The sequence below is a fragment of the Lepisma saccharinum genome, chromosome 14 (genome assembly GCF_977018435.1).
Source record: "Lepisma saccharinum chromosome 14, izLepSacc3.1, whole genome shotgun sequence".
NCBI classification, from domain to species: domain Eukaryota; kingdom Metazoa; phylum Arthropoda; class Insecta; order Zygentoma; family Lepismatidae; genus Lepisma; species Lepisma saccharinum.
In genome coordinates this window covers 35,814,293-36,058,085 of record NC_139242.1, presented here as the reverse complement: position 1 = coordinate 36,058,085, position 243,793 = coordinate 35,814,293, and the positions used below count along the sequence as shown (strand labels likewise).

Sequence of the window (243,793 nt, the reverse complement as noted above, 5' to 3'; positions counted from 1 at the left end):
AAAAGAAATAACAGAAAGGGAAACAAAGAATTCAAGAGAGGAATTCTTCCTTCTCCTCGTCCCCTTCTCTATTCCACTCGTATCAGGACAAAAATCAAGAAGATGAAGAGGAACGAGAGAAATAAATGAAAGATTAGAGAGGGAAGAGGTATAGAAAAAAAGTCGGAAATAGAGAGAAGAGAAGCGAAGAGTGACAGAGCGAGAACATTTTCTATTCCCTTCCCTTCTCTCTCTTTCTGACTTTTCTTTCAATACCCCTTCCCTCTCTAATATTTTCTTTATTTCTCTCGCTCTCTTTAAGAAAGGAGAGAACATAGAGATGGGAGAATGAAAAAGAAAACGCAAGAAGGAAGTTCAATAATAACGGCTTTTTTTCTATTATTTTTAACAATGGGAACATTTTTATTTTCAAACAAACATTACTAATGTGTTTCTTAAAAATGTGGGAATGGTATGTACAGTCCAGGACATTTCTGGATTGTAAGGACCGTTTCCTTTCAATAGAATCATTACAACCCAGAAGTGTCCGTGACTGTACAATGTAAGAGTTTATTATTAAAGACTAAATACTAACAAAGTAATAAACTTGATTGGCAAATGAAATTACGAACTGCATTTAATGAAATTTTTATATTAATTTGTACATAACAATACAATGATCAAACAAGATCATTGTTTTCTGTTTTTACAAAAGAAAAAAAGAGAAATTCCCACAAAAATGCACACAGTTTCTCAACAACTGTCTTCCCACGAATATGCACATGCGTACATAATGTGAATTAACAGAGCACAACATTCGTTGTGTGAAGAAAAGAGTGTATATATATACACAAAACGTGACCCTGTTCAATATACAATTCTCATGACGAGAATATGAACCCGACAAACTTATTGTCAATAGTTGAAAGCCTCTCCATACAATCTTTGATGAAACATACATTGAAACGCTTTCCTTCCAAGCTAAATACACAACACATTGTAATGTAAGCTTATATATAGCTATGTACAGGACTGTACATCAAACGTTCGATATTATAACAAAAGTTATTAACTCCACAAATAAATAATGAATGGCGAAAAGAAGACAGAATTCTTTAACAAACCAAAAATTGCAAAAATATATATATATATATAGGGCTAAAGCACTATCACTTCTAATATACATTTGAGAAAATATACTGATTTTTCCAGTGTTTCTTCTTTGTCAGTTGGAATTGTCAAAAGCTGAGATCAACTCCATTTCAGGTGTCAAAGCACAAAACAGAAAGAAACGTACTGACAAATAACAACATGTGCTTGAAACTAGTAAACCCAAGGCAATGCTACAGTCACACAAAATAATCTTTGAACGTTGCTGAATTCGTTGGTGTTTTATTTACGGTTGAAAGCCGCAGGGAAGAGAGGCATACTGTTCAGTGACTTCATGAAGTCTTCCAGTCTTTTCACAGATGAGTTGCTGAACCAGTCGTTATCGCGAGGCAGGTTGGGGAACGCAGGAGCCTGGTGCGAATTCGTGAGCTGCTGGTGTGCGTGCCACTCCGCCAGGAACCTATTCTGCAGTTCCAGCTGCTGCCGTATGAAAAGGGAGGGACCGTTCGCAATATGGCGGACGGGCTGATTCGGTTTCGCTCCCGCGATGAGATCCTGCAGCCTCGGTGACTGGGGTAGGGCCTTACCGCCACCCCTGACGCCGCTCAAGCCGTTTTCCGCGGGAGGGGAGGGAGATGGGGAGGAAGACGACAAAGAGGAGGGCCTCTGCTTGGTCGACGTTATGGCGGGGATCTTCAAAGGCGGCGGTGGACTCCTCACGGGGCCCGTCCTCGCCGATCCGGAGAAAGGGGACATGGCCGACAGGGGCGATAGAGGAGCAAGGGGTGAACCCGGCTCCGAACAAGGAAACAGTAGTGGGGCGGGGCTCGGACTTGGGGTTGGGGCAGGAGACGGGCGCGAGTACTCCGGACTTAACGGTAGACTTCGCGCATGCGCCGTGAACGATGGGGGAACGGGACTAGGGGTGGAAGACTTGGGGGAAGTCAGGCCGCCTATTTGCTGTTGCTTTTGCTGCTGCTGCTGTTGTTTACGAGCAAGATTTTGCGCTATGGACAGAATGGTTTGGGTACCTTGGCCTTTGGTGGGTTTGTTCGACCTCGCCAAGGATCGAGACCGGGACGCTTGCAGGAACGAGTTGGACGAAGTAAGGTTGTTTCTAGGTTGCGTTCTGGAACAGCTAGAAACAGCAGGAAGAATTGGTCTATTTGGCCGTCCCGAAAGATCCAGAGCACCAAAACTATCTTTAGAGGACAAACTCTGACTCCTCTTGTGCAGAGGTTCCCCTTTAAGGCCGGAGACAGAATTACTTTTAGTAGTTTCCGAGGAAGACACTTTATCCACTGGTATGGGTAACAACGCTGGGGGAGTTTTGTCTTTCACGACCGTCGAAGGCTTGCTGGAAGACTGAGAGTAACACAGTGTCTTTATTGGCGACTGGGGATTAGCGGCACTGCTCACGTGATCGGTCTTTGACTGTCGAACATTCGGTTCCCATGGCAACTTCCCGTCCACGGACGTTGCAAGCTCATCGGGACCCGACTTATCCTTGAATTCGTAGACGTCATCCGGGGGTGCCAAGGGTTTTGTAGGAGTCTGGCTTTTTTCGGAAGGTTTAGGAGGTAGATTCGTTGACAAAGTCTTTTCGTCAGTCTTAGTTGCGTCATCGGTCATCTTCACGTCGTTACTTTTCTCACCACTGCTTAAGTTTCCGACTTCTTTATCATTTTCATTGACCAAACCCTTTCCTTCACCTCCCTTCTTTTCGGCTTCTTTCTCTTCGGCAGAACCCTCCTTATCACTGGGTGCCTCGGCTGCAGCACCATCGACATTTCCGTTCGGTACACTTACTTTCGTTTCTTCGACTTTATTTGTTGCGTCTGCGTCAAGTCTTGCCACCACACCTTGCTTCTCAAAGTCCACTTGCTTATCGAGACAGCGGTCACTTTTATCGGACGCACTGCGCTGCCTTTTGGCCGGTTTTAACTTAGTTTCCTTGACGTCGGTAGAACTCCACCGTCTCTTGGCGCCTACCTGCTTCGGTTTGCGGCCGGACGCGACGGCACAGGGTTCGGTACTCGGAATTGGATTCTTGTCCGATTTCTTTTTCAAGTTCTCGTTCTTGTTCTCCGCTTCGGCGTCTGTTTTCCGACACGCAGCCTCCTGCACCCCACCACTGGCACTATCTACCGGGGAAGAAGAATCCTTTGCAGGATTGTTAGAGGAAGTATCACTGCACCCTGTCTCGTTCGCTGTATCCAAGTCGGACGGTTTCTTCACTGGTCTGGGAATGTCGTAGATCCTATAAAAGAATCTCATGGGTCCATTCTGAAACGAAAAAGAAAAGAATTAGATGTTCTACCGTTACTATATTCCAGGCGGAGTAGGGGCTAAGAGCACGACTGGCGTAACTCCACTTTCCGTGCAAATTGATGCATAACTTCAGTGCTAGAAGTATGTATCTCCCAAGTTTCAAATTTTTGCTCATAGAGACACCACTATGTTTGTGCTCCCAACAACTAAACATAGTACTTGTGCTCTGAACCCATTATATATTGGGCTTTTGGCCTACGCGAACAAAGTCATTTTCGAAAATTCTCTTCTTTCGAAAAACTGCTATGATGTTCCAAATTCTGTTTACGATTCCTTCTGGAGCATTCACGAGAATCTTTGTATGGTTTGCTATTGCTGTGTCTAAATATCTGTGAGAAAATAGGCTTACGACGCCACGGAACTAATGCGAATATCTAGATAACAGTGAAAACATACCACACTAAAGATTCATGTGAATGCCCTGAAAGGAATTTTAATTGTTTTAGAATTTAGAATATGGCTGACAACGGGCTCTTCTTTTTCCGAAAGGAGATAAATTTTTCGAAAACGATTTTGCTGTGCTGGCGCAAGCCAAAGCTCTTTCATAAACTTTAAAATGCTGGAAAATTTGAAGGGTCAGGGTAAACAAAACACACTCACATCTTTACAGTTTCTGCCATGTGAAGGTGATGTGACCAGCACTCCCCGTCCGTTTTTACCCCCTTCCGTACCATTTTTTACAGGCTGGGTGAATCCAGGAGCCACTCAATTAAGGGACATTACTGGTAAAATCCCCATGAATCCTGGGAATGGAAGCAAGGTCTCCCGCATGACAGTCAAGACGTAGCACCGACAGGACCACAACGATTTTTTTGAATTAGTTAATAATTTCTAAAAATTTATAATAACGAAACGCGGTTCTGTTATATCCATGTATTTAATTATCTAATGATATACTTTTGTTCTTTGACCCATAGTCTGCGCAGTTTCTGTGATTGCTACTATTGACATGAAGAAGTTAGGTTTCTTGAAATTTAGATAAGGTCGCTTTCTACCTTGCTACGTTAATTGCGATGATAATGAATGATTCATTTGTGAAAGGCCTGAAGCCGGCAATGAACCATACATGATTTACACTGGATTCTACCAAGAACTCCCATGTTGTAGCGCGGCAAGCTACCCATTACGCCATCAAGGCTGTAACAGGTGTCTCAATTTGTATGGACACACTACACTCGAGACAAAAAGCACTACACGTAACTACATCGTCGTGCGAGAACCAGAGGGACGGAACTCCAAATTATAAAATTTACAAAAGAGAGGAAATAATGTATTCTTAGGAATATGCCTGACTCTTAAAAATAGTCAGTTATTTGGATATACGTGACTCCACCTTACTGATAAGGATTAGAAGTAGAGATATGTCCTTCTGACTCCAAATAGAACTCTTCAGAGGAGTCCATTTAAACAAAACTGAACAACAGCAGTTTTGGAGTTACGTTCCTCTGGTTCTAATACGACGATATGCAAATGCATCTCAACTCACCCTCTTCCAAGTATAAATGTAGGCCACATCCATCAACGTATACTCATCTGGAAGGCACGCCATTTTATGTATAATATCAACCTATAAAAAAGGGGAGAAAGGATTCTTTATTAGCCATACGCAAAAAAAATGACAAAACGAACTTAGAAAGAAGATTTTTACCTTGAATACAGAGCTGTGGTACCAGTGATACTGCCTGTCCCAATTAAAAGTAGTCCGGCTCAAAGAGATTTGTCTATGAGGCAAATAACGTGAACCATGTTATAGGTACTCAAGGTCATCAGTACACACACGTCATTTCTCTTCATGACCCTTGGCCTAACTGTTCATCGGAGCCGGGCTACTTTTAACTGGGACACTCTGTAAATATTTAAAGCCCTGCACAGCACGTACAGCTCTATATTTTGGCGACATTCTGACAATGAACTACCATGTAGCAAAACATTTCTTGCAAACTATTGATTTGGAATTACAAATAATTTTACTCACTGTATGATACCGATAAAAATATGTGCTGAACATTAAGCTTGGGATTTTTTTCATGCCCCTCCGTACAACATGTCGTGAAGGTATGGGGGGAGGTTTAGTGTGGAAGTGATGTGATCAGCATCACGCTCAGACCGTCTTGCTCCCCGGGTACCCCATGCTGCGTGAACACCAGGGTAACTCCATGCACGCACATGGCCGGAAAAAATTTCCTTCTGAAGTCAACCATCCCTGGTATTCCGCGTACCAATAATTGGAAAAGCAAATGAAGTAAATTACCTGCAGTACTTGTAAATGTTATGTAGTAGCCACCAGGCAACAATAAAGAGCCTCACCGATGGCGTAGTGGTAACGCGGTCGCCTTGAAATAAAGGAGTCCCCGGTTCGATCCCCGGTGGAGGTCCCGCATATTTCGGCTTATGAAGCCGGAAATGTTACCAGCAACACTAATAAGTTTCCCCTCTGTATTTTACATTCCAGGAACAGTGCACATTAATTTCAAACCTACTCACGAAGAGCGGCCACTTTTGTAACTTTGATTTATAACCGATTAGCTTCGCAACCTTCGAAACTCAGACAGATCCTTGGCTAAATGCATGGACGCGTTCGTTAAGGGTTTAAATAATTTTTCTCGCAGCTAGAATCATTATAAATTGATTGTATCGAGCAGCCACAGTGGGTCGACTGAAGCATATGAATCAATCCCATACATAAATTGTTTCCATACTAAAAAAAAAAACAACTTACCTTGTGTTCAGGGGACAGCCCAAATTTCATCCGGATGAACTTTTTCAGGTGGGCCATTGTGACGACAGCCGGACACTGCAGGTACCTTCTGTGAGGGACAGGCTGAAAGTAGAGAAGGAACTTTTTTTTAGTATCTGTTACTTCGTCAAGCAACCACCGGTAGTCATTTATGAGGTAATACTGCGGCATGCAAGCAGTAACAGAAAATATATAGTACCAAGACGAACTTGTAAAAATGGAGATAAGGACGAGGTCAGATATCTATAAAATCCGACAAGGCTGAGACTTGAGACTGTTTGTCTCATTCGAGAGTTTGCTACGATACTGAAAATGTATGTAAAGCAAATTTACTTTACCTTGCAATTTCTTCAGAAGTCAGCCAAAGTGGATATCTCCCTGATTATTTATAGGTAAGGCATATAAGTTGTTTATAGCAAATGCATGGTCTCTATGAATTTAGTATAGAACATTTGAAGCGTGCTACTTGTGGCTACGGCCCACGCGGATATTACAAAGAATCAAAATATTACAGAACGCAACTTTAGAGTGATCGATACCTATGAGAACGGATTTGACATGCGATGACGACGAAGTCCATATACGTGTATGGCTTGGAAGGATTTAAATGGTGCCTTTGACAGCAATAGTATAATTAAGTCGAATTTGATAAAGCATCAAAACTTTAACTCTCATAGTCTATTAGTAATTCCTCGCGTGACTTCTATTGTTCTTCTCTGTTTCTGTTGATGGAATCCTTTCATTCTAAACTTCAGTGTCTTTTCTTTCTTCAGAACACTATATTCTGCCGTGGCTTTTAATACATGTCCGTCGTCATAGCGTGTATAAATTCGTCCTCAAAGGACAAAGTCTATGCATAAATATACTTAAAGGGATGCAACGTACCTCGGCTTCTGACCCGCCGCTTTCGGAGCTTCTGGTAGATAAACAATCCCAATCCTCGCGGGGAGTGTCACTGGAAGGGAAAAAAATATATAATTGAAGGGCAGTAGCAAAACACACATACATTTAACCATCTTATGAGTGACTTCCAAGTTTGATTCAAAACTATTCATTTTTGAACCTTTAACTGCACGATTTTTTTTCCCATTTAATGAGTACTTTATATGGAGCTACAACATAGATCTCTTTCATGAACATCTCTACTACCACACACAAACAAAAGAGTATGAACGAACTTCCACACATGGCACCGCCATGATAAAATTTACAATTATATTCCCGCCTAAATAACAATGCCAATGCAAGTGTTCGAACACAAATTAGTTCCAAGCGGTTACTGACGCCATTCACTCTCTTATTCTAGCCACAGTCATGCGACTTGAATGGGCCTGTGCTCATGGAAAGAAAGAAAGAAAAAAAAATCGGTCGCGTCCAGTTTTCGTAAATTAACAGGAACACTGTTAAATGTTAACGGTTGAATATTTCAAATTTTACGATAACTTTCAACAGTGCACGTTTGGTTAAGCTTTTGGGCAGCCCATTAAGAAGAATGCTGTCCTTACCAATTTGGTAAGTTTGACAAGTCTTGGGTAATCTTAAACGAAATGTTGCGATTTGGTCAGAATTAATGAAAACAATTGGTGCTGGTGACCAAACAATTGTTTGCAATCATGGGCGTCGGGAGAGGGTTGACCAGGTCCGTCGCTGCCCTTACAAAAATTCAGAGATCTTGTTATTTTTATTATTAATAACGGAAATAAAATTAAGTTAGTTGCTATTCGAACAGAATAACGAAGTAAAAAATGCGTTAAATAAAAAAAAAACAGTGTAAAATATATACTTTATAATTTAAATCAAAGAATAAATGATTTCACGGATTTTAAAAATCAGAATCGCATCGTAAATACTATGGTTAAAATTTCTCCCCTAGAATAATTAAGCACTTCTGTACACTAAGTGTATAAAAGGTGAAATAATAATAATAAAACAGTTGTGCTGGATGTTCACTCATCTGGTGTATTGAGCAGGAAAGTCTCCCCAAGCATATAATAGATCCTAATAATAATAATAAAGTTTGCAATAAAATTGCTTTACTTTTATTACTTTATAATAGTTACTTTATAATAATCATCATAAGCATGCTAGTAATTATTATTTCTACTATTCACGTTTTATCAATTGCTTGACCCCCCCCCCTCTACAAAAATTTCTGGCTACGCCATGTTTGGAATATATTTTTAAACATGTTTGGTCATTAGTTCTTTTTTGGTTTCTTTTGCTTACACCAAACAAACTTTTATTTCTGCAAGATAATAACTACTTTTAAAATAGTAAAGACTTTCCGTTACGTCTGTCAGATGTGATGGTATAAATATTGCAAATAGATTGATTGATTTATTTGCTTTATTTTACTTCGCTTTTTGTGTCACTTTTGGCTAAGTTGGGAAGATGGGGGTGAGTGATGACATGATGAAATTGATGAAGACACACTAACAAACATCCATGCCCATGCCGGGATTGGAACCCGGGACTCCTGGCGTCGCAGCGTGATGTGCTAACCACTCCGCCACGAGAGCCGGCTATTGAAAATAGAAGTGTATATTATCCGTGTAAGGTTCATATTTCGCCGACCCGTTGCGATGTACAACAATGAATCGACTTCATTAACAATTGAAGAGTTATCTGGTTGGTTATTTAGCAGGCGCGCGGGAAGAAGGAACAATCGTATCTCTTGCGCTGTAGGTATGCATTTCCAACCCACTCCCCTTCCAATCCAAACCTCCAGTTTCCAATTTTTAATTCCCATCTACTCCTAGCTGTTTGAATCATCTCGTCGCGTACAGAGGGGGGTGACGTGCTCCTTTGTTCTTCCTGCCTGCGGCTAACAACGTTTTGCATTCCACTTAGCGATGTTATTAATCCAATTGGGGGGAACGCTGCGCATTGCAGGGGTATAAAAGATACCGTATTGTCTGCTTATTTTGTCCCCCCTCCTCCCTTGCCCCCCTCAATCACGCGCAGGCAAGTTGGTGGCAAACAACGCTGCCTCGTGCCGGGTGAAAATTAAATTTGGATGAGAGGGCTATGGTCCCCCCTCCCCCTCCTTATCGACCAGCCAGACGGCGGTAGTTGCCTTGGTAACTGTAACCTCCTCCCCTCCCCTTCCCGGCAGCCCCGTCAGGCCAGGTAAAGTAAGTGAGGGGGAAACTTACTGGGCAGGGAGGGACAGATGTCGGAACGGAACGAAGGGTCCGAGAATGAAAGAACTGAAGGGCAACCAAGGGAAAAAATAAACCTTTGGTATTTTTTTTCTCCAGCCAATATTTTTCATCGTGATGAGGTTTTGCCCCTTCAACATAAATAGCGTTTTCTGAAACAATTGCTTTTGAAAGTATTTGAAATATAAGCATTCCTCAAACTTACAATGCCATGTGGGAATATTTCATCCCAGCAATTTCCAATTCGCGTGGTGGTTTCTTTGGGACTTGACTGTCTTTTCTTCCAAAGAAGGTCTGCTGCCAAGAATGGTGCTCATTATCAATACTCTGAAAACTGATCTTTGAGAGATCATGTCTAGTCTACCTACAAGTATCCAATACCTTCCTGGCGTCTATTTTCTATTATAAATATATAGAGAACAGCGAATGCACCTCTCAAGAACTGCCAGCATCTTCAGAAAGAATTTAAAATAGATCAAAGTTTTCTACTGAGCGATTTTTCGAAGCAAGACATTTTTGAAAACGTCGCTGCCGAGACAATGTGTAATGTACATGAATTTATTCTTCGAAATAATTCTAGTACTCAGTGAAACTGTTTTTTCAGGAAAATATTAAGAATCTAACAGTTAAAATATGTCGAAACACACATACAGAAAGAAACATATGGGCAAAGAAATAGGTGTCAGCAGTGGCGGCTCGTGGTCTGGCTCTATGGGTGTGCACTTCAGTCTATCGTCCAAAAGCATTAGGCCTATACCACCCCTGTGAAATACTCACACCCGTTTTTGCGTACATAATGAAGCTTAATATATTGGCAACCCAAGTTTTGATCACCTTTCACCTTTCGGAAATTATCCAGCCAATCACGAGAAGAGCGATGTTATTGTGCACTATGTAATTCAGCATTCGATAACCTGACAAAACCACTCAAAACAGAAATACCGATCTACAATATCAATACTATTGTCGATTTGCAAAATATTTCGTAAAAACTCTCCCCCCCCCCCCTGCTGTGCTGATATTAATGAACAAGGAGAATAATAACATTGGCGTACACCAAGGAAGCCGATTTAACTACTGCGCCACAGAGGCCGTTTATTTTGATCAAGATGCACGAAGCAAAGGCATGCTTAAAACACCCGTTTTGGTTTCAGTTGCCCCCTCTCCTCCTTTTCTTCCCCTGTTATGCTCGGGACAATATACCATACAATATACAATTTTCCTTTCATAAAAAAAATCCCTCGATTTGCGATGATGTATGGGTTGAATCGACTCCGTCACACGATCTCCAATGGAATGGGTTTGCAACACTACATTTCCTCGCACACAGATCGCTGCGTTCACAGCCTTCCTAAATGATGCAACCTCCTCTCACACGGCGCTCAAGCCAAAACATCCAATCAGCGTGCTCGACGCGACTGCTGCAACAGCGTCATAGCGAGCGAAACTACCATTGTGTTCCTGCCCCGTTCGCGGCCTGGTCTAAGCAGGTTGATATCACGGATCGCAGGCTTCTCCACCATCTCTCTTGGTGGAGCGGCGTGGGAACACTTGATATTTCGAAGGATATAGAGTTCAATAAATAAGTATAATAATAATGACTTGCATTACAGATTTATTTGGGTGTGCACGTGCGAATAGGCAGAAGCAGGTACTGGGTGTCAGTGACCAACTGTTTATTTATTTCATTAAGCGACAAACAAATTATCGCTTATCAGCTTCAGTTTACCTTTTCTAAGGTAATTATAACCAAATCTGGCAATTTAGTCAAAATTACCGAATTTTAGTAATAACTCTTGCATTTTTGTATTTGGAATTTAAAAAAAAAACTCAAGGAAATGCTAATAGTTCAAATTTTAAAAAGCCAGTCCCTTTTCCTGTTTACCCTTCGATCCCTGCTGGGACCCGCAAAATTTCGGCGTTGACTCAATATCGTGAGAGCAATTGGAGAGCTACCAGGGGACTTCAGTCTCGTGAAAAACTGCTTGGGTCTTGACTGGGTCACGTAGCATTTTTTAGCAAAGGCGGGACTCAATAAGAATTTTTATTAATGCAACTGGCATTGAAAACATGAGGCTTTGGGGCAATCGTAATATAGAGAAAATAGGTTTTGGAACGCGAAGAGCAATGCGTTTTTATATGGGTGCTTTTTGGAAGTACTATCCTATTTTTTTCCAGTAGTGTAAGAGGATAATACTGCAAAGAGGACAAATGGAAAGAACAAAGATTGAAGAAGAACTGGCTGTTACAAAGAATGCCAAAAGATTGATTTGAAGCTGAAAAGTGACGTTTTCACTCGCCGTAAGAAAATACATAGAGTTGAAACATTTCATTGTTTTCAATAAGCTTTATCTAGCTTTCTAATAGCCTTACAGATCAACTTGCAAATGCAACGTAAGAATACTCGCTGTTATTTCTTTTCTTTAATACTTGCGCGCATTTTGACACAATTGAAATTAATACGCACCTCACTCATTTAACAATGTCACAGAATATAAAAAAAATATTTAAACCACATTTCGCAATTCTCCAGACCCCACCACCGAGAGGTATTAATTCCAGTCTCATCTTTCCTTAACCGGAACAAATCTGTTAAGTGGAACGCTCCTCACCAAGTACAAGGAAGAAATTAAATAACCAGTACTTACCTCTCTGAATATTCAAGCGATAGGCTGATACTGTCTTGGGGTGAATATATAATCCTGTCCTCCGCCATCCCCCTTTCCTCGAGCGTCGCCAAGTGAACTGCAACGAGAACAAGAGGGTGAAAGTTAATAAGTTCGAATGAGGAAACATTCCGCGTACAATGTCATTCTTTACCGATGTGTGTATAGCCATTACTAACTAGCGTAAAATTTATGCACAACACAGGATGGAATGCAGGGTTTGGAACGAATAAAATGGTGTTAAGTGCGCAGCGTTGAATTGACTTGTAATCTCGCAAGGTTTCGGGTTAGAGTCTTCGTCTTTGCGAGTGTCCCTTTCCATCCTCATCTTCGCGACGGAAAATAACCGAAAAATAACAATGTCCGTGGCATTCATAATAACTAGCGTTGAGCGATATATATCGTGGAGACGATATATCGCCGATATCACGATACGCAAAAAATATCGTATCGTCCGTGACTATATACAGGGTGTTTCCGGGCTGATGATACAAAATTTCAGGGATGATGGAGAAGGGCACGTGTATCAATTTGAGATAATGAACCCTGGTCCGGAAACGACTTAGTACAAAGTTATAAGCGAAAATCGGTGTATGAAGATGTAATACTTTTATTACCTGCACAAGTTTCACAAGCTGCTACATTCATAACAGATGTTCAAAGTGCCGTCGCACAAAGTTCTGGCACTTGTAGTAGACTGAAGAGTATCTCCTGGCAAGAATTCTCGCTGCCTGTGACATTGTTCGAACGACCCCGGGGTTGTTCCAACGGGTACGCCAGAACTTTGTGCGACGATGTCATGCCTGCAGCAGAGCTGGGGGATGCCACTTTGAACAACTGTTGTGAATGTAACAGCTTGTAAAACTTGTGCAAGTAATGAAAGTATTACATCTTCATACACCGATTTTCGCTTATAACTTTCGACTATGTTGTTTCCGGACCAGGGTTCCTTACCTCAAATTGATGCATGTGCCGTTCTCCATCATCCCTGAAAGTTTGTATCATCAGCCCGGAACCACCCTGTATATCGTTCTCTCCAATAAAAACATGTTCTTGCATTTTTAATACAAACCTATTCACAGAAACATTCTTGGTAGTGTTGCCCACGAGACGAGACTTTGGCCTGTCTCGTCTCGTGGAGTCTCCTGGAAATGCTGTCTCGTCTCGAATTTTTAAAAGCCTGTCCCGTCTCGTCCCGTGGGCAACACTAATTCTTGGGATTGCTTATAAATTTACGTAACTGTATATAGAATGTATACAGAAAGAATGAGTGCAGCTCCACTTACTCCAACCCAAGTATCCAGTTTTTGTAAATTAAGGCTCGACTGGACTTTTGGCAGCCGAATGGGCGATTTTTTAAAAAAATGTCCTCTCCATTCGAAAAACCGCTGTGATATTCCGAATTAGAATACCTTCTAGAGCATTGACGTGAATTTTCGTGTACTTTTCTTTCACTGTTATCTACGTAGATCTTATCAAAAATTTCGCGATTACGTAAGTCTATTAAACTTTTGATAATATCTAGATGACGGTGAAAGAAAACTACACGAAAATTCACATCAATGCTCTAGAAGAAATTCTAATGCAATTTTTCACATTTTGAAATATCCACGAGGTTCTTCGAGTGGAGAGGAAAACTTGAAAAAAAAAATCGCCCGTTTGGCTGCAAAAGGTTCAGCCAAGCCCTAAAGGGCTAACTGTTAAATTTTAATGGTAGGATATTGTAGATTTTACGATAGCAGTGTAGGCTCAGTGGACCTATTGATGCAAAGAAAATTCGGAAATTTAATGCACAAAACTGCGAGCTTACTAAAAATCAATAATGACATGCATTGAAAATCACATTGCTCTCATCAAATGTAAATGGTGATCTTCAATGAAGGCACTCTGGACTGCTTTGTTGCAGACTAACGGGACTCTGGCGCCTGGACCAAAAGCTCATAAAATAAAATGGAGAACTAATTTTCGGGATTCAAATCCTTGAAATAAGCCCCTACAAGTATTTTTCATTATATTACGTCACTGCTTTATGCCTTCGTAGGTTAACTTGAGGGAGAAAGCGAAAGAAATGTACATGCATCAATTTCGATTCGAACCCATGACCGACAACAGACTTACACTGTTTTCTTTAAAGTCAAAACAGGTCTGCAGGGAAACTTCAATCTTAAAAAAACGGACGCCTCACTCAATGAATAACGAATGGTTTAATTATGTAGACAATTCCTGCACAAAAAGGGGAGAAAGGCTTTAAAAAACGCCAGCAACTTTGCATTTTTAAAAACAGCGAATGGCGTTTACCTTAATTTGTTCTCTTCACTCGTACTCATCAGTTCACTGCACGAACCTATCAAGTGCAGCATTCACAAAAGCAATTTAAATGTACTTATCATCTGCAATTAAGAAGAAAAAAAGAAAGGTTTCCATGGCCACGAGCCCAGGATGGCTTCGTGCTGTAAGGAACACGGAAGTAACGTTCGCTCAGTGTTGCCAACCAGCATTTTCTTTACTAATTTATATTTAATGTGGCGCTTTGTGTTGTTGGTTTTCGAAGAACAGCACGGAAAACAGCTCGTTCCAGCCATTATCCATCTGGAGTGGCTCAGGGAAACAACGGAAAAGCCTCGCTCCGAATGAGAGAGAAATTATGCGAACTGGTGTCGAACGGAAGCTAGAATTTTACATGGGCGATTCTGGAAATATTAACTTTTTTTTTTAGTTTTTGTTTAAGTCACAGTATGCACATACAGGTTAATCGGGACTGGACCTACAGTTTGCAGTGGTATCCGAACCACTATACCTCCAGCGGGTATTGAACCCGGGATCCCTTGATAAGGAGACGACGTTACCACTACGCCATCGTGAAGACTATTACCCTTTTTGTAAACGCACTAGGAATGCAAGTGCATAACGCACATGAGCGGAAAAAAGAAAGACTAAAGAATAGATCGGACGAAAAAAATGTCAAATCAAATGTTCTGATCAGTGAAAACGTTATCTCAAATAGGGAGTGTTTTGTTTTCATTCTTCATAAGAAATACACGGGAGTCTAAACACATTTGTTTATAGTATTTTAATAGCTTTTTACATCTTTATAATCAGCATAGAGCGTTGCTAGAGAAATACATGCTCTATAATACAACGGAAGCTTTCTTTCCCTCAATATTCAAGCCCATTTCGAAAGAACTGAAACGAGTCCAACTTATACAAAACTGTACTGAGCAATCTTGACGCTAAAGGCACCTGACCTTGCAATGACCCTGACCTGACTAAAACTATTTATTTGATATCATAACAGTGGTTCTTGATTCTGAATATGAGACCACTCTACTGGAACAAAAAGGTCCTAGATCAGAGTTCCGATTAAGGCATGACTATTTTGCGTGTCTTTGCATGTGGTTATTTAATATAGGCTACTTTCTTTAGCCTCTTTAGGTTAATCGGATGATGAGGTTATAAAAGAAAGAACGAGAACAACAAACACAATGCGATGGCAGTCACTCGAACGTAGTGAATAGAATCATCTCGAGTGCTTTCTGACCGCTCTGTCATCCACTTCAATGTTGACAATCATCCTTGCGGTCGCAGAGTGGCGTAACTGAACGATGTTGAATTGGGGTCGCTTGAAGACGATGCTAATTGCAATTGTGTTGCGTTACTGTCTCGTTAGTACCAGAAAACTCCTTTTATCTTGCACTTTTTGAGGTTACTGTTGTTTTTCGTTATTTTTGCAGGGTTCTTTATACACTTTGATTAGTTTTGAGGTTTCTTAATTGCATGTATTAAACTTCCAAAAATCCCGCCTCGGATTACTTCGGCTCTCGTCTTTGGTGCGAATGGTCCCGGGATCGACCCCCACGGGGGAGATACAAAATTGCTGTGTTGAGTTAACATCACCAGGACAATTGGGGATCTCTACTTGGAAGCAATAGTAACGGACTCCGGTCTCGACAGCCAGAAAACATCGGCGATGGGACTCAACGCACTGACCACGCGTCACCCAATGAAAAAGCCGCTTGACAGGCGTTGGTCCTCATCGCGCTATTTTCTCCCCCCTTTTTTTCCTAAATTAAAAAATAAAGAGCAGGCGTCTAATTGGCTGTAGCAAGGATGCAAAAGACTTCACACTGCGCTAAACACATTACTAGGAAAATAACACTTAATCCCCTTTCCCTTCCCACAATAATTTAAGGTGCCAAAATCTGGTTGTATCGAACCACACGTTTCACAAGCACGGGACACTATTGTTATTCATAAAAAATACCATGATTTTAATATCTAAAGTGAACATTAACAAAATTAGATCGTCAACTTGCGAGTTCTACTTATTATGATTAAGTTCTATAAATTCCCCCGCAGAGAAGACTTCTGATAAAGTTTAGCATTAAGACAGGGACCGGGTGGGGGGGAGGGGGGGCTGGCACTACCGTCAGCACCCGTGACATTAGGTAAAACAAATTTATGTAATTTCTGAAAATGTAGACAGCAGATATTATTTTGCTCACAACTTGGTGAAGGATAAATTCAGCAGCTATTAACAGCAGCTATTACATCTTGTTTATGAGCAGAAGCAGCAGAAGCCTAAGCTAGAGACGAAAGTTCTTTCGAAGGGGAGTTTATTGCTTAGGTCATGCACTATGATTGAATATTGTGCATCTTTCGTGCATGATCTAAATATCTGTACCATCAAAAAGAGTGTGCTGTAAAGGATGATGTTAACGGTTAACACTTCAAGAGATGTTTTAGAAGATATAGAAAGAAACTGTAGTTTTTGTACGATACTGTTAAACGTTTGAAAAATGGACTTGGTTTAGAAAGCCTCCCCCTGGTAACCCGTGAGCACCCCTTGGAGATCAATTCTACCTACTTCCCTGCCGTGAGAAATCATTGCATTCCATATTACTAGGGGTGCGCAGGATCCCGATAATTCGAGACCGCGATCGTGAAAAAAAAAAAAAAAAAATTCCCGTCCCGATCCCGACTTCTGGAAATGACTTCCCGAGCAGTCGGGAAATACCGAATGGTGATTTTAAAAAGTCGTTAATTCTCGAAGTTTCCTGCATTGTAAGTGTCTGGAACTTATCGGAAATTGTCAGTTTTTATTCCAGAAATGCAGTTAAGGTGAACATTTCCCGTCCGGAAAATTTCCTGACCTTGTCGGGAAATTGCGAATTTTTCCCGTCTCAAATGTCGGGATTTAAAAAATTCCCCGTCTCGATCCCGTCCCGACCAAAATAATTCTGTCCCGCACACCACTACATATTACACCTTTACTACATAAACATCACACCAATCAACCTTGCACAAAGAAAAATTCATAAAGGGTAGCCTACTCTTGAATGTGTTAATTTCGTCTTCTCTCTTTTCTGAAAGTAGAGAAACTTCCAACAAAATTGACAAAATAGTTTGCATAATTTGCGCAACGTCATTAACCTTTGGATGGGAAAGGCTGGATTTGTGAGCTAAGGTGTTCCAAATGATAATTTACATCCATTAAGAATTCCTTCTAAAGCATTCAAGCGAATCTTCGTTGGCTCGCTTTCACTGTTGCCTACACGTAAAAAGTTGACAGAACTTTTTTTTTTACAGGCAGACACAAAATTTAACGTTAACTTCTAAGATCGTAGATATTTGTGATAAGTCTGCCAGGAAATTATTACATATATCGAAAGCAAATCACAGTGAAAAACAACTCTATAAGAATTCTGAACACGTAATTTTTCAGATTTCTTATCTTGGCAGTTCGAAAGGAGAGGAATTTTCGAAAAAAATACATATGCTGAAAAAAGTCTAATATAAATCCTCATAAATAAAATGATGTTTTCGTTTGTGGCTGCTGGCTTATCAAGAAAAGAATACTCGTACAAAACTCCACACACAAACGAATCTAGAAGCTCTTTCGCGACGATGTCGCGAGAGAATTTCGTTCGGATAGACGAAATATTTACAGATGATCCGAGGTCATATTTGTTAAGATTATTTTTTTTTATCTTTTCCTCTGTTTATCGCTTTTTATTCCTTTAGATTTTCCCCTCTCTCTTTGGATCTTCATTTGAATGAACAGAAGCTACGCCAGCCTGGTAACGACGCCCTTGGAGTGAGAGATAAAAAATAGCCATAGGATTTTTTTTCCAGCACGAAGTGGCAACACTGAGCTCCGTACAGCATTACCTCGTGTCATTAATTGCTTCGGTCCTCACGACTGAGTCGTTAGGTGCTCATTGCAACGTCAGGAACAGCCAGAACGACTTCGTCATCCTTTGTGCTCCAACGAGTTTTAGTTTATCGAAGCGACCGACTTCCGCAACCAGTCCACGGGGGAGGCGTACCCCAGCAGCGCAAGACCGCAAAGAAATGAATTGCGTCGCCACCGAACCTTATTTCTGCTCCTATTATTTGTACACTTTATATGCATTGGAACAGAAACAGAAGAAAGGATAACGAGGTTAGAAATATGGCTAACCCGAGGCTAAGTAATTTCCTAATGTACTTCTCACCCGAAACCTGACAAGGACAAATGCATTCGCTTGATGCCAAAGGCATTCCGTGATTCCATGTAATGTAGGAGCGCAGGAATAAAGAACCTTCTAGCAGTCCGGATAACTGGACATTCGTCTTATCGAATTTCACAAAGTGCTCCAGGGTAGCATCTCAATGGCATGGAAATGTCTGGGGTTAGGTTTGAGTCTGAATGAAACTTCCGTCTGTCTCGGCACAGATTTTTTCGAAGGAATAAAAAAGAATCTCGTTTCAAATAACCACGCCCACATTCTGAATAACTACATTGTTTAGAATTACGATCTTAAGTATGTGGATTGTGTCTGATAGTATCTACATATTTGTAATACCTTCGTGCCGCCATAGATAATGCCTGTTACAACAATCTAACGCAATTCACAAGGTCAATTCCCTGAATGTCCCAGAAATTAGTATTTTTTTCAAAATCAAGGAGACGGGGAAGTAGCTCAGATTCAGTCAAATCTTAATTTTTAATAAAACCTGGAATAGCCCTTCGTAGAGGCGTGAAGTCATCAAGCTGAGCCTACAGTGTGTCCTAACTCACGACGTCCCAATTCAGGAACAGATATTTTCACGTGGAATGTTCCCAATTCAGGAACCAATATTTTCACGTGGAATGTTCCCAATTCAGGAACCGATATTTTCACGTGGAATGTTCCCAATTCAGGAACCAATATTTTCACGTGGAAAGTTCCCAATTCAGGAACCGATATTTTCACGTGGAATGTTCCCAATTCAGGAACCGATATTTTCACGTGGAATGTTCCCAATTCAGCAACCGATATTTTCACGTGAAATATTCCCAATTCAGGAACCGATATTTTCACGTGGAATGTTCCCAATTCAGGAACAGATATTTTCACGTGGAATGTTCCCAATTCAGGAACAGATATTTTCACGTGGAATGTTCCCAATTCAGGAACAGATATTTTCACATGGAATGTTCCCAATTCAGGAACAGATATTTTCACATGGAATGTTCCCAATTCAGGAACCTATATTTTCACGTGGAATGTTCCCAACTCAGGAACCGCTGCCTTTTGAGGGGAGAGGTAGGAATTAGTTTTGAGAGGTTCTTATTGTTACTCTGGAATACATACATATCTATATATCCCAGAAAAAGTAATGTTCTTTACGGGGAGTTACATTTTTCCTCTGATATATTTCCACTATATTGCAAATCTTTTGCTTGTAGATTAGGTTAGCAGTTACACAGCTGTGCATAATGTCAACTATTTCAAACGCCAATTAATCTTCCTTCGAAGAAATTGACGGCCTGAGTTGCGAAGACATTTCACTGAAATATCCAACTGGTAGACACGTTCCTGAAATGGCACTTTTTTCATTGGAATTCTGAGTTGGGCGTCCTGAATCTGGAATAAATCTTAATAACAGTAATCCTTCAATAGACCTACGCAAGGATCATTCTCAGTCCTATAGGCAATTAAACCTCGACACTGACGATCTTTCCCGTTCCAATAAAAATAGCGACTTTCAGAGGTGCGGATTTTTGCCTATTTGCCTTTTTTATTCCTTTGTAGTAATGTTTGAAGCTCGTTTCGTGCCTTAAAATGCCTATTCTGCAATTTTGCTTACTTCAGCTTTTTTTAACGCACCTTTCACTGTCCCTACATTGAGAAATGTATGTTTTTGTTAATGCTGAACTTGCTGAAACCTGGTCTTCGCCAGATTTGAGGGTCACAAGGGATGTCAGATCTTCGTAGATTTTAAATGTCCCTCAATCAGGGTAAGGAAACTGGACAACCGGTTGGTGACTCATGCTTGGACAAATCGATTCTAACCAACCCCCTCTTTTTTTCCAGCTGAAAACTTGTAGGAGTCAATCAGTACATTGAAGGTTCCGCGTGCTATTCCTCAGCTGGGCAGGGGTGTTTCTTCGTAGTGTCCTTTCATCAATTCATTTTATGGTCCTTCATCCTCAACGTCGCGATCAGGCAAAATGGTGGAAAAACAACGTTAAATAGGAAACATAAAATAAAGGTTCTCAAAAGAGTGTTTTGCTTTTTAGCCAATTTTAGTGCACTTTTGATTTTCGGATGCCTTTTTAAGTGCCTATATTAGTGCCTATTTTCATCATTTTTGGTGCTTATTTGAGAGGTTTTTAGTGCCTATAAATCCGCACCCTACTAATTAGAACAGTTGATTAATCGGTGTATTTAACTTCGCTTTTCTACCACCTTTGGCTAATCGTGAAGATGACGATGCGTGATGATATGATGAAATTGATGAAGGGACACTCACAATGAACACCCATGCCCAGGTCGGGACCTCTGGCGTCGTAGCGCTAACCACTCCGCCACGGAGGTCTTCAGCAAAAAAAAGTTGTGAAAAGGGCCGTACTGGTCATGTCCGTTCTTGCATGTCCAGTATCGGCAGCTCAGGAACTACCAATTATTATTAGCTGAAGGCAATATAAATTAATTGGATGGACTTGTTTGTTGAAGAATGACAATTTCGGATAGTAGTAAACGTGAAGCTCTGAAAATTTCTGAAGGTCTTGCATTTAGGAGTTTAATGAGTAGAGACCGGATTTTAAAGGGAAAAAATGGCAAATATTGTGCTTTCTTTTAAAATAATATTTTTTAGTGGACTACAAAATATAGTCCTTTTTTTAAGGTAAAGTACAGCGAGTAATCTTACCATCCGTTTCGATTAAATCTTCCTTGCAACAGCTTACCGCATTCCATAGCTTGCTGCCACTTGTGTCTGGCTTCGTCATTTCACTGACACTCAATATTGTCGTCACTGTCGCACAGTTAAGTTAAAACTATTCTAAAAAACTTCACAATAAAAATCGAAATCTAGCAGATAAGTACACTTTCAACCCAACAGGCGAGCCGCTTACAATGCGTTTGTTGCTGCGTAAGCCCAGATCGCATTGTTTCAACAATCGCTGCATTTTACACCCAGCACTCGTGGAGAGAAGGTAAGGTAGAAGATGCTTGTTCTTCCTTTCCTCTAAACTGCACCAAATAGACAATTGTTGAATGTTTTGTTTAGGAAAAATACAGTCGCACAAAATATTTGACTTCTTGTCAACAAAGGGACCAAGGAAGATTAAAAAAAAAAAGTGGAGAAAAAGGAATGTAAGCTGAAAAACTAGTCAACCAGAAAGGAAAATATTTCGGGAATGTAGGCTGAAAAAAGGAAAGTCAAAATCATGTAATCTTGTTGGTGGAAGAAAATTATCAACACTGTTGTTATTTATTCCATGATCCGTGTTGAAAAATAAAAAAGGATTTCCCTTTAAAATCCGGTCTCTATTAATGAGCGTGTTTTATTGGCCTGTCTGTTCATTACAAAGAATAAAATCATTACATCTTAAAAGTCTTTATGAACCAAGAAACCATTCCAACCATTATATCCACCCTTGGTAGATGCGATCTCTGAATTATCTCATCTTCAACTTGGCCACTCTCACTGCGATTTCCTTCAGGAAACCTCGACGTCACTGAACGATAACAACCCCTAATGAATTCGTGAAAAGCAGCAGACCACAAAACGCGAAGACGATTCCCAAGCAACTTCACTTCGCTCACCGCCTCAATCCTGCGCCCTGACCGCCTAAGCATTTTTCCTCCCGCAGCGTGGAAGCAGATAATTAAAATAATGAGCACCGTGTAACATGCAGGAGCACTTTGTCTAATTGCTGCCACGTGTTGAGTCGCTCATTACACGGGGCTCTTGCTTGACGGGGCCGTCTCCCTTCCCCCCCTGTTTGCGATTTGCACCAACCCTCCGTCGAAGATTAGCAATTTCCAACAATGAGTCATCGGAATGACTAGTGTTATCAACTCCATAACCTCCACCCCCTGCTGCAGCCCGGACCCCTCCGTTCGCTCGTCCTCAGAGGGTAAGGGGACTTGACTTGCCCTGTGCATCTGCATGCATGATTGGAAAGAGGACACGAGACCGAACTATCTGGAACGAGGGTTGATGCATTCTGGCTTCCACCACATTTCACGTGAAGCTCGCGTATATTGGGTGATAAATTTAAGAACTTTCCCCTGCTTAGCACCATGCCTTGGTAGCACAAAGAGAATGGGGTGTTGATATAGGCCTATATAAATTCCACTTTGTACTTGATGTTTAGTAAAGGACCTTCCACTGGCCGAGGCGAAGATGGAGGGATAACGTTGAGATGGACCTCAAAGGAAATCGGTAAGGATGGGAAAGATTGGATTGATTTTGCCCAGGAGAGGGACAGATGGAGGACTTATGTTGCTGCAGCCATAAACCTTCGGGTTTAAGAAGGCTAGAGAGAGAGTTCTTCTATTGGTGATATCAAAATTCCCCATCGTTCTGAAAATTGATAAACGTCGTGTGAGAACCAGAGGCACTAACTTTAATTTATCGAATTTACAGGAGAGAAGGTATAATGTATTCTTAGGAATATGTCCGACTCTTAAAAAGAGTCAGTAAATTAGAGATACGTGACTCCAGCTTACTGCTCAGGATTAGAAGTGGAGATATGTCGATCTTAATGCAAATAGAACTCTTCAGAGATGATACGTTACAGAAAACCTAAAAAAAAACGCATGTTTGGAGTTACGTTCCTCTAATCAAGACTGGACCTACAGTTTAAAGTGGGATCCGCATTACTGTGTGCCTCCACCGGGTATCGAAGCCAGGATCAATTGATAACAGTGCGACGACGTTATCGCTACGTTATCCCCATTTTAAAATTTGTCAACACCCCTAGACGTAATCGAACTATTACTTTTTATGATTATGCCAGAATTTATTTATCAATATTTAATTTCAAGAGTAGGCTACATGTTAATTCATGCATGACATAATAAATACTGGAAAGGTATTTACAAGGAAAATTCTTGGGATCCAGGGATTGACTATAAACAGCGGACCACGGTGATGCAGACAAAAGAGCCTGTCTGATTTCTCTGAGGGGTGATACAATTCGGATGAATGGATTTCTGGGGGGGGGGGGGGGGTAATGTACTCTTTTCCAAACATCGAGGAGGTATTGCGGAAACCGGTAATAAACAAATAAACAACGACGAAGTTAAATTGTTCTCCGAAACCAATTATCAGATTGGAACAACTTTTAAGATTTTTTTTTAAATATCTCAATGGTGCACACTCCTCAATATTTCCACCATGATCCCAATTCCGGCATTCACTTCCTCCCCACCACACTGGCCAGCTTTAGAAATTTCTGCCGTCTCGCTGACAGGGCAATTCTTCATTTTTAATAACGGTTGCTTTAATCTCTAGCTGCAGTATTTCTTCAAATAACGAAGGGAAAGTTGTCTGTTCTCCTCCGCTAAAGATCCAGGCCTGACCTGTTGCGCAATTTAGCTTCCGTATAATAAGTCCCTATAAACGCTAACAACCGGTTATCAAAACTAACAGGCGGCCACTTAGCAGCTTTCTCACACAATTATCATTGCAAACGATTTCTGAAATAATAGCTGCCTACGTGTCGAGATTCAATAACTTACGACGCCGAGAATAATAATGGCATAATTAATCCCTGGCGTTCTACTAAAGGCTTGCATTTTCTGAAATAGCTTCTTGTCTTATTTGTATTCGAATAAGTCTATCGTTCTTTCTCAAACATTCAGATTAAGGTCCCCGTTGCCTTTTTAGGCTGTGCCAGCAAAATCGTTTTCGGAAATATATAGTAGTTTCGAAAAACTGCTACGACTGAAATCAAGGGAATGGGGGCAAAGCAAGATACATAAATTTAGTAGGCAAAAAAGAAAGTGGAGGGTTAGCATGGTTCAGACTGGGGGGTTGGAACAAAAGTGGGTTAAGAACGTAACAGGGAGGGAAATAATGGAAGTGGTAGAAGATAGAAGAGGAATCATACGTGAGATAGTGCAACGAGTGGGGAGATATTTGTGGGAAGTGAGAGAACGACGAGGAAAGGCGATAGCGGATACCGATAAGAGCGAAGAAACCGCACAAAATAACCTTAGCTTATAATACGTGGACTGTGGAACCAGCATTGTGCAATTTGTTTTTGTTTCATATTTTCAAACATGTGTCAAAAGAATAACAATGTGAATCAACATGCAGTGCGTACAGCCAACGGCTCGCACATAGAAGTTCAAATATATATATATATATATATATATATATATATATATATATATATATATACACTCAGCCCTCACGTTACACTTCAAGTCATTCATTTCCCCAATAATAGAATACTGCTCTCCCGTCTGGTCCATGGCGTGTCCCACTTAGCTATCTAGAATCGATTCAGCCTTCCACTTTTTCCTAGCTACAGTTCATTACAGAGTTCCCTCATTACGCAATTTTTCAACACCGCATCTACTGTGCTATTATCTACACTTACATACTCCCAATCAGAGCCGTTTACTTAATGATTTCAATTATCTCTACAAAACTGTCAATGGCAAAATCGGCTACAACACGCTCCTCCAGGAATTCATATATTCTACTTTCGAGTGCCTATGCACACAACACGTAACACAAATATATTTTACACATAAAAAGCCTAGATTACAAGTTCAAAAAAGATCGCTCTTCCACAGACTTCACACTCAAAATTTTCCACAGAGTACGCCCTTCGGTATACCATCAGAACATGTGTTGCTAAATAATAGATGTGCTACCTTGACTTATTTTTGTTAATCCTTTGTGTTATTTTGTAATTTTTATTTTTGGGGACCTCCCCGCGCAGTGGTAGCGTAGTTGCCATGTAATCAAGCGGTCCAGGGTTCGATTCCCGGTGGAGGAACATAGTGGTTTGGATCCCACTTTATACTGTAGGTCCAGTCCCGATTAGCCTTACTGTGCATAAAGTGGACTTAAAACACCAAATCAATCAATCATTTTTTTCTTCTTGTTCTTTATATTGTTGATGATTTCAGTGTAAAATGGCCACGTGCTGTATCTGAAATTTTCTCAATAAATAAATAAATTCCTTCTGAGCATTCTTGTTTATCTCATGCAGTTTGCTCTGTTTCGTGGGAACTTAAGCCTATTTTGTATTACAGATATTTGGAGTTTGGACAACAGCGAAAGCTAACCACACGAGATTCGTTCGAATGCACGAGAAGGGACCCTAAACATATCGATCCCCCCCCTGATTTTGGAACTGATTGATTGATTTGCTTTATTTTACTTCGCTTAGCAGCAACTTTTGGGTAATCGCGAAGATAAGGATGAGTGATGATGGTATGATGAAATTGATGAAGGGACACTCATAAAGAATATCCACGCCGGGATTCGAACTTTGTGCTAACCACTCCACCACGGAGGTCGACGATTTTGGAATATCATCAAGGTTTTCCGAAGAGGGGGAGGGGAGGAATCTTTGAAAACTCCTCAAATATCGACTGGTAGAAATAAGGCTCCCCAAATTGCACGCAGATAATGAGCTACACCAAAAAAACCTCTCGGAACTATGTTAGTGAATGTGCAGTTCGAATGATGGGGTGGCAGTCCTCAGTTCTTGTACTGGAGAAGGGGGAACAGGAGATGCCTCTTTACAAAACCATTAAGAGATTTCGGACCAACTTGATGCACAGTGTTCCGGTTAATAATTAAGGAGTGAGTCGGACATCAAAGATGGCGGTGATGTTACAAAGTGTAGTACAGCATGTTCAACGCAACTGATTCATACACTGAACTTCAAATAAACCCCGTAACGTTGTCGCCTTGTAATCAAGCAGTCTCTGGTTCGATACTCTGTGAAGGCACATAGTGATTTGGATCCCACTTTAAACTGTAGGTCCAGTAGCCTTTCTGTGCATAAAATTCTGCTTTGAAAACAAAGTCAAATAGAACCAATGACTGGACCATTGCTTCATGTCACTTACATCCTTTCATATTTGAATTTTTGTCTTAAGTCTACTTTATGCACAGAGAGGCCAATTGGGTCTGGACCTACATTTGAAAGTGCGATCCGAAGAACTATGTAAAGGGTTTACCAATAAGGGTGTCAGAACTTTAAACGGTCACGTTGGCAACACTGGTTGAAATGTTGGCGGTCTGCTGTAACAACCGTGCTCAGTAAAGTTTGGCAAAGCAGATACACGATTCAAGAACGGATGGAAATCATAAAACAGTATTATCAAAATGCGTGTTCGGTGCAACAGACAGGGTTATTTCACGGAATGGTGATGTGAACTGGCCGCCCAGGTCGTGCGATCTCACCCCTTTTGGACTTCTTCCTGTGGGGTTATGTGAAATCGCAGGTTTACGAGAATAAGCCACGAACGATCCGTGACCTTAAACAGAATATCACACACACCATTGCTAATTTACTAAGCGATATGTGTGAAAGAGTGGCCATCGTTTTCGTTGTGTCGAGTTTTCAAGTTCTGACACTCTTATTGGTAAACCCTTACCTCCACCGGACATATCTCGTGTAACGTCAGTCTTGTATAAACAGATAAACACTCTGGGTGCCTTCAACGATTCACAATTCTGTTCCGGGGAAAAACGACTTACAAAAAATTACAGCATGCAGTTATGTTTTTTTCTTTTAATAGCAAACATTACGGACATTATATAGATGTTATATCATCACTGTTTAGAATCCTTGCAGATGGCCAATATAAAACCATTCTTTAATGGGTACAGTGTGACTTAAATGAAAGCGACAAAAAATCGCGGTTGGTTACTTAAGTACTTTTTCCCGAACACCTAGAATTGATTTGTCCTTTCATTTCTAGTTCAGTTGAAGGCTGAAGTGAACTGTAGATCAGCATTACATAGAAGATAAATAGACGGAATTGCGTTTGATGGCACAATTTGTTCTTGATAAAGCAGCAGTTTGTGTTAAATACTTCGTGTACTTCTAATCAATGTTCACATTTCTTTAAATACAAATGTGACAGAAGATTTTTTCACATCCGACATTTCACATGAAGCTACGCTGCGGTAAGGAAAGAAGATGCCATTAAAATATTTTCAGATTTGTAAAACAGACGCTTGGAGATCATTAGAATGGCTCACATGAGTAAATATGCATCGTTCTGACGTTTCACAAGTCCCCTACCTCCGACATGGATGGAAGAGAAAGTTGCGTTGGGGTGGTAAGTCAACCATCACGTGCAGCACATGGTTTAAGGATGCAGAATCGAAATCCTCTAAAAGCATAGGACCAAAAAGGGAGCATCACCACCACTCCCTCCGTAACGCTGTGAAGCTGCAGCCGAAAATAAGTGGTTGAAAGACGAACCGAATATCACATTAGTTTTCATTGAGTTCATTTTACTTCGCTTTTCTGCCACTTTTGAGATGGATGAAGGGACAATCACAAACATATAGGGACAACACACAATACGAGCCCAACAGAGGAAGTTACTGGCTGTGAATCCACACGCCAGAGCCTCGCTAGGGTGTACTTGAGAGTCTTTGGAAAGGGTCACCCCTTACACCCCAAATCACATAAACATAAATAGTAAAGAACAAGATTAGGAACAACATGTACATGTTAATACATGCAAAAGAATACTACATGCTATAATGTAACGGGAAGTACAGTGAATTAAGCACAGAAAGTAGCACGTGTGGAAATTTGGTGGAAATATATAGGGACCAATTAAGAATGAAGCACCATGCACAACGTTGAGTTCTCTTGCAGAAATTATCTTCGACAATATTGTTGCATTATTGGACGGGGAATTCTAATCAAGATTCAAGACAGGAGCAGAAAAATGTAACTGGACACGCACAGTTACACTTGGTTCACTTCAACATCCAGACATGCATCATTTCTTAATTTTTTTATTTACCGTTGATTTTCTGGCACTGTCGGCTAATCGCGACGATGAAGATGAGCGATGACATGATGTAGGGACACTCGCAAAGAACACCCCTGACTTGTAGCGCGATGTGATAACCACTCCGCCACGAAGGTCAGAGTGCATATACCAACATTCAGTTTCGAACACAAGAAATGTAAATTAAGTGACAAAAAGAGACACTTAAAAATCTGAAGAGAAGTGTGTAACTTTAAACTTACCGAGTTCCGGATGCTTGGTGTAAAATTCCCGTCGCTTCCGCATTTCAGAAAGATAAAGACCAGGAACTAGCTTGTACACGATGTCTTGCAGCGCTTTGTCGGGCCTAAATAGAAACATACACGAAATAAATATTTAAGAATGCATAAATGATTGTCATTTTTAAATATACATAAGATATAACAGGTTAATCTAGGTCCGTGGTAATAATGCTAAATTCTAAACATAACGGTCTGTAATGAACTGAAACAAAACTTGTTAGCTTTGGTTGCGTGTACTTCCCCAATACAGGAAATGAACACAACGGCATCGGGAGACTGAAATGGGAAAGAACGCCTGCTATACTCTGTCCCAGGAATCTCTGGAGCGAGCGAACGAAAGTAAGTCGCTGCACAAGTAGTGACTCGAGAGTACTCGACCAATGAACGCGTGACAGGGAACAAAGTTGCAACACCGTTTACAGCAGTTGCTTCGCTTCACCCACTCGCTTTCTTCCCTTTTCTACCGTAATATGCGACGTGGCTCTACAGGTTCCTGGGATAGACTGTAGTTGAAAGTGTTCATTGTAGCTTGAGTAGCGAACCTAAATCTGGCTCTTCTATGGAAGCTTGATTAAATTAGGTTATTTTAGGTCGCTCTTACGCCACTTCAGGCTGATCGCGATTCAATGCACTCTCTCATGGTACGAGTAAAAGTACAGTTGAAAAAGAATCGAGAATATAGCTGACTAGCAACCTACACGATAATACAGTCGCGGATACTTATGGATTGTAACCACCCCACTGACTTACAATGGGATCATTACAATCCAGAAGTGTCCATGACTGTACAAAAAAAACAACAAGAAATGCAGCCATCGAACCATCAACAAACAGGAATGCAGAAAATATAACAGAACAGATGATAGGAATTCAGGATTTAACAGCCAACAGCATGTGAATAAGCTATTTCAAGCACAGGATCAAAAAGGAATGAAAAACATGAATATTACCCGAACACGTCAAGTAACCTATTTTCCTCAACAGCCGTTGCAGGAAACAGCTTCAGACAAACTTTCAGAACTGGGTACACTGGTACACAATTCGACGGGTATCTCAGTGATTCGAACCATTTCAGCAAACTTTAGAACCTATACATTGGTATACAATTCAACTAGCCAAGGGTATCTAAGATACGGACGATTTCAGCAAACTTCAGAACCGGATCTATTGGCACACAATTCAACAAGACAAGGGTATCTCAAAGATACGTACGATTTCAGCAAACTTCAGAACGGGATATACTGGTACACAATTCACCGGGTATCTGCGAACCGTACCATTTCAGCAAACTTCAGAACCGATATGTCGGTACGACTTCAGACAAACTTTCAGAACTAGGTATATTGGTACACAATTCGACGGGTATCTCAGTGATTCTAGCCATTTCAGCAAACTTTAGAACCTATACATTGGTATACAATTCAACAAGCCAATGGTATCTAAGATACGGACGATTTCAGCAAACTTCAGAACGGGATATATTGTTACACAATCCAACAAGTCAATGGTTATCACCGTGATGCTGGCAATTTCAACACACTCCAGAACACGATGTAGCATAAAGTTAATGGATATCTATCTCATAGTGATGCTGACGATTTAAACATCGTCTTGGCGTTGAGCCCAAGTCGGCTCCACTGAAACTCAGACGAGCAATGAAATTTAATCCTGCCACACTGTTTGGAAAAAGGCACTTCTCCAACAGCGCACTATTACCCCCTACCAACTCTCCTCAGAGTTACGTAACAGATCACATTTCCCTGAGAGGTTTCCTACGTTCAATATTAGATTTCTCTCGCTTGTACCTTATTTCATCGTCAAATGGGGGTCATTATTTAATCGCCGTCCCGAGAAAACATGTAGCCAATTGACGAACGCTACAGCCGACGGAAGCAATACGTGTTAATTCTTTCAAGACCCTTCTACTCCACAAACGAAGAGGGGGATCTTTGCTAACGAACACATTCAAGCTCTTAAATCCAATAGCTGTGGCCGCAACCCAGTCTGAAGATTCCCAAGTAACGCGACAAGAGGGTGGGTTGATTTCGACTGGTTTCACAATGGCCAGGAGTCGACGTGGCACTTCCGTCGGTTGCCGCCTGACTCTCGGGTGATAGACACCTTTGGCTGTTCCTATTCTTCTCCCACCATCAACACGCATCTGTCCCCTCGCTCGTCCACACATCAACGGGCCCTTCCTTCTCTCTTTTCCTTTGTTGCGTGCTTTTCTTCCGAGGGACGACGAGTGTCTTTTGCATATCAGGATCAATATCCAGAGTTTTCTGAAGACCTGGATGGGAAGTCGATCCACAAACTAGAACATCGGGGACAAGAATCACCAGACCGTGAAAAATCCTCCCAGATTAAAACATGTTCTGGACTTTTTCAAAGGAAAGGAAATATTCATATTCGGGATATGAAAACGATATGGAAGCTGTCTTTGATTCAGTACTTCAATCATGTCGCTATCAACGGCCAGGTGAACCTTCATCACGACAGCTTCTCCTTCTGAATGTTGTTCGACGAATGCCATGTTCTCAATTTGAGGAGAAAAAAAACAACTTCTGCTAACAAGACTTCCCAGGTCTAGAGTAACAGAGACAGTTACGTAATTCCAAATCTTGTTCACTGGATTTCCATAATAGTCCAGTCGTAACCGCACCATTCACAGCAGAGTTTGGATGTACCTAGGTATATTAGCAGTATATCAGAACCACTTCCATCGGCAAGTTTATGGTTTCGCTTTCACGTAGCTCATTCATGTCTTTTGTGAAGAAAGCACATGGATCCATCTTCAATTAATGACGCATTTACGATTTCATTTCTACGCTCATTATTTTTTCAAGCGCCGATTACAGATGGACACTCAGTGCATCCATAATATAAAGGTAGTATATACATATTTATTTATTTATTTATTTATTTATTTAATAGAAGATTCCAAATACACACAGTGGACTCTTATTAATTGGTATTACTCGGCTTATTCCCCTTGAAATCATATTTAATGATGTGATGTTCTTGTTAATTCGAATTTTGGATAATTCGAACTTTTTTCGTGGTTCCTTGGAATTAAAAAGAGTCCATTGTATATACACTGTTTACTGAACTTAATATAAAGAAAGTACTTGGCAAAATGAAAATTTAAAGCTGAACAGGTGATAATAAATATTAATTCTTTAGTTTGAGGACATCTGTGTGTGTTTAGGAAGGGGGGAGATGGTACAACATGGGATTCAATTTAAAACCTCGACCTTCTTTAATCAATGTCTTAGCTTTTACTAACCCAGCGTCTTTCCCCCTAAAATGTGGGCACCTTGTCTTCAGTAGGACAACTTAAAAACAAAGCCTATTTGGTCAAAATGCGCAACGGAACATACACACACACAAATATTGTTTGAATAAACAGAAAAAGTGTAGACATAATTTGGAAACCATAAAAAATACATGGTAGTCTCTACTACATGTGATAATTTCAAGTAAGTTATTTGGTAATTGTAAACAAATGGTCCAGAATGGTCAGAATTACTTTGTACAGGTGAACAAACAAAATTTTCTTGTTGCCTATTTAAACAAATTTTGGTAATTCCACACAAATATTTCTGTTTGCGCAAACGCTCTTCGCCACCTTGCCTAAATGAAAGTAAAGAATGCAAGAATTAAAATTTTTATTGGTTTATTACCAAAAAAATATCGAAATCATTGAACAGCTTACGCAACGTAGACGCAAATTGGATTACGACTGGGGAGGAAGAAAACAACTTACAATACAAATTAAACAAAGTAACTTCCAACCATTACCAAGAGTCGGCACGCCCTGTTGCCTCCGCAAAGAAGTTATCTCATAAAATGTACTTATATTGCGCCGCCAACAATTACTTTAACGTCTTGAAGTTATATTTTCTGCACGCGACAAGAAATTCCCGTGCTGTGGGGCGAGTTCACTTCGCAACGCTTCACGGCATACGTGTTTTTCTTACTGTTCACGGCTTCTATGCCCTTTTTTTTTTCCTCTCCTGGAGCTGAACCTAGTCTGAGGCAGTGCAACGGTGCTCCCCCCGCATCAACAATCTTCACACGGGCACGACTCCTATTGTCTCACGGGCTAGAGATCGATAAATGTATCGATTCCACAGCCTCCATCAACAATTCCCATCCAATGTCTCCCGAGAAAGCTGCTGCACTGGGGGAAAACTTTCCCTCACGTTCTTTTCTGCCAGTCATTAATAATTCATATGCGAATAAGCAACACACAGGGACAATTGCTGCATGCGAGTGATTTAAAAACCAAGGCTCAACGTTTACACTGTTTGTCCATTACTAGTCTCAAGCAGCATGCGCATAAAATTTGCCACGTTATTTTCAGTCCAGCATGATCTTATCTCATGTTTACTGGCCCACACCGCTTTTACTGCAGTCTCCGGCCAAAGTTGCTAATGATATTCTTCTTTTTGTCAGTTTGTGTGCGCGCGTGGAATGTATATTTGCACGTCTACGGAGATAGTTCCCTAAAACGGAATGATTTAACTGTAGGTTGTTTTTATAATGTGAATTAGGGGGGAACCCCCGAAGAATGCCCAGCCTCCACCCGCATACAATCGAGGGTATGCGCTTATGTCCTGGTGCCTAAAAAGACCAGGACGTCATTTACATGAATGTCGGTTCCTCAGTTTTTCTTTTCGCTTTTCTTTATTGTTTAAATTTTACAAGTTGTATTGATTCTACAGGTGTCTTGTGCAGACATTCTGCAGGATCAAGTACCGAGGCTGTTCGGCAGTCCTGGACAGCCCCGGTTTACAAATATATATTACAAAAGTAAAATCATTCTGGTATGATATAAGTGTGTAATAATGCATATAAAGGAAAATAGAATAGGCTATGTAAAAGTTACGTAGAAAGGAAGGTAGCATTAGATGATATAAAAAGTGGGTGGTTACAGTTGAGAGGAAGAGGTATATTGGAATGACTGCAATAAGAAGGAACTATTCTGGAAGTTCCAGGAAGGGTAGGTCCTGGGATGCTTCAGGACAGGAATGTGAAGGTGGGTTACGATGTAGGTGAAAGAAAGTAATTACTGTTGAGTGTTGAGGTTAATGGTTATATGTGTATGTAATGTTGATATGAATAATGTGAATTAAAGGACTTATGTTGGCACTCAACCCCTATGCAAATCTTAACATGTGCTAAGTGCAACCACGATTCTGTTTCACTGCTTATCATCGCTAAAGTCCAGTAATGAAAATTCAACCAGCGACGTATTGATTACCAGGCAACAACAACAACTGTAAGGGAGTATCACATCCAGGGTTGTCATTCAACATTATCCTATTTTTTTTTTTTTTTTAAGTAGGCAGTTCTCTCCAACAACGACAAGGATGTCTGGTCACTGGTGTGTTAAAATATTGCAATTCTAACTCAGTGTAACCTAACACGCATAAATCTTATCAAAATGCTGGCACATCTTGATAAGGAATTGTTCGGATGTACAGTTGGTTGACAATAGCACCAAAGGATCACCACCACCCATATTTAATTATCCGTGCTCCGAGGCCCAAAGTTTCAGGAAAAGCCACTGGTTTCCTCGATATTGCACATCGATCTGTTGATTTCCATCAATAATGGAATCGAAACGTCCTTAACACGAGAGCCAATCTTTCTTAAAATCTGATCACAAATTTAGGACCTTGACAGACAAGAGAAAACCTCACTACCTATGGCAATATAAGCGAAGATATTCAGAAAAGTAGTATTGTGCCCGTTCATCACATCCATTCCAATTAATATAGTACAATCAACAGCAAATGAATTAGGAGAAAAAATATTTTCTCGACGAAAAATGAGTTGGCAATGCTGCGAACATCGAGGCATTTGTGATAAGACGCTTGAGGAGCCTCAAGCAAAGTTTTCTCAACGCACAACTTCAGTATCGAAGGTCATGTCGATTGGCAACTTTCGGGAGCATGTTGTCTGTCTACCTCTACACATTTCTCCCCAAATGCCTGTTTGAAAATGATCTGGTGTTCACTTTTTTTTTGCCAACGTAGTTCTGACATTGCAGTAATGTTACAATATTTTTTTTCTTATTTTGCTTTGTTTTTACCATGACACATTTATAATTTGTCGCAACTATGAGGATGGATGATAATTACATTAAATTGATAAGGAAACACTGCAGAGATAGAACTCCATGCCGAGACCAGGCCTCGAACTCTGAAGCAAGAGCGGGGAAGTTTAGTCACATTGTTCTAACTCTCGGCCACGAGTTAGCTTATAATTATTTGTAATTGCTAAGGAGTATATCATCGTATATTCATACCTAATATCTGTTTCTGGACACTTAATTTATGAGGGTATTAGATCCAAAATGTGTTCGTCGGGGGGAATCCGCTTTTTGTATGACGGGGCGTTTGGGGAGGCACATCTCGTTCATATCCGAGAAACAATTAGAGTAAAAATTGACATGTGTGAAAGTTTAAGAAATGTGTGAATGACGGGGGATACTACCGAATAGGTGTATTCCATTTTTTTAAAAAAAAATACCGGTCTGGGCATTGTTTTTTGTGTGCTTTTATCATATCATGACTCATCCTCATCGTTGTGATTCTTTAACCAGATGTGTTCACCCTCGTGAGGGCAGACCTCACCCTCACCCTCCGGAAGACTTGTGAGGGTGAGGGCGGTGGAGGGTGAGGGCTACTGCGATCTCGGAGGGTGAGGGAGGTTGATTCCAAATGAACACCTCTGCTTTCAACACGTCTAATACCATACCTAAACAAAGAGCTTTAAATCCAAACATCCAACGATATAATTTCAAGAAAGCCGATTTCATTAATATGTTTCGGAAACTCGAATTAGCTGACTGGGACCAACTAAAAGAATGCGAAGACGTAGATATTGCCGTTGTTAAATTTTATGAAATAATCGAAAGCATTCTTAATGAATGTGTACCATGCTCTCGCTCCTCTGTAAAAAAATCTTACCCATGTTGGTTCACGCGGGAAATTATTAAAAATCTGAAAGCAAAATCACGTCACCACAAAAAATGGAAACAAAGAATGGGAAATGTAACGCATCATGAAATTAAGTATAAAACTTTAAGAACGAAATTAAAATGGGAGATCAGTAAAGCTTACCAAAACTATATTGAAACTTCAGAAATCCATCTTGCTCACGACACTAACCAGTTTTGGTCTTTCATTAAAAATCAAAGAAAAAATCCACCCGTGCAGCCAACTAATATAATGATAAAACTATTGACGATAATGGAAGTATCCAAGATCTCTTTGCAAAGTATTTTGAATCCGTATATTCCAAAGAACCATCTTTCTACAAGGATCCGCATCCTAATGTAAATATGAACTCGCTTCCTAGTATCTTAAATATCTCTGAAATATCACTAAATGAAATTGAGGAAGCCATTAAAAAACTCAAACCTAAAAAATCCGCCGGCCCTGATTCAATCCCCCCTTATGTAATTAAAGGATGTTCGGAAATTCTTAAGTACCCTCTTCACACCCTTTTCAACTTGGCTGTCAGAACTTCGAGATTTCCAGCAATGTGGAAAACAACTGAAATCTGTCCGATTCCCAAAGCTGCTGATAAGGCTGACATATGTAACTACAGGCCTATTGCAAAATTGTCAGTACCAGCAAAACTCTTCGAGCAGATAATATACAAGCATATATATTTTCATATTAAACCCATTCTTTCCCCCAAACAGCACGGATTTGTGCAAAAGCGCTCAACCGTGACCAATCTTGTCGAACTGACAAGCTACATTGCACCCAGTATAGCTAATAAAGGGCAAGTTGACGTTTTATATACAGACTTTTCAAAGGCATTCGACACAGTTCACCACGATATATTAATACAGAAATTAGCCAACAATAGCCTTTCTCCTCCACTTATAACTTTTCTTTCTTCCTACCTGCAGAACCGTCGACAATATGTCGTGTATCAAGGCTGCAGATCAACCGAATACGTGGCCAGTTCAGGAGTCCCACAGGGGTCGAACCTAGGTCCCTTGCTATATTTAATTTTTATAAACGACTTGCCTGAACTACTCACAAAATCTGAGACATTAATCTTTGCTGATGATGTTAAAATATATAAAAATATCAAAAACGCTGATGACTGTATAATATTACATGAAGAGCTGAATAACTTGCTTCAGTGGTGTGAAATTAATAAAGTCAGCCTAAACCTAAAGAAATGTAAACTTGTATCATTCACCCACAACAGACACCCTATTCAACATTCATACACTATTTCTAATGTGTTAGTACAAAGTGAGAATATCGTTACCGACCTAGGGGTTACTTTTGACCAAAAGTTAACATTCCAATCACATATTGCCCGCATTTTAAGCGAAGCTCACAGAAATTTGGGATTTGTAATGAGAATGGGCAATCAATTTAGAAAAAAGGAAACATTTCTCTTGCTGTATTATACCCTCGTCAGATCTAAACTCGAATATGCTTCTCTTGTTTGGAATCCGCAACTCAAGAAAGATATCGAAAAATTAGAAAAGCTTCAAAATAAATTTCTCAGATATCTACTATTTAAACTTGATGGTACATATCCAAAACTCACTCCTACCAACATATTACGCGAAATCTTTAATATTCCGTCACTCGACGAAAGGAGGCAAACAAGTCAAATAACTTTTCTCTCCAAGCTTATCAATGGTAAAATAGATTCTTTTAATCTGTTGTCGAATTTAAATTTTTATGTGCCAAATTGTATGTTAAGACCCAGAACTGATCTCTTTCAAATCCCCCTTGGAAGAACCGAAATGACCGAAGCTGAACCCATGAGGAGAATCTGCAAGTTATTTAATTTAGTTTCTAAGAATAATCCAAGCGTAGACCTATTTAAATGTAATTGTAACATTAGATCTTTTTGCTGAATTTCTGTATGTTTTGTTTTGTTTTGTTCATTGAATTTTGGTTTTCATTCAGCTTGTAAGGTTATATCCAATAGTTTAGCGTCATTTATTGTTGTTTTGTCTCTGTGTTCCCTATGCTTCTATAATCTAATAGTTATTTTCTCTCAATTATTCTTAAAAGTAAAATGTATATTGCATCATTCATATTTCTTGTTAATTTTCTTAGTTATGTTCTTGTTTATGTAATGGTGTCATCCCATATTGAACACTGTAATTGGGCATGCGCCTGTTGTGTTCTAATTAATTAAAATAAAATAAAAATAATATCCGCATATTCTGCAACAATGCAACTTGCGATCAGTAACTAACTGTCACAAATTTTGACCAAGTAATTTTTTCAATCCACGTTTTGCATAGAAAAGCTAATCGGGACTTGACATACGTTGTAAAGTGAGATCCGAACCACTATGTGCTTCCACCGGGTATGGAACCCCGGACCGAAAGAAGTAAATAAAAAAAACGTGACTATACAGCCCTGGAAGGGCCTTGGCCTATCTCCCGGCTGCCAGTCTCCCTCCCACAATGAAAGAAGTAAATAGATGGATAAATAGTTCAAAATTGAAATTATATACCCAAGTATTGCTTTCAGTTATCTTCACATGCTCTAGAGCAAATTATGGATCTGCATTACAGGGAAGATTCACGAAACCCCACACTCATTTGATATGCAATGATCGAGATGGAAATTTCTGTGAGGTGGATGCTGGATCGATCCTTGAAAACAGGTCGGGGGAGGGGATGTTTAGTGTATTGTTTCGCATAATTTGTAGGTAATTACAAGAGATCTGAGATACAGAAGTAAGTAAGAAATCTCCATAGGTATAAAATACAAATCTATCATATTCAAATTTTACGATGCCACGTGTGTCATCAGAAAACCAAACATACCAAATTTTGGAAAGTAGGAGCTAGTAAGTGAAATACGTTTCAAGTTGATGATTTATATTTGATAGAAATTCTATTAAGATGTCAAACCTGAAGCCCGTAGTCAAGTTGTATTATGAAAGGATAGAGGATAAGCTTCAATCAAACTTAGTATATGCTCACAAACAAAAATGGCGACTGAGTGACCTAGAGCAACGCAAAGTAAAGAAAGCACTCGATAATTGGAAGAAACAATGAGTTACAAGGGCGAAAAAAATGTATTTGCTTTTGGAAACTCGACTTTAGTTTGCCTGTTCCAAACTGAAATGCCATATTTTGAGACCATTGTGTCACATGCTAAATTAATGCAGCCTTGTAAAAATCAGAGTTCAAAATGTTTCAAAGAAAATAAATATATTGTCTCTAGGGAAAACAGAAAGAAACAAAGGACACACTCATTCAAACAAACAAAAAATAAACTTGATTTTCAATGTTTCAAATAATGTTGACGTGTGTTCAGTAAGGAGTCCACCAGCCATTGTTCTCGATTACCTCACGTAATCTTCTGGGCATAGATTCAACAAGTCTATGAGAAATAAGTGGCCTGTTCTGTATAGTTCTCCATACGTCATACACATGGCCACGTAATTGTTCTCTTGTTCTTTCATAGCTAGGTTCCCATTCTCTCACCATAATGTGTATCTCTTTCAGATGCCAGAATTTGAACCCTAAAATAATAATTCTGAATTTACGAATAGTAGCGTGTTGAATGGCAGTGGGTAATTAGAGGTGCTGTGCGTATTATTGCTTTACGGATTCATTTTCGTTCTGAAGAAAGTTGCCATTCCGATACAGACAGAATATTTCGAAAAGTCCTTAATCATTCTGAGTCTGAGTTTTATGCACAAATAGGCAAACCGGGACGAGATCTACAGTTTAAACTAGAATCCGAATCACTATGTGCCTCCACTGGGCATCGAACCGGGAACTCCTTGATTACAATGCGGCGACGATTTCCTTGCGCCATCGTGGAGGCTCTCTTAATCAGTTGCATATGCATAAATTAGTATAAATTAATTTAAAGTATATTTCTCATACTACATAGAATTCATTATCACCACAATTGGGGAAAATAGTTTTAGAGAAAATTGAAAATAGAGGAATATCTATCGCTCTTCTCGTTTTACTATTTCTTATAAAATCAGAAGCATTTCACATCACTGTCACAATCTAGAGCCGCTATTGAATGCAGAAACAGTAATACTTCAAACTTTGAAATCGACGCCGAGGGTGATATTTTTGTTATTTACCAGTCTCGGATAATCGCAATGATGAAGGTTGAAGATGTGATAGATGGAAGTGGGATGCAGACAATGACACATCCTCACTTTACTTCGAAGCGCGTGCGCTAACCAATTAGCCACGGGGTTGGCTTTTTTGTGTTTATCAGTTCACCAAATTAATTTATTCGTCATTCAAGATCCAGAGGTAGAAAAGCAACGTAAACTAACGAAAACAGAAAAAATGCCATTCACTTATCATCACCCAACAATTTCATGCTGACCAAATCCACACACGAACCTCTTTTGGCATTTGTTTTGCAGAATGGCCTTGGGGATTAAACATCGCCAATTTACTGGTTCGGTTCGAGACAATCCAGGTGACCATGTTATCGAAGCTTATCTTCAATCCTTCACACAACTTCGCTATTTGCTTCTTACAGGTTTGACATCTTAACAGAACTTCTATCGAACATCGCTCATAGAGCATATTTTACCTATCAGCTCTTAATTAACCTTCTAATTTTCACATATATTTTTATTTTTATTTAGCGTCGTTTTTCTTCCACTTTTGGGCAATCGCGACGACGAAGATGAGTGAAGATAAAATAAATAGAACATTCAGAAACAACACCAATGCCCAGACCGGTATTCGAACCTAGGATCTCTGACGTAAAATCGTCTAGCGCTACCACTCACTCAATTTTCATAGAAACTTACACACCTCTTCCTTACATATGTGGTTTGTTTTACCTGCCGCACTTCCCTTATGGTGAATTCTAACCCCTCATTTCAGGTTTATCTCATGTTTATAGCTATTGCTTTGTAGTGAATGATAATCCTATTACGCCATGTGAATCTTACTCCAACAAAAATCCTGTTAGAGGATGGAAACGTTACGTGTGTAATGTTGTTAAAAGTCTGCTTTGGTTAGCTTTTTTAGTGTATTGAATGAATATTACATTTTCATTTCGTGTTGAGGCATATTTTCGTCACCTAGATTTTGCATTTAAAATATGTAGGTCCAGTATATATTAGTCATTGTGAATTCGAGTCAATTAAAACATTTTGCGTTTTTGCGAGATTATCTATGAGGCATAATGAATAAGTAGACAAAATGCAACTTGTATATCAAAATTGCTATGTCCAACTGATATCCGAAAGTATTGTTTAGCGCGTCACATTTCAAGTATAGTCCATGATTGTATCTAGTATATGTATATGTATCTAGTCCCTCCTCTCAAACAATACGTGGCTTGTCCCCACCGAACGAAGTGTGTCACTTATAAATGAAGTGTCCGAAAGCAGGTATTACGAGTGAACAGAACAAAAAATACTCCTGAGAAATTACAAATTTTATACTCCAGTTCATGGCCGGGAGTTATTGACGGTCACCCCACCTTATCCGCTTTAGGTTCCGGGTTCGAGTCCTGGTCTGGCAATCTCTTTTTTAAGTGTCTCTTCATCAATTTAATCTCATCATCCATCTATCTTCATAGTTTCGATTAATTGTAAAGGTGACATGAAAGCAAAGCAAAATAAGAACAAATACAAATAATTGTAAAATGACTACAACGTTAGAACTACATTTGAAAAATAAAATGCGAGCAGAAGGTTCATCTTCAAACAGGCATTTGGGGAGAATTGTGTAGACAGACAGCATGCTCCCGAAAGTTGCCAATCCACGTGTAGCATGACCTTCGATACTTGAGTTGAGTTGTGCTTTTCAGGAAAGTTTGCTCGACGCTCCTCAAGCGTCTTATGAAGATTGCCTCTGTGTTCGCAGCATTGCCAACTCATTTTTCGTCGAGAAAATCTTGTTTCTCCTAATTCATTTGCTGTTGATTGTACAAGTAGAAAAAAGTGATTGTGTGCATATACGTCTAACATGTAAATAATTCCAAATCTTCAAGAATTCATTAATACAGGCATTACGGCGTAAAGTGTGTGCATTCCACGCATAAAATGTAAGAGTCTCGACACGAGATTGAATTAAAATATTCATAATAAAATTGTTTCATAGAATTATGAAGTATTTGATGTGTCTACTAACAAATTAAAAAATTATGATGACATGGTATGAATGCAAGGAAAGCTTTAACGAAGAAGTGTTACGTGTGAGATGTAGCAAAAGTTTGATTTCAACTGTCTGTCAAGCACATAGGTTACAGATGCTAATATTTTTTGTTGGTGAAATATGAAATTATATGCATTCACAAACATTTAAACATTACAATTAAAAAACAATAATTTTCAGGTTAGTTCATTTTGTTATTTATATGGAGTAGGACCACTTTTCGTGGAATGCCTTACTATTGAAAGAACTAGATAAAAATATGCATGCATATTCCTGAGGAAAATTGGAATTACATATCTGTTTCTGTTCCCATTTAAAAAGGGTGTAACATTTGCAGAAAACACGCTTGTCATATATTGCTCCTGCTTCTGAAGGCTTGAGAACAAAATTCTAAATGACAGACTAAGCTGTTCTTGCAAGTGATAGGTAGACAGTTCCTCTTGTTCATCGGTCGTGTCCCCGTGTGGCACGACCGCAGATACATCTCCCTGGAGGGGAAAAAAGGCCGATGTCCACGAATACTTCGAGAAACCACGAATCGCGAAGTCATTCGTCATGGTAAAAGAGCATGGCTCTCTAGAATAGCGGCAACCTGCACAAGGCTTTGTAATTTATTGCAACAACTTCTGCCTGTGACCCAGAATGGCACTTAAGCGCCGCTTTTACTGCAGCTTTCTACGTAACACTAAGGTCAGGTCTTTCACAGACACACCCACCCCTCCAAGAAAACATCTGTTTTCTCCTCCGCATCTGAAGAGAAAACTATCAATCTTTACAACAGCTTTCTTCTTCGTATGAGCAGAAATGAATCTTGAACCGAAGCGACCAAAAAGGCCTCACGGAAAACTCAGACATTATAATTATTACGAGAAGACTTGCAGAGGTGACCTGCGACATGAATAATACATTATTCATGCCAGTCCCATGACCGGAACAAAGCAAACAGTGGAAGCAATGGTGATTAATTATATATAGAAATATCAAGGCGGAGCGGAGCTGCTTACTTTCCCAACACAGAAATTAAACCTCGTGGCGTGACAATGATGTGTAATCATCGTAGATTTTCCCATGCTTTTCTAAGTCTTCTAACTCCACATATTCGAGTAGTTCCTCAATTGTCCAAACGAAAAAATGGAATCAGATTGGTGATAAGAGGATCAAGAATGGTTGAATAAGCTACATGAAAACACACTGAGTTACACCTATTGCAGGCCCGTAGCTAGAATTGATCTCCAGGATGGGGCTTTGTAAACAAAGTCCATTTTTCAAAAGTTTAACAGTGTTCAATGAAGGTAAATTATGTGCGTGTGTGTATGTGGGGGGGGGGGGGGTCATTAAGTTATATAAAATTTATAAATATACAAAAACATCGCTTGAAGTGTTAACTGACTGCTATTGAAATCATCCCTTACTACAGAATCCATACTACTTTTGATGATACAGATATTTATAATCACACACAAAACAAATGTACAATATTCAATCATAGTGCCTACTGTACATTCCACCCCTGGTCAAAGCAATGAAACCCCCCTTCGTTCCCAAAACTTGGGATCTGTTAACCTTCGACGCACATGCGGAGGAAATTTGCATGATGACATCAAAGTCACAGATTTTTGTCTAAAATGGAGGTCGCAACAGGGGTAGCGAAGGTACAGATAAATAATGTAATAGCTGCTGTTCATATTATGTGAATTTTTACTTCACCAAAGTTGTGAGAAAAATAATATGTGCTGTCTACATTTTCTCCCTTCACTGCAAACAAATTATACAAAATAGTTTTACCTAATATCAAGGGGGCTGACGGCAGTTCCAGACAAAGTAAGTATTGCCCCTGCCTGACTACAGGCCTGACCTATTGTAGTTGACCCGATGGGAAGACACAGTAGTTCGGATCCCACTTGACAGTGACAAGTCCATCCCGATTAGCCTGAGTGTGCATAAAAGGGACTTAAGAACTCATACAAAACAAACTTATTGTTGTAGAAATACGGTAATAATTAATAATTTGTGTATAGAGGCAAACACACTACCGCGTTCGAAGAAAACCAAGGCGAGCTATCGAATATCTTCTTACGACAAAGTCCGGTGTACGGACCTACCCTTAGTTTACATGAAACATCACTGATAGGTCATTGATCGCAAGACGCTGTCAGCAACACAATCGAAAATGTATGCTGAATAGGAGCAAAATTGGCCAGTATCCCTGCTGTGAGTATAAAGTGTAATAATTGCAATATGGCGATATCGTGGGCAGTTCATGACCTACCAATGACTACGTTGCTTGTAAACAAAGATCTTATCCATAGGCCTCATTATAAGAATGCATCGTCTATCTACAAGCCTACTAATTCACATTTCAAATGTTATACCGAACATTACTCGCTTGTTCATGTATACAGCAAGAATACACACATTCTTCTTGCATTTTATCTAACTACATCTTAAGCTAAAGAACTGTATGATGATTAACCAAAATATTACATTACAGCCTATGCACAATCAGATGCTTGGCGATACAAAATTGATATTATTATCCTCATCGCGTCGTGCTTGGGAAAGATTGCGTGACTATAAGATTAAGTTTCATGGCGGAAGAAACGTTTTACGAAGCACGGACTTCTAATTTTGTACACTAAATTCGCCATGATGATTCTATGCAGACGTTCAATTTATCCCGCGAAGTTTACACACATGGAATGTCATTATCAATTACATGTGTTATAAACTAGAATCGCAGAATAGAAAGATCTTTTGAGGGCCTCCCCGATGGCGCAGTGGTAGCGTCGTCGCCTTGCAATCAAGGGGTCCCGGGTTCGATACCCGGTGGAGGCACAATTGGTTCGGATCCCACTTTAAACTGTAGGTCCAGTCCCGATTAGCCTTACTGTGCATAAAGTGGACTTAAAACACCAAATCAACTCAACTCAACAGAAAGCTCTTTTGGGACCTCACCAACGACTTTTCTAAAATGCCTAGTTTCCAAGAATTACGATGATATTTGTGAATTCTGAACATTAAAAACATTCACGTGAACTGTTTTATTACATACATGTAGGCCCATCTAAACAGCAACAAATGCAATTCACACGAGGTTATCTAGAATAATTGATTTTTTTTTTAGAATTTGAAACATCAACACTGTTTCTTGAAAATGAGACACTAATCAAAAAGTAAAACTAAAAACATATAATTGCAACATATCGAAAATCCAAAGGCTACAAGAGTTATTAATTCAATGTTCTGTTGATGTAGATCAGTTTATAACGGTCAAATATTGAGTGACAAGTAATTAATCTAATTGCCCGTTAGTAGGAATTAATTGCAATTGGTAATATTAATATCCGTCGCGAATACAGGTGTCTAGCGAACTGCCTTAGCCAACACTAGCTTGCTCAACCACCGTTTTTCGCCCGAATTCGGATTTACATGCATTCTTATGGGAATAACAAGAAAAATGCAACTTCTAAACCAATGGACCGAATTTGATGAGATTTCAACCAGCGGAAGACCACATCATGAAAGTACTGATTCCAAGATTTGAGCCTAATCAGAACAGAACTACGGGAGTTATGAATTATTAAAGATTCATCGCTGAATTGAAAGGGAGAAGCTACCCTACTGAGATGTCCTTGCTTTTCGTGACTGACTACAATGGAGAAAGAGTTAGCCTAATCTCTGCGCGAGGGGCTGCTACCAAAGGTTAAGGACCGGAGTGAGCATTGACCAGGATAGGAGGACAACGGTCAAAGCACCAGAAACAATAAACAAGCACCTGATCATAGAGGGTAGCGCGTCACTACGTTCAAATCTGGAATAAAAGGGATGATTTGAAACAGTTTTGCACAGTTTGCCTACTATCGCCACCGGAGTGTGAGCTACGCGCGACCGAGCTGCGAGTTGCAAGCAGACTCGAGGTCTGGATTTGTTTTTCCTCGAGTGAGTGTTTCAGAGCCATGGAGTAGAGCAGAATAGAACCAGGGGATCGTTCTCCCCTTGCCGTCAACGCATCCGTGCACATACGTGTGGTTATGTGAGAATAACGCCAGACACGTCCACCCGTGTCAATCGTCCGAAACAACGTCCTAAGTAGTGAAAGTTAATAACATTTGATATCCATGTGAAACCGCGAATGGCTCATCGCGTATGTTCGTCTCATCGCCCAAGTCACGTATCTGTACTTACGAGTGACCGCGAAGAACTGACCTATTATTGCGCAAGTTGTCGTATGGAGTCGACAGTGAACGAGTGAAGCCAGGATCCGATGAGGCCAGATGGAGCCGCCGACTGATCCACTTTCGCCAACCAGGATAACCGCGAGGTGCAACGATGGAGTGTGGGGAGGCCTTCCAAAACTGTAGGACCACTTTCACCCAACCCAGGTCAGAGGGAATGCAGCGAAGGTAAGATCCAACCATGTGCGTGTGTGAGAGAGATGACGACAATCTACCGCGAATCTGCGTAAATCAAATCATTGCTTAACTTAAATCAGTGCTATGGCATCCCTAGACATCTGTTTTCCGGCGGAGTAATCAATTTTAAAGATGAGAGTTTATGTTAGCCGCAAACGACAGTTCATGAAATATATTTATACCTTCAGAAAAGATAGAAGGGGTTCGCACAAGGAACAATTATTCACTTTATGCTTAAAATCCTAAACGATAAATTGTAAAAGGCAATGTAGCCAGACATAACAAGAGTATGGTCAAAGTAGTAATTAATCTAACCTTTGTAATTGTCATATTGTCGCAATATGCCATAGAATGAGAGAATGAATGTGAGATCGAGTGAAAGAGGGCAAGATGTACTGTGTTTTTATCTGTGCTTTAATATATGTGTATATTCAGAAACACCGTAGTATTATGTAACGTCATTTCAGGTATTTAAAATCAAATCCTCCTAGGTTTATTCTTGGTAACACCGACTGTTAGGCACTTATCCTGACCGTATTATATTTCATGTAATGTTTAATTCGCCCAGCAGGTGAGGCGAGAGATTCTTCGTTGTTGCGTTGCTAAGCTCAGCTCAGTTGAGTTAGTTGAGTTAATTAGTTTATTTATTAAATTAGCAGCCCGTGACAAGTTTACATTACGGCGTATTAGAGTACATTGATATTTATGCACACTGTCAGAAGTGTGTTATGTGGGTAATGTACTTATATGAGTAATATACTTTATATTCTTGCACTGCTTTTAATTTGATTTTTTAAGTTTTGTTTTTATCGTTGCTCTATTTTCTTGAACATAAGAAAATCCAACAGGTGTAAACTAGCAGAATGTCAGAAAAGGCCATACAGATTTAACTCTGCCACGAAACGGAAAAAATATATCAAAATTAATTAAATAATTAGTAGAAGGCGACAATGGATTCATTGTATTCATTTTGGCTTCCATTTTTACATGGAGGGCATAACAAGACCCCCTATTTCAAACTCGGGTAGCTAAAACCTGATCAAACTCCGCTTTTGGAAATTGGTATATATATAAGATAGAATATTGCGTTATCGAATGAAACCTGACCCTTCAAGGGATCTTGAAAAATACCCGAACCTAATGTTAGTATAACCAGATGTCACACTAGGGATTTGACATAGTGCCAACTTAAAACAAATTTGTGGGGAGACAAGATTAGCAAGTAATATATATATATATATATATATATATATATATATATATATATATATATATATATACTGTATATGTTGTTCGTCTTGAGGAATTGATGAAGGAGGGAGAAGTGCCTTCCTTGCCTTCCTTCAAGTCGCAAAAGCAACCAGTGATAAAAGCCACCTGTCAAACGTAAATTACGTTTGAAAAGGTGTATCCACAATCGTGAACTTCAAATCTTAACAGTACTTCAAGGCTCTTGAGAGTATAAAGTGTGCTTCATTATGTATTGAAATGTACCAACACTTGGAAGACGTGAGCCAATCCGTGAACCACGATTTTCCATGCGATGTTACTGAGCCATACATGTGGATATGTCTCTTGTGGGGATGGTGGTATCCGTAATGAAGGACGTAAAGAGGTCAAAGAACAATGAGAACTGCTCGTATGACACTTCATTGCTAAGTGCTCACCAACCACATACGAATGCTCTGTGTTCGCACGCGTGCCTAGCATTGTGGAGGTAAATGCCTTGCATGTAGACTGAAAGTACACCAAATAAATATAATTTTGCATATAGCAAATGTATGGTATAGTGAAGGACAGTTATTGGTTGTAATGTTCTTGACAGTCAATGGTATCATCCCAACCCAGAAGTGTCCATTGCTGTACATGCAACTGAATATATTCATTCACTAACTAGATGATGATTCTTACCTGAGTTGCCGATATGGTTTTGCCTTGTGGACCTGAATCCCACAAATTGGACAGGAACTGCTGTTGTTCTCAAGGTATTTGATGATGCAGCTTCTGCAAACTGCAAGGAAACAAAATACTCGGAATTAACATATTTGTTCATGTGATTTACTGACCTCTATCAAAAGTTATATACTATTATTATGACAATTACCGAATGTTCTAAGTGTGAGGCAACAAAATGATTATTAAAAGATGTATTAAATATTCCGATAATAAAGAATAAAATGGAGTATGCAAAAGTTTGATGTGCTCATGAAGGTTGCGAGATGTAAGATCTGGGCAAGATTTCTGGGATAAAACAAAACTATCTTATTCGAAATTCCGATTACCTACTACAGAACTTAGAATCATCCTCGGAATTGCTTTCGCTGTTGGCCTTATATTTCTACGAGGCCATAACCCTATTCTCAAGGACAATATCTGCACGCAACAGAATACGAAAATTCTAATCAATGTGTCATCAATGTGATGGGAGGAATTCCAAGCAGATATTTCCTTTTTTTCCGAATTTAGAATATCCCTGTGGATCTCCCAAACGAGACAACGAGCAGGCCCAATGGCCGGCAAGTATCTAAACCAGGTTTGCATTTAAGGCAAAACGTGCTAATTTTATGAAAAGATTTCAGTTTTCAAAATATATTTTTTTACAGGTTGTAAACACGGTTTCTACGGAAAATCCCGTATTAGATTCTTTAAAAGATGATCGCGTGGGAACATTTAACCCTCAACTGGTAGCGTGCAATTTCTGTAACGTTGTTGGTAGGGTGACGTACTAGATATTTTTTCTAAATTTTTAGTTACCATCAACATTTTACCCATATTTGTTTTATATGGTGGTGCATCTCAATGAGAACAGCTAACTATACAAAAATTTACTAAATTCAACCTCCACATTAGATGTGCATATAAATAAAGTTACGCATCAGTAGAATGACGTCACTACGGCACAAATAGATAATTTTCTCTGGAACATAGACATGTTAAAGCACATGAACAAAAACTGAACAGTCGCACAAAAGGTAATTCAAGAACAGACAATTACAATCCTTTTCGTTCCGCCAAAAATCTAAGAAACTAAATTCTACTGTGTCACTCTGATGCACTGTTTAGAATTCCTTGTAGAGCATTCCAATTGAGTCCTGTCTAGGTTCTTGCTATAGAAAATAATCTTACGGCGACACGAAACTATTCCATATATTTAGACCATTCTTCCGTCTCCCAATTCCTCATTATGATCTGCCAAAATGTGTAGAAATCTACATGTAGGTTGATATGAATCTACTCATATGAACTCTCCCATGTACAGGAGGAAGAACAAAAAAACTGCAGTAAAAAAAAAGGGAGGTCTGTGCAAACCAAGAAGTCTCACACTGTGCGAGAATGCCCCGAAGCACGGTATTCAGTTGATGCACATGTGAAGTGAAGCATGACCTTGCTCCATATATTGCGATTCTCCAGAAGACGGAAGCAGCCTTCTTCAGAAGACCAGCTTGAGGCGGGACAGGTTCTCGGTATGATGAACACGCCATTTGACACCGCTACGGACGAAAACAAAGGGTCCAGTTCCTCTGGGCAAAGAACACAATCATCATTCGCCCAGTACGGAGGAAATTTATTTCTCCAGCAGTTCCGATACAGTTAGATTCACCCTTAGAGATATTCATTATTTACCTTTATATACGAAGAAATATTCCTTTCTTCAAACAAACGAGAGAAGCCAAATGGTAATGATATTACAGTATCTCCTCCTGACTTAAGAATGTTCTCCATTCAGTAGTATTGCTGTAGACGTTGATGAATCCGAAATGGCCTTGCAATCAAGGGGTCGTCCCTGGTTCGATACCCGGTGGAGGCACATAGTGGTTCGGATCCTATTTTCCAGTTCCGATTAGCCTTTCTGTACATAAAGTGGACATAAAATGGATATTTAAGTTCTGAAGAGAAACTTTTAAGATGTTTGTGTATAGTTCCAGTTTGACAGGAGTATTATTTATTTGTTTGTTCGACACAGAATATATTTCTCAATTACGTGGAACATAATTTGTCATATACTGACATACCAGTGCACTGAATATACACAAGAATATTGAGCATAATATATGCTACACACTAATACTGACACATTAGCGTACTACTTTATGTACAAGAATGCACAGGAATATACATTATTTGGCTGTTCGGTCAGTCTTATGTAAATGCACTTTTACTAATTACACGATTGCATTATTTACTTCTTGGTTATACTGCGTGTGCGTGTTAATATGTCGACGTCGACGGTCGGCTATACATCTTCCGGTGTGTCACGGGGGAGGGGAGGGGGACTTGTGCACAAATATCCTTGACCCTATTCCTTTTCCTGACTCACTGACAGGATAAAGAAGGATAATGAATACAATTTTCTGACTCGCAGTTTCTTTTCCTTGTGACGGTATTCAAAATTCTGAAAACTAGATCCATCCAGAATTTGTTTGAGCATTTAAGACAATCAATATATATCTGTGGGTCGCATTCATTAATCGACTAGATATAGGCGCCATGAGCAAATTCCACCAGACGTTGTGTTTTAGGATGTAACCTCTTGATTTCCCGTGCCTCTGCGGAGTTCATAATGTATACAGAGAGATGCGCGGGCATGAACATACACCACAATTGACAGTGACCTTTCTGCAAACGTTTAATTCCTTGGCCTCCCGATTACCTGGTAGTCCTGGTTAATCTTCCCCAAACTGCGCCATCTGTGCGACCATAAAAAGTGAGACAAAACATCCTTCGACGCTGACAATGCACCTGGCTGCTTTAGCACCCTCTGGGAGACCACGGTAATTGCTTCACATCATGACCTTGCTTTAACGATCAGCGGCGAAACTAACTATACATTCTTCTGACGACCAACTGCAGACTCCTTGGTGAACCAGTCGCTGCAAGGGGAGTAATGTTGGTACCTGCGTTACTAACGCGTTAACAATATTACGTCGTTAGTTTATTTGCGGTACCTTGATAAATTCATAACTGGACGAAACATGCATTGTTGTGCTTTCAGACCGATGTGACAAGCCACAAGCGACGCTTCCCGCTTGCAAAGGAACCTACAGAAATAAATCCAACCCTTTGTACCGAAGTGAAAAGTTGCAAATGTTTGTCGCATCTCTCAAGACTGGTCCGTGCAACGTATCGCTTGTCACTTGGGTGAAGAGGTACACGCCCTTACTGTATTATAAAGTAACGGTTACTGTAACGTATTACCTTCGGAAGCAAATTACTAACAGTAACGCGTTGATTCGGAAGTAAATAACGGTAAACGTAACGCGTAACTTACACATCCCTGGATATCATCAATAAAAATCGTTACTTTGCCGGTCGTCTCCATACTTGTCAACCACCAACATACTGTGGTTAAACTACAGTAAAAGGATTGCATAGGGTAAACAGAAGATAACGGACACAATGCTAGCCGACTGGAACTCGTACTGACTAAATTCACACTCATATGTAACAACTTATGTCCAATGTGCATTTCGATGGTCTCTGAATGTAGTCGAAGGGCATGCCGGGAGGAGTTTGGGGCTCAACTCCCCTACAGAGCTTCGAAATATAATACAGAACGTTCGAAAAGTCCCCGCGCTCGAAGTTTGAGAATCTTTTTGTTATAATTTATTGAACTTTACAAATGTATCTATTCATTACGTTGACAACTATATCTTGAAATACACGAAAAGGAATTTGTAAACTAAACGTGAGTAATACTGCAATCTCTGAGGTCGGTAACACACTGACAAGACAGCAAACTATTTTCCGCGCGTTGAAATACACAAAAAGAATATTGAAACTAAATTTGAAACAATCATCCATTGGGGTTTTAGCTGGTGCCGGATCACCGAGAAATAGACTTCTCCATTTCTCCATACATCTTTCATACGACATACTCAAAATATGTATATGTATAGTGCACGTAAACCGATAAAGATTAACGCCCACTGAGACGCGGAGCAGCGTGGCAACAGAAAGCAACTGACGCGTCAATGGGCGATAGATAAACTTTAAGATAACCTGCAAACTTCTGGCACGGAAATTCCATGCTTCGGTATCGCGCGTTTCCCTAGTGGACGTTACATTTCATTTCAATAGCAGTAGACAACAGAGTTCTGTTGCCGCAATTCTCCGCCTTTCCCGCGTCTCAGTGGGCGATGTGCTTAAAAGTTACTGTTGACAAACTGTGACTGTATGTCTCACACCGAGGACTGTAACAGCGGCACTGCTCTGAATATAACATAAATTCGTTCTTCAAGGTCATACCAATCCCTACTGGCAGAGTTGCCAACTCATCGAGATAAATGCCTTATGTACTACTAAATTGTCCGATACTGTTATATCGTTATCAGGGTCCTAAGTTCGTAGAAACTCTTCCATTTAGAGCCTTGAAAACAATGCTAAAGCCCACACAACAAAAAACGAGTCAACTGACATATACTGTATATGTTTACTCCAATAACACATTAAACTGTAAAAAATGCACTTTTTGGTGTCAAAATACACACGGAAATGAATAAAAGGGCATTTTTATCAGCTGGTGTTCATGTGATGCACTAAAAATACACATTTAGCTGTATCAATTGATACATTAAAAGTAAAATGTTGTTATCTTTGAAATTATCGCGTCTGATCTTCTCAATTGATGCATTTCCGTGTGTATTTTGAAACCAAAAAAGTACACCATTTACAGTTTAATGTGTTATTGGAGTTAACATGTATCAATTGACACGTTTTGAGTTTCTATGTGCAATATTTGTCTGAATGTTGGCGACAATCACGGGAGCCGAAACAGGAAGGGTGGGGGAAACTGCCTCGCTCCCAAGTAGAATGTCATACGGCAAGATACTATATGATATCCCTACTATAAACCTGCCACTGCATGGTGCCAGAAGTAGCACTGAGTACAGGAGAATGCCGTTCCAGCCAACCGAAGATGGGTTCGGTGGAACACACTCAACCAACAATGAAACGCCGCACACTCGACCCGCGACGCAAAGAGGTCAAATCAAAGAGCAACAATATCGGCGCATATGCTCCCATAAATCTGTACCAATTCACCTTCGAGTGCTCGGACACGGTGACTAACGCAGACCTTTCCTTTTCTCCTTGACCAGGGTGGTTCGATACAACCGCGTACGGGAGACACACCTCTCGTTGCTCCCAATACTGCCGACCGACCATTCAGGACGGCTTCATGAATATAAATGAACCTGTCTCCGCATTCATTTGGGAGGAGGCAAAAAAAATATTAAAAAAAAAACCTTCACGGACCGAGAATGTGCAGGATCACGGTGAATTTTTGCAGCTTAACACCGTGTTACACCATAGGTTACGTGTTTTGACAGTGTAGCACGAAATTACGAGCAGGGGAAGGGACTTGTCCGTTGAAATTAGCACATCTCGATCGGTTCCTTATTGTTATTCTGTCCGCGTGTTTCTGTGTTGTTTCTAAGCTTGAAACCTGCGACATAACAGCAATTACTAAATGGACATTGAGGGAAGCATCTAATAAATCCAGTCTCGGTAAGTTAGTGATGTAAACTGCCATTCTTTCGGTTTCCACACAACAGAGTTCAAAGGAAACCAGTGGCGTACCATACACTCAGAGAACTAAATGCATCATATCGATTGATGCACCAGAATGCATCGATTGATGCACTAAAGTGTGTTTTATGGCTTCTTCAAAGAATCAGATTCACATTTGATGCATTTGGGTGCATTTTTGTATGTCGTGAAAGAAACACCAAAGTGCATCATTTGATTCAAGCGAGGATTTATTTCAGTCGAGATGCACTTCAATGCATCAGTTGATGTTCCTTGATGCACCTTCCTGCATCTTTTTGGATGATGCACTTAAACGTTTGGTCTGAGCTACATGAACAAGTAGCTCAGACGAAACGTTTAAGTGCATCATCAAAAAATATACAGGAAGGTGCATCAAAATTCATCAAAACGCATCAACTGATGCATGGAAGTGCATCTCGACTGAAATAAATCCTCACTTGAATCAAATGATGCACTTTGGTGTTTCTTTCACGACATACAAAAATGCACCCAAATGCATCAAATGTGAATCTGATTCTTTGAAGGAGTCATAAAACACACTTTAGTGCATCAATCGATATGATGCATTTAGTTTTCTGTGTGTGGGACACTCATATCTCCTTCCCTTAAAGCAACTTTCATAAAATAGGAACGCCAAATGCAGGAAAGGTGGCAAAATGTAGGTCTGGCTGGAAAAAAAAAAGATAAGACACGTATAATTATATTTTTGATGCCTGGAACATGAATGGCATGGAACTTGCATAAGAATGAAATAGGCAGCCTTGTAAAAAAAACCTCCATGAGGTCAGCCTTCATGTACGGAATATTCAAATGATGAGATTCAACACAGCATCCTATAATAGGAAGTCAGACTTATCTGGGTTAAAGGGGAGAGACAATTTCCCCTACGTCTTACTCGCTGCGGCAGCTGCCGATCAATGTTGCCAACTTCGCTCCTTTGGAGCCTGATCTCAGATCTGGCTCTTTCATGCACTCGCTTGGCTGTGAAATGTGGCACCCGGCCCTGCCCCACTATGATGCCACCACTGGCTCCGGCCCACAAAGATCAACTTTTGCCATGAGTGTACATTTTGCACATAACTTGATATTGCTATATTGACTGCGTCACCCCCCCCTCTTACCCCCCCCCCCAGCTACTTTTATATAGCGTCTTGGCTAAGGTGAAGATGACAATATTGTTATCCGGGAATCCTTTATTTTCGATTTCATATGAGCATCAGTAGATTATTGAGATTGGTGATGCCGCCAAATCTAGGCGGTGTAAATTAAGAATAAATTGCCATCACTTTAAAGCTAACGGTAATAGCAACGCCCCCACCCCCCTGACACCGAAAATTACCCTAGGAGGCACTTTATGCAGCCTTCGTTAATCTAGTTGCTTGAAAGTCATCTTTAGCTCTATTAATGGTGACATTTAGCTCTTTTATGCACATCAGGTTTGGCAACACTGTCAGGATGGCCGTAAGAGGCAAGGAGAAATGCACTACGCTTATAGGACCATTATTTTATTCATTCTCTCGGGAATATCAAACATCCAATGACGTAGAAAAGTACATGGACTGAAAAAGGACCCGTTGAACTATGTCATAGTAGTAGGAAAAGTCGAAACTCCCATTTGATTAGCCGTAACTTGAAGTCGATTTCCCATAAGGAATACATGGGATTCCAAAAATACTTATTAATCATATTTTTCAAACATCGTGTCTAGCTTACTAATCAACTTGAAAAACAGTTTCCACTTGCAACATGGAGAGAAATTCATACTCTCTTGCATACAAAACCCCTTTTTAAATAGCAGTGCCCAATCCGATGATATTGAAATAAATGCACAACTAGTGCGTAATGTAATCTATCCCCAAACCCCAGTGCCGGCGCCAGGAAAATATGAATGGGGAAATAACATTTATATTCTTAAATACCATGCAAAAAATGCTTTTATGAACTAAAGAGTATTTATTTATATAACTTATCTTGTTTGCGAGGTTTGGGGGCAAACTTGTCGATTGGAGTGTCGACCCGAGTATGGCATAGATACTGTAAGCGCTCTCTCAGCATGGATGCCGTGGATATACAGTAAACAATAACAATACAGTTATAGTTGTCAGCATTCATCATATTTCCAAGCTTACTTTTGCGACTGTTACAACAGTTAAGTCTCATCAATCTGTGCAGCAAAGTTCCCACTGCATCTTTGATTTAGCATTTTGATAAATATTTAAAAATTGTACTAAATTTGGTAATTGGACAACTATTTGGTAACTATAAAGAAATGCATATTATTTAACGATTTACTGAAACAAATTGACACGATAGAGTAGTGGTAACGACGTCGTCTTGAAATCAAGGGGTCCTGATTTCGATCCCCGGTGGAGGTATACTGCACAGTGCAGTAATTCGAATCTTACTCCAAACTGTAGTCCCATTCCCGAACATAAAGTGGACTTTGATTTGAAGTTTTAAATCCACTTTATGCTCAGATAGGCTAATTTGGATTGGACCTACAGCTTAAAGGGCAATATGTGGCTCTTCGGCGGGAGGGGGTCGTATCCGGGACCCTTTGATTACTACTTCGCCATCGGGTGTGCACTGTACTATTGTTTGGTTATTTCATGCAAACATATCTTTCTGTGTAAGGTTTATTATAACAGTTTTATTACGTCCTTCCCTTCTTGTACGTGCCAAATTTAGTTCAATGCGAAAAAAATGTTATCTCGTAAAGGAAATGAATCGATTTCCTGTGACGGTACAGCTACAATTAGCCTTTGAATTTCTGTAAACATTATATGACAAACTTCCTCAATGTAGGCTATGTGTGCGGTCGGGGAAGAACCGATGCAAGTTTTCCTCCGTATTTCCTTCCGCTATTTCTGTGGGAGAATTCGTTTTTTTACTTTAATATGAATTCTGGGAAATCTTCACAGCTTCAAATACATTGCTCTCGAAGAACCATGTATAGAGGGTGTCTCGAAAATAATAGCGGAAACTGACACAGGTGAAAGTACACGATAATACAAGCAAAAAAAGTTTCAATAAACATGGTCTGCAAACGAGCAGTTTTCGAGATAATCGCGAATGTGTGGTTACAAGCCGCCACTGACCTTATTCTTTATAAACGTCGTCCTAGTTGGTAAAATGCTAATAATGTGTGCGAATGTGGGGTTAGAAGCCGTCACTGATTGCATTTGCTTTACTCCTTGCACATTCCGAGGTTTGCTCTTTCTTTACAAAACAGAACATTTCCGAGAGGTGGCGTTGTAATCAAACAAGATGGATACAATCAGTACAGAGAATTGTACATGCTTGTGGCCAATTCCGAAATGAACCGGGGGTGTTCGAAAGCATTTTACCAACTAGGATGACGTTTACAAACAATGAAGTCAGTGGCGGCTTGTAATCACACATTCGCGATTATCTCGGAAACGGCTCGTTTGCAGACCCATGTTTACTGAGACTTTTTTGCTTCTAATATCGTGTACTTTTACTTTCACCTGTGGCAATTTGCGCTATTATTTTTGAGACACCCTGTATACATGGTTCTTCGAGAGCAATGTATTTGAAAAATAAAAATAAAAACAATGTCCGTCACAGCCAAGCTCAAGTGGAGCAAATTTAGATGTAAGTCAAATCCAGCTGCTGTGGACATTACGAAGTCAGAGGTTCTGTACATTTGAATCCTGGGTAGGCTATGATCGTCTCATTGTAGGTTTTCACTTAGCTAGTTCATTATTTCACCACTCTGCATTGCGATTGATCTAGAGAGGTAGTCATGCAACGTAAAACAATAAAAATACAAAATTCCAAGAAAAAACTTACAAGAAAGAGAAACAAATGTTATCCTTCCGACTAAAAGGCTTGCGGTTGATCTTATTCGCGTAGCTCCTTAAATATTCTCTCGTAGCTGGGTACATTACTGAAATTTAGACTTCTGGCCAAAGTAGCGATGCGAGCAATTCCATGCTGAAAGCTGTTAATTGTAGATATATTAGGAATAGCTGAGATACAAAAGACAACCTCAACGCATGCCCTGGTGCAATTCGTACAAAACTACCAGTTGCTTCTCAATTAAGTCTTTTTACTATACCTGGACACGCTATCTCCCGGCTCTCAATTCACAGCGCAGAACGGATATTTTGACAAAATCCTGTTTCCCTTCTGGCTGCTTCAGAGAGGACGGATTCTAAGGTTGCCGCTTGTTGCCCAAACAGGAGGAAGCGGTAGCCCTAATTGACTGTTTTAGTTTCTTCGTAGGTAAACGCGGCAACAGAGGATCACTGCCGTAAAGGCGGTCTCCGCACCGGTTTGTTATCGTGGCCTCACCTTAAGCGGAAGTCAAACCCTCAAAGGTCTCAAAGTACTAGCTTAGTAGTGTCGTTCGTTAACAGAAAAGTAGATATTTGTAACAAACCGGTTACGAATATATAGACAACAGGACATGAAAATCACAAAAAAAAAAATATTCTCAGGCTGGTTTTGAAGCGCGTTGATAAACAAGACGTAAAAAAATAAATAACTAAATACACCCCCCCTCACACACACACACGTACTTTGTCCGTCTCTCTCTCTAAATTTCATACTTCCAGCGTCATTTTCCACTGGCGGATCCTGGTTAGACTGCGATATTTGATTCTCCTATACTGTGAGACAGGTATGTTTGCGATTAGTATAGTACCATAGGGCAGTGGATCTCCACGTTCGTGAGACCGTGGCCCGGTAATTCAAGTCCATGCCCCGATTCCAGCAATTTTACTACGGAGCACTCCCTGACAGTCGCTACGAGACTCGGCGGCAAGCTGCCCGGCATCAGCGCTGTTTTTTCCCGGTGAACGGGTCAGCAACAGTCGCTAGAGTCGGCTATTAAAATTACAGTTTTCATATTGTGTACTAACCTTGACTACAGAAGGTGTTGATAATGATGTCCCTCTGCTGCAACACATTCCTGGCATCTCCGAAGGAAATTGGCATTTACATATGCAAGTTCGTCTACTGTAATTCTCCCGATTTTTCGTACAATACTCTCTTTTAACTCACGGATGGTGTGCGGATTTTCTTTGTATACTTTCTTTACACTTTTATTCAGAACTGACCCTGTTACTCTAAACTTTTTTACGAGGTTTAATATAAGCGACTGTCGCGGACCTGTTCACCGGGAAAGACAGGCGCTGATGCCGGGCCACTTGGCGCCGAGTCTCGTAGCGAATGTCAGGGAATGCTCTGTAGTAAATACACAGAGAAGAAAGTTTGTCTGGCTCGTAACCAAGTATGTGTTTAAATCGACGACAAACAGATTTACTAAAGGCTACCAAAAGGTTAAGTAAAAGTTTAACCAAACGTGTATTGTTGGTTGTAACAACTCCGGGGAGGCCCCCAATAACTCAAAGGTAACGACAGAAATCAATGTATAAAACACTGTCCTGTGCGCGAAGACTTCGTATTGATATTTAGACAGGAAGAGGACACCAAACTGGTAGCATCATCCTCTTAGCAACACTTGCTTCCTGTGCGGTCACTGTACTGGCTTATTGTGATGCAATCCTTTCCCCGTTACGGCGCTATTAGTTGTAACCGAAATACCCAGCCACGAAGTAAGAAGCTCCGTGGATGATTAAGGTCGAGGAAATTACAATTAAAATTGGCGTTTCGACAGATAAATCACGAGCGCCTGACAAGCACGGCTCAGGAGGGCGCTGCACCCGCCGCGGGCGCTCCGCTCCTTGGAGAAGGAAGTCAAGACGAAGAGGCGTCGTAACTCATCGCCGATTTTTCTTCTCGTCGTCGAAAGATGCGGGAGCAGAAACCAGAGAACAAACGAATTGATGAATCACTGCCTGGGGCGGGAGATCTCGTAGGGTTGAGGGATGCGAATACATCAAGTCGTGTGTGTCCTCCACGATACAAAAGAGGAGATGATCGTTCGTCTGATTGCCTTTCCGTCATCAATAACTTTCAATCTGGTTTTCGCAGAGCATCCTTCATTCGGCCGCAAGTTAAGACTTTCTTCTTTGGCTGACAAGAGGTTTGGGCACGGAAGAGGTCCAATTATATTGTTCCTGTACCGTGCAGGTTTATTATAGGGAGCGTTTTTCATTTGTCTTTTCGGGGCATTGGATGGACATTGTTTGCTTTGTATGCTGAAGTTTTCCAGAAATAGTTTTGTTTTGCTGAATTCCGCAACAATTCCAAACTAACAAATCAAAAATTCTTGACTTTTAACGTTTATTTAATCGACCCCTGCTTACGTATAGAGTAGGGTGGTACATTTTCGATATAGGTACTATTTCGATCACCCGTTCTAAAAAGTCGAATATTTTGCTTCCTGTTACTGGCAACACTGATTTGAGGAGTGAGGGTTGTTGCGTGGGGTGTCAAATGTGTTGTGCAGAAACATCGAGAAATCCTACGGAAAACCCGGAGAACCAGACGTAATTTTGTATGGGAAGGTGAGTACGTTGTAGATAGAATTGGTGCTTTGTACATAAACGTCTGCCTGTCATTTTGCGTGCCCCGTTTTTGTGCTTGAACGTAGGACAGCGAAATTCAGGTCAAACGTGGACAAGCATGTGAAATGTGTAACCATCTGATGAGAGATGAGGGAACTACAGAAATATTTGTTTCCACGCACAAAGTGGTAAATATTCGATCGGCGGAAATGGTACAATTTCGATCAGCGAGGTATACAGTTTAAGTTCCATTACCGTACCGCGTGCAACACATTACTTCACAAATTATGGAGGTAATGCTGGATAGAGAATGAAAACATCTTCTACTCATTTAACAAGCAACAAAAACTTGTGCAAAACTGCAACCAATAGGCCTACTAAAAAGATACTGTTCGCACCGACATAGAGACAAAAGAGCAGAGATACTTAGTCAGCACCGAAAAATAACGATGATGTGTGTGAATTTTGTAATATAAGTTATTGCAGTGTTGCCTCAGAATGTAAAGTAGACTGGATACGGTGTCAGAGTTGCAATCGGTGGCATCACGAGTTATGTGTTGGCGCTAAAGGAAAGAAGCAATTCACCGGCCGCAAATGCCTGCAATGGCTGTAGACACAACGGACTTCCTTTCATGATACTAACAGCAAATCAACGAACACACGTCAATAAATCCTTGTGACTTTTTTCATGCTAAAGATAGACCTATCTATAAATATTACGTAAATATCTTCCTATGTTTAAAATCTTTCTGCTTTTATATATTTTTAAATCATAGTATGTATAAAATAATATAGCTACATAAAATATTGTAATGTAGCAAAACATTAAAAACTTATCTCCCTAATATAATATCCGAGTAGTACTTACAAGGTAGCCTAATATCAAGAGAGCGAAAAAAATACTTTAGGCATAGCTATACATACTTTCCCTATATTTTGAATCATGTAAACAATGAGTGGTCAAACAGAGTTATTAAACTAACAGAAGATGCATTTTGTTTTTATTTTGCTCCTGTAGGCCTACGCCATAGAAAAAGTTGCACCTGTAGTATATATTAAGGATACTGTTTCTTCACTCCATGTTGATCCAAATTATTCCGCACGATGATCAGATTTGTACCTACCTAGGTACAATTCTGATCTAATTTTATCCGACCGAAATTTCGTTCTGCAGTCTACAGTAGCAGAACTAAAAAAAATCATTGGTATTTCATTGGCACAAAAACTGTAATTATGCTGCCTATATTTTTCTATTAAATTGAATTAATTTTTTGTGATCGAAAATGTACCACATCACCCTAGTTAGAATTAAGAAAATACATATTTTTATTGAATGAAAAATCCCTACCTCAAGGCTGGTTAAGATGAAAAATGAAGTTTTACTTTAACAAGACATTTAGTCATTAGTGTGTAAAAATTAATGCTTCAGACTTCATCCTGGATTGGGGGGGGGGGGGGAAGGGCCACATTAATTTGATTCATAATTTTTCAAAACTTCACGCATACAAGAATGTAATTCTCAAGGGGGAGAGGGACAATTTCCCCTAGGTCTTTCTCCATCAAGCAGCTGGAGAGCACTGTTGCCAACTTAGCTCTTTTAGAGCCAGATGTGGCTCTTTCGTGCACTCATTTGGCTGTAAACTGTGGCACACGACCCCCTGCCCCACTATGATGCCGTCACTAGCCCTGGCCCATATATACCAACTTTTACTATGAGTATAAATTTTGCACGTGACGTGATATTATATTGCCTGCCTTGCCCCACCCCCTTACATCCCCAGCTACTTTTATATAGCGCCGTAACTGAGGTGAAGATGACAATATTGTTATCCGATAATCCCTTATTTTCGATTTCATACGACCATCGGTGGATTATTGAGATGAATGATGCCGCCAGTTCTAGACGGTGAAAAAAAGAATAGATTGTCATCACTTTAAAGTTACCGGTAATAGCAGCGCTCCCCACCCCCTTGACAACTAAAATTACCCTAGGATGCACTTTATCCAGCCTTCGTAAATTCCTTCTAAGTCGACTTTAGCTCAATATAAGGTGAAATTTAGCACTTCTATGTGCATCAGGTTTGGCAACACTGTCAGGATGGCCGTACGACGCAAGGAGAAATGCATTACGCTTTTGGGGAAATTATTTTATTACTTTTCTTGAGGATATCAAACTTCCGATGGCGGAACAAACATATGACCTAGTAGAGGATCCATTGATGATATTTTCGCTAGAAAGAGTAGAACCTCCCATTTGTTTAGCCGTAACTTGAATTTGAAGTTGTTTCTCCATAAGGAATACATGGGATTATGTAAATACTAATTCATCATATTTTTCAAACACTGTATCTAGCTTAATAATCAACTTTAAAAACCGCTTCCACTTGCAACATGGGGAGAAATTCATACTCTCAAATTATGCGTGGATTTTCTTTAGTAGCAGTGCACATTCCGATGATATTGAAATAAATGCATGCTTGGTGCGAAATTGTCACACCTCACCTTAAGGAACAAATCTTACCACAACTCAATACATTTAGTTTTCCAAATATTCAATTCTATCAAATCCCAGTACAGTTATATAACAAATTCATTATACTGTGTAAAAAAAAAAAAAGTAGCAACAATTCTTGATCAGACGCATAATTTCTTGACTTTCTTGACTGTGCCCGAAATGTCCAAAAAGAAGGCTTCAAGCACGGCCTTATCGGAAGTGACGTCACTTACTGCAGTTCGAAAGTGCCAAAATTAATGAAGGGATATTCACAAAGGACATCGCTCCCGCCAGGCTGGGATTCGAATCAGGGATCCTCTGACGTCGAAGCGCTCTGTGCTAACCACTCCTCCACGGGGGTCGGGATTAACGAAGAAAAAGGTAAAATTCCCTCAGGTACCCTACAGACCATTACCTTACCAAGAAAAAAACCGAGAATCTGCGTGTGCATGGGTAGGTCCTACTAACTCACGACTTGATCAGCTACAGCCAAACACACTTGTACCTGCCAACTCCTGATCCTACCTGGCGCTTCACGGCTCCATTAACGATATCAACCTTTAGGATGTGTGTTCTCCCCCTTCCTTTAAACGTGTTTTTTTTTCGCGCATCAGAATCTAAATGAGCAACGCAATACAGATGCAGCCGAGGTTTTACAAGCTTGCTTGGTTTTATCATCAGAGCTTCCCTTCTCTATTCTTCTAGTATTTTTCCACATCTTTTCTAGCTTCGCCCCCTGGTAAAAATCTCTTTCCAAGATTTAAACCAGGTCAAAACAAATCCCGATGTCATGTAGGTAGTTACCATGAATGGAGGCCTCCCCAAAGGGGCCACATCAGTCCAGCGACTCTCAGGGGAGAGCTACTCCCTAGCAGAGACCAAACCTGGCCGCCACAATCAGCCTTACGAGGCAAAGTTGTGACATTAGGAGAGGTCAAAAGCTAGTAAAGGAGTAGCTGCCGGTTGACTACGGTCGGGTGCCACTCTATGCTGCGAACTTTTTGGGGGCAGTATTTTTTCCTTTTTATTAACGAAGAAAGATATGGGGCAAAGAAAAACAGGGGAATGCAGAACAATGCACTATAATTGTAAAATAGACTAAGGATTTGAATTTCTTTTATTATGGGCACATCAGCACATGGGCTATTTTTGTCCGTGACACAATACGGGCATAAGCCCCTTAACTAACACAAAATTGAGGGCTCGCCCCTAACAAGAAAATAAGATGTGTCTTTACAACTTCCTCACTCATTTTTTAAAACTTACTTAACATCAAGTAAAATTAACTTTCTCGGAGGATAACATCTCCATATCCTAATTAACAGCCGAGGCTGTAAAGGGGCAATCATCATGGCCGTGGGTCCAGGGTGTACTACGGAGAAGTGAGGTTGACCTTTGAGTGCAGAAAAATAGAGTAAGATTGTTTCCGTAATAGCTCTGCATTTGCACGTTGGGACAGAGTAGCCACTAGTGTTGGGCGATATATCGTCCAGACGATATATCGCGATATTGAAAAAATATCGTCCAGGTGATATCAACTAGACTATATATCGTCACGATATTCTGGTGATATATATCGCGTTGGCGATGATATATCTTGACGATATTTGACGATATCGTGTTGGCGATATATCGTCACGATATTTTGGCGATATATCGTCATGATATTTTAGCAATATATATCGTCACTATATTTATCGTGGAGACGATATATCGTCGATATCACGACACGGAAAAAATGTATCGTATCGTCTGTGACTATATATTGCGATATCAAATTTCCGATATCGTCCATCCCTAGCACCAATCAAGAAGCGAGCCGCTGACGTAATGTCAACCCATCCACCTATCACCTACACACTTGCCCACGCTCTACAGCTAGGGTCGCTGGTTAGATTCGTGCAGTCTGCTGAAGATGTTCCGAAAATAATTTAACTCTACGTAAGGGTCACACAAGATATTACTATTCCATTCTTCGTCCATATGCGAAGTTAGATTAACGTTGAATTTGGCATTTGATAAATAAAATACGAAGCATTACACGATAAAAGAAAGTCATTCAAGACAGAAGCTGCCCTGCAGAGTAAAAAAAAAAAGACGAGCGCTTCATCCAGCAGTTGAAAATTAAAACAACTTCTCACTTAAATCACGACACGTCCAACACATTACATATGTTTTTTAACGTTCGTCCTGCTTGGCCATGTTGTAACTGTAGATTTCGTTTACGACCTTGTTCTAGGGGCTTTATCGTCATTGTATCGCAGGTTCACCGTCTGGAAATTAATACTGAACACAGTAACTGCAGAAACTTACACAATGTGCCCTGACGTACGTCAAATACTTAAATAGCCAGAGAGCGAGCCTCCCCCGACCTTAACTTGCTACCAGTTAACGTGGCTTTATGTGAACTTGCAACTTGCAAAACGGGTTTTCAGCGGAGACAAGTCGCTTTAGGTACTTATTAAAGAATAATGAACCATTCCCGTACAATGCAAGGAAAATGCTAAAACCATTAGTTGCTGGAGTGGTAGCAGCTTCTCGTATGTCACGAAACACAGCGATTTAGCCAAATGTGATTTTCTTGGGTACTAAGATAAAAGGGGGGAGTGAAGGTTGTATGTTTATGCTCAGTTGGTATAGAACCTTTCGCAAATGTCTTTCGTTTCGAAGATTTACGCTGGTGTTGTATTCCAACTGAATCTGCAGTTTAAAACTATCCGATCCAAAACCTGTGTATGGAACACGGGATCCCTTCATTACAAGGTCATGAAGTTACCATTATGCCACTGGGGAATTCCCTCTAAACACCAGATGCTTTCACAGGGTGTCTACCAAAATAACAAATTCAAAAGTCTTTACTTTTCGGGAGGGGGGGGTTCTTAATCTTTAATTATTCTGCCCCTACTTAGATAAAGCTCGTTTGATTGATTTGCTTTATTTTACTTCGTTTATTGTGCCACTTTTGGCTAATTTGAGAAGGTGGGGATGAGTGATGTGATGAATGGACACTCACAAACATCCAAGCCCAGGCCGGGACCAGAACCCGTGAACCCTGGAGTCGTAGCGCGATGCGCTAACCACTCCGCCACGGGGGCCGGCAGATAAAGTTTGAAATAAGCAATTTAAAATATATAGCTATATATTTATTCAATGAAAAATCCATACCATAAGGCCAGTTAAGATGAAAACTGAAGCTGTATTTAACAAGAGAATTAGGACTGCTTTATCTATTAATCCATCTTGGACAGCATTTGGCAGACAAGCGAGGTTATGGCGTCTGGACTCACAGCCAGTATAATCTTATGTGGGTCTCGTGTAGTCGTCCCTATATATTATGTTAACTACGTAATGTCCAGTAATCCTTAAAAAATGACTATGGTCCTTTTGGCAGTTGTATGACACCGGAAATTGAGGGTTTTCGACCACCATTTCCCCAGACATGGAAGGACATTAACAGTAACGTGTTACCAAAAAAAAATTGCACTTCTGCGTCCAGGAAAGGTAATTTAAGTTTTGTTGGCGAAATGCAATCACTTTTTTTTTTTCTTTTCAAGTATACGAAAGTTTCAGATTACACACGCAAGTCATTATCCAGGCTCCACTAACTTGTATTCAGTCGATTAGCCAACAGTACCAACAGGTCAGGATACCTAAAAAAGGGCCGAACTCTGCATCCGAGACATGTGGGTAAAGTACCGCCCAAAGGCAACTCCGCTTTTTGTTCCCGCACAACGACAACGATTTTCATCTTAATTAAACGACTTTCGAGCTACTCTCGAGAACATTTATACGTCAGGTTTCGTGCTATTATCATACGGCTACCGCTATAACAGTCAATGGATAAGTTAAGGCGTGTTGCAAGTTTAAAATAAGAACGCGATCTAATGACCGTGCACATACGTTCACCTGTTGCAACGTGTACACTGCGGACTCATTTAATCGCGATGTTGAGGGCTCTCGTGCAAACAGTGGCGTGCCTAAGGAGGGGTTGGTGGGGGTCATAACCCCTCTTTTGGTCCAGTATTCCCCCAAAAATAACGTCAAAGGCAGCAAAATATGGCAAAAAGGGGTTGATTACTTTCATTAAAAAAGTATACGAATTCCACCCCTACCCCTTTTCGAAAATTCTGAGCACGCCACTGCTGGCACAGAACGGGATCTAAATCCAGAACCTATCGTGGCGACTTTTGGTTAATCGCGAATATGATAATTGAAGGTGATAAGTAGACCTCTGATTTTAGGTTTTTAATCTATTTTTTCCTTTACAAGGTATGTAAGAAACTAATAAGTTATGTCAGCGTTTCGTTTTAAAAACGCAACAACTGATTAAGTTTAATAGTGACTAAAAAACCTATTTTGCTTGTTAGAACCTATTTTAGGTTTATGCACCTAAATCACGCCTTTTTTTTAGGTTTTTATAAATTTTTAAAGGTTTTACAGGAGTTTTATGTCACACAGAGCCATTTGCTTTGTCTGGTCACGAAAAAATTCAATGACGAACGTGTTTGAAACGTACTCTCTGCCTATTTTCCTTCCTCCAAGTCCATGGTGATTTTTCAAATCCCTAAACAAAGCAAAATGTCTGCTGCCACTGTTACCTGTACAATTCAAAATGGTCTGATCTGTGTGGTCTTGCTCACTTTCGCGTCACTTCGGTGCTTTGTGGCAAACTAACATATCATTGAAGTTTGCACAACTGACTATGTTTTTGGTGAAAGATTATTTTCAGCATATAAGATGATCCTCGCAGACAAAATTGGGGAGTTTGACTGTGGATAACATGAAAAAAGATTGTTGCCTAACTATACGTCAAAGAGTGGATTTTAATAGAAAATTTCCAATCGTAAGTTCTGCCATCGCCGTAGGGTTACGCAACACACATAACGTTATGCAAGATAGTGCGTATTTCAGGATAGGCGTCCCATTTTCATTGCCATCAGCATTTTCAGGAATTTGGAACTATTTTAAGTTTTTTGAACCTACTTCAAGATTTTTCGAGCCTAACTTAAGATTTTTAGGACCTACTTTAGGATTTTTAGAGCCTATATTAGGAACCTAAAAACACACTTTTTAGAATCTAAAAGTCGTAGGTCTAGTGATAAGATGATATCGTATCCGATATCGTAGTGGTAACAATATCACCTTGTAATCATGGGGTCCCGGGTTCGATCCCCGGTGGAGGAACGTAGTGGTTCGGATACCACTTTAAACCGTAGGTCCAGTCCCGATCAGCCTATCTGCGCATAAACTGAACTTAAAACAAACTTGGAGCTGGACCTGGAGAAATGGCTTCCAATATGCTACTGCTATTAAGATTCCCTATAAAGCGTGTGGAATATCTGACCATTATTTATATCTATAGCATTTATAGGATGCATCCAAGTTAGTTTTTCTTGTTGCTCTTGACACACGGGATTGGTCGAGTCAAACCGGAAGTGGTACTCCAGCGCCACGGTGAGAAGTCCGACAATGAATGTCTTGATCAGTTCATTCCATTCACCGCTGAGACAAGGGTCTCTGCAGTAAACCGTGCTTACTGAATAAGACCAGGATTTATTTATGAGCCTGCGCTATCGCTTCCTTGCACAGCCATGACTCATTGAGCAGGCAGCCTTTCGCTTCTACTGTGTGTACGACCGCCATACCACTTCACCCAGATGTGGAAACACTTCTTGCTACTTGCAACACGGTACTTTTTTTATCGACTTATCAAGGCCTTAAAAGTGATCAGTCGCTGTGAAATTCAACTTTCTATACACCTTTCCGATATCAAAGGTAAATATGCGGAAATTAACCTCGGCAAGTGCAGCTTCCGCACGCGCTGGGTGAACCTCTTTCGGCCTCTGCTGGCAAAAATAGTTTTCGGAAACTAGTCTCCTTTCCAAACACCACCATGATATTTCAAATTCTGAACATTTATATTTCTTTTTAATTCCTTCTAGAGCATACAAGTGAATCTTCATGTCGTTTGTTTTCGATACTGTCTCGTTTCATGGCACCGTAAGCCTATTTTGTATCATAGATATCTAGACAATACTGAAATCAAACCACACGAAGATTCACTTGATGCTCTAGAACAGTGGTTCTCAATCTTTTTGAGTCCAGGACCCACCTTGAAGGATATTACACTTCATGGGACCCAGTAGGGGTGTGCACCCAGTTTATAATCATATATATTTGCTAACATCGAGTACTCTAAAAAGCTCTCTTTTACTCTTGCTTAAACAAATTACGCATATGTAATTTCTATGTATGGCAACCGCATACACACACGGACTGTTGGAAATATCAAGCGACACCTTAAGTCGACATGCATGTGGTCGATTCCCTTGAGTTAAACATCAGAGAGATACCAGTAAAAAGCAACGGTAGAGCGCGAATACCAGAAATATAGAGTTTAGACTATGTACAACACGGATTGAATTAAGATTGTTAAAACAATATATCTTAGTAATTTAAATATAATAGGTTTTTAAGACACAGTAAATAAATTTTCGAGCCCGACTTCGTGACCCGCCAAACGCCTCCTCGGGACCCAGCAGTGGGTCGCGGATCATAGGTTGAGAAACGATGCTCTAGAAAGAATTCTAAGCAGATGTTATTTTACGTATTCGAATTTGTTCTTTTCGTGGTTCTCAATATCTTTTCTGTCACTTTTGGCTAAAACGATGAAAGGATAGCTCTTCCTTTACTTCTATGTGCCTGTCTTGTCCACTTACCCGACATTGTCATGACCATACCCAAGTAATCGTACTGTTTTACCCTCTCTAGTTATGTCCCCCATATTCCCATTGTTTGTCCCTACCAAATACATATCCATTTTTAAACACCATGACGGGCCTCCCCTATGGCGCAGTGGTAGCGTCGTCGCCTTGTAATCAAAGGGTCCCGGGTTCAATTCCCGGTGGAGGCTCATAGTGGTTTGCTCTAGTCCCGATTAGCCATACTGTGCATAAAGTGGACTTAAAACACCAACTCAATCAATTAAATACACACCATGACTTTAGTTTTCTTAATATTAACATGGAGAGCACATATGCAGCCCATTTAACATTCCTGTAGCTGTTTTATTGCGGTAGAAATTAGGTCATCAGCGTACAGTAATAGTGGCATTTTTGTGTTCGCAATCGACCGAGGCTACGTGTCCTTCCGTGACAGTTCATATACAATATCATTAATAAACAGAATGGATAGAAGTGGAGAGAGTACGCACGCAGCCTTGTTTCACCCCCCAGTCATGGACGTCCGAAATATTTTTCCAGGGAAGGCACATTTTCCCCAATTATAGTGTTGTTCCCTCAAAAAACATTGCTTAAATTTGAATATATCATGTTCGTGCAATAATTAACACATAGGCTATTATTGTGGCTCAAATGAAATTACGGTGTGAAATATATAATTCTTGTTTGACTTTCATTTCCCCCCGCTCCTCCCCCTTCCGGACGCCCATGCCCCCAGTACCTATTCCTTTGATCCCATCACTTCCCCATTCCCACATTTAACGCAAAACTCTACCTTTTCATAGGCAGAACTAGATAACTCTGGTGTCGAGACCGGAAAGTTGAACACTTACCGCACTCGTCCACCAAACTGGCATTGTAATTTTTCAGAATTTGAAATATCATAGCGGAATTCTCGGAACCGGCTTGTTTGCAGCGAACAAGCGCATTCCTCATGAAAATTGATCCTGCATTTGCAAATAGAAGTATTCCACTGCGCCATTCTTTTCTTTCAGAACTATCTACTGTACCGAATGCGGCACTTTCCCCCGGTTTCTCTTCAAACAAAACAGGGGACGACCCCTCCGTCAATACAGCCTTCGAACGTTGACTGATGAATGGGAAATGCCTTCAACCTCGCCCAACAGAAAGTGCGGTAGACCAGCGATGTGACACAATGGAAAAATATTTCGAAAACCACCACACTTTCATTTCACCTTCGACCAACCCACCATACTTTTAGAAAACAAGCAAACAATGCTGAACAGTAAAGTGTGGTGATCCTCATGGGAATAGAACACGGGACTCCACGATTGAAAGAACCAGATTCCTTTGTGGTATTTCTGTGGGTATTTCTTTTTATTTTGCTCCGCTTTTCTGCCACTTTTGGCTAATCGCGAAGATGGGGATGAGTGATGACATGATGCAATTGACGAAGTCACACTCCCAAAGAATACCCATGTTCAGGGCAGGATTAGAACCGAGGACCCCTGGCGTCGAAGCACGCTGTGCTAACCACTCCAAGATATGAAAAACTAAATATGCTGACCAAGGCAGTAATTTAATTTATTAAAAACATAAAACTAAACGTAACGTTTCAACCTTCTAGCAAGGTCTTCTTCAGACTCTGTATCAAATACAAATGTAATACAATTACATATGTATTTGTACATTTTATATATACATAAACATTTCGTGTATGTTTGTGTATATATAATGCCCTGTTTTTGTATCTTGTTACATTTGTATTTGTACATTTTATATATACACAAACATTCCGTGTATGTTTGTGTATATATAATGCCCTGTTTTTGTATCTTGTTACATTTGTACTTGATACAGTCTCTGAAGAAGACCTTGCTAGAAGGTTGAAACGTTACGTTTAGTTTATGTTTTTAATAAAATAAATTACTGCCTTGGTCAGCATATTTAGTTTTTCATATCATGGAAACAAGGCTTAATGGTGTTATAACCACTTCACCACAGAAGTCGGCATTTTGTCGCCTATTTAAACAAAAATTTGGTGACGAGAAACTTTATTTGGGTAAATCCAAATTAACTTTTCTTCTCTGTTTATAATACAGACTACTTCTTTAAATCGCACCACCTGAAGGTAAGCAACAAATAGATATTTCGTCGCATCACGCTAGACTGGCCGATCTATAAGCATACCGGAATATAAAGAAAAGGCAAAGATCTTACGGAAATAGAAGCCCGCCCGACTGAGACAAAATGAGGCATTGAAGGGGAAAAGAGGAAAAAACAATGACTGAGAGAGACCATCAAGGTTTACGTGAAAAATAAAAGGGATTCCCGCGAAGGGAAGTTTTTGTCTGAGGTTACATCCGAGAGGCTCTTCGAGTGAGATTTTATCCTCCAGCCACTAAAGAGGGAAAGGAATTGGAGGAGGAGGGGGGGAGGGGTGTTAAGAAAAAAGTCCCGCATCTCTCTCTCTCACCCTCTGAAGCTTCGGTGCTCCATTAATCCTAAGACTTCGCAGCTCCAACCCCCCGGGGGAACGGGGCAAAGGGATTTAGAGGGGGAAGAAACGAAGAAAGGGGAAGAAAAGGAATCAAAAAACAAGGGCACCAATTTCTCACAAGGCCTTCCCCACCCTCTTAAAGCATTGGAAACTTTGCGAGTGGTGCCAATGCGTTGAAAGGACGTCTAGATTCGGATATGAAGTTCCCGCAGAGTAACGCCATTTAAAAGTGTTTTACATTGTCAAGTCCAATATCTTAGAATTTAAACTTATTGAAAAAAAATGCTTGCCGATTGTTTTTGCTTTTGTCTAGTTGTTTGCAAAGGCGGGGCAAGGGGGGGGGGGCACTGGCCCAAAAAGTTTCAGGTTTATTAAAATTTGCATATTATATTTTTTTAAACTTAAACTCTCTGGTACCTGAGGTTCGTGGCACCCCCCCCCCCAACACACACACACAAAGTTAGGTCTCAAGTTACGCTGCTGGCTGTTTGTAATAAAAAAAATATGTATGCAATGCATTCCACGCCACAAAACTATTACGTATATATATCTACACTTGCATAACAGTGAATACAAACAGGAAGATCCTATACTATGTAACTCTATCCACTAGAAATTATATCCATTCATGGTCTAGAATATTACAGTAGTTCTTAGAATATAGTGGTGAGGGATCCCAGTTCAAACTGTAAGTCCAGTCCCGATTAGCCTGTCTGTGCATAAAGTGGACTTAAACTTCGAGAACATTACCGATGCTGGTGGCTCCTTGTCCCGGGATTTCGTCTTCAGGATAGTTCACGTGTGTGTGTTTGTTTGTGTGTGTGGGTGGGGGTGGGCGTGCGGGAAGGGAGAGGAGGGGATTTCTTTGACTAAAAGAGTCAGTACCATATTTTGCCATTTTCGTGAATTCCATTCTCTCTCTCTCTCTCTCTCCCATTCCCTATTTTCAGGGATGTTGGGCAAAAAAGGAGTGAGGTAACCCCACAAATAGCCTTTGGATACGCCACTACATTCCATAGAAAATACAGTACACACGCGCGCGCAAAAGATAGAGAGACAGAGAGACGTGGCGACGCACAGGTTTCTCATTCATTTGGAAATAATAAATTATCTATTTGCAAATTGATTTGTTTGAATTAAGGATTTTTGAGCTTTTTAGCAACCAGAAACCAAAACCCATGGTAGCTTTTGCTAAATTCTAAACGCACTCCGATTTGTTCATAAATGATAAAGAAAAGTGGTGCCGCAAAACAATAATTTGTTTATTTAAACAAACGTTTGGCCACCAGCAGCTATATTTTTAGTTATTCCGAATAAACATTTCTCTGTGATCAAGAATGCTCCAATTGAAAGAGAAGTTCGGAAATTCTAATTTCGATAATAAAATCAATTCTAACTAGAAAACGAAGAAATATAGTACAAAGGGGAGGGGGTGTCCACCAGAACACGACGTTATACACATCTTTACAAAACAAAAGGTCTGAGAGGAGACAGCCGTTTGGTTACAAAATGATATAAAAGTTGGCACCACTAGATAATGAAGTTCCTTTTAATCATTAACACTTTTTTCCTCGTACAAACACCTTTCTTTCCTCTTGCAGCGCTCTTTATAAAAACAGTTGCTACCGATTAAGGGTTTCTGTAGCTTACATTTAAGAGATACTGTCGGTAAGCATTTGTTCAGAGATGATGCATATTAATTGAGTAATTTTGACAGTTAAGTACATACTTAAATATCCACCCGAAACCATCAGAATCCGCAACTTATCAACGATGTTTTCGAAATTATATCAAGTTTGGAAGAAACACACTAACATTCTACATAAAAAAAAAATATAAATTTCGGGGCCACGAAAATCACAAATACCTAGAAAACAGTGAAAGGAACCTACACTTGAATGCTCTAGAAGGAATTCTGAACACATGTATGCGCGGAATTTTCGAAAACAACTTTGATGGACCAAGTTAAAAGGTCCAGAACGTAATTGAGGACGAGTTGAAATAATATTCATGATTTGCTGTATGACACTCGACCACTAGGCTTCCCTGGTGGTAAGAACCTTGGAGGACAATATCAATACGCTGTTATTAGTGTTCTGCAGGGAGAGCATTACGCTCGAGCGCCGAATAGTTCGCACAAACGACGCTAGAAAGCGTACGGAATTGAGAGCTGCTTCGCTCGAGCGAATAACGCTCGAACAGGCAAAACAAGCGGTATACGCTCGAAACCCAGTAGTACACTTATAACAGTCATTTTTCTGTGGTAGTGGACCCTCCAATATGCATCGTGAGGTGAAATTAAGCAGTGAAACTTAAGTGAACAGAGCCATATCTCCATGTAGTTTAGCCTATCTTACCAATACAGTGATATATGACAATGAAATAGATGATTGTGGGCTGAAACTACCAAGGCGGATATTTTGCAATATGTGGCTAAAAATATTGTAACATTAAAATGATATTCTATTGTACACGCTCGAGGGTGGGAGACGAACGAGTACAAGTGGTCCCATGCAGGACTCTCATATGCCATCATACCCGTAATAGTGCATCGTAGTTTAGAAAATACTTCACGGTCACTGGAATTAATACATTTTCTGTTCAAACAAACGCTATAACAGTAAATGAAGGAAAGTAATACTTACACGAATGCAGGCACTCAACGATGGCAGTGGCGTCCACATAGTAACCTTTGCATAGCACGCACACCAAGTGTGGGTTCACCTCCACGAGCTTCAATCTCGTAGCGCGCTGCATTTTGCCTCAATGCTGGTCAGGAACTCTCCCTGAAATAAAGAACATAAAAATGTTAAGACATATATCCACGCAGACAAGTAAATGATCATTCCATTCAACCGAGGAAGCTGCAAAGATCATCAATACCAATCTAACAAAGCGGTATACGACCGATAATCAACTTGCGTGCCATAATAATAAACGATTCCCATATACGAGCCAGATTCGATTCCCCGTAGCCAATTGGTAACGCTCGTTCGCCCGTTGTCATGGTAACCAAAAGCTCTGGGGGAGAGCTGTTGCGCATGAAGTCACTTGGTCAAGTTTGCCAGCCAGACAAAGAGTCTTACTTTACGGTGGCTGAAGCCGAATCTTAAATGATTTGGACGATAAGAGAGCGGTTAGCCAATTTTGATTCAGGAACCGAGGTACTGGAATTTGACAGAGCGGAAACTGCTATCATGAAATTTTGACAAACTGACCGTCTGTATGTACGATCTGTATCTGAAACATGATCCAAACCTTCTTATATTTCTTCAGAGCACGTATATATGACACGTTTGAATCAAATATAGATAAATCTGGATGGAGCGGAGATTATACGTATGTGCTAAGTACTTACCGCATTTTTTTTTGTTTTAGTTTATTTTAAAGTCCGCTTTATGCATTGAAAGGCAAATCGGGGCAGGACCTACAATTTAAAATGGGTTCCAAACCACTATGTGCCTCCACCGGACATGGAACCCAAGACCCTTTGATGTTGATGAATGCTTTGGAATTCTGAACAGATCTAATATACTTTTCATATGGCCGCGCTGGGCCTATAAACATCCTAGAAAATGACATGTCTAAAATTCCTTCTACAGCATGCAAATGAATCTTCGTACTGTTTGCTTAACCGGTTGCTTTGATATTTAGGATTGAAAATAGGCTTGCGGTGCCACAAATATATCAACAATATCTAGACAACGGCGAGAGTAATCCATACTCAGATTAGCTTATGAAACCGAAGGACTTCTTGACATATGCCATTTTTCAGAATTTTGCTGTTTCTTCAAAGGAATTTTCGAGATGCAGTGACATTTCGGTTTAAGTTTTCTGACAAGTGCATGCAGACAAACGCGTTCACCAAACTTTGTGATAGGTTTTCTTAACTCCCGCTTCTTATCTGTACAGAGAAAAGAGAAAGAGTAGGGCAGGGTTGAAAACCTCCCGACATTTTCCTGCCTTTACAATTGTAGATTCTTCATAACCAACCTTTGAGTAGGTCGGAAGAGTAACTCTGAGCGATTTCGAGTTGAATCCTGCTATTGAAATGGGACCCGTGTCAAACGCATAATCATCTCTAAGATCTCCAAAACTGCTCGAAAGAGAGGGAAGAAAGCAGTTTCCATGTCCGAAGGAGAACCGAATAAAGAAAAGATGCTTGGAGGGCAATTGCTATCTGCAGCTTCCCAAAGGTGGATCAAAGAGGAATAGTGCAGAAAGGGAGAGAGGAATATTCAATGCTGGGGGGTGGATAGAAAAGCGTGAAGAAAGGTCGATATTGATTTCTTCGATAGAAGCATCACAAGAGAAACGTGGGAGAGGTGTGCGTTGGGTGATAGCCATTGAGTCGTGGGTCTTCTTTCAAGCCGATGAAGAATTGCCTTTTGTTGGGAAACAGCATTCATGCAGGTAACATTTGCGAGGGGAATTGAGAATATACACAAATCCAAGAGTGGGACGCTATCTACACCGAAAAAATGATTTGTTTGAATGGGAAAACATCTTTCGTTAAACATTTTGGTGAAGATAAATTTGGTAGCCTTTGCTAAATTTGATAACGTTGACCAAAACATCATGTGAGAACCTTAGGGACGTAACTCGCATTTAGCAAATTTGCAGGAGGAGAAATATGTATTCTTAGGAATATGTCTGACTGAAAAAGAGTCGGTTAATCGGAGATACATGATCCCCACCTCTGCTAAGGATTGGAAGTGGAGATATGGCACCAAATACGTAGAGAGAGCTCTCCAGAGCAGTTTATAACTGGAATGAGCATTTTTGGAATTACGTTCCTCTGGTTCTCATACGACGAAATTATCTAGTAGCTGTAAACAAATGTGCCTATTTAAACAAAGGTTTGGTGTCAGAAACTACTTTTTCGTTATTCCAAACATACGTTTTCTATGTGTATGCAAACTGTAACATCGAAAATAATTTCACTCGGGTTTTTGATATTCGATTCGCTAGAAGTGATTTGACGGAGTGGTTTGGTTATTTGTCGCTTTTCTGCCACTTTTGGCTAAAGGCGATGATGTTGACATGAGAACACAAGACGAGTCACACAGAGGATCATGCCGACTGCGAGTTCAGACGCCAGAGCCTTGTTACTCTTCAACACCAACCTTCTAAAAAGGTCACTCCATAGACCCCACGATAGAATTTTAAACATCACGGAATGGAAAGTTTCCCTTTCAAATAGGTTTTCTGTTTCTATTGCCTTTGTGATACTGTACTCAGCATATGCAAGCACTTCTTTCTTCAATCCGTCCTTATTCTAAATAGGAACACAGTCGCATTATACCCCTCCCTCCAAATGTGGATCGAACGTTCATTTTGTTTATAACTGCCAAGACCTCCAGGAAAAAAAAACCGCTTTGAAATCGCTTCTCAAACTACAAAAGAAACTACTTACAGCCTGCGCAAAAGACTGCTGGAATTCAGAAACAGAAAACAACATCTTCCTCCTGTAGGCTCTGTATTTGTGCACTTTGGTTTAAGCTACGAACACTTCATACTCCTACTGTTCAATCAAATGAAAATAAGTGATAATGCTTTGTTTATACAGATACAATGAAAACTTTATTATTAGTTTGAGTTACCATGGGATCTATTTATATTAATTAGCACAAGTCCTTATATTTTGCTAAAGGTCCCGGGTTCGATCCCCGGCCGGTTCAAATCCGGGAACTTTTCTAACGATGGAAGCGGCCCCGGCGTCCACCCAGCGTCGAATAACATGGGTACCTGGGGGAAACCCTGGGGGGTAAAGGCGGTCAGGGGCGTGATGCAGATCACATCACCCCACTCACGACCGGATCAAGAAAGTGTGGGGCGTTACCCCCACACCCCCTGTACGCCTTCATGGCGTGGTGCTATGCACAGGGGAACACTTTACCTTTACCTTATATTTTCTGTTTTGGTTATTTTATCTCTCCGTTCTAACCATTGGGTTAAACACTACGACAAGGATCAATGATGAAACCAGAGTTCAAACCTGGGACCTACGACTTCCTAGCGCGTTACGCTGAGCACTGCGTCACGGAGGGCTGTTGTATTCGCATAAATTCATTATTTTCCGTGCGATGTATAATCAAATTTGTCAAGCTTCGCATGGGATGACGTTTCTAGAAGGCGGTCAAGTGTCAACCTCATTTCCACATTTTGGACTGCATTCTTGCAGACTAACGAGACTGCCTCATAGCCAGCCAGCATAATACTTGTATTGTATCTTGTCCATGAAATGTCTGTTCACACCACTCATTCTTATCTTCGAGATTAGCCAAAAGTGGCAGAAAAGCGTGGTATTTAAAGCATATTTCCAAAATAATAATAATATAAATTAAAATAATTATCTTATAATTAAAATAATTATTAATTAAAATATGTACATTTATCAATATTGCATTTTTATTATTACATGGATACATAAATAGGTGGTATAAGAATATATAATGTTATATATTTATTATCCAGCTTGCGTGTACTTAAGATCGCCAAAATTTGTATGAAAACAAGGAAATTAATGCAAATAGATAAGAATTGAATATTTATCGAATAATTAAAAAAAGGATGTAAGATCCAGTTGACAAAAATTAAATGTGTAGTAGTGTGCATAAATCTTTGCCACTGTCTTTCAAAGCATTATGATCCAAATATAATAACAATAAATAAATATGATAATAACCCTTGCCTTCCAAGTTCACAGGAAATAAATAATCATCGACTATAGTGCAATCCAGTACAGTATTATGCTGAAAAGTACATTTTCATAATAAGTAACATCAATGACCTGCTTTTTCTTTTAGAAAATAATCAAATTCAGAAACAGCGTAAAAAATATAGGAGAGATAGCTGAATGAAAAAAAGTATACCCTCCCTCCCTTTCGGCCACTAGGCATGCTACTGCTGTTCGTGGCTAGGTTTTGTGCGGTAAAAAGGAATAGAATATTCATATTTATGTGCGCGTGACGTGTCTCTTTGCACTTCACAACGGTGGACAAATTGTTCAGCTTTCTTACCACAATAAACCCAGAAGACAATTTCATACAGAAACAGGGCGAGCCATCTCACCACTAAATACATCGCCGAGTCCGCGTTTGTATGATGTCCCGGCGCGAAGGGGGAAAAAACAGCTGAGGGCCCGCTTTCTACATCGCCGGAAGCAGACTCCAGCGTCAGAGGGGGGAGGGGGGCAACTCCCACCGGAAGACTCTGGAGGGAGAAGCGGGAGGGGAGGGGGCACCGTACAAAGGTTTCACGCTCCACGAGATAGAAAGGTTGAACGCTGGAAGAGGCCCCGATGCCACGGCTCAGGGGACTCGATCCACGCACGCGAGAATAAGATCGTGCGTTGATGTGTGTGCGTGGAAGACGAGGCGTCCCGCAGATAAGCGGAAAGAGGAATCGGCACAAAATGAAATCTTTCTTTCCACGCGACAATATTGTGCGTTTGCAAACCCTTCGCAATCGAGCTGTGCACTGACACACGGTTTTTTTTTAACCAGTGCCTACATTGACGATAATCAAAGTGCGTTGCGTACATCATTGCGACAATCCATCCACGATCCTACTGATGATCAATTCCGCTAAGATTTTTTTTCTGGGTTAGGTAAACCACACTTTCTTGTATCGTTACATAGACTAACCCACATTCCACCTTCGAACCTTCGGATATACCCACTCCACTCTCTTCTCATGCTATCGTTACCCGCCAACAACTACTCACCATAGCCAGTGCGGTGCCCAAGGAGATCATAAGCCCCCTCCCCACGTATTCCTAAAAAAAAGAACATCCAAGACAGGAAAATGACAAAATGACTGCTAATTACCAAAAAACTTATACCTCCCCTCCCTTCTCGAAAATCATGGGCACGCCGGCACTGACCATAGCCGATATATTGTTCTGGTCACCCGATCTGGTATATGCCTACAGTATATAAGCAAATAGAGTATAAAACTTGAAAGATAAGCGGAGGAACCGTAAAATTCCGCGAATATGACGCCCTGGTTTATCTTAAAGATACCAGGACACTAAGCTCCCACCCCTGAATTTTGTGGTACTTCAGGGGTTCTCTTAACAAAATGCAGCGAGTCATAACTTGCCGAAAATGACATTATAGGAATAGGAACAAAACCTTCGTGTCATTTGGGTTGTGCCAAGCTGCGTAGTAAGTTTTTGTTCTTTTCTGATTTACAATATTTATTTATATCTTTATAATCATGCAGCTTGAGCAATAAATTTAGAGATTGACGGGATCGACGTTCTCGAGAGAGCCGAAAAGGTGCAATGACTACCAGCTGGAAAGATGGCGTTCCAGGGTACATATTAATCAACGCGTATTAAAACTATTTACACTTGTTAGGATAGGGACATTGACAAAAAAAAATCACCGGGCGGCGGGATCAAGAAGGTTGGTAACTACTGGCTAAGATCATCCAGGTTTTCACTGTTTCTAGCGAAATGTATCTACTTACCGAGGACATCAAAGAAAACCAATATCCTTGTCTAGCAGGAGATTCGAAACCGAAACATATGACCACGCCCAAGAGTGTACTTGAAGGCTACCAGTTTTTTTTGTTTTTTTTTAAACCTGGTCACAAGCAGCATCTTGGCACCAGGCATCAATTTCCTTGTTCATTGGAATATCAACTTAAAAATGATCGCGAGTGTTTTTTAACACGTTAGAGTACATATATAGTATGACTAGCACTTTGAAGGTTTCAATATCCGGTAGATTGCAGACTATAATACAATACAGAACTCTTGATTTTCCATCTGTCGTATGCACATACGCAACTGTATCTCATCCCTTTCCCACCAGTACGGAAATGTGGCTTGGCACTATCTAGCCTCGACCAATGTTGCCACAATCTGAGGGCATAATTTCCCTTTCCAAGGGTCAAAATTTCCCTTTTTGCGCTCAGTTTTTCCCTTTACTAAAAACCTTTAAAAATAATAGTAATAAATACTATATAATCTGTACTATTTTTGAGTTTGTTGTCTTAAAATTTCCATGGAATCTTGGTATTTTTCATCCCATTTAGTTTAAAATTTGGTTCGAATTTCACTTCATGTGGCAACACTGGCCTCGACCTCCTCAATTTTGAATGATTGTGGGCTCAAACGTAACTACTCGGGAAGTACTTATTCGATAATTTATCTATGAAGCCAGTATTTGTTCAACCTGGACAATTTGCGTTCAGAGGGACTGAAGTAACCACGGATATTTGAAACTGGGATGCATTACAGAAACCAGACAAAACTTGGCGGTCTCTCGTTTCGTCTCGTGGACAAGGAACATCTCGTTCTCATCTCCCTCTCGACGAGAGAGTCTCGTGATGCCACGTGAAACCGAAGTGAATTCCTTTAACCTGGAATGAGGTTAGTAGCGACAGAGGGAATAAAAGACATACGGCAGAGATGGTTGGACATCTCAATATTCATTTAACTGAGGAGTACAGGGCAGACAGCCATAGGTCTTGAACACGTGTTCCATTATAACCATGAGTCAGAACCCAAACTCTTTCGACCAGGATTTCAGTCCCATTCTGTTTCAGTCTCTACGTACTATCAAAACTAAAACAGGAAAGTTTTCAAGTTAATATCAGAAAGTTTGTTTTCAAGTACTGTCCTGTTCTTATGATGCCAACATCGATACTGGGAATTTCATTTATTTGCGAGTGGTGCCAATGAGTTGAAAGAATGTCTAGATTCAGATGTCGATATGAAGTTCCGGCCAGAACAATTTTTTTTTTAATGTCAATCAAATATCTTAGAATTTCAACTTGTTGATGTACCAAAAAAAATGCGTTGAAAGAATGTCTAGATTCTGATGTCGAAATGAAGTTCCCCCACAGTACTGCCAGAACATTTTTATTTTAATGTTAGGCCTAAGTCCAATATCTTTGAATTTCAACTTGAAAAGAACAACTGCTTTCCGCTTTTTTTTGCTTTGGATTATTATTTTACTTTGCTTTTCTACAACATTTGGTTAATCGCGAAGATGAGGATGGATGGTGGTGAAGAGATGAAATAGATGAAGGGATAATCACAAAACAAATATGGACAGCACACAACACAAATCTCATAGAGAACTGATTATACTGGCTATGAGTCCAGACGCCAGAGCCTGTAAGTCTGCAAAATGTAGCCCAGGGTGTACTACGTGGAAGCGTGGTCGACATTCAGGTGTCTTGAGGAAGTGTCACCCCTTACACCCCAGGATAGATAAAAGGTCGGGTCACCAATTTTTAACGACCTTAACTTGCCGCAGAACTAGAGCTTTTCAACTGAAAGTGTCATACTACACTCTGTAAAGAAAAAATAGCGACACTTGCTCGGATATGTTTTTCACAAGATTATGAAGTGAATAAAAACAATAAGAAAAGCAGGATTTGTCTACCAACCGTATTTGTGAAGGAGCGTTCTCGAATGAAGCGTTGCAAGGGAGCGGATAGGAGGGAGTGAGAGAGACAGGAGGCATCGTCGGTCGTGTTCGTTCGATTTAAAACCTCTCGTCATGTGATGCCTCTCACTCACTCCTATCATCGCAGAAGAAACGGGAGGTGGTTTTGCGATAACGATGACATTTATCCAACACCCCCAGTTCTTTTCTATTTTCATTTATATTTTTATGTTTCAATGCAAGAGGCTCCCTCTGGTGCTACTCTGTTGCTTTTGAGGTGCATTGTGCAGGCGGGAAGTTCGCATCGCACGAAGCACTCATCGGCCTCCATGCAACAGAGTAACACCAGAGGAAGCCTCTTGCATTGAGGAGAAAAAAAATAATTGTGAAAACCATATCCGAGCAAGTGTCGCTATTTTTTTCTTTACAGAGTGTAGTTAAATACCTCTGAGGACTCATCTGATTTGCACCTGTGACAATCCGGTCAACAAGTTTCAAGATACTTTTGGACAAAACTTTGGAAAATACACTCAACAAGATTGATCGCCAAAGAGTTTTTCGGATTCCAGGAAAGCCATAAGAAGACCCAAGTCCAGTCTGATAGCAACCACTCTGGCCAGAAGAAGGACGGGATTTCACCCGAGGAAAAAAAATAAATCACACTTCCGTCCCTGGTGAAAGGGACAAGAACTCGTACAGCAGGTTTGAGGCACGCAAATGCCAAGGTGGCAAAATGCAGAATAGACCGTAACTACAAGCATCCCTAATTGTTTTTCCGACCATAACAGAAGAAGAAAAGGTCGAAAAAGAGCACCATGCTGCATCACCACAGGGTAGGGTACCAAGATCTGACTTCCTCGTTCCATACGTGGAGAGCGGTGTGTGTGTGAGAGAGAGGCAGAACATGTTACGTAACACGTAAAGGTCGGGGAGTGATAACTCTATATTAGGCTGGCAGAAGTTGTAGCCAGTATGCAAGTAACAAACGGGCAAAAAGGCTACACATTATAATTAGTGGCCGAGCTGGAGAGTGTCGATTTAACAGGCTGTTAGCCGTCAAGGTAATTTGTAACAGCAAGAGAGTAACGCATACCAATTAACGTTAACTCCCAAATCTGGTTCTCAGCCACACACATACGCGGCTGAGGAAAAAAAAGCAACGGCTTGGAAATAAATGGACTGCGACGAAAGAGGGTTTAAAAAAAGGAGTAATTATCAACAATCAACTGCTGCAACGAATTAGCAGTTTGCCGAGGCTAGCGCCGCGTGATCAATCTGAGAATGTAATGAGCCGCTGTTCATTTGGCGAACTAGTTATCCTCACTTCGCCGACAGGCAGGGCTTGTACTTGTTTCGTTTCTAATTGCAAATTAATAATCCTGATGGCTGGAAGACCTCAAAGCGCATGACAAATGGCTGGTGGTACTCGTCATAGCACAATTGTCTTTCGCACTACCTCAGTACAAAACATGAAGAATGACCCATGTCTGCATTTGTGTAGAGCATGCTGGAACACAGTACAGTTCGAAAGGCCAAGTCACTGTAAGGTGAAGGCTTTCTAACCATAGGCATGCGCAAATCCTCTGATTGGAGGGTGGGTCTAGTATATGAAAGCTCATTCGGGAAAAGAAAAACTACATTCCATCTCACTGCTTTACAAATTATGTATCGATTCGTACGATGCAGGAAATTTCTTGACTTCTTCATGACTTTTTCAAAACTAAGATAATAGATGTGTTTATTAAATGAAAAACCCCTAACACAAGGCTGAAGATGAAAACTGAAGTTCTGCTTTAACAAGAGATTTAGTCATTAGTGCATGTAAAAATTAATGCTTCAGACTTCATCCTGGATGGGGGGGGGGGGGGGGTGGCCACATTAATTCGATTAATAATTTTACAAAACTTCATGCATAGAGGAATGTATTTCTTTTAACCAGAACTCACTACAATTTTAGATTTCCAAATATTCAAATTTATCAAAGCCCAGTACTGGTATATATAACAATGTAAATTCACTATAGTCTACTGTTAAAAATAGCAAAAAATTCTTGACCAAAAGCATAATTTCTTGACTTTCTTGATCTACCTGTTGATTTTGACTTTTTCTTGACTTGCTGACATTCTTGACTGGTACGTACAAACCCTGGTGCAGATCACTATTTACGTTTTCAAGTTGAGTAATTTATCCTGGTAAGAAGGGTTTACATGAAATTAATTAAATAATTGCCAAATAAAGGTTCCGAGTTTATCCTTGCACAAATGATCTACACTGAAAAATAAGCAAACAAACGCCATGAGCACTGAACTTAGTAATGCAGAGGTGTAGGGAGTCAAAAACGGCAAACATTTAAATACTAAACACCATCTGGAACAGATCGCCACCGATGATTCCAAAGGGTAGGCGTAAGGTCGATATTTTATTGCAACTGTACCCAGTGTGGACAGGTTGTTGCGTTCATTTTTTGATATTAAATACACAAATCGACAAATGCCACTTAATGCCATCTTAACAGCATCGCCATAGAAACCATGATGGCATCCCATTTCGCCTAATGGCTTATCAGCACCTGTCCATCAGATCTGACAGCTATCCGCCATTTTAGGCGAAATGGGATATCCTAGGGATGTGACGAAGCTGAAAATTTACCGATGCCGATGTACTCACCGATAATTTTTGGAACCGATGCCGATATTTAACCGATTCCGATACATAAGATTATTAAACAGAAATGGGATGTTATTTTCAGCATGACAAAATAAATTTGCTATGTACATTTCTATTGCATATCATATGTAATGTATATACATATATATTCTCAAGAGATGCGAATGTACATTTGCATCTACAAAATGTTATGTGAACCTTTAAGAAGAACATGGATTCTCAAGAGATTTAACATTAGTACACAAGGAGTTCTTTGAAATGCAAAATGAATTCCTGTTCTGCCAGATTCTGCCAAATCTGCGAGATTTGGAAGCACTTCAGGAAGTAACCTACTTCTTCTCTTATCTCAAATCTGTTCAGCAACACTGAACACTCAATCACTGAATACTGATGCAGCAGGTATGCCCAAGTATTTTCTCAGCACTTGCTTCAGGTTTGAATACTCACTTTTGAATTTCCAATACAACAGCAGATCCTGGTTCAGCAATGTACTGTTTTATTTCCGATTTAAAGTTAGGTTGATCGTCTGAATGAGTTTGCAATAATTTTATTACAAAAACTCTACAATAATGATGAATCATAACCAAATTTTCAATAACTCTTACAAAACTAGAATATATAACTTATTAGAAGGTAAAAACTCTAGTATAATCTGTACCTGTTTAAATATTGGATTTTTGCCGATGTCAATTTCTGCCGATTTTCATACATCTGTAATCGGCTTCGGCACATCCCTATATAATACGTAAACGGATAAACCAAGAGATTCAATGACGGATTTGTGGAGAATCCGTACGGAAATATATACAAACATGACGAATAAAATAACATGCACAGAAGCCATAAAACTGTCTGGATAATCCGAATATCAGGATATTTTTGATAACATGACTACCCAGATAATACGGATAACTCAAATATAGAGATGATTCGGACATCAGAATATCCAGATTTGGCCATCCCTGTCTTTGGATGTCACAACCAATACGCAACACCAGACTGTTCCTTTTCTCCGTCAGTGTATGGACTCAGCCGTTGGCCCGGGAGGTTTTCGCGTCTTCATTATTCCTTGTCGCCGTGTGCCGATCCACCTGGCCGTAACATCTGTCAGATAAGAACGCGAGCAGAAGGTTACCCTGCATTTTGGACAGAAAAAGTGGGAGAAAAAGAGGAGCACGATCCTGGCTTCGGTGAAGGTGACCACTGAAAGGCGGTCGCTATTATACACATCTTTTTTCGCCATCACTTTCGCCTGTGCTGCTCTCATTGTGACGGCGGTTATTATACTGTACTAGACTTTGGAAATGTGTATAGGTGCAATTATATCCAAGGGAAAAGCTTTTTGCTTAGCAACAATATTTATATCTTGTGGAAGAGCATATTGTCCAGCTGTTACGTGTAATACGTAATGGCAGTTTTACGCAGGAACAAATAACATGAAAATAGGTTCTGCTGACAAAACATTTGTTACTTTGTTCAATTTGCCTTTACTTTTCTGCCGACCTCCGTTGTATAGTGGTTAGCAGAACGCGCTACGACTCCAAGAGTCCTGGGTTCGAATCCCTTTATAAATTTCATCATTTCGTCACTCATCCTCATCGTCGCGATTAGTCAAAAGCGACAGAAAAGCAATGCCAAATTACATTACAAAATCACTTTGCTTTTCTGCCAATTGTGGCTAATCGCGAAGATGAGGATGAAAGAGTTGAGTTGTTGTTGAGTTTTAAGTCCACTTTATGCAAAGTAAGGCTAATCGGGACTTGACCTACAGTTTAAAGTGGGACCCGAACCACTATGTACCTCCACCGGGTATCGAATCCGGTACCCCTTGATTACAAGGCGACGACGCTACCACTACGCCATCGGGGAGGCCCCTATAAGATAAGATGAAAGAGATGAAGAGACAACAAAGTCCCACAGAGGATTATATTGGCTATTGGTCCAGACGCCAGAGCCTCGTTAGTCTGCAAAATGCAGTCCAGGATATACTACGTGGGAGAGATGCTGACGTTTGGGTGCCTTCAGAAAGAACACTCCACGCATGTTTACAAAAACGACAAACCAACTCTTGTTCACCAGCAGCAAAATCTGCTCATTTGTTTAAAATTAGCAAATAATTTAGTAAAAAGACTAAATTTAGTGACAGCTATTTACAAACCTACCGTAAGACATAGTGTCTGCCACAGCAAAGACAAAAAAAAAATTACAAATAGCAAAAGAGGGAATGAAAACCAAAACAAAAGCAAAGGCAGAATTACGATTGACAACGTTGCAACACGCCGACCTCCGCGGTGGAGTGGTTAGCACAACGAGCTACGACGCCAGAAGTCCGGGGTTCGAATCCTGGCATGGGTGTTCTTGTATCGTATCATCATCGCTCTTCCTCGTCGTAGCGATTAGTCAAAAGTGGCAGAAAAGCGGTGTAAAATAACCTTAATTCAATCAAAGAAGAAACGTTGCCACATGACGGCCGACGCTACTCGTCCATTTCGCGACTGACATTGCAACCCGACCAGGGGAATACACCCACATGGACGTCCGCAGGATTTTTTCCAGGGGGCAAAGAAGGCACATTATCTCCAAAAATAGTGTTGTTCCCTAAAAAAAAAAAAAATGGCTTAAATTTGAATTTTTGATGTTCATGCAATAATTAACACATATTATTGTAGCTAAAATGAAATTATGTGTGAAATACATAATTTTTGGTTGACTTTCATTTTCTAGGGGGGGCACGGCCCCCCTTGCCCCCTCCCCTTCCGGACGCCCATGTACACCCACAAAGACTATTGGCAGCAATGAATAACCAACCATCAAAGTCATCCGCCAACTGGATGTGGCAGACAATAGAACAGCAGACTGCCCGACACCTCTTCTTATTTGGCTGAATTTGTAATAAACCCAAGACCACAATCAACAGATACCGGCTTGCAATATCGCCTGCACGTACAGTAAATCCAATTAAAACGAGGCCCTGCTAAATTGAGCGCCAATAAAGAAAAACTCAAGTCCCTTAACTGTAGTAAAAACGAGTGGAGCGTAAACCTGGCCCATTCAAAGCTTGAAACCCAGCCACTGCACTCCCACACTTTTTCCTCGCGTAGATTACCAAGTGTAGATACAGCCTGGAAGTCACGTTTCCCCCACCTGCGCTTATGACACGGCGGTGAAAGCGGAGAACGTGACAGCGACGAATGCATCAACTTTCACATACCATGCGTGGCTGTGATGCAAGCCACTTTAACAATGATTACAGGTCGACTGGGACGATTGTTGTTCAAGCGAGGAATGCAATTGTGCCACCGGTTTATCTTCAGTCGAGGTGGTCGCTAGTTTCGCGTGCATTTGTGTGTGAACCGTTGAGTGTAAAAAGTATTCGTACTCATCGAATTTTAATGGTATTCTCACAGTAATTTAGGTCTGTCAAGTAACAATAGGATGTATGATAGAAGGCAATGCTGTGCTTTAGAGACTCATAAAATATATACGCTTATGATATTTCTTATGTGCGAAGCGGCCGACTGCACGCACCATACTCTGTCCCGGCTATCTCTAAAGCAAGGCCGAGCATTACTGCAGAGAAGGAGGTGATCGAGTGGGTGGAGCGAAGTAGTATAAGCTGCTGCGAAGGCTGGTAATTGCAGTCTTTCCACCAGGGTTGTTAAAGGTCCAGGAGTTTTAAATAAATTCAATTCCGGTCCAGGAGAGAAAATCAGCAAGCGTAAATGGGTTCTGGACCGTAAAGAACCTTTATCTGTAACGTATTTCAATTCCGTCCAGGAACCTTTTTTTCCGGATCAATTTCAATACGATCCGGGAACTTTTTTCTGATCCAGGAACGTTTTTTTTTGGCATGAATTTAAATTCGGTCCAGGAACATTTTTTCCAGGATCAATTTAAATACGGTCCAGGAATCTATTTTTTTTTTCAGGAACAATTAAAATAATATCCAGGAACCTCTTTTTCAATGAAACAATACGCAACTTGGACCGAATTGAAATTGTGCCAGGAAAAAAGTTCCGGTCCTTCAGCAGAACCCATTACAACTTTTAGGTTCCTCGACCTTTAACAACCCTGCTTTCCACCCCTCCACACAATCCCGTTCCCTCTCAAGTGTTTATTGGTGGAGCCATCACTACTTGCGCCGAGACATGTTTTCGTTCGCTTCCTCCAGAGATAGCTGGGACATTGATTGATTTGGTTTATTTCACTTCCCTTTTCTGCCACTTTTGGCTAATCGCGACAACAAAGACGAATGATGAAATTGATGAAGGGACACGCGCAAAGAACACCCATGTCCAGAATTCGAACCCAGGATCCCTGGCTACGTAGCGCACTGTGTTAACCACTCCGCCACGGAGGTAGGCTTTTTCCAAGTGTCAAAATATCGGTTGCACGATACTAAAACAATAACATAAAAAGTAAAATTCGTAAAGGGGGGGGAGTTATTTTATTTAGTAGTTAGTCATGGTCATACCATTTGTTACTTATTTGGCTTCCTTTTTTAGGAATGCTGGGTCAAAGTGGGGGTGCGGGTAAGGACCTATTTAGGTGGATCCAGGGGTTCGGACCCCCTCGAAAGACTTACCATGTACCAGGAGCGTTTATTCTAGGCTAGTTAGGCTATCTGCAAAGCCTGAAGTCTAGATAATAAAATACAGGAAAAAAATCGATCAGAAATTGTAAATAAAATTATTCATATAAGTGAGATGATGGTGATTCTGGAGTTGGCAACCTGATTTCTTGTGAGTTGGCAAACTGATTTCCTATGAGTTGGCAACCTGATTTTCTATTAGTTGGCAACCTGATTTCCTATGAGTTGGCAACCTGATTTCCTATGAGTTGGCAACCTGATTTCCTATGAGTTGGCAACCTGATTTCTTAGGTAAACTTATTTCTATTCATAGCCTAGGACCTTGTGACACTGAGATAGCCCCGACCTTTGACTCAGTATACGCCACTGCCATGTGCATAAATTAAATAATGAAAATGCACTTGTTTAGCATTTGTTGCATGATCGATGTTACTTCCGCTGAACTTATTGGAAGGCAAGGATTATATTAGGATCATACGGCTTTGAAGGACAGTATTAAAGAAGATATATGCATACTGCTACTTAGACAGTAAGCACAACATATTACTCAGGAATTTTACATTTCGTCAATTGGATATAACATCTTTATTGTTATTCAATAAATATTCAATTCTATATCAATTTGATATTAATTTCCTTGCAAGGGCACTTGTATTTATACAAACATTTAGCTATCTTAACTACACATAGGCTAGATAATGAATACGTGCTGTTATATCTCTACTATTAGTCTAGCTAATACCCATTTTTGGGGAGGACAAAAGTACAACGTGAGTATATCTCCCTGCTTATATCTTGACAGCTCAACCAGTTGTTTCCAAGAATCTTGGATTTGGAGAGCAACTGGTGGAACTGTCAGGATATTTCTTTAAACTTTACTTATATGAAGTTTCTTGAAAAATTAACCGCGATATTTGTAGTAAAAATAACCAAAGACTTTAAAATAAAACTCAGGTATGTTTACTTTTTTCATTTGTTTTTGCCTTACTTTGTAGAATTGCTATTAAGTTAACATAAAACACTTGTGAACTATATTCATCCATGTTGGGCTAATGTTTTTAGGTTTTGTTGAGAAGCACGGGTCTTTTATACTTTCTCCGAGATAGTTTTTAATGTCTCCTTACCTCATTAATGTACGTCCAGCGGAGGTCCTTTCACAATCTTGCGCTTTTAAGTTTTCTCAAAAGATTTTTAACTTTAGGTAGGGATTTTTTCTCGCCCACTGTCAAAGGTACAAAATGGCCATAGGTGCCGAAGGAAACAATTTCTTTAACTCATCATACTTATGTGCATCTTCCTTTCTTGTTGTTTATCCCCTTCCCCTATTTAATCTTTGCTTACATTCAGCCCCTCTCTCTTTCTTCTTTCATCTGCATTTTTTTGTTATTTTATCTCTTGCGCTCGTTCTCTAGCCGCATGTCTTCTCTCTATTTCGTTCCAATCTATTTCCCTGTTCTCTTTCATGTTTTTCTTCAGCATTCTCTCTCATATCTCTTGCTCTCTTCTACTCTTCCTTTACTATTTTCCCGGCAATTCTTCAGCTCAATCTTCCCTCAAAAGCTATTTTTTTTAATAAACATGTGATCCGCGTCAAATAATTCCCACGATTTTCATGTCCACTCACTAAAATTAAAATAAAGAATAGCGAAGTTAATGGAATTTAATTAATGTCCAATATCAACAATTCCACTTTTAAATCGTATTTATTCATTGAATTTGTAAAGTGAGAGATGGGTGGCCAGAGCAACATTTAGATGTAAGACTGACCTTACTCCTTCTGCTTTAGAGCTATCCATGTTTAAAAGAGCTACTTATTTCTAAAAAGATTGCAATCGAAATAATAATTTTTACCAAACAATATAGAGGCAATCACATACAAACAATAATATTGTGTCGCAGTGCCATCTATTATTCATTGCCAAACGGTAAATGTGATCGTGTTTCGTTCTTATAACTAACTTTGGCGATTGCTGTTATCTCTTTCCAACTTATGTTTAGGCCATCTACTCGCTGTCACTTCAACTGCCAGTTTATACAGGGTGAGTTAACTTATTTTTCATTTTAAGTCTTAACATTTAAAGGCAAATTAATAGACTAGTCCTATGTTCGATTTCTATTACCCTAATCTATCAATAGTTTTATCGACTGCCATTACTCGCACAATTAGTTGAATACCTCTTATGATAGATCAGTATTACAGGAAAGATACCTTCATCACGTGACCAAATGATTCATTAATAAATATTACATTCAGTACTAAAGATCATAATTAGTATTAGTTCATATCTAATAATGACACTAGTATTATAAATTAGTACTAATTTGTTTAAAAGCTTAGTGGACTACAGATGTCAGGGAGTAAATTTAATCTTTAGATTTGAATATAGTGTTAGTGAATTTTGTTTTTCTCATTTGTTGAGGTGCATTTATTTGATTTATTTTACCGCAGAGAAATGCCAATATTGGTTATTACCTTTCACGAATTTTACATAAAGTTGCATTCGATATCCTTGCATTCATTTCGTCTTTTTACCTATTCATGTCATAACAATAGAATAATTATTAATTTGCATATTTTATTAAAAATTTAATTTAATACAATTATAATTTAATTATTTTAATTAATATATTTATATTATTATTATTGGGACCCCTTGATTGCCTGGTGGGGGTAATGGTCCTACCACACCAACCCCTCCACGGTCACGCCATTCGTTACAGTCATCCAACTCGGAACTCCTTTCAGTGGTATACGCTTTCCTCGATTGCTCGTTTTTTGTTTCATTTCATGTTTAATAATAAAAAAAGAACAATGCCACAATGAAATCCAGTAACTCATTTATGAACCCGACGACACGCAGGAAGCTTGTTATTAATTTAATCAGCCCACGGTTTCCTTCCGCGGCATCGAACAGGGTCACGTGACTCGACGTGTCTGCTGGTGACAAGGCGGGCTGTGCTCCTCAGATTTCAAAAGAGCCTGAAGAGGTTTTTCTTCCGACGGGGAGAACCAGCAGATGCTTGGAGGCCCTCGATAAGAATCGAGGTGGATCATCGGGGGAGGGGGACATCGATACAACGCACCCCCTTCTCTCTCTTTTCGCCAAGTTCTCCCCTTTCAACCTCCCTCCCCTCAGCGGCCCCCTTTTTTGGACTCGCCCTCGCGGTAGGCAGAGGAGTAGAGAGTCGGTCACAGAAGGTTTGCCCCCAACCGTCTATCACGAACCACAATCTACATTTGGAAAGCTTCAGAGCTGCGACACCCTTCAATGATAAGGTCGAGTTTTCATACGCTTTTAATTAGGGAACGTTTCCACGCTGCTCTCACGTTGCTTGGCACACACACAGAACATGAAAGCCGAAACAATCCAATCTACCTCACAGGTTGAATTTCGCAAATAAAAAAGGTACATTTTTTTGGATCCTGTGACAATAAAATGTATTGGTTGGGAAGGTAGCTGACAAACATGGCGCAGTCAGGAATTTTTGTAGGGGGGTCAGGCACTGTAGTCAGGCCCTAGGCCGCGGGGGCAGCAGTACTCAAAGTGTGGGAAAACGTGGAGTGATGCTTCCCCCAGTTAAGAAAATTATCATGAAGCAACACTGCCTCTAGGATAATTTGCATAGGCACTCAAATCCGCTGTCTTTCACGCTACAATTTCACAGTTCTAATTAAATTACGTTTTTCCAGATATTGCAGGAGGGCAAGTGCCCCCTGGCCTCCCTCTGCGGGCGCCCTTGGTCAGGTCATTAATAAAACTAATAGTAGCATAATAACAATAATTATTATCATAGTTATGATTATTATTACACAGAACGGTGTCGATTTTCGTTCTGTGAGGAAATTTAGAAGAAAAAGTCGTTCTGACCAGAGGCCATTAACATTCCATTTACACATGGTGGTGGTCTGTCTATGTAAAGTTAGTTAGGATATCTAGGACCTCGACGATGACCGTAATCCAATAATAATTATTATAATTAATAAAAATAATAATTTCATGCAAACAAATCATTGTAGAGACGTTTCTACTCATCCACCAGATGAGTGAATATCCAGCAAAACTACTTTTAGAGGTCTTTGTACATTTTATGCGGTTATGTACCGAAATGCAGTGTTATTACATGTTGTTACCAGGTGTGCCGGTTAATAATTCTTAATTTCGTCGCTGGATGGCGCTGGAAGCAAGGGTTGGTGCACAGTCTCAACTGTCACGTCAGTGTGTTGCCAGGACAGTACCTGTCAAAACGCCGTGGATGTGCAACCGAGTGCGAGTGATCGTGATATTGGGTTTGTGTGGTAAACATGTCGACCTTCAAACCAAATAAGGAGCATGTGCGGTACGTCCTGATTTTCTTGTTCAATCAAAAGAAAAACGCGAGTGAAAGCAATCGTATCCTTGTGGAAACGTACGGCGACAATGTCCTAACGCAAGACGCGTGTATGCGTCGTTGGTTTCGACGATTCAAAAGTGGTGATTTCGACTAGAAAGACAAAGATCGCCCGGGCAAGCCGAAAAAATTCTAAGACGCCGAATTGCAAGCACTGTTGGACGAAGACGATACGCAAACGCACCAACAACTGGCAGAGAAGTTAAATGTTGGTCGCCAAACCATATCTGATCGTCTTCATGCCATGGGAAAGGAGTCTGTGTCGCTTGCACCGAGTCATTTGCGCCGAGCCTTCTTATCGGTTCATTTCCGCCGCGACATATGTCAGGACCTTCCTTGGTGGGTTTTCCCACAATCCGGAGTGTCATTACGGCCACGCGGATGTGTGTTTATGACGTTGCCCAGCTCCAGCTGTATTTATCTTCGATTGAAAAGGAAGGTGATTGGTAAATGAATGTACGATGAAAGTATATGAGGGATCTACATTGGGAAATTAGTATTTATATAAAACTGAGACTTGAGAGAGACGACAAGATGGCTGAGAATATGGAAATGATAGAAACAACGCATGGAAAGAATTCAAATAACGTTTGTATTGTTGTTGTGCAAGTGTGTCGAAATATTGTGTTTATATATACGTAGCTATTACTTATACTATAATATTTGCAAAAAGTTACACTGTATTTATAATGTTTTTGACGATTTTATGTAGTGAATTAAGTGTAATAGACTGGCACATTTATATTGCTTCCAAAGTGTACATTTACGTAGTATTTGTAGAATGCTTTCAATATTTTAACATTACTGTCTTTACAATGTTTTTTTTTGACGATTAACGATAAATGATTAATAGTTAATAGGCTGACACTGATTTATGTATTTTCTGTTGTGGAATAAAATTGATACAAGTAATCCTGTGTAACGTCTTTTGAAATAAATAAAGTCATATTTGACTCTGTGGATAGGTTTAACATTTCAGTGTAAACACAGCTGTGCAACGTCATAAACAGACGTTTGATTTTATGTTTTAAGTCCACTTTATGCACTATGTGGCTATAAACACAAGTGCGCGCGGCGGTGATGACACTCTGGATTGTTGGAAAATCAGCCAAGGAAGGTATGTCACGGCAGAAATGAACCGATAAGAAGCCTCGGCGCAAATGACACGACACCTGGGAAAGATCCAGATTGGGCGACAAGACACAGAAAAGTGATTTTTCAGCACGACAACGCGTCATCACACAGCGAAAGGCGTCAGACACCCCATTTCGGCACTTGGCTGAGAATTCTTGCCCCACCCGCCATACGGCCCTTCGGACTACCACTTGTTTTCATCGGTCTCACTCACTTTCCCAGCAACACTTCAACAATTACGAAGATGTCAAACAAAGGCTTGCTGACTGGATCACCTCAAAATGTGAACGATTTTTCTGGTAGGGCATACACAATTTGACGGACAGATGGGCAAAATGTATAGCTAGCGATGGCGCATACTTTGAATACAGCATTTGTTACCTTTCTCCCCAGATACACTTGTTTTCTTTCGGATCAATTAAGAATTATTAACCGACACACCTGGTATTAACTTGTAGGATACCTCGTTCAAGAATGAACTTTAAAAAGTTAGGGGGAAATTTTAGTCATATGTTTTATGTTTTCTGACCTCTAAAATCAAACTAATTTTTGGAATTTTGAAACCTCTTACTCTATTAATTAAATGGTAGGATATGAAAATAACTTGTTTCCTGTAGTTTACACTCAGCGTTTTAAGTCTAAAGCAGTTTTTACTTTGGTTATTGTTTTAGAATACTAACTAACTGTACATGATTCTGTTATTATGAATAAAAAAAATAAACAAGCTTTTTTTTTTGTAACTTGAAAAAAAAGATGCCACTTTCCGCGGGGGGGGGGGGGGACGACCGGTCTGTTGTCCCCTTTGGGAGCGAAGACTTGTCAGGGCGATTCTTGTTTAGGTGACGTGTGGTCAGCGCATCGAATTCCATTATGCTTTGCCTAGTTTTCTACACTGGAGTCCGTCACTTCGTTCCCAGAAGGAATTGAACCTGTGATGAACCAATGGACCATATTAGTTGTGACGTCACAGCAGATGACTGGGCACGATTTGAGTCCAAACAAATGAGACACGTGGTTTTCTCCTATTCAAAAGCATTGAATATTCCATCGTATGGGGGTAGCTTTGAGAATTGTGAAAGCAGTTCTAAAACAAAATTGTGATGTGTATCCTACATCCATGTAAAGATGAGATTTCGGAGAATACGTCGAAATATTATAAATACCTTACAGAGCATAAGGTACAGAATAACTTAACTGCAGAAAGGAAATCATGAATTTTTAAACAAAATCGAGCTATTCCATTTTCCGAACACAGCCGAAGCTCGGCCGAGACAGACCGAACTCATCTTCAGTGATGCTGCCGATATGAATTCTGGGTGTTCAGCAATCTCATGTGACTGCAGCGCCGCCTATTGGCTGCCGTTTCGGATAGGAAGCTAGTAGGGACATTCGCTTCACTCGATTTCCTAATTCATTCTTCTCCTGTGTGTACATATAGACGTAGTCTCCGAAATCTCATCTTTACATTGATGTACGATACGCATCACAATTTTGGTATGGGAAGATGGAGGGAAAGGGGGGGGGGGAATCTCAACAGAAAATCAAATCAAAGACAGGTTACTGGACATAGACAGACAAGAACAAATAATAGCAGACTGCCAAACAAAGACCTCAATCAGGGAACAGCTAAGAGTAAGAGAATGTATCAAGGTTGTGGGAAAAAATGAAAGAGGCGCGCTGGCATGGTTCAGATTAGGAGGATGGAAACAACTAAGAAAGAGAAACGAAGCAGGGGAAACGATATTTTCTTTGTGCGATGGGGAGGAGACGGACGAGCATATCCTACTGAACTGCCCTTCTACACGAGACCTAAGCGGCAAATGGATGAAAAACTTAACAGGGAGGGAGGTGATAGAAGTGGTAAACGACAGAATAAAGATAAAGGAAACGGGGCAGCAAGTGAGGAAATACCTGGGAGAAGTAAGAGAACGGCGGGGGAAAGCTAAGAAGGCAGCGAAATGAGTGATCATGCTCCAGACGAGCCACCTTTATAGTGCAAATGTGTGTAAAGTAAAATTTATGCGTTTTTGGTGAGAATGCAGGAAAAGAGAAGTGGGGCGAGGAAGAAGCAAGAAAGACTGGAAGAAGAACTGTTGGGGGAGAGGAAGAATGTGTATGTAGGGGACAATGTAAGAGACAGCTTAAAAGAAAACTAAATGTAACAAAATATTGTAGAAAAAAATCAAAACTATGTAGTGCGTACAGCCTATGGCTCGTACAAAAAGAAAATAAATCTATCTATCTAGTATCAGAACTGCTGTCACAATTCTTAAAACTACCCTTTCCGATGGAGAATTCAATGGTTTAGAATAGGCTAAAACCAAGTGACTACTTTGTTTGGACTCAATCTTGCAACGTGATGTCACACGAATTATGGTCCATCGGCTACGAAGGATCCTCTCAAGCCTATTTTCCGTCCACCGTAAGAACTAAGTCAACAAAAGCACATGACTTGCGAGAAATCCTATTGGTTGATTTAAATGGCCCGCTCTTTCGCAAAACAGTTGCGCTTAGAAACATATCTTGTGATATCACTTAACGAAGCTACTATAGTACAACTATGGGACCTTATTTTACGAACACGGGCGAATGTATTAACCAATAGGAACGGCATTCCCTCTCACAAGTCATCCTTTTTTATTTACACAAACTTCATGATTATCATGGACGGAAAGTAGTCTCTGTTGTATATTACGAATTCAAGCAAGGTTGTAAACTCACGATTAACGATCTTTATTCCGACGTCACCACTTGTTATCTTTGAGCTTTCTGCTTAAAAATAAACTACAATACAAATTTATGAACAATATTTATTTCTTATCGCTTGTTCCTTGCTTATCAGGAATTGTGTTTGACTTGAACAGGCAATAGTTACTGATAGAGTGAATAAACAAGGCAAAGCTTACAATGCGTTGCATAGACTGTGTCATGGTTAAATTGCGTGCATTTATACTTGTGAAACAAACATTATGGCGGGAACAGGCGGGTGAGAAGATTTTCATTGTTACACTCGGTAAAAATACGCTACCGAGTTGCAACTTTGGTGAAAACAACAAAGGCCAATGGTTTAACAAGACACCACACGCTGTAAAAGATTGCTGACGGTCAACATGCGCTACCATCCAAATTACCGTAGAAAAATAACCATGATAGTTTTTTAAGTATTAACGGTCGTTACATACTTAACATAATCAATGCAATTTTAATTATTCAAATTTTAAAAATATGTTCGGTGTTCGGGAAAAGGCACATAAGTCACACTGAATCAATTAACGAAAATATTATAGGAATTTTATAATGAATAAATATTCTAAACAGTGATGATTCAATATATACATCATGTCTTTATGTTTGCTATTAAAAAGATAAACATAAATGTCAGCTGTAAATTTGCATTTTTTGAAGTAAGTGCTTTTTCCCGAACACCCTGTGGACGCAACTGTCATCTGTAATCATTTACATTGTGGTAGAGCAGTCTGACGCTGAACCTCGCTCTGTAACAAATAAAAAGCCTTTTCTATTCTATTCTATTCAAAATTTCACGGTAACTTCCAACAACGCCAATTCTGCAATTCTGTTCTATTGATCAGTTCAAGTATTTGTACAGTACGACCAAGCTTGTGTTACTTGGCACTACAATTTTCAGTGTACAAAAAATCACTACAATTAATATTATTCACTATTGAGCACATACTTTCGATAGCTCAAAGTCACCAATTAAAATATTCAGCTCCTTTAAATATCCAAATGGTAATCTGTTTTACACCGTGTCTTCCCATTTCGCAGAATGGCCAAGAGGCGTATTATATCAGATTTCACACCTTAAGTAAAATTTTCGGCGAAAGGGGAATTCCCATTTTGCCGAATATTTTGAATGAAGGGAATTTTTGCTCCACAGGGAAATTTCAGGTGTTTAAGGCAAAAGCGTGCCTGTTTGACTTTTGTAATCGCCAATTACAGCCTCTGATTTTATCAGTGGCGTAGTGTCTTTGGTTTCTAATTGCTTTCCACAGGTATCATAGTTTCTATCAGGGGAATACACATTTTTTCACCGTGTTTCATTGTGTTGTTCATAAAGAGTTCACCCACAAAATATTTGGTCATTTTTAAAATTTACGTATTTTGCTGAGGGATTGTTTTAGAAATATATGTTACGGTACCTGGTTGATGAGATCATTGAGAACTCAGGAAATTTCAATATTTAAATGTCAGTCCACATTTTTTATTCATAAGTTCCAAGGAACATGGTAGGATTTCCTTGGTCGAGGCCTACACCCTTAATTAATTAAATTAGCAGACTCTTTGTTGACATTCTTCTCAGAAAAGAATAAGAGTTGAAAGAAAACTTTTATGTTTATGATTTAATTCACAACAAGAAATCTAGCATCGCTACCCTTTGAAAACAATAAAATAATACATTCTTTGCATTTACAACGAGTTTCTGATATCCGATTCTAAACCTAGCATACATTCACTTTCATCGTCAATGAAAATGTAAACGAGTTTTTGACTTGGTTGAAATACTTTTTCCCTTCAGTTCCTGAAATTTGCCGGCAGAGAGAAAATTTCCTTGCCTCAGAATATTCGGCAAAACGGGAATTCCCATTTCGCCGAAACGGGAGGTAATCGTTTCACACATATTGTTTTACCGGTATTTAAAGTATGCCACACAAGCAAAAACACTATCCTTCACATATTTGCAGCAAAGTGGGGTTATATCCGGTGACCGAGGTGGCTAAGAAAACGATTCTGCGCCCTTTGAGCTAAACTGACGATGATTGATCGGTTTTCAACAAGCCCCGATCGTCAATAATGCTTGTCGAACAAAGTGAGCCATAATAAGATGCAAAAAAACATTAAACAAATGTTATTTACTGCACATAATATCCAGTGCGGAAATGAAACAACCTGGAAAGGCAGATGGACGGTTGCATCTTAGTTTCTACTGTAATAGGAGAAAGTGGGGGAATTGTGCACATCTAAGAATATACTCAACATAGCTGAACATGCAATAGAGAAAATAATTATAACAAATTCCAATAAACAGAAAGGTCACAAGCACTGCCGTCCAAAATAAATTTTCTGATGAACTGAAAATTAAAAGTTTTCTTTGAAGTATGATAAATTTTGAAAATTATGTGATATGTTTCAAGACATCGTAAAATAACTTTTCAGAAAGAGAGAGAGGAGAAATGAGACGTTGCGGATATTAGGGGTGGACTAGAATTCGCTGGTCATATTCCAAATGCATTCGCTCATTGCTCGTGCACTGTTCTATTCTAAAGCAAATTTCAGTGTTACGGACGAGATAGACTACTCGTAGATGTTGCAGGAGTTCCTACAGTCTCCGATGTATACGATGCAACAATAAAATAAAAATCTACTTTGTTGAGTTCGCCCCTAATAAAAAGCTAGAGAGAGGAAACATGACAGAAGGAACAGCGAAAAGAATAGAAACAGAAATCAATCTAGGTACAGAAGGAAAGACACAATGAGGAAAAGATAAAGAAATAAAGAGCTAGGAAGAGAGGAGAAGAAGATAGGATAGGATAGAGGGATAACGTAAGAAACTAAAATAAAGCGAGAAACAGGAGAGGTAAAATATATTAAACTTGAAGAAGAAGACAACACGGGAAGAAAAGAAGTGAAATAAAAACAAGTTTAAGAATAAGAGAGAGAAAGAAAGACAATGAAGAAGAGAAATCGGTAGGAACAACCACCAAAAGATCAAAGACCGAAAGAGAAGGAATAAGATCTAAAAAAAAAGGATACAAAACAGTAAAACAAGGGAACAAAAATGATTTCAACTGACCTCTCCCGCTTTTGTCATTAGTCCTCGAAAAATTTCTTTTGAAATCCAAAATTTCCACAACTGAACTAATAAGCGGATTTATGGCAATACAATAGTCCCTTCCTTTGGCACCCGATCTGAGGGAAGGACTTTTCCTTTCCTTGAGGGTCTTTAGAACAAAAGCTTTGTTACCGATGGCGATTCACATCGCTGAGTAGCCGAGACGAACAAATAAAAGCGAGTTTTCTTTCCCTTGGCCTCCTGCCAATTAGCCTCTCACAGAGAATCTCATTTCAAACACAGGTGGTTAAAATCTTCAAGGGACAAACTCTCAAGACACGGAAGAAGTAAGTTATTTTTATCCGGCATCACAATTGCAAATTAATTGAAATTTTTTCACCGCGTTCTGCATATTAGAAATGTATTTTTTCTCTTATACACACACACACATAGAACCAAAATGTAACAAATACGTTGCCTGCACTATAGTGTATAAGCTGCTCATGCACTTTTGGTACATCAAAATACATAAAATGCATTAGAGTTCCTTTATCAACTGCTGTTCCTCGTGATGCACTAAAAATGCATAATTTGAGAAGATAAAACACGATCATTTCGAGGAAATCAAAATTACTCACTTAACTGTGTCAACTGAGGCACCAAAAATGCATCGTCTTTGGTTTGATGCATTTCAAGTTCTGTGTATACATTTTTTTTATGTGACAACTTCATTGGTCGTGGATATGGAGATTTTCTTCCAGGCTTTCCATGTAGCGTCACCCACGAGACGAAACGAGATTTTGGCCTGTCCCGTCCCGTCTCGCGAGCAACACTATTTGCAAGCCATGTCTAAATCTCGTATGGACACTGGCGTACGCAGGATTTTATTTCTGGAGGGGCTGGAATTGTACAGGTGTATAGTATGTAACTGTTTTTTTTAAATATATATAGTATATATATATATATATATACACACATACATAAGATATTCCAGTGGTTAGCACATCGCGCTGCGACGCCAAGGGTCCAGGGTTCGAATCCCGCTCGGGCTTTGTTGTTTGTAAATGTCCATTCATCAATTTCATCATTTCATCACTCATCCCCATCTTCGCAAATTAGCCAAGAGGCACAAAACGCGAAGTAAAATATACTAAATCAATCAATCAATCAATAAGATATTCCGTAAATTTAGAACTTTCTATACTCTCCGAAATGGCAATTGGGGGTAATTTTTTTCTGAATCCTTCACTACTTTTATATGAAAATGTTGATTTTCTCAAAATTTCGGAGGGGGATGTAGCCTCATCAGCTATCCTCTGCGTACGCCAGTGAGTATGACTGTTACGTAGAAAGAGCAATGTTCGCAAATTATTTTGTGAATTGTTCACAAAATTCAATAGGTTCAATGCAGTTCCTATCAAAGTGTCATGGCTTTCGGCATTTATGGATGCGGAGAAGGGAGATTCATACCGAAGCGACAGATGATGTGTCGTTTGAGGATTATTGTGCGGCCTACCATGCCGCTACGGTGAGAAACGTTACTGTTGATTGGCCAAGCGGCATGTGTCGTTTTGGTCTGAAATCTCCCTACTACGTTATCATGCCTGGAGAACATCAGATCGAACTTCGGAGCAGTATGATGTTTACAGAGAAAGGAGATATGAATTTCAAAACGAAAAATATTGAAGACTTGCCAGCACTGTTCCCTAACGCAATATCGAAACCCTTGTCTTCTGAAGGTAGATAAATCCCTTCCCACCAAAAGGATACGATGCGTAACGATAGCAATAACTTCTGGACAGTTTCCTCGGTTCGATTTATACCGTCCCTCCAATCTGGAAGAAGTCGCGAGAACCTCCATCTGAAGAGCCATTACGACACCCAGAGGAGTCGGCCGAAACCCCCGCAGGAGAGGAGAGGACCGCATCCCCCTCCGCGGCTAAAAATAGACGCAGGGGGAAGGTCCAAATGCGATGCTCCTGTCTTCGCATGTTGTGCAACGAATCCGAAACGTAGGACGGTTGATTTATATGCAGGAAATAGAAATATGAGGATAGGGATAATGTACTGACCACGTGGTACAAATGCTGAATGCTGGCGAATCGAGAAACTATGGGGAAAGAGGCATGGCTAAGCGGCAGGTGTTTCAAACTATAAAGGAAAGTGAATCACCATCCATTTTGTAAGATTATGGTTGCCAGACATCCAGTTGCTTGCCCAAGGGATGGTTAGTGGGGGTCATAACCCCCCTTTTTGGCTAAGTATTAATAAAAAAAAGTCAAAGGCAGGAAATTATTCCTTTGTCGTTCGCAAGTAAGGCAAAGAGGCAAAATGAGGGATATATATATATATATACACATACACACGCACCTCCTCCCCTAAAAAATCCTGGGCATGTCACAGCAGACATCCCAGTTTTCCGGGACAGTCCCGCTTTTACATAAATAGATTCACATATTTCGGCACTCCTACTTGTCCCGGTTTTAGTTTTTCATTTCAAATAAGAGATTTGCTCTTCGATCTTCTTTCTCTTTTCCTTCGTACAAGTCGAAGTTGGCAGAACTGTTCCATTGTCGGAACTTGAAATTACAATCACAAAGATGTATTGGAGGGAGTCCAAAATTAAATAAGCAAAATAATTGTCCACTGTTGTACGAAATGAATTTGATTTATTTCCGCAGAACTTTCATAACTGTGATGATTAGATTGTGACTATACAGTTTTGCGTTGACGGTGTCTGCGAAGATTTATACGTATCACCACTACTAATAATACGCATAAAAATAATGATCAGGGACTTTATTTTTCATCACCTGCACCTAACAACAACTTTGGTATTCACTAAATAATCCATTTTAAAGTTTTACATACATTTCTTGGGTAGGTAGATAATGAACACGTGCTGACAGGACTTGTAAACGTTTCCCTGGTCAATCCTCGTACTTACAAGATCAGATTCCTGTATAATTCTTTGGGAAACAGAGGGTGTGCGAGAATTTACATTGGGATATGGTTTGATCTTTATCGCACAATTCAGAACTTGTGACGTCCATTGTCACAAAAGATTTAAGTTGAGCAATGTTCCACAATGTGGTTCACTTACGCAAAATCACCATTCGTGGTGCAACACGTATCTATCTGTTCGCACTGATTCAATTTTACGATCCTTCGTTAAACGACCTACGAAGAGAATTTCAACCGCAAACTGCGTCGTTTGAGGAAACTGAACCAAGCAATGGGCGTATACAGGGTGCAGCTGCGAGATTAAACACGGGAAAAACTGACAATGTTCTATATTTTAGTCGATCTTGAGCAAACGAGTTCACATCAATTGATTTACTCAACCGCATTGGTCATTAATGTGCCAATCAAAACCTCTGGCGCCTTCCCCACTTTTTTGCACATGCCGCCAAATGACGGCACCAGGAATGATTTAGAGAGAGACCTTGGGAATATTCCGGGATTTGTGACGCACGGATTAAAATTGCACAACACGTTTACAGTGTTGCGAATGAATGTGATGATAGAGTCTGTCTGTCTATTAAAAATGGAAGAGACCGAGAAAATGTCTGTAAAATCAAGACGAGACGTATTATCCAAAGTCTCATTACAGCTTTCAATACACATTTTTTTTCTACATCAAAATTGGGCTGTAAGGGACCTTTTGAGAAGGCACCCAAGAGTCAACTGTACTTCCACGTAGTACATCCCGGTAACTAGAATGTTGCAGGAGGCTCTGGCATTTTGACCTACTGCCAGGATTAGGCTCGCTTTTTAGACGAGAGCATTTTCCTTAGCACTTTTCTTAACATTTATGCCATGACCAAAATGCTACCGTGTAAAGTGAAAAACTTTATGGCATATTTCATGGCATTTCTCAAGGATAGGACCCGTCCTATTTCCGTAGCATAACCAGAGGCGACCTCTAGGTCACGAGTGCAGATGTAATGGCGCCGCGAGAGATGTAAATAATGTTCCACTTCACATTTTTGAAAGCAGATAACTAGGGCTAGGATTTTGATGCAAATGCATCTCTTTTTGGTAAGACAGAAACATTGCATAAGTAAATAGAAACGTGTTTTATACGGAAGTGAATTAATTGGGATGCCTTTGTTAGGGCATTTTTTTTGGAGTAAAGGTCACTTTTTAAACTTTTTTAAACTGTTTGTCATTTTCGGCCTTTTAAAATTCATCTTATGCATTTCTCTACATTTTGGTGAAAGAAGGGGCATTTTACATGCAAATGTAACCCTTTGAAGGATAGAGGTTCCCGACTCTTGTCTCACTGCCTTCAGCGCAGTTCTGTAGGACTGTGTTTGAAGAAACAAAGAAATTCTGTGCAGTATTGTTGATACAAGCTGTTGTGTAACAATTCAGCTCAAACAATGTGATTTCCCCCTCTATCAGTAAATATATTGTCGCCAGACGGATCAAGTTTTGTGCTCTGTATCGGACATTTTGTCAGGGAAGCAATTTGCACTCTATGCAATTGAAAGTGACTTAACAGCAAGTGATATTGTTCATTTCAAGTACGCTCCTCTTGTGTTGGTGGAACTCGAGAGAAGTTTATCCATGTACAAGGCTCTCTTGTCCGAAAACCGACAGTCATTCACTTTTGAAAATTTCCATATGATTTTCGTTGTGTACTGCAACTCAGTACTTAAAGTGTAAAAGATGACAAAAAGTGAACTTTCTTACATGTACTACCATATACAATGAACATGTGATAGATACTGTTAACGTTAATTTGTAATTTGAATTTCTCTTGGTAGTTTATAAATATGTTTTACAAATCTTTCAGAATTTTTAGGTCATTTTTTCTAAATTTATAGGGCATTTTCTTCCATGTATTAGGTCATAAATGCATTTTTAAAAGGTCATCAAAATTCTAGCCCTACAGATAACTGTTCAACCGAGAGGAATAACGTTTCCTATAAAACTATATTAGGTATAAAGCAATGGCTCTGCTTTAATACATAGTTTATAACGAATGTAGTACACGTATTGAAGAATAATTTAGTTGTTTAAATTGTGAACACCGTGGACTCAACTTAGATGGTGTAACTTGACGTGCCTTTCGTGATGTATATATTATACATTGTAATCGCAAAAAGCTAAAGCGAAATGTTAAATGAAATGCCTCCGTGTAAAGTACTACTATAAGATATTTGGAAGAATTTACATAGAATTTATGCTAGCAAAAATGCTAAAGGAAATTCTTCCATCTAAAGCGGAACAAATCATCTGCAGGGCTGTGTGTTGGCCTTATGTATGCTGAAGGCCCCATTAATTTTATTTATGGTAAGGGGGTTGGTGCCATATAATGCTACATAATGGCACAGCAAAAATTTTCATTTCATTCATTCTAAATAAAAAAAAAAATATTTAACTATGCTACGTGACTGAGGTTTTCCATTCGAGAAAGAAACAAGATTGAAGTTTCAATACACAATCAAGAACGAAATTACTACTCCGGCAATTTATTTATTCAGCATATTTGTAAAAGATACAATTCAACTTACACGATTGGATTGCGATAAAACTATAATTTCTATACGTTCCTGTAATATAATTTTTATATGGAAAAGCTTGTGTACAAATAGTGAAAAATAAGTGTCAAAACACATTTATTACTAAATTCGTTGACCCTGTATATCATGGTGAGCATTTATATTCAGCGAGAAAACTGCAGATAATTCACTACATTGTCCTGTTAGATCGCAAACTACAAAAATAAATACACGTGTGTTAGGAAACGACTGTGAATATCATTCGAACGTTTTCCCAGGGATGGTGGCCTCAGCCCCAGACCACGTGGAAGCCCTTCCAAGCAGATTACAACAGCGCTCGTGATCGATACGTTACAAGACGACTGTCTGGCCCAACCAGACATTGCTCACAGGAAAACACCATGCTGCGTAGACAAAACCAACGCTTTTTCCAGACGCAATCCTCAGGATAACAAGAAGCATTCCTGGTATATCAACAGAAAAATTTGCAGAAAATCACTGTTTTTTTAACCTGCTGAATGAAATACTATTAGGCATGATAAACAATTTTGAGAATAACAAAAGGCTTGTGCACGATTCAATTGTTACTGAAACAAAGAATTCAGAACTCAACAAAATTCAGTTGAAGGTCACTGAACAAAGTTCTTATTGGAATCTTGAAATGACTGAAATTGCGCCCGAACGAGACCTAAGAAAAATTTGACAATTTCGCATTTTACCGAAAAGTGGCAGTGTGTGATTAGCTGCAACAAAGATAGTAATTTTCTTTGCAAAGGATGTTGTATGATAATCAGAAATCCGACAGAAGTGTAACGCATCTTCTCGGTATTATAGTCCATGGACGTACATTGGGGCCTAATTTTGAGGGGCCAGAATCAAACCTGAGGCTTAACTGGGGGGGGAGGGACTCAAAAAGTTTTACATCTCATAAAAATAGCGTCCAGGATTATTTGATAAATAACTGTGATGTTTGCGAAATCTTTATTACTTTGCTCTCAGGTCCCTAACTTGTAAATGTTAATAAACCTGAAAATTTTCATTCGACAAGTGTGCCCCCTTGCCCCCGCCAAGTTACGTCTGTGTTATAGTCTGAATGTAGACTAATCTGAGACATCAGAGAAAATATGCGGCCCCGTGAGTCCCTCATAGATTGTGAAAACGAAGAAAGTTGTTCTGCGTCTGCCATTTTGCCAATTTGGGGTATGTGATATGCAAATAAAGGGTCTTTGGTAAATTATATCTATTTCTTACATACATTCACCGGCGCTTGTTCATCATGCACACTACCAACTAAAATAATATACGTACATATAATATAAATCAGGAACATTACTCCTTCTCGTCAACTGAATCTAACATTCCTTTCTGTTATTCAATTATAGACATTAATTTCCTTGCCAGGTCAATTGGTTTTGTACAAATGTCGGTGATCTTAACTAATTACACGTAAAGCTAGATAATGAATACGTGCTGTTTTATAGTTATTCTTATACAGTCCGGGTTCAATACCCGGTGGAGGCACAAGTGGTTCGGATCCCATTTTAAACTGTAGGTTCAGTCCCGATTAGCCTTTATGTGTATAGAGTGGACTTAAAACAACAAATCAATCAATCTTATACAATTTTTTTACCTATTCATGTAATAACAGCAATACAGTATTAATTAATTTACATACTATGATTAGCCCTATTAGTTAAATAAACGTATTAAATTATACATTTATATTGGTTTGGGAACCTCACCCCGAAATATATTTCCAGATATGTGCCTGGCTACAGACATTCTCTGTAGAGACAATACTTTCGCATCAGTTCAAAATTTCATGGAACGGAAAGACAAAAGGGTAGCAGGTTAAGACTACAAATAATTATCCATAAAGAGTTTTCGTTCCATCAGCCAATGGTGAGAGATTTTTTTCTCTCAGCTCTCTCTTCCGTATTATCCAAGATGCATAGCGAAACCGATCCGTTATGGAGGCGGTTACGTAAAGCATCTGTCACGATATTTCGGTATTGTACCGCGCCTTCACACTCTACCAGCCAACAATTAAAAGTTCTTTACAACCCCGCGCAACCTTCTGGCAATAAAACCCCGCACAATGGGCCTGTTTGATGCCTGCTCCTTTCACTGTTAAATCGCCATTAAAGTAACGTTGGCTTCTTCGGAAGCAATTAACAGGCAGCTCCTACGCTGCTAGGGTGTTCGGAAAAGCTACTGCTGTCTTAATAAGTCCCTCTTTCAATCTGACGTGTTATGTCTCCGCTGGACATTTCGCCTGTGCGAGCCAAGCAGTTTTCGAAAATTCCTCTCTTTTCCTCTATGATATTCCAAATTCTTAAAAAAATATATTCATTCTAATCAATAACGTACGCAGGGTTTTTCTTTTTCGGATAGGGCTGGATGGGAGAGGAAAGAAGAGCTTACAGGTTCTTGTTGAGAAATCTGACGGTAAGAGACCCGTAGGAAGGCCCCAATACGAAGATGGAGGGATAACGTTGAGATGGACCAAAAGGAAATCGGTAATTATAAGAAAGATTGGATTGATCTTGACCAGGATGGGGACAGATAAAAGGCCTGTGTTGCTGCAGCCATATACCTTCGGGTTTAAGAATGCTAGAGAGTTGGTAGTTAGTTTGGGCTGGGATTGTAAAGGTGGATATTAAGTAGTTGTGTTCTAAGGAGGGCGGGATTCACAAAAGTATTAAAAGTATTTCGTAATTACGATTCTTAACCTTTGTTTTGAAAGTTGTTCCAAGAAAAATTGGCACTCTGCCCCCCCCCCCCACGAGTTCTTCACTGCTTTCATTGGAAATATTGATTTTCTCAAAATTCCGGGAGGGGCTGTATCCCCATCACTTTCCCGGTGTACGCTAGTTCTTTTAGTGCATTCTCGCGAATTTTCGTGTGGTTTGCTTTTGCCGTTGTCTAAACATCTATGCTGAAAAATAGGCTTACATAGACACGAAACTACAACACAACAATGAAAGCAAACCACACGAAGATACAAGTGAATGAATGCTCTAGTAGAATTCTAAATTGGAAGTGGAACATTTTCTTCCAAAACTGGAAGGGCATACCCGATGGCATAGTGGTAACGCCAACGCCTTGTAATCAAGGTGTCCCGGCTTAGATACCCGATTTGGAGGAACCCAGTCTTTCGAATCTCACTTTAAACTGTACTCGGGAATGCTAGAGTACGCAAAATATTTCCATTTTTTCCCCCCGGAGAAGAGCTGGAATTGTAAATAGTTGCGTTCTAGGAAGGAAGAATACACAATAAAGCATTTTATAATCACCATTTTCAAGCTTCGTTTTAAAAGTTGTCCAAATACAAAAGTTGTTATCATGGATGTTAAGGGACCATTACTGCTTCCATTTCAAAATTTTGATTTTCTCGCAATATCTGAGGGGGGCTACACTCCCATCAGCTCCCACCTGCGTACGTCAGAGATCCGGACTGCAATACAGTCCCGATTAGCCTATCTGAGCATAAAGTGGGCTTACATCATTCAATCTAGAAATTCCTTTACGCTTCAATGCGGGGAATTACGTCATTTTTGTCAATTGTTTCCGATTCTGCTACACACTTGAACGGTTAGTAATTATAGGAAAAGGAACATAAAATAAGAATAGAACGGCTGGAATGCTTAACTTAGGAATTCCATTATTTGCCTCATCCGGTTGAAAGATACAGTTCTGTTCACAAGATCTGGCACTCGATCGGCTCCGAAGCTGATCTTTAACTCAAACGAGTGTGCCAGATCTTGTGAACAGAACTGTACAGTGGGATCCATGAGTATTACCCTGCAAATTGTCCATCACTATGTTCGTGCACCTTATATGACCCAATAAGAGCTTCAAGAATTAAAATAAAACTCAAAACAAGCTGTTGACTACTTCTGCACCAGTATACATAAAAATCCATCGCTTAAGAACACATAGGGTGTAAGAGAAAAATTAATGAAAATAGTCATGGATAATTTGCACGGTAATACTCATGGATCCTACTGTACCACCTTGACAGCCGGATATGAATCGGTGGAACTAAGCAGAACCGATGTGGAAAATAAAAGTAAGCCTGATTTGAAGTGCGCCGAGTACATACCTATCCGCGATTAATGCCATACATACCTGGATGAAGGAAGAGCTTCTTTTGGTGTTCAGTGTCTGAGCTAAACCGAAAAATACCTCGATATCATTACCCCTGTTAATTCTACAACGACACAACACTGGCATAGAACTAGGTACAGTGATCGATTTGGGCCGATATAGCATACCGGTGGTAAATTAAGATGACAAAAAGCATACTTGCAGTAAATTTTTAAAACTGGCACTTATTTATTGGAGCTGATCGTACAAGTAGCTATATCAGAGCCAACAAACTACTCTTTCATTTCTCTCTGTCTCTCTTTTGCAGGTCCTCTCCGATGGCGCAGTGGTAGCGTCGTTTCCTTGTAATCAAGGGATCCCGGGTTCGATTCCCAGTGGAGGCACATAGTGGTTTGGATCCCACTTTGAACTGTAGGTCCAGTCCCGATTAGTCTTATCGTGCATAAAGTGGACTTACAACACCAAATCAACCAATCTCTCTCTCTCTCTCTCTCTCTCTCTCTCTCTCTCTCTCTCTCTCTCTTGAACTTTTGAGTTGTACCGTACAGCACTCTTCACTCTTACCCCCACCCCGCCCCCCGCCGTCCACGACCGAGCGCTCCTTGTCGAGCATACGTCATCTTGAGAAACAACAATAGTGTCTTCAATTAATATAGTAATTTAAGTAAGTGCTGTGATAATGTAAACTTCGCTTCTTACATAGGAGAATTAAAATTTTAGCATTAACTGTTTTTCCATTATCAATCATTTGGTTGATCAAAGTTATTTAAAACGTTATACGCAAAAATGTACAGTCACGTAGTATATCCGTTTACTTATCATAATTGCCCACGCGCATTTTCAGTTCTTATCTCGATTCTTGTGGTCGTGGATTAAAGTGTAAAAACAAACGCTTTAAATTGTTATTGTACTGTGTAAGTCTTTGTGTTTTTTGTTCAGTTGGTGCCACGGGCTGACTTGTGCGACATATTCATTTTGCGTGTGAGTGTCACAAGTGAAAAATGAGTTTAGATTTCTTGCTAAAACGGACACCTTCCAACAAACGCGATACAACTGAAACTTCAAAGTGTTAAAAATGTAAGTGCTGAAAAGTTGCATCAAAAGACATGTCTGTGCATACGAGCATAGCGGTAGTAATTTATTTCCAATTTGGCCTCCGAGTACCCATGACTTAAAGAGGTAGTGCACAATATTGCGCTGGATAAACGCCGTCACACTGAACATACATTTAAAGTAAGCACGATGATATTACGAGAAAAATGCATATAAACAGCACATAGGGTCGAAAAACGGTCAAGGTGAATGCAGATTATCACTGATGGTTCAGCCATCAACATTTAACAAAGAAATACAGGGTGTTCCGCTAAGGACTGTAATAAAAGAACAATCTTTAACATTGAAACGACTAGTTCGAATGACGGAAAGCTGCGCATGCGCAGGATCTACAGTGTCGTTGAAACTGCCGAGACGGCGTTGGTCACCATGCGGACGCCACGACAGAAGGTGTTTTGTGATTTGGCACTTGCAGAATTGAAATATGTACATGGACATGTTACAGTAATACGCTATGCCTCAACTTCCAGAAAGATCAATCTTCCAGCAAGATGGAGCCTCATGACAATATCCAAAAGAAGTACGATGTTTCTTCGATGCCCAATTGAATGTAATGGATTTGGAGAGTAAGGATCTCGGTCCATTACGTGGCCACCACAGTCACTGGACCCTACTATTCTCTACTTTTCCTTGTGGGATTATAAGGATCAGGTGTATGTTACAAATGCTCGAGATCTGTCAGATTTACGCGAAAGAATTCATGCTGTAATCAACAAAAATGCTAGTAAACGTATGCACGGAGGTGGAATACCGTTTACACATTCGCCGTGCCACCAATGGTGCATGCTGAAGTGTACTAGGCATGTAACAATACTTTCTGAGTCTACGTATGCACAGTGACGAGGATTGGGTTCCAAAACCGGGGGGGGGGGGGGGGGCAAAGACAGCATATTTCCCTTTGTAGATAAGGTTTAGCATAGTGCGGGGCAAAAGTGGCGAAAAGAGGGGGACAACAGTCCCCCCTCGCCCCTCTAATCGCCGCCACTGTGTATGCATGTAAGAAGGTTTGGAAATAAATCATTGCAAGTAAAGAAAATAGAATAATTTATTTTATTATAGCTAGTCCTAACCGGAACATCTGGTATAAGTAACAGGTCAGAATTTGTACATACTCACTACATATAGCCTACGTATAGTTAGGTCAAGTTATGGCAAACGTAATTTATTTCGAATACTTTGACTGTAATAAGTTTTAAAAATGCCGCTTATTATTATTTGGCACCTTCTCAAAGGATTCCGCCTCGTAAATGCAGTGAAAATGCTAATGTGAAGATTTGAATTTCTTCACTACATATGCACTACAAAAAACATTTTATTAACGCACCTCCACTCTCAAAGTCTCGACACTACCAACTTAATGCGATACGGTTTCACTTCCGTGCTTGGAAGCAATAAAGCAACAATTTACGAGGCTGGGTGTGTGTGGCACTGTAGTGTGCAATAAAATATAAGCTGCACGCTTAAGATTTAAAGATGTCTGGTGGGAATATATTTCAATAAGAAATGAAAAAAAACACGAACGTCGCTTTACGTGCGATACTAAAAACATATTGGCTTAGTGCATATAAAGGTATAGTAAAAAAGAGAGTCTACTGTTGAATATGTAGGAAAGTTTTTACTTCCACTTAAGAGATGTAGAATTCCTCCGTGACGTCAACACTTGGCGAGAATTCCTACAGACTGATATAAATGTGCACTTTATGCGACACTTACATCGTTCAAATTGACTGTACAACCGGAGCGCGGTGCTGATCCCATCACCAGGGTTGTTAAAGGTCCAGGAACACATAAATTCTAATGGGTTCTATTGGGTTTCGCTGCAGAACCGGAATATTTTTTCTCGGTCCAAGTTGTTTCATTGAAAAAAGGTTCCTGGACCGAATTTAAATTGGTCTGGTAAGAAGGTTCCTGGACCGAATTGAAATACTTGACAGATAAAAAGGTTCTTTACGGTCCAGAACCCATTTACGCTTGATGATTTTCTATCCTGGACCGGAATTGAATTTATTTAATATTCCTGGACCTTTAACAACACTGCGCATCACCTCTAATATGGCCATACCTCCACTCTAAAAAAATGTGTTAATCATATATTTACATTGTATAATAGTGCTACAGAAAAAAATCAGTTAATAGCATTCCTACAGAATAACTGAAGAAAAGTGTAAGTATTCTCGAAAAGCAGGAGTTTATCCAGAAAGTTCCACTTGGAGCGGTGTCGGGGGTGTTAGGTTATATTTAGAGCTAAAATTACCACAAATTGAGCTTTTGTGAAACATTTTAGGGGTTGTTGGTTGCGTGTGTGGATAAACCACTGTGAAAAAGTAAGTACAGTCGTTTGATTGATTGTTTTATTTTACTTCGCTTTTCTGCCACTTTTAACTAGTCGCGAAGTTGAGGATGAATAGTGAAAAGCTGAAGGAACGACAATCACGAACACACTTGGGACTAGACACAGAGGATAATACTGGCTGTGAGTCCACACGCCAGAGCCTCGTTAGTCTGCAAAATGCTGTCCGGGGTGTTCTACATGGAAGAGAGATTGATATTGGCGTGCATTTAGAGGTGGTCATCCCTTACATGCCGAAAACTAGTGCGTGCAATGGGAAAATAAGTTATATAGAATATGAGAATGACCTTGGAATTTCCGCGTATGAAGTGGGCAAGAAATGGTTGCCACAGATATTATTAGCTCATCTGACGTAGGGTCTACCGAGTAAAACCCTATTTCCTCTTCATTTGCGTCGTTCTTCTGCCTCTTTAGGCTAATCGCGACGGTGAGGATAAACGATGTTTAGATGAAATTGATCAGAAACTTCCATTGCTAGACAACGACTAGAAACCAGGGATGGCCACAATAACAGGATTTCAAATTATCCGATATCAGTTTCGGGTGCAACGGATCGTACGGATATCGGAAAAGAACAGATTTGATGAAGGATTTATAGATACTCCGTACAGTGAAATACGAAAATGGCGAGTAAAGAAATACGTGCGTAGCCCGTAAAACGGATAAAAGATAAAACTGTCCGGATAATGCACACATTCGGATATCAGAATATCCAATATCTGGATAGAAAATTATACAATATCCAGATTTGGCCACCCCTATTTGAAACTGGAATCGTCACTGGCGAAATCGTGAGTCCAGCACACTACGTGCTCGGTCACCCGAGGCAAGAGCAATGGAAGCACTGCATTATTCATTACCTACGTAAGTACTACTGCTAAGGCGATTTTATCTGGCGATGCCCGTGCTGTAACAATAACCCCTCCCCCCTCAAAGTGTCACAAAAATGAATGACTTGGCAGCGCCATAACCGTAGAGCACAACTTGGCAACGTCGAAGATTGAAGCTTCCTACTCCTGACCTTACGTGCTATCAGAACAACGTGTTATCTTCCGGCTCCAGAAGGTAATATGCAAGGGGGATTGTCCTCCACAGCACGAATACTTTTCATTGCCTATGATTATCTGCTATCGAAATAGCGTGGACAACGAAAATACAACGCTTGTTTATCCGGACTACCCTAAGACCCCATGCCAGTGTTGCCTACCCTAGGAATATGTACCCGCCGGGGAAGTTTGAGGATCACCGCTCTCAGGTTTTTAATCTGTACTTTGTATTTTCTTTATTAGCGTCGCTTTACTGGCACATTTGATTATTGTGACGATAGAATGCAGGCGTGTTTCGGCATTGCTTGCTCTGATGAGGAAAATAATGCAATGACAAACTTTCAATGGGGAAAATAAAGCATTGACAAATGTTCAAGCGGGAAAATAATGCAACGACAAATGTTCAAGAGGGAAAATAATGCAATGACAAATGTTCAAGAGGGAAAATAATGCAATGACAAATGTTCAAGAGGGAAAATAACGCAATGACAAATCTTCAAGAGGAAAATAATGCAATGAAAAATCTTCAAGAGGAAAAAAATGCAATGACAAATGTTCAATAGGGAAAATAATGCAATGACAAATGTTCAATAGGGAAAATAATGCAATGACAAATGTTCAAGAGGAAAATGATGCAATGACAAATGTTCAAGAGGAAAATAATACAATGAAAAATGTTCAAGAGGGAAAATAATGCAATGACAAATGTTCAATAGGGAAAATAATGCAATGACAAATGTTCAAGAGGAAAATGATGCAATGACAAATGTTCAAGAGGAAAATAATGCAATGAAAAATCTTCAAGAGGGAAAAAAATGCAATGACAAATGTTCAATAGGGAAAAAAATGCAATGACAAATGTTCAAGAGGAAAATAATGCAATGAAAAATGTTCAAGAGGGAAAATAATGCAATTGCAAATTTTCAAGAGGGAAAATAATTCAATGACAAATGTTCAAGAGGGAAAATAATGCAATTACACATTTTCAATGGGGAATGACAAATGTTCAATGGGGAAAATAATGCAATGACAAATGTTCAGAGGGAAAAAAATGCAATGACAAATGTTCAGAGGGAGAAAATGCAATGACAAATGTTCAGAGGGAGAAAATAATGCAATGACAAATCATCAAGAGGGAAAATAATGCAATGATAAACGTTCAAGAGGGAAAATAATGCAATGACAAATCTTCAAGAGGGAAAATAATGCAATGACAAATCCACAAGAGGGAGAATAATGCAATGACAAATCTTCAAGAGGGAAAATAATGCAATGACAAATGTTTAAGAGGAAAAAAATGCAATAACAAATGTTGAAGAGGGAAAATAATACAGTGACAATTGTTCAATGGGGAGAATAATGCAATAAAACTGTTTGAGAAAATAGAAGACCTCTCTGGCGGAGTAGTTAGCACAGCGCCCTACGAAGCCAGGGGTCCCGGATTCAAATTCCGACCTGGACATGAGTGTTCTTTGTGAGTGTTCCTTCATCAAATTCATCACGATCACTCATCCACATCTTCGCGATTAGTCAAAAGTGGCAGAAAAGTGAAGAAAATAAATTAAATCAATCAAATCACAATTGAGGAAATAATTCAATGAAACTGTTCAATAAAAGAAAAACAGAATGTAATAACTCAAAATTAAAAGTATATCATGTAAAATGAACGGTGATTAGTTGAAATCGATGAAAGTAAACTTACAAAGAAATCCTCACGTTCACGTCAGGACTGGAACCTGTGACCGACGGTGCCGAAATAGTGAGTCCAGCAATCAACGCGATCGGCCCGGAGAGTTTGTCATTCATCATACCTGTGTTCGTATATAGAAGCATTGCAGTGGCGTGCTGAGAATTTTCAAGGGTGGGTGGGCACTTGTCCTCATTTTGCCATTTTCCCTGCCTTTGACAAAGTGGGAGGAGGGGTATGACCCCCACAAACCATCCTTGGGCACGACACTGAAGCATTGATTTTGCACTGCAGTTGCGTATCGGCATAAGTTGACGAATTACAGCAGATTGTGCAGTGCGCGCGCAAAATATACTTTTAAGAGACTGATTTCGTTATTTGGCACAAACAATATCCCTAATTTTAGAATTACTGCTACATGAGATTTATACACGCATAAAGTTACATTACGATACTTTCATGTTCCAACATACTTAATTCTTGCACGAGCCATGGATATCACAGATTTCCAGATTGAATATTTTAGGTATGCTTAGCCCCACATGTTGCTAACATAGGCCAAATTTAAAGTGGGGTCCAAACCACTTAAACGCGCCTCCACCGGCGATCGAACATGCGACCCCTTGATTATAAAACGACAGCGTTAGCACTAAGCATTAGCCATTAGTCTAAAAATATTAGAAAACGACGTAAAACAAGACAACATACAATTCATGATACTCGTTTCTACTGTTTTTTTTTTAGCTGAATTGATAAAAATTATTAGGTATCAGATTTTCAGGTAAAAACATATTTCTTGTCGTTTCAGAAGTCGGCAATACTCGGTAATGTAATGCAATGCCATCTGAGAAGTATTATTTCCCATAAAAATGCAAACTTTTCTCTTCAGCTCACACAATTTCTGGAGAAATAACATAAAATGTACATATTTTAGACATCCAAGACAAAATAAAATTTTCGAATTCTTTGTGTAAACGCATATTTTGGAGTTAATGCATAAAATGGACGGAAATACTTGGCTTCCAAGATTTATTGAAAGATATATGTTTACAGAACGACTTGGGGAGTTCCTGTCTGCAAATCTAAGCGTTTTGTGTGGCGTGAAAAAACTGGACACTTCCACCCAACTTTTTCTGAAATAGTGAAGGACGTTAATACAGTTGAAAGGAAACTGAACTCTCTCTATCAGGGATACGCTTGCAGGCAAGAACGTCTGGGGAGGGGGGGGGGGGGTGTCAGGGGATCCGGTCCCTTCCCGAAAGACATACCAAGCACTAAAATAAAATAATGGAAATGTACCTTTTAGCATTTGTTGTACTAAAATCGATGGTTATTTATTTGCCATGAACTTGGAAGACAAGCATTATTATACTGGGAACACACTGCTTTGAAGGAAAGTACCAAAGAAGATTTACGCACACTTCTATGCATAAAATATTAATCAGGAACATCCTTTTATTATTCAATAAATATTCAAGTCTTTATATATTTGACATTAATTTCCTTGTTTTTATACAAATTTGGCGACCTTAAGTACACGCAAACTAGATAATACATATATGCCGTTTATTCATATTTTTATACCATCTTTTTAAGTATTTATGTAATAATAAAATGCAATATTAATAAATTTACATATTTTAAATTGATATTTAATTTAATTATACTTTAATTGTTCTAATTTAAACATTATTATTATTGCTGGGGCACTTGGTTCGGATCCCCCCCTCCGAAATATATTTCTAGATACGTGCCTGCTTGTGCAGGTGATTAACATTGTTCAGAAATAATCTGCATATATTTTTCAATGACAATCGCGAAATGCGCTTTTGTTGTTCATTGTAATGAACAGAACATAATGAGCAACTAACGTCCTGCTGTCACTGGCGAGTATTTAATTTGCAAATATATTTAACTTTTAGCCACATATTTCCACTATTTGTCGGTTTATATAACCTAAAAATGCTCTCCCTATTAATTATCCAGAAACTGAAGGAGAGGTAGTACTTTTTAGAAGAGATGGGCGAAAACTCGAGGTCCTTGCGCGAATGATCGACTCCAGGAAGTATGTTGCCACGCTGCTCACGGGATCTCAACAGTCTCTGCAAACTCTACCTCCCTTCCCCCGACCAGCGAGTGACGTCAGTCACCCACAACGCTTCCTCCTGAACCTGAAGCTCAGTCGTGACAGAGCGACCAGCGCCGCCGACAGGAAAGAAAAACCAAGTGGTGGGGGGAGAGAAATCTGTATGGAAGCCATAAAAAAAAATAAAAACGCCAATTTTACAACAAAGGTCGCAGAGGAGAACGAGGACTGTACGATGCCGCTCGCAGGGGGTACATAAAGGAACCTAGGCACTTGAAAACTGGCCATTTCCAGGAAATTTTGCTAAAAGGAGATTTGAGGGTGGAAATGAAGTTGTTTGTGCCACGTCCCGCAGGCTGCATGACCACCGTCCCAGGCGCGGAAAGAGCAAAGAAAATGGAAAAGAGTAAACTCAGACGATACCGCTTTGAACCAAGAAACGTACATTCCAGCCTAGGCTATCTGCGAAGCCTGAAGCCTAGAAAGTAAAACAATGAAGAAAAATCGATTAGAAACTGTGAATTACCCTAAATTCTTAAGAGTTGGCAACCTTATTTTTTATAAGTGTGCAGCATGACTACCGTTGGGATGGCAAGTGGCTTCCTTGAAGATGTAAAGAATGAGGCGAATCTTCTCCCTTCCTCCATAACCTAGCACCTGGTGTCATAGTGAGCTTTTTCCAGGTCTTAGACTCAGCATACGCCACTGTTTGAACCGAGACCCATACAGATACTCTTACGAATACTTCAAAACTACAACAATTAAAAGTTGATCAAAATATTGATTAATATTAGTAGGCGAGTATTTCACTCCAATTATAAGCATAACTTCATACTACAATTTTTGTTCTATAATATTAAAAAATTATATCAGAATATAAAAATACCTGTTCATCAACATTGGTACAACGGTTGCATAACTTGAAGGATAATTATACTGCGAACCCCGCGAACGACAAAAACGCTGGAGAAGTATCGGCCGGTATCGGTAAATAATATCAAACTGCTACGTTTCGATACTCGGTTCAACCCTAAAAAGGAGTACACCTCGCGGCGCCCTTTGCAATGTATTGTTGTTGAATTTATTGTGTGTTCGCAAAGAGATCAATCTAAACATTTTCCTGCTCGCATCGCTTGACATTTCTGTAAGGAAGCTTTCTGACCGAAGCGACCAGATGGTTTCACACAGACCCCACCCAGTCTGTAAAATAAAAGGCCTTCACTGCACAGACGCTACCAACATACCAAGGCGACACGATGCACGATATTGAGAAAATGGCTTCGGTCCGAAAGAGTAGCATCCAAGTTTATAAAACCAGACGTCGCACGAGATTTGTTCATGATTGCATCATATACAAGGTGCAAAGTGATGACAAAAAGCCTGTACGTGGACGTACGTGTACAGCTGCATTAAGGGACTTAAAATATTCTCAGTATTGACTGACGTCAGTCAGGATGGTATTTGAGGGGAGTACCTCCATCTGCCAGCAATTTTTTCTTACTCTTGGGGCGGGGCTAAACTGTATATAGAGTTTACATAATATTATGATGCTTCGAAATAATTGTCGGAATTTCTCCCACACTGGAAATTTTTGAAACGACACAGTGTCAGTTATAAAATAATGCTTCATAATGGCACTTTGTTATTTTGAAAGAAGATGTGCATATCTGTTCTAGGAAGGTTACAGAGTATTAACTATTCTTTGTGTGATGTAATAACTACTAGATATATTGCACAGTAATACATTGTAAATTACATAATAAAACAGAGAAATAAATAAATAACGCTAAATAGGCATTTGCAATCTTTCGTCGAAGGGCAATTTTCTTCGTGAGCTTTGCTACAGTGGTTCAGATCCCACTTTAGACTGTAGGTCCAGTTTCGTTTAGCCTATCTGTGCATAAGTGAGCTTCCGCGTTGCATGGTGCTAAAACCGAAGGGACTCCGGGTTCGAACTCTGACATCGGTGTTACTTGGCGTGTGACACCATCATTCACCGCGACTAGCATCAAAGGAGGAAAACACACACTACATATAACGACGCTTCTAGCAAACGTCATTGATGAGAGGGTGTGTCCGCGAAAACCAACCAGGTGAGCGTATCAAAAACGGTTGCCACATCTTGCCGAAACCGATGAGGAAAGGAGGGGGGATCGGTGGCTGCATGTGCGTTGTTTGTCCTTCCCCGCCAACACGCACCCGCTCAAAATAGAATAGGTGCGCAGACGTTCGTTTGATGTGGAAGTGCTGACTAGCTGTGTTTGAATACACGGTAGAAGAAGACGCGATTACATAAGCAACAATGTTCCACTCGTGGCATGAAGAGGATTGAAGGGCGCATAGTTATCGACTATCGACATTGAAATAGACTTGGTAATCGCTATCCACACGAGAGAAGGCTATCGACGTCGTGGGTAACAGACCTCTGGCCTACCCCAGCAAAGGTATATTCCAAAATCCCTCTCCTTTCGAAAAAAACAGCTATGATATTTCAAATTCTGAAAAATCACATCTGTTTTCACTAACTCCTATGTCCCGGACCAAGATCAGTACCGACCCCTATTCACAGCGCAGAACGGTTGTGTTGACAAAATTCTGTTTCCTTGCTGGCCGTTTCCGGGAGGAAAGATTCCAAGGTTTCCGCGCGTTTCACAAAAAGATAGAGGTAATATTTTACGATTACGCACACACAGGATATGTACTATGTAGAAATTGAACGAAAATGCAGGCTCGACCAGGACTCGAACCCGGGGATCTGGCATAGCGTGACATTGCTCTACCAACCGAGCCACCAAGACCCTTCACCTGATTTTTTGCTGCGTGGAATTGTCAATGCCGTGCTACTGCACAGAATGCCAGACGCCCGGGTCGGAGTCCTTGTCGAAACTGCATTTTTCACTAAATTTTATCCGATTTCTCAATAAAGAAACTCGGAAACAGTGCGTCACGGCCATAAAAGCATATACTGAGCAGAAATAAATCGTGGCCCGTGAATCATTGTGCAGCTTACTTTCGCTATTATCTACTTATATCTACCATACTGTCGTGGATCCATAAGCCTATTTTCTATCAGCAAACCCTACGAACGTTGAAGGAAATCTAAACAGACGTAATTTTTCAGAATGTGGAATATTATAACGATTTCTGGAAAGAAAATAAGTTTTCAAAAACGACTTGGCACCCGCATGACAAAGGCCCCCAGATTGGACTCACGACGGAAGGGGTGAAAAGGGGTATGCCGAAAATTTCTGCATCGCTTTTTACCTAATTGCTTGATCGTTGCATTGAGGTCAAAATCGCAGCGCATTATGCTCACTATTTCATTACGTAGGGTGGTTACATTAATTTCATCACAAGCATAAGGTGAAAAGTACAACGCGTATCATTCTAGAACGATCTTATTTTAAGTAGCCGATCCCCCCCCCTTTCTCTAGAATGACTTTTTGTTTTAAGTCCACTTTATGACGGGCTAATCGAGACTGGAACTACAGTTTAAAGTGGGATCCGAACCACTATGTGCCTCAACAGGGTATCGAACCCAGGACCCTTTTATTATAAGGCGACGACGCTACTACCACGCCACCGGGATTGCTGTTCTATTGGATGAGTCAGTAAGACGAATTATTAGCAGGACTAACAGCTTGCTTGCTCATACGCTCACAGTAGTGCTGTATCAAAGACGGTATGCAAATAGCAACGGCATTTCCTTACGTAACACACAGACGAAAAACTCCCTTGCACAATCAACTGCTCAATTTAACGCAACCAGGAAGTGCCTACATGAGCGAGCGGGCAATCCTCCAGTTGTTTGTTCCCTGACCTTGAGTATCAGCAGCTAGAGAACTACTTTTTTTTTTTTACACGATCTTTATCGCTACGAGTGGCGGCGCCCTCCCGTTCCTTTATCTCAAATCTCAGAAACTTAAGTAGTTAATTCCTACCTGTCCGCATTCATAATGTATTCATGCTAAAGGGTAAAAAATAAATAAGCACAAAAACCCTGTGTTTAAACCGGCGTTAATCACGTGTATTCTGACGAAATAGCCAGGCGTAACATCTCCAAATGAAGGCACCAAGATATACAAACCGCCGCCGTGATTTCTGTTGCGTCACTGACGCCGCAACAAAAACGTGGAAGGTAAATGAATTTTGATTGGTCGTCACAAAGTTACTGGATAAATACGCGAGTTCAGAGTTCCATGTTTGAGGAAATACGTTCTCGTCTCGAAATAATCTATGGATCACACACACATAATAGTGTATTGTGTAATGCTGTCGCTTCGTATTCAAAGGGTCCATGGTTCGCTCCCCAGTTTAGGCACCTGGTGAAGTGGCTCCGACTTAGACTGAGAAGAGCATGCAATTTTAAGACTTTTTGAACAATATCTAATGTTTTATTTATACTTTCCATGTTCAGGTTTTTCATCATTTTCCGGTATTAGACACTCAAAAAGGAGTTATCTTCGAACTAGGCAAATATAGACACCAAAAATGGTATTTGACTTATAGAAATTGCCTTGAATGGATTTTCAACTCAATAGCCTACATTTCCTGGATGGGGAACGAGGGCACAGTGCAATCTGCTCATTCAATACGGCCAACACCACATCTGTTTCCTTCTCATACCTCTCTAAAGAATGAGGGGTTAGAGCTTTGCTTTTTCCTTCAGTGGATATGGAGACCAATGATATGCACTGTGATTATATATTGCAGTGCATTCTAATTAACTATTAACAACACGTGCAGAATTTATGCACAATGTGATTCATGAAAAGAAATGAAGTAAACTCGAAATTCAACCAAAAACAAATATTCAACGGATTTTTCATTTTCGGCGCTCAATAGCCGAATAGACAAAAACAGGCAGTACAAAACTCATGTATTTCTACAAGAAATGGCCTGAAACGGCAAGAGAGCAAGTTCTCGGGGCAAGGAACAAGGGGCAAATCCTCATCCAATTGTTATGATATTTTTACTTTAATGAAAATGTATCTGAATTGCAACCTTCAATTCCAGGCACGCTGGCTCCCTCCCGTCAATCTTCCTGTCGACAATGAACACTCTCATATTGTTACAGTGCTGGAAGAAAATACGATCGAGAACTGTAGGCTATCGTTCATTGCAACAGTCGAGTCGTATGAAGGAAAACGAAAGAGCTCGAATAGAAAATCTCTCCCAAAAAAAAACAAAAAAAAAACAGTACTATACTGCATCCCCGATGTTCTGTCTAGTGTTACCAGATATACAATAACTTTCATGCTGGTACGATCTGGACACATCTTTCAAGCAGTCGCAGAAAAAATGTATTTTTACTCTTCATGTTCCAAAGGTACTCAAGTCACACAGTTTAACCTCAAATGTTGAGATACCAGAACAAACAAAATTTTTCTTTCGAAGACATCGAAAAAGAAAAGTTGTTTTCTCACGACTGAAGGCAACGGAAATTTGCATTCCAAACTCATATGCTACCCCGCAGGTTCTCTGCATACAAATTGAGTGAACTTTCGTGATTGGCCTCGGAATCTGTTGTTGGACCTTGAGACAGCGACTTTTTTAAAATTTTCAGTCCTTTTCTGCCAGACGACAAGCTAGGTTGGACCTTTGGCCTACTCCAGGGGAGCATTTTTCGAAAATTACAGCTTATGTACAATAAAGTAAACGTATCGAGTTACTCTTACGAGCAAAGGGGGGGGGGGTACCCTTTCTAAAAACACCAAATGCCAGTATAATCCTCTGTGAGCTTGTGTTCTGTCATGTATTAGTAATTGTCCTCTCGCCAATTTCATCTCATCTTCGCAGTTAGCCAAAAGTGGCACGAGCTCAAATAAATAATTCGTCCATTCATTACTAATTGAGCAAGGCAACTCTTTAACAGTGCTGCGTTGTGAGCAAGGCAACTCTTAACAGTGCTGCGTTCTGAGCAAGGCATCTCCAACGGAGTTATGTTTTGAGCAAGGCAACTCGAACAAAGTTACGTTTTGAGCAAGGCCACAACAGTTGTGTTTTGAAAAGACAACTCCAACAAAGTTACGTTTTGAACAATAATAATAATACGTGGGTCGACAGCTCTGGAAGGGCCTTGGTCTCTCTCCCACAATCCTGCCTAGAGGTGTGGAGTTCTTCATCCGGTAATGGGGTGACGTGGGGTTAGCACGTAGAACCCACAGCCGTTATAGGAGATTTTCCGAGACCAGATTACGCTATTCTCTCGTAGCTCCCCAATTTCCAAACTATGGTAGGTTGCTACAGGTTCTATACATAGGCCGAGAACCCAGAGACTAAACCCATGCCGTCTCGCAGTCGGAGCTCAAAGCACAGCGCCTTAGACCGCACGATCACGGACGACGACACGTATTGAGCAAGATAACTCCAAAAGAGTTACGTTTTGGGGAAGGCAACCCCCAAAAGAATTACATTTTGAGCAAGGCGACCCATAAAGAATTACGTTTTGAGCAAGGCGACCCATAAAGAGTTAAGTTTTGAGCAAGGCGACCCATAAAGAGTTACGTTTTTGGGGAAGGCAACCCCAACAGAATTACGTTTTGAGAAAGGCGACCACAAGAGAGTTACGTTTTGGGGAAGGCAACCCCAAAAGAATTACGTTTTGAGTAAGGCGACCCCAAAAGAATTACGTTTTGGGGAAGGCAACCCCAAAAGAATTACGTTTCAGGGAAGACAACTCTGAGTTACTTTTTTAGAAAAGTATCCGTAAGACACTTACTATTTAATTTTCAAACCACACACAGTGGCGGGACCATAATGAAATTTTCTTTCACCCGAGATCCTCTTTGTCGGGTCCCTGCCGCATCCAGCCTTCGACGTGGCAACTATGCGCGAAGTGGACGTTCAGGTAGCGGCGGTTGTTGCTGGGAAGCAGATGATAACATGTCAGACACACGTGAGCTGCAGCCTTAATTCCTTCCTGTCCGATGACGTTGCAGCAAGAGAGGCCTGTGCATGATTAGCACTTTGTGTGGAGCTTCGTGGCAGGGACAGAGTCTGGAGGCAGAACTGAACATAAGCTCCAGCGGAGTTGCAGTTTGTAGGGCTCTATGATATTTCAGAACAAGACACAGGACGGTTAGCTTCATGGGCGTAACTTGGAGACTTAATTTGGTGATGGGGGGGCAGGTACGAACTTGAGGTTTAACTCTTGGGGGGGCAGAGTCAAAGTTTTTCATCTCATAAAAACAGTGTCCAGTATTATTTGCTAAATAACTGTAACATTTGCGAAATCATAAATATTATTATTTATTGCTTAGCTCCTCAGGTCTTAGGATGTTAACAGAAGTATCCTTGACTTGTAAATTTTAACAAACCTGAAAATTTTGGGGGAGCAAGCCCCTCCCCCGTGCTCCTGCTAGGTTACGCCTATGGTTAGCTTATTTCCAATATCAGCTTGATATTATTGAAGGGACCACAAATATTTGACATGGGAAGAATAGATGCAGTCTAAAAACCATATTTGATTTATATGTTCTGAAATTTAAGAAATGAAACAAAGGATTATAGGTAATGATGATACGTATTGAAAGAATTTGAGTTAAAATTTGCAGAACCTAGTAATTTCCCCAAAACACAGGCTATGAAGGCAAAATATATTTTCCAAATTTACTTTTTCTAAATTGAGACCACACTGACTCAACCATTTCGAATATAAAAAATTAAATACGAGTACGTCAAACCTGATACAACACGTGTGTTTTTTGGCCTTTGCCAAGAATCGGCTTTACAGTTTGACGTGTTTTTGTATATCGTTTGTAAAGATAACACCGAAGTGCATTATACCGGGTGTTTCGTGAATAACTGAGGGGTTACAAAAATTTATGGCAAGTATTGAACTTACGTTAATGAAACCACTCCAGAATGAACTAGGAGATTTTTTTTTTTTTTTTTTAATATATTTTTTTAGACCTACAATTGTTCAATGTATGCACCACGGGTGACACGGCACGCATGAACACGATAGTCTACTTCTTGCAACACTCACATCACGCGACATCGGTGAGACGAATACCCTGTTTTTGATGAAACCCCACAAACAGAAGACGCACGGTGTAAGGTCCAGTGATCTTGGGGACCAAAAACATTGCACAAAACACCGAGTTATGTGGCGATGTGGGTGATTTCAGTGTCACCTATAGCGGCAGGGATATGAACTCTCTGCTTAACAAACCATACACGCACAAACTGTTTGCGTTCCTTGATCGTTCTGGACTGGTTTCATTAACGTAAGTTCAATAGTTTACTTGCAATAATTTTTTGAAATGCCTCAATTATTTATGAAACACCCGGTATGATGCAAGGGTGTATTTCTATGTCGAGCTGTACTTAAATGCATCAAATTGCGCGTTTGTTGATGCACCAATATCTTTCTCGATTATGCACTTAAACATTTGGTCTGAGCTACAGACTTGATGAATTTTATTTTCTCTCAACTGATGCTGATGGATTGAGTTGCTTTATTTTACTTCACTTTTCTGACACTATTTGTTAAGATGAAGAAGAGAGGTGATATGATGAAATTGATGAATGGACACTCTGAAACATCCATGCTCAGGCCTGGATTTAAACCCGGGACCCCTGGCGTCGTAGCCCGAAGTGATAACCACTCCGCCATGGGGGGCGGCGATTAAACTGATGCATTTACTGTTATGTGTGTAAAGGGAGAAAAAAAATTGTCACGAGGACTATTTTCGGAACAGGGGGACACCTAACGAAAAAGAGACGTTCCCGTATATTACAGGAGGTCTGGGAAACCTACAGTTATGGCAACACGCTCCGAATGTGGCACGATGGTAACTGTGAAAGGTACGGTTTTATCTCGAAAGAGTACTTTTCACACGTTCCCAAGTCGTTATATGAAAAAAATATTTACCCGTAGGACCCCTAATATATTCATTGTTAAGGCCGTGCTGGACCTACAACCTGAGTCATCGTCAATAAAGTCTCTTACGAAAATTGCATTTCGAAAAACAGCTATGATATGCCAAACTCGGAAAAATTACATGTTTAGAAACCTCTCTAGCATCCCCCCCCTCACTCTTAGAGTTTCAATTGAATGAGACGACAGCTAAATAAACTATAGACTAAAAAATATTTCCCAATCGAGAAACGGCCAATCTCAACGTCTTGCTATCCGTCAAGGATGTTGAAATTCAACTTTATGCAGAAAGAGCGCCATGCCAAATCATCTTTGAAAATACGATAATTTGTAAATAAGTGTTTCTCACTTTAAAACAATGGACTGCAATGTGTTACAAATATAGGGTACAGCGCATTCGGTTTAGCCTGAGGTCTGGCATGCGCAAAGCGGGAAGTGTTTGTCATCTGCAGAAGACGTCACGTGACTCATAGGAGCAGTGTTGCAATTCGCGCAAGTTACAATTCCACTAGACATGAAACTGGCAAAACCTATATGCTATGCTGTTGTCTCATTAAAAAAAAAATTACGAATCTAAAGTAGGACACTGCCCTTCATGATCGTCAAATTCATCAATTGTTTTACCAATAAAACACTTGCCAAATTGGTCCACATCACGTTCTTTCTTCTGCGTGGTTTCTTAGGTGTTACCAATCCCTTCCCAGTTACTTTGTTGCGATCAATTTCGTTTAAGATGCGTTTCAAAGTACTTACTGGCACACCAGGAGCCGCGAAAACACGCTTTTGCACTTCTTTAACATTCAACGCAAGACCACTGTCAGCTTCTTTCTTCATAAACGTATGCACGTTGAGATAATTTCTCTACTCTGACCGTGAATCACTTTGCATTCTCCAATATTCTATCCAGTTTTCACCTCCACTTCCGTTGAATTAAAACACCTTAAGCAACACAGGTCAACAATCACCTTACTCGTGGTAACACGATCTGCCCCCTCCCGCCTGGAGAGGAAAGGGAGGATGCCTATTTCGCCGAGGGGGCTTAATAAATGGGAGTTTCACCGATACAAAGAATCCTCTGTCATTCTTTTCCTTGAACTAGCACCTTCTCAAGCTGTCGCTTAAAAAGACAAAGAAAAACAAAAAACAAATGCAGACACCAGTAAGTACCTAACACCCCCTGAAGTCAGATTATGGATATTGGTAATTGTTAAGGCGGTTAGCAACTCTGATCTCCGTGGAACTCTCGCATCGTCGCGCTGACGGCTTCTGCGCAGCTGAAGGCCAGAGCTCAAGCTAAACCGAATGGCCTGTACTTGCTGATGCTTGATTGATTGATTTGTTGTTTTAAGCCCATTTTATGCACATATAGGCTAATCGGTACTGGACCTACAGTTTAAAGTGGGATCTGAACCACTGTGCCTTCATGTATCGAACCCGGGACCCCTTGATTACAAGACGACGACGTTACCACTACGCCATTTGAATACTATCTAATTATACTATGTCACAATACTCCCCTCTGATTGCACCGGTATCGATCTAGAACCCATGCTGGAATGACGTCATCAGCATCAACGCTCTGGCCGCCATTCATGCAAGGCTGAGTCACTTGTGCAGGAAAATACCATCAGAGACCACCTACCGCTGGAACCGAACTCTTGTCTCCCCCATGGCAATCTAGCACTCCTGAGGGTTGGGGAAAATGATGACGGATGCACATGGCGAGCTCCGTACTATCGATCGGCGACAGTGATGCTACCCTTTTTCTTCTTACATCATTCCCCACACAGGGGAAATAAGCATAGCATAAAAATTACCATTATATTGGCGTGACTCCCTACACACTGCAAAACACGTGCCTAAAAACAAGCGGCACGTGCTGTGCTTCAAGTTGTCGTTAAAATATTGTCGTCAAAAGAACGTAGAACGTGTTTTGGTGAGACTTAACTGAGTTGTCAATTCTGATGGTAAACTCTCGTCCATTGAATTCGTAATTACTCTCCTTAGGTAACATCCCTTACCACTTGCCACAAAATATTCAGATTTATTAAAATTTGCAGGTTAAGGGTACTTGTTAACTTCAGAGGTTCATGTTCTACTCCCAACCCAAAGTTAGGCTGCTGCTGTCTCTTACTTGAACCATTAGAATAAAGCGACGGTGGAAGGGCACAGAAAGGCTAATCGGGACTGGTCCTACAGTATAAAGTGGGATCCGAACCACCATTATGTACGTCCACCGGACTTTGAAACCCGAAATCTGGGCATAGACAAGAAACAGACAAGGACATTTTAGTGGCCTTCGTAAAGGGAACCTTCCAACATTCACTTGGAGTGAATTGAGAAGAACCACGATAAAATCTATCATGACGCTCTTACTAGATGGGCAATCCAATCAGAATCCAATATATCACCAGTTTTGAATCAGCACATTCCTATTCATTCATATGAACATCCAGCCAATGTAAACAAGAGCATGTGGCTTCTGCTGCTTCCCAATAGGTTAATTCTTAATTCGTCTTTTCCAATTGGCCGTAGCTATAAATTTCATAATATAATGCCCCACAATTTCACGATAGTAATTTAGCTGGAATGGCTAGATTATCGCGCGCGCAACACACTGGAATTAGCCAACAGGATTTCTCAAGAGTCACGTGCATTATTTTCACAGACTTTGTTCTTGCATTGAACTGACAATAGTTCTTTCGTGTGATATGAACCTGCAAACCACCCGAACCTCGAAAAACGTCGCGCATATACAGAAAAAAAGCAAACTGTGATAAGTGCCTACTTGTCCATTGATAAATTCTAACGATACCTTCAACTTTGTACGGTTTGATACTTTAAAAAAAAAAGTCTGCAATTAATTTTAATGGAGTGGGTGGTATTGGTTAACCGCTCTCTCACGGGTTAAGCAATGGTCTGCTTGTCACGCTGGAAGAAACGGATCATGGCCAAATTTTGGAGCAGATACTTTTGGATATGTCCCAAAGCTTCCCTTGCTATAATATAGACTCACATGGGCACTGGGCAGAAAAAAAAAGAAGCTGGTCACACAGAGGATTATAATGGCTGAGAGTCCAGACACCAGAGCCTCGTTAGTCTGCAAAATGAAGTCCAGGGTGTGGAAAAGTCGTTGATATTTGGGTCAAAAACTCGAATTAACTTTGTGAAGTTATCTTTGGTATAAAGAACGAACCAACATTATTTGTAAATGTGATAGATGGAGCTGATCTGAGGAGCTGATACAATTGATTGATTGATTTGTTGTTTTAAGTCCACTTTATGCACATGAAGGCTAATCGGGACTGGACCTACAGTTTAAAGTGGGAACCGAACTACTGTGCCATGTGCCTCCAAGGAGCTCATACAAGGATTAGCAGAAGTTGCACACTTATTTCAATCCTGTCAAAAAGGTTGAGTAATCGAAAATATGAAAACAGTGAGATGCTAGTTAGGTATATCTCCTCACGTTACAGTTGTAGGGCGACCTGTAAGTCGACTACTTGAGCTTGTTTTGTTTTAAGTCCAATTTATGAACAGCAAGGCTAATCGGGACTGGACTACAGTTTAAAGTGGAAACCGAACCACTACGTGCCACCTCCGTGTGTCGAACTCGGGACCCCCTGATAACAAGGCAACGACGTTACCACTACGCCATCGAGGAGACCATTAATTCGATTAATAAGCTAGATAAAATCATTAATAAATGTGTTTCGCTTTCGACTTCCGTGAATATGGAGAAAATTCTCTGTAATGAATGTATTGCTATTTTTCATCTTGAGTTCTTCAACCTTCCATACGCGCACGTGTAAAATTCTGGCTTCCGATGAAATTCTGCAACGGGAAAAAAAAAACCTGCCCACGCATGCCTCGGCGGAACTACGTTCCACTGCATCGTTTAACTCAAGCCGAACAGCATCGCTGAGCTGATGGGAGCAATCCATGCTGGGTCGACGAGTGGAAGCGCCAAATGACCTCTTCCCGTTGGAGATATTTTATCGCGTTACGTTGATAGCTTTATGACGAGGCCACTAGACGAAGCAGTCGGCACCTGCGAGAGCGAATTCGCACTGCCAGAAGGCAAAAGCATTCAAGGTGGTCCACGCGCACGGTGTAAATGGGCAGACAAATATATTCGGTGCACGCTTCCAGCCAATGAATAAAAAAAGCAGAGGAAAATTATCATGACGTGATCCTTCGGAACAATGGCTCGTTTCGCAAGCGACATATATTATCTATGAATGGAGCTGTAAACAAAAGTCTCAAAATGTAGACTATCTGAATTGGGTTTTAAGTCGATTTTATGCACATGAAGGCTAATCGAGACTGGATCTACAGTTTAAAGTGATAATTTCGAACACTATATGCCTCCACCAGGTACCGAACCTGTGTCCCCTTGATTTCAAGGCGACGACGTTACCACCAAGCCATGTGGGAAATTTAGAATATCAACGAAGGCTATGAACACTAATGGGCATTCTCATAGGCTATATACAGTCAAGAGAAAATGATCGTTGTTATGAAATCATTAAAACAGACCCTCCAATTCCGATAATATTTCTTTTTGGCAGAGAAGCCAAGGGTAAAAACTAAAATGTATAATGAAAGGTTGCTTTCCTTCTTAGGATAAGATACAAGTTGTAGGGATTTCATCGTGTTTGTTAGCAAATCCTAACAACTGGAATTGTCTTCTCACTGTACAAGATCTATACCTTACTACGCTGATCAAGGTCTCCAAACGAAACAAATGATCTTTCTACGGGATAAATTCTATTTTGAGCCCCCCTTTTCAGCGCACCAAACGTATCACAACATAACTTCAGAGTTAATTAATGACACAGGTGGTCAACAAGTCCACTTTTCCCCCCGGGGAAGGCACCAAAGCAGTAGCGTACGCAGGATTTCATCAAGGGGGGTGTTATTTCGAAAACTTTCTACAAATTCACATTACCGTTGTTTTATTATACTTTAATTAATTAATAATACTTATAATGAATTAATTAGTTTAATTACTACTCATGCAGCTGCTGTTACTACTTATATCAGTACTATTATTACGTAGTCGAGATCTACATGAATATATTTATGAAAGCAATAGAACAAAACCACATTTTCTTTGTTTCTTTGTTACGAAATAATTGTCTAGTCAACGGTTATTTGTGTATGATAGGTGAGACATTTTAAGTGTAAAGAAAATCCATAAAAACAAGCAAATATATCACATTTATTGAAATAATCAAAATATGAACTCATTCAAGGAGGTCTAGTCTGATAACCTCGTGGGAGATCCGGGTTCGATTCCCGGAATTGGTTGGAATTTATCCAGCCTTGTCTCCGCACCCAGCCTCATATTAATGGGTATCTGAGAGCAACCCTGGGGGAGAAAGACTGCCGGAGCATGGTGCTGATCACATCAACTGCAAAATAGCTTAATTCGAGAATGTGTGGGGCCCACCACACCACTACGTGTGCCTTCATGGCACGGTGGTATATGCACGGGGAAATTTACATTACCTTTACCTACGGAACTCACCCAGGATGATGATGAAGCGCGAGAATACATGTTGCTATGTTTTCGTTCAAAAGTAAGTTTATAGACATTCCAACACATTGATCACTTCTAAGTGATTCACAAAGCACTTCTTCAACATTATTTAATGATGTGGATGTAGACTCAGCATCACTTGAGAGTTCACAAGGGGATGTGAAATCAGTACCAGGAAGAATGTTTGCAATAAGGTCGGCATACTGCGACGAGGCAAGGAATTTTCACAATTCTCACGAGAGTCACTGCGCGACTTTTTGCAAAAAAATTGCAAAATGGAAATTTGCAGCTGCATAGATTGTGTTTGGAATGATGTGTTTTTCTTCATTCTCCATGGGAATAATAATTCAAATTATTATTATTAGTATTATTATTATTATTACTGTCGCAGATCTTTGACTGTGGTAAATTAGCCATTTTTATTTTTTCTACACATTTTCCATAATATTTCAAAAGTTCAAAGGGGGGGGGGTAACCCACCCCTTGCGTACGCCACTGCACCAAAGACCAGAAAATGTAAATGGTAAGCAGCAATGACATTTTGAAACGACAAACTCTATAGTAGCTACACAAAGTTTGAAAACTATTTAGGACATAACTGTTTACTAAGCCTCTTGTACAATGGACAAAGTAAACTTGTATAATGATAGAAATAGTAAAAAAAAAACAAAAAAAAATGGAAACGGAAGTCTAACATGTCAGCAACTTATCTTCTGATGTTGTATTTGAATAAAAACGTCAATACGCAGAGGCGAAATCTGCTTCGTATCAACAGAATATCATTCCACAAATCAATGCAGACTGTAGAATAACAAGGAATGAAAACAGTGGTGGACAATTCTTGCCGTTGGTTGTACAGTCCTGTTCAGATAAAGTGACACATTCTTCAACTGTTCAACCTCATAAAATTGCCACTTTATGCGATCAGGAGTGTGCAACCGATTTTTGAAGTAATAGTTGGCAACCTTTATTCTTAATTCTTTTTTATTATTATTCTAAACCTTATGCCATTATAAGAAATGAAATTGTACCGATTCTAAAGCAGGCGTTGGCCTTCTTATTCGAGATTCTTTTTCAATTCAATACCATAACATTGCTAAAAAGGGGGTTGTGTTTAAGGGGCCCCCAAATGTCAACCTCACTTCCACCTAATACTCCAGGTAAACTGCATTTCAGCAGGCCAGCGAGACACTGGTGCTTGGATCTGTAGCCAGTACAATCCTGTGTAGACAGGCACGTATCCAGGAATTCCTTTCGGGGGGGGCTCAACACCATTTTTTTAAGGGGCATAGTAAGAACCTCGCAATTGCATGTTCAAGACCAGTGGTGGCAATTGGGTTCCAAAACGATGGGGGGGGGGGGGGGTGCGGAAGGCGTTGCAAGGAAAGTTTACTTTCTCTTGGTAGCCAAGGCTTAACATTCATAATGTTGAGTGAGGCAAAAAAATAAAAATGGGGAGCAACTATCCCTTAAATCGTTGCCACTGTAAGGCTATCATTTTAAACAGAACGTGAAATCGGAACATTTTTTACCACTCGACTCCTCTGTTTCCATGCATTAACATTGTGTGCCGGAACCATCTCAGTATGTGTGTTTGTCCATTTCTTCTCATCAGGCATAAAATCATCTATGGTGTCTTTGAGTGTTTTTACGAAGCTGTTACACATGCATGGGATGGACAATCCACTCGACAACGCGAGATTCAAATTGTGGGCTGCGAACTGGACGCAGACAGCTCTCGAATATTTCTCTCTGATTCGAGCCTGAACACCACTAACGTGTCTTGTCCTCCCATGTTTTCAGCTCTTATAAAAGCCGAAACCCACCAAATTGTGCAGATTCAGGCCTAAGCACTCACAAGTGTTCAAAAATGCCTGTCACAGCTTCCGCTGTCTTGTCATATATCTGCACGAAACAAAGGAAGTCTTCTCGAATACAGGTGGATCACGAAACAATTAATGCACAGTGAAAACCCTTCCGTTCGCAACACATCTAATGTTTCGTCTCCCAGTATGATCAAATGCTTACTCATTTATCTCCAGTGACGTGCCCAAGGGAGGGTTGGTGAGGTAATAACCCCATTTGACCCAGTATTCCTTTTTTAAAAAAAGAAAAAGAAAAAAAGAGGAACGTCAAAGTCAGGAAAAAAAATGCAAAATCAGGACTGACCACCAAAAATAGTATGCGTAACCCTTCTTCCTTCCGAAAATCCTGGGCACGCCTCTCTTTATCTCCGACACATTTTTTAAAATCAACTCACCAGAAGTTTTTATCATCGTATTGGAGATTGAAGTAAGATGCGTTCTTCCTGCAGGTTTGGATATGATCCTTTAGGGTGCTGTCGTCGGCCTGCCTTCACACCTAACCTTAACAAGGCCCTAATTTTCCATCCTTGTGACTTGGATTTTCAAGACTTAAGGTTTCAAACCGAAGGGACACGCGATACATGTTGATTGGAATGGGCCAATCAACAGCAACGTTTCGCACCGTAGCTACACAAAAGGCCGCACAAACCTAATCTTCAGGCGACACGGTGTGAAATCTCCCTTATTAGGCCACTGTCATGGTCACCTCGAAGTAGTAGCTCTTGTTGACCACAGAAAAAAATTATCCTCAACCGGTGATAATGCTCCTCAGTTTTCTTCTCTCTCCTATATTTTGTGTGCTTGTTCACTATACAGGCAACACCTTACGATTTGATATACACATGACATGTACTATGTAGACATTTTATCGAAAAATCTGTTGAAGTCAAGGATGGCTCAGTTGATAGAGCCCTGATTTGGGTCCTGCTAGAGCCTGCAATTTCCACCTAAAATGTCTACATATGCAACATCTTCTTGCTTTCTCTTCTCGTCATTCATAAAATTTTCGGCAGTCTCTTTATGGTAGTTAAGTGTTTGAATGTGTTTCGAACCCAGTAGGCTTAAACAAAAGTATTTTTTATACCATGAAATTCTCGGACTGCATATACGAAATTTTGTTCTGGCAAAACTAAATCATCACTCAAAACTTTGATTTTCAGTTGATCTATGCAGTTTATTTCTGTTTTAATAAACCACTCCAATATCCGGTATTGCTGAAATAATCACTTTAGAGAGAGAGAGAGAGAGGTCTTGATCTCTTCGGCCCTCGAACCGAACTAGCACTACACTGAGGCCCCGGAAGTTCTGCTGTCGTCAATGTCTTCATTTTCGAATCACTATATCTTATAAAGCAACCAGAGGACGCTGACTGATCACCAATCGACTGTATGAATTGTCACACTTACCTCTGAAATCTCATTAATCGATTCTTTGTACAGATCAACCGAAAAATTGAATCCGGGTATTGATATCCTCATTATATTCTAGAACGTTCCGCAGATAAAACGATTCGTTAATATCGCCAGTAGTTGACTCCTTCTCTCATTCAAGAACGTACCCTCTCCCGCCTTCCAGAGATTAGAAATTACAACGAATCGCCCTACATGTGGTGCTATATTTCTTGTGTGGCTTCCAAATGCTGACAAGTCTCTACATAGTGCTCAAGTGCGCTGCGACAACACCGAAAGCGCAAGAAAAGTTTATGTGCAATATTATCAACAACAGGGTTATAGAACATTCTTAGTCTTGCCTCGATAATTGTCTATCTCCTTAAATTATCGTTACATTATTCAAAAAGCCAAAAACCTAATTTTATCTAGTGTAAAATAAAAAAATTCCTGGGGGGGCTTGAGCCACCTCAACCCCAGCTTGGATACGTGCTATTAACAATAACAGGGTTATAGAACATTCTCCGTCTTGTCTCGATAATTATTTCTCCCAAATTATCATCACATTATTCAAGAAGCCAAAATCCTAATTTTATCTAGTGTAAACAGAAAATATTCCTGAAGGGGGGCTCGAGCCTCCTGATTCCCACCTTGGATATATGCTATTGACAATAACAGTGTTATAGAACACTCTCCGTCTTGTCTCGATAATTATTTCTCTCAGATTTATAAATTTATTATCTTGACATTATTCAAGACGCCAAAAATCTAATTTTATCTAGTGTAAATTGAAAAATTTCCTGAAGGGGGGGGGGGGGCTCGAGGCACCTCATCCCCACCTTGGATACGTGGTATTAACAATAACAAGGGTATAAAACATGCTCCGGCTTGCCTCGATAATTATTTCTCTCCTTACATTATTTTCACATTATTTAAGAAGCCAAAAACCTAATTTTATCTAACGTAAACTGAAAAATTTCTTTGAGAGAGGGTCGAGCCCCCTGTGCCCCATCTTGGATACGTGCTATTATCAATAACAGGGTTACGGAACATTCTCCGTCTTGCCTCGATAATTATTTCTCTCCTTAAATGATTGTAACATTATTTTATTTCACACCACAAGAAACCAAAAACCTCATTTTATCTAGTGTAAACCTAAAACTTTCGGGGGGGGCTCGAGCCCCCTAAGCCCCCCCTCTGGATACGTGCCTGTGTGTAGAGTTGTGTGTGTTGCCCTTATAGTATAATATAATAATGTGTTTTAGAGCCTTAGCTTTTAAATCAGAGATATTAGTTCTCAGAGAAATGTGTTTGTATAATGTGACGGGCGCAAATAGCGTAAGTGCTGATGCACCCACAATTTTCACTTCAATCAATGAAAATAATATTAAAAAATTAGCACTGTGTATACCGATGGTGTGGGGGGGGGGGGCACTACGAATCTATGAATTACTATCAACAAAAATTACATTTTGTTTCAAATGCCATGAAATAGCAGTTAATGTACTTTTAGTCGTGCATTTTTTCTAGTCAGGACCTTAAAGAAAAATATATGACGAAACTTCGCATTTCTATGCCCATCTTATGTTTTCTTTTTATGATAAATGTCTGCATTAATGTAAAAACAAAGTCTTATAGCGTTCATCAGCATATTGTTGCTAAATGTCTTGTCATACAAATAAGCGTAATTCGATTTCATAACATTTTGAAGGGTTCTGATTATTTTATAGTCATAAATATCAATTTTTTTAACTTCAAATATGTTTCTTGCAGGCTTAAATTTTGAATGGAATGGGCACGGGATCACTAACACTACATTCTACCGCATTATGTTGATAACCAACACATACTTTTATTTGTGATTTTCATTCCACGCCACTGATTCCTCACTATCTCAGGTGTTTTGTTGAACTTGACTAATTACAGTACATTTATTGGCAGAATACCATTGCTGTAAAGACATGAATAAAAAGAAATTCCAGGAATCTAAACTTATTGTGACTACCATCCATAAACATTGAATGAGGCAATTCAGAAAATTAAAGAGTATTTTAATTATATTAATTAGTCCCAATGAAGACAGGAAGGTGTACGGTATTGTCACAAAAACTCTGAATACTAAGGATGCGATAAAGATACATGTAAATACTCAATTATTTATCAGTGTCACCTTCTACAAAATCAGACATAAATCATCATTTTTAGCTATTTTCATGATTTTGGCACCATGTTAGAATCTCTTGTTTTCAATACACATACGTGTAGAAAATATTTGTGTTCTTTTTTTAAAAATTAATAAAAAATGGGAACAATAATTTTCTTGTGTAATCTTTTCCAGTTATTGTAAACTATGGGGCCACAATGAACAAGTACAGTACAGACATTGTTGTTATGGAAAAGTATAGATTGTGAGATTCGAACCCCAGGGTGAAAATTAGCATCTGGTTCAACCTACACATCCCTAAATCCCCTCAATCATTACCCCTAAAAATTTTCAAGCGGTCTCAATTTCGGCTCTAAATTTACACCCCCCCCCCCCCCGATGTAAAATTCTGGATAATGCCCTGTACACACATGCACTGTCTTATAAAAATCATCCATAGCTCTTCAAAATGCTCACGTAATGACACAAAAAGGTGTCCATAGTGTTTTTTTCCCTTTGTAAAAATTAAATGTCCAAAATATTGAGAATTTTACATTTAATCATTCCGTAACTACCTCCTGGATGTCTGTGCCACATTCCTGTCCCCAAACAAACTAATACAGGATAGGCTCTTGTTAAATTATGTCATTCACTTCAACAACTTTTGAGAGTTTATGTAATACAGTGGTGTGTATGCATCTCTCAACACACGCACTAAGTACAAAGACATAACTTGCTTGCATGCATACACCACAACACTAGGAATGAGCAACATTCCCTACAACACACTGTGCATACGTGGACAGGCACGGAAGATTGTCCTGCAAAACTCTGCATACTAGAACAATTGTTCGAGAGACAGCCTACGTTTACTTCATTATTTGGTTTGATTGATTGATTGATTTGGTGTTTCAAGTCCATTTTATGCACAGTAAGGCTAATCAGGACTGGACCTCATTGTAAGTCTTGAAAGATCTGAAACCACAGCCCAACACGATCAAAGAAATATTTAACAACGATTTGACATTTTAACAAAACATTGCATCCAGCAAGAAAAAAATAAGATCCATAACTAACGAACATATAATCAAGCTTGAAAGAAATGTGATGTTATAAATAACATATTATAAATGTACACCCAACGGCAAAAGAAACGGTAGGTGAATTGTCCATCACCATTTTCATTCAGTTTGTATTGCACAATATGATGATAATGGATTGAAATAAAGACGTCAATAAGCAGAGGGCAATGCCTGCATCGCACCAGCATAATATCATTCCTTAAAACAACACAGGATGTAGAATAAAAAGAAATTAAAATAGCGATGGACAACTTGCCTACCATTATCTTTGCCGTTGACTGTACACACAGAACAAAAAATTGACGCTATTAGATATTTTTCTATTCCAGCAATACAAAGTGCGAAGTATTGGTGCATCAAAATACACAGAAAAAATGCATCTATTGAACAGAGCAGACACTATCATTTTTTAAAAAGCCAAAATTACACGATGATCTGTGTCAGATAAGGCCATCAACTTTGTTCCGATGCATTTTGAGATTGTAAATTCATGAATACGCCGGTGAGGTACAAAAAGAATAGATGTCACAGTGTGCCACATTTGTGTTTACCTTATGTACAATTCGGTGTCTCTTTGTACACATTCGATTTTCAATAATATAAATTGTTGCAAGAACCACCCGCTAAAAACAGATTGACTGCCCCCATAGTTACCGACATATGCAGTCTACCTAAAGTTTGCCTCAAGTGTGCAAATACACCTTCTTCCCAAGAAGATAACCATTAACAATGTCTAGGTAGATGCCTTGACTTAGTTTTCTGATAGTTCAGCATCCCAGTTTAAGATTGAGACATAAACACGGTGTACATTAACAGGGGAAGGAAGAGAATGTAATGACAAGCATTCAAATAGCCCTGTGGCGACTGTGACAATTTATCCCTCCCTCCCTTCAACAAGAATAACAGTTGCATTTGTAGAGTGCGCGTTAAATCTTCTGCATATGGCGATAGCCAATAGCAGCGCACTGCAGCGGTGCCATGTCGAAATCTCCTTCGGAAAAGAGACAGCGTGGTTGAGCGAAACGCCTTGTCACGGAACTAAATTTAGGCAACGCCGCACGTCTGTGATTCGCTGGTGCTGTTCAGCTGTTCAAGGCCATATGCACGAGATTTGACGCGCACTAGCAAATATTTCCAGTGGATTTTAAAAGTTTGCCTTCAAGAACAAAGTAATGTGAGTAAAATTGCACGGTGCTTAGGAAGATTGTATCCCACTTTAATCTGTAGGTCCGGTCCCAATTAGCCTATATGCGCATAAAGTAGACTTAAAAACCGAAATTCAAATTAAAAAATAATAGTAGTCATGCTTTCCAACGTTATGACCCAACCGTCTGCACCACAACTGTCAGTATCTATCCAGCTTATGAAGATAATCTCAACAATGTCTTGTGTATTTCTTATTGTTGATTAAAAAGTAATAATGAATGTGTTGGTAAATTAAATGCAAGTTCATAAGACAAGAACTGCAAAGCGTCCAATTTCGTCATTCATACAAGTCTTGCATTAGGCGATCGAGTTTAAAAAACAGTTTATGGCAATTCCCACAGAAAAAATACAAGCAACATTAATTTAGTTTAAATGTTGGTTCCAGACAAACTTACGGAAGAAGAAAATGGCTAATCCGAGTTTCCATTGACCTGAAAAAAGTCAGAGAAATCAGTTTAGGAGTGAAAAGGTCGTAGAAAGGTCAAGGGAAATGGAATGGATTTTGTGCTTCCCACGATTAGAGACTGACAAAATATATTTCACATTGTTCTGCAAGTTGCTTGGTTGTTTATTTTCATATTTATCTCTTTTTTTAACAATATTGGCTAAACGTCAATCATTTAATTAACATGCATAGCACAGCTGAAGACAAATGTCAAGGAATTCATTATACAATGTCCTGAATTTGAAATTACCTTGAAAAAACAGATCAAAAATCCAGCTAACATAGTGACAATTGTTTGTTTTTTAATTATTTTTTAAAGAAAATGAACATGAGACTAGACAGTCAAGCTTTAGAAAGACAGACATATTCATGGTGATTTTTTCTCATAATTTTCAAATTCAAATTTTCTTCATTCAAGGTCGAGGTTCAGCCTGTAGCTGTTCTCCCACCTAAGCTTGATGTTCATGTTTTGCTGTAGTTCATAATAAGATCACATACCTAGTCTCAAAAAAGATAATATTTCCTTGCACTTTTCCTGTTTACAATGGAAATTACAGACAAAATTATATAACTACGACAGTGAACTAAAAGAAAGTAAGCAGAGGTGTAAAAAACAGCCATGCAAAAATAGAAATACAAGTACCTATGCAATCAGTACAGGTAGAAAATTGGTTCTTAAAGAGACAAAATAATGTACAAAATAAACATTCGACTAGCAATCGAGACAGCGATTGGTTTATCTTTAGGTGCATTTGTGAAAGAATGATTAGTCTGGAAAGAAAAGGGGGCAGAAACCCATTGCTAAGATATTTAAAAACGGTTTAATGTGTGTTATTTTACAAGCCAAACTGAATTTAATAACTTCAAAGTTTTCAGATACCACTGTCTACAGATATAACAGAAAAATGTCCACCGAAACAACATTCACTTATACTTTTAATCATATCATTATTTCAGTTACTTAAAATCATTTTCTTTAAGATCCAATTTCCAATATAAAAGCCTCACACACACACACACACCCTACTCCATCCAGGTCCACATCAAACAATGACCAAGGCCATCGTGGGAACTGCATTTGCCACCAGTTAAAAACATGGCAACGTTGTTGATCCATTGTGTATTTTTACACGTTAAGAAGGGGGAAATGAATTTGCTGCCTCACAGGAGCCGGTTGTGCCTGTTTTCTTGCATGCCCTAGCTTCCGTGCCACAATACGAATCCCCCCGTTCCCCCTTCCCCCTCTCTCGGGCGACCTAACCGTGTCCTCAACCGCGAGTGGCGTCCTACATTGCTTTCCCTACCCCGTTCCGACGTATATCGTATATGGTCTGCTGCTTTCTATGACCCCACACAAAACTCACAAATACAGATAAACTTACCTTGTATCTGCCGTGATTTCAATCCAAAATCTTCATTTCCCGCGTTATTATCCAAGAAACGACGTCGACATGTTCCATACGAAAGGACCAGATGGCGTGAAAAGATCTCTTTTCCTTTTTTTATTCCTCGCCTCTTGAACAAACAAAACTTCATATGCTGTGTCACTGATCGCCACAATTACACATTTCCAAAGTGCACTACACTGATACGGTAAACAATCTCACGTACCATCACCATATCACACTAGCACCACAGAATTTATCACTAATATGCTCCAACACGTCACACTTTTTCCCATCAAAATGGCTGTAATCGTTGTCTACACTTCACAACTGGTCGTGACACAAATCCACACGTTCACTCACTACCTTCTTTCACGCTCTCTCCCTGACGAGTGTGCCGTAAGCAGCGGTGACTTTTCCCAGCAAGACCAATTTCCCGGCCAGCCAATCGCATTGCGCGTAGCCGAGCCCGCGATCGATGACGTCACACCCATCTAACTTCGCGTGCCACATTCGAGTGAGGGTTTACGCGCGTAGTTGGAAGGGGGTTTCCTCGCCACCTTGTTCTCCTCCCGAGGAAATATTCTCTTTGTCAGCTTCACAAGGGTTGGGATAAAACCCAGGTACAGTAAAAAAAAAAAAGGTGGGGAAAAAATACCCGTCGTAGCACCAGGTGGCGTTTGTGGAGTTCGTTCCCTACAAATTATTTATTCAGGGTGGTGGAGGTTTTTGTCCATGTGACCTTGTTACAAATCACATGTCTTTGTTAAAGACAAATGTTGTCTCTTAATTTCGTATCCTCGATGATCGACAGCGCTGATTGGTCGACTCACGATTTTGCTACCGAAGATATCGGGTTCGAATCCAGGCCTGTGCATGGTTTGCGAGTGTCACTACATCATATCATTACTCATTCTTCTCATCTTCGCAATGAGTGGCATAAAAGCGAAATAACATAAACCAATCTAGGCACGGCCTGGGCATAATGGTCCTGCGACAGCCCCTTCATCAATTTCACCGAATCAGTGATGGTAATTTCTGAATTTTGTTTCACAGCGTCATAAATAAACGGACACTTGGTAAAGTGGCTTACAAAGGAATATCATGCTCTTGTTCCGAAACAAATTAGTTGGAGAAGCAGAAGCAGTCGCGGATGATGAATACCGGATTCGAATCCCGGCCTGGGCACTGATGTTCTTTGTGAGTGTCCCTTCGTCAGTTTCATCATATCATCACTCATCTCCCATCTTCGCGATTAGCCAAAAGTGGCAGGAAAGCGAAGTAAAATAAACCAAATCAATCAATCGCGGATAACGATTCAGTGATCCATAATTCACAATTTCCATCTAAGGGGGGTCGGTGATTCCACGACAGTTCAACCAGACCATGGTACCATGATCTCAGATTTTGATAAAACTTGACACATTTAATCCTTCCTAGAATTCTTAAAGTTTCAGTTAATTTGAAAAATATAAAATCGGGTAGCCATTTATAAAAATTTCAGAAATAAGTGCTGGTTAAGTTAGATCATATATCCTAGTTCATTTTAGATATAACTGAGTTGGTCTTTCTTCTCTCACGAAGATAATTCAAACTTTAGTAAATCATGTTTTCAGCAAAAATAAAAGTTCAGGATGTTAATATTTTATTGATTTAGGTCTATTGGTGTACTAAAATATGATTGTGATATGTTGTCACATTTTTTTAAAATCCTTATTGCTTGGTCATAGTGAAATTTCAAAAAGATTGAATAATTTGTAACGGAGATAGAATTTTTCTTCCTAAGATAGTTCAGCTCACACTGGAGGCTTTGGGAATTGAAGAAGAGACGCACAGGGTGTCTACCAAACTAAGAAATCCAAAATCCTTGACTTTTCATGACTTTCTCTTGGCCTTTCTTTTCTTTTTCTTAACGTTTATTTAATCGCCCCATATTTAGTTATAGTTGGAAATTTTAAAAAAATATATTTTTATTAAATGAAAAACCCCTACCACAGGGCCAGTTAAGATGAAAACTGAAGCTCTACTTCAACAAGAGATTTAGACTTGCTTTTATTAATGCATGTAACAATTAATGCCTCAGACTTCATCACGAATAGGGAAAGGACACATTACTTTGTTTAATACATTCACAAAACTTCACGCATATAAGAATGTGATTCTTAAGAAACTAAGGAAACAAATATTAACCACAACTTAACACAATTTTAGATTTCCAAATATTCAATGTTATCAAACCCCAGTACAGGTATATGAAAATATAAATTCACTATGCTATAAAAAATAGCAAAAATTCTTGACCACAAAAATAATTTCTTGACCTATCTGTTGATTTCTTGACATTCTTGACTGGTAGACACCCTGTGAAAGTTTGAGGGACCATAAAAATGAAACCGGACAAGATAGAAGCAAAAATTGTTATGTGATTTTTCATCTCCACGGAAGGAATAAATGTTACAAGTTTCTTCAAAATCTGAGATCTTGGGTTCCAAGAAACCCCCTTTTTTGGATGAACTGACATTGAATAGCGACAAGCGACACCTTCAGAAATAAATTCAACCTTTCGCACAGAACTTACACGACAAGCTGCCGGTGTCGCTTGTTGCTTCCGTGTCGATTAGACTGGGCCGTTTTCTCAATATAACGTGCTTCGTGCCGTCTCGGTCTATTGGTTGCGCATTCGCAGTGAATGCTTTTGTACAGACTGGATGTAGCCCGTGTCGCTTGTAGTCTCGGCACTGTAAGCTCCCTAACAATTGCGAGTGTAATGGAACATTCGATATCTTCAGTTTAAAAACCCTCCCACAATAATATAACCTTTTCAAAGGCAGAGGTCTCACTTTCGAACCCTGGTCAGGCATGGATGTTTCGTCGTGTTTGTTCCATTTCGTCAGTGCGCCCGCCATTCATCCTCATCGTCCCGATTAACCAAAAAAGTAGAAAAATGACGTAAAATAATTGAAGAATAGAAAAATAACCTTTACACCATCATTCAAAAGAGTAAATTAACAACAGCAATTAAAATGCCAACGAGTAACTAAGAAGTAGTTAACAAGTCATCTGTTGCATAAACAAGACACATTCGGAGATATCCGTTACTTTCTGGTGCAAAACACTGGGAAATTTGAATTAATTGAACAAACCATAAATTGCATTGTTTTAGGGATACGAATAAAGAGTGAATTGTAACAACATAGCGAGATAAACAACGGTAGAGCAAGCTGCAAATAAGACGACAAATTATAAACATGTAAATACTCGTATTTTTCTATTTATTCACTATTGTACATATTACATGAGATTTTTAATATTTTGTAGAAATTAATGTTATTAATTAGGACATATGATGTTCCTGGACGCCACAACACTTTGACGCGCTATGTTGCCACACTTCGCTCAGAATGGCGCGTCAACACTTTCTGCTGTTGGATTGCAACATGACCTATGCGTAGCTAGCTACATAACGCAATCCTTTCCTTTCATATTATATGTAAGAAAATAGTTTAGGATATCAACAACAAATTCAGAGTCCAGTTGTCCGCCTTTCGATATTAATTACCACAGATCGATTCGCAGCATCTAAACATTTCCGTAATTCTGGGGAAAGTTTACATTATAGCACAGATAACTTTCTACCGAAAAGATCCTACTGGTCAACCTCCGTGGCGGAGTGGTTAGCAAGCCCGCTACGACGCCAGGGGTCCTTGGTTCGAATCCAGGCCTGGATATGGATGTTCTTTGTGAGTGTCCCTTCAACAATTTCATCACATCATCACTCATTCTCGCCGTCGCCAAAAGTGGAAGAAAAGCGATGCTAAATAACAAAAATCAAATCAAATCAAATCAAGATCCTTCTGGAATCTGTGTACAAGAGATAATTTCAAATCGTGCCGTTTCGAATTTGCAACCACCTGAAACTCAAGTGTATCAATAAAACGTTTCCCTTAACCAAACGTTTTCATAAATGTTATTATTATTATTATTTATATACAGCCGTAAAGAGAACACTCCTCAACGATTACAGCAAGGTATAACACGTGGACATCACCAGTGTTTCTTCCAGAAAATATGCTCGGGGGGGGGGGGGGGCATTTCCAGAGAACCGGGAGGGCGTTGCGAATCTCATCTGCAAAATACAACATATGTGTGTTTAACATTGAGAATTACTAGTGGTCGTTCATGGTTCGTCAATGAACTTGACGAATGCAATGCGGTGGCTAGATTGTAACAACCGAATAAAGATTTCATTTTTTAACTCAACACTTTTCAGTCAGTCCACCTTTGACTCAACAATCGATTTTCTTATCGTTTACAAATATATTGTTGTGTATGAATTACAAAGAAAATACAGCGTCGGCATTGATGACAACGAGTCGACGCTTTTGGTATGGAAAGCACTACTGCACATTCGAGATGGGAGAGAGGAGGTAAGGCTAGTGCGGTTGCCAATTTTTATTTCCGCTTCTTCTGTAAGATTGGACAAGTGTGGGCGTTGTTATTTACAGAGGGAGATATAAAGGCAAAAATATTCGCCACACAAAGTAATGCGCTCCGATGCGAGGGAAACAACGGTAGCAAAAAAGTTTTATACTTTGGTTTTGTCATACAATTTTGTCCGGGGGGGAGGGGCGGTAGATTCCCTCCGCACTCCCGGAGAGGTGCCTGAAAGAAACACTGGACATCACCTGCGCAGTCACGCAAATTATCCATCGCCACGTTTATTTTCTTTGTTTTACGCAATAAGACCTTCAAGAATTGAAAGAAAACGGCAAACAAGCTTCTGGCAACCTCTGTACACGTAAAAAACAAAGGATTTAAATTTATAGAAATGAAAATTGTCATGGACAATTTGCCGAAGCAATACTTATGCATCCTACTGTACATCCCGCCCTTGGATCTGTTGTGCTGAGGCAAGAAGCAGGAAAATGAAATGACTTGCTGTGCATTTAATGCCATGGAAAAATTCGGTGGGAATTTACTTTGAAATACTTTGTCACTTACCATCCTTACTTTAAAATACAAAAGATAATTGGAGTGGCTACGTGGACTGTCGTTCTGAATTGTGGTGGAGCTCTTAATTATTTTCCAAAGGTTTCTGGCTCACATCCATGGCCCATGAGAAGCAATTTGAAACATCCTCCGTAACATAAGATGTCAGATCTGGATTTCAGGTGGCCATTTTAAGAGAATACCTCAATGATGTGTTCAGAGACAAATGGATTGGACGAGGATCGCCAAATTTACCAGCACCTCTAAAATGGCCACCCCAAAGTCCAAATCTGACATCTTGTGATAATGCGCTATGGGGACACATCAAACAGAAAGTCGCCCATAATCGTTATCAGACAACTGGGGAACTTCAAGAAGCTCACGCCAGCCAAGTTACGGAGATTTTCACATCGCACCTGGAGGCGAATAATACTGTGCCATGAAAATGGCGGTGTGCACACAGATTTTCTGGAGTAAATGGTGGCCATTGGTCTGATTTAATGATATACCATCCTCACATCATACGCATGCTGTTAAAATAACATTTTGCAGGTTTGTCTACAATTCAAAGGCGGGGAGGGGGGGGGGGGTAATGGGACTTTTGGTACACCCTGTATATTAACAGGGACTCGCCAAATTTAAGAACACTGTATAAATGTCGATGTTTTAAATTTGTTGATTTCGATTCGTTTTTGTTTAGTAGAAAAGATGGATTTGTGTTTAGATGCAAATTGAGTACGTAACAGATTATTTCAAGAGAAATAATGTCGTAACAGGTATAAACTATGTTTTTATTCTTGCGGCGACAGAACTTGTACCTAGGTATAATGAAATGGAAAACTCAAATCTGGGAACTTTTCTAAGGTTGGAAGCGGCCCCGGCGCCCACCCAGCGTCGAATAACATGGGTACCTGTGGGAAACCCTGGGGGGTAAAGGCGGTCAGGGGCGTGATGCTGATCACATCACCCCCCTCACGACCGGATCAAGAAAGTGTGGGGAGTTACCCCCACACTCCCTATACGCCTTCATGGCGTGGTGCTATGCACAGGGGAGCACTTTTTTTCTTCAGTCCAGTGCTAAGGATTTGGAATTCAACTTTTAAATTGTATAAAAATCTGCTCATTGTCCGTGTGTTGTACGTGAACTACGAATGTAATGTATAGTTGCAGAAAATGTAGCTACGACACTGACACGAAATGTGATCAAAATGTAGTTTCATTTTTCAGCTGTTTCTCTTTTTCATTCTTCGAACCTTCCTCTTTCTTTCCTTCTTAATATTTGTTTTTGTTTACCGTCTCTTTCTGTCTTATTCTTACTATAATATTCTCTTTCCTTCTCTGTTTCTGTCTTCCATTCATTCTTACTCTCCTTGCCTTCTTTTATTCTTACTATATTTCTCCCCTTCATTTCTGTTTTTTTTCGTTCTTAATATTTTTCTCTCTAATTATAATTGTTCCTCTTTTTATTCTGTTTGTCTCTTATTCTCATCTTTCTCTCTTTTGTAACTGTCTACTGCACTCACAAATAGCAAATTCTCTTTATCTTATTCTTACTATATTTTCCTCTCTATTCTTGTCTCTTTCTCTTTTATTCGTACCATCCTTCTCCGTTTCACACTCCTACCTTCCTACATTCCCTTCTGTTTCTCTCATTTTTACTACATCTCCCTTTCCTTTATTCTTACAATCTCTCTAATTCTTACTATCTTTCTCTCCGTTTCATTCTTACTATATTTCCTTCTTTATTCCTCCTTTCTCTTTCATTCTTACTATCTTTCTCTCCATTTCATTCTTACTATATTTCCTTCTTTATTCCTCCTTTCTCTTTCATTCTTATTATCTTTCTCTCCATTTCATTCTTACTATATTTCCTTCTTTATTCCTCCTTTCTCTTTCATTCTTACTATCTTTCTCTCCATTTCATTCTTACTATATTTCCTTCTTTATTCCTCCTTTCTCTTTCATTCTTCTTATCTTTCTCTCTATATCTCTTGTTTCTCTCTCTTCCAGTCTTATTATATTTTTTCTCTTATATATCACCTGTTATCTTTAGTTCTCTTTCTTGCCTGTTTCACTGCTGTATTAGAACTTTCTCTTTTTTCCGTTCCTCATCCTTTCCTTCTCTCTTTCTCTGTTTATTATTTTCACTCAATTTCTGTCTCATAGATTATTTTCCTCTTTGGCCGCAATGCTTCCTCTACTGTAAATGATTCTTAATATTCCCCAAGTAGATCCTTATGGTGAGCTAAGAATATTTCACGGTGGGTTAGAGACGACCCCTGTCCACGCCCCTGCAATACACCCCCAACTAAATGTAACTCCGTTAGGTGTGAAAGTCGACGCAATCAGTGATGAACAAAAGAACTGCAAGAAAGACTTGCTAATCCCACCATTAGGAGATCGTGGTAATATTTTTTGGTAGAATGAATTACAATAACATCGCAGAGCCGTGAGAAGGGGCAACTGTCTTCAAGGGGGGAGAGTGGCAATAGAGTATATAAAGTTGCATTCAACGAAGAGGAAATGAACGTTCTTGTAGGCTACGCGACTTCCTGTTCTTTCGGAAACAAATGAAGCAGCTGCCGGCCCTCATTCAATGCAGCCACGAAGTCAAGAGAAGGGGGAGGAAGACAAAAGCAAGCCACCCCTCCTGCCCTCCCCATGCACCGAAAGCATCGGAGGGCTTTGTTGGACGTCATCTTTCCGAGTGGCTCTCCGAAAAGATAATGTTGGATCTGAAGGAAAAGTGAGGCCAAGTTTCAATCGAAAAGATGAGCAATGGAGATGCAATGCCATCTAATCTGTCGCCCTAACCAGCATTGATTGGCGAATTCTCAAGTACTCTCCCCCTAGTGCAGTGGTTCTTCCAGAATTTTCCATCTGCGGTCGTGTAAGGCTAAATTTAGAGTCAAGATGACCAAATGTTTAGGGTGGTGTTGGGGAAATTTTGTGGGTAAGACCTGGAAGCGCAAAAAAGGGGAGGTTCCCTAAATGCTATCTGGTTACTGACAACCTCCGTGGCGGAGTTGTTATCACAGCGCACTACGACGCCAGGGATCCTGAGTTCGAATCCCGGCCTGGTATTCTTTGATTGTCCCTTCATCAATCTCATCATATCACTCATCCTCATCGTTGCGATTAGCCTAAAGTGAAGGAGAAGCTAAGGAAAATAACCTAACTCAATCATGGTACAGGAAGAATTCATCTGTGCACACTTAGTCGATGCCTTGATCCCAACAATTTTGCTCCTAAATGCTCCAGAAGAAATTCTAAAAGAGTGTAATTTCTCAGAATTTGGAATAACGCAGCGGTTTTCAAAAGAAGAGGTGTTAAAAAGAGAGATAAACCTTTAAGGGTGCAAAGATAGGGTTAATTAATTCTTCCCACCTTACGGAATAATTGTAAATACTCGTAGTTCGATTATGTCTAGGCTTGTTGACAAACATAAGATTGGGTTTAAATTTGTTGTCAGCAGGCACGTAGCCAGGGAAAGGGCTAAGGGGGCTGAAGCCCTCCCGAAATACTACAAATATCTAATTTAAATGTTATTTTTATTGTTAATAACAGAAATGAAGTTATAACCACAGTAAAAAAGCTGCATCGAAAAAAGTTTAGTGTATGATAGAGAAACCAGGTTATATTTGTATATTCTACCATTTGAATCAAACAATAAATGGAGCAACAGTTTGCAAAACTTATAGTTTTCTTTGTGAGATCACATAATATAAACTTTGTGAGTAAAATTTACCATTAACTGTCAAAGCCTTTTTTTAACGATTGTGCAAAAGTTAGTAATAGAATAAAATAACTATGATTTTCAGTACACTAACTGTACAAAATATAAGAATAATAATGGACAACAATTGTGTTAGATATTCACTGATTCCGTGGATAGAGTAGCAAAGTCTCTCAATTTATGTAATAATAACAATAAATTTGGATTGAAATTGGTGTTTTTAATAACTTATAATAGTTTTTATTGTAAAATAACAATAATTATTATTGTCATTATTATTTGTACTAATCAATTTTTATCTATGGCCTGACCGCCTCTACAAATATTTCTGGCGACGCCCGTGCTGATAAGGGATGAGCCACACCCCGAAATAAAATTCTGGCTACGGTCCTGGTTGTCAAATCGTGTAGTTTCATCAGGTCAAAATCATTACATTTTTTTAAGTGCTGATTTTCATCGTCATATTGCATTTTGAAAACCGGATAAAATCAAATTTGTCAAAAATATTCCCACTGCAAAATATTTGTTGATGAAAATTGCTGTGCAAACTAAGATGGAAAAATTTCAGGAGAACCTCTCGCGGTCCGGCGGTTGAGAAACGCTGGACTAAGTGGTCCTGCCAAAAGACGCTTTGCACGCCTATGGCCTGGAAGATCTATTTCGCCACGGAGTGAAGTTGGGTCTAAATCCATGGGCGAAACAATGACCGGGCGACCGACTTAACAAATAATTCCTATTGATTGATTGGCTTTCTTTTACTTCGTTTTTTGTGCCACTTTTGGCTAATTTGCGAAGATGAGGATGAGTGATGATATGATGAAATTGATGAATGTAACACTCATAAACATCCATGCCCAGTCCGGGATTCGAACCCGGGACCCCTGGCGTTGCAGTGCGATGTGCTAACCACTCTGCAACGGAGGCCGGCATAATAATTGACTCACACACAGCAACAGAAAGTAACAATAAAAGAAATTACCGCATTTAGCACTACAAATCACCCCGGTGGAGGCACATAGTGGTTCGGATCCCACTTTAAACTGTAGGTTCAGTCCCGATTAGCCTTACTGTGCATAAACTGGACTTAAAACACCAACTCAACTCAACAACTACAAATCACTTAAAAGAAGTACTTAGTAAAATATGACAACATTGATATATTCACGTGTTACTTTCTCAGATGTGAACACTGGTGTCGCAACATCATCTGTTTTGACATTCTCGAGTAAATAAATCAGATTCGTTATTTTGTTTCAATTACAGTGAAACACAAGTAAAGCACATAAACTGTTCTAAAGTGTAAAATCTTCAATTTTTCATTCAGCCGACATGCGGAGATTTCTTGTTGAGCAGCAATACCACCACACTACTTTGGTAATGAGAGCGCATGGATACAGCCGACGTAAGTGAAAGAACTTAATAATTAGGCCTATATTAAGTTCTTTATTAAGTTAAGAACTTAATTATAACTAAATGCTGATTGTTAATTTTTGAGTATTAAATTTAGCAGTTGTCATCATTTAATATTTAGTTCTGACGAAGTCATTTTAATTGTGTTGTTACAACCGCATTGAACCTTGCAAAGTCGTTTTCAAAAATTCCTCATCCTTTTGAAAAACGTATGTGGCGATATTTCAAATTCTGATGAATTACATCTGCTTAGAATTCTAGAGAATTCAAGTGAGCCTTCGTGTGCTCTGCTTTCGCTGTTATTAGATATTTCCAATAAATAGGTTTGCGGCCACAAAACAATCGCATGTAGACAAGAACGAAAGCAAATCACAACGAAGGTTCGTTCGCTTGAATGCTCCCTGAAACTATGGTATGCGTATAGTTGTCTTCCGCTTTGGACGACCACTGTACTTCAAAGAAAGTTCCCAAGCTTCCTCTGGGGTTGTGTCAAAGATGCCGAACTGGTGTTATTCCAAGACTAGCACTATACCGCTACTGGTACACGCATCTTCGGATATTGGTACGGCAGCTTGGTAGAAAAATACAGAAATTATTGCAAAATCTTACCTGTATCCCATTTCAGTTTATTTATTTTTTGCCATCACAGAACAGAGCTTCTACTTATGTTGAACATAATATATATCTATAGGGTGCTAGTTCCGACGACACAATGAAAAATGCAAGGAAGAAATGTTTCCCGAAAGCGACGATAGATGGCAGCACGCCATATAAAGAGGAGCAGAGTTAATGTAGAGAATAGGAGTGGAGAAGAGCGATTATATATATTATAGTAAATGAAAAATACATAAAGGAAGAGTATAAAAATTATAGAAGGAGTAAATAAAATGTTGTAAGTAGCCAATTAAGATAAATAATAATATGCTCGTATATGAAACAATCAGGAAAGTTAATAAGTGAGCAAATTAATTCAGAAATGTATCTCTCTTTCCTTTTTTATCTTCTGACGAGGATAACATCGTCAGCTTTTGTATTTGTCCGTCCCTCGGTGGCGCTGTGTTCAATTAGACGCCCCGAAGCACTTACGGTTGCGCTTCTTATTAGACGCACTGGGCCATAGGCAGCGCTTTGATATTAGTGATCCTGGGCTATTCCCCTTTGGTCGTTACGTAGGAGGTGGCGCTATTGTCAGTTTAGTCGACCTACTCTTTCTATAAGTATAGCTTGTATCGTTTGCCAAAGAAGCGGGGAAAGCGAGCGCATATATATAATAAATAAGATTACGCTTTAAAATGAAAGACAATAAATTAGAAGAAGGAAAAGAAGAAGCCTTTTCCTAAAATAGAAGGAAGAAAAGAAGAAGAAGCCTATTCTATAATCAAAGAAGAAAAGAAGAAGAAGCCTATAATCAAAGAAGAAGAAGCCTTTTCCCAAAAATAGAAGGAAGAAAAGAAGAAGAAGCCTTTTCCCAAATCAAAGATAGGAAGGAAGAAGAAGCCTTTTCCCAGAAATTACGAGAAGAAAGAAGAAGATTTCCTTTCAAGAAGAATACAACTGACGTAAATTTGGAATCAGCATATATATATATATATATATATATTTTAATGTATATACAAGTTTCGCTATATATTTTCTCTGTATTTTGTATAGTTCTCAGAATATAGATCCGCATTTAACTATATCCTCTTGGCTATAAAACGCTTTCTTATTTGGAATTCTCGAATAAAGAACCTATCCCCTGAGATTAAGATATCTGTAGCCGTGGTACAAGGCACTAGAGGGACGTTGCAAGGGTGGAGCAAGAAGAACGCATGATTTTTAAATAAGTATAACGTCGTTGATTTTCAAGATACAAACGTTTTATTAACACCAAAACCATCGTTATGGAATGCAGTTTGTATTTGTATACAGTGATGATTTAAGTATGGAAAGATGACGTCATTGTTGCTGCACACATCCGGAGCTTCTCTTCAAAGTTCCGCATTGCTCTTGCCAACATTTCGTCTGGCACAGCTGTAATTCCTTCACGAATTGCAACTTTCAGCTCGTCGACTGAACGAGTTTTTCGACTTGAGGTAACTCCACGGAAAGAAGTCACAGACAGAAAAATCTGGGGAGCGTGGGGGCCAAGAGACATCGCCGAAACGTGAGCTTACGTGGTGGAGACAGCAACAATGACGTCATCTTTGCGACATCATCTTCCATACTTAAATCATCACTGTATACCTATCCAAACTGCATTTCTTACCGTTGGTTTTCGTGTTAATAAAACGTTTGTATCTTGAAAATCAACGACGCTACACTTATTCCAAAAACATGCGTTCTTTTTGCGCCACCATGTACAAAGAAAATATAATACAACGGTAAAATTAAAAATATTGGCGTAAGGTTCTTATATACAGGGTGACTATAATATAAATCGGTTTATTATTTTAGTTTTACTATTAGTAGGGCCTATAATGTTTTTAATTATTTCTCCTAATATTATTAGTATTATCATATATCATAAATACAATTAAAACTAATTTATAGTCAAATCCAATAAAATACCAAGTTTTACAGAATTTTGCGCTTAAATAACTCTTACTATTAAAGAGTTTTTGTATAGGTTTAACCTTGATAATCGCCTGTGGAAAGAATGTCTTCTTCTATTTCTAGCTATAAAAGGCATTACTGGACGTTCATTTTACGTAACACCTCAGAATATAGCCAATCTTGTATTACTAATTTACGTAAAATTATTAAATCATTAAAAACCCTTCTGTCTTTCAATATATTGAGAATCAACATGGGTACTTAAAGTTATATAATTCGTATTATGGTATTCAATATTGCTTTTAAAACAACCATTTCACCATTTGCATTTTCACCTTTCCCACCGTTTCTTCCCATTGTTAATACGATAGTACGTAATTAAAGTTTTTTTAATGTAAATAAAAGAAGGTGATCTAATTAATTTTAGTAATTGTACAATCATTAGTAACTAGTATTTGTCAATATAATCAGTCAGTTTGAAATGTTAGCATTAAATAATAAAGTAAAAAAAAGTAAAAGTAAAGTGCTCCCCTGAGCTTTTGCTCCACGCCATTAAGGTGTATAGGAGATGTATAGTTAGGGCCCTACACTTTCTTGATCACGGCCGAAGGTGGGGAGATGTGATTCGCACCACGCCCCTGGCCGCCTTTACCCCCCGGAGTTTCCGGCAGGTACCCATTTCATGCAACGCTGGGTGCGCGCCGGAGCAGCTTAAATAGGTGCAAAAAAATCCCAGTTCTCCCCCGCCGGAGATCCAACCCGGGTCCCTCGCATGGTAGTCAGACGCCCTAACGACTGATCTACCGCAGCTCACTAGCATTAAATAATAATAATTATTAATAACACCGTAACATTTCTTGGTGTACGATTAAAGTATGAATTTCGGTTTAGTGGTACGCCACGCCAGTCTGAAAGTGAAAATTCCTGCTCTATGTAAGTCTATGGAAACAGGTATTTTTAAAGAATTTTGGAATATCATAGAGGTTTCTTGAAAGAAGGGGAATTTTTGGGAACGGCTTTTCTTGCGCAGGTTAAAAGTGTAGTACGGCTTTAACATGTGCGCAAAGCTTATTTAGTTTTACTTATCGGTGGCGTAAAATTCGCTAGCTCCACGCCTGCATTCAAAGCGCAGAACAGTTATTTGGACAAAATCCTGTTTCCCTGCTGGCCGCTTCGGGGATGAGGGATTATAAGGTTGCCGTTTGTTGCCCAAACAAGGGGGCAGCAGTAGGCCTGATTGGCTGCTTGACAGCAAGTTTCTTTGTAGATGAACGCGGCAAGAGCGCGTCACTGCAAACCCCATTTGCCTTGCTGTCATTTCATTTGCTCTTACCTCTGTTGCAGTGAGTGGCGTATTCTCCGTTTCATATATTTTTGTAGTACATTTATTTTTAATTTTTGGGTACTAATTGCTCGTTGTGGATTATGGAAACTATTAAAACAAGCTGGTTTATGTACGCCACTGATCGTTCCCCATCGCACCCTTCTGACGACTGAGGGATGGAGCAGATGAGAAAGTGAGCCTTTTAAAGATAAATGAGGTCTGCGTGCTCAGTCCGACCGCTCCAACGACGCCAGGGATCCCGGGTTCGAATCCTCGCCTGGGCATGGATGTTTGTGAATGTCCATTCATCAATTTCATCATATCACTCATCCCATCTTCGCAAATTAGCCAAAACTGGCACAAGAAGCGAAGTAAAATAAAGCAAATCAACCAATCAACCAACCAACCACCGATTCAAACAGCGTTGGCGGGAGAACACTGCTTGTACCTTCCTGCTTTCTGTACCACGCTTGGCAGAGGCAATGCTTTTGGGAATTTCCTCTTTGTGAAGGAAAACGCAGGTCTAATTTTAGGTAAAAAGGAAAAATTTATGAAAAATTTAGGAATTGCTTAAAATTTTGAAGTTGTTTTTTACTTGCATTGGTGCTTCACCTCTATTACTTAATTATTATCGATGATTAATAAGAATAAATAAGAATTGCCGAGGTAAATTAGGTAAAATTTTCAGAATACGCCACTGGTTGCAGTGTTTACACGCTAGAGGGCTCCAATTATAACTTGCACTCGCTTATGCTGGAGTACCCGGAGGAAGTGCCAACTCACGTAAGAGCCAACTTCCGACTTGGAGGCCCCGAGGTCAACCTTCCTCATCAGCATACAAAGCGAGAGGAAAGGAGTGGCCAGCTTGAAGACGCATCGGGCCAATTCTGAATCAACAGCCCACAAATTATGCTATAAACTCCTGCATTATTCAGATGGTTCGTACATTTCAAACACAATAACTCTTTTCGGATAGAACAAAGGGAATCTTGAAGGCAGTGGATACAAAACACTTTTTTTCTTCCATGTGTAGGGTGTCTATAAATTGCCACGTCAATTTCGATTCATAATGAATTCCGGCTTTTTTTAAATTACACTTTGTGCACACACAGCCTAATCGGAACAGAATCTATGCTTTTAAAGTGGGATCAGAACACTTATATGCGCCCACAACTGAAAATAGAACCCGGTACTGCTCCTTTTCACTTAATGATCTATCAACACGAGATAATCAAATTTGACTGTCATCCATCACTTTAGATGACACGAAATCCTACTACTCCTATAGGATAATCACGTTTTGTTTAATAAGTTGGAAAGAAAGTATTTTTAAATGAGGGAATATATATTGTTTTTAAAAGATACCATCATAACGTTATCCTTAAATCTTTTTTTTATGTGTGGAAAGAGTAGAGAAAGAGAAAGCCGGAAGCCGGGAGACAGTGACGTCATTTGAAGCAGAGGAAGGTGGGAAACTGTGGAGAAGCCATGATATAGTGGAGTTTCAGGCAAGGGAAGCAGGGAAACGGTGACGTCTGAGGCAGAGGAAGGTGGGAAACGTTGAAGTTTCATGTATGAAAAACAGGAAAACGGTGATGTTTGAGGCAGGGAAAACGGGGAAACAGTGAAGTTTCAGGCAAGGAAATTAGGGAAATGGTGAAGTTTTAGGCAGGGAAAGCAGGGAAACGATAAAGTTTTAGGCAGGGAAAGCAGGGAAAATATAAATTTTCAGACAGGGAAAGTAGAGAAACGGTGACGCCTGAGGCAGAGGAAGGTGGTAAACGATGAAGTTTCATGAATGAAAAACCGGAAAACGGAAAACGGTGATGTTTCAGGCCGGGAAAACGGGGAAACAGTGACGTCTAAGGCAGAGGAAGGTGGGACGGTGAAGTTTCAGGCAGGGACAGCCGGGAAATGGTGAAGTTTCGTGTAGGGAAAACCGGGAAACGGTTAAGTTTCATGTATGAAAAACAGGAAAACGGTGATGTTTCAGGCAGGGAAAACAGGGAAACGGGGACGTCTGAGGCAGAGAAAAGTGGGAAACGGGGAAGTTTCAGGCAGGGAAAGTCGGGCAACGGAGACAAGGAAAACCTGGAAAGTGTGACGTTTGAAAGAAAGCCAGGAAACCTTGCAAACGTTTAAATTTTATTTCTAGAATGTTAGGAGACGGAAACGGAAAAGCTAAGAAATGGTGAAATTATGAAGAAGGAAGTTAAGAAACTGCATAATTTCCGTGTTTCGGCTGTGGTAGATTCGATGCACTGACTAAATAAGGCGCGTCTGGTGGACCCCTAATCTCCCGATGCTGTTGTGTGTCAGTGTCTCATTTTATTATAGCTAATTGCAATGTGTATCCTTTTCGTAGGAGTCGACACAATGTATTTTGCCTTGTGCATTCCTCCGACGCAAGCTATTTTTATTATCTGCCGTGGTCAAATGAAAAACCACCTCATTGCAGCAAGTAATAACAGGGGAATTATCAAACTCAATTGGACAGCTACACTGCACAGCTGAGAGAGACAGGAAAACCTGTTTCCGAGCAGACCGAAACATGAGCCGAGGTCCAGAGGAGATAATAAAGTAAAACCGCGCACAGATCGACCGCAAAGGGGAAGAGAAGAGGGTGCGGGTGGGGATAATGCCAGTTTGTCGAAAGGCAGACTGGGAGATTGTAATTACATTTCGGTTTGGCTTACACGCCGGTAAGACCGTTGCGCGGGGCCTTATTATGCAATGAATTACGTGGGGAGACAATAAAGCTTTGGAAGGAATAACAATTTATTACGCAACGACATAAACGCAGGTGCTTCGTGGACATAACAGTAATTACTAGCCTTCGCTATTCAGCGACGCAGCCTACGGGCTAGCTGACTGACATTTGGAAGGAGCGGTTGTGGTGCGGAAAATAATATGGAACTTTCAACTTGAGGGAAACGTCTTTTGGTTCTTTGTCTGCAGGAGTCACTGCAACTTCTATCCCTCAGAAGAAAGTTTAGTATCCTATTGTTTGAAATCGCTGCTCTGTTTTCGAATTCTGAATACGTGATGGATGTTTACAAAGGGGAGGGCGTTGCATATATCCATAAGAACTTCGGGCAGGGTGTAAGGGGTATCCCTATCTAGACCCACCCAAATGACAACCTCTCTACCACGTAACCCTGGACTAGGGAGGCTCTGGCACCTGGATCTCGAGCTCGTGTTGGGTCGTCCATATATGATTGTGATTGTCCCTTCATCCAGTGGCGGCGATTGGGTTCCAAAACCAGGGGGGGCAAAGACAGTATATTTCCCTTTGTAGATAAGATTTAGCATAGTGCGCGAGCAAAAGTGACGAAAAGTAGGGGTGCAACTGTCCCCACTAAACGCCGCCACTGCCTTCATCCATTTCGTCTTATCACAATCATCCTCATCTTCGCGATTAGCCAAATGTATCAGAAAAGCGAAGTAAAATGAATCAAACAAATCAATCAATCAAATCAACAGAACTGAGAAACTTCCTCCTAAGCCTGGGTCTTGTCAACATCAACCCTTTCCAAAAAAATCTTCCTTTCAATTCATATTCATATCGCGATCAACCAAAATTTGAAGAAAGTAATGTAAATAACAAAGTTCCACATTTACAAGGGGGAGGAATTTTCGAAAAAGTTAATGAATCCATCCCTTATCTTCTAAACCACCATGTTCCAAATTCTTAAAAATTAAAACTGTCTAGAATTCCTTCTAGAGCATTCCATGCGCAGTGAATTTCGTTCGGTTTTCTTTCGCTGTTGTCTATCTACACCAGGGGTTCTCAACCTGGGGGTCGCCCCCCCCCCCGGGGAGGCGTTGGAGAATTTCAGGGGAGGCGCGGTGAGCAATGAAAAATATATAGGCTAGCCTACATGAATTACCAAAAAAAAGTTGTGACAAACACAAACCCCTTGGGTAGGTCTCAGAAAAGAAACTTCTGCAAATAATTCTCTCTGTCACCCCTAGATGTAACAGCATTCATACACACGTCTTATTTACACTGCCCTATATCTAAATAGTTTGCCCCGATATCGCTAGATTCCTCTGCATCTCTGTTGGAAAAACTTGTGAAAGAGAAACAATGCCAGCCATCTCATTAATTGTGTTCTTAAGAAATAAAACCAAATGAAGTAGCTTGAAATTTTAACTGCAGTGAGGGCAGAATCCTTTGTAATGTAGGCCTATTAAGCAATTTTTTAATTAATGAAAATGTTCTATCAACAAAACAAGTATTAGTAGTAGTCTTTTAATATCTGTAATAATAAAAAAAATATAAAATATTCTTTGAGTAAGATTTATTATAATAAATTATAATATATATTATAATAAATAAATAAATAATAAAAGCATTATAAAATATTATTTGAGTTAGATTTATTAACCCTAACAGCACAGTTTTGTACATCAATAATTCATTACGCCTAGAGGGAGGGGGCGTGGACTAATTTGTGGACGCAAAGGGGGGCGCAGGCCCAAAAACGTTGAGAACCCCTTATCTAGACAACGGAGAAAGCAAAACACGCGAAGATTCACTTGAACGCTCCGGGAGGAATTCTAAATAGATGTAATTTTTAAGAATTTGGAATATCATAGCGGTTTTCCGATAAGAGAGAAATTGTCGAAATACTCGTTGCTGGCAGAGGCCAGAGATGTAGCGGGTTTTCGAGTTTAGGTTTGGGGTTTGGGGCAGAACTTTACCATCTCTTCTCATCATATATGGGGGCTCAGGACCAAGTCTTATTTTGACTACATGTGTGTATGTGGGTGTGTGCGCGCTATTTTCTATCCTCCACCTATTATCCTCTCCGCTCTGATCAACATATATATTATGGTACACATAAATTAATCAGCCAATCAATGTTTTCTTGACTTACTTAATACCGCATATTTTTACTGTCAGCTAAACTCACTGGTCTGATAAGAGGATGATAAAAAATATCTCTTTTGGCAGGTATTATTGCATCACAAAAGTTTCCAAATTGTTACCACCTTTGCAGATAACAGGGGAGAGAGTAGAGGAATGAATTGCCTCCACCCCTGAAACACCTTAACTTTACTTTTATCATCACAAACTGTGTGACGACCGCAACTACCATATATCTAGTAGTTTCGGTAAAATTGCTCCTGTAATAAGATTCCTTAGAGCGCGAAGCTACCGCATTGAGTGAAACCGGATGACGCGTTCCAAGATGGCCGCGGCCTGGGCATGGGTGTTCTTTAAAGTGTCCCTTAATCAATTTCATCATATCATCACTCATCGCGATGAGCCAAAAGTTGAAGAAAAGCGACGCTAAATAACAAGAAATCGAATCAAGATGGCGAGTGGAATTTTCCTATGTTAGGTGCGCTAAACTCAGTAATGTTTGGGCATTTATTGGGCCACAAATGTTCAATAGAACGTTTAAAATTTAATGCGTAATTCACAGATATTTTGACTACAATGACTGCTGCAAATTTGTAGCTTCCGAGCCATGGACGTCCGCAGGATTTTTTCTAGGGAGGGGCAAGGAAGGTATTTTTTCCAGGGGGGAACAAGGCACATTTTCCCCCATAATAGTGTTGTTCCCTCAAAAAACATTGTTTAAATTTGAATTTATCATGTTCGTGCAATAATTAACACATATTAATGTGGCTGAAATGAAATTATATGTGTGGAATATATAATTTTTGTTTGACTTTCATTTTCCAGGGGGGGCACGCCCCCCCCCTTTCCGGACGCCCATGTGCTGAAATTTCGATACCTTATGGATACGTTGGAGTACCGGACAATCAGTCCACACGTTTCAAGATTGTAGACATAAACCCAATTTTCTCTATCTTGACAGAGCTTCAAGTTCTGCTCATATTTTGTCTGAACTACATTTTAGTAGAACGAAGAAACGAAAATGTCAGCAATTTAATCGCATCACTCGAAAATGCGTTTTTAACTGTATAATATTTCATGTAAGCGACGTAGTCTAGAAGGCGAAAGAAACGAAATGGAAGCGTCACAAAATTTGTAACAACGGTAAATGTAGCATATTTACAGGTTTTAAGCTGGAATTCATAAAGGTACTAGATACATTGGTAACTCTATTATGGCACTTGAGTGAAACCAGTAACGATTTTTTTTCTTTCATGCAGAGTGGGCGTTCCACATTCTGTTGATATTTTGAAATTACTAGAGTACACAGTAATATTTTCGGACTTGTTAGGAGAGCGGGATACAAAATACTTAGCAATTACCATTTGTCAACTTCATTTTGAGTTACTCAAAGACAGAAATGGTAATCGGAGGTCATTTAGCAAAGGAGGGGGGGGGGGCATTGTTGTTTTTCTTCCCTTGTTCTTTGCTGCTTTTGTTTGAACATTTTGATTTTTTCAAAATTTCGGAGGAAGTTGTAACCCCATTTTTAGGGGAAAGAAAGCCCCTTAGTAAAGATTAAAAGTGCAAAGTTGTAAAGGGACAATAAAAACACAACAAAGGGGTCCCGGGTTCGATACCCGGTGGAGGCACAAGTGGTTCGGATCCCACTTTAAACTGTAGATCCAGTCCCGATTAGCCTTACTGTGCATAAAGTGGACTTAAAACACCAAATCAATCCAATCCAATCCAATAAAAACACAACACATTAAAAAGTAAGAATAAGTAGCCTCATTACTAGGGAGCAGAAGTTGAAGTTGATGACCTAAAAAATATAGGTATATGACCTATAGAATGTCCTAAAAATTGGGAAAAATGACGTAAAAAATGCAATAAATGACCATTAAACTTGTTAGTTTCGGGTTAAAAATTGAAATGAAAAGGAAATTAAACAAAATGCAATCTTGCTTTCAAAAAACAAAGACACCAAATGATACCACATGTACATTCAATTAACATATGCAACGAGGATTTCCAATGGAAACAACCGAATAATTTTTAAAAAAATTAATGAAAAAGTCGTATACACTGAATGAATTGGTGTGAAATGCATTAATTTCCCGCATCTTTGCCTGGTGATGTAGTGTGGTGTGTTTCTGTGGCACTGTAAAGAAGAAGAAATTATCACGATCCACATGAGACAATTTTTGTTAAGAAATTTAACAAATTGTATAAAAAATAGGGAAACCAAAATCAGGGACGCATCCGGGAAAGGGTTCATAGGCACGGCCCCCCTGGAAAAAGTACGTCGGAAAAGTAATTTTTAACATCAGACATTGTTTGAAATATCTCACATACAAGCACTTTCTAAATATTTAACGATTTTTTCCACTTACCTTAAAGATTGGATTGGATTGATTTGGTGTTTTAAGTCCACTTTTGCACAGTTAGGCTAATCGGGACTGGACCTACAGTTTAAAGTGGAATCCGAACCACTATGTGCCTCCACCGGGTATCGAACCCGGGACCCCTTGATTACAAGGCGAGGACGCTACCACTACGCCATCGGCGAGGCCACTTACCTTAAAGAGAGTTGCAGTACACCACCATTGTCTTTCGGAGGTTGTCAAACGAGAAACTTCTTCTGTTGTCAGCCAGACTCAAGAATATTACCAAAATGAAAGAAGTGACAAAAATGACGAAACAATACACCGAATATTGAGAAAAATGACGGGAAAATGCCGAAAATCAGGGAAAATGACCTAAAACCTGAAAATTGGCAAAAAATGCAAAAAAATGCACTTTAAAATTACCTTTTTTGGGTTCTAGACCAAGTGTAATTTGTGTATAGTTCATGCCCATCGTATCCGAGATGTCAGAAAAAAGATGACATTTCATCAACTTCCGCTCCCTACTCATTACATATAGGTAGACTATACCTGACATGACAAACGAATAATAAAGCTGCTTTTGGAAGAATTTTACGCATGAAATTATACATCAAGAAGCAAGCGAATGGGAAAATTATCTCAGGAACGAACTTCAATCAATAGAGAAAAGAACTGTGAAAGTTCTGTGCTTCTGTGGGAATCTACATTCCAATTTAAGAATGTCCAAGAATAAATACATAACCTATCCTACAGAGAATGAGGTTGGCTTCCAGAAGAGAAAATGTATTACCAGAATTTGAATTTCTTTGTGTTATTTTGCTAACCTAATATACTTAAATTTAGTTACTAGTCAAAACAAGTAATTTTTAATGAGCTAATGAATACTTATTAACATTTCTTAAACATTGTATTCCATTTTCAAGTATTCCTCTTGTATTATTAAATAATAATAATAATAATGATGGAGGAAAGTTATTAGCGTACAGAGCACTTACACTTCAATTTTAAAGTGTGCACTTCAATTTGGGTGTGGACGAAGTAAGCTGTGAAATATAGGTTTTGAGTTCGATTCGCAGTAAGATATTGTTTGTTTATTTGACCTTTTATTCCTACCATGTACCCATCACAAGTACTTTGCCAGTAAAACCAGGGTCGCCCAAACTACGGCCCGTGGGTAACACCCGGGGCCGGTCCACCAAGGTGTTGTATGTGGCCCGACTTAGTACTTACAAAAATTCTAAATTTATTCTGTGGTAATATATTTTGTGTATAAGTAGAACATGATTGGTCCGCGAAGAGTCTGCTTTACCAATCGGCTTTACCGACCCTGCATATGAACAATTTGGGCACGCCTGCTGTAAAGTAATCAAATATAGGTCTGTATCTTTTAGCATGAATTTCTTCTGCATTCATAACAAAATGTCAACCAACATTTAATAGTTCCTCATGTCAGTATAGTTAGTTTGGTTCACAAGGTATGTAATATAAAATTCCAAATAGTCTGGGCCCTCTACATTGATTGTAAAACTGTACGTTTTATCCAACGTTTTGACATTTTTGCGAAGAGTTGGTATCTTCCACCGTCTGTGAGCAAGCATTTTACAAATTCTGACTTTTTAAAGTGTTGTGCAGGTCTCTTTACAAACTTGCACTTTAAATTTTTTCCAAGGGACTTTTTTACGTCCCCTATTTTAATTTTTCAGTCAGAATTTTAGTTAAGGGGAGATTTCCCCGTTTACATAGATAGGTGCAAAATGGCCATAAGTGACGACGCACCCAAAGCTTTTCATTTATTCATTCAATTGTTGTTTTAAGCCCATTTTATGCAATGAAAGGCTAATCGGGACTGGACATACAGTTTAAAGTGGGATCAGAACCACTATGTGCCTCCACCGGGTATCGAACCCGGGACCCCTTGATTACAAGTCGATGACGCTACCACTGCGCCATGAGGCGCTGCACATTAAGACGGTATATTTAGATGTTATGGGGATAAGAATGAACACAATATTTTTGCAACTGTGCATCGTGTGGTTGTATAAAGCAGTTCGAAAGACTTCCAAGCAAGGCGGATTAACTCGACTCAAAGGCACTCCACGCGGCTGTAATAAATTCTCAAACAAGGACAAAACCTTTCTTGTTGTTGAAGGCTACTTCTATTAAAGGAGAGAGAAATGACGTAGACAAGCAGAAACATTACAAAACCCCTTTCCATGCTATCGTTCATCTCTGTAGATTGAAGATTGGAAACGCGAATCACTTTACAGTCAATTCGAATGATCATTAGTCATTCACTCTTTTTCTTCTTCTTGCAACTAAACGATTGTGTTGTGCCAAATAAGAAATGAGGTTACGTCAAAGGACAGGTAGAAAAACATCCTTCGGCATCTCTTGTCTGCTTTCATTAATCGGACTTCGATTGGGCGTACACTAATAAATATGCCACAATCACCGAATGGAAAACCACAACCGTGGACAAACAACTGTCGTTATTATTGATTTGCAAACGCCCTTGTAAATTTAGACGTGCTTCGGCACACGAACATGAGCTACCAGGCTGTTTTCATTCAAGTCACGAAGTCCAATAAAAGTGTACGCTGAGAATGCGAGAGTCACTGTAAAAAACACTCGCTGCTGGAGGTGAAAGGCAAAAGCAACCGGTGTAGTGGGTGCGGCGTATTCAACAAGGGAGAAAAGATAATGAATTATATGAAGGAAATGATTGTGAAATTGAATTCATGAACCAGCACCTCTCACGGCAGTAACAGCAGTGTTATCTCTTTTTTGTGAAACACAGACAGTTTTACGAACAAAGGAATTTCCACGGAACATTTCTTAGGAAAACTTAACAACAATAGCCTTATCTGTTTGGCTTGCTTAACAGATGGTGAAGTGGATGGACGAGTTTGTAAGTGCAGCAAGACCTACAATATCGTAACCTTTAGAGTGGCAACGATTTAGGACGTATGTTTTTGCACGTGAGCATTTATAATGGTTGTTGGAAAGCTTCTAATGGCATGTTCGTGGTTCATTACCTTTCACCCTTTCGTAAAACACAGAGTTTGATCTTTTTCTGACCATATGCGGCTATTTTTCAGTCGTTCTAAGCACTGTTTCATACTACAAGTTGGTATTTGTGAATTGGCAGCGGAAAATGAGAAACCGTATAAAATTCTTTACCTTAGTATTCGATTAGAGGATTGTTATGTTTTACATTTCAATTTGTTCGCTGCTTCAAATTCAGGATGTAGTATCAGATGGTAATTAGTTTTTTGTTCAAGGAGTGTGGTTAATAAATGCGGCAATCGAAAGTTTTTCAAAGTTCGGCTTTTAAAAATGTCACTGAAGTAACTTCACATACGTTTCAATAATTATCTAAAATGTTATGGGAAATTGTTATTAAATTATTGTTTGAGTTTATTCAGTTGACTTAAATAGTAACGCAGCTAAAATAGAATTCCATTAAGCAAGGTCGTATTACCAGCGCCTGAAATGTCTTCCCAACATAATTCTGCAAGAGTTCCAGAAGAACAAGTTCAATTAATGATATAATTTAGTAGTGTAGCTCGCTTTATAAAGAATTTTATATTTTAAAATAAGTGTCATGAAGATTTTAAATATAATATTCTAATTGAAGTACTTACCAATTCGACTGACTTCATCCATGCACATCTTTCGCAACAAACGCTGATTAAGAAACTGTGACCGCTCCGTTCACACAAAACCAATTAGAATCCAACTAAAGAGATCTTCCCAAATCCTGCAAGTAAAATAGCTTCAATTATAATTTCGAATTTGGCCGCTGTGGCGCTAGTTACTTGATTATCAATAACACTAACACAGACATCTATTCCCAGACTGCAGGGGAAATCTACTCTTTGGTTTTGGGTACTGTCAAGATACGCGTTATTGCCTATGTGGCACTAGAAGTTTGAAATCAGAACATCATTATAGAACACGACATTCACAAAGGAAGAACGTAAAATCACACATTCATTCATAACTCTAATTAAAGCATCGTGGACACTGGCTTGGTCAAAAATCTTCCAAATAAAGGAATAATATAAATAGCTGAATTTTAAAATCTTGTATAGATGTCACTGCCGTCATGAAATTCTAACCAAGATGAGTTTTTCAGAGAGGCAAGAACACAAACTATTGAAATTTTGGATTAAAATAAAATGTTTTCAAAGGCTGACAATTTTCAGTGGGATTTTTTTTTCCAATGAAACTTCTACTTGCTTTATTACTTCTTGATCAGTTTCTTCTAGGTGAAAAAACTTATCCCACCTCGACCTTGAATATCTATTTTCTGAAATCTATAGAATTCCTTATCGATCAAGGTTTCCCGAATGGAGTTCCCTTGGGCTTACATTTAAGTTCTTCGTGACCTCTTCTTAAACTGTGGTTAAAATCCCGATCAGCTTTCGTGCTATATATACCTATATATATGAAACTCTGGAATTCTTTACATTTAGATTGGGCCAATCGCTATTCGGACTCGAATTCGAATGGTCATTTTTTCTTATCTCGTTGGTTCATTTTGATAAGAAAGTAATGAATTCCCTTTATATGTGCTCTAAAAGACAACTTGAAAGCAGGCATGTTAGTGGTTTGGCGCAGTTCAGGCGAACCTGACTGAATCTAGGTCAGTTATCTGCGCTATCCATTTTTCATCACCCTATCTTTGCTGCTTGGCACAGTTCAATCGATCCTGGTGATTCAATCGTCCATTTTTCATCACTTCAGTTCACGCGAAAATAGGAATAATAAAGTAAAGTAAATAATCATATACACAAATAAATACAATAGAAAACATTTGACTTTATTACAGGGCAGAATTACACATTCATACATATTACTTCGATCATTTTGTAAGGCCTCAAGATGAACATATTTTTTCAATAGTTTCAGCAAAACTGCTCCTGGCCTGGTCTTTCTCTTCAGGGTTCCCCTCCCTCCCCATCCTTTATGACGTCACCGATCGATAGAAACCATCTCCCAGCCCGCAGATTTTCCTAATAACATCCCCAGATAGCTTCGGGGATAGAGGGTAAGGTGGAAGGAGAGAGAGGAAAACCTCCCCCACCCTAATACTTTACTCAGGGGTTGACACCATCGCTCTTGCAAGCATCAATTGAAAACAAGGTTGCCAACCCAGCGCAACTTTTTGTAGTTTTCAAAGTGTATATTTCAATGAAAATATTCTATGAAGGGTATTTATCTCAACGTCATTCAAGGTTACGAACGCTAGCGCGTGCACACTTTTAAACAGAATGAAACGAGGTCCCGTTTTTTAAATACACCATCCTAATAGTACAATTTTCTATTTCTGACCCTCCTTGAACTCTATTTCTCTATATGCATTACAAGTCCACCACTACTACTACCTGTTCATATTCTCGTTTTTCTAGCATGTCATGTCAGATTTTTACAAACCCTTTTTAGACGCGCAAGAACGTTTCTGAATCTGATTTAGGGGGGGTTACATAAAATTACGTGTATGTACGAGGGACATCCAGAAAAAAGGAACGTTTTGGTGAACACAACGACAATTATGTGTGCAAACTACAGAAACTACATACCTTACTCTACTTTTCCACATATTCGCCATACCCATTCAAGCACTTATGATAGAGTGATACTAGTTTGTTGATACCGTCATTGTACTTGGTTACCGCCAATGTATTCAACCGCGTCTTAGAGTTCAACAGCCGTGACAAAGTACTTTATTTATTTACGACGAACAATTGCGACGAAGTCAAATGACCTTGAACCTAAGCAAACTGCAATTTCCACACCCACTTACCCTATTGACGAAGCATTGCGATGCCCTCTCCCACCTTCAACTTTCACTAGATATTTTTTAAGGATCAGGCGTTACAAATTTGCTAGTGCTGTTTGTTATAACACAGAGATGAGTAGTAATTTTCATTAAATTGATAATTCATATGGAAAATTTTGCTGAAATTTACAAGAAAGAAATATGATGATGAAATAAAAAGTAGCAACATTAAAAAGCTTGCCTCAAAATTAGTTCTAAAAAATATGGAACTGAGTTGTCACCAAAAGTGGTGTAACACCGTACCGTACTTGGTGTAACACAACACCTAATCGAGTGTTAAAGAGACCTCCATACTTGGTGTGACGTCAAATGGTGTAACAGAACACTAAAAATTGTGTTAAACAACGCCAATTCCGCATTGACACCAAAAAGAGATTTATATGTTTATTTTACTTCGCTTCTTGTGCCGCTTTTGGCTAATTTGCGAAGATGAGGATGAGTGATGATGATATGATGAAATTAATGAATATACACTCACAAACATCCATTCTCAGGCCAGGATTCGACCCCTGGCGCCGTTGCGCGATGTGTTAACCACTCCGCCACGGGGGCCGGCGCATTAACATAAAAAAGGATGTCTTGTTACCACCACTTTTGGTGGCAGCTCTGTCGCATATTTTTTACAATGTAAGAAGAAAATCTAATACTCTTTCCTTTTATTTTGATTTATTATTTACATGGAAAAATAACAGACTCTGGAAAATTTACAAATATGTTTTTAACATTTTTCCTTTAGAATGACGTTTAATGTTAATGTTTAATGTTATGTAAGACATACTCCAGCTCTCACAATATACTTAAATACATCAAATTTCGTGAGTTTGCCTCCTAATTTGTTATCTTAGGGTGCTACAACTAACAATAAAATGGACTAGTTATTCTCATTTCCGTTTATAACTTACGCATTATTTCGTTTGGGATTTGAGATCTTACATGTTCATTATTTTTATAAGGATACATTGATGCATAGAGAAATTCTTCAAGTTTACGACCTCCGCTTTGGGTTTATCTTCGTGACGTCAGCATCACGTGAACACCCTTGACGTAAGTCGAGCATTATGGCCGCTAGCAAGGTGGAGAAGGCTTTCTGCATGATTGAATTTGCCAAAACAAATTCTGTTACTATCGTGCAGCGTCGTTTTAGGCGGTATGGTAAACAACCACTCACAACTCACAAGGAAGCCAATCTACGATTGGAGGAAGACATTTGAGAAAACTTGTCTGTGCAATGGGAAAAGTCGCGTTTGGGGAGAACTGCACTATCGCATTGATATCTGTCGTGTTACAAAAGGGTCACACATAGAACACTTGTAACTTACCAATGCAAACTTCAGGACGTACTCTTCAAACCATGTAAGTATTTCAGCCCTATTATTAAAACTCTTCTTTCTGTAAAACTTTGAAAGTGTCTGCACAAGCTTAAATAATTGATAAAATGTTCAAACATAACAGGCAAAGTATTCAATTTTAATAGTAGAAAAATATTTTTCTTACTGTAAGTAAGAATAAGAAAAAGGTTGCTTGTTAAACTTGTTTCAAAACGATCATTGCCCTGCGACACTAGTTCTTGTTTTATGACAAATAAACGCACAGAGAGACTCTTCACCAGACGACGCCATGTCGGTACTGAACTCAATAAGTTACGCTATGCTCAGTGGTGCCATCTGTTGGAAATTTAACTACACGTCATTTGTAATAAAGAACTTTAATGCTTTACTCTTTGGCAGTATTTTCGAGTTGTGTGTCAATATCCCTGTATATCATTAGTGAGGGGCAGTTTGGGATACCATGCATATATAAAATATTCGATGACAATTAAGGCTCGGAAGATTAAAATTATTAACAAATAACTTAAAACTTATAAAAGTGGCCTAAAAATAATTTTAGCTCTTAAAATGAAAGTGATTTTTTTCATAAATTACAAGAGTTGAGGTTACATTAAATACACCGCAAGGTTTTTCTGCATAAGTCATTCGCCTATTTCCTTTCAGAGTGGGCATTTAACGAGACAGTAGTCGGCCAGCACCTGAAAATACAGTTGTGTTTCGCGCATCAGAATATACATATATTTACGTTGTGACTAATTTTATTTAAAAGCACAGATTAAAGTGCCAACAAGGGAACCTCAAAGTACTTTAAGTTTGCTGCAGAAAAATAAATTCACCACAATTAATTATTTAATCCATTACAAAAATTTTTACATTGATTTTGTTTGCGACTAATGGCGTAGCTACTTGTTATGAAATTTAAATATGTAAGTATGCTAGCAAATACATTTAAAATTCACGAAATAACAGGGAGGAAGCAAAAAGAAACCTCAAAAATTATAAAAAATGATACAAAAGTGGCAAAGAAATCCTGAAAAATGACGTAAATGCCAAAAAAGGCCCGGAAAATGGAAAATAAAAATATGTTTTCTGGTTCTAATTGAAGGGAAACAGATTACGACCAGGTTTAGCTTTGTCTTCGAAGCTCGGAAAAAAGGTGATTTTTCATCAACTCCAAACCCGTAACGATAATGCTACCAGATTGATAAATATGAAGCAGCGAATCACGACTTGAAGACCATATTTCTTTGGAATTCGTTGGGTATTTCGCAATGTAGACATTCAATGTTTTACTTGCTAGCGGAGTTTTCCCTTTCATATGTACTTCGCGTGTTGTTCTACCTCGGGTAATGCAATCTTTCTCTCTGACAGTAACGATCTTCACTGAATGACAAATACCCATTGCTGTCAAGAAGCACGATTGTAACCAGCACCTTGGCTGCTGCTCAATGGAGTTGTGGTCAGTTAGTAAAAATTAAGAAGCTAATAAACCTCAGGGCAGCTGGATGTTTAACAGCTCTTTATTGCGCAGATCACAAGGAAAGCTTGTATTGTGATTTCATTTGCTTTATTTTACTTCGCCTTTTGTGCCACTTTTGGCTAATTTACGAAGATGGGGATGAGTGATGATGATATGATGAGATGATACTCACAAATATCCATGCCCAGGCCAGGATTCGAACCCGGGACCCCTGCTGTCGTAGCGCGATGTGCTAACCTCTCCGCCACAGGAGCCGGCAAGGAAAGTTTGGTGAAGACGTAACGACGCCACGACGCTGGAACAAATGGTGCTTCCGGTATGTCAGTGTACAGTCACGGGCACTTCTGGGTTGTAACAGCCCCATATGCTTTCAATGGTATTGCTACAACCCAGAAGTGCCCGTTACTGTACCAGGTATAGCAAATACTAGAACAAAAAAAAAAAAATTGAAAACCTTCAAGACTCCGCTGGAACTTTGCCCTACGTCAGGAAAGTCGTTTTAAAAAAAATACTCTCCTTACGAGAAACCGCCAAATTTGTGAAAAATTACATCTGTTTGTAATTCCTTCAACAGCATTCAACAAATCTTCGTGTAGTTTGCCTCTGCTGTTGTCTAGATATTAGTGATAGAAAACAAGCTAACGATAAAACGAAACTGTCCCCAAGGATGTATTTAAGGGGGTCTAGGGAGTCCGGACCCCCCTCCCTCCTGAAAGACTTACCAAGTACTAAAATTAAATAATCAAAATGTAATTGTTTAGCCATTTGTTATATAATCTATGATTATTTGTTTCCGCTGATCTTATTGGAAGGCAGGAATTATATTTTGATCATACGGCTTTGAATGACAGTACCAAAGAAGATTTATGCACACTACTACTCATGATAACATGCATAAAACACTATTAATCAGTAATTTTATTTTTCATCAGTTTTAATAGGAATTTAAAGTGATCATCGTACAATTATATTTGGCTATTACAATTGGATCTAACTCCTATTTTGTTATTCAATAAATATTTACTCCCTCTGTTCCATAATTATTGTCCGGTACACTTTTGTTTGTTGTCCCATAATAATTGTCCGATATGCAAACTGTGACATGGTGTATACGGAAGAAGAAAATGAAACAAGGGAATGAGTCATACAACGTTATTACTCAAGGATCAGTACAAATTAGCCAATCAAGTATCCAAAATAACATAAATAAAAAGTCACCATTTTGGCACACCGGACTATAATTATGGGACAGAGGGAGTAATTCTTTATTTATTTGACATTAATTTCCTTGCCAGGGCAGTTGTTTTTTTACAAATTTTGGCGATCTTAACTACACGTAAGCTAAATAATTATTACATGCTGTTATATTTCTATTCTTTTACCTTATTTTTACGTAATCATGTAATAATAATACAATATTTACTCCCTCTGTCCCATAATTATTGTCCGGTACACTTTTGTTTGTTGTCCCATAATAATTGTCCGATATTCAAACTGTGACATTGGTGTATACAGAAGAAGAACATGAAACAAGGGAATGAGTCATACAACTTTACTACTCAAGGATCAGTACAAATTGTGCTTTCCATCTGCCTCTTCGTCTGTAATTTCTGTACTACCATTTTGGCATACCGGACTATAATTATGGGACAGAGGGAGTATTAATATACATATTTAATTAATAATATTTTAATGTAATTGAATATAACAATTTATTATTATTATTGTCATTATTATTACTGTTATTATTGTTGCGACACTTGGTCGGACTCCCCCTCCGAAATGTATTTCTAGATACGTGCCTGACTGTCCCATATCTATACATTGGCTAAAGGAAACAACACTCAAGGAATTCTGAACAGATGTAAATTTTCGGAATTGGGAAAATCATAGCGTTTCTCGAAAGGAGAGACATTTTCGAAAACGACTTTGCTGGCGCGTCGCTGCCTTAGTGCAACAACTTTTCTCTTTGAATTTCTTTAGAATGACGACGCGTTTTGACCCTGCGAGCCCTCGAAAGAAGAGACTTTATCCTGAATATATATTCAACCACGCAATTGCGACTATTGGATTGAATCTGTGATAATACCGAGTGTCCCACGAAGGGGTTTACACTATTTGAATGTTAATAACAGAGAAAGTATTACAGATAACCTGATGGCACTTGTTGTATCTGGATTTGTCATGATTAGTGCTTGTTGCCATTCATTTGTTTTTCTTTGATATCAGTTCAGTTGCCAGTACTGACAAGTAATTGACAAGATGGCTGGGAACCTTTCCGTTGAGCAACGGAAGTGGATTTTAAAGTGTTTTTGGAAATGTGAGAACATGAAAGAAGTGCAGAGAAGATGGCGGGTATAATTTGATGCATGGACTTCTTGGGAGATCTTGTGAAAGTTTGTACCACTGCTTCCATCCCTCTTTCGTCCTACTGATTTCTTCCTGCCACACCGTCCCAGATCACACACAGTTCCTTCCCTCTCAAACTTGTCGCGTAATTTCGTAATTGTTACACGTGACGGTGGCGCAGTATCAAATTCTTTGTGGGACACTCTGTATAAACAAAGTATACGACTTATCTGTAAAATTAGTGTATAAATATGTAGAGAGTAATTTTTGATGTAGATGTCATTCATTATAGTTTATCATACTCGCGAACGAAACAAAGTACCTCGATACCCTCCAGAAGTCTCTAAGGGCATGTGTTCGTCTCGATCAAGACAGGTCTCGTCAAAGACGTAGTATCCTTAGCGAGCATGACCTTCCCAACAGAGATTATTAATTCTCAAAAGGACATCGGCAAATCGAGACTCTTAGATATAGTGGAGGTGATGTGATCATCACCACTCTCCAGTCCTCTTTAATAATACAATTACAATCACGAGCACTATTTAAAAAATTTAGACACCCAACAACGAATGTATTCTGCACAAAGACTTGAATGAACTAACAGGTAGGCTATTAGGTTTTTTATTGTTTTTCAATGTCGCTTTTTTGTCGCTTTTGGTTAATCGCGACGATGAGGATGAGTGACGATATGATAACATTGATGAAGGGACACCCGTGCCCGAGCCGGGATTCGAACTCGAAACACCTGGCGTCGTTGAGAATTTAGTATAATATATTGGCATGGTGTTTCGGATTGAGGCGTAGTTCTTAAAAAGTCGTTGCGTTTATTGTCCAATAGTTTTAAGTAAAACCTTACGTTCCTCAGGTGCAATGAAGCTCTAATTTCGCGATAAAAAGATATACTCACTGGCTTTTAATCTATGTGTACACGTTTAAATAGTCTTCAAACCTTCGAATCAAATCCTTTTTTCCTCCGTCACGCCACAGGCTCTCTGGTAAATGCTAACATTCATCTTGTGTAACGTGTTATTCAATGCGCCGTCTACCCACACGGACAACAGTGACCAAACATGTATTCCGAGCCTCAGGGTAAAGTTTTTGAGATCACTGCTATCCACGCTTTATCATGTCGAACACCCTCCGGTGGATGGCCAAATGTATTCGGTAAAACATAACCGGTCATTTGTTGAAATTAGATTACGCATGTGGACTAATGAGTAAGCGGCCACCGGTTCATTTGTTTTTGTATCTTTTTCCTTTCTGGAGGTTGTGCCAAACCGCTTGAATTGTTCCCGATTTCTTTACACCACCATTCTGCTTATCTGACACAGTTTCTCTTGCCGTTTCTTCCTTTCGTGATGTCTTAAAGTAAAGTGCAAAATAGATAATGCATAGCTGAAAAGTGTGGACGTATAAAATAACACCCGATGATTTCACTGATTCATTGATTTAGAAATTGGTGAGTGCGTCGGCACATGCGGACATTTTGCACTCTTTAATGTATACGGGGAAATATCCCCTCATCTAAAATTCTTACTTAAAGGTTAACAGAAGGGGTGTAAGAAGCCCCTTAGAAGTGGAAGGTTGTAAAGATACCTCCACTCCACAAGACAAATACAACACATTAAAAAGTAGGAGTAAACTAAAAAAAATCTTCACAAACCAGCTCTTCGCAAAAATCTAAAGACATTTGAATGGCTTATTGCAGAAAGGGACCTGAGTCACATTTTTGAGGTATCGGAGTTAATGGTATTTTTGATTTTCCTAGTTACAGACACATCTTTTAGTGCAGAAAGGACGTCAGTCACACGAGGCTATAGTCAAGAAAATGCACAGTGAAAAGTGTACTTTAATACAGAAAGGTACCTGAGTTACTGACTCGGGTCATTTTCTGCAATATACTTAGCCGTATTTATACGTTGTACGAACTGTGTACGCTGATCTGTAATGCAGCTCGGGGCGGTAAAAATACTGTCAAACTTATTGACACCAGTAACATTATTGGTTTCGCAACGTGGTGGCCTCATGTCTACCAAAAAATGTGGCATCTGTGAAAACTACCATGCTTTCCTACAATAACAGGCAGTATTTTTAGATTTCCAAGTATCATTACTTTGAATACTGTGTTGAACATAAGGGTACTGTCAAGGTTTCCGAATTCATCAAAGGTTTGACGTCTTACACCTTCTATCTGTCCAAAGGTGCAAGAATTGTAATTCCTACGCCACGTACGTTCCCAATTGCACGTATGCCGATCAAGCTTACTAAATTGAAGGACATATGAACTGCCTTGTCGTATGTACCAGACGACGTCAAAGGATTTTATGAAGATATTCTTCAGTGGCCCACTACACATGGCAATGAAACAGACTCAGATGTAGAATAACACATGCATGTATGAGCTCGTACATTATTGTACTTCAAACACCGACAATAAAGTCCAGAAAGTGCAGTACACTGTCATTTATTGATGAATCTATAATTTTCTGTGGCATATATAACATAACCTAACCTAACCTAACCTAGCTTATGTGGCAATGACAAACGGGCGTTTGTAGGATATTTCTCGTCTTATTTCTCAAAGTTTCCACTTTTATTGCAGAAAGATACTGGAGTCACAACCTTTTCATCTCCACTGTCTCTAGCAGCATACTGCAGGGGGGCGCATTGAGGGTTGCGAAATTAACTATTCTTTATGCTGAATATTTGAGCCAACAGCGGTACATTACTTGCTTACACTATCAATATTATACGATTTTTCTTGTTTTTCTCAGAATTGTGCAAAAGTGACTCAGGTTCCTTTCTGCAATAAGCCATTCATTTGTTAAAACACTGTCGTTATCTCCCAACAGAGAGGATAAACAGTTGGGAAGATGAAAAGTCTGGCTGAGAAAAGCAAAAAAGATTATGACGAACACTTCAAAACATCACAGACACAACACATTGGAGGGTCCAGCACTTGCAGCAAGTGATCATGGGTGAGACGTCTGTGTCCAATACGCAGTCGAATTAGAAGAACGTTATGCACCTATGGTGAGCTTAATAACGTTGTTTTTTCTCCCACTTTTGGCTAATCGCGTCGATGAGGATGAATTTTGAATTTTTCTTTTACGTCCACTTTAATCGGAACGGGACCTACAGTTTAAAGTGGCATCCGAACCACGATGGGGATGAATAGTGGTATGATGAAACTGAATAACAGACATTCACAAGGAACACCCATGCCTAGAAGGAGATTCGATCCCGAGACCATTGCACTTCGCCACAGAAGTCGACGCCAGATCAGAAGTCAGCTACTCTGTTTACCGTAAAATTCACAACATTCTACCATTAAAATTTAACAGTCTGCCTGTTAATTTACAAAACGATGCGTAACAGTTTCAATTGAAATTTGAATATTTTATTATGCATTATACTCTCATGTTCACTGTAAATATATATTTTTAAAACATGACCGTTAGTGCCTTAGAAACGGTCGTCATTTCATACGTTGTTGGATGGCAGCTGAAATTGTCGGTCTTTTTTCACAGTGCACGGGTGAAATGAAGACTTGCTATCTGTAGGTGTAGTAAGTCTTGGTTCACCAAGACTGTAATAAGAAGACCATCAATTTCTGCTGCCATCTACCGTATAAAATGAGATGACCATTTTGAGGCATTAACGGCCATTGCATTATAGCATTATAGGTAATTTAATTTATGTGAATTTAATGATTAAGTGTTTATTTAACCCCTTAAGTGTGGATGGCATATAATTCGCCACCTGGAATGTGCTGTTGCAGTGTGGAAGGAATATATACACTTTGTGTTTGCTTCGACTAGATTCGACTCGGGTGACGTATATCCAGACATTGCGAATACAACAATCACTTTGGATTGTGCTAGCTGTAGTAAAAACAAAAACAGTAGCAGAAAAGGAAGAACACGTAAAAGAAGAAGAAGATTAAAAAGAAGAAAGAGAATATAAGTTAGACGTTAGGAAGGTTTTCTGCTCTCGTGCAGTGTAGTTGGTGCACAATAGAAAACCGAAATATGGCTCAAAAGCGAAGTTTGTGTGACGCAGACACTGAGTTGCACTTGTTGAAGTTCTGTTCTATAGCAGGTACGGTCTAGGATCCGGCACGGAGACCGCCTTTATGGCAGTGACTCTCTGTAGTATTTACCTACGAAGAAACTTGCGCTCAAACAATCAATTAGGCCTATAGCTTGGGCAAGAAGCGGTAACAATAAAATCCCTCCTCCATGGGCGTAGTTCGGTAGGGACAAGGGGGCCTAAGTCCCACAAAACCAGGCATTAGCCCCCCCAGACGCATGCGACATATGCACAAAATAATTAAGCAAAGATAAACTGTCAAAAAAATTAGGAAATTCACAATGAAACTTTACATCTGAAGGATTAACAATTTCATGTTTTACGGATCCCACTTTAAACTGTAGGTCCAGTCCCGATTAGCCTTACAGTGCACAAAGTGGACTTGAAAAACAAACTCAATAAAAAAAGAAACGAACTGCCTTCTCTCAGCAAAAGAAGGAAGATGCAATTGCTCTGTTTCTTATACAAAATCGCCGGACCCTGTGGACGAGTGTTTAGCACAGCGCGCTGCGACGCCAAGGGTCCCGGGTTCGAATCCTGCTCGGGCTTCATCAATTTCATCACTCATCCCCATTTTCGGAAATTAGCCAAGAGGCACAAAACGCGAAGTAAAATAAAACTAAATCAATCAATCAATCTTATACAAAATCATGAACAATAATATTCAAGTGCAACATCTTCTAGAACAAATACACATACGTGTTCCTATCTCCAAGACACGATCCAAAGGGGGCCTCTTTTACTGTAGTAACAGAAGATCGAACATTATAAATAAACCACCTATCAGGAGAATGTGTGAACTGTACAACAGATGTTCCGAAAGGGAACCAAACTTAGACATATTTCACATGCCTATTGGGACATTCAAAAAAGTTATTCAAGGAATGGAAGAATAAATGTCAACAATGTAAACATAAACGCAATTTTTGTAAATATATATTTCTTTCGTAGTTTATACTCAATTACATGTATGTACGTACTTTCTAGTGTGTCAATTATTTACAGGTCATTTATTACACACATAATTAATGTATTTCTTCAAGGTAAATAACTTCTATCCTTGATTTATACTGTGTTTATTTTATTTCCATATTTTATGTAATTTATAATATATTATATTAGTATCTCCTATTATATATATGTCTTGATGCAGAATACAACAGAAGGTAGGCCAAGGGTGCGATTTGTAGGGGAGACTCCCTTAGTCTTAAATTATTTCACTTTCTGGTTACGAATGACATGTAAACTATATTATTAAATATATCATTCTAACACCAACGCTGCATGTTGTTGATATCACAATATGTTTTGTGATTGTTTAACAACATTTATTTTGCTGATGAACTAGCTATTTATTGGACTTTTTTTTTCATGATATTTTCTTTAGTTCTCTATAAAGTTAGAGTGCATGCGCACGAGACCACATGGTTTCAAAATCGGAAATTGTGAAGTTCCGTTGTACAGAAATTAAATAATTCAAATTTGAACTTTTAAATGTCTTGCAGCATTATAATTTGTTCATTACTATGAACACAGGATTACCCATTAACGTGAATACAATTAATACTTCAAATTCAAATTATATTCAAATTATACCTTCTTTAATCTAAAGAATGCGTTCTCTTAATAAATTTACTACCATCTATAATTGTGTATTTATTCCTTTCATAAAAGTGACATTCGAAAATCAACATGCGCTACGATGCCAGTGGTCCCGGGCATGGGCCATGGGTGTTCTTTGTGAGTGCTCCTTCATCAATTTAAACGTATCATCACTCATTCTCATCGTCGCGATTAGCCAAATGTGTAACGCTAAATAACAAAAATCAAATCAAATCGATATCAACACGATTCCATTTCTTTTGGATGTGATGGTGTGGAATCGCCTATTTCCCGAGGAGAATGTCCGTGATGATGTCCGAAGCAGCCAGCGCACATAGGCTAATCAGGACTGAACCTACAGTTTAAAGCAGGGTTGTTTAAGGTCCAGTAACCCTTAAATTCTAAAGGGTTCTATTGGGTCCCGCTGCAGGACCGGAATCTTCTTCTCGCACAATTTAAATTCGGTCCAAGTTGCTTATTGTTTCATTGAAAAAGGGTTCCTGGACCGAATTTAAATTCTTCCGGATAAAAAAGGTTCCTGGACCGAATTGAAATACTCAATAGATAAAAGGTGCTTTACGGTCCAGAACCCATTTACGCTTCCTGATTTTCTCTCCTGAACCGGAATTGAATTTATTTAACAACCCTGGTTTAAAGTGGGATCCGAACCACTGTGCAATGTGTCTTCATCGGGCATCGAATTCGGCACCCCTGATTACAAGGCGACGGCGTTACTGCTATGACATCGGGGAAGCCCGAGTAGCACTTGTTGATTTTAAAGAAGGGAGAGATGAAACGGAATTTTGATTTAAAAAAAACTCCATTTCTCAGTAATCTGTTCAGAAAATTTCACACTTTTTATGGGGTTACGTGACAATTTACAATTTACAATTACAATATGGAATTCTGGATAATAGTAATTTTCTTCATCAGTTTAAATTTAATACTAGCAAATCTAATCTTCAGATGCGACACCTTTTACTCTGTGATATCCTGAGAACAGAAAAATACAAATCATCACATCACCTTTATTCAGACTTTGTTCTATGAATAATAATATTTCTACAACGCATGCACATCTGGATTCCAGTCTGCCACTTTCCTTATATCCAGGGTTGTTAAATATCCAGGAATTTTAAATGAATTCAATTCCGGTCCACGAGAGAAAATCAACAAGCGTAAATGGGTTCTGGACCGTAAAGAACCTTTTTATTTGTAAAGTATTTCAATTCGGTCCAGGAACCTTTTTTCCCGATCAATTTAAATACTGTCCACGAACCTTTATTCAAGGATCAATTTAAATACGGTGCAGGAACATTTTTTTCCGAATCAGTTTAAATAGGGTCCAAGTTCCGTATTGAAATGAAACAATACGCAACTTGGATCGAATACGGACCTGACGGTAAACAATTATCCACTTGTGAGCATGAAATTCTAATCCAGGTGCTGGCTGTCTGGAGAATCTAAGGTACAAGGTGGAATTGGGCGAAACGCAAACGATGCAGTCACGTTGCCCCTCTCCATGTAGCCCCATTCTCTCGCTCGGGTTCCTTCACTTGGTTGTAGCAGCACTTCCCGTCCCTGTTGTGATATCTGCTGGGAACACAGCAGCCTCACGTTACCTAATCAACGGATCCTATTGGCTGCGGTTCCGGATCAATTTAAATACGGTCCGGGAACCTTTTTTCAATGTAACAATACGCAACTTGAACCGAATTTAAATTGTGCGAGTAAAAAGGTTCCGGTTTTGCAGCGGAACCCAATAGAAGTTATTAAAACCGATTTTTGAAACAGACTAGATATACATTTATGAATCCATTGTACTTTGCAGTATTTTCCATGATTCTGAAATTATTTTACCTTCTATTTTCCACTCTTCTTTTGTATCTATGGTGACTATGTATGATATATATACGCTAAATAATTTTTATTATTATTTATTTCAGTTCAATGCTATGTGAAGGTTATGTTCTGAACAATGAATATATGTGTATATGGATGGATATATGTTCCTTTCCTGTAGTAGCTACTTCACTTTATCTTGTGCGTATAAATTCGTTTGTGTGTGTGTATGTCCTATATTTATTCTACACGGTTATATGTTTATTATTTGAATATAATATATGTAAGCTTTCCTGTAATTGGAGATTCTCTCTGTTGGAGGCAAATGAATAAATATATAAATAAACTGCAATTTATAGTCATTACCGTATGCTTTGAGTTGTGGAAAAATTTTAACTCATTCATTCATTCATTATAATCATTACTTACCTTTACGCAAGATGCAACATATTCAAATTTAACTTTGAAAGCTTTTCTTGCATGCCTCAATACCGCACTATATAGATAACACATTAATGATCTGTACTCAATATTCCAAGCGGTTACCGGCGCCATGTTTACTTACTCTAGCACAGATATGTGACATCTTGCGCTTACGAGAAAGAAACGGTTTCAAACCATCTAGTTGCAAATTTTTAGTTCTTAATGCTAAAATTTACTAAAATTCATGGTGAGTGATAAAACGAGACACTAATAATAGCTGTTAACTAGGCAAAGGCAATGAATGGTTACTGCAGTATCTTGGAAAATGAACGTGAGAATTCGGAGCCAAACTATTGAACAAATACCTGATAAGTAGGGCTCGAAAGTTGAGGAAAAATCCTTTTTTATTCCTAGTGTCCGAAGACGAGGCCAAACATAATATATGTTCATTTTGGGTCATTGTAGGCCAGAAAAAGGTGGGTTTTATTTGTCCTTTTCTGCCTTTTTCGGCGTTTTTTTTAGCCTTTTTTAGGTCTTAACGGCTTTTTTTTTGCAACTTCACCTTCTTTTGACTACGCTTTTACTGCCCATTCTCAATTCGAATCATCATCAGTTCATCACCTCTTAAACATCCTTTCTGTAGTAAAGAAATAAAATATATATATATATATATTTGAACCATCCCTGAAATGAGAGAAAAACATTTTTGGACTGAAAGAAGATGCATTTCATTCATATAGTTTTTTCGCACTGTCTGTTCCATACCACCAGAATTTTGTATTTTTTATTCATTAAATATGTAATTAAAACTGAAGTTATTAATTAATGTGGATCACATTTATACGTCCTTTTATGCGTTTTTAGGTCCTGTTTTTGATATTTTTAGTTTTTTTATATAGGCCGTTTTTTGGTAATTTATAGGTCTTCAACTTCCGAGCCCTATTCATAAGCAGTGGCATAATCTGCGGTTAGGAAGGTAAAGTTAGAATATCAATGGAAAAGAAGTATTTAGTAAAATATGTGTGTTTTGTGGGCCTTTGAAATTAAGAATGGGACTATTGAAGTGTAGCGTTGTACGACGCAGAAACCTTCGTGGGTTTATTACAGTCCGCTACGACGCCAGGGGTTCCGGGTTCGAATCCCGACCTTCGTGAGTGTCTCTTCATCAATTTCATCATATTATCACTCATCTTGATCTTCACGACTAGACAGAAGTGGCAGAAAAGGGAAGTAAAATAAACCACATGGATGCTACGAAGTAAGAAAAAGCAAATTGAACATTTATAAATGTGGCTTTGGCGTAGAGTGAAGCGTATGAAATGGACAGATAACTTAAAGAAGAAAATTGTATTGGAAAGAGTTGGTGAAAGAAGAGCAGTTCTGGAAGTAATCAAGAAAACAAAAATAAATTGAATAGGACACTGAGTGAGAAAAGGAACTGCCATAAATTAAGTGGATCCTAAGCTTACAAATTCGGAAAGCCTGGAGCTGCAGTGAAGAACCTGGCTATTAAAGAAGAGAATGATGAATGAACAATAATTTAGTTGGAAATTAATACAGATGCTGTTAAAGGAAGGATTGCATGCGATTGCGTTAGTTTATATAACTGTGGTGCATGCCCTCCTGCCCTAGCTCGTGCATGACCCCGCCCCGACTTCCGCAATTGCGGACAATTGCGAGGAGTCCGGGGAGAGAAGAGTCAGTTAGTGCTTGATTGGATTGTGTAGACACAGCGAGTTAGGCTTCGATTGATTGAATAGCTGTTTGAAGGCCACTTTATGCACAGAAAGGCTAATCGGGACTGGAGCTACAGTTTAAAGTGGGATCCGAACCACTGTGCCATTTGCCTCCACCGGGTGTCGAACCCGGGACGAGTGAGGCTTCGATTAGTGCGAGCTAGTGTGGAGGCGACCTTGCACCATTATCAGCAGATATGTGTTTTCCATACAGGGTCCGATTCCTTATTAAATAGCGAATTTTTATCTTTCACTTTTTGCGTCCATTAACTGTATAATTTGGCGCAGAGTCACTTAGGAATGGTTCCCGATTATCACGGGAATTCTCATTTATATAGACCGCCCCAGGGGGCTCTCTACAATACGCACAGGCAGAAGATGTCTGTGCTTTATATTGTGAAATTTCTGAAAAATAAGGTTTTAGTAGCAGACTCTCTCCAAACGTCCGTAGAGGTCAAATCCAGCTACGGGTCCGTTCCGAAGATTCATTAGCACATTACTCGGCGAGCCAGTCTTGAAAAATCGATAAAACCTCGTTTCGAATAGCCTCGCTCCCTTCACCAACAGAGGGACAAAGTGTGTCGCCCCAATGCGTGCCTGGCGAGGAACATATTTCGCAATTAGCCTTCACAACGCCTCCCGTGACCTTTCCAACGAAGACACACACCTCTCTCCCTCTCTCTCTCTCTCGTCCAAAGGGAAAAGCGGAGAAACCTCGGCTCCTGGCAGAATCAGAATATAAAACACACACTAAATACTTCAAACGTCTTGCGATGGAAAGCCGATTTTTCTTCTCTGTTTTCTTTTATTTCTCCTCTGGGTTTGGCTTCACTTCGCTCCTTGGCACACGTGGCATTGAAGAAAAACCACGTGCTGCGCACACTTTTCAGTGTTGCCACGTCCTGACCGATTCTCGCAACACATGATTGATTAGATTAGAATGGGTTCGGCTTCATGGGCCATTCTTACAACCAACCGTTGTCACAGATGCAATGAATTGATAAAAACAAAGAAAGAAACATAACGATTATGATAATACAATAAAGACAATACAAAGATTAAACAATAATAGAATAACACATTGAATTGATTAGTATGTATACTTGTGGGTCGTATAGGTATGCGTTGTATGATGTGTAAGTGCATGTGCAATTATTAAGATTGATGTAGTTTAATGTAGATGCTGAGAGCTGCGGTGGTCTAGTCGATAGAGCGTATGAAATTTCCCGGCCTTATCCCCACATAAAGCGGCTCTGGGGTTCACCCAGCCTCAAATCAAGGGTACCTGGGAGCAACCCTGGGAGGTAAAGGGGGCTGGGGCGTGGTGCTGATCATATCACCTTCAAAATGGCCTCGGTCGAGAATGCTAATGTAGTTGTTGCGCTGTGCTTTGGACACCGACTGCAGGACAGCATGGGTTCGAGTCCGCCTGGGTTCAGTCTCTGGGTCTTCGGCCTGTGTATAGGATCGGTGGCAACCCACAATCGTGAGGAAAATGGGTAGCTAAGAGTGAGTAGCGTAACCCGGTCTCGGAAATCTCCTATAACGGCTGGGGGTTCGACGTGCTGACCCTACGTCACCCCATTACCGGTTGAAGATCTCCACACCTCTAGAATTCTGGGAGAGAGACTGGCAGTCAGGAGATCGGCCTAGGCCCTTCAAGGGCTGTCGAGCCACGGGTTATTACAGTATTATTATTATTATTAATGTGGTTGTTGGGGCAATAGTAAGTTCTTTAGTTTTTCCTTGAAATTATGTTATGGTGTTTGTTTGTTCCATTTCCCTATCCTTGTAACAATGAAGGACCTGTTATGTTGAGGTTTTATGTTTGGGGATTTTTAAATTGTGTTTCTTGCTGATATCGTGTTCGACCAGTGTTCTACGAGGACATATCTTATCAGATAAGTATTTTGGGGAGCCGTTCTTAAGAATTTTGTGTATCAAGGTGAGTGTTAAGCATTTTCTTCTCTTGTTGATGTTTAGCTAAGAAAGTTGATTTTACCGTTTTTCTTCCACTTTGTGCTAATCGTGAAGATGAGGATATATCCGTTCATATGGAGCAGCTACCGTCGAAATCAACTAATAAGTCACATCACTTTTATTCATTTATATCAACTTCGTAAGTGCTGTAGACTGTGAATAGCAAATTCTATTCTCACCCGGAGGCGAAGATTTCTAAAAACTGCTCCGGACAGAAGAGAGGGCTCAGATAATTTTATAGAGTGCTAGTAAGGGAGAGTGCAGGTATTGGTGAACGCGCGGTATTCGCGAACACACAATGGAAAAATTCAGTCCTGAATTCGTAAAGTTGGCAACACATCAGTTCAGAGCCAACAAATAGTATCCAACTTTGGAACAGTTCTTCTTTCTAAATGAAAACGCTCTTGTGATTTTTTTCATTCTTTCACATTCCATGAAGTTAGAAACTCTAAACCAATAGACGTGCGCACGGAAGGTGGGAGAGTGGGAAGTTGCCCCCCAAATACTCAGAAATTTAGTGTAGATGGATCTCATCACCGTTATTAAACTATATTATGCTCTTAAAAAATTAAGTATTTTGAAACCGATCAAAGTTCGAGGAAACTACGGAAGGGCTGCATTATTTCCTACGTAATTGAATTATCCTACTTCATCCTCTAGCAAATTTCTTGTTACTCTTATTACCACTTCCACACACTTTATTCGTTAATTGTTTTACCTCCATGTGTTTGCAGAAAAAATTGCCCATACGCTGGAAATCAGTTGCGGCGATTGGATGCCAAAACTGGGGCAAGGACAATTTATTTTTTCTTGGTAAACAAAGCTTAGCATTAAGAGGCAATACTGTTGGGGCAAAAGGTGAGGGGGCAACCGCCTACCTAATGGCCGTCACTGTTTTAAATGAATAAATTATGCGTACTTGTTTTGAATCTGCAATATGTAAACGTTAGTGCCACGGAAGTTTGAATTATTCTAATACAGCGATTTTCGGCGGGTCCGGACCCACACTATATACGCCCCTGTTTCGTACCCATCAATACAATAATACAGCGATATGAAATTAGGTTTTTCTTTCTCTGATTGAACTTTCGTCAAGGCTCTGCCCCTCTAATCAGAAGGTCTACGCACCCCCTATGTCTAAACCAGTAATACAATACAGATCCAAATCCAAAGTAGAAACACGAATGTTGAAAAATATTGACGATTCTTTGTTCTGAAATTGAAAATATGGAAATTTATGTGCAGTTTGAAACACTGAACAGGTTCTCCTCCATCTGGAGAGAATTGCCATCACATTTGAATGCAAAGAGGCAAATTTCTCTCCACTTTAGGCGAAATTACAGTAAAGATACCTTGCACAATAACCGACGATTCTGCATATGCTCTTTTCCTTGATCTGTGACGAAAAATGGTTCGGAACTCCGGCACAATGTTCTTTCAACTGATATCAACGTGTCTTACAGAGTTTCTCTCCTGGAGCAGTTGGTTAGATGGTCGCCCTGTAATACTTTTTCATCAAGAACGAAACATCGTAGGTTCAAATTAAGTGCGAATGTAGTTTTCTTTGTTTTTACTTCAAGGTCACATAAAATATACTTCAGGGTTTTTCTGTATAAATCATTCATCTCCTTTCAGAGACCTTCCACGATACAGTAGTCGACCTGCATCGACAGTTGTGCTTTGCGTACATCAGAGTATAATTTTATTTTATATTGTGACTCATTTGATTTTAAAACCACAGAGTAAAGCAATAATAGTGTCCAGCAAGGAATCTCAAAGTAGGTTTTATACAAAGTATTTTAATCCATTGCCAGACATCCCAGTTAAAAATAATATTGTGCTTCTCCATTGGCCGTATTTTCAATTGATGGCCAACTTGCTAAATGGAGCACATCAGGAAATTTAAATATGTAAGTTTAGCCAGTAAATGCATTTAAAGTTCACGAAACAACAGGGAAGGAGCTAAATAAACTTTAGAAATAAAGAAATATGCAATAAAAACTGCAAAAAATATTGAAAAATGACCTAAAAGCGAAAAAAGACCGAAGAATAAAAAAACAACAAAAAAACGTGTTTCTTGTTCTAACCGAAGGGAAACAGACTGATATCAAGGTTAGCATTGTTTTCAAGACTCAGAAAAAAGAGAGATGATTATTCATCAACCTCCGAACCATAATTATGACCATTGAATAAGTTGGAGGGAAGGAGGCGGCTTACGCAAACTTTCCTTGCTGAGGGATAGTATCGTCCCATATCTCCACTTTATAATGCAGAAAAAAATCAGGTTCATATTTCGAAAATGACTTGAAGATCAATGCCGTTTTCCACCACGAAAATATGTTTTTCGTAGTTTGAAGTTTGTAGTCGAAGATTTTCTTGCAAGATTTTCCACTCCTTTAATTTAAGTTCACACATATTTTATATTTCCTCTCTCTTTTTCTAAAGTCCTTGGCAAGCAAGGGTCTGGTTCAACTACCTCCTTTTCGCTTCCAGATCCTACTTTCAAAAACAACAACAACAACAACAAAAATCGTTACTAAGCTATTACCTGTTCAAAACACGGCATTTACACATCATTTACAAAATGTGACAAAACAAATAAGAATGTTCATCATTCTCGACTTTCAGCGTTTCTAGATTTTTGCTGAATACATTTCGAATTGAAAATTGCCATCACACATGGCATCATATGTGGATTGGCTTCTTGAAACTGGTAGCTAGCTTTAATGTGAGTTACTTGGAGTAGTGGTAGCGTGCTTGTTCTTCACGAAAGTGGTCGTAGGTTCGATTCTCCATCGAGGCAGGACATTTTTTTAGGGGTATAGCGTTGGGCGTAAAGTTTAATCACCGTACTAGGAAATTAACATTTGTCTGTATTTCACGAGGTGAAAGGAAAGAGTGAGAGGTCCAGCATTTCCGGAAGTTATTTCGATAGTAGGAGGAAATCGTATTCCACTTGAAATGCACATAATCAAGTTACTTATAGCTAAATCTGTGGTGGTTTTAATATTGCGAATTTAGTGGAATGTTTGTATGAGACACGTATAATATTTTGGATACCAAATAGTGGCGCATTAACGATCATTCTCAGGTTTTGCATTTTTCTTTGTCACTCTCTATATAAATAGTTATTAGTAGTTTTATAATGCATCAGCTTACGTCGTAATAGCCATTTACTTACGTCAATTGGCGATTTACTATTAGTTTTAGACGCATCGGGAAATGGAGATGAGGGGATTAACAACAGTCATTACGAATTAACGGACATAACATAAAATGTCTTGAGCAATTTGAACTCCTTGAACTCTAGCCTTCGTTACAGTAATGCACTACGTCAATGTAATGCATTACTGCTTAATATACTAATTGTGTATGTGTGTGTTAGTATATCGAAATAATCAATATTTTAGGTGTCAGTGAAGAATATAAACAATGCATATCTTAACATTACATACAGCATCCTGAATACTATAGCTCTATGTGATATGTGAATTAGTCATAATGTGTGTGTTAACACAACTTTTGAAGAATAGCTAAAAGAAAACGTTTTAACCTTGAATTCTGGCAATCCACAGCTTCGAAGGAAAAAATGCGCATCGGATTAATTTTTGAACTGTTCTAATATTAACGGACTCTGTTCAACTAAAAAAAGGGAGAGGGTTGGATTTGAACCCACGACCTTTCATGCTTGACGAGAAATAAAAATACCAGCGTCTAACTAACTGCTCTACATTAATTTACTGACAACGAACCATTAAAAATACGTTGACGTTTATGAAAACATGTACCTTTCTGTGTTCCAAGCATATTTTCTCTACAAGTCGTGAAAAAGATTACTTTTGAGAACTGTTCGATATTATGCAGGTTATTGTAAATGGAATTTCGCATAAACTCCTCATAAATTTGCTTCCTTTTACTCAAACTTGATGGCGATTTCCTCTAGGAGGAGGAAAACTCTATTCAGTGTTTCAAACCTCTGATTTCAAGTTGAGCAAGCAGAATCGTAAAAATTCCACAAGATTCTTCATCCAATTTACTACTGTATTTCTGTTTGATTGTGTATTAGGCCTATAATAGCGGTTTATAGTTACTAAGTTCATGGCATGTGCGAAATTGAAAACCTTTCACCGCAGAGTTTTTCGTCTAGGTGAGGGACCAACTCAAAAATGGCTACTCTCAGCTGGCGCTGAAGTTCAATGTTGCTAACTTTACGAAATCTGGACTTAGAATTCTTTCGGGGCAGTCAAATAAGAAGTTGCTAAGAGTACGAAGCTTCCGTCAAGTTTCAAGAAGGCTTGATTGGTGTTACCATCTTCTGTGTATTACTGGATATACATCTCTTGTGTCGCCATTACAGTAGAAGCCGTTGTTCATTAGTAAAAAAGTTGTGTGTGTTTGTTTGCGATTTGTTACAAGTAGAAGATGCATTTCGGAAGGAGGTTATTTGATTTGACTTCATTCTAGAATTCACATGTGAATTAAAAAGTAGGAAGTCAGATGAGTTTTTTTCCATCTTCAAATTCATCATCATCATCATCATTGAATACGTTTGATTGATTGATTGATTGATTTAGTTTATTTTACTTCGCGTTTTGTGCCTCTTGGCTAATTTGCGAAGATGAGGATGAGTGATGAAAGGATGAAATTGATGAATGGACAGTCACAAACAACCAAGCCCGACCAGGATTCGAACCCGGGACCCTTGGCGTCGCAGCGCGATGTGCTAACCGGTATCATTGAATACGGAAGGTTGTAACTTCTGTATTGCTGGGTAAAGTAAATGGCCAGGTTTGGGGTAATGGCGAACAGTCGACATTCTCATATTCGGCATTATCTCGTGCTGTTAAATGAGAGTTCTCCCTCAATTTCTCTATTAGAAATATACAATAATAATATAGCATATTTATTGATTGACATTAACCATGATATAAATATATTGAGATATATATATAAACTTTGTTTGGATTGTTTCAATTGCTAGTTTTAGGTTTCATTTCCCGACAGAGTTGATATTTTGGCTTTTATTATGTTTCATATTATCTTCAAGGTTACAAAACTGTTGTTTAGAAATGGTACATAGGTTTTTTTGGTCTTTTAAGAAGTTAAATCGCCCTCTTAAGAAGTAACCAAACTTTATACAAAATATATATGAAATGTGTTCACCCCACGACACTGGGTAATGGCGAACATTTCCATTACATATAATGTTATATTCCTAAACTAGAATTCAATGTAACATTGCCTGTGAGAATTATAGACACCAGTGAAATAAATATATCCACAAAAGGTTTAGGACATTGACTCCTTCACAACTAAAATAATTTTGTTTCATCAAGAGCATATACCCCAACAATATGAAGATCGCGAGCAGACAGCAGTATGTAATATATTTTTGTATAAATCTGACTGTTCAGTCGCACTCTTCGAAAAGTATGTCCAAACTTTATCTTTGTAGGGTCGGTCGGAGGCCATATTAGTAATATGTATATAACGTGATATTACATCATAGGCCCTATATGCTCTAAAGGTATTGCCCCAAAATAAAGTGATAGATTTTATAAGTACTAAGAAGAAGCGGGCCACATAAAAAGCTCGGCGGGTCGAATGTGGCCCCGGGAACGTAGTTTGGATGGCCCTGTATAGATTGTAGGCTACCTTCTTTACAAATAATTAATATTCAATTTGTGTGCGAAATACACACTATTCTTAAACGTGCTTTATGTTGTAGTCTAAAGTTTCTATGAAATGAGTCTTTGTAAAAATAGTAGAACGAGGGAGGTAACAATTTACTTGCATTTTTTTTAAAAAATAATTTAATTAAATTTAAATTTTACAATGACTTATCGTCAACATGATAAAACTAGAAAAAATTGTTCACAAATGAGAATTTTGCGGTCTTTAAGTGGAGTAACCTTACGAGGAAAAATTATAAGTGAAGAAATCCGAAATAAATGGAAGGTCGAATCAATGGTGGAAGAAATTTAAAAATATTAACATGTTCTGAGCAGTGTTGCCACAATATGAGGGCACAATTTCCCTTTCCGAGGGGCAAAATTTCCCTTTTTGGACCATTTTTTCCCTTCACATAAGCAAATCATACAATAATAATAATATTAGTAGTGGTAGTAGCAGTCCCGGTAATTTTTATTATTATTAGTGGTGGTGGTGGTGGTGGTGGAAGCAGCAGTAGTAGTAATTTCGTTGGTCCATGTACGAATGAATAAAAAATGTTATTTTTTTTGCACATGTCACTTTCATCGCTTCCTGACCAGTTGTTCCAGGTTTGGATTCTGGTCAGGAATCCATTTAGTCGTTAATCCTCATCGTTACTATTATCCGAGAGTGCAGAAAAGCGATGTACTTAACAGAAATATAAATAGATGCAGGCTATATTCAAGGGAGCAGGAAAAAGAATAGAAAAGATGAAAATGTGAATATGAAACTGGAAATTAACATAAATTGTAATAATGTAGTCAGATGTCTTAAAATTTCCCTGAAATTGTATTTTTAATCAAAACTCTCTTTTCCCTTTTGGCTAAAATTTCCGTCCGAATTTCCCTGTAAAAGGAAAATTTCCCTTCATGTGGCAACACTGGTTCTGAGGATAGCAGATAGCCGTCTTGCCTCGAAAAATTATTAAATTACAGGCCAAAAAAAAATAATAAAAATACGAAGAAGACCACATCGCCGATGAAATAATCATTTTCGTAGTCGCAGAACAGGTTTTGGTTACCCAGACCTGCAAGAGGAACAAGTATAATGAAGTTGGGAGGTGTACAATGTGCATATGATGTCTGCATTTACTCTCTGCTCACGATATAACTCTGAGAGTATCTCAGTTTATTTCTATATTGCCACTTCGGTTCATATGCTGTACGCCTCACGCCAAATTAATTTTCCAAAATTTAGTTTAAAGTCCGGTATACTGAAACACATCGATCAATTTCGCTCACATGCAAGTTTTAATCAGTTAAGTATCCTTCTCCAAGGTATCTACTGTTGTCATACACATTTCATCTCTATGTCTCTAGTAATACTGAACATAATGAGCTTAATAGTAGAGAAAATGCTGTGTTTTGTCCGCCATCTTGAAAACGCCTTGACCATGCAACACCAAGTCAGACCTTCAGGATATTTAACTGCTCTTAAAATAAATCCAAATTTATACAGTTATCTAATACTGTCAATTTCGGCTGCGATCCGAGTACAGTATTAACGGGGTTCGGTAAATATGGCAAAGGAAAATGGCGAAATAAAAAAAAAATGACAAACGGAAAAAACAGGCAAGAGCAAATAATAAGTGATTATTAGTATCCTATTCACATAAGCTCGCTATCTTATAATTTCATCAGTTGCTTATATCAGCACTGTCAGTGAGGCCGGTTTGTAAAAACAGTGAGAGGATTTTGCTCAAGCTCCAAATATCTCGCACGACGACGCTGCAAGAAATTTTACATTGGGTGCGGAATAGAGCTGTTTCGTTCGAGCGAATAACGCTCGAACAGGCACAACGAGCGGTATACAGAAGCCCAGGAGTACAGGTATAACAGTAATTTGTCTGGTAGTGGGCCCTCATATATGGATCGTGAAGTGAAAAACTCAGTGAAATTGAAATTTAAGTGAACATCAAGTTATTATGTCCATGTTAAACTGTAGTTTAGTCTATCTTACCAATACAGTAATATATGAAAATGAAATAGATGATTGTGGGCTGAAACTACCAAGGCGGATATTTTACATTGTATAGGGGCGTGATGCTGATCACATCACCCCCACTCACGACCGGATCAAGAAAGTGTGGGGCGTTACCCTCACACCCCCTATACGCCTTCATGGCGTGGTGCTATGCACAGGGGAACACTTTTCTTCTTTATGTGTCTACGATTATTGTCACATTAAAATGATGTTACGCCCGAGGATGGGAGGGGAAAAAATGGTGTTAAATCAATTGATGACAATAATTGAATCTTTCTGGCACTAGCTCTGACTTGTTTTGCTAGACGCTCCAGTATTTTGCCTGTTCGTGTGAAACATTCTCCTAGGTTATTCCCTCCTTTTATGACATCATCAAAATGGAACGATACACCAGGTGAATCGCCTATGATCTTGGCCAACACCGTCTGGAACAGATCGCCACTGATGTTAATCCGAAAGGGTAGGCGTTAGGTCGACACTTTATTGCAACTGTACCCAGTGTGGACAGGTTGTTGCGTTCATTTTTTGATAGTAAATACAGAAATCGACAAATGCCACTGAATGCCATCTTAACAGCATCGCTATAGCAACCATGATAGCATCCAATTTCGCCTAATGGCTTATCAGCACCTGTCCATCAGATCTGACAGCTATCCGCCATTTTAGGCGAAATGGGATATCCCCTTTCGTCTTATCTCATATCACCTAAACCGGCTCGAAGGGAAATGTTGCAATTGAGGATAATGATCAACGTAATGCAATGACGGTGATCAACGTAAACACCATACAATTCGGAACATGTGCCGATTGCTAATTACTAACAGTCACATGAGCCAAATAGTCAGGTGTTGCTCCAAAAAGGAGCATTGCCACACAATCCAGCAGACGGGGGCGTTTGTTGTATTTTCCTCATGATAAAATACAATGTTCACAAGTATACACCCTTTTTCTAATGGCTTGACCAATCTTTGGATCAGGTGTACGGCATCAAGGAGAGCTAAAGAAAAATGAACATAACATAACAGAGCACGTGTCTCTCTGTTGAGTGTTGAGAGACTGCTAAATTTCCCTCATTTGAAATAATTCCCTATCAACCAGTTTAGGCGAAATGGGATTTGGCGAGAGAGGATATCCTGTTAAGCGTAAAATGGGAGCCATGTCATAAAATCACATTATCTTGTGCTTATGAGATAGTCCGGAAAGGGGAAAAAAAACTTCAGAAAATGTTATGAAGCAAAAAAAGGTGTTGATAAAATGCTTTTACTCAGGCCTAAACAAGTTACATAACATTCTTTGTACTGTAGTACATAACATAATTAGTAATTAGTCACATATAATTTATATTGTACCATTTTATAGCTCTCGTTCTGCTCTACAAAATGAGACTATAGAATTTTATGTAGCTGCTCAAGAAGTATGAAAATCATTTATTTTTCTGTGCAATTTTTAACAAAACATGAAAGAAAAGGAAGGAAAAAGGCGCTAAAGCATCAAAGAGGGGGTAAAAAGTGCAAACAGTGTTCATTTTACTTGATTTCATGTCCTAAAATACATATCTCAAACGATCGGTATGAAAACAGCTATATTTTTGGAAAGGTGCTGCACCTTAAAATCCGTTCCCTACTTATGAGCAATTAGGCAAAACGGGACTACATGAAATAATTCACCAAACTCAAAATGTTCATCATCCGATTTGTTTGTAGTTAGTGATTCTTAGATTTCTGCTTCCATAAGGTAGCCTGAGTACGAAACTTACTGGTAAATGCCATCTTTGACATCTCTGGGATTCTTGTAGTCACGTGGTTAGCAAGGTGCAATAGCGTGCACCACTTCATGTTTCTTTTCTCTAGATGCCACTCTGAAGAGCATCTAGAGAAGAATTCCATTCAGTTCCTAGGAAATGGCTCTACATGCCTGCAAAGTTTGAATATTACAAGTTAATATTTTCAATAAGAACAGAATAGATTGATTAAACGCTTTGCGGAATCTTTAAACCTACGGGTTCATCACGGCGGGAACTAATTCCCCAGAAAGTATTAACACGGTAACGGGTGCGAAATCATTGAAGGGGGGGAAGGAACTTAATTTACACACACACACACATATACACAAATATATAAATATTTATACATATAATACATATTTATAATAATAAATATACAAGTAAATTAATATTTAAAATACATTATTATTATTATTATTATTATTATTATTATTACGATTGAGTATCAGATATTTAAAAAGTAGTAAACTAAATCCTTTACTGACTGGTTAAGGATGTCAAAAAATTACAAACTAGTTGAAATATTGTTATTATGTTTTAAGTTTTTGTTTAGTTTTGCTTTCTATTAGTATAAATCAATTAGATTTCATAGTTATTTTTGTCTTGCATTGTTATTTTACTTTTATTATGAATATATAATATCAATATAACATTTGTTATTGGTGTAAGGTCTATAAATGGTCTCTTGAATGACAGAGAGAGAGGAAAAAATATGCACATTACTTTGTGTGTGTTTTCGATAATATCCTCAGTAAAGTATATTTGAAGTAAAAAATATTTGCTCGCCTTTTGTTATTATAACAAACACTCTCCCCCGGAAATTTTTGATGGGGGGATTTTTAAATCCAAGATTGTTGGTGGGGGGGGGGGAAATCCCCCTGTTATCCCCCCAGGATTTCGCATCTTGACACGGTTTCAGCAATAAAGAAGACAGACAGACAGACACCAGAAATCCACTTCAAATAAAAAAAAGAGAAAAAAAAAAGAGATTGGAGCTATGGAAACGATACTCTAACACCAGTGTGCGAATTAATGGAGGGGATGCCGGGGAGTTTCCCTTAAAAAAAAATCCTGCCAGGGATGTTTTATCCCCCTCAAGGAAGATGGAATTGAAAACATGTAGTATACCATTTCTTAATTATGTAACGAACAACTGAATAATTATTCGTGTCCAGTCAAAGATATCACTGCCGAAAAGTATGCAGTAAGGGACACAGTTTCAGTGATTTATCCACACACACACACCCAACCCCCCCCCCCCCAATTCCTCAACACAACACCTCCTATAATTTATCGCAAAGACATAATTTATTGTCATTTCGGCTCTAAATTTAACCTCACGCACCCCCTAAACACGAACTTACACCCTCCCAAATGATTTTTTTTTGATAAACACCTGCACCATTTTGCAACTGACCATATTACCGAGCCGAGACAACATTTTTATTGCATAGTGTTGATATTTTACATGCATCAAGTGTTCACAAGAAACTTTTAGGTGGGTTTTATGGACATTAAGTTTGAACTTGAATATAAATTTGGTCATTTTTTTCGATCTCACTAGTTGAATAGCTCTTTTTGTATAAGAATTTGGGTTTTCTTAGAATGAAAACATACTAAGAAGTGTTTTTGAATTACGTGGAAATGTTACCGTAAGATTTATTGAGCTAGGGAATAGTTTAGTAACTGACTGATAACATATACTCGTACAAATTTGCATATCTAAAAAAACTACCTCCGAAATGAAATCACAAATACGCCACTGAGTGGGCATCCCCCCAAAGCAAAAAGCGTACCTCGCACAGTGCCTAGCACCCTCACCTCCAGATAAGAGTGCTGCTGCCAGTGGGTGGTGGTATGTCTGAAGAAATCGCACGGTAAAGTAATTGAATTTGGTTCAGTTATCATACCAAAGTCTCGAAGAAGGCCAAGAATGTCGGAACCCAAGAGTTTAATCAAAATTTTCCATTTACCATCCTAAGTGCCAAATGGACAATAAATTGGGCCTATATGACACGTTTTAAGGACTTTTAGGGGTATTATTTTTATAAGTCTTGGTCCGTCACAGAGGTTTGTCTCGTTCTCGGTCTCGTGCAAGATGGAAGGACATCTTGTCTCCGTGCCATCGCCACTTGAGGTCAAATAGGAGATAACCTTGTTGCTTAAACGATCACCTGTATGTTATCAATGGAGGAAAGGCATATCATGTTCTTTTCTGAAAGAATGTATTTGAGTATTGCATTTACAATTTGAGATTCAGCGTAATAATTGAAAAATTCCAATTAAGAGGGCGAAATATATATTCTTCGCTTCTTACGGACAGTCGTTGACCAATGAGCGAAAGATATTTAAGCCCGAAGTAAATAGTCAGTCAGCTTGTAGAGCAAGCGAGTGCTAGGATACCTGACGCTCTCCTGACATCGATGAAGAAATGCTTGGTTCTGTGACCTCGGGGGAGTGCTTTACGCCAATCATAAAAGAGCCTTTTACGTAACGTGAAAGCGAACAAAGAAACAGGTAATCGTTAGCTTCATCAGGCTCAATCCTCGTAACAGTGTCAGGATTTGAGCAGAAACATGTTCAACGCAACACAAAGACGCTTAGAATTGCCTTTCACCGAGCAACACATTCGGGATTTTACTGATAAAACATCTGCTGCTGGCAACCATGAGGAGACGTTTTTATTTTGTCTGCTGCGTACGTGTGAGTGTGTGTGTATGTGAGAGTGTCTTTTCCTTCTCTTTATGAAAGTGGGTTAGCTTCGCTCACCATATGCCACGTCCCCGCTCGAGTGACGTCACAGCCTACGCGAGGCCAGCTTGTGTTGATCCAAGTAGCGTGACCTTCACCCGCCCTGGAAAACTGCCATATCCCCCCCTCCTTCTCTCTCTCTCTCTCTCTCTCTCTCTCTCTCTCTCTCGCTGTGTGCAGCGAAGAAACTGGCAAGATTTTTCTTCCTCCGATGACTGGATCCAAAAATCGATATGGAATAGCACACAGCCTACGTTATCGATGCCTGGGACTGCGTAGCGAGGCATCGTACGTACACTTGTTCTTCGTACTGCCTCAAAAGTTCGTTCTCTTGACGTAACTCTCAGATTTCCGAGGCGTGCGCAAAAGCCTTGATGGAAGTTCATTCGGAGAAAGAAAAACCTCATTCCATCTCAGTTTAATCGCATTGATGGGTACTAAACAAGTGCGTATATAGTGCGTGTCCTGACCTACCGAAAATCACTCTATTAGAAGAATTCCAGCTTCCGTGGCACAAAAAGGTCTCTGTTCCTCTTTATTTTCCTTTTCTGTGGTTCAGTCCAGACTAATTTACATATAAACATGATTTCGTACGCCAAATTCAAAACAACCACACACAACTTATTCATTTCCAATGTGTGAACAATTTATTCTGCGAGCACATAGGTGTAACACAACGAATAAAATGCGTGAGTCTTAATAACAAGTAATTTGCTGGGGAACGAAGTGAGGTAGTCCAATTACATAGGAAATCAACCCGCCGTAGTTGCTTGGAACTTTTGTCGGTTTTAAAAATACTTTATTTATTAAATATAATAATATTGTTTGTCAGGGGCCTCCCCGATGGCGCAGTGGTAGCGTCCTCGCCTTGTAATCAAGGGGTCCCGGGTTCGATACCCGGTGGAGGCACAAGTGGTTCGGATTCCACTTTAAACTGTAGGTCCAGTCCCGATTAGCCTTACTGTGCATAAAGTGGACTTAAAACACCAACTCAACTCAATATTGTTTGTCCTCCTCCGTGGCCGTGCGGTCTAAGGCTTTGGCTCCGACTGCAGGACGGCATAGGTTCGAGTCAGTCTGGGTTCACTCTCTGGGTTCTCGCCTGTGTATATGATAGGTGGCAACCGACCATCGTGAGGAAATTGGGGAGCTACGAGTGAGTAGTGTAACCCGGTCTCGGAAATCTACTCCAACGGCTGGAGGTTCGACGTGCTGACACCACGTCACCCCATTACCGGTTGAAGATCTCCACACCTCTATGTAGGATTGTGGATTGTGGGAGGGAGACTTGCAGCCGGGAGATGGGCCCAGGCCCTTTCGAGGGCTGTCGAGCCATGGGTTATTATTATTAATAATATTGTTTAATAATGGTTACAAGATTTCTCTACACTAAATTCCTAATGAGAGAGTATTAGGATGGGCAACTTCCCCCCTTGCCCCCCGTTGCGCACGCGTATGAGTACTGGGAATGCAGCAGTGGCGGATCCAGTAATTTCACTTAAGAGGGACGATTTTCGCGCGGAAATCCATTCTAACCAAGTTTTACACGTACAATATAGCACTACTCCACGGTCTGTAGGGGTTAATGTGCACAGGGTCAAAATAAGAATACTGGGTTCAAATCACGGATAAGTAAAGGATGTTCATTATTTTCTCCCATCATTATTATATCTTTCCATTGTCCTTTTAAACTGAACGCTATAAGTATACGACAAAGTAGTGTGAAACAAAGAAACAAGGGCTTTTTCTCTAGAATCATTTCGCCCCCTTTTGAGCCAGAAATGTAAAATTTACATAAAGGATTAGGGTCGTTATTTATTTAATTTTGTTTTGAAATGTAGATTACTAGCAGCAGAAGACCTCAATAAAGAATTAGGGACAAATACTAATAACTGTTATGATGATAATTGGCATTCGCTATTACAATATTTACAAAATATCCATAATAACCAACCATTACGTTTACACCAACGCAATAAATGATAGTTTACATCTATAATAGTGATATACATAGATTAAATATAATGTATGCAAAAACCAAGTCTAGGCATTTGATTTGGAAGGGGATATCGCCCCCATATCGCTTTCCGTATATCCACGCCTGAAAAGTACTGCGAATGCAGCTCCGAAGTCAGTCACAATAAATTGCTCGGTTTGAAAGGGACAAAGCTTAGAAATAATGACAGAAGCAGGATTTCTTCGTAGTAGAAACTCACTGACGCTGTGAACGGGAGAGTTCACAAAAGGATGGCTGAAACGAGAGGCATGTTTCTTGAATAACCCCAAAACTATTTGCTGTAACAAAAATTATAAATCGCCACGACCATAACTCCTGTTTTGAATCAAGTAAAATAAACTTATCTACAGAATGGCAAATTTTAGGAAGTGTACAGAATGGATGTGAGACGAGTATTAACGTTTGCAGTAAATTTACCTATCCCCTCGTTTGTTCTTGTTTTCTATTATTTCTCCGCATTTCCTCTTTCTTCTTCATACACTTGTCATTCTCTCTAACTAGCTTCCGTCTCTATTCTGTTTTTATGTTTCTTAACTTGTTTCTTCTGTCTCCTTCTCTCCCTTTCACTTTTCTCCAATCTATCTTTTCTTGTCTCTTTATTTCCTCTCCATTCATTCATTTTCTCTCTTCTTTATGCATATCCCTTTTTCTCTCTTTCTCATTTTCATCTATTGTATCTCTCTATTTTCCACTCTTCTCACCATCTATTCACCGTATTATTGTTCTTCGTTTCTCTCTTTGTGTGCGTAGTGGTAGCGTCGTTCCCTTGTATTCAAGGGATCCTGGGTTCAAGACCCGGTGAAGGCACATAGTGGCTCGGGTCCCAGTTTAAACTGTAGGTCCAGTCGCGATTACAGTGGAGTCGCTGTACTAACCAGTGTGCAATCACAGCGCAAAACGGTTATTTTGACATAATCATGTTTCACTAATGGCTTTGAGGAGGGGGAATTTTAACGTTGTCACTTCTTGCCCAAGCGGTGGGCGTAATTTTGGCTGTTTGACCTCGAGTTCCTTCGCAGGTAAACGCGGCAGCAGATGGTCTCCGCTCCGGTTCCTGGCCCGGCAGTACTGTAGTGAATCTGTGCATAAAGTGGACTTAAAAACTTAAACAAACAAAAGTAACAGAGTTACAGTTACTTATTTAGAAAGTAACTATTATACATAATTGTTCTTGAAAAATAACTATAGTTACTTTTACAGCTACAGTGAGAAGATACACAATTATGATCATTTACTGTAATAATACACTGCTCCACAAAACTTAAGGAACACCAAGGGATTATGAGAGCAGTGGAATATTAGAGAATATTGTAAATCCTGAGAATAACATTACAATAAAATATCTCTTCCGCAGAGAGGGGTTGATGAGGCTTCAGCCCTATCCGGAATTAAGCAAAAAAACAACATTTTTCGTTCATATGTTTGTGGATCACAATGCTCATCCGCACCTTGCATATATTGTGTCGAAATTCCTGGAAACAAAAGATATCATTCGTATTGAGTAACCTGCATGCTCGCCGAACCTCAATCCTATCGACCATTTTGGTATGCTCTTGATTAGGGTTTATGAACACAAATAAGGTATACAGATGCAACATGCAACGAAAATGACCAGCAACATTGCAGAACGGTATACAGGGTGAACCCTTGATGTTCCTTGAGTTTTGTGAAGCAGTGTAGGCTATATGAATTAATATCATTACAACAATTAAAGAAATGGAATATAGAGTCTGTTTTGTTTGAATTATTTGGTTCGAATAATCGTTCGTATGCAAGCAACGGTACTTTGCACGTGGTTGTATCGATTCCACTGGCCCCTGTTTCTTTCTCTTCCCTTCAAAGCCCCGAAAGATCCACTCTCCCTACAATGACCTCTTTTTACCTCGACTACCACCTTCCAAATTAATTCAAAGCAATTCACCAAAAACAATGAATCTTCTCGCATAGAAATGATGACTTTTAATAAAGCGTGAGTTTTCTAAATTTAGCACGAAAAGCTTCCTTGCCTTAGGTGATCCCACGAAAATACTTTCACCTTAGCATCCAGAGAAGACACAGAGTTGGAAACAGAGTTGCCAAATCGAGCTCTTCGCCCAAATTACAAATTTTCAAGTTAACAATTTAAATGCCGTAAAGTAACTGATGAGAATATTACTTCTGTTACAAGACGTAACCGTCTTACTTTTACAGTTACTTTTTTAAGCATCTGTCTATTTTAGAAGCCTTCATAGCTGTACATATACCTTACAAAGAAAGAGCGTATTTTTCAGCCACCTTCTTTCTGCCTTCTTCCCCTTTTTGTTTATTACGAGTTCGCCGTCTTTTTATTCCCTCGCTTTCACTGAATCGAACCCGGGAACTATTGATTACAAAGCAACAGCGTTTCTACTACGCTTTCTATTCGGGTGAGATAAGACTAGAATATTGACTCGGTTTCGACTTGGAGTTGTTTTGTTCACTTTATGCTCAGATAGGCTAATCTGGACTGGACCAACAGTTTAAAGTGTTATCCGAGCCACGGTGAAAGCTGCCTCGTCCGGGAATCGAACCCGTGATCTCTTTATTACAAGGTGACGACGTTACCACTACGTCATCCGGGAGGTTTAGTGTCTTGGTTTCCTCTCAACAATCCTGAAAGTGTATGGTCTCGTTCTCCGCTCGTTCTATTCTCTTCACTGTACGCGAATTATTTCCCGCTAAACTACCACATTATAATGAAAGTGGGGATGTTGTATAAAAGTGTGGAATTTGTTCGTACAGCTAGCTTATACTCGAGAAATCCCGAGATATTCCTTACGTACAGCAACTGTGCGAGTCTATTGCCTGACGTCGCAAAGCAAACTCCTCCCACTCAACGCACAACGACTTTGATCGCATGCGTTCAATGTTCTAGCGCATATGCGCATCTCTAGAATCGCTGACGGGCATCAGGGGTAAAGAATCTAACCAGGTTACGAACGTAACATGACCCCAAGATCTTGTTTTGACGTATATTTTATTGGAATTTTTCATATATCAGTGCACATTATTTAAAAACCAATGCTGTGAGGTGACTTGTTCTGCATTACAGCACCAGTTCGTTATTTCTTGTTTTCGTTGAAAATTGAGTGTCTCTTGGATATTCTTGATGGAAGTTCTCGATATCCAACAGACTTAACGTACAGGGAAATTCAGTAGACATACACAGCTGTCCCACAGATAGCCTATCTGATAATACATCAATACATGTAGATCACTTTTGGATACGTTTTGGATATATTTCGAACAGATTGTTAAAAAAAAAAAATACCGTTAAAATTTAATAGTCTGCTTGTTAATTTACAAAAATAGATGGCACATTTTTTCTAGTGCTCTTGACACTAGACATTAATGCCTTTAAAAACTGCCATGGTCGTTTTTTTTATCGTATTTCCGACTGTCTTATGAGTGAGGTCTTAAACTGTCATTTCTCCGCCCTTATTTATTTATAAATTTGACAGTGTATTCGTAGGGCAATATTTGGACTATTTTATTTGATACCGACACAATGTACAATATCCCTACACCGAAAAGAGAACCCACCATGTCTTGATAATTTGATTTAGATCTTTTGATGACAAGACAGACAAACAAACAAACAAAATAAAAGGGATCTCACTCGGATATTTATTCGACCTTATTTCGAGATTTTAAAATGACACCTAACTCGTGTCAAGAATTATATTTAAATGTACATTTCTGCTATGCAGCTACAATATTGGTACAGTATGATATAAAATGTACGACTTAGTTGCAGCTGTTATATTATATGGATAGAATGGTGAAAAGACAAATACATAAAAATAAAATAAAGAACAGCTATAAATAAATACACTAACATAAGCCTATACAATTGGAGTAAGTACTCATGATCAAACCTATTTAAGTGGATGCTAAGCAAAGAATTGTCAACGAAATAATTTGGTCAATATTACAAAATTCAGCAAAGATTACCTACTATGCCGGAAGGGCATCCTGTTCTCTGTCTGCTGTAAGAATGAAATCAACATAGACAAATGAACTTGGCTTCTGAGAAATCCTATTGGTTATTCGGTTGTGGGACCTTATGTAATGAGCTGTACAGCTGCAACTAACATATTCATGGGCAAAATGACACCAGGACTATAACACACAGGAAAGGAACTATTTCTCAGAAGTCGCGTGTTTACACTCTTGCAGTGGATGGAGGATAGCTTGCAAGGAAAAGCCCTTTCGCGCTCTCCAGAGTGAAATCGGACAAGACTTCCGTAATTCTTTCTTCATTAATCTCTTCCCTTCACCAACAGCAAGCGGTCTCTCACGAGTCCCTCGGGACCGAGGAATTCCAGTCCAGATGAGTTCTTAATCAAGAAACTGCACAGCATCCTTCGAAGGGCATTTTGTGGAGACCAAATCTTCAGAGAGCGAGTCGGAAGTCCGTGAGCTACGGCCAGTGTGATACTTTAGTAACTTTTCTTTAAACATCTGATTATTACATAAATCATTTATGTCTCACCTTCCCAGTGCCAAAAGTGAGCAAAGGGAGGGGCAATTCGACCTCATCCCCCCTTCAAATACCAACCTTGCCACGCCCATTTTATAGTAATATTTCATAGAACTTGCCTAGACTTCCTCCAGTTTTTCTCCCGAAGAGAAATAAAGCGGTGACGGCGAGTGAGGAAGTGTCTTTTTTTCTTGTTTTTTTTTACGACCTCACGTTTTTCTTTCGCTGGGATCCTTCGTTCCAGACAGTGTTGCCATCCGAGTGGCGAAAAAAATATTCTATTTTTGTCACAGTTTCGTTTTTCTTAATCACGTAGTGAATTGATAGAACACAGCAGAGATACACTTTTTGGTTATTGTTATTACTTTCAGTTATCCATTTTCCTTGGAAAATTTGGAAGCAGATAAATTTTTGGGTAGGACACACGCAGACACAGCTCGCTGCGTTATTTCTATATGGGTTTGAGCCTGGAAGTGGCTGTGGGTCTTCCATTCTATTTTTTGTAAATTCATCAATTTTACCGGATAATCTCTTATTCGCAGCCTTGCGATTATCCTAAAGATAAATACTAAATGTCAAGATGTATCATAGTTTTCCATGCAGACATCGTAACATGATTATTTGTGTTGAAGTCGAGGCACCACAAATTTTAGGGTTGCCCCCCCCCCCCCCCGCATATTATACAATGTATCTAAAGCGAGAAAAGATTAAATGAAAAGGGTAAACCCTGGCAGAAAAACTTTGCCCCATATACACTTTTTAATAATCTATCCGGAGTTGGAATAAAAATTAAAATCTGGAGATACTTTTAATTTTTCAAAATCCTTCCCAGCATTGCAGATTTCACCAGTATGCCAACCCAAGTTACCAATAAGTTCCGAGTCTCGTCTCGGCTTCGGATTTTTTGCAAAATCGTCTCGGTACCAACCTTAGAAAACATATGTTACCAAAAAAAGTATACAGTGTACACTCCAAAAAATCGGCAACTGCCAACAAAAGTGGTGTAACACCCTGACCGGTGTAAAACAACACCTAATCGAGTGTTAAAGGTGTGGTTTGACAGACAATGTTGTAACAATACATCAAAGATGATGTCAGACAACTCCAATTCCGGTTTAACACCAAAAGGTGTCCTGTTTCCACCAAAAGTGCATATTTATAAACTCATTTGCATATTATTTAGAGTGTAGTACATGTAGCCTATACACGAAAACTATTCTTAATTTATTTTTATTAGGAGAGGTTCAAGGCTAGTGTTCAAAGCAGTCCTGAATCTTCTGGCATGTTGGATTATTGAAAGCTCAGAAACAGAAATCGGCAATTCATTTTCAAACCCTTGTTTCAAAGCTTTACATAAATACAACGGACAGACAATGCTGAGATAACTCTCTCTAGGGACAAACGATCCAGAACCAGTTCTGATATACTCTTAGTTCTAAACCAGTACCAAGTCTCTTTAGAATTTATCATCGTTAAGGCTAGACTGCCACTTCGTGGACACCAGCGAAACTGCCTTAGAAATGCCCTCCCCTTAGTAAAAAACTATGATATTCCAAAACCTGAAAAACTACATATCCTCAAAATTCCTTCTAGATCATTCACGTGAATATTCTTGTGGTTTGCTTTCGTTATTGTGTAGATATTCGAAATAGTTTAGTACGGTAAGTAGCCACAAATATTTATTCACAGTGTTCTTAAAATACCAACAAAGCCTCAAATTACCGTAAAACACAACGAATATGGAACTCGCTCAATCACTTGATGAATATTATCTAATTCAGATTAACTTTCTCACGTAAAACATACTGCATATTATAAACTTTTTCTTAAAACATAGTTTAATTCCTTGTCGTTGGAATCGTGGGACTGAGATGGCACAACTGCTGTGACAAACCGTCATCGAACAACTCTTTGTATTCGTGCTTAATAAATTTAACGAATCCTTGCACATTAGACGGTGTAATCAGATTTTCACATTCGTACATCTGCGACTTAAACTACATGTTTCAGTTGTTGATTTAGTCTATTTTACTTCGCATTTCTGCCACTTTTGTCTAATCGCGAAGATGAGTAATGATGTGATGATATTGAACACCAATGCCCTGCCGCCTTAGCGCGGTGTGCTAACCACTCAGCATACACGTTTCAGTGTATTAGCTGCCAACATATACGAACTATCAGTCGTGTCTTTATATGCAGTACATTCAATGATAGCGCCTGTCATTTGAGATAAATTGTCGTAATTGCGTAATTGCGAAATCCGTTCTCTTCCCATCAGCAGATATTTTAAATCGCATGCAACGACATATAAATCTAGTATTTTATCAATGTCTTTACAACGAAATATTACGTCAACTTTGACAACTATAGGCAAAGTTATGATATTATGTGTATCGCCCTTGTACATATTTATCGATTAGTATTCATGAAATTCACATTAGCCTGAACATAACATTCCTTCATATGTGCTTCTAATTTTTCCATGTACTTTGCGACCTCAAAAGCTTTTTGAAACTCTATTACATATCAGCAATAAGTTTCTTGCGAATAGTATGAGATCTGATTCCACTAATTAATGCGTAAAATAAAGCAATGGAAAGATACTCACCATAATCTCTACAGAAAACCTTCTATTTGTTCGTCATCCTCTTGTACACTTTCTAAACTTCAATCTTTGCACTATGTAATTACTCGAGTTACTATAATAAGATTTTAATCATTGTGCAATATCCCGATGGGATTTTTCATAAGGCAATGCCATTGCAAATAATCCATGCAAAACTTCTTATGGCTTATTTCCAATATTAATCTCCTATTTTTTTTTATCTTATGGATTTGACAATACCTCCATTGAGAATGTATTCGTAAATGTTCTATCTCCAAATTGTAAACAAATCGAGATATTTTGACTGTGGTTTATTTAAGATGCAATTGTTTCATCTCTGCTATCGTCTGATGACTACATATAACCAATATTGATATATTGAGAGTCTTTTTTGTCAATGTTCAGAATTTGGAAGCAGCCAGGAGAATAAAAACTCCCAACAGCCAATGATGCATTACTAGAATTTCAGCAACCAAAAGCAAGTACCTCCGAGTATCAGAAAACCATTTGCATTCTAACCTCAGTTACTTGTGGGAGCTGCTTAGCAGTAGTTACAAGGGCCACTATTTATATTTTGAGCCTTGGCAACACTGATTGAAGTTAGGCGCGATTTGACGTTTGCAAGGAATCGTCTGGCATTATTGACCATAACGTACTTAAAATGTTTTGTCAATAGCTTGATTTGTGTTGTTTATGTTGCCTTGGAGATTGCGCGACAACAATAAAATGGAGTTAACTCGTGAACATTTTCGTGCGATGATTTTTTACGATTTTCGACGTGGATTATCAAGACAAGAACACATCGATCAACTTACTTCCACATTTGGCGATGAAGCCCCATCCTTTGCCACTGTGAAACGCTGGTATAACGAATTTAATCGTGGCCGCCATTCGCTCACCGACGAGATTCGCGAAGGTCGTCCAAAATCAGTTGTTGCTCAAGAAAACATTGATGCTGTGCAAAACCTAATACTGCAAGATCGTCATGTGACATACTGTGAGATTGAGGCAACCATAGGCATTAGTTCAACCAGCATATATAAAATATTACATGATCATTTAGCTGTGAGAAAGGTATGTTCTCGTTGGATCCCACACAATTTGACAAAAAACTCAAAAAGACGCTCGCGTCAATTTGTGCAAACAAATGCTCAATAAATACAATCGTGGTGCTTCAAAAGACGTATATAAGATTGTAACAGGTGACGAATCATGGATATATGCATATGAGCCGGAACGTAAACAGCAGTCGACTGTATGGGTGTTTCAAGATGAACCCAATCCAACAAAAGTTGTTCGCGCTCGAAGCACATCGAAACAAATGGTCGCTTGTTTTTTCGGGAAAACTGGTCATGTGGCAACTGTGCCTTTAGAGGAACGTAGAACGGTCAACTCTGAATGGTACACAACAATTTGTTTGCCAGAGGTCTTCGGTCAAATACGAAAAACAAACAAACGCCGTCGGATCATTATTCATCAAGACAATGCCAGCTGTCACACATCTCGTCTAACAACCGACTTTATGAACAGTCAAAAAATCGAATTGATGGGTCATCCGCTGTACAGTCCTGATTTGGCACCCAATGACTTCTTCTTGTTCCCGAATGTCAAGAATAAATTGCGTGGACAACGATTTTTGTCGGCGGAAGACGCCGTTGATGCGTTCAAAAACCATATTCTGGAGGTGTCTCAAGAAGATTGGAAAAACTGCTTTGACAAATGGTTCGAACGAATGCAAAAGTGTATTGACCATAAAGGAGAATACTTCGAAAAACAATAAAGCAGTTTTCAATGCCAAATTCCTGTTTTTTTCATTGTTAGGCTCAAAATATAAATAGTGACCCTCGTAGTAGTGGTCCTCGGTTCTTACTTTTGTTGTTAACAGACAAAAATTTTGAATAAAGAGGAATCGAAGTAGTTGACTGATTTCCAAAAATATGACTTATTATTTAACTTTGCTACCGAATGACAAATTTATAATGGAATTGTTTCATCTCCATCCCGTTTCCAGAATGCAGTGTTCTCTCTGGCAGATAGAACACTGGAACTCTCAAATCAAGTCTAGTGTTGCGTGCAATTGTACTATCTGAAATTTCAATTATTAATTACACCATAAATACCTAACCAAACAACTACTTCTTTTTAGAGAGGCTTCAATATACGTATCAGCCTTTGCAATGATACAAACTTTCAGAGTCTGGGTAACAAAGATCCAAGAAATATATCATGTCAAACTTTAAAGGATCTCCTGAGAAAATGAAAAATTGGACATAGAACATTTACATTCTAAAGTGGGCGAAATTATCGAAACGTTCCAAATAATCTACTATGAATTCAAATTAGGGATAATACTTATCAAAACCAGTTACTAAAGCCATTACACCTTCAGACTACAGTTCGAACGTTATGACTAATACATTCGTATCCTCGTTTCCTAACTAATAATTGTTCATCACCATATATACATCTCTGTCGTGTTCATAGAGAGTAGACAGAGATTAATTTACACACGCGTAGGTACTTTTTGAATAAAGATCATCACAAGAATTGACAGCAACAAAAATTTAATATCTAACTTACTTACTTATTTTCAGATGTCTGAACTTAATTTTTTCATATAAACAACTTTACGAACAAATGAATGTTGATCAATTATGACGTAAAGCAATTCAAGCATTTTCCCACTACATGTATAGAACTAGATTTCCCAGACTGGGCAGCGTGTACACAGAAAGACACAGGAAAAAATGCACAGTTACTATTAAACAGTATTCTATATATTAGTAATACTATGTGAACTATAGTTAATGGATATGTTTTTAGCGGAACTGCTGATGATATATTTTTCCACATACCCCAAATCAAGTTATTTTCTTTTTGCTTCTATTATTACTTTTTATATATTTTTATTTTGTTAGTAAACAAAAGTAATAAAACATCGTAATTAATAGTTAAGTGTAAGAGAAGGCATTGAAGCCTTAACTGCTCCATAATCAAAGTCGTAAATAAACATATGAAATAAATATTTATTTTTGTAATAAAACCTAATGATCAAAATTAATTTTAACAAAATGAAGATTTGTTATAAAATAGGTGCAAAAGATATATCCAATGTACTATGTTAAAAGTTGCCGTCAAATTTACAATAGTTTAGAGCTAAAATTTAATAGTCTGTTAATTTACAAAAAAAAAAAAAATTGAATGTTTTATTGTGAATGATTATGAATTACAGTTGCGTTCACCTTAAATATTTTTTTTAAAAAGCTGATTCATTAAAATTATTACATTAGAATAACGTTGAATTGGTCATTGATGCTATAAAAACTTCGATGGTCACTTTCTTTTTACGGTGTTTGAATGGCAAAGGAAATTGGCAATCTCGCATTCAATTGGTCAGAACAGTCAGTGCTGTCTGCCAGTCTAACGTTTCTTTAAAAGCTCTTTGGCAGCCAAATATGACCTGGCTACTGTGGACAAAACCTACAGAAATAAAGGGATTAATTTTCGAGCAGAATGATGGATCTCGGAAGAGGTGAAAGCTACCAACGCAACACCAATTAACAGGGAGGAGGAAAAATGATCCCAGTTGGCAACATGATCGAGAGAACTGGTTGTGTGGCCTCTCCAGTCGCCTCTCTAATGGTGTCAAAACCTCTCTTTCTCTCTGTGATATGACGTGGTCCGACCGCGATGGCCCACTTCTGGGCTTCACCACACACCGAGCAACTCTGTTCGAGCAAGTACACTTGAGTAAAGGAGTGAGAAACAAACGGAACAAGGGAAAGGTTTTAAATGCCCAGAGAGAGGTATCGTGGGATGTCTTGAATTGGAAAGGCCCGCTAATTATTAAGCTGCTTCTTTATGATAATAATGGCGCCAAGATCTGGAGAGATGTAAATCTAGCTGTGGTGGAGACAGCTTGTGCAACCACTCCTTGCCCAATGTATGTGTTGCATTTGTGTTTTCTTTTTCTTACTTTGCGTGGCTTTTCTGTCTCTCTGGCTCAATCGCGGCGATGAGGATCCATGGTGATCAGATGAGATTGCTGCAGGGACACAAGTACATACATAGGCAGGGATTCCATTTCGGATACTTCGGTAGCAATATCGTAACTATATAGCCACAAAATTCCGGATAAAATTTTATCCTGGTTTGACCATCCTTAATCATAAGTCGACTGCTCAATGTGCTAGGGATGGCACCGAAACGAGACGTTTAGCTAGACGAATGTCTAACTTTACTTCACGTAGTACAACCTGGGCCTCATTCTCGCAGACCAAACGAGGCGCTGGCGTTTGGACGTGCAGCCAGGATAATCCTGTGCAGACACTGGCGTACTCAGAGGGAGGCTGATGGGAGTACAGCCCCTCCCGAAAATTTAAGAAAATCAAAATTTTCAAATGAAAGCAGAAAGAACTCGGCAAAGAAAACACAGTGCTAACTGAAACCCCGCATCAGAACGACCCCTGACTATAATTTTGTTTTGTCTTTAAATAACCTCTAAGACGAAGGTTAAGAATGGTTCAGGGCCCCGGATTTTGATGACATTTCATCTTTTAACTGGTGCAACGTAGACATTGCCAACTAGTACAGAAATCCTGAACACCCTCCTCAGGTTGAAGAAACGTAATTTTTTGGTCATTTTTTACCATTTTTTTATTTTTCGGTCATTTTTTAAAATTGTGCGTCATACTTAGGTCATTTTTTAAATTAAAAAAATTGTGTCATTGTATGCTGAAACATAAGAAGTTCAACAATTTCTGTTTTGTCTGAATGTTATCTTGCGGTACTTACTCTGTGTGTAACTACCAACGCAACAAAGCCTGTCTGAAAATCGCGAAATGCAACATTGTCTAGTTTCTTATTCACAGTCCGTACAACACACCAAGGTGAAGAAGCAATTGTTAAATTGTTTGTCTTGGAATATATATACTATTTTCAATAAGCAGATTGAGTTTTGTACGAATTTTTGGGTCATTTTTCAAAGATTTTAGGTCATTTTACAGGATTTTTGTTGTCAGTTTAAAGGTCATTTTTCAAAGATTTCTAGGTCATCAAAATCGGGCAATTATGAACAATTTGATGGTGTACGCCAGTGTGTGTGTGCAGGAATTGTGTTGTGATTGTCCCTTGATCCATCTCATCGAATCACCATTCATCCCTGTAACGAGTGCACTCACGGCCCCCGAAATGACGTGTCAATCATACCCCGGCACGGGGCCAAACGTCGTTATGTGTACGGGAAACCGGTCGTGACTCACGGTCCAGTTATCAAGTTCGGTACTGAGACGGTCGTTTATTGTCATACTATTGCGAGGCGGAGATTAATACCTTGAAAAGTTACACTGTTTTGTTTACCTTTGATGTGTAGATTCGAACAATCATAAAACACTAATAGCATAATATCTGGTACCTGAAAAACGTCAAATAACAACACTGACGAACGGTAAAAAGTGAATATATATTGTAACAACAAAAAAATATTGCAATCAACAACTGTTTACAAAGCCTCCTCACTCTCACAACATTCACTCTTTCTCTCTTTCACACACATGAGGTATTTTTACATGTGAAGTATGGATACAAATCATGGATCTCATTAACATACCATTCCTTTTAATTTTAAACCTTTATGTGAATTTAGGGCATTTGTCTGCCAGCTCCTGTGCTCTTTTAAATTAACTTAAGTGCCAGCCCTCGGAAAGCGGTTAACTAAGACAATTGGGTCGGCGTGGTTAAATCTTTCGTTCGAATGAACGTATGCGTTGACTCGTAAGAACGACATTATACAAGTTTCTCGGACGGGGGTATTACCTATAAGCCTCTCTCGTCCAATGAGAACAACTACTCAATTACATAGTGATGCAAAAACTTAATTGGCTCCAGCTGCCGGAAATACACAAATCAATCGTCGGCGCGAGCAAAAATTACATCAAAAACCACTAAGCAACAAATAATACTATTTCACGCACACGACCTTGCAATAAAAACAACTACGCTTTCCACAATTAAAAAGGACTCATCAGTCAACTGTTGACAAATTAAATGGCGCGACGGGGCGGTCGGTTACACAAAAATGGAGCACACTTTGACAATTTATACTAAATATTAAAGAAATGAAATGGAGCTTCTAACCCTGAATGCAGACAATTAAATTAGAACATCTGAACATGAAATAACCCTTTTTTATAACAATACCAAAACAATTTTTAGACGCGGAAGTTAGGTTTGGGTTTTCCTGAGTAACTTTGCAAATAAGTGAGACGTCGGCGTTAACTGTACGGTGTTGATAATAACGACGCACGTTTACATGTACATGAGACCCTCTGAAGTATACTGTACCAGACTCTGCTACATGGCGTGGTCCTTCATCTCTCCTGGACGCGGGACTTGCACACGGTTCCTTTGTGGCGAAATTGTCCTCCGAGGTCGATCGCGACGAAGAATAATTGCGACGATATGGTGTACTTGCACCCCCTCAGAACTTCGGGCGTTCCTCTTGTCACTAGCGTCGGGTGTACGTGGTCACGCGTCGGTTCAGAATCTCCCTGGTGGCGGGCTTCGATTCGGCGTCGTTCTGGAGTCGTCCTTCAATCTCTCCCTCTGGCTTCGATCGGCGTCGTTCTGGAGTCGTCCTTCAATCTCTCTCTCTGGTGGCGTCCTTCGGGCTTTGGTTGGGACGTCGATCTGACAGCGTCCTTCGGGCTTTGGTTGGGACGTCGATCTGACAGCGTCCTTCGGGCTTTGGGCAGGGACGTCGATCTGACAGCGTCCTTCGGGCTTTGGGCAGTGTTTGGTTTCGGCGTCGTCTGACTGGCTTCGGCGTCGTTGCAGGCGTCAGGGAAGCGACGCCCCCCTTCTCTATCTTCTTTAGCCCTCCATCCTTATGTAGTCCACGCTTGGCAAAAACAAATCACCGCGTAATCTTCACCAAAATAAGGCGCACACTGGTAACTCCCTATCCGCAAGTCGCTCACAGTACGTAAGGAAACGAAGTTCACGGACACAAAGCAATGATCACGCGAGAGTGTAGCGCGGAGATGCTCTCTCTGTGAAATCCGGGTGAAAAACTGTGTTTGGGATGGTAGCACCGCCTATATATAAGAGATTCGAATTCTTCCGTTGAACAGGACGCTCTAGTGGCTTGGCTTCGCTTTCTCAGGGGATGGAAATGACCTCTCTCCATTGTCTTGAAACGCGGTCAAGTGCGCGTCGTCGATCCTTGCAGGCTTGAGCTCCAGCTGATCTCTCTGGTCATCCGTGAACATGGGTTCGAACGCCCGCTGCGACTCGAGCCCGGTAGCGGCGAAAATAATCTTTCCTTATCTCCGCGTTGGTGCAAATATGTCATGTTCTAAGCGGCGGCTGTCACTCAAGAAAGACCCGTCCCCAGTTTCCGACGTCTGGCTCGGATACGAGTTTATTCACACTTTCATGTTTGTGCATAAAATGAATCAATAAACAAAAAATAATTTATATCGAACTGCGTTTCACATGTCACTAGATACCGTGATATCCCCTCATCGCGATTAGCCAAAAGTGACGTAACATAACCTAATTCGTTCATTCATTCATTACAAAGCTACCCACTGAACATTGCAACATGCCGTGTGGGGAAGGGGGTAGGGCCTCGCACATTCATAATCTCTGCTATTTGTGGAGGTGATGTGATTGATCAGCATCACGCTCCGGTCCCTCTTACACTCCGCAAGTTTTCCCTCAGGTACCCAGGTGAATTTCAGAGTCACTCTATGCAGGGACATCCTATATATTAATATATTACCTAGTATTATTATTGCTAATAACAACAAATACTTAAAATATTGTTAAATATGTATTGATAATAAAAGGGATAAATAATATATTTTATAATGCATACATGCGTTATCAATGGCTGCATTGGTCACGTTTGAAAGCAAGGTACGAGATGTGCTGTGTGTAGTAATTGTACCAATTGTATCAAGATGAAGATTATCATGGCGGTTTAATTTGGGTTGAAGTTTCAGCATCTTTGATGCCCTGCCTTCGAGTTATGAATTTTGACCTTTTATCCTTATGCTTGAAGCTTGGAAATACTTGACGAGTCTTTCCTTTTCACACGACTGTCGTTTTATTAGGGAATTTTCCCCTATAATACATGGCCAGGTAAGTAAGCAACATTTATATAAGATAATCTCTAATATACGCATTGCATAACAGAGTCAGATATACACAGGTGTAGACCTAATCTACTTATACCACATTTAGATGGAGAGCAATACTATCTTCAACATGATACATTGATTGTTGCAGCCATCGACCGAAACTTGTTGACTTTTTGTGATGTCGCATTTAGGCCTACACACAGAAAACTACCTGAAAGACCGAAAACAGTATGTTAGATATGATAATAGCATGTCTACTGTATTTCAGACCTCCTCGGGTGTCCCGCAAGGATCGAACCTTGGACCACTGCTATTTCTTGTGATTGTTAACGATCTCCCAGAATGCCTGCTACATTCCAAGAAACTCTTGTACGCGGATGACCTGAAAATATTTAAGTCTATAACGAACGGTAATGATACCTTGGAACTGCAAAACGACATTGAAAATCTTGTAGAATGGTGCGCTAAAAACAAACTAAAACTCAATTTTAACAAATGCAAAATTATGACTTTCACTCGAAAGAAACAACCCTACACGCACACTTATACAATCAGTGGCCACACGTTAGACAGAGTGTCAAGTTACAAATATCTTAGTGTTCAGTTTGAAGAAAATAACAGTTTCCGAAAACACATCGACCGCATTGTAGCAGAAGGGTACCGAAACCTAGGGTTTATAATGAGAATGGGAAACGACTTTAAGAACTTAGAAACATTCCAAACGCTATACAATACCTACGTAAGGTCGAAATTGGAATACGCGTCTATCGTCTGGTCCCCACAAAACCTAAATGAAACCAGCAGAATAGAGAATGTACAAAGCAAGTTCCTTCGATTCCTAGGACTGAAAAGAGACGGCGTTTACCCCAAATATACTCCTTATCATACCCTAAAAAAATACTTCAATGTACAATCCCTAGGCGATAGAAGAAACATACATCAGTTACTATTCTTACATAAACTTTTAAACAACTCATTAGACTCCTCTCAGCTGCTCTCAGAAATCCATTTTTATGTACCATATAATAAGGTAAGACCACGGAAAGAGCTGTTTCAAGTACCGAGAGCTCAAACAAAGTCAGCCAATGCGGCACCCACTCGGAGAATGTGTAGGTTATATAACGAAATTGCAAAGACATATGATAAGATAGACATCTTCCAAAGTTTTCGAAAATTCAAAAGGGAAACAGAAACTTATTTCCAAAGCCAGACTTAACTTTGTTTATTAGTTCAGTCTCTTTATGTACAGGCGTAGAGTCCATCCTATTTTTCTTTTTTCTTTTGTGTTATTTACTAATTACTGTCATTACATCTATATATCATCGTTTTTAAATGTAAGGTGAAGTACATATGTTTTTCCTTGGTTATTTTCTTGGTTATCATGTGCAAGTTCCAACCCAAACTGTCAGGTTAATACTTTATACTTCTCTTTCAAATCTAATCTTATATTAATTTTTATATTACTGTAACACATATTATCATATTATTGTACTTTTTGAATTCTTCTGATTGCATATTTTGTGTACCAAACAGTGTTATAATTTCATACCAACAAGACACTGTAAATGGGCATTTGCCTGTAGTGTCATGTCTTTAAATAAATAAATAAATAAATAATGTTATTGATCAAGACGCGGAATTTTTGTGTATGTCTTCTTGGGTCCCTTCGTCCTATGTTGTTTGTAGGCTTTGAATGGTGAGGCTGCTTCGTCCAAAATTTGATTTTTGGATCTTGATCTTGTACCAATTGTACTGTTATGGGGGAGATGTAATAACTAGAGAAAGGATTTTAAGGTGCAAGATTATGGTCGGGAAAGGGAAAAAAGAAGTTCTGAGAATGTTTTCAAAAAGGTGCAAACAAAAGTGCCTTTATTCAGGCCTAAACCAGTTACATTAACATTTTTTATTCAATACATGTAGCAAATAACATAATTAGTAATAATTAGATAAAGTAACCAGTATTTATGAAGTAAACGTGGGATTGATTGGGTTCTCAATCAACTTGTTATACTGGATTATGCTCAACACTTCTATGTTTTCGAATGTCATTTGCTGATGCTTTTTGCTCAGGAGATCCTTATGTGTAGAAACTACATTATCTTGGGAACTATTGGGGCTGCAGTGATTATATTATATCATTTCATAGCTCTCGTTCTGCTCTACAAAATGAGACTATAGTATTTTATGTAGCTGCTCAAGAAGAGTGAAAATCATTTATTTTTCTGTCCAGTTTTTTTAACAAAACATGAAAAAAATGAAGAAGAAATGTGCTGAAGCATCAAAGAGGGAGTAAAAAGGGGATAAATGTGCTAATCTCACGAAAAGGTGCAACAAAGTGTGTTCATTTTACTTGATTTCATGTCCTAAAATACATATCTCAAACGATCGGTATGAAAACAGCTAGTAATAACAATTTTGTTGACGGGGAAACTTCGGTACTTTTGCAAGAAACAGAAAGGAGCATATTATTATTGGGAAAACACGGACTGGACCTTGATGCATAAATATTTCTCATCAAACAAAAAATACGAAGGATAATAATTAGGGAGCGGAAGTTGATGAAACGTCATCTTCTTTCTGACACCTCGGACACGAGATTAGATACACACAATATTACACTTCGTCTAGAACCCAAACAAGGTAATTTTGAAGTGCATTTTTTTTTGCATTTTTTTTTTGCCAATTTTCAGGTTTTAGGTCATTTTCCCCGATTTTCGGTATTTTCAGTAATTTTTCGCAATATCCGGTGTATTGTTTCGTCATATTTTGTCACTTCTTTCATGTTGGTAATATTATTGATTCAGTGTATACGACGACCTTTTCATTAAATTGTTTTAAAATTATTCGGTTGTTTCCATTGGAAATCCTCGTTACATATATTAATTGAAGTGCATGTGGTATCATTTGGTGCCTTTTTTAAAAGCAAGATTGTATTTTGTTTAATTTCCTTTTCATTTCAATTTTTAACCTGAAACTCACAAATTTAATGGCCATTTTTTGCATTTTTTACGTCATTTTTTCCAATTTTTTAGGACATTCTATAGATCATATACCTATATTTTTTAGGTCATCAACTTCCGCTACCTAATAATAATACTCCACTTTTATCATTAAATTGGCTAATATTGCGTTATAAATAATTAATTAATAATAATAATAATATAAATAATTACATTTATCTGGATATGTTAGAGAATTTAATACTGGACAGTGTACGATATGAGAGCTACAGAATGCAGAAAGGATGCAGAAAAAATATCCTTACCTTGTCAACCTTTGGTTCTGGATTTGCGTCACCAAGATTTCCTGGTTCACCCTTAGCTTCAGTATTTAAGTTCACACACACCATTTTAGAACAGGAGAACCAGCTTTAAATTATTAATGCAAAATTTGCATAACCTTATACTGCCAATAGAACAAGCAATATTATTATTTTGTTTTCCTTAGAATTTATAACTATTTTCAAAATAGTTTTAACAGTTTTTTTAGAACATGCACATACAATTCCCGAACAGATAAAGTTCTAGGTCCCATTCCATCATTTTGCACTAAATTTAAGCAGTTTTATGTTTCTCGAAAACACGGAACAAGTGAGGTAACTATTACCATATTTGAAGCAAGTCTTGAAGCTTTCCTGGCGACCAATGATGAAAAGATTCTCTCGGGATACCAACCAGGTGAGTTGTGTATTAGAAAATAAGTCTTCTTGGCATTATGTATTAAACGTTTCATTTGTTTAAAACATGTTCTTTTGTTCTTAATTGAAACACTGTTTAGAACATTTTGAAAATGTTTAAAACATTTTAAACGTGTTTGAAAAATAAAAGACGTTTCATTTGTTTCTAGAAAAACAAAACAAATTTTGCTGTACAGCCTTGCAGCAGCCCCCTACATTTCAAGCCGGCCACTGTACGACAATTAGTACTCCGGCAGTTTGTATCTTTATACACCATATTTGCAGAAGATACAATTGAACCTACAAGTGTATCAATATACGCTGTATAAAACAGACCGTGTTACTAACTTCGTTGACCCTCTACGTACACTTCTGTTCACAAAAAGTGGCACACTCGTTTGAGTTGGTCCAGCTTAGTGGCCGGAAGTACAGCCGAAGTAAGTGTTCGGAAAGCAGCAGTGTGGCTTACTATCAATCAATTTAACCATATGCAGGGAATTTTGTGTGTCTCAGACTCAAAGAAAGGGCTAACGGAAAGATTGCAGCGTAAATATTAATTAACTGGAATTTCCACGTTTACAATCAAAGTAATGTAATGTAAATGTGAAATATTCCTGATTTTTTTTTTTTAAAAAAAAACGCGTTTTTTATGTTCGTGACGAAGTAGTTATCACAATTCGTTAGAATGCGAGTTCGAATTTGGCCTGAGCATCTAACACCTAAACATCCAAAATACATATTTTACAGCTCTATTCTAAGTGCCATATGAGTGATGTTTAGGTAAATAATTGTAGTTACTGATTAATTCTGTTTGTTTCTGATAATAACATCTTCAATCTGCACACGTCTTGACTTTACAATTTGGACCAGGATTTTTTTCTTTCCCATTTGATAATTATTCATAAGGTGTGAGCATTCATCGAGTGGGTCACTTGTAAATATCTATCTATGTATATAACGGTCCTCCTCCGTAGTCGAGCGGGTTAGGGCGTTCACTCGTCTTGAGATCGTTCGCTGCGGGACGGCGTAGGTTCGAATCCGGCTCTGGTCGGAATTTATTCGGCCTACGTATAGGGCCGGTGGCAACCCACCATCGTGAGAAAATTGGGGAGCGTAATCCGAGTGAGTGAGCGTAATCCGGTCGCGAAGTCCTACGGGCTGACCACCCGTCCCCCTAATCTGGCTGCAGATCTCCACGCCCCCTTGGTGGCTCGCGTGGGAGGGAGGTAGGTAAGTCTTGGCCCGATACTGGGCTGTTGCGCTATTGGATTATTATTATTATTATGTATAAAACGATGAGAGTGACATGTGAATGACGGAACATCTTAAAATACATCTGCTGATGTTCCTCACAACTTACTCATTTAATTTCAGTGGTTGAGAATATTAACGGTGTGTTTTATCACACAACTATTTTCAATTTTAGCACTTGTTTTAAATATCGAGGCTTAGCAGCAACTAAAAAATCTCAATTTCAAGTAGTCTCGAGTAACAGTCGCGTTCTCTGAACGAGTATTAGCTTCAATACATATTTCCTTATTGGCACGCAAACAATAACAAAGTTTGAGGCTGCAATTGGTGTGACGAGAATAAAATACGTTATGTAGCACACATTTGGTAAGAAAAAATATTTTTGAGACACGGGGAATCGAACCTAGCATTTCATTTTACAAAGCTGGCCTTTAACCGACATGGCCACAAGCCACGGTTAAGAAACAAAGCCATTCGAGTAATTTATCCACAAGATTGCATCTTTTCCTATCCAGCTCGAAACTTTTGATGTCACTTCTGGCTAATTACATTAATTTCAAAGCAATACGCTTAATCAGATAGGGTTCATATGCTGTACACATTGCTGACAAAATGCAAGTGAAGCTTGTGCTTGAAAATTAATGAAGACTTTGGAAATTGTGCTTTTGTGGAATGTTAGTGTTACCAACGTGCACGTGTAAAAAAAGTAAAGCCCGACAATTTTTATTTTACAAAAATTCCATTTACTGTTAAAGTTAAATGAGAGGACAACCATTGACTTATTTCTAATAGCCTGGATGACTGATGTGGGGGGGGGGGGTTACCTCATCTTATGTGCCCCCCAGGCTGTGACATAAACTCTTGTTCCTTAAGGATTTCTATTATTTTTCCCATCGCATATTCAGTGCCAATTTTGCGATTCTGTTTGCCAAAGTGTATGGGGAAGGAGTTTATTTATTCTTCCAGCCTTCTCCTGGACTAGGATAACACTATTTTCGAAAGACTTTTTCTTGCATCATTTTCAGGAATTGCAACAGCACTATTTCTGTCTCGCTTGTTCTTATGGCGTTTTTTTTCCTTTTCGTTATTTAGTGTTGCTTTTCTTCCATTTTCGGCTACTCGCGACGATGAAGAGAGACTCAAAAAGAACACCCATGCTCAGGCCAAATTCGAACCCGGGGCCCTCGCATTCTAACAAATTGTGATAACTACTTCGTCACGAACATAAAAAAAGCGTTTTTTTTTAAAAAAAAAATCAGGAATATTTCACATTTACTTAAATTACTTTGATTGTAAACGTGGAAAATCCAGTTAATTAATATTTACGCTGCAATCTTTTCGTTAGCCCTTTCTTTGAGTCTGAGACACACAAAATTCCCTGCATATGGTTAAATTGATTGATAGTAAGCAACACTGCTGCTCTCCGAACACTTACTTCGGCTGTACTTTCGGCCACGAAGCTTGACCAACTGAAACGAGTGTGCCACTTTTTGAGAACAGAAGTGTACAAGAACGATTTGTACAGAAATAGAATGATAGGAACGAGAAATTGCTTCAGGATTTGAGCGCCTAGTTGGCAACACTGGGGACCTTGAGCCGTTTCCAAGGAGACAGGGGGAAGCAAAACCTTTCGACAAGTCGGTTCGTAAGCAAGCAGCACCGCGAGGGGGTGACAATGAAATTACCGTACAATGACTCCCGAGGATTTTCCGCCTATTCTTTCTGCCACTTAGAACCTCGCCCTCACCAGAAGCGGCCTCGAAGGGGGAAGGAGGGGGGGGGGAGAGACCCTGCATCTTCGTTCCCGTTTGTGACGCAACCTCCTGCCGAGGCGTTGGGAAACACGCAAGAGCTTAGGTAAATACTGCCTCCGAGTTGAGCAAACTCACGTAATAAGCCACAGTGGACATGTTTTGTTGTGCCTTCCTTGTCTACAATCTTTGGTTGCTTACCACTCTTTTACTCTGACTTGTGCAATACAAGGAGACACTGGATCCGTGGACGTCAGGAAGGGGGCGAATCTGATTGTCAACCATCCTGAAAATACCAATTGTTAATTTGAAGTTATGAGCAGGCCCGTAGCGAGGCCCGAGGGTAAAGCTGGCTTTCTTATAGCAGATAGTACTTTCCACGGAAGCATTTCATGCAAACTTTCGGTAAACTTTTGCGATTACAATGTATAACATATAGGGTAAAGGTTGGTATTATCGTGATATAGGTAATATCGTGATAGTTTTGTATTGACGTACGAAATAACCTCGCGTGCGAGAAACTGCCTGTCGTTCAGTGGCGTCGCTAGGCCATCTGCTTTGGGGGGGCTACAACCAGATACATGACTTACTACTATTGTAAATATTTTTAATGTTTGAAAATAGCAAAGTGATTAATAAGACAATAATATATAACAAGCATAAGGAATTAAAACTAACATAGACTTACTGCATTAATTTTTATGAAAACAGATGGATATTCTTGTTCTGTTTTTCTAATGCTGGTGAACCATGTCTTTATGTATCAGCTGTACTCTGCGGTTCGAATTTCTTGCAAAAGTATCAATAACACAATCCACACACAATTCATGACACTCTTCCTTTTCCGATTTTCGATTTCAGGAGCTTACTTCGAATAATAAATTTGTCCATTGTTGTATGAACAACAGTAAATGTCACAAAAAGCTTTGATAGCAAACACACAATACCACTAACTCCGTAACACAAAACGCACCACTACCGTTTCCTCGCGTAGCAACCGTTGTGAAAATAGAACAAATGACGGCGATCGTTTGCACTGTTGCCAGCTAAAGACATGACGTGTCAGATGTAAGATCGTGGTTTAAAAAAAAACTGTTACAACGAAACGAGTCTTTCCCAGAATATGTATCTAGAGGTATGTTCCTGCATTAACAATTGTTCAAATATGTTTTCTCGAAATACTGTATGTAATAAAAGCTAAAAATTGGGGGGGCTTATCGAGGGATTTGGGGGGCTGAAGCCCCCTCCAAAAGGGCCTAGCGACGCCACTGCTGTCGTTCGTACATGTTTCGTAGAGGTCCTGCCAGTAAGAGAGCAAAATGGCGCCAGGCAGAAACGCACGTGTTGACGTGCATATGTCAACACAAAACTATCACGATATTACCAACCTTTACCACAGGATGAAAGGCACGTCGAGTTACACCATCTATGCTGAGTGCACTGTGTTTACATTTGAAACAACTAAAATATTCTTCTGTACGTGTACAGTAAACGTTGTAAAGAATGTATTTAAGCAGCGCCATTGTTTTGTACCTGATAACGTTTTATACGAAACTTTATTCCTCTCGGTTGAATAGTTATCGGCTTTTAAAATGTGAAGTGATACATTGTTTACATCTCACGCGGCCGCCATTACAACTACACTCGTGACCTAGAGGTCGCTTCTGATTGGCTATGCTACGAAAAATGCCATAATTTTTTTCACTTTACATGGTAGCATTTTGCTCATGGCGTAAATGCTAAGGAAAATGCTTTCCCCTAAAGCCTACTATAGTGCCATGCGGCCGGAGGGTGGTAGCTGATGTGATCACATCTCCAAAATGACCGAGATCCAGAATGTGTGGGGCCCTATAGCTAAATGTGCCTTCAAGGCACAGTGCTACATGCACGGGGAACTTTACCTTTTTACCTATATATCATTCTGTTACTTTTTAAAAGTAACTTTCGATTACTGTTGTGGACCAAGAAAGTAATTTATTCCTTTTTCGCTATCTTTTCTCTACTATTCTTTTACTTTTCTATCTTCTCTGCCTATCTCTATTTTCTCTGTCATTTCTCTTCTGCTAATACTTTTCGATTTTACGCCCGCTAACTTGAATTTTTGTTTTAGTTTCTAATATTACGTATAGATGGCACACACATACATTACATGAAACCAACTTCAAATTGCATGTGATGCTTGTTGCAGGTAAGGTTAACCGATCATTTTAGCAAGTAGTTAATACGTTGATATTTAAATTTTAAGTAACACTTTTAGAGACATCGAACGTTTCTTTTTCCCGATGCTGTTTTCATTGTAACTTGAACTAAAGAGAGTGACGAGTTCTTCTTTACAGAAAAATAAGAAATTATTAAATGTTCAAAAAGTGTTGTTTATGCTCGCTGCCTAGTTGAAATGCAGGTGGAACAAAACAAATACATATAAATCAGGGGCGGCGCCAGAAATTTTCGACCGGGTGGGCTGAAGCTGTATATTTATAGATTAGGGTGGGCAGGTATATATGCATGTAAGACACATATATGTACGACATACATGCATATGTATCCCCTTCTCTCTTACATTCCCGATTTCCCTTCACTTCTTTTCCCTTTCCTTTTCATCTTTTTTGTTTTACTCCCTAATGCCTTTTTATATCTTTCTTTCTCAGCTCGTAACCTCTTTCTCCCTTTCACTGTATCTCCTTCAATTCTTCAAATGTTTCTCTTAACTGCCATGCACACACACACACCATATGTATGTGTGTGTGTGTTTGGTGTCTTCCCTCTTTCTTTTCTAATCTATTCTCTCATCTTGTTCCACTTCTTTGTCTCCGATGGCCACAATTATTTCAAGGAAGTGTTTGTGCGCAGCATATATTCTAATCACATTCTTTCCTTCATGTCAATGTAATGAAAAAAATGTGAATTGGTTTCGTCACATTTTGTTCTTCAAGTGCAAAAATACAAGGCACATACCTACTCCACTTTATATATTAGGCGACAGTGATAGAAATTGTGATGGTAGACAAAAGTGAAGGATTAAATTACTTTTTCGTAATTTAAATGCATGTTCCTGATCATATGAAACTTGGAAGTTAATGATCACTTTTCTTGACTTACATGGTTTTTACAACTGACAAATGTATCTGAATGTTTGCAGTAACGGCTATCGGCTACCAAAACTTGGGGGCAAGGACAGTTTACTTATTTGGTAGAAAAGTCTTAGCATTAAGAGGCCATAGGGCGGGTGCAACAAGTGGGAAAATGTGACGGGGGGACTCCCCTTACGCTCCTCCAAATCGCCGCCACTGGATATTTGAATTAAAATTAATGTCTTATTGGGTATGTAAACACACACACATACACGGAAAAACAATTCTTTGTTCTTTCGGCATAAAGTGTCCCCAGGCTATGAAAGGCTATTTTGACAAAATATCGCCCAAAAGTAATAATCAAGTAACATTGAAAAATCTGTTAGCTAAGTTGTAATTCGTTTTCTGATGGTTAGATGAACACATGCACTGAGGTAACAAATAGTTTACATTTTGTAGAATGTGATTTTTGACACCGAATTAATCGAATTTGATCCCCATACCCGGTAATTCATCTCTTTTCACAGACGACTTGAGTTGTATGGCGTGATCTTTCCGAAAGCGCTCAAATGTCAACCTCTATCCTGCGCAGTTTACCCTGGAAACTTTAATCTTGTAGGCGAACGAGTCTCTGGCGCCTGGAAGCAAAGTCAATAATTTGTGGGGGTTGTATTTTCAGTGTCTGCGTGTATTTGTCCCCCCCCCCCCCCCGGTCACTGTCACCTAATCACCATTGAACCTCATCGTTGCCATTAGACAAAATAGCAGTAAAGTGACTTCACATAGAACAAATTAGTTGAATCAGCAACAACTTACTCTTCCAAAAGTGGAGTTTCATTAGTCCATACTCCTTCGAAAGTTTAGGTGGTAGTTTCAATTTCACATTGTTTCATTCTTGGATTAAGGCAGCTAAGTTCGTGAACAATAACTTTGTTTTCCGAAAGTCTCAAATATTTGTTTCTGGCAATACACCCTCTTAAATGAACGTATCTCTTATGGCGATAATATAACACGCTCCCTGTGGGTTCTTTCTGTATATATTTTTTTCCTCCAATGGCATAACGTTGTCGCCTTATAATCAAGAGGTTCTGGCTTCTACTGCCCCCTCCCCTGGTGGAAGCACAATGCACACTGGTTCGAACTTCACTTTAAACTATAGGTTTAGTCCCGATTAGCCTATCTGAGCATAAAAGTGGATTTAAAAACAAGCAAACAAAATTTTCTAATGGATACTTCGTGACACCTTTTTTCTTTACGTCATCTGCATCTACAGATTCTGTTGACCTTTTCGGTTGAACCTCTGATGCTTCAAAAGTTTAACCCATTCTCATCGTGATTGATTTGTTCTCTGACGCCCTTAAAAGAAAGCTTTCCTTCCAACCCCTTTTTCTTTTAATTCTACGTAAGTTAATCACAAGAAAAATGCATGATTACGTAACTGATAAGCAAAATGTATGTGTGGAACTAGGATTTCTAAATAGAATTAGCCACCCATTATCAATTCAATAATTCTGTTGCTTTTTCCAAACCCACATAACTGTTACATCAAAATTAATATACTTCGGTATTGTAGTGGCTATTGTAATTGCTTCTTATTAGTATGTATTAGTACAACGCATACAATGTTGTTATTTGGTATACCATGTACATATTTGAAAATGACAGGTATGTAAAATACAAATATAAAAAATGTAATGAAATAAAGAAAGAGACACTTTTGGAATTTCAATGTAGACCTAATTAAAAAATCGAAATAATTTATTGTGTTGCTGGAGAAAGCAACGCTGAGGTTTTTATTTGTTTATCTAGAGATTATTTTAATCATACGCAGGCCGGGATTTATATATGTGAAGACCCGGATCTTACAACACCAAGACCCCCAGCCCAATCCCTTCCACAGTTTCAGTTATAACTTTTCGCCAAGCTACATGAGGTAGTTAGTTCTACGTATTTCTACATTTTTCATCACATCCGAAGTACCTAATTTTTTCATTATGTGGTACTTTCCAAAGCAGGTTTATCCCCAGTGAAGGCCCGGACTGGCAGCCTTCTAGCTCACCCTAAACCCTGATCTTATTTTGACCATACCCTGCATAATTTTACGCCTCCTAAGCCCACTAGCTGCTTCTAATCATAGAAGTATTCAATTGGTCACAGTTTTCTTGTTTCAAGATCTCTAGTAATTCCTTTTGCTTTCTAATGACAAAGTTAAATCAGCTTTTTATGGGATGATGATATGTGAACATTTCTAGTATAGATAATATTCATTAGTAAAATATACATGTAATGAACACCAGAATTTATTGCAAAATTAACATATCTCTAAGTATATATGTACTTAGTGAACTGGATTGGGTGGGCAATAGGGTGGGCACAGGAATTTTTGGGTGGGCGCTTGCCCACCCGTGCCCACCCCTGTCGCCGTCCCTGATATAAATTCTAAAAAAACAGCAGATGGTAAGTTGTCAACATTATAAAGTTTAACAGACACGATTGGAAGAGTCGATCGTGGAGTGAGGCGTTGAACCGTCGTTCTTTTTTTTTTTGTTGTGATCTTGTGATCGAATCCTGGTCCTTCCTTTTGAAATTTTTAAGCAATACATACACATTTTTCTCGATGTGGTTGAAATTTTATTAAAAAGTAAAGTTGATTTTCTGCTTATTTTTCTTCAAATTTATGAAAACTGTAACATTAATAGAAACATCACGGCGGTGAAAGAGATATCAAGATACTCAAGTCTGATGAAGTAATCTATGTATACTAACAAATGTCATGTTTTCATGCAACAGCACAGTTGTTGCGCTCATTCTCGTGTAATTGTAACGCATCAGATCACTGCTTAAATTTGGGGGGAATTAATGAAAAATAACATGACTTGCTTTTAACAGTTTTAGAATCAATTTTCCATATTGCTCGTCTGTACTGTGTCGTGCCGATAGTTCATAATGATGCCCAGGGCCGGATTAGGCCCATTCCTGAAATAGGCCCAGATTAAAACAGACGAGAATTTTCCGAAAGCTGAACAGTTTTCTTTTGCTATATTAACTGAAAGAATGAAATTTGGAGCCCCAATTTCGGACGCCTAGACACAGGGAGTAAAATTTTCACCTCGTAAGTTAGTTGTATACAAAAAAATCGACGGTATGCAGCATCAGACCCAATTTCGTCTTAATCCGGCCCTGTAGGCATTTTAGCTATCGACTACAAAACCATGAAATATCAGAAAGTCAAATTCAATGCCTTAAAAAATGAACCGAATGTGAATTTGCGCTGCAGAAAAACAACTATTGATGAGCAACAGGGACTGTGAATTTTACAGGAAAAGCAGCATTAGCGTGAGGCCTTGAAACTAATACTAGGCCTATATGTCATTAATTATTTGGCAGAGCATGATCTTGCATTACGGAGCCTGGGGCATAAAATATTCGCGGGACGTACTATATATATATATATATTTCAATTTTTCTTCCTTAGTATGAAGTACAGGTGTCCTACAAAATCATAATGCAAACACTATTACATTTTCATTTAGTTTGCATTCTAAAGTAAGTCTTTACCAGGTGGAGGCACATAGCACAGTCGTTAAATTGTAGGTTCAGTACGGATTAGCCTCTCTGGGCATAAAGTGGACTTACAACAACAAATCAATCAACCTGACGTTCATTATATTTAATTGCAAAAACTGGAATGTTTAATATCATATTGTTACTTTAACTAAAAAGTAGCAATATTTAATCATATCCAATAACATAATTGTTTTCTTTACTTTTCATTGAATTTTGACACTGTAGCGAATTTGCATTGCTACCATAAAATAATATTTTCATATCATATTTCATTCTATAAGTAAGCAAACAATAGCCTATATGTTAAGTATTTTTGATACAAATATTTGTAACACTATCTTTATGTCGTGGCCACTTTGTTTATGATCTCAGTAATTTTGGATATATTTAAGTATGTCAAAATAATACACGCATGCAGGCTATATCAGATTAGTTACTTAATTGGAAGCACCAGCATCCTATAAACTCGTTTTAAAAAACGCACACAAGTTCCCACCCCTGTTATGACCCCATTTCCGTATTTAGTGCGTTTTCTGGCAGAAAAAAAACATATCAACAACAAGGGTAAATTTACAGTACATGCCTGCGAACACAATGAATAAGAAAAAAAAATTCTGGGGCTTGTATCGCTAAAATTAGGTCTCAATCAGCAAAAGTCATTAAGTAAAGCTGGTTGCCAAATTTTAAATTTTATTGGTGCTAAACGGCGATACTGCGAACGCACGCTCGTGCTTAACAATAGGTAATAATTGCACAATTCTAATAACCAGGTTGGCGTTAGAGAATAATTTTACAAGAAACGGATGTTATCGATATTTTAACATTACATAATACAAGGGCCTCGCGGATATAGTTCGCACAGGGCCTCGCATTCACACGGCGGCCGGGGTGGAAGATCATTCAGGAAGTCCTGGATGAGCTTTCGGCAGATACGAGAAACCAGGCCGCGGGATTTTCACGCAGGATGAACGAACTTGAGACAGCAGTTATGGCGACTGCCTGGCCGTCTCAACAGTAGGAGCATTAGCCTCCAAGATCCTACAGTCAGAATGAATACGGCAACTGGCTTGATGGCATCACTGGTCGACACGGTTCAGTTTGCACGGGACAGATTTGACGTGTATGAGCAGATGTCGCCCGAAAAGGTTCAACACGGCGATTGAAAAGATGAGCAGCGTCGAGGCCGTAAGCGAAAGCGAATGCCTGATGAAGGAGCTGCAAACGAAGCAGATATCAGCCAAAGGGAAACGTTCAAACTCAGACGTATCTGGCCATGATCGACGTTCTGTTAGCTGAACTGGAAAAGCGGATGAAGGCATATGACGATATTTGCAAAACATTCGGATTTCTTTCGGAGCTAACGTCATTGAGCATTGAGCAGATCGAGGACAAAGCAAAGAATCTCGTTTCCTCGTATCCAGATGACTTGGAAGACACTCTGCCGGCTGAGCTGGTACAGTTTGCTGCATTTATGCGCACTCGGAAACCGGTGACTGTGAACGAATCAGCAAAGCTTACCATGTGCAGGCTTCTGTCATCGTTGAATCTTTCTCAGACATTTCCAAACGTCGAGATTGCGTTGCGCATCTATCTGTGCACGATGGTGTCCAATGCCTCCGGCGAACGGAGCTTTTCAAAGTTGGGAATAGTGAAAGGAGAGCTGCGGTCTTCAATGGGGCAGGAAAGGCTAAGCATGCTGGTGTTTATGAGCATTGAGCATGAGCTGCTGCGCAGCCTTGACTTCACTGACACGATCGAAGAATTTGCGCTTGCTAAGACTCGAAAAACAGCAATATAAGTAAGCAGCACTAGCGCACCTCTCATAATCATTTCATGGTACATTATCATAATCACAATAATAATAATTAAAAAAAACAAGAAAAACATTAAAATAATATATATATACGAGTATATATATATATATATATATATATATATAAATCACAATTTCGTCTTAACTCTGATGATGCCACTTCCTCATTAAGTTGCAACACTCTGTAGCTACGTAGACGTGGTTCTCCTAGTTTGACCTTGCTCATAATTAGCGCTCGGAAGTTAATGACCTGAAAAATATAAAAAATGACCTTAAAATTATTAAGGAATGACCTAAAAATTTTGAAAAATGGCCTAAAATTACAAGTAATTTTCAATCTTGAAATGAAAGCTTGATTTTTTTTCATAAATTGCAAGAGAGCAGTTCAATAATTCGATAAAACCCATTGCTTTAAACTATACCGAAGAAAAGGGAAGGAAAAAGCAATTAAGTCCTAATGTAGTTTTCCTTATTATTACTTCAAGGTTACATAATATGCACCTGAAACTTTTCCTGTGTAAATCATACATCTCATTTAAGCGCGCCTTGCATGATACAGTAGCCTGTCACAATTTAAAAATATAGTTGTGTATATGGGTTCTCGGCCTGTGTATAGGACCGGTGGCAACCCACCATTGTGAGGAAATTGGGGAGGTACGAGTAAGTAGCGTAACCCGGTCTGGGAACTCTACTATAACGGCTGAAGGTTCGACGTGTTGACCACACGTCACTCCATTACTGGTTGAAGGTCTCCACACCTATAACGAATTACTAATTAAAATTACACATTACCTCCCTTGCAAACAAAAGAACCATACATCAGCTCCATTTTCTTTTCAAACTTCTTATCGACAAATTCTTCCTCTCTGCTTTCAAAAATAGCTTTCTATGTCCCCCATCCAAAGTTGCGATCAAGAAAGCAATTCTTTGCAATTTCCCACGCCCGTACAAAATCCGCAGAAATGGCTCCCCTGTGAAGAAGGTGTAGCTTGCATAATGAATGGTTAGAGAGGGTTGTACACTTGGACATATTTGCTAAATTTTCTGAGTATAAACGCTCTTTAATGGACAACATTCTTACTTAATTTTGTTTTAATTTTTTTAATTATTATTATTATTTTACCTTCTTTATGTGTACATATATGAATGTAATTGTGTAAGATTTGATTCATTTTTATCCACGGGAATGTATATGGATGATATACCTAAGTAACCTCTATATGTATTTTTTTATATCTGAAAATGTGTATAAATATTATATATTATATATAAATCCTCAAATGTAAGACATTTACTGTGCATTGTAAAAGGGCAGATGCCTGTTGTGCGCAGGATAATAAATAAATAAATAAAAGTAAATACATAAATGGCCAAGAAACAAAAGTTCCTCCAATACTACTATGATAGACGCAAGTACTCTATTGCATTTATCATTACTAAATATGAAAGAGAAAAATCTACACAAAGGGATCAGGATTTGAACGTAGGTTCTACCTTTTTTAATCAGATGAAAAATAGCGTGTCACAGCTCAGGACCAACTATTGCGCAAGATATGTAATACTGGTCTTTCAAAGCGTGTGGTAAAGTGATTGGCCAGGCGGGAAGAAGCACACAGTGAGGTAATGAGCATCATTATCTTCCTTTACGATGTAATCTCACTCCTCTTTTTGAAAGTTTAAATGCGTAAACCGTCGCCAATGTGAGTCCCAATACACATGATTTACAATCGTGAAACGAAATCTATTTTCTAAAAAAAAAAATAATAAAAAAAATGTGCAAAAACCAAACTTTGTTGTTATTATTATTGTAATTATATGAAATATTACTTCCAATTTTACTCTTAAATTATTATTCGATTTTGTGTCTCATACAATAAATGAATTATTTTCACTACTATTTTAATAACACGAGAGCGGACATACTACGACAGTCATCACACAAGAATATTTTCTTCTAAATAGCTATAGTTGTTATTATTATTATTATTAATATTTCAGTTTGTACGTAATGCCGAACGGACACTACAACTACATAAGATTACCTTCTGTGCTAAAACTACAGTTATTCATTATTATCACATGTATCTTTCTTATTTTCTTTATTTTCTTCTCCTTCAGCCTAATTGCAACAATATGGATGATTCGTTGATGGATGGATGGTGTTTAAAGTCCACTTTATGCACATTAAGGCTAATCGGGACTGGACCTACAGTTTAAAGTGGGATCCATTCAACCGTTTTCTTTTTTTTTGTTATTTACTTGTTTTCTGATTTTTACTTCTGCTTTGAATATAGTACCCTGCTTCGGCTTGCGAGCTCTGGGTTTATGGTACCAGACCGACCAGTCACTCGTAAGTCTTAAGTTAGCTAATTTGTGAAACAAGAAATAAACCACTGATATCTAATTTTACCTTGTATTGGAAAAAATACACCTTCAAATCCAATAGTCACTACATTTTACAAAACCGTGATATCAACTTTTCTTCTAATGCTGTTCTTGTGCCAGAGAATGTGATGTGTGATTATAACGCGACGCTCGTATAAAGTTTTAGCAATCGCGGGAAACTCGCAACGCGAAGTCCGACGGCACTACTCCTAACCGAGAAAATCATTCCGCGCCGAGAAAGTTAATGTTACTCCTTTCCTGTTACCAACCGCACTGTTCTCGTTCATTTTGCACCACTCACCCCATTGCAACTCTAAGTCTGTGATTGGTCTTTGCATAATCACACTATGCAATGTTATGCCAATAGCATTCAAGCTCTTAACTGCCTAGCGACAGCTTCTATTGCGCCACTATGCAAAACACGTTCACTGTAATCCAACACTCTTCCTACGCACTATTCCTGTTCCTTCAAATCACCCTTTCGTCCTACGTGTGCGTTATTTTACGTGACCCAAAGTAATCGGTCACAATCTGCCCCTCCCTGGGCAAAAATAAAAATTTCGAGTCAAAGGAGGAATTTTTATTTCTGTAGGTTAGTCCTAAATGATCAGTTCTATTTACTTTGGTCACTTGACTTCCTCGGTTGGTCATTCACTTTTTGAACACTCCTCGTATAATCACTACACACGCATCATCATTCCCTATCACCACATTGTGTTGGCAAAATTTATATTTAAATTTGACATTTATTTTATACAGCACAAAATATAAAAGTACAAGAGATAATATAAAAGTACAAGAGATTATACAATATTAGGTAAATCCCTTATTTTCCACCATCCTTTATCCTTTGAAGTAGTACACTGTTTACCTAACAATAATTAATACATAATAACATATCAAGTTCTTATGAAACACATTGCTCTAAATACACCAATAATATAACAAATACATAGGAACCTATATTCCAATTTTTAGCTAAAATATAAAATTATCTTCTTTTTTTTTTTTTTTTACTTTTTACATACAATAACTCGACAACACGCTTCCTTTCATTACACTTAAAAAAACCTAACATTCTTATCCTAAAAATTAAACTTTAAACATATTAACATTTATACAAGCAACTACACTACACTTTTCTAATCAACTAATTACTAAATATTCTTCGAATTCTCATTGAAAGCTCTAAAACTTAGTACCTTCTAAATCCAAATTAAAAGTATTTTTTCGGTTTTCAAAACCTAGCCTATTACATTGTAACATTCAATTTTTTACAGTACTCAATTTTCTTTTCCCTTGAACATCTCCATAACTTAAGGTTTTCGACATGTTGGTCACTTACCAACTCCTCAGTATCACAATCCAATAGATCAAAAACTCCATTTCTAGTTTGTTTCATACAATAATAAGGCCCTCTAAACAAGTCAAAATATTTAGCAATCTTTTTATCAATTAATGAACTATGCTTATGAGTCTTCAAAAATACTAAATCACCTTCTACAATTTCAGTTCTACCTACTTCTTTTTCAGCATGTTTATCTACAAATTTCTGTCTTTTTTCACAAGTTTTGACTTTCACCATTTTTAGTTTATTACTCCAGTTGACATTAATTTCATTTTCGATTCCAAATGTAGCTTTCAAATTTCCATCAATCTGTTCATTTAAATGTACTGAGACAGGAGCTTCTCCTAAAGTTTCATTTATGGAATAATTCAACAAGTTAACAATTTTACTAACATACAACGGCCAATCTTTATGCATGTCTTCACAATATATTCTCATGAGTCGGTTAATCTCCTGGTGAGCACGTTCTACTAAATTGGTTTTAGGATGATAACTGCTACAGTAATATATCTCAACACCAAACTCTTTCATTTTCTGTTTGAACTGTTTACTAATAAAACAAGACCCTCTATCGCAAATCAATCTTTTCGGTATACCCAAATGAACAAAGTAACAATTAACCAGCTTATCCAGAACTTTTTCTGTAGTAGCGTTTGGTATAGCGTAAGCTACTAAATACCTAGAAAACCCATCCAACACTGTTAACAAAAATTTCTCTCTACGAGGCCCAGTAGGCAACTGGCCTTGCAAATCTACAAATACTTGCTCCCTTACGGTATTAATGACATGCATACCCAATTTGGCTTTAACAGGGTGTTTATCTGGTTTAGTTTTAGCACATATAACACAGTCATTTATCCAATTTCTCACATCCTTTCTCATCCCTCTCCAAACAAATGATTTTATCAGCCTATTTACTACTTTATCAACACCAAAATGTCCACATTGATCATGATAAACCTTAATCACATCCGCTACAAAAATTTTTGGCAAACACAATCTCCAATTTTCCAGAAAATCGTAATTTCTAGTCAACAGAACACCCTCTTCTAGTTTATAAAATTTGTTTACATTTATTATTCTTGATCTCATAACATTTCCCTCTACATTTTCCAAAATACTAATGATTTCCTTCAATCTCTCATCTTCCCGTTGCGCCTGTTTTAATTGTTCCTTAGAAAAAGGTAAATTTTCAAGTTTCAAGTTACCAATTGTGTTAACAAACACTTTTTCTATTTCAAATTCCGGGTGGTTTCTTGACAATAAATCAGATAAATTATTATCCACTCCTCTAACATAAGTTACTTTAAATTTGTGTTTTCCTAATTCTAACGACCATCTACACAATCGCAGATTCCAGTGTTTAGCGGAATTCAGCCATTGTAGTGCTTTGTGATCAGTTAAAACCTCAAACTCCAGACCTGATATATACATTTCAAATTTCTTTATGCAAAATAACACTGCTAGACATTCTAATTCAGTAACGCTGTAATTTTGTTCAGCTTTAGTCAATTTTCTACTTACATAGTGTATCACCTTCTTACATTCACCCTCCATTTGAAACAAATAACCGCCAATAGCGACTGAAGATGCATCACAACTAATATAGAATTTTTTGTTAAAGTTAGGGTGACATAACATGGTTTCATTAGCAATTACCTCTTTCATTTTATCGAAACTTGCTTGTTCTATGGCTCCCCATTGCCATTTCTTATTTTTATGCAACAAATCAGCTATAGGAGCTATAATATTGGAAAAATTAGGTACAAATCTCTTCAACCATGTGAAACTTCCCAGTAACTTCTGTATCTCCTTTTTGTTTCTAGGTTCTTGCAATTCTAAAATGCTTTTTACTTTTTCAGGATTGGCCCTCACACCAGAACCAGATATAAGGTGTCCTAAGAACATAACTTCCTTCTTACAAAATTCTGTTTTTCTTAACTTAACTGTCATTCCAGCTTCGTGCAATTTTTTCAATACAATTTGCAAATGTTTTACATGATCTTCAAAAGTACTATCAAAAATTAATAAATCGTCAACATATATTATACAAAATTCTGACACATTTCCCAAAACATGATTCAAAGCACTAGTAAAGGCAGAAACGCCAGTCGTAATTCCAAAAGGTAATTTTCTAAATTGGTACATTTTCCCCTCAAAAATAAATGCTGTGCATGCCTTACTATTTTCTGTAAGTGGTATTTGAAAATAACCTGCCGACAGATCAAGAGAGGTAAAATACGTCTTTCCATTGAAATTTAACAAAATCTCATCTAATTTAACTACTCTGTTTTGTTCTAGTCTTATCTTTTGATTGGTTGCACGAAAATCTACCACAACTCTTTTTTCATCACTTCGAGGCTTAGGTACTACCAAAAGTGGATTTAAATATGGTGAGTGACCCAATTCTACAATATCATCTTTCTGCCACTGCTCAATTTGTCCTCTCACTTCATTTTTCAATGCAAAAGGTACAGAATAGAATTTTCCCACAACTGGTTCATCGTCTATTAACTTGATGTCGTATGTAAACTTATTACAAGTACCCGGTCTATCAGAAAAAACATCTATTAGAGGAGACAATGCATCCAACAACTCCATCTTTTGTTTACTAGTTAATTCTTCAGAAAATTGTATTCGTTCCCACAAATCATTCACTGTAGCATCTCTTTGGTCTTTAACTTTCGCAGTTGGCAACACTTCGGCTCTCTCAATATATTTCAAACAATCATCTCTCTCCACTTGTACGCGACTCACATTGGCTTCCTTTTCACATTCTTCCTCTTCATATTGTGTGGGTAAAAACTTAATAACGTTTCTTCCAACTTCCGTATTAAAAAACATCTTCTTTTCTTGAAAGTCTAACACCCCTTCTATCGTAAACAAAAAATCGCTTCCTAATATCACTGGTAGATTTAGATCTTTAACCACTACAAACTCCATCAATAATTCAGTTCCTTCCAGGTTAAGTATAGCCACTGTTTTTCCTAGCACCCTAGATTTCTTTTTTCCTGTGTAGTCAATCAAAATTAAATTATATAATTTTGTTAATGAAGGTCTTGTCACCTCAGATGTGACCTTTTTCCATGTCTTCTCGGACATTATCGAAATCATACTTCCGGTGTCTACTAAGCATGTCACTTGAAGTTTATTGACCTCAGCTTTCACGCAGACTGAATGTTTAATCTTTCTTCTGTTAGCCGAACTATTCAAAATTTCTTCATTAAATGCACTATCTTCATCCACTAAATCTTCATACCACCTCACGTCAATTTCACACACTTGTAATAAACTCTTTTCTAAAAGCATTACAAATTCTCTCATTGCTAGTTCATTCCAATGCACCAAGTCTTGTCGATAATTATAACCATTTCCCATCGTCTTCTCATATTTATCTAAGTTAATTTCTCCGTTATCCTTCAAAAACAAACTATCTAGGCTGAGCACTTGAACTTTTTCTCTTTTTCCCAACTCTTTAATCACTCTGTTAAATAATGTAAGTTTTTTCCAATGATCATAACTGCTATCATTCGCCACTGCAGGCACAGGAGGAACCGTACACAAAACAATCTCTTCACTCTTATTCTCCAATAAGTCTACTAACTCTACGTAGGATTTCTTAAAATCTTCCTTTTCTCCTCTTTTTAAGACATAATTTGTACCTACTAAAACTAACACTTTATCGAACTTCGTGCTGTGTTCTATTTTCCTTAATTTTTGTAACAAGTCATCGACTTTACACCCACTCTCACACAAACCGACATATCTTCTTCCTTCTCCGCTAAATTTCACTGATCTGTTTAACACAACGTTCGCAAATCGCACTAACTGACTGTCTCCCATCAATTCATAATCTTCAAGTACACATTTGTTCTCAACTTTCTCCACTGCTGTTCTTCGTATACTATTCTTGCATTGATTAGCACTAAAACTCACTTTATTATCTTCTTTCTTAAACTTATTCAGTGTTTCATCTTCCACTGATTTCTCTGATTCGAAGTCAACTATAGTTGGTGAGGTGCAACTTTTTCTTTTACTTCCATTTTCCAGTTTATTTAGTAAAATACGAAGACTATTCCCGACTTTCTCAAAATTAGGAACACATTCACTACACAAATCACTAGGAGACAATTCCTTATTGTTAACTTCCTCCAAAAATGTTTTCAACTCACCTATTTTAGTTACTAACTTCTCCCTCAATGGAGGCTCATGAACTTCAGCTTTCACAACTAATATATTATTCATTTCTTTCTCGGGGTTATTTTTACTATTTTTCACTACATCACTGTAAAGACACTTTCGATTTACTATCGTCTGTCCGTTATCAGTTGTATTTTCGGTTCTTATTTTATCAGTCACTATCCGAGAAAAATCACGTGACTCTTCCATTACTAGTTTTTTGAACTAGTACGGTTTGCGGTAGAGTTATTAAAACCTTGGCCATTAACCGGTACATTTCTAGAAATTTCATTTCCTTCCCTATTTGCTAAACTATTTCTAGTTTGATCTTCCTGTCTTCTCTCAAAGTATTCATTTCTTCGAGGTGTCGGCGAGAAACGAGCTTGCTGTGGAAATCGCCCTTGGTAAGGAAATGGCGCTGTTCCAACATTAGTAGTTACCCTTCCATTATTTCCCAGTGGAGTTATTCTATTTTGCCCATAAAAATTTCTAGCGTTTCTTTTGACTTCTACATTCCTCACAGCATATCTCCCTTCATTCTGCCTGGCTCCTCTCACTTCACCTCTTCTTTCTTCTGTCATTCTTTGTCCTGAGTTTTTCTGTCCAGCCCACAAAATTTCATGCCTTCTTATAATGTCTGCAGCCGAATTCAAAGTTTTGCATTTTGCTGCCAGCAACATTTCTCTTAGTCTAAAAGGTAACTGATTAGCGACCAAACTAACACACTTGTCTTCTGAAAGTGAAGTTTGTAGCAATTTCAACTGTCTCACATTATCCCAGTAGAATTCTTCCATCGCTTTTCCACGTCCAGGTATAAATTTCTGCGTTAATATCTCTGTCAATTTTGTAGATTTCACATCTTCAGATTCAAACTTCCTTAAGAACTTATTTTTGAAGTGCTCATAATCACTGTACTTAGACTTAGTTTCTAAGAACCATAACTTTGCTGTCTTAGTTAACACAAAAGGAAGTACATGTAAATACTGATATTACTTCACTCCCATTAAAGTTAAACTTTCCTCGAGATCTTGCAAGAATTCAGACGGTAGCAAGTCGTCCATTTCACCCGAGAACTTTTTCAACTTTGTTATATCACTATATTTGATAGGGCTTTCTTTTACTTTCTCTTGCTTTCTCTTTTCCTTTCTTCTATTTCTTTGTTTCTTCCTTCGATACGTTTTATTATAGGATTCGGAGTCTTCTGAGCTGGCACTCGTGGAAATATGTATCTTACTCCTAGCACCCTTCTTCAAACTTTCTTCATCACTTTCATCACTACGAGAGGACTCGCTTTCTTCGTCACTATCACTCACTCTTTCTTTCTTAATCACCCTTCGTACTGGTAGTTTAACAACACTTCCCCTACACTTTTCTACACTACGTCTATCTCTACGACCCCTACTTTCACTATTTTCACCGGCAAATTTCAAACCTTTCTCTACACTTTCACCCGTCATTTCTTCATTTCTCTCAAAAACTAACCCTTTAAAACGCTTCACTTCTTCCTTAAGAGCATCGATTCTATTATGTGTTTCTCTCTTACTTTCTTCCAATTTCTTTTCAAACACTTCAACACTTTCTTCGTTATTCCTTTCTAACAAAAGTATTCTTCTTGAAATAACCTGAACCTCTTTCTCTATCTCTCTTTGTTGCACTTTCAACAATTCATTTTCACTTCGCAGAGTATCACATTTCAATTCAAGGTCACCTCTATTTATTTTACACTTATTTTTAACATTACTCAATTCTTCCACTTGTATCTCTAATTTTCCTTCTGACTTTGCCACTGCAATTCCAATTTCTTTCTTCATCTCTTCATGCGCCTCGTTACACCATTCACGATGCAACCGCAACTCTTCCCTAACACTTTCCACACTAACTATTTTACTTTCTAACACTTGAAAACGCTCGATTATTTCACTCTTATCTTCTTCACTTTGTTTCACCATACATTCTAACTTCTCGTTTTGTTTTTCAAATTTCGCATCCATTTTCTCGGAGTTCACTAACAACCGTCGGAGCATTTCCATCATATTTGCATTAGTCATATCATCCCTTTTCTGATCTTCCGACACTACATCCTCCCCCACGGATTCATTTTTCTCCACGCCACTGCACTTTGCACATCTAAACACTTTTTCCTTCTCATTCACAAAAGACTCGAACTCAACATCAGTCATACTTTCACATGATTTATGCTTCCAAAGTTTACACTCGCTACATTCTATGCTTCCATCTTCGCTCAGCATCTTGCCACAACACACTAAAATAATGTCCCAGCTAACTTCAGGGGCGTCGTCTCTTAATTTAGGGGCAACAGACTTTCTTCTAGCCATTTCTTTTTAATTAAACACAGCACCACAACACGCAGGACAAAAAAACATCGCTCTTCTGGCTGGTCGATGCACGTCAATTTTCCTCCAGCTGTGATCGAGCACAACAAGGTCAACACAGATATAAACAATCAAAACTATTTGCCTCCTCTCAAACACTAGACAGTTTATCCAACTCACTAGGAAATGTAAGGCTCTTCCCCGATGATTTTAGAACATTTAGAAGTAAATTTTCGATAATTTAGAATTTAGAAATTTAGTGAGATTAAAACTATCCCGGGTTTCAAAAGGCACCAATTTCAACCGTTTTCTTTTTCTTTGTTACTTACTTGTTTTCTGATTTTTACTTCTGCTTTGAATATAGTACCCTGCTTCGGCTTGCGAGCTCTGGGTTTATGGTACCAGACCGACCAGTCACTCGTAAGTCTTAAGTTAGCTAATTTGTGAAACAAGAAATAAACCACTGATATCTAATTTTACCTTGTATTGGAAAAAATACACCTTCAAATCCAATAGTCACTACATTTTACAAAACCGTGATATCAACTTTTCTTCTAATGCTGTTCTTGTGCCAGAGAATGTGATGTGTGATTATAACGCGACGCTCGTATAAAGTTTTAGCAATCGCGGGAAACTCGCAACGCGAAGTCCGACGGCACTACTCCTAACCGAGGAAATCTTTCCGCGCCGAGAAAGTTAATGTTACTCCTTTCCTGTTACCAACCGCACTGTTCTCGTTCATTTTGCACCACTCACCCCATTGCAACTCTAAGTCTGTGATTGGTCTTTGCATAATCACACTATGCAATGTTATGCCAATAGCATTCAAGCTCTTAACTGCCTAGCGACAGCTTCTATTGCGCCACTATGCAAAACACGTTCACTGTAATCCAACACTCTTCCTACGCACTATTCCTGTTCCTTCAAATCACCCTTTCGTCCTACGTGTGCGTTATTTTACGTGACCCAAAGTAATCGGTCACATCCACACCACTAACCACTTTGTATCTCCACTAGGTACACCCCTTGATTACAAGGCGACGTTGATTCTATTGGGTTATTTTACGTCGATTTTCCCACTTTCGGACAACCGCGACGATAGCGATGAATGGTGATGTGATGAGACAGATGGAAGGACAATCACAAACAAACCCGAACGACACATGGCCTGCAGAGAATTATACTGGCTGCAAGTCCAGGTTCCAGAGCCTCGTTAGTCTACAAAATTCAGTCCTCCAGGGTGTACTCCGTGGAAGAGAGGATGACAGTTTCGTGTCTTAAGAAAGGGTCACCACTTACACCCTAAGAAGGATCAAATGATTCGATGAAATTGATTCAGGAGGAATTACAAACATCCATGTAGCGATTGGCGACGAGTCGAACCCGGAATTCTTTGTAGCAAAATTGATAGCAAACCACTTCACGCATTTCCAACATTAATATGTATTATTAATTAGATATTACCGTATTTCTTCGAATCCAAGATGTCATCTAATGTAAGGCGCACCTTAATTATTGCTTGAGGTTTTGTGGGGGGGGGGGGAGAACTTCCAATTTTAAGGCGCCAAGATTTCAATGATACTGGTACTTTATTAGAGCAATACCGTAATATTACATTTACATTATTGTAATAAGTTAACAGTAGTACCATTTATCATTTTAACAACAACAGCACATTACACTATATTACACTAATGCCGTGGCATATTTACACACATACACACAAATATATTTTCATTAATTAATTTTAGTTATTTTATTATTTCATTATTTAATTCTAGTAGTTAGTCTTTCGGGGAGGGGGTCCGGACCGCCTGGATCCCCTTCCCTAAATACGTCCTTGGTATACTGGTAACACTTGAACAAACTTGTTCATTGCCAATACATAGGTTCTGACTGGCAAGAAATTATTGTTACAAGAATGGCTTTTCTGGAATTACAATTATTATCATCATAATATTTTCTTCACAAATTTTAAAATAACAATACGTTTACAACATTCGGGTTGACGCTTGAAAAACCAGAAAGGTAAGCGGAGTTTTTAAATTTCCTGCAATAAAGGACAGTTTTCTTCAGTTAATATAATAATAACCCGTGGTTCGACAGCCCTCGAAAGGTCCTTGGCCTATCTCCCGACTACCAGTCTCCCTCCCACAATCCTACCTAAAGGTGTGGAGTTCTTCAACCGGTAATGGGGTGACGTGGGGTCAGCACGTCGAACCCCCAGCCGTCATAGGAGATTTTCGAGACCGGGTTACGTTACTCACTCGTAGCTCCCCAATTTCCTCACGATGGTGGGTTGCCACCGGCCCTATACAAAGGCCGAAAATTCCTGGAGACTGAACCCGGGATCGAACCCACAGCCGCCGTCCAAAGCAAGGTACCTTAGACCGC

General features: G+C 39.1%; 2 protein-coding genes across 4 annotated transcripts; one reads left to right on the top strand and one right to left on the bottom strand.

Annotated features, from left to right (window-relative positions):
* Nucleotides 1–608: 608 nt before the first annotated feature.
* Nucleotides 609–167,606, bottom strand: LOC145998787 (uncharacterized). Of its 3 annotated transcripts, none has more exons than XM_083135380.1 (9): nt 167,497–167,606; nt 74,436–74,576; nt 48,022–48,121; nt 28,492–28,595; nt 11,967–12,063; nt 7,043–7,112; nt 6,140–6,241; nt 4,907–4,987; nt 609–3,375 (listed from the first exon to the last, which is right to left on the bottom strand). In XM_083135380.1, exons 2-9 carry the CDS (start codon nt 74,545–74,547, stop codon nt 1,372–1,374), a joined length of 2,670 nt encoding a protein of 889 aa, XP_082991506.1. In that variant the 5' UTR covers nt 74,548–74,576; nt 167,497–167,606; the 3' UTR covers nt 609–1,371. The 3 variants fall into 3 exon arrangements, with proteins under 3 accessions (XP_082991506.1, XP_082991507.1, XP_082991505.1); XM_083135381.1 differs by lacking the exon at nt 167,497–167,606 and adding an exon at nt 141,182–141,201; XM_083135379.1 differs by lacking the exon at nt 167,497–167,606 and adding an exon at nt 142,614–142,996 and having other exon boundaries at nt 610–3,375.
* A 63,008-nt stretch (nt 167,607–230,614) lies between these two features.
* Nucleotides 230,615–231,139, top strand: LOC145998331 (uncharacterized). The gene has a single exon (XM_083134735.1). It carries the CDS (start codon nt 230,615–230,617, stop codon nt 231,137–231,139), a length of 525 nt encoding a protein of 174 aa, XP_082990861.1.
* The last annotated feature ends 12,654 nt before the right edge of the window (nt 231,140–243,793 follow it).

Bases quoted from the DNA above. Each gene is read 5' to 3' on its own strand.
- LOC145998331 (XM_083134735.1), top strand. From the start codon at position 230,615: ATGATCGACGTTCTGTTAGCTGAACTGGAAAAGCGGATGAAGGCATAT.
- LOC145998787 (XM_083135380.1), bottom strand. From the start codon at position 74,547: ATGCAGCGCGCTACGAGATTGAAGCTCGTGGAGGTGAACCCACACTTG. The intron at 28,596-48,021 runs GTAAGAATCATC...GTTTCTATTTAG, and splicing joins AAACCATATCGGCAACTCAG to GCCCGACAAAGCGCTGCAAG. The intron at 6,242-7,042 runs GTACGTTGCATC...CTCTACTTTCAG, and splicing joins GCGGCGGGTCAGAAGCCGAG to CCTGTCCCTCACAGAAGGTA.